Source organism: Sus scrofa, chromosome 11 (assembly GCF_054392235.1).
Source record: "Sus scrofa isolate SSC_HxYL_T2T_F1_AM1 chromosome 11, Sscrofa_HxYL_maternal_Yorkshire_Landrace_v2.0, whole genome shotgun sequence".
In the NCBI taxonomy this organism is placed as follows: Eukaryota; Metazoa; Chordata; class Mammalia; order Artiodactyla; family Suidae; genus Sus; species Sus scrofa.
In genome coordinates this window covers 22,621,020-22,877,356 of record NC_139393.1, presented here as the reverse complement: position 1 = coordinate 22,877,356, position 256,337 = coordinate 22,621,020, and the positions used below count along the sequence as shown (strand labels likewise).

The 256,337-nt window shown below is 43.9% G+C and overlaps 2 protein-coding genes, 2 long non-coding RNA genes and 1 other non-coding gene across 11 annotated transcripts; 3 read left to right on the top strand and 2 right to left on the bottom strand.

The window, feature by feature from the left end:
- The first annotated feature begins 68,203 nt into the window (after positions 1-68,203).
- LOC110255766 (uncharacterized) lies at positions 68,204-73,466 on the top strand. Its single transcript, XR_014819559.1, has 3 exons — positions 68,204-68,374; positions 68,639-69,433; positions 71,680-73,466. It is a non-coding gene; the product is annotated as an uncharacterized LOC110255766 (long non-coding RNA).
- A 26,084-nt stretch (positions 73,467-99,550) lies between these two features.
- Positions 99,551-99,622, bottom strand: TRNAE-UUC (transfer RNA glutamic acid (anticodon UUC)). Its single transcript has one exon. It is a non-coding gene; the product is annotated as a tRNA-Glu (tRNA).
- Positions 99,623-99,738: 116 nt separating this feature from the next.
- Positions 99,739-143,795, top strand: LOC102159419 (uncharacterized). Of its 2 annotated transcripts, XR_014819549.1 has the most exons (3): positions 99,739-100,923; positions 140,032-140,114; positions 140,811-143,795. It is a non-coding gene; the product is annotated as an uncharacterized LOC102159419 (long non-coding RNA). The 2 variants fall into 2 exon arrangements; XR_014819550.1 differs by lacking the exon at positions 140,032-140,114.
- NUFIP1 (nuclear FMR1 interacting protein 1) lies at positions 121,754-156,989 on the bottom strand. The gene is made up of 10 exons (XM_001927425.6): positions 156,548-156,989; positions 153,605-153,687; positions 152,434-152,532; positions 151,597-151,659; positions 150,426-150,502; positions 139,771-139,863; positions 136,230-136,423; positions 129,109-129,225; positions 123,376-123,608; positions 121,754-122,052 (listed from the first exon to the last, which is right to left on the bottom strand). The coding sequence occupies exons 1-10, from the start codon at positions 156,954-156,956 to the stop codon at positions 121,936-121,938; spliced, it is 1,485 nt and encodes a 494-aa protein (XP_001927460.2). The 5' UTR covers positions 156,957-156,989; the 3' UTR covers positions 121,754-121,935.
- Positions 156,990-157,111: 122 nt separating this feature from the next.
- Positions 157,112-255,956, top strand: GPALPP1 (GPALPP motifs containing 1). 6 transcript variants are annotated; one of them, XR_014819528.1, is made up of 10 exons: positions 157,112-157,248; positions 164,510-164,642; positions 165,596-165,697; positions 168,944-169,049; positions 174,062-174,193; positions 174,885-175,049; positions 178,943-179,041; positions 187,267-187,485; positions 192,711-192,796; positions 255,681-255,956. XR_014819528.1 is itself a non-coding variant. In XM_084981837.1 (9 exons), exons 1-8 carry the CDS (start codon positions 157,161-157,163, stop codon positions 187,483-187,485), a joined length of 1,044 nt encoding a protein of 347 aa, XP_084837963.1. In that variant the 5' UTR covers positions 157,112-157,160; the 3' UTR covers positions 192,711-193,120. The 6 variants fall into 6 exon arrangements, 4 of the variants coding, with proteins under 4 accessions (XP_084837963.1, XP_020921270.1, XP_005668490.1 ...); XR_014819527.1 differs by having other exon boundaries at positions 174,059-174,193; XM_084981837.1 differs by lacking the exon at positions 255,681-255,956 and having other exon boundaries at positions 192,711-193,120.
- The last annotated feature ends 381 nt before the right edge of the window (positions 255,957-256,337 follow it).

The following is a 256,337-nucleotide window of genomic DNA, read 5'->3' as shown; positions in this document are numbered from 1 at the left end:
GGTCTCTTTGTATATCTGTGCATTTCATAGATTAAAAAAAAGAAATTCTGGGGCGTTCCCTTTGTGGCTCATGTGACTAGGATCCATGAGGTTGCGGGTTCGATCCCTGGCCTCGCTCAGTGGGTTAAGGATCCAGCATTGCAGCGAGCCGTGGTGTGAGTCACAAACGTGACTCGGAACTGGCCTTACTGTGGCTGTGCTGTAGGCCAGCAGCTTCAGCTCTGATTTGATCCTTAGCCTGGAAACTTGCATATGCCGCCAGGGAGGCCATTAAAAAGGTCAAAAAAAATTAAAAATTTTTAAAAAAATAAAGTAAATCTGTCGGGAGCCTTTGCCAGACCTCATCTGTTTCAGTTTATGGAAATGGCTGCCTCTCCTGAGAAAGGGCTGGTGGGAAGGACGGGGGCAAAGGTAACCCCTTGTCCCCAGGGACCTCTGCACGCTTCGTCCTGCTGGGTAGCAGAGCTGATCCTCCGCAGGCCTAGTGTTTCATAATCTGGGACCTTTGGCCACTGGTGGGGCCTGGGATCCAGGTGCCTGAGGAAATCTCTTTGGCACCCAGGTGCCCTGCAGCCAGAGTATCCGGGTTTAAACCCACCCCATGGGCCAAGCCTGGCATATGACTGGGCGCCTGCTCAGCTCCCATTTGGCACTGCAGTTCTTTGCCGGCCCTGGAACCCTGCCCCAAACCACTGCTGCCTGGCTCAGGGCCTGACCCTCTGCCCGCTCCCTGCCACACTACACTCCCTCTCTCTGGAGGGCTGGTCTTTGCCCCAGAGCCCTTCCGTCAGCTGCCTCCAGGGGCACTGCTTCCACCCAGAGGGCCCAGGCTTTCCTCCCCATCAAGCCCTTTGCCTGTGTGAATATTCCTCTTCCCAGACACCCTCACCATCGCATTCTTCCACCTCTTTGATTAAATACCCTGCCAGGTTAGACTCCGGGCCACCAAACTCCGGGGGAGTCAGGAGGTAGATTCCAGGCTGTCCCCGTTTGAAGCCAGCCCAGGTCAGTCCTGGATCCTCCCTTCTCCCCCCTGAACCATTGCTGAAAAGCTTATGAGGAGTTCCCATCGTGGCTCAGTGGAAATGAATCTGACTAGTATCCATGAGGACACAGCTTCGATCCCCCTCCTCGCTCAGTGGGTTAAGGATCCGGCGTTGTCGTGAGCTGCAGGGTAGGTCACAGACTCAGCTCAGATCCCGAATTGCTGTGGCTGTGGTGTAGGCTGGCAGCTGCAGCTCCAATTCCACCCCTAGCCTGGGAACCTCCATATGCCTCGGGTGCGGCCCTAAAAAGACCAAAAAAAAAAAAAAAAAAAAAAAAAAAAGAAAAGGTTACGAAAGCAGATGGAGGGCTCGTCATTCCTAGAGCGCAGACCACATGGAGGGTGTGTCCAGGCACCCGAACATCTGGGGGTTGTTGGCGGGACCTTGACTTTGGACCAGAGCAGGGGGAGGAGGCTGTTCTTTAAGCCCCCAAACAGACAGAAGGGATTCAAAAGGGTCCAGAAGTACACTGCATTGGCGTAAATAAGGTTTGCAGACTTCGGCTGGCCACACCACCGCAGCTAAACTAAGAACTTGGGCCTGTGACCTCTCCTTGGAGGGAAATACAGGGAAAAGATGCCCCGCCCCCAATCCTGCCCTTTGGGGTAAAGAATACCTTCTGATATTAAATCCAAGGTTGAGAGCGAGGAGAACTGTGGGACTGTAACAGCCTCTTGCATCCTGCTGAAGGAGGGTTTATACGGCCCCAGCAATGGCAGGGCCAGAAAGAGTTGTGATCTTTGGGGATCCATTGGGGAACCCCGCCAAGCCGGGGATGTGGGGCTCCCTGGGGCTGAAATGTCCCAGAGAGGACCAGCCACCAAGACAGCCAGAGCCATGTCCCCATCTGCTTGAAAGAAAGAGGTGTTTGTAATTGATCAAAGCAAGTCTGCGGTGCCTGGTCCATAGGAGACCCTCAATAAGCCTTCACAGCAGGAAAACAGGATGGAGGTTTCTCAAAACACTAAAAATAAAAGTGCCATAGGATCCAGCAATCCCACTTCTGGCATCTATCCAGAGAAAACCATGACTTAAAAAGATATATGTACCCCGATATTCACTGCAGCACTATTTACAGTAGCCAAGACATAGAAGCAACCTAAATGTCCATCAGCTGATGAATGGATAAAGATGTGGTACATATATACAGTGGAATACTACTCAGCCATAAAAAGGAATGAAATAATGCCATTTGCAGCAACATGGATGGACCTAGAAATGATCATACTAAGCGAAGATAGACAGTGAAAGAAAAACATCGTATGATACATGTGGAACCTAAAAAAAAGAAAAAAAAAGGATGCAAATGAACTTATTTGCAGAACTGAAATAGACACAGACTTTGAAAAACTAATGGTTACCAAAGGGGACAGGTCAGGGGTCGGGAGGGGATGGACTGGGGGTTTGGGATGGAAATGTTCTAAAATTAGGTTGTGATGATGGTTGTACAACCTTAAATATAATACAGTTCAGTGAATTTTTTTTTTTTTTGGTCTTTTTGCCTTTTCTAGGGCCACATCCAGGCATATGGAGGTTCCCAGGTTAGGGGTTGAATCAGAGCTGTAGCCACGCACCTATGCCAGAGCCACAGCAACTGGGATCTGAACTGCATTTGTGGCCTACACCACAGCTCACGGCAACACCAGATCCTTAACCCACTGAACAAGGTCAGGGATCGAACCCGAAACCTCATGGTTCCTAGTCGGATTCGTTAACCACTATGCCACGACAGGAACTCCATGAATTATTTTTTTAAAAAAAGGATGAGGGCAGAGGAACAACTGAAAAAAATAATAAAGTTGACAAAATGTAAAAAAAAAAAAAATTATGTTCACAGCTTCCTCCCACCAGAGATCCAGCAGCCAAGGCAGACAGACAGACATACCCTCAGAAGTTGGCAGAAACCGCATATGGAGGCTTAGGGCTCCTTTGGGTGAAGGAGAAGCGTGCCCTCCACGCACCTGCTCAGGCCATGCATCTGGGAGAAGCTTTGGGAAGCTGTCCCCACGTGGAAAGACAAGTTTTCTCCGGGCTCCCCTATGTCTCCCCCTGACTCTGCCTCCTTGGAAAACACTCCTGTGGATGGTGAGGGTGAAGCGGGATGGTGGAGGCCGTGGCAAAGCGTGAGAGACTCCAACACAGACGGCTCACTGCGGTCTTGCCTCTCAAGCCTCCAAACCTTGTGAGCCGGGTGTCTCTTGTGTAACTTGAGGTGCAAGTGTGCGGGTGTTTACTTTCACGTGGGGATGGAAGAGTAGATAAAATTCATGACCAGTGAGCTGCATGTGTTCAGTGACCTTCCAGTGGAGCGGCAACAAAAAGTAATTACAGGAGTTCCCATCGTAGCACGGTGGAAACGAATCCAACTGGGAACCATGAGGTTGCAGGTTCCATCCCTGGCCTCACTCAGTGGGTTAGAGATCCAGCGTTGCCGTGAGCTGTGGTGTAGGTCGCAGGTGCAGATTGGGTCCTGCGTTGCTGTGGCTCTGGCGCAGGCTGGTGGCTACAGCTCCGATAAGATCCCTAGCCTGGGAACCTCCATATGCCATGGGTGCGGCCCTAAAAGGACCAAAAAAAAAAAAAAAAAAAAAAAATTACATAAAGAACTCCATCTGATTTTGGATGTGCCAGAAAGCTCAACAAAATAGAAAGAAAATCCAGGTTTGGGGCCAAATAAGACAGGGAGTGATTATGGGCAACTGAGTTATTTTCTTAAAAGAATGAAATACACTGAAGTCATAAGGGCAGTTTGGCTGGAGTGCTTCAAGACGGGAAAATATCCAAACCAGCCACTCCCATCCCCTTTTCCCGTGGCCACAAAAACACTCATGCGCTGACCCTTATGGGCTGAGGTTTCTGCTGTGAAAAAGTGACCTCCGGCAGGTGGTGCCAGGCTGAGGCCAAGGGGACCCCGAGGCCAGTGCTAGTCCTGTGGCTTTGAGGCCTGTTGCCCGGAGCCCACAGTGAGAAGGGCTGAGGACACGGGGACCATGACCACAGGAGAGACTGGATACAGGACAGGAGCCAAAGGGACAAGGTGGTTATTAAAGAGCAAACATAGTTTCAAAGCAAAGTTTGCTAATGCTGTCCAGATTAGAAAAGATGCCTGCTCAGGCTCAGTGGAAATGAACCCGACTGGTATCCATGAGGACGTTGGGTTCAATCCCTGGCCTCACTCAGTGGGCTAAGGATCTGGCATTGCTGTGGCTGTGGCTGTGGCCTAGGCCAGCAGCTGCAGTTCCAATGCGACCCCTCGCCCGGGAATTTCCAAATGCTGCACCTGCAGCACTAAAATAAAAAAAACAAAACCAAAAAACAAACAAACAAAAAACAATGACTGCTCAAGCAATAGTTTTTTTTTTAATCTATATCCATTTTTAAATCATCATAACATGTACTTAGAAAGCAATCACCCAGGTTTAGTCACCTGTGTGTAGGAATTGGGAAAAACAGCAAAAAGCCACATAAATACGGGTTTTCAAAGTGTGGTCCAGGAGTTCCTGTCATGGTGCGCCCCCCCAAAAAATGACAAAGTGTGATCCATAAGCCTTTTTCTTTGCATCACCCAAGGGTGCCACAGAGTTCTAGCCCCCTCAGAACTACCAAGTCAGAATCTCTTAGGGTGTAACCCAGAAATCTATCATTTTTAAGCTTGTAAATATAGTCATTTTGAAAACTATTAGCCCCAAGGATAAAAAAACAAATTGTTAACATATACCCTCCCCCCCCACCTCCCACAACACACAATTTTGCAGTCAGGCACTGGAAAGCCCAACAGGTTTGGAATCAAAACAATTGGGTTAGGAGTTCCTGTCGTGGCTCAGTGGTTAACGAATCCGACTAAGAACCATGCAGGAGGTTATGGGTTCAATCCCTGGCCTCACTCAGTGGGTTATATTTGCAAAACTATAATATCACCTGAGATACTGCTGGGAACAGTTATCAACTCATAAATTCACACAAGAGATGCTTAAACTCTCTGCAAATTTGTTTACTGCAGATTTGTAAACATGAAACTTCTTTTTCTTACTGAGAGACATTGTAGAGATAATAAAATGAACAGATTTTCAATTTGATGAGTCTGGGCAACTGAACATATTCTTTGTAAATACACAACTTCTTGTAAATTTAAATCTGTGTGTATGCCAGAGATTACAGGACATATTTGAGATGAAAAAGAACAGGGACAGGCACAAGGAGAGAAACAGCATAAAGACAGATGCGTGAAAAGGACTGAAATTGCTCACCAATCGTGACACGATATGCGGTCAAAGGAATAACAAATCAATGCCAAACCACCTATATGGGTTTCTTAGAGAACGAGATTAAGGATTGCTGAGTGATTCAGGAATGTACGGGCAGAACAGCAAAGCTGAAGCTGCTGAGATCAAAAGCGAGGTCCTTTCTTCGACAACCTCACACACGTAAAGATAAAGCCATTCTTATCCAGGAGAAAGCAAACCATTGACAGCTACATTCCTGAAAAATAATCGATCCGAGAAAGACCCATGGCCGCAGGAGCAAGTTTTATAATCCCAGAGGCTGAAATAATATCTGCCCAGATTGACAAGGAGATACGAGGAGAGGCAGGGCATCAAGACTGAATTTACTGTTCAACACGGGGACTTAGAGAGCAGAGGGTTTTTATCTTCTTTCCTCCAAGCTCTTAGTTTTTTAAACACACAACAACAACCAATTTTAAGTTTTTAATTCAACTGGACAAGCCCACAGGAAATCATGTGTCCAGATTTCATACCCCTAGTAACCGGAGTTACTAAAAAGCCAGTTTTAAGGAATATGCCAAGAACACTGGGTACAGGTTATTTTAGAGGATGTGAAAGTGTTTTATGGCTCGAGACTTTCTTATCTGGATGGCAAGTTCCCTGGTTGGCACCAGGCTTCTTATAACTGAGATAGTCCTTTATACTACTCACTCAATGATACCTGTTTTGTAAAATCATTAGTGTCTAGAACTTTGATACTGAATTTGATGACTTTTCTGAGGTCTTTAAATAGAATGTCAGTTAACCGAAGAAAAGTTATAAATTAAACTGATATACTCTCTCCCTATCTGTTTCTATTTTGTGGATACTTTGCTGTACCAGCCTCTGGACTCAGCCTGTACCTGGGTCTGGACCCTGATTCTACCACTCCTTTGGCTGTGTGACTTTGTGTAAGTTACCTAACCCCTCTGTGCCAATTTGTTCATCTGCAAAGCAGAGGAAAATAGTACCTATTATTTCATAAGGATACTGTGAGGATTAAATGAATAATACCCATTCATTTATTTAATAAATACCACTGGCCCATCATACCCATGGGTTCTACATCTGAGGAGTCAACCGACCACAGATCAAAAATATTAAAAAAAAAAATTTCTGGGGTGGTTGGGGAGCTTGGGATTAAAAGATACAAAATTGGATTAGCAATGAGATCCCGCTGTGTAGCCCTGGGAACTATGTCTAGTCACTTATGATGGAGCATGAGAATGTGCAAAAATAGAATGTGTACATGTATGTGTAACTGAGTCACCGTGCTGTACAATAGAAAAAAAAAACTGTATTGGGGAAATAACTATTAAAAAATAATAATAACCAAGTAAATAAATAATACTCAACGTCATAAAGCTGTCAGTTCTTCCTAATAAATAATTTAAAGCATTAAAAAAAATTCCAGAAAGTTCTGAAAAGCAGTATTTGAATTTTCTGTGCACTGAGAACTATTTACATAGCATTTACATTGCATTAGGTACTGTAAGTAATCTAAAGAACACAAGAGTTCCCATGGTGGCTCAGTGGGTTAAGAACCCAACTAGTATCCAGGAGGATGGGGGCCTTGCTCAGTGGGTTAAGGATCTGGCGTTCCATGAACTGTGGTGTAGGTTCACAGATGTGGCTCGGATCTGGTGTTGCTGTGGCTGTGGTGTAGGCCAGCAGCTGCAGTTCCGATTTGACCCCTAGCCTGGGAACTTTCATGTGCTGCAGCTGTGGTGATAAAAAGCCCCCCTGCAAAAAAAAATGAAGACTAGTCCTGTAACAGTTTTGGTTCAAAGGCAGGGTGAGACACCTGAAAATTACACAAGAGAAGGTACATAGATTACATGCAAATACTATGCCATCTCAAATAAAGGACTTGAGCATCCGTGGATTTTGGTATCCACGGGGACCCTGAAGCCAACCCCCTGTGGGTTCTGAGGGACCACTGTGTGCATTTCTTGAGCACCAAGCATGTACCAGGCAGTGTGTTAAGTGCAGGGGGAGGAGTTCCCGTCGTGGCTTAGTGGTTAACGAACCTGACTAATACCCATGAGGATGTGGATTCGATCCCTGGCCTTAATCAGTGGGTTAAGGACCTGGCTGGCGTTGCTGGGAGCTGTGGTATAGGTTGCAGAGGCGGCTTGGATCCTTCATGGTTGTGGCTGTGGCTGTGGCCAGAGGCAGTAGCTCTGATTCGACCCTTAGCCTGGGAACCTTCATATGCCACAGGTGTGGCCCTGAAAAAAAAAAAAAAGTGCAGGGGGAAAGAGCAAGGAATAAAATAGGCAGAAGTACCCACCCTCATGAAGGGTACATTTCAACCAGAAAGATAGACAATAAATAAATAAAGACATAAAATGTGGTATGTCCTGTAAGAGAAAAAAAAACCCAAGTGAAAGAAAGAGGATTTGGGGACTGCTCTTTAGAGTGTCCAAGGACAGCCTCACTGAGGGGACATTTGACACTTAGGATACTACCTCATGCATATTTAATAAATGCTACTGTTATCTTTCTTGTCACAATTAATTAGACCCATACGTAACCAAATTTGATTGTGACAAATTCTCCAGGTAGATTCTAAATGCTATAAAATGCAACACCAGTAGTCACTCTTTGCTCTGGCCACCTATAGGCTGCACGCTCTTCTCCTCCCATCCCCTTCCCATTACCTGCCCAGCATCCTTGACCTTGATGCATGAGCCCTTCCTGAGGGCTCCAAGTTGGGGGTATGCCGTATATACTAGCACAATCTCTTATGTTTGTCTTCCTAGCATTTACCTCTCATAGAGTGTCTTACACTGGTTATTCTTATTTATTTAAACACCGCTCCCTGCCAGACAGTAGTTTCCATGAGGACAGGGACAGTATCTGCCTTGTTTACTTCTCAAATTCCCTCCTTCCATATCTGATCTAGGAAATAGATGACTGTGTGCTTAGCGGTCTCTACACAACTGTGCCCACGATTAGGCGAATGGAGTGGGCAAGGTACCTGCATTTTAGGCATCCATATCATGTACCTCTTCTTGCATTTTCTTCCCCCCCCTGCCGCCCCTTTTTAGGGCCACACCTGCGGCATATGGAAGTTCCCAGGTAGAGGGTGAATCGGGAACTGCAGTTGCCAGCCTACACCACAGCCACACCAGATCAAAGCTACATCAGCAGCCTACACCAGAGCTTGTGGCAACGCCAGATCCTTAACCCACAGAGCAAGGCCAGGGATCAAACCCGCATCCTTATGAAAACTAGTCAGTATCCCACTGAGCCACAACAGGAACCCCTTCTTGAACTTTCATTCAACATAATTTGAACGTCTGTCCCATCATGTTAATTGTTGATGATCAAAGCTCATCTACACGAACAACTTTGAAGAAACAGACAATAACTGTGCAGAGTAAAGACCAACGACCAAGGAATAGTTTTACTATAACAGAAAAACAAAAAGTCCCCAAAGGAGAAACTGTAGTCTCATTTGTTTAGCCTGGTATTCAGATTTTCTTGGCATAATCTTATTCGCAATCATTATTCTGAAACATCCATAAGCATCTTGACAAGTCAAACTACCACCAACTCTTTTTTTTTTTGTCTTTTTTGCTTTTTTCTAGGACCACACCTGCGGCATGTGGGGAGGGGTCTAATCGGAGCTACAGCTGCTGGCCTACACCACAGCCACAGCAATGTGGGCTCTAAGCCACGTCTGCAACCTACACCACAGCTCACAGAAATGCCTGATCCTTAACCCACTGAGTGAGGCCAGGGATCGAACCCGCAACCTCATGGTTCCTAGTCAGATTCGTTAACCACTGAGCCACGACGGGAACTCTATCACCAACTCTTAATTCATGACATATGGAGAAAAGAGATCATATCATCCAGATTTTAAGTTATTAACCACAAGATGAACAGAGATGCAAGTGTGAGAACGTGTACACACAGGATGGGGCTCAGGGCAAGGTAAATCTGAATAGGTCAGAACGAGGGGCCAAACCTGTGTGTTTGATTTTTCTCTACAAAGCAGGGTGGCTAGGGAGCAATAATAACCGTATCATTGCCTCCTAGGGTCTCACAACACTCACACCACAGGCGGGATAAGCAGAGGAGCAACGCCAGACGGGACTGAGGCCGCGAGCACTTTACAGAACCTGGTCTGGCTCCACGTGAGCAGCAGTGAAACGATTTAGCCCGGCCAGGAAACGCGTAACACTTAGCACAGCTGAGGGCTGGCTGTCTGGTTTATAATCCACCCCTTTTGCTTCCTTCTCTCCCCGCTCTGCCTATATTTTCTGCATAGAAGCCTTGCTCTTTCTCCATCAGCAGATAAGCAGAAAGTGGACATAAACCATCATTTTCAGTGGCCCACCGTTTCTCTAAGCAAAAGATGGAACATCATTAACGGTGCTGTTGGTTTATTTATGTAAATTAGATACAGGTTTCGTATCTCCAAGCAATTTTTGCTTTCCTCCTGGCTCCACTCTCTGAGACAATAGATTTGCAAAGACAGAAGCTCAAAAGCTTTCTCCTGGTCCACTTCTGCAATAGGGTTTCGCAGAGGTGACAGAGAGAGCGGGGCCGGGGGAGGGCAAAGCCGGGGCTGCTTGAAGCCTGGGCCATCCTGGGGAGGAAGGCATCCCTGCGGTGCAAAGTTGAAGGGGAGGGTTCAGAAAACGGCCAAGGCTCGGGAACTGACTCACACGGAGAAATGAGCAGGAGTGAATGTCACCAGCCTTATCTGAAGCGGAGGCCAAGGCCCAGGGACAAGCTGACACCGGGGAGGAGGGTGGATGGCAAACAGTTTGGTCATGGTTTCGTTACACACAGCAAATGAGAATCGCAGAGCAAGCTGCCAGATCAAAAGAGAGGAGCCAGCAGGGAAGTTGTGGGATGAAGGGCTGGAGGTGGGGATGGGGGCGGCGGACAGGGAAGCGATCGACACAGTGGCTGTATTTCTGGAGTAAACTGAGATGGCTGTCCCCTGTGCCATAGGGGACCCGGCCACGACATGGTGGATTTCACACCCTGGAAGGAGCATTTACAAGGAAGCCTGGCTGGTTTTGAAATGTGAGGCCATGGTGGGGCTCCCTGTAGGTCTTTGACTTTTCTTCTTTCCTGCCAGGCAATTACATTAAGTGGTTCACATCAATCCAGAGGGAAAATGAGGGCCCTGCGCTTTGGGTGGGAAGGTCGAGGAAGGAGGTCGGAACACTCCCTGCCGTAAACAGACATGCACCAGCGACCCTCTAGATCCTGAGTTCTCACTATGGGGGGCAAGGGAACCCATCGAGACCCAAGAGCAGGAGGTAAGATTAGTCATGTCAACCACTGTGTGTTGCAAACGCTTGAAGGTGAGTGGAACGTGCCAAGTGTTAATGGAACTGCTGGAAATGGAGAAAGCCGGGCACCTGCTGCCAGCCACCTGACCTGACCCTCCCCGCTGGAGCTGCAGCCAAGCCAGCTGTCTCTTTCTTTCTTTCCCCTTGGGTCAAAATAAAGGTTGCTCCTAAATATTTTTTTTTCAGAACCCGGCATGACCCTGGAGCCATTGAGCCCTGTGTGAAGGCATGCTGGGCACCAATGCCAGGGAAGATGCCACCAGCAAGGGCAACTGTCCTGGGGCATCTGGAGCTCTCCTGAGGCATTCCTCAGGCTGGTGGTATCCCATCACAGAGGGGTCAGCACCGAAGGGACAGCACAGCAACCCTAGACATGGGAGACCCCAGGAAACTCTGTGGAATGTGTGCCAAGGGCTGTTGTCATGTGAAGGAAATGCAAAAACATGGAGCTCCCGTTGTCACGCAGCGGAAACAAATCTGACGAGCATCCATGAGGACGCAGGTTCGATCCCTGGCCTCGCTCAGTGGGTTAAGGATCTTGTGTTGCCATGAGCCGTGGTGTAGGTCGCAGATGTGGCTCGAATCCTGCACTGCTGTGGCTGTGGTGTAGTGGTGTCGGCTGGCAGCTGCAGCTTCTATTCGACCTCTAGCCTAGGAACCTCCATATGCCATGGGTGCGGCCCTAAAAAGACAGACAGAAAGAAAGAAAGATGCAAAACACCCCAAAAGGCCAGGATTACTAGCTCCCCTGAAAGCAAGAGACACCGCCTAAGCCGTAGGAAGCCCTCAGCAGGTACATCGTCCTTGTTAAATTGATTAAAGAATCCTGCCCTTTGAGAAATATCAAACAATGGAGGAGACCAGGAAAAGAAGGAATCACTAAAAAAAAAAAAAATTCTATACAGAAAAATACATTCAATTCAAAAGAGTCCAAGAAAAGAGCATAATGACACAGAATAATCCTTTTGTGTTTTTCTAACTTGTTTTATAGACATTTTCAAAAATATATAAAAGCATAGAGAATAATAGAATGACCACCCACCCTCCCCCGTACCCATCACCCAGCTTTGAGCAGAATCAAGATATGTCCTTATTTTATCTGGTCCTGTCCCTCTTTTATTATTTATTTACTTATTTATTTACTTATTTTTTTTGGTCTTTTTGCCATTTCTTGGGCCGCTCCCGTGGCATATGGAGGTTTCCAGGCTAGGGGTCTAATTCGAGCTATAGCCGCCAGCCTATACCAGAGCCACAGCAACGCGGGGATCCGAGCCGCGTCTGCAACCTACACCACAGTTCACGGCAACGCTGGATCCTTAACCCACTGAGCAAGGCCAGGGACAGAACCCTCAACCTCATGGGTCCTAGTCAGATTCATTAACCACTGAGCCACGATGGGAACTCCCTGTCCCTCTTTTAATATTTTTTCCTGGGGTACGTTAAAGAAAAATGGTACACCTTCTGCTATTTCACCCATAAATATTTCAGAAAGTACTTATAAATGATCCTTTAATTTGCATTTTTTTACAGAAATTTCTATCTGAAGTATTCAGAACCTAAAGAGGAAACTTAGGAGTTCCCTTTGTGGCTCAGTGGGTCAAGAACCTGACATGGTACCTGTGAGGATGAAGGTTCAATCCCTGGCCTTGCTCAGTGGGTTAAGGATCCAGTGTTACCACAAGCTGCGGTTTAGGTCACAGATGTGGCTCAGACATGGCATTGCTGTGGCTATGGCATAAGCCTGCAGCTGCAGGTCCGATTCGAGCCCTGGGCTGGGAACTTCCATCTGCTGCAGGTGCAGCCCTAAAAAGAAAAAAGAGAGAAAGAAATTAAGAGAAAAGGGCCTGAGGGAGGCAGTAACTGATAATTGGGGCATTCATTCTCCCCACCTGCTCTCCCCGGAAGTGCCATTCAAAATCTTGTGCAGGCATGTCCTGCTAAACACTTTCATGTGCAGCTTCCTCAGCATAGAGAGGTCCCTTTTGCCTGGAAACTACCCCAGCACCCACCCATGGACCCCCAGTGGTGATGTCTGCCCAGCTGGCCTGGGCGGTTTCAAGGGAAGAGACTTTGGGCCAAGGTGGGTCAATGGGATTCTCTCTCCTGGGGATTTGCACTTGGAAGCACACAAATGGGATCAGGCAAACCTGTAGACTGAAGGAGAAGGTCTCCTTGAATCTGCTGCTGACAGCCCAGAAGCTACCCTTCGCCAGCCTTGGGAACCTTGGGAAGATGCTTGGTCCTCCCAAAGCTTGGGATGGACTAACATTTACTTAGATTCCAGGAACCATGCATCATCTTGCTAACAAATCTCAATTGTGTGATTAGCTAGCCAAAACACAACTTTGACTGCTGCAATCTTCACTAAAGCTCTCTCTAGAAGGATCCCATGGCCTAGAGATGCCAGCAGCTCAAAACTATAGTAATGAGACTTCACTACAGTGATGAGACTGTTACAAAACAAATCCCGGACGTCATGTTCATGGCTGTGTCCCCAACACCCAGTATGGGGCCCAACATAGAGTGGTCGTCCACGACCTATTTGTTGATTAAACTGAATAGCATAATTTTCCCAGTAGAGAAGATTGTGGGATCTGCCCATCACGGAGCAGATCTCGGCATCTCACTAAAAACCGGGGTTTGGCTCTGACTCGGCCACTTTCTTTCTATGCGAGTAAGTTCCTTAACCTCTTCGGACCTCAGTTTCCTCATCTGTCAACTGGGGATGATAAACTCAGCCAGCCGGACAGAGAGGCTCAAATGAGGTCATGCCATAGGAAAGTGCTTTGCAAACTGTAACTTGTTTGCAAATGAAAGCTGTTATTATCTTTCCTAGCTGGGGATTCGATTCGGCCTGTCTCAGCCTTGGGGCCTGAGAAGCCTTTAGGGCAAAAGTAGGTGATGACCTGCCTCCTTCATGATGTTTTTTTTCTTTTTCCGGATCCCACTCTAGGCACTTCTTTAAAACCTGGTGTCTACTTTGAGGATTCTGTTTTCTAGATTAAACTATGAGAAGCCTAAGAACTAAAGAGATTCTGTACCTTCTAGAAACCTATACCTTCTTCGCTCACCGCATTAGGTACTCAATTCTACCACATGGACTGGCACTCATGTCCCACTGATTATCCGTGGTATAGACACTGTGGCTGGATCCATGTCTATCACCTCCTCGGGAGACTCACCTTCTCCTCTTTCTGGGAGGAGGTCCTTTTGGAAAGACAGGGAGGTAGAGGAGCCGGAAAATAAGCAACATCAATCTCAAGGCTTCCAGACTCAGCTCTCCTGCCTGGGAGGCCACAAGGTTGGCAAGAAGCAGGTGGGTTGTCCTAGCGCCTGAGTCATGAAACAGCTGGAACTTTCCCATTACCTGAACAGCCCAGCACTTAGAGAACATTGCTGCATTGTTCTGTGCTCTGGGGTTCACGGTGGCAGGCCAACCCTGGGCCAGGCCAGCAAGCCCATGGCTGTGAGGATTCGTCTGCACCTACCGTTTTTTCACCTAATTGAGTCCACTGGGACATCATCTCGTGATGTTGCTACCCAAGGAAGCAGGAGTGGGGCTGTGGGGGAAGGGGATTACATCATCATTATTATTGTTATTCACTTATCAGATGATTATTAATTATACTTCAATTAAAGGCTTGCACTCTTTACAAGCATGAGCTCATCAGCCCTCACAATGCCCAAAGGAGGCCAAGAACCAGGACAGGGTGATTTGCTCATGAATGCAGCTGACTTGAGTTTCAGAAATCCCGTGATCATTTTTTTTTCTTTAAATTTTTTAAAAATTAGAGTTTATAATATTTCTTCAATTTCTGTTGAAGTGACCTGATCACACACAGTCCCCAATGCTGTGCAGTAGGACCCCATTGTCCAGCCATTGTCTAGCCACTGGTCACCTCCCTTGGGGGCCCCCAGTTTCCCCAACATACAGTGGGCAGACATGTTGCCCACACCACCATGGGACACTATAAAAGTAGCAAGGATTGAATTTTTTTTTGTCTTTTTTTTGGGGGGGCCACACCTGTGGTTTATGGGGTTCCCAGTGTAGGGGTCAAGTAGGAACTGTAGCCACCAGCCTACACCAGAGCCACAGCAACGCAGAACTGGAGCTGCATCTGCAACCTACACCACAGCTCACCGCAATGCTGGCTCCTTAACCCACTGAGAGAGGCCAGGGATCAAACCTGTGTCCTCATGGATGCTAGTCAGATTTATTTCCCCTGAGCCACGACGGGAACTCCAAGGATCGAATTTTCCTTTCTCAACTTTTGCTTAGATTTAAAAAAAAAAAAAAAATTAAAAGAAGAAAGAGTTGATAACCAGTTGCTCCATTGTAGCCCACTCACCATCAAGATAAACGAGCCCAGGAAGGTAAACTCATAGTCCACCCCTGAATTTTAACGAAGCCGCAGCAGGTCTAGTTTGGGTGGGGCCGGGCTTTGGTCATCAGGAAACCCTTTTGTCCCTGACATCAGAGAACAGAGCTGCAGCGCGGAGCGACAGTAAATGGAGAACAAGTGTCAGCGCCTTCCGCAAGGGGCTGCGCTACAGAGAGGTGTTCCGTCAGAGCCCGGGCAGCCAGTCATGTCACCTTTGCGGGACGCAGGCCCCGCCCCCCTGGAGACCACGCCTCTCCATCCCAAGGCGGCCCATAGAGCCCTGGAATACCATCAACTCCCAGAGGGAAGGTTTCTCTTTAACATTGGGATCAGGAGTTCCCGGTGTGGCTCAGCGGTAATGAATCTGACTAGCATCCATGAGGAGGCAGGTTCAATCCCTGGCCTCACTCAGTGGGTGAAGAATCCGGCCATGAGCTGGTGTTGCCATGAGCTGTGGTGTAGGTTGCGGGCGCTACAGCCACTGGTGTTGCTGTGGCTCTGGTGTAGACCGGCAGCTGTAGCTCCGATTTGACCCCTAGCCTGGGAACCTCCATATCCCGCAGATGCAGCCCTAAAAAGACAAAAAAAAAAAAAAAAAAAAAAAAAAAAGGCGAGGGGAGAGAATGAAACAGAACAAGTGCAGGCTTGCAGGGAGGAGGGAGGCTGTTTTTCTATTTTTCCTTTTTTCTTTCTCTAAGGAGAGGATGGAGTGGAATCTCTTAGCAGGCAAGGGTGGGGAACAACTTGTTTAGTGGGCCAGATGCCCCATCCTGCAGCTCCCCCCACTGCTGCCCACCACCTCCAGCCCTGCACCAGAGTTAATTAGACCTGAAGGAAATGGAAAAGAGCGCTGTGGAAGCCTGAGGCCCAAAGTGCCTTATCTTGAAAGAGATCAGCATTTTAGTTCAAGGAAAGGTTGACCAATTAAAAGGCCCCTGAAAGAAGTAAATAAATAACCCCCCAACTAGTTGTCCTGGCTGAGTTCTGGGAGGGGAGTCCTGGGGCTTTGCAGAAACATTCTGCGTAAAAGGAGTAAGGTCCCTGCCATCCCCTCTGCTCATAGTGAGCCTCACCCAATGAGGCTTGTAGCGATCTAATCTGAAAGCGATAAAGCCTAATTTCTTCAGCTCCGGAGCTGATGAACACCAAAGCAACGACCAGCTCTGTTCACAGGGCGATCATGAAAGCCCCGGGGAATCCAACCAGTGTGGTCGTCAAAAGGACAAGGACAAACTTATGTTTCTCAATGCCATTCTGGGCAGCTGGGAGCCCCTGTCCTCTTGCTGGAATTTAACCCTGTGGAATGAGCATTGCCATCATCCATGCCTTTATGGGCTCAGCCGGACCCTGCCAGCACAGGAGCAGTCCAGCCAGCCTCTGCCTCGCCCACCACAAGCACCAAACATGCCACTGACCTTGCCGTAGGGAGGCAAGAAAGAACAAAAATAAATATGAATACATTTTTGTACTGGGTGAGGAAGGGTCTAAAATGCTACAAATTACATAATTCTTCATTGAAAAGGCACAGGGCAGGATATCACCTGGCATTGCTGCAGTTTATTAGTTCTACAGAGCAAGTTCTGTTGTTTGGAGTATTTGGAAACGGTGCAGTAATATGTGTGTGTGAGGTGATGTGGGGTCAAAGGAAGTGTAGCAAAGGGAAAGAAAAGGTGTGTCCATGGTCTCAGCACCCAGAGGCTTCTCCAAGGTATAAGCCCGTGAGTGGGGGCGGGGGGGGGGGAAATGGGGCAGAGAGGGGGACATCTCACCAGAAGTCAGCATATCTTAGGATGCTTCCTGGAGAACACACATGCCAATGGGAAAGGAAGAGTTCTCCATCTGGTCAGTGCAGATCCTGGCTGGGGCCGAAAGTGTGGCTGTGGGCATCTAGTGGTTCTTTTCTGTTCACCTACTGTGAATGCCTTTCGAGGACCGAGAGAGAAACAAAGGCTATGCTAAGCCCTCAATGGTTCTCACTTTTTTTCTCTTCTTAAGCACTGGAAGCTGTTGCTTTTTTTTAGGGCCGCCCCCGAGGCATATGGAGGTTCCCAGGCTAGGAGTCAAATCAGAGCTGCAGCTGCCGGCCTACACCAGAGCCGTAGCAACACCAGATCCAAGCCACGTCTGTGACCTACACCACAGCTCATGGCAACGCCAGGTCCTTAACCCACTGAGCGAGGCCAGGGGTTGAACCTGAGTCCTCATGGATGCTAGTCGGATTTGTTTACACTGCACCACAATGGAAACACCCTGAAAAAATGTTTTATGTATTTCAGAGTAAGTAGAAAATTTGAATTCACACAGAGAAGTAGATGCAAGTGGAGAGATGTTTTTTTAAAGAGTTCTCTTTTCAGAGTACACTTTTCCAATGAACTAAGCCAAACACTTGGGCAAAAGGTCAAAGCGATTTTAGTTTCAAAGTGTAATCACAGCAGTTTTTAACAGTGGCTTGCATGTCTCCTCATGATATAAAAGTCAGCAAAAAAACACACCCGACCTTAAAGTGCTAATATATCTCTAATAAAATACGATGCTTTGACATGTAGTGATACATCTGCCAAAGCTATGGGCCTTAGCCTGGTTCCATATTTAATTGAGCTTTATAATATGATATATAATTTGTACTTGAGCAGATTAGCAGTGCCCTGGTTTAAAAAAAAAAAAAAAACTTTGCAAACTACCAACTTTTCAAATCAATGACACACAAGAACTTCAAGTATATTCACAAAAAAGGTAGAATTTCCTAGTGAGGAATGATCTTGAGGCATTCCCTTTGTGGCTCAGGGGTTAACGAACCGGCTAGTATCCATAAGGATGTGGGTTCGATCCCTGGCCTCCCTCAGTGGGTAAGGATCTGGAGTTGCCATGAGCTGTGGTGTAGGTAGAAGACGCAGCTCAGATCTAGCATTGCTGTGGCTGTGGCATAGGCCGGCGGCTACAGCTCCCATTTGACTTCTAGCCTGGGAACCTCCATAAGCCATGAGTACGGCCTTAAAAAGACCAAAAAAAAAAAAAAAAAAGAATCAACTTGATAGTCCAAATTAATGCACGAGTGGCTCTTAACGCATAGAGCTGTGGTATATAATATGTTTAAATGAATACTTTTAATTATAGTATTTTAAGGAATGAAAATAGATTTAAAACATAAATTTGAATCCAACACTTGTAGGACTCCTAAATAGCCCTCCAAGAAATCGGCGTGTTCGTTGTGAGTGGAGTTTGGATTCTGAATGGGGAGAGAGAGGTGAATGGTAAGGGAATGAATGGGTCTGATTCCAAAAGACAATCTCTATCCTGTTAAAGGGTTTGGACCAAATTCTGAGACTCGTGAACAAGAGCGGCATCATCGGATCCGTATTGTAGAGCAATCACTCTGGCTACGGTGTGGAAACTGGATTGGGTTAGAGGTGAAGGGGAGGGGGAGGAGAAAGATGAATGACGTGAGGAGGTCATCCAGACAAGGCAAGATGGGGGCCAGAACGAAAGCCATAGCAAAAGAACAGGGCAGCAGAAGAACAGGGGTGCGAATGCAAGAGTTATTCAGAAGGCAGTGTTGATAGGACCCAGTCATTGATTAGATGGAGGTTGCAGCATGGTGGAACGGAGGGGAAAAAACAATGCCAAATTCTCTGGCATAGCCAGTGAAATGGGTAGGGTTTCCATCACCAGGGTGGGAAATTCAGGAGGAGGAGGTTGGAGTGGGTGCAGCAAAAAGAGGGGCTGGCCTGACGTGGGGAGTTTGAGATTCCAGTTGATAACTAGTCATTGAGTCTCTGCAAAATGACGCTAAGCAGAGTCCTGAGTACAAGGGCAAATAAGCAACAGATCTCTCCTTCAAGGCGCTGAGGACAGATGTAAACAAATCATCTGATTATAAGGCAGAGCAGGAGGTAATGTTTTGAGGAAGGAGCTTACCTTTGGAAAAATAAGAGAGCGTTCATAGGTCTTAAAAGATGAATACGATTCGGTTTTCTGGAGCTGGGAAAGAGAGCGCGAAATCCAGGCAGGGACAACAACACGAGCCAGAGATGGAAACAAGAAAAAACCCAGGATGTGGCGTTCCCATTACGGCTCAGCAGAAATGAATCTGATGAGTATCCAAGAGGACACAGGTTTGATCCCTGGTGTGGCTCAGTGGGTTAAGGATCCCACGTCACCATAAGCTGTGATATAGGTCACAGATGTAGCTCAGATCTAGCATTGCTGTGGCTGTGGTGTCAGCCGGCAGCTCCGATTCAATCCCTAGCCTGGGAACCTCCATATGCCACAGGTGCAGCCCTAAAAAGACCGAAAAAAAAAAAAAAAAAAACCAAACAGAACCAGGATGTGACATTTTTGGAGGGAACAAGAATAATTCAGTTTGGCTTATAGTACAGACTAGTGATGGGGACGCTGGAAAAGCAGACCAGCACAGACCATCAGGGAAAGCCTTGACAATCACGATTTATTGTGACATCTGCTCTGTACCTGCGGGTCGCCCCTGAAAGGCTTTAACACAGGGAAAAGCATGAGGTCATGGGTCCCAATCCCTGGAGGCAGAGTTTGCTTCCTTCCCTTCTAAGGCCAAGGACTCTGACTGCAGGGGCTGCTGGGAAAGCAATGTCATCTGTTTTCCCATCCATCTTCCCAGGTAAATGTCACTGTTAGTACAAAGGGAATACCAGTGGCCACTGAAAAACCACTGCAGCGGGGCCATGTGGGTGAAGTCATTCTGTCTGAGTCACTAACGCTGCTCTTTAACTTATTTTGGAATCTTTGGTTTGCAGTGTGGGGGTGGATTAATTGGCAGAAATTACAGAAGGAGCTATTACTCCATCTTGATTTGGGGAGTTTGTGCAGAGATTTAAGAAACTCTTCTTTTACCTTTGAGTTTGTGCCTTGTTCATATAGTTTAAAAATATATCTCTCCTGATGTAATGAGGTGATGTTCCCATCCCATGTCAGTAGTCCCAGGAGCCCGAAGGGGTTTTGTCATCCGAATATAAAAATCAAACTGTCTCCCGATATAAAGCAGCCTATGGCTTGATAAATACTGTGAATGTAGATCATGGAAAAAGAAAAGAAAAAGTAAGACCTTCAGTTCAGGCTGCTATTAATGCCACCACAACTCTAACAACTGCCAATGGAAAAACCATGAGAAATGAGTCCAAAAAGGCCAAGATTTTCCAAATCAAAGACGTTTCTTCAGGCTTCTCATTTTGTTTATTTTCTGTCTGGCTCCATCAGCCAGAGACACCTAGTTCGTATATCTACGGCTAGTTTTACACATGAACACATATGTACCCACTGCAGGTCAGGGAGGTAACAAGGAAATCACTTGTAAGGTTCCATTTATTTATTTATTTATTTATTTATTTTTGTCTTTTTAGGGCTGCACCCAGGGCATATGGAGGTTCCCAGGCTAGGGGGCAAATCAGAGCTACCGCTGCCAGCCTATGTCACAGGCACAGCAATTCGGGATCCCAGCTGTGTCTGCAGCCTACACCACAGTTCACAGCAACACTGGATCCTTGACCCACTGAGCAAGGCCAGGGATCAAACTCGTGTCCTCAGGGATGCTAGGCAGGGTCGTTAACCACTGAGCCGCGATGGGAACTCCCTAGTGTTCCATTTAGAAATTGTTCACTTCAATGGACTTTAAGTTTTTCAGATGATCAAAGGTCCTATCCCATTTGCGATCTCTTCTAAAACATCTGGAAGCTTACATGAATTACTAAACAATCCTAAATTAGTAGTCCTAACCAAATGTGTATACATTGGAGGAGGAAACTGAGAAGGAAGTTGGAAAAAGTTATCATCAGAGACACCCAGTTAGAAATGACCACTGTCAGGAATTAAGACGTGACCATTAGAAGTTTCCATCGTGGCTCAGCAGTAACGATCTGGCTAGTATCCAGGAGGACTCAGGCTCAATCCCTGGCCTCACTCAGTGGGTTAAGGATCTGGTGTTGCCATGAGAGGTGGTGTAGGTTGCAGTTGTGGCTTGGATCCCACGTATTGTGGCTGTGGGTTAGTTAGGCCGGCAGCTGCAGCTCTGATTCCCTAGACTGGGAACTTCCACATGCCCCGGATGCAGCCCTAAAATAAGCAAACAAAAAAACAAAAACAAAAACCAAAAAAACCCACAGTCAGGAGGGCTGGCAGAAAGAAGCAAACTAGATGCTCTCTTTCAAGGGAAGCCAAAGAGCGCGGAACAGCAGACAAGTTTTTCCTTTAAGAAGTTGTAGGGGGAGTCGGAGTTCCCATTGTGGCATAGTGGTGAAGGAATCCGACTAGGAACCATGAGGTTGTGGGTTCGATCCCTGGCCTTGCTCAGTGGGTTAAGGATCTGGCGTTGCCGTGAGTTGTGGTGTAGGTTGCAGATGCGGCTCGGATCCCGAGCTGCTGTGGCCCTGGCATAGGCTGGCAGCTATAGCTCTAATTTGACCCCTAGCCTGGGAACCTCCATATGCCTCGGGAGCGGCCTTAGAAAAGGCAAAAAGACAAAAAAAAAAAAAAAAAGAAGAAGTTGTAGGGGAGTAAATATCAAGACCTTAAAAGTAATTAGGAACATTCAGAAGACCAATTAATTACTTCCGCCAGTAAGTTCCAAATATCCTATCAAAGTTTTAACTTGATAAAGAGGGATCAAAAGCTTTAATTGCTCCCGAGTTCCAAAGTGCTGGGGACAAAGATTAATGTTTTATGTCAGAAGACCTTTGACTCAAAGACAAGATTTAGGTAAGCTGACCAGATAAGCCAGAAGTTACCTGATTTAACCAACCCCATTCTCTACTTCGACCCCTCTTCCTTGATGGGTTTCATTCATGATCTTTTTCTAATATGTTTGCATATATATGAATATATAGTTGTTTAATACTTTTTACATAAATGTTATTATACTGCACATATTTTTCTATAGTTTGATTTTATTTCTTAGCAAATATCTTGGAGATTTTTCCTTACCAGTGTGCAGAGATTAACTTCAGGGTTTTGTGAGGGGTTTTGGGTATGGTTGTTCTCTTTTTAGCTTTTTTGGAAGAATTGTAGATTGCCAAGAAGTTACCAAACAAACAAACAAAAAATGTTCAGGAAGATCTAGACCCTTCACCCAGCCTCCCATAAGAGGCACATCTTAATTTGCATTTCACCAGTTTTACATATACTCATTTGTAAATGTTTGTAGTTACCTCCATGCAGTTTTATTATAGGTAGAGCTTCACTTAAGCAGACTTCACTTTTAAGACTTTGTATTCTTGTCCAAATATACTCCTGGAAGTACATTTTTTTTGTGTGCAAATTACTGAAGAAAATATTTTCAAAGTGTTTTTTTTTTTTTTTTTAATGGCCTTAGAAGTTTACTAAAAAGTATTGGTTAGGGTGATTAACAAGGTTAAAGACAGGGAGTTCCCGTCATGGAGCAGCAGAAACAAATTTAACTAGGAACCATGAAGTTGCAGGTTTGATCCCTGGCCTCGCTCCGTGAGTTAAGGATCCAGCTTTGCCGTGAGCTGTGGTGTAGGTCACAGATGCAGCTCAGATCTGGCATTGCTGTGGCTGTGGTATAGGCTGGCAGCTGTAGCTCCGATTGGACCCCTAGCCTGGGACCCTCCATATGCCACAGGTACGGCCCTAAAAAAGCCAAAAAATAAAAAGAGATTAAGGACTTAGGATCTTAATCACACATTGCCCTTTTTTAGATACTCTTTTGTTCTTCAAATGTTTATTCTCTCTCTCTCTCTATTTATTTATTTATTTTTGGCTGCACCCTCGGCATGTAGAAGTTCCCTGGCCAGGGATCAAGCCGGAGCCACAGCAGTGAAAATGCCAAGTCCTTAACAACTTGGAAACTCCCTCCAACTGTTTATTCTGTAAGTGTTGATGAATAGATATAGCAGAAGTAGATAGAAAAGTAGCCGTGAAGAGGGCTAGATAGAATTCGTCTTCTTCACTAGACTAAAACACCTTGGGAGCAAGAAGCATAGTCTCAAGTCTTTGTAAAACTCTCCATGTCTTTGTATGTCTAATGCATGCTTAGCATGTGCCCAACAAACGACTGCTGGTTGGTTAGGCTGGTTGACTGTCTGGTTAAACCACTCTACCAAAGTGCCAGCTGAATGAGCCATGTTGCCTATCTCCATGTAGAAGTCCAGTTCTGGAAAACTCCAAACAAACAAATGGTATGAGGTCTTAGCAAAACATTCTTGGAAACATTAGAAAAGCACCTGGATTCCTCAGTGGTGAACTTTATAGAGACAGCTAAGAAGATAGGTAGCTTGATATTTAATTCCAAGTTCCATCTCAGACAGCGGCAATTTCCTACATGGCTCCTGGCAAATGTGTCATGAATATTAATGAAGCAAAAGATCAGAAAATACCCGCTGCTCATTAGTTATCCTGGGATCCTCCTGGGATGCATATGGCAAGGTTCAAGCAAGGCCACATTTGTCTCACTTTTGTTCTTTTTCAAGACATTATTATTGTATTACATATTTCAATTTCGCTGAGGTGAAGTCAGCCAGGAAAAGAAACTAGAATGTTAGCTATTCAATGGACTGTAATTTTAAAGGACATCGCAATGATTATTTCTTACCAAGGGAAAAAAAAAAAAACAAAAAAAAACAATGGCGTTCTCGTCGTGACTCAGCAGTTAACGAATCTGACTAGCATCCTTGAGGACGAAGGGTCCCAACCTTGGCCCTGCTCAGTGGGTTAAGGATCTGGCATTGCAGTGAGCTGTGATGTAGGTTGCAGACATGGCTCAGATCCCGCCTTGCTTCAGCAGCTACAGCTCAGATTTGATCCCTAGTCTGGGAACCTCCATATGCCTCAGGTGTGGTTCTAAAAAGCAAACAAACAAAAAACCCTCTATAAATTGATAGATAAGAACAATGTGGCATAGAAAAGTTTTCTTTTTTTACCAACTGTATCCTTCCTTTAACATGGAGCTCAAATCCTACTATCTTCTTGAAAGCTTCTCTGATCAAAATCCAATTCTTGTGGAATAGTCAAGAAAGTGGAAGTTGCCATCAAAAATACCTGTCTGACTTGTGGTTGCCAAGAGAGAGTAGGAGGATGTCATTTATAGCAACATAGTTGGACCTAGAGATTATCACACTAAGTGAAGTCAGACCAAGCAAATATTATATCATTCACTTATACGTGGATCTAAAATAAATGATACAAGTGAACTTATTTACAAAGCAGAAACAGAATCATAGTCTTCAAAAACAAACTTATGGTTACTAAAGGGGAAATATTGTGGACAGGGATAAAATAGGAGTTTGATATTAACATACATAGTACTATGTATAAAAATAGATAATCAATAAGGACCTAGTGTAAAGCACAGGGAACTTGGCTAAACATTCTGTAATAACCTATATGGGAAAAGAATCTGAAAAAGAATGGATATATGTATGTGTATAACTAAATCACTTTGCTGTACAACTGAAACTGACACAACATTGGAAATCAATTACACTTCTATATACTTTTTCATATGTATATATTCTCATATGTATATGACTCCCTTGCTTGCTTTGAGAATTAAAAGTAAAATACTTAGCCAAATCTCTTCACATAGTCAGCATTCAGTACATATTAGTCCTTTATTAGGAGTAGTATTTTATGTCACTATTTTTCAGCTTGTTTAAAGTTTATGATAAGCTGGAAACTCTCTATACCAAGGACTACAAACAGTGACTTGTAAGTCAAATCAGGTTAAGCCAACACTGGGTTTTTAACACTGCCGGGCTTCTATTCTTTAATTCTCACTCCCTACTGTTATATCGTCTTGCTTCACATATATGCACTACTTGCATGATCTTCAAAAGGTATTTGAGTTTGTGATTACTGATCTAAACTTTTGATTCCATATCCTAAGAGTTCAAAAGAAAGGGAGAAAAATTGGCCAAACTTCAATGGCTGTCATCAAAGGGAACACAGGAGAAGCAGACAGAAGATGGTAAAAATTTGCTTCACTGATCAATGCCCCAGACTTGAGAATTTGTGTCTATTCCACTTATGAAGCACTTAACCACAGACTAATAGTATTATTTTCTGTTACTCATGTTTGTTTGTCTTCCAAAGAAACCTGCCATCTTCTTGAGGACAAGAGTCATGTCCCATACATTTTTTTAAAAAAACTTCTCAGAACAACTAGCTCCATTCCTTCCCATAGTAATATTTCACTAAGAACATTTTAAAAATAGCACCACGTTGCATTCATTGAGCACTTATGATATGCCAGGATAATATAGGCTAAATGCTTTGACGCATTTATCCCATTTAATCCTTACATTAACCAAATGAGGCAGCCACTATTATTAGACCTATTTGTTAGAGGTGGAAACTGAACGTTACAAAGGTTATGAACCTTGCCCCAAACTGCGCAGGTGGTAAAAGGCAAAACCAAGGCTGAAACCCTGGTCTGTCTGGTCACAGAGACCCTGATTTCCATCACTTTCATATATTTCTTTCTAAATTAAAACAAAACAAAAACACTAACAAACATTTCTTGATTAATTAGATGTTGAATAGTTGGACATGAATGAACTCTTTAAGCTCACTTGTAATATCTAGGTCACTTGGCAGTAACTAGGTATTTACTATTGTGGATGTAGGGATCTGAGATTTACTCGGTCAGCAGAAAATTTTGCTAGGCATGTGCCCCCAAGGACTGATGAATGAGACAATGCCACCAAAACTAATAATTATCAAACAGTGCAATAGGGCTTGAACGATCAGCTGGAAAAATGCTAATGGAGTCCGAGAAGACAAGCTTATTTTAAAATAGTTCCTCATATAGAGTCAGCACTTTTAGCATTCCTGCTTTGTGCCCAGCACTGTGCTAAGCTATTTCCAAATATTATTTAACTCACAACTACCCCGTGAGGTAGGGTTCATTATCCACATTTGCAAATAAATAAACCGAAGCCTGAAGTCGGTAAGGGGCTTGGCCAAGGTCACACAGCTAATAAGTGACCGAGCGGGGATGCAAGTTCAAGTCTGCAAGACGCCCAGGTGCGTGGTTATTCCAGCTTCCCACGCTATCATGAACGAGATTTTCTTCCTGGTCTTTGCACGGATCAGAAAACAAGGAAAGCAGTGTGTGTTAAAGCAGACTCTAGATAGGTCTCTTTAAGACACTTCAGCCAGCTGGGTGAAACCACAGAGTGATGTGGCTGAGTCATTGCTGGACTTGAAGAATAGATTATTTTGATATTTTGCTTCTACCTTTTTTTTCCTCAGCTAGGGTTTGTAATCCCTATTGTTAACTAGGCAGACACAGGTCTTTATGCAAGCTCATCTCGGCTGATCTCATTTAACAGTTTCTTTCTTTCTTTCTTTCTTTTTTTTTTTTTTTTTTGTCTTTTTAGGACTGCACCTGTGGCACATGGACGTCCCCAGGCTAGGGGGCGAATCGGAGCTGTAGCTGCTGGCCTACACCACAACCACAGCAATGCAGGATCCGAGCTGCGTCTGCGACCTACACCACAGCTCATGGCAATGCCGAATCCTTAACCCAGTGATCAAGGCCAGGGATCGAACCCGCATCTTCATGGATACTAGTCAGGTTTATTACAACTGAGCCACAATGGGAACTCCCCTGTTTAACAGTTTCTTATCTCTTTACATTTAATGTAAGCATGGTCCTTCCAGCTTCTATATCTTTTCCCTGCCTTCTTATGACATCAAACAAGAGACTCGTGACAGTTAGTTGCCTGATTCGCCATGCTCAAGACAAAGGTGTTTGATTAGAGCGAACACTGGTATGGAGTTGGTATTGGACGCTTTCATCAAAGGCACATAATCCATTAAGTAGGAAATTCTACACTGGAGAGGAAAAATGTATCACAAACTGCACTTTAAAAAAAATCTACACAATAAGAATGGCCACCATTTCAGAACAAATTATGTGCCAGGCACTGTATTAAGCACTTTGCATGCATGACATTCCTTGATCCTTATAACAGTGCAGCAGGATAGGTATTATTGTGGCCATTTATAGGTAATGAGACTAATTCAGAGAGATGCAGACACCAATCATAGGATACAGAGCTAATTAATGGCAGAGGTGGGTCTCAAAGGCAGCTAACTTGGGTCATTTTCTGCCTGCAAGTCCTGGGCCACTTCCGTGCCACGCCTGTGATCACAGAGAGTTGGAATGCTGTCCACCACCGCCGGATGCCAGCCCCAGATGCCAAGTTCAAGCTAGAGAAAGCAGCCAAAGGGGCTAGAGTTCTCCTAGTGGGGAATAAAGGATCATTCCTCAGGGTACCTGGCATCTGAGGTCCCAGCCCCAGGTTTCATGGCTTTCTCTGCAGTTGCCAGCAGTTCCCTGGTGGTGGCTGCTATAATGACCGTGACAGTGATTCCTCCTGGGTCGGCATGGAAAATCACTCTGGCGTCCTCTTGCAGACCCCCTGACTGGTCCCTCGCTCCCCTCAGCCCATAAACAACCCACACCTGTGGTATGTGGAAGTTCCCCAGACAAACAGAATCTGCACCACACAGTGGCCCAAGCCATTTGCCATGATAACGCCAGATCCTTAACCCACTGTGCCACAGGGGAAGTCCTATTTTCACTGACTTTGGATCATATTTCTTTTTCAACTCAGAATTAAGAAGCGTGAGTTGGAATTCCCAAGGTGGAGCAACAGGATTGACGGTATCTTGGGAGAGCTGAGATGCGGGTTCGATCCCTGGCCCAGCACAGGGGGTTGAGGATCCAGCATTGCTGCAGATGTGGCCTGGGTTGCAACTGCAGCTCAGATCTGATCTCTGGTCCAGGGATCTCCACATGCTGTAGGGCGACCAAAAAAAAAAAAAAAAAAAAAAAGAAGAAGAAGAAGCAGCAGCAGTGAGTAGAAGGCCGTATGATGTTACAATTGATAATAGAGACTTTGGGGGGAAAAAGCAGATCTGGCTTGGGGTCCTTATTCAGTCCCCTTCACCGTGGCCACTCTGAGAGCCTTAGTTCCTCTAAGGAGTTCCCTGGTGGCTCAATGAGTTAAGGACCTGGCATTGTCATTGCTGTGGTGTGGATTCAATCCCTGGCCCCAGAACTTCCATGTGCAGTGGATGCAGCCAAAAATGTAAAGAAATAAATAAAATGAAATGAATCATAATACCTACTTCACATAGTGGCTGTGACAATGACATGAGATAATGCATATAAAACACACCTTACAGGCCCTGAAACTTAATAAGGTAGCTGTGAAATGTAAGCCCGGAGAGAAAACAGGACGGTAGGAAGAAGGGATGCATGTCAGCACGCCACGGTATCCCCTGACTACTCAGGGGGAAACCCACCACGGAAAAAAGTCAGATGACTCCAGGGGACTTTGTCACTAGCAGTACTTGACTAGAAAGTTTCAGGCACCCTTGTCTTCCCCACCCTGGCCCCCAGATCACATTGCTTTTTCCACTGACTTTTTAGCTACCTTATCACTCAATCAGCTCTGGACAAATGGCATTGGCTTTGAAAGTTACAGTCTGTGTACAGTTACCTAAAGAGCAGTGCTTCTACAAAAGAGAGCCGAGAGCCAGTTTCTTCTTGTTGCCTCCTGAGAGTTCTGGCCACTGGTTTTGACCAGAGATGGGAAATTTTCAATCTGTGAAGCGTGTTGAGTGTTATCTTCCTAGGGCCATCTATGTTGGTGTTCTCTCTCCTACTTCCCCAGGGGGAAAAATTCGTTCTATTCAGGACCAACCAGGTGCGATGACAGTACCTTTGTTGATGACCCCCAGGATGAGCTAGTCAGGGCTGGTTTAATGTCTTCTTTTCACTGCCTGGACCATCAGCTTCTTCATACCCTGCTTGCTGGCTTGGTCACCCTTGACCCACGAGTGGTTTTGTCTTCCTTCTTCATGGTGGATTCCATGGTTGAGCAAGCATGGTGCTGACCTAGTGATTCAACATGTTTTTCTGAGGGCTGGTTTGGCTCTGAAACGCTTAGTCTTGGGCTGTGGGGAAGCCATTGTATCATGTTCCTGTAGGTATGGACCCTTTCTTGGCTTTCAAGGTCTTCATTCTGCTGGAGCGGGGTGGGAGGTGGAGGCTGATGTAGAGAGAGAGAAGCTGCAGCTTCCTTTTCTCATTTTCTGTTTTTTTTTTTTTTTTTTTTGGTGAAAAGAATCTGTTTGAATTGACACGTTCCAGAAAAGTGAACCATGTGGTTTTAGCTGACATCCTACAGATGCCATCAAAATCAAGCATTTCTGCGAAACTTTGCTGATCACAGCTTGGGGAGTTCAAGGGAGATTTGGGTACATTTAAGTGCACGATGCCTATTGGTTCTGGTTTCGCTTCCTAGATGAAGAGTTTTAAAACAATACCCAAGACATAAGCAAAGATAACAGAATGATTGGTCTCGGGATAGAATTGGGTACAATGTACAAATCTGCATCTGGAAAAAAAAATGTAATCTTAAGCAAAGGACTAATCATAGAACTCTAGTTAATATTGACCGAGAGAGTAAAATTTGGATCACCATCTATGTGTCTACAAATTCCAGAAGTTTATAAAAAGCTTTCAAAAGCTAACTTTTCATTACTAAGTACTAAAATTTGGGAACGACTTTTTTTTTTTCCCCCAGTCCATCCACTGAACTGGCTGAGTAACCAGACAAATTTCTTCACTTTTCTTAACTTAGCTTTTCAAATGGGGGAATGAAGGATTTATTTTGTTTTGTTGGGCAGTCAATGCCATGTGCTTAGGGATTCTTGGATGGAAGACTTTGTACCTCTGAAATCCCGTTGTTGACAGAAGTAAATCAAACAGCAAAACCTCCAGTGCTCTGCTCATCACTTCCCTCCCAAAAAGCTGTGTAGGACATTGCTGGTGAAATAGAACACGTAACTTAATGCAAATTTCTTGCAAATTATTTTCATAAAGTAAAATATTATTTCATTGTGACCACCACTCTTATTTTAACACTTTACTTCGAAGACAGCCCTCAAACCTACCAACCAACACATAAAGCGGTTGCTCTCTTTGGGTAGTAAAAAAAGAGAAGCAGAAAGAAAGGCAAAAAAAAAAAAAAATTACCCAAGGAGAAAAATCATCCATTAGTAACCTGCTGAGCCACAACAGGAATTCCTACAATGGGCACTCTTATTCTAGAAATGTAGAGAAAAAACCTGAAACTGTTATCTCTGAAGGAAGAGAGAGAGAGAAAGAGACCACTCAGCCAGAAGGTCAGGACAGCAGACCTATCTTTATCTCAAGGGGCCTGTCCCTTATTGGAAGGGACCCCCATCTGGAATATTATACTTGAACTGTCAAGTCCTTCCGCCAGCCCAAGGGGGTGTTGCATTTGTCAGGGTTCTCCAGAGAAACAGAACCAAGAGGATGTGTGTATAGATAAAGAGGTTTATTACAAGGAACTGCTTCACATGATCACGGAGGCTGGCAAGACTCAAGACCTGCACAGTGAGTTAACAAGCTGGAGACCCAGAAGAGGCAATGAAGCGTCCGTCTGAGTCCAAAGGCCTAAGAACCAGGAGAACTGGTGGTGTAGTTCAAGTTCAAAGGCAGGAAAAAGAGCCAAAGTCCTAATCTAAAGGCAGTTAGACAGGAAGGGTTCCCTTTCATCTTCAGAGGGTCAGCCTTTTTCGTTCTATTCAGGCCTTCAACTGATTGAGTGGGCCCCACCCACGTTGTGGAAGGCAACCTGCTTTGTTCTAGCTACCCATTTAAAACTGACTCTCGAGACTTCTTGTTGTGGCTCAGAAGGTTATGACCCCAACTAGTATCCATGAGGAGGAGGGTTTGATCCCCGGCCTTGCTCAATGGGTTAAGGATCTGGCGTTGCTGTGAGCTGTAGTATAGTTTGCAGACGAGGCTCAGATCCTGAGTTCCTGTGGCTGTGGCATAGGCTGGCGGTTGCAGGTCCAATTTGACCCCTAGCCTGGGAACTTCCATATGCCTTAGGTGCAGCCAAAAATAATAAATAAATAAATAAATACAAAGTTAAGGGGAAAAAATGTTTAGTGAATAGTTCTTCCTTCCTTTACCTTTCAGGTAGAGCGGAAAACATGGAGAAAAGGGCATCTTTCTGCAAAGGACCTAAGATTCAATTACCTTCTACCAGACAGGAGTCCCCGGCAGCCCAATTCACTAAGGATTCAGCGGCATTTCCTTCTTGGCTTTATCAGTTCTCCAAGACACTCATTCACTTCTCTGCGGTCCTCCAGTTTAACATCACTTAATGGTTCCAAACTTGCATAATTCTCTGAATACTGTAATGCATTTCGATAGAGTAAAATGTCTAGTCTCTTAAAACACAATAGCTTTTGAACAAATAACTTCCTTTGAAAGACCACAAGCCTCCTTATCACCCAGGAGCCATCCCTCGGAAGCATTCTGGGTTCTATCTCCATGACTTTTCTTCTCTAATTCAGCTATTGAGCAAGCTCTATTAATTCTTTCTTTGGAACGTTTCTAGACTCTAGCACTTAATTTCCATTTCCCCCATCCCGCCCCCAAGGCTCTTGTTGGGGCCTCTATTGTCTCATACCCAGACGGTTACAATAAACTTCTAACTACACTGTCTCCATTTTCGGCTTCCTCCAACCCATAAGGTACAAGATCAATCTTCCTTGAAATATCCTTTTCATCCAGTAAATGCCTCCATTAAAGCTTTTAATGTTTCCACTGCCTGCAGAAAAAGTTCTAGGTCTGCAGTCCAACAAGGCAATAAGTTGTTTTTTTTTTTTTTATTTTCCCTGTCTTTTAGGGCCACACCTGTGGCATATGGAGGTTCCTAGGCTAGGGGTCCATTTGGAGCTGTAGCCGCCAGCCTACACCACAGCAACACCAGATTCGAGCCATGTCTGCAACCTACACCACAGCTCGTGGCAACCCCAGATCCTTAACCCACTGAGCGAGGCCAGGGATCAAACCCACATTCTCATGGATGCTAGTCAGGGTCTTAACCCACTGAGCCACAACAGGAACTCCCTATTCCCATCTTAGAAATGAGCACACGGAGACATAGAAACGTTAAATACTTGTCCCCATCAGGCTATGTGATGGGGCTGAGATGCAAACCCATGTCTAACTCCAAAGCCAAAGCTTTTTCCATGATGTCATCCTGGCTCCCTGTCCTTTAAAGAGCAAATGGTTCAAACTTCCAAGCCTTCCTGTCTTCTGGTGTTTCTCACCTGCTCTACATTTCCCAAAGGAGACCCTCAGAGTTATAAGAAGAAACTGGGAGGCAGGACATTCGCTTAATAAGGCTCAACCCTGCCTTCTGGTACCTGGACCCTGTGCACTTTCTTTTTTCTTTCTTTCTTTCTTTTTTTTTTTTTTTTTTTTTTTTTTTTACCATTTCTAGGGCTGCTCCCTCGGAATATGGAGGTTCCCAGGCTAGGGGTCTAATCAGAGCTGTAGCTGCCAAGCCTATGCCACAGCCACAGCAACACAGGATCCCAGCTGCGTCTGTGACCTACACCATAGCTCACGGCAACGTCGGATCCTTTACGCACTGAGCAAGACCAGGGATTGAATCCGCAACCTCATGATTCCTAGTCGGATTCGTTAACCACTGCGCCACAATGGGAACTCCCCCATGCACTTTCTTATTTTCTAGAAATATTCAAGGACATCTCAACTAATTCGACTGAATGTAACCAATGTCAGGAAGAAATTGGAAAAAAAAAACAAAACTGGGATTTGCAGGATGTCTTTAAAATTGCAACTCTACAAATTTCAAGTGTAAATGAAACACCAAGTATGCCCCAAAAATGCTGCTTGAGAGAGAACCCATGAGGGGATCTGATTTCATGAATAAGTATGTTTTGAAATTAGCTCTCCATTGTCTGTAGTAAATCCCCCTTCTGAGCCTGAGAGTCGGTTTGCTCTTATTCATGAAAAGAATTTCCATCTGTTGTTTCGCTGACCCTGTGGGGAGGATGGTAGCTTATAGAGAACTTCACAAGAAAGGTCACTGGTGCAAAATCCACCAGTGAGAACCAAGGACAAAAGACAGAGGGTGTAGGGTTCCCGTCGTGGCTCAGTGGTTAATGAATCCGACTAGGAACCATGAGGTTGAGGGTTCGATCCCTGGCCTTGCTCAGTGGGTTAAGGATCCGGCGTTGCCGTGAGCTGTGGTGTAGGTCGCAGATGCAGCTGGGATCCCGAGTTGCTGTGGCTCTGGTGTCGGCCAGTGGCTACAGCTCCGATTAGACCCCTAGCCTGGGAACCTCCACATGCCACATGTGCAGCCCTAGAAAAGACAAAAAAAAAAAGGCAGAGGGTGCTATCAGGTTCAGCCGGGGGAGGGCCACAGACCTGGACAGTCTCTCCTCTTGACTCTTCAGCCTTTGGTTTATGATCTTGTCCCCAAGAGTCCGCAGAAATAGAGAACCACGAGGACAATGGCTTTGCTGCAGTGACCCATCACCGCCCCCAAAAGAAGTACAGTTGGAAACCTGGAACGACTATATACCCTGTTCCCTAAGCCAGTGTTTGGATTCTGCCTAAAATGTCAGTGGAAAAATGTGACTCAAGTGGTTGGTGAGATGGGCGATGTCTGTGTATGAAACTCAGTGACCTGATACATTAGCAGCACATCTCACCCGGCATCAAGGGGCCCCGACAGAGAATAAATGGGGATGTGGAGGGGAATTCTGGATTCATACATGCTGTGCCAGAGTTTCTTATTTGGCATTTTGATGTGCTGACAAGCTGTATTGAAAGGTCGCCTCGTTTTCCGGGCCCATAACAAAACGATAAAGGAGAGATCAGTTGCCCAGGGCCCTTCTTTAGGAAAAGCCACAAACGCTGAATTGGTGGCATCTGGATGGGGAAGGGTGAACGTTAGGACACATAAGTTTGTTTCCAGGGATTGGAACCAATTAGCAGTGAAAAACTGGAGGACCATGTTCAGCTGGAGCTTCCGGTCCTTATGGGATCTGTATGTGAGGGGAGGCAGCTGCTGGCTCAATTATGAATAGAAACTTTGACCTCCATTTCTCTTTATCCCAACATTTTTTTTTTTTTAACAAAAGCTTATAGCAACCTCCTTGTAGTAAAGCCAGGACATTTTCCATGGCTTTTAGGAGAAAATCTCAAATGTGGTACATATACGCAATGGAATACCACCCAGCCACAAAAAGGAACAAACCAATGCCCTGTGTAGCAACATGGATGGAACTAGAGATTCTCATACTAAGTGAAGTAAGTCAGAAAGAGAAAGACAAATACCACGTGATATCATTTATATGTGGAATCTAAAATATGGCACGAATGAACCTACCTACAGACCAGAAACAGATTCACAAACATGGAGAACAGACTTGTGTTTGCCAAAGGAGAGAGGGGAGGGAGTGGGATGGACTGGCAGTTTGGGGTTAGTAGATGCAAACTATTACATTTAGAATGGGGAAGCAAAGAGGGCCTACTGTACAGCATAGGGAACTATATCCAATCACTTGGGATAGAACGTTATGGAAGATAGTGTGAGAAAAAGAATGTATATAGATCTGTATACCAGGGTCACTTTGCTGTACATTGTAAATCTACTATAATAAAAAAAAAATTAAGATATTGCAGGAGTTCCTGATGTGAAGCGGCAGAAACGAATCGGACTAGTAACCATGAGGTTGCAGGTTTGATCCCTGGCCTCGTTCATTGGGTTAAGGAGCTGGCATTGCCGTGAGCTGTGGTGTAGGTCGCAGATGTGGCTAGGATCCCATGTTGATGTGGCTGTGGTATAGGCTGGTGGCTACAGCTCCGATTCGACCCCTAGCCTGGGAACCTCCATATGTTGCGGGTGTGGCCCTAAAAAGTGAAGGGAAAAAAAAATACTGCAAAAAAAATGTTTCAACCTAAATTTTTTTCAATAAAAAAAAAGAAAATCTCTGTGCCTTTCAATCCCCTCGTATCTTTTTGGTTTTGTTCCATTGGCTCTAAGTGTTTGTTGACCCTCAAGAACATTCTGGGCCTTCTAGATGGATGAGCATCTCTGGAGATGACAGGGTGGAGGAGAGAACTACCTTGGGCTCATCAGACAGCAGGATCCGGTCCACGTAGGGGACAGCAGTCGAACCGGGAGGGAGCCAAGCCCGGGCCTGAATGCTGGTCCAGCCCCCTTGTGAACTCGGTGTGTGACCTTGGCCTCTCCCGGTCTCCGTTCCCACATGACTCCAGCGAGGATAATCCCCCCATCGCAGCATTGTTGGGAGGATTAAATTAGGCAGCACGTGTCGGTACCTAGAATAGTCCCTGGCCCTTAGGAGGCCCTCTGTCATTGGTGTCTGTAAGGCTCGCTCACCGTCAAGCATCCCCGCCTTGGTCCACCACGAAGACCGTGGCCAGGGTGCAGGATGAAATAAATCACTTTTGTTTTCCTCGTCCCGACAAAATAAGTCCCCTGGCTCTTGCTGGCTCGAAAGCAGCCAAAACAGAATGAGCCCTAAGAGCCCCCTTTGTCCCCACTGAGGCCTCATTTGTCGGACACAAAGGCTGCCCTGGCAGTCCTGCTGCCTGTGCCACTGTTACAAATCTGTTTGGGTTGGAGCACCCCCAGCGCGCTGCTGTGATGCGTCCAAGCTCCCGGGCCGCCCGGGGGCACAACCGTGAATTCATTCAGCGTGGCTCTGCCCACGGGGCTCTGATCACCTCCGGCTTTTAGTTCTGAGAGTCAGCAATCCATTTTGATGACCTGGCACCACTTGGGGTCGAGGTGGTCCAGGGGCCCTGGCCTGCCAGTGGAGCAGATGACTTCTGGACAGACTTCCTGGGTTCCATGGGCAAGCATTCTTGGGGTTGGGGGTGAGGGGACCCGGCAGGGGTCCTCCTTGGTGGGTGCTCATGGCGCCTGCGCGTTGTACACGGGGACTGGGCAAAAGCTACAGCTTTTTCTTTGTAGAAGCAAAAGAGAAATAAGGGGGAACGTTTCATAGGCTTTGAGAGAGGACTTCTCTGAGAACTGTTCGTCATTCCGCCTAGATGAGCGCCAGACCTGAAGACAAGGATCCTGGAAGCGAAGTTCTCAGGCGGCGCATCAGGCCTGTGAGCACAGACCTGGAAACGGGTGTGTGGAGGGGGCAGCCCGGACCTGCCCCAGGACGGCCTCATGGCCACACCCGTGTCTCCCACCGTCCTACTTGGCGAGGGTCGAGTGACCAGCAGTAACAGAACCAGGAACCTACAGACCTTTACTCCAAGCAAGTTCATGAGCTCTCTTCTTTAATATTTTATTTATTTATTTTTGTTTTGTTTTGTTTTGTTTTTGTCTTTTCACCTTTTAGGGCCGCACCCGCGGCACATGGAGGTTCCCAGGCTAGGAGTCTAATCGGAGCTACAGCTGCCGGCCTACACCACTGCCACAGCAACACAGGATCCGAGCAGCATCTGCAACCTACACCACAGCAGGATCCGTAACCCACAGGGCGAGGCCAGGGATCGCACCCCCAACCTCATGGTTCCTAGTCGGATTCATTTCCGCTGCACCACAACAGGAACTCCCTAATATATTTTTAAAATTTGTATGTTTATTTTGTAATTTTGGTAAAGCACATACAATATTTGGAGTTTGCGTTGTGGCTCAGTGGGTTAAGAACCCAGCATTAGTGTCTGTGAGGATGTGGGTTCCATCCCTGGCCTCGACCTGTGGGTTAAGGAGCTGGCATTGCTGTGAGTACCTCTCCCAAGGCCCCACAAACACAACTCTTTGGATGAGACTGTGAGTGAAAAATCACTCTTGTGGAGTGGATTTCCCTTGCTGTGCAGCGGGTTAAGGATCCAGGGATCTGACATTGTCACTGCAGCAGTTCAGTTTTCTGCTGTGGTGTGGGTTCGCTCCCTGGCCAGGGAAATTCCACATGTCATGGGAGTGGCCAAAAAAAGAAAAGAAAAGAAAGAATCCCACTTGTGATTGTTTTAAACTTTCAGATACACCACCGTCAGAATCTCAACTGATTTAAAGTCACTCGGGGTGTGTCTCTAGGGATGCTTGGTGGACAAACATGGCTTTATGTTTCAAGGAGCTTGATTTTTAAGCGCTCAGATGGCTAAGCTCAGATGACTCTAAAATCCAGCTATCATCCTCTCTCACGCAGAGTTATTGGTCTAACATTGGGGGTATCAAAGCAGGAAATCATCAGTCTCTTGCCTGCTTACCACCCTGGACCATTCTCCAGCCAGCCCAGGGCACCGGCAGCTTGTAGGCCGTTAAACAAGTGTCAGCTGTCATTTCAAGCCCCCTTCCGCTGGCACCGTTTTAGCTGCTGTTACAGATAGCATTTCTGCACCCTCCCCTCTGCAGCCTGGTGTGAGCCTTTTCCTAAATTTCAGCATCCTTGTAATCGCTGCTTCAAGCGTAGCATTAAAGATTTATATGGTAACAAAAAGTCTCTTGTCTAAGCAGGTTGGGGAAGGACATATAGGGAGGCTAATCTTCTAAGTGCCGAGGAACTGGCAAGTTACCTAGCTCTCCAATTAGAGAGTCTTTGAGATTTAAGTCAAACAGCAAATCGATTCAATCTGATACCTTAGACTGGTTTGAGTAGCCATACTGTTATAAACTACTCTAAAATGGCAATCATCTGAAGAATCCAGGCTAAGATAAGAAACAAGTCTGCTCACGCGACCAGAACAAATAACACAATTGGCCCCAAATATGTCCACCTCCCAAATCCCAAACCATGGAAAAGATAGTATCCATCAAAGAATTTCAACTCTTTTTCCTCCAATAATCTTAATTCCCAAAAAGCCAATCCTTCTCAGTGGCAAAAATAAATAAATCTGTATGATTTGGTTTTTAAACCGACACTTTCCCCCTAATGTATCCCCCTAATATATTATAGGATGTATTCATGCTTCATGGAGAAAGTTTGGGAAACAAGATGACAAAGCAAAGGTCACTTAAGATTTCACTTGCCTGGATGGAACTCAAAACTCTCATACTAAGTGGAGTAAGTCAGAAAGAGAAAGACAAATACCATATGATATCACTAATATCTGCAATCTAACCTATGGCACAAATGAACCTTTCCACAGAAAAGAAAATCATGGACTTGGAGAAGAGACTTGTGGTTGCCAAGGGGGAGGGGAAGGAAGTGGGATGGGCTGGGAATTTGGGGTTAACAGATGCAAACGATTGCCTTTGGAATGGATTAGCAATGAGATCCTGCTGTATAGCCCTGGGAACTATATCTAGTCACTTATGGTGGAGCATGATGGAGGATAATGCGAGAAAAAGAATGTGTACATGTATATGTGACTGGGTCACCTTGCTGTACAGTAGAAAATTGACAGAACACTGTAAACCCGCTATAATGGAAAAAATAAAAATCATTTAAATGTTCTTGCCAACAATGGCCACTGTAAGTATTTTAATACATACTTTTCCTTTCTTTTACGTGTATACAGATAGATAATTTCTTTCACAAACTATGCAGAGACATAAGGTCTTTGGGTCTACTTATTTCATTTAGCAACGGATTATAAAATTTCCATACCAATTGATATTCTCCTTAAGATGCTGCCTAATGGCCACATCCAGGTCCATCTTTTGAAGGTACTGTAGGCTTCTCTAGTAAGACATTAAGGGCATTATGATGTTTTTCTGTCATAAATAAGGCTTTGAGGGACCTCTTTATATGAATATCTTTTTTTTTTTTTTTTGTCTTTTTGCCATTTCTTGGGCCGCACCTGTAGCATATGGAGGTTCCCAGGCTAGGGGTCGAATCGGAGCTGTAGCCGCCAGCCTATACCACAGCCAGAGCGACTCGGGATCCGAGCCACATCTGCAACCTACACCACAGCTCACAGCAACGCTGGATCCTTAACCCACTGAGCAAGGCCAGGAATCGAACCGGCAACCTCATGGTTCCTGGTCGGATTCGCTAACCACTGAGCCACGACGGGAACTCCTATATGAATATCTTTAACTTCATCTCTGACTGTCCTTAGGACAACCTCTGATACATGTACTTTCTGTTCTTAACATATAAACACACTTCTAACCTTTGGCTATCTTCAAGTTTCTCCCTTCGATTGCACATATTTAGGCGTAATTTCACCATCAAACAGTAACACAAATGGAGACGCAAAACAAACAGGACAAATATGCCTCCCGCAGACCCAGAAACATCTCAAAAACTGGAGGTGTCTGTTAAGGAAACCTGCAAAGGCCAGACGAGAGATGAGCTATTTCCAGGAAAGCCAAATGAAGCGAGCTCTCTGCTGATGCGAAAGGGGAGCTTCAAGAGGAGTAACCCAAAACACAATTCCAAACTGAATTTCCAACACATGGAAAAGCACATGCTACTGAAGAAAGTAACGCAGTTGGGGACGTCACTGGTACACGGTGCAAAAACAGTGCATTATTTCCAGTGAGTAATACATAAAACTGCAGCAATAGGTGTAGATTAAATCGTCAAAGATAAAATCGCTGGTGGATATGCGAGTCACATCTGTGTGTTTTGTTTCTTTTTATTCAAGGGAAGCGCGCATACATTTAAAGAGTGAGAGTCTTACAAGGCATTTTACAGAAAGCGGCAGAAGTCACACCCATCCTCTTTTTTTTTTTTTTTTTCCTTGCCAGAGGCAGCCACTTTCTTACTTTTTTAATCTGGTCCTCTTACCATTAACCTTAATATCCCTAATAGCTTATTTATATATTTTTCCACCTAATATTTTTCTGGCTTTTTATTAAATCAGACTATTGAGATTACTTCCTCTCTCTCTTTCTTTTTTTTTTTTAGTTAAAATCATTATATTTTGTCTTTCCACTAGGCAAGATGAGATTTTAGCTCTTTCTCAACATCAACACATATCACTCTGTTATCTATCAGTCTAGCCATGTGTGGGTGTGAACTCTGGATAGATCAATAATCAGTGGTTACATGATTATAGTAACATTATTCCCAGTTATTTTCTGCACAATGTTGTTTTTCCAAAAGTTAATCAGTTTTTTCTTTGCTTAGTTTTGTATGTACTTACTATTGAGTCGACCTCAACCTGTCCACCAATTTAGCCAAGAATTGTCTACAGACATTCACTTGTCTGAATCAAGACATGCAGATGCCTCAAAACTCTTCTGTAGGAGGTCCTGTTGTGGCTCAGCAGATTAAGAACCCAACCTAGTGTCCCTGAGGATGCAGGTTCAATCCCTGGCCTCCCTCAGTGGGTTAAGGATCTGGCGTTGCTGTGAGCTGTGGTGTAGGCCGGCAGCAACATCTCCAATTAGACCCCTAGCCTGGGAACCTCCATATGCCGCGGGTGCAGCCCTAGAAGATACAAGACCAAAAATAAATAAGTAAATAAATTTTTAAAAAAGGAGGATGGGCCCGATACCAACTCTTAAGTCCTTTGTAATCCTGGCTTTCTCTAATAAAGCCAGGTATCCCCATCAAAGGAGAAGAAGGAGGAGGAGGAGGAGAATGAGGAGGCGGGGGGAAATAGAAGAAGGTTACTGAATGACTACGAGGGTAACAAATAGTGTTACTACTAATAAGTAGTATTAGTGCTATATTATTGCATCCTTACAGTGTCTAGTACAGATTATTTATTAAACATACGTGACTATTATTACTGAGAGAGTTATATTTCATTTGTCTTGCTCTCCCACAAAGCTCTTAAAGATATGCTAGGTTTAAAACTTTTGGTCATCCTCATGTCATTTTATTCATTTGTTCACTTATCATTCACTTATTTACTTAACATGTATTTCTTGGCTAACCATTAAAGGTTAGGCACCATTCTACTTGCTGTAGATGCACTGAAGACTCGACAATGTCTTTGAACAAAAATTAGGCAGGTGATGACAAAAAAAAAAAGAGAAGAAGAATAGAAGAAGAAGGAGAAGGAGATAAGAGAAGGAGGAGAAGAGGAAGAAGAAGGAGGAGGAGGAGGAGAAGGAGGGAAGGAAAGAAGCCAAGGAAGAAGAGGAAACCAGGGAGACAGAGGTGCCCCTGCATGAGCATAGCTAACCTGGTGGCAGGGAGCGGCTCCCAGTGTTGTGGGGGGCTCCACATCTGGTCCTCTCGGGGCACCGGGCAGACCATCCCAGGTCTAAAGGGCAGAAGTTGTCACCTTTCATTTTGTCCCTAAGGTGGTTTCCTCGGTTCTTCTCTCATTGATCTTAATCCATCCTACCTGCCTTTCCCCTTCAAAACTCGTTACAGTTGTCCCTCGGTATCCATGGGGGACTGATTCCAGGATCCCCTCTGATACCCAAATCCACAGATGCTCAAGTCTTCAGTAGCATCAAATACCACCATGCAATGAACAGTCAGCCCTCTGTATCCCGGGTTCTGCATTCTCAGATACAAACAGAGGGCCAACTGTAATTAACTTACATGATCAAGGGCAGGACATAGCCCTTCAAAGGGACTGGTACGGCCCACAGAGTGTGTTTTTCTTTTCTTTTCTTTTTTTTCTTTGTCTTTTTTTTTTTTGCCATTTCTTGGGCCACTCCCGAGGCATATGGAAGTTCCCAGGCTAGGGGTCGAATCGGAGCTGTAGCTGCTGGCCAACACCAGAGCCACAGCAACTCGGGATCTGAGCCATGTCTGCAACCTACACCACAGCTCACGGCAACACCAGATCCTTAACCCACTGAGCGAGGCCAGGGACCGAACCCGCAACCTCATGGTTCCTAGTCGGATTCGTTAACCACTGAACCGCGACGGAAACTCCCTCCCAGAGAGTGTTTTGAACATTGCGTTGGAATGCCTTTCGACAGGCCTGTCTCCTCTGTGCCTCAGGCTCCCCTGGACTGGTTACAGCCTCCACGTCTTTTAAGTGACCTGCTTGGCTTGTGAATGCCAGTGAGCAGTGACACCTGCCTTACACCCTGTGTGCCCTCCTGATTTTGTTTCCCGTGTCCTTCATCCCCCACCACACAGTGAAGCTGTTGAAGGCAGGAGCTCTCAGTAAAGCTGCCTCCCTGCTGCTCCATCCATCAGAGCGCGAACAGGAATCAGACGTGTGTTCCATTACCTGCCATTGACGGCGATCCCAAACACTTTCCATGTGATACCTCATTTCATCCTAAAACACGGGAGGAAATCGAGGCACAGCGTCGACAGCTTGGCCAAACTCACCACGTGGAGACCGCAGGACTCCAAACGCTTCTGACTTCACAGCCTCTGTGCGCCATCATCATGGTCAAGGTCAGTCACTGCCATTGACCTTGGACATCTCTGGAGTTAATTAAATCCGGAAAGTCAAGAGGAAGACTGAGTCAAGGCCTCTGGATTTGAATATTTACTCACTCAGTTCCTTAACTCATTTCCTCTCTGAATGAGGAAGCCTATTGGGCAAACAAGGTCTGGGCCCTGTCTCTAAAATTAGAAGTAGAAGAATTCCCATTGTGGCTCAGTGGTAACAAACCCAACTAGAAACCATGAGGATGTGGGTTCAATCCCTGGCCTTGCTCAGGGGGTAAAGGATCCGGCGTTGCCGTGAGCTGTGGTGTAGGTTGCAGACCTGGCTCAGATCCCACATTGCTCTCGCAGCAGCCGACAGCCGCAGCTCCCATTCAACTCCTAGCCTGGGAGCTTCCATATCCCCTAAAAAGCAAAAATAAAATAAAATAAAATGAGAAGAACAGACCACGTATATCCATCCATTGCCCAGGGGAGGCTCTTTTGTTTATTATGTACTTCTTCCCCAAGAACCAGTCAGAACTGCAACTTTTCTAAATAAAGGTCAGGAAAAAAACACTAAGCAAAACTGAAGAGCATACCTTTCAGAGCAAAGCAATAGCTTGGGCTTGGGACGTGTTCCCGGTTTTTTTTTCAATGAGGTCTTTGATCGTTGTAGGCATGCAACACACCAGGTATAAGCCATTTTCTTAGCCTAGAAGTTTGCAAGACAAAAACATTTGGAATTGCTTTGAAAGGCCAGGCATTTAAAGTTCCCAAAATAATGACTTATTAATAAAACTCTCCATGGCTCCTAAGTGAATGTTATTAACAAGCCCTATTGAATCGGTCCATATAATCTGATTAACTGGAATAAAAGAGGCATCTAGATTCCCAGTAATTCGCTGAACTTGCACGACACCAAGAGGCCTGGAAAAGTGGCTCAGAGCCTTGGGGAATCTTGAAATAATGCTTTCTTCTTTTAGGGCCATACCTGCAGCATATGTAAGTTCCCAGGCTAGGGAGTCGAATCGGAGCTACCGCTGCTGGTCGACACCACAGCCACAGCAACTCGGGATCCAAGTGACCTCGGCAACCTACACCGTAGCTTGAAGTAACCTACTGAGAGAAGCCAGGGATCAAACCCAGATCCTCATGGATACTAGTTGGGTTCTTTTTTTTTTTTTTTTTTTTTTTTTTTTGTCTTTTGTCTTTGTTGTTGTTGTTGTTGTTGCTATTTCTTGGGCCGCTCCCGCGGCATACTAGTTGGGTTCTTAACCCGCTGAGCCACAACAGGAACCCCTGAATAATATTAATGGGGCCTTTTTACTTGATTCATATCATTTTTTTTTCTCAACAGTGATCGGCAAAATTGGGGGGTGAGAAGCGTGAAGCGGTTGTCTGCTTGAATCCCCCAGGACTCCATTGAGATGAAGAGACATGTGATCCTCAGGCCCCAAGCTCTGGAGGCAGAAACAGGCATCCTGACCTGCTCTGGCTTCAGGAAGGCCCCCAGGTGGCAGCCCCAGGTGGCTGTCCCTGCTTCTCCATCCCTGTGGCTCCAGCAAAGGCTGTTTCCAGCTTGACTGTCCCCCTCCACCCCCTGCCTGGCTTCCCTCATGGCTTCCAGGGGTCCGGAGGAGACAGCTCAGCTTTGTGACTTCAGAACAGGGAGGGCGGAGGAATGGGAGTTCTGCTGCCAGCAGGAATTGGCTAGATCAGACAAGTCCCCTGGTGAGGCTGCTGCTGTGTATAGATGAATCCAGAAGTGAACAGCCCCCTGGGAAGGGCCTTGGATCAGACCTCTCACACACACATTCCAAAAAAATGCTTTTACTTGGGTTTGCGGCATAGACATTGGGGTGAGCTACAAAGTCAGCTCCTCAGAAAGCTCTGGTCTTGGAAGTTCCCTTTGTGGAACAGTGGGTTAAGGATCCCAGCTAGGCTCCATGAGGACGTGAGTTGGATCCCTGGCCTCACTCAGTGGGTTAAGGATCCCGTGTTGCCATGAGTTGTAGTGTAGGTTACGTGGTTGTGGCTGTGGTGTAGGCCTGCGGCTATAGCTCCAATTCGACTCTGGGAACCTCCAAATGCTGCGAGTATGGCCCTGAAAAGCAAAAGAAAAGAAAAGCTCTGATCTTGTTGAAGAAGCTTGCAGGAAGCATGCTCTCAGAGGCTACCCAGCTTTTCCAGGATGGAGTGGCCATATTTTGCTGGACCAAGGCTGCTTGGAACAACACCGCCGACTTGTCCCTGAAGCTTCTGGAGCTTGGTCACCCTGCTGTTTGTGCTGAGGGCGCTGACCATACCTTCTGGAATTGTGAGGAACACTTTCTGGCCCAGTGCCAGCTGGAGAAGGAGAACAGGCTTGAGTCTGTCTGCTTCTTGAAAAATGTTGGCAACTGTCACTGAGGGGACCTCGAACTGCACTCAAGCAGCCGAGCGTGAAGAGAGGAATGGACCCCAGGCTCTGTCAAGGTGTTGACCTGTCCATGGACACTTGATAGGCAGGGATCCTAGCCGGGCCACAGCGTTGCTCCTCAGTGCCGTCCAGCTCTGGTTTAGGGAGCCTGGGCAATCCCGGCTGTCTGACCTCAGGGACAGGTCAGGTCTCTTTGCTGCAACTCAAATAAACGCTCACATCAAACGCCTGCCTCTTTGATCATCTCTGCCTCTTGTCATACCAGGTGATGGGCACACGGCTTTGTCAGGATGTGCACTGACTGGCTTCACCACCAGTGGACCAGGAAAATCATCTGTGCCCACCTCGGCACTCATGCCAATAATGACAGAAGGAGCTCCTATTCTTCATCGTGCTTTTTTGAACAATGCGCTGTGAGAAAGGGGGTAATTGTTTGATGGGGAAATTGAGACTCAGCTCATTTACATTCGCTAGCAGGAGATGGAGAGAAGTTTTGTCATTTTAAAACATGAGATTTGTGTTTCTAGCCTTGACACAAAACTAGAAACCCCTCCTCCGACCCTTCTCTCCGCACCCCCCTCTCCCCTCCCCCCTCCTCCTTCGCCTCTTCCTTCCCCCTCCTCTCCCCCTTCCCCATCTATCCTCTTCTCCCCTCCCCCTTCCCCTCCTCCCCTCTCCCTTCCCCTCCTCCCCTCCCCCTCCTCCATCCTCTTCTCCCCTCCCCCCTTCCCCTCTCCTCCCCTCCCCCATCCTCTATCCTCTTCTCCCCTCCCCCCTTCTCCTCCCCCTCCTCCCCTCCCCCTCCTCCTTCTCCTCTTCCTTCCCCCTCCTCTCCCCCTTCCCCATCTATCCTCTTCTCCCCTTCCCCCTTCCCCTCCTTCTTCCTCTTCTATCCCCTTCTCCCCTCCCCCTTCCCCTCCTCCCGTCCTTCTCTCCCCTCCTCCTCCCCCCCCCCTTCCCCACCCTCTCCCCGTCTTTCAGAAACCAGCCACCAAGCGCCCTCCGGAGACCTCCCAGCCTGTGACGACTCGTTCTTCTCCTGAGGCCTCAGGCCCTGAGTCTTAGACGTGGAGGCTCGTGGTTTGTTTGCCTGGGGCCGCTGTATTTGCGCAGGCCGCTTTCCCGAGGTGACCCGAAGCGTCTCCTAAGGAGCGCCGGGGGCAGGCGGGGCGGGACGAGCTCTGAGCCTCCTCGTCTGAGCGCCGCCGGCTCCTGGGGAGAAGGCCTGGTTTGTGTGACGGCCTCCACAGGCCCCAACTGCGGATTGTTTATTTACATTCAAGGGAGAAATATTGAAAAACGCAAACCAAAGCCAGCAGGAATTTGGACGGCGAGGTTCTGGGTGGCAAGGCAGCTTCTGTGAGGATTTCACAAGCAGGAGTTCAGAGGGGATTCCATCCAAATGCTGAGTGTGCCTCCGTCGGCCAATAGAAACACAGAGTTTGGGGTGAAGGAGAAAAAGATGGCTTTGTTGCTTTGCCAGGCAAAGGGGGCCACAGCAGGCACGTGCTTTAAAGACAGTGCCCCTCTTGGGAGAGATTAGGAGGTGGTTTTATAGCTTGGGGAGTGGAAAATAGGGCCGCAGATAAGGATCAGGGTAGATGAGAGCTTGCATTGTTTTTTCAGGTTGGTGTTCAGCAGCCCCAGCACTGGTTCTGGTGGTCCTCCTCCTCCTTCCCAGGATGAAGAAGGCGTCAGCAAGTAGTTCTTCCATGTGGTCGGGGTTTAGTTCTGCAGAAAGGCTCAAAGATAGTGTTGAGTACATTCCCTGAATTGGAACCGGGACCCTGCCCCGAGGCCGTCTCTGGATGCCCCTCCCTGGTCTCTGCATCCCCTCCCTTCCTCGAGGAGCAACTGCCCTTTGGAACTCAGCGAAGGTCGTGGAAGCTGAACATTATTCCCTAAAAACAAAAAATGGAGGACACAGAAAGGCCTGTGTGCCCAGGAGCCTCAAAGGGCACTAGCTGATTGACAGCATTTTTGAGAATGGACACTCCCTTTTCTCAGCATCGTGCTAGTCCTTCAGCACTCGCGTGCCAGGCCTGTTCTTTCCTGCTGTGGATCCATCTTGCTTTGGGTTATTCCGTGCTTTCTGGAGGCTACTTTGTACCAGATGCTTGACATGCTCCCCGCGTTTAATTATCACCATCCAGTGAGACAGGAACAGGACTATGCCTATTTTGCAAAAGAGGAAACTGATACTGAGAGAAGCCAAGTCATTTGCTCAAGGTCAGAGAACAAGTGAATACAGACGCCAGAGTCCAGCTCATGTCCATCTGGCTTTACAGCCATACTGTTAACCACTGAGCTTCCCTGCCTTCCCAAGACACCCTGCTCCCTGGCTTTTTTTTTTTTTTAAGTTTCTCTTTAAATTCTAAATTGATTATATTCATAACCAGCATGATGTAAAAACTCCCACTTTTATTTTTTAAAGAGATCACTGTGGTACACAGGGATTCTCAGCCTCGGCACTATTGACATTTGGAGCTGGATAACTTTTTTGGGGGGGGGCCACACCCATGGCATATGGAGGTTCCCAGGCTGGGGGTCTAATCAGAGCTACGCAGCCACAGCAATGCCATATCTGAGTTGAGTCTGTGTGGGACCTACACCACAGCTCACGGTAACGCCAGATCCCTAACCCACTGAGCAAGGCCAGGGATTGAACCCGCAACCTTGTGATTCCTAGTCAGATTTGTTAACCACTGAGCCACGACGGGAACTCCCATAGGTAAGTTTTTTGAAAATGAAAAGAAAAATAACATTTGATGCATGCCTATCAGGTATCTAGAACTCTGCTTGTTGGCTTGTTTACATAAATTATCTCATCTAAGCAAGGAGACAAAAATGGATGGCTTGAGGAAAGGAACAATTAAAAGCCTCCTAGATCTGCAGCTTTGGCTCCTGCCTGTAGCAGATCCTCACTAAGAGACTTGAAAGTCACCTATCAAGGTCCAGGTAGCCAGCCACTGCATCGACATGCCAAACCAAAGCCACTTAATTCAAGTGAATAAACTTGAATGTTTCTCAAGACAGTAAGCTTGCAGCTTATCTCATCTGAAAACCTATCTTATTTTTCTCCTCCTTAAAAAAAATTTTTGGAAAAAAAAAAATTGTGGGGGGGGAATCCCGTCATAGCTCAGCATTTAACAAACCTGACTAGTACCCATGAGGACTCGGGTTCGATCCCTGGCCTCACTCAGTGGGTTAAGGATCAGGTGTTGACATGAGCTGTGGTATAGGTAGCAGACTCGGCTCAGATCCCACACTGCTGTGGCTGTGATGTAGGCTGGCAGCTACAGCTCTGATTCCAGACCCCTAGCCTGGGATCTTCCATATGCTGCAGGTATAGCTCTAAAAAGGCCAAAACCAAAAAAAAAAATTCTTTTTTTTAAATCTACAGAAAAGTTAAAAAAAGAGTACAGTGAAGAAAGGTATTCTCCTATATAACTACAGCACTACTTATCACTCATATTTAAGAAATTAACATTAAATACCATCTAATAAACAGTTTCTGTCTAAATTTCTGCAATTGAAAATAATTTATTTCTTTTCCCCCAGCAAATCTAGGATCTTACCAAGTTTCCAGCATTGCATTTGGATGGTGTATCTCCAACCTGTTTTTGCACCTCTGATTCTCAAAAAATTCTTCCCAACATGGATCTAAGAGAACCTCCTTATGCATTTCATCTCTTGGATTCTCCAGTGGTTCTCAGTAAATTCCTAACAACATATCTGCAAATCTGAGGTCTGTTTCCTGTGACAAAATTTAAAAAACAGAGGTCAATACCTAGATAATTCCAGACTTACATATCAGTCTAAGAATGTCCTATAGCAAAGAATTCAAGCCAATGGCCTGCAGTTTCCATCTAGACCACACATCTGTTATTGTTTGTTCTACCCAGTCTGCATATATTCACATGCATACCGGTGTGCATGCTTAATAAGAATTTATGGCCAGAATCCCCCCTCATGGTGTGTGGAAATTCTCTGGCCAGGGATCGAACTCATGCCATACTGTAACCAGAGCCACAGCAGAAACTTCTTCAGGCCCTTAACTCAGTAAGCCACCAGGGAACTCCCAGGATTTTTAAATTAGGAAAATTTTTTTTAAAGACCTGGATTTCTGATTTTTTAAGAATGAAATCAGAAAAATTAGCAGCAATGGCTTCATATTCCCAAAAAGCAATAATTGGCTGAAATTAAGTAGCAGCTAATGCCTTCAGGTGGGCCTCCCCCTGCCACCTCGCCCCATCCCGATTTCCACAGTCCACAAGCTGGATAATATATGCAGTTGCTTTGTAGTAAGACAACAATGTAATGAAATATAGGAAACAGGGCAGCGGTTGGGGCGGGAGGCAGTGAAATTTGCAGCGTTTTCAGTGGAGAGGAAAGGATTCTTTTAGAGACAGTCATCCGAAGCATAGAGACCCTAACTCTGGCATAGAGAAGGGACTCCTATTTTAAGTGATGTGACATCCACTTCATTACGGTTATTGTAGATGGGAGTTCCCCTGTGGTGCGGCAGGTTAAGGATCCAGCATTGATGCTGCAGCTTAAGCTGCTGCTGTGGCAAGGGTTCAGTCCCTGGCCCGGAAACATCCACATGCCACAAAAGAAAAAAAAGAAATTTATTGTGAATGGATTTGAATGAATCCTTCAGTTGATTGCCATGGAAATGATGAACTAGTGAAGGCCGCCTAGTAGCCTGGGTCACATGACTTTAAAAGAAAGAAACTTTTGAAAATATCTAACTAAAGAATTTCTGGAATGAGAAGAAGGGTAAATTATTCAAGGTGCTTATGAATTCCATCTGAGAAGCACAGGCCACTCAGAAATCCTAACGGAAGGCTGAGGCCAGTGGGACGAACCCTCATTCCTCCATGTTTAGCTCAAATGCTTGCGAGAACCGAGGTGAGGACCCCAGCACTCAGGCCTCAGGTTTTTCTAGGCTAAGTGACTGCAAAGAGATAAAGGAGCTTTTGTCCTCGTCTCCGCTTCACACGATCTGGTTACAGGCTCCTCTGCCTGCCTTCTTCCCTCTGCCATATGGAGCCTCTGCTTATGTAAAAATATCATCAACAAAGCCTCACAAAGACAGTCTCGTCTATTGAGGGGCAACAGAGATCACAGCCTTCACCCCCAAATTTCAGGTTGCTTATATGTTCTTTCTCAAATGACTAACTCTCCAATTAAACTCAGGTCTGGAAAAGAGGGCCACAAAATCCTCCAAAACGTCAGAGCCAGAAACAAATGAACGTGGCTTAACAGCTGGAGGACCCAGTGTTCAAGCGTCAAATATTGAAGCTCTCTGGGCCAAAAAATTCATTGAATCTCCTGAGTGATTTGTTTTACAATTTAGACAAGTTTTAGGATAAAGAACTTTGAAACCGCTTTATTTTTAGGTAAACCTCCCTCCTTTCAGAAGGAAATGTTCTCTAGCTGGTAACTGACCATAAGAGAAAGTCAAACTGGCTGGACAGTCCCAACGATGGTGAGGAGAACAGAATCTCCATAATCGATTCAAGGATGCAACTGACATGCTTTGTTAAATAGGGCATAAGGTGGATGTTCCCAATATAGCTAAATGGCAATGAGCCCGACTAGCATCCACGAGGACATGGGTTCGATCCCTGGCCTCACTCAGGGGGTGAAGGATCCAGCATGGCTGTGAACTGTGGTGTAGGTCATAGACTCAGCTCGGATCTGACATTGCTGTGGCTGTGGTGTAGGCTGGCAGCTGGAGTTCCAATTCAACCCCAAGCTTGGGAACCTCCTTATGCTGCACCTGTGGCCCTTAAAAAAAAAAAGACAAAGTGGCCATAAAAAGAAAGAATCTTGCTACTTTATAAAACCTTTTACATTTATTTATTTTTACTGAAATATAGCTGATTTAACAATGTTGTGTTAATTTCTACTGTCCAGAAAAATGATTCAGTTACATATATATATATATATATATATATATATATATATATATATACACACATATATATACTCTTTTTTTATATCCTTTGCATTATGGTTTATCACAAGATATTGAATAGAGTTCCCTGTGCTCCCAAGTAGGATCTTGTTGCCTATCCCCTCCATGTAAAATAGCTTACCTCTGCTAACCCCCAGGTCCCACTCTATTCCTCCCATTGAATCTTGTACCTGACTTACGCTCATTCACAGGTGCTAAAAAAAATCATAGAACACATTGGCCTCTGTGTCTGCAAAGTAAATGCTCTACACCTTTGGTGAATATCTGACGCACTAAAATGAAACTCTGAGGTTGGGGACAATGCAGAAGTCCCCAGATGGGGCTGCCACCCAAAGGCAAAATTGCATTAGGAAACAAGGCTAGGAACTCCAGGTTAACACTGAGTGTTTTATTATTTTAAAAGCTCCAAGATCTAAATTCTGCCTCTCAAGATCTAAATGCATGCACTTTCATAAATGGCGTAAATGTACTATTCAATTGCCTTAGATCATTCTGACGAGGTGAGGTAACAATTGGCAGGTAACTATTTAAAACTACTCTTGCTTTCCCTTGCCATCAGCATAAGGGAAAGGCCATTTTATATTTTAAAAATTACTGGTTTAATGAAATCAAAGATTGATATGTTTCAAATATGTTTACCTGATTTGGGCTGCTAAATAATTGCCGTCCTCCACCTCTGTCTCCTCAAAAAAGATCTAAACTCGAAATTCAACTCAATTTCATCTGATTTGGATTCAACATATTTTGGAGAAAAACCAACGCTTTTACCCAGTGTACTTTTGCCAAAACTAATACTGAGAGTTTACATGGATTGATGAAATATATGCCAGTCACTGCACTGAGGGCTTAAAGTATATTTCCAGATACACTCTGTTATCTTCATGACAAACCCACTAAGGGAGATCCTATTATCATTCCCATTTTACAGATGTAGAAACTGAAGGCCATGATGCTTAAGTCACTTGCGCAACATCTAGGTCAAATCAATTTGACTTTAGGTCTGCCCTGCCCAACACAGCCTACTTGAAATACGGCTCGGTTGAATTGAGATGTGCAATTTAATGTGTAAAATACGCATTATATTTGGTAACTTGGTGTGAAGAAAGTTATGTAAAATATCTCATTAATAATTTTTTTTGTCTGTTTTCTTAGGGCCGCACCCACAACATATGGAGGGTCCCAGACTAGGCGTCGAACTGGAGCTGTAGCTGACGGCCTACACTACAGCCACAGCAGCAACACGGGATCTGAGCTGCATCTTGGACCTACACCACAGCTCAGGGCAATGCCAGATCTTTAACCCACTGAGCAAGGCCAGGAATGGAACCTGCATCCTCATCAATGGTAGTCAGATTTGTTTCCGCTGAGCCACGATGGGAAATCCCATTAATGATTTTTAAGATATTGATGATATGTTGAAATAATATTTTGGACACATTGAATTTTTCAAAAGGTGTTAAAATGCTTTTTACCTATTTGGGTTTTTTTTTTATTAAAGTATAGATGATTTACAATTTTCTGTCAATTTCTGCTGTACAGCACAGTGACCCAGTCATATATATGTGTGTATTATATATTTATTCTTTTTCTTATAGTATTTTCCATCATGGTCTAACCCAAGAGATTAGATATAGTCCCCTGTGCTATACAGGAGGACCTCGTTGCTTATCCATTCTAAATGCAATAGTTTGCATCACCTAATTTTTTTATTTTTTTATTTTTTTTTACTTTTGGTTAATGTGGCTCCCAGAAAAGTTGAGAGTCCACATGCCTGCACTCAGGGCTCCCATCATACTTCTACTGGACCACACTGCTCTTGAGCCTAAACTCTGTGCCATTTTGCTCTGCCCTCCAAAGGAACTAGTTTATACCCTTCCCACTAATGGCAAAGTAAGATCTTCTTTCATTGCGAGATGTATGTGTTGTTCGTAGGTGAGGGAACCAAGACATAAAATAGTTAAGACCCAAAGTCAAACGTTAACCCTGACACCATCTTCCAAGCCTGCTGAGAACAAAAGATCACACACCCTCCCCTTGGCTTGACTTGCTTGACCTGCTTTCCAACCTGGACAGGAGCCACGAAGTTCGAGAAGTTTAATGACTGTCTGAGGTTTAATGTCTCATCAAAAACCAAACACCGCCCTTGCCTGTATTTGCGTTCTCGCTTTATGTACACTTGTGCTCTGAGTGGAAAGAACACAGCGAGGTGGTGAGGGATGCCAGTTGGTGTGGCTTTTTTACTGGGGGTCATGGGTTGGTTTTTATAAGATCAATACTTCAGTCATAGCATGATAATCCCTGGGTTTACATTTGCAAGGAAAAGATATAAAACATGGGCTCAGAAGCCAATTCATGGAAGGGCCTCAGGACCCCTTCAGAAAGCCAAAGCCATTCAGAAGCTCTCATCACCACTCAGATGCTGCACGGGTTCAGAGCTGAGGCTGGACTTGCATATGTTCCTCTGAAAGGTCCCCACGCAGAAAACATTTCCTGAAATGTGAGCAACTCCACAGATGCCCTCTAATAGCCCAGGGCAATTAAAACCCAAGACGTTCTGGGACTTGCTGCGGAGCCCTTGGTCCGGCCCAGCCCCTCTCCAGCTCTGGACGTTTGACGTCTAGGCTTATTTACTTAGTTCCCTGGAGCACAGGGCGGCTTTGCTCCGTCCCTGCGTCCACCTGCGAGAGCTCTATTTAAAGAGCTTTCACAGTGTTCTGAACATGCCCCTCGGAGCCAAGCCCTCAGCTCAACGCTTCAACACCCTCCCTCTCCTACGTTTGCCCAACATGCCTCTCCCTCTTTCGTCCTCTACGTCTGCTCTCTTCCTTGCAAGCATGTAAAGGAAGAGGCTGTGGCACGGAAAACCCTCCACGGGAGGTGCTAAGGCTGGCCCTCTGCCCTGCAGCCCCTCCTTAGTGGGGATTAAGTGTTCCTCCCATGTGTCCCCACACGGGGCAGCTGTCCCAGAGCCATTTGGGATTTACCAGTGACACGCTGGAGGGCTGCGTGGGGAGGACAGAGGCCCCATGTGCTTTATTCATAGGTCTGTGAGGGCTTGCATAAGCCCTCTCTGTCTAGAGATACACAACTCTTCCCTTCCCCATTTCCTCATCCTTAAACTTTTATCTTTCTTGACTCATTATGGGCTTGATGTTCCTAACAGACAGCATCCTATGTAGCAATGACAGAACACGCGCAAATCTGGAGGCTCAGATTCTATTCACTCTGCTGTACAGCAGAAATTGAAGGAACACTGTAAATCAACTCTGCTTTAATAACTTTTTTTTTTCTTTTTAGGGCCACACCCACAGCATATGGAAGTTCCCAGGCCAAGAGGTAAATCGGAGCTACAGCGGCTGGCCTACACCACAGCCACAGCAACACACAGGATCTGAGCTACATCTGCCACCTACACCACAGGTCACAGAAACACCGGATCCTTAAGCCACTGAGCAAGGCCAGGGATCAAACCCAAGGCCTTATGGAAACTAGTCAGGTTTGTTACCATTGAGCTGCAATGGGGGCTCCCATATATTTTAATAAAAAATTTAAAAGGGAATTCAAATTGGAACTAGAATTAGAAAAAAAAAAAAAAAGAGAGAGAGAGAGTATAAGCCTGATGTTAAGCAAATATTCTCATCAGAACATGGAGTCCATCTCATTGCTTCGTGGAAAACTCCTGATCAGGCAAGGTGAGGGCAACAAAGCTGAGACGGACCTTTATCAAGGAACATGAGCCCTGGGGGCTCTTGGGATGCAGTTCTGAAGATTCCTGAGGAGTCCTGAGGTTAGGAACAGAGGGGTTTATGACACCCTCCACAAGCTTTCATGGTCTCAATGGAAACAGAAATCTCTCTCTCTCTGCAACAAAATAGAATTACTGTGACTTTTTCTTCCTCACATCCCTTGGATCTCACCCAACATGTCCCCCATATGGCTCAGAGGAAGGCGTTGGCCTTGCACTCAGTGTATTCTCTGCCGTTTGTCCTAATTAGGTCCTGGGACAGACGTGAGCATGCCTCTGGACATCCTCCTACCACACATCCCATTTGTCACTGCTCTAGGCCAGCCCCTCTCCACAACTCTGTTTATCCAACAGTGCCTGACGTCTGAATGGGAAGGAGAAGGAAGATCTGCTCAGAGGGAGGCACACAGTCCAGGGAGCCGCTTGGCCTGGACTTACAATGATTCCGAGATGATGGGGGCAGAGGTTCACTCAGACCTTTCTGCCTTTTCTTTTTTCTTTTTCTTTTTTTTTTTTTTTTTTTGTCTTTTTGCCTTTTCTAGGCCCGCTTCTGCAGCATATGGAGGTTCCCAGGCTAGGGGTCGAATCGGAGCTGTAGCCGCCGGCCTACACCACAGCCACAGCAACACAGGATACGAGCTGAATCTGCAACCTACACCACAGCTCATGGCAACTCCAGATCCTTAACCCACTGAGCAAGGCCAGGGATCGAACCCGCAATCTCATGGTTCCTAGTCGGATTCTTTAACCACTGAGCCACGATGGGAACTCCAGACCTTTCTGCTTTTGTTTTCTGTCTTTTTGGTGGTGTTATTATTGGAGGCCATTAAAATTTTTGCTTTGAAAAAGTTTTAAATACAAGAATATCTGAGGCAGTGATTATAAAGGGAACCTCACTTTTAAGTCCAAAATGTTCCACCCGAATTGGAATTTCCTGTCAAGTTTCCTCCCTTGATTATTTGTCTTTATAGCCGTGCGATTTCCAATTGATTTTATATTTAGGAGTGGTTCCCAGAATTCCTAAGACAATAGACATTTTATTTTTAAACGTTACATGGCGAAATGAATCCTCACATGTAAGAGAATTATGCTCATGGAACAACAGATGCGATTCAGAAGTAACCTTCATCGCCAGAAGAAGAATAGCATGAGACTGGCTTTCTGCAGGGCAAGGTTAAGTGGCTGGATTATTCAGAACTCTTTAGGATAACAATGGCAGAAAACCAACTCAAACTACTTTAGCAAAATCATGTATTGCCTTATGTATCTGGGATATTTATGAATGAATATGGACCTCAGGCAAGGCTGGATCCAGGTACGAGAACAATGTTTTCAGGACTCTGACATGTGTGATCTTCATTTCCAGGTCTGGCTTTGCTCTGAATTTTTAAAAATTTTTATGCCTTCCTGTTTCATTTAATAACAAGGGGAGAATGTCTATGGGTTGTTCTAGACCACAAGCTTCTGGTTTAGAAATCCTAGTGGAAGAGAATAGCTCTTTCCCAGTGTGTAAATAAATCAACCTCTCAGAAGAATTTTCTTTTTTTTCCCTTTTTTCCTTTTCTTTCTTTCTTTCCTTTTTTTTTTTTTTTTTTTCCAGGCCTGCATTGTCGGCATATAGAAGTTCCCAGGCTAGGGGTCAAATCGGAGCTGTAGCTACCAGCCTACACAACAGCCACAGCAACGGTGGGATCCTTAACCCACTGAGCCAGGCCAGGGATCAAACCCGAGTCCTCATGGATGCTAGTCGGATTCATTACCACTGAGCCATGATGGGAACTCCCTCCAGGTATAATTCTTGATTTATTAACTTGAAGATTTTTCCTTCCTTCCACACCCCCTCCCTTCCTCATTCCCTCCAAGCTATAGTCCAGCTGGGGACAAAATTAAAACTATATTTGAACAATCATAGATAAACAGCAGAGTCCTACTGGATAGCCCAGAGAACTATATTCAATATCCAGTAATAAACCTTAATGGGAAAGAATATGAAAAAGATTATGTGTATATACATATTCTTAACTGAATCACCTTGCTGTACACCAGACATAAACACAGCCTTGTAAAGCAATTAGACTTCAATTTTTTAAAAAAAACCAGGAGCTCCTTTGTGGCTCAATGGTAACAAACCTAACTAGTATCTATGAGGATGCATGTTCGATCTCTGGTCCCACTAAGTGGGTTAAGGGACCAGCATTGCCTCAAGCTGCGGTGTAGGTCACAGACAAAGCCTGCATCCTGTGTGGCTGTGGGGTAGGCCAGCAGCTGCAGCTCTGATTCAACCCCTAACCTGGGAACTTCCATATGCTGCACATGCGAGCCTTAAAAAAAAAAAAAAAAAAAAAAAAAATCAAAACTGACCAATTATCTTGTTCGAATGGCTGTCCACCCAAAGCCCCCAAACCCACTGCTTCACTATGTGGGATAACAAGATTCACAGGCTATGGAAGCACAGCTGAACTTTGTTCAGAAGCACACACAATAGAAATACGTGTAAACTGGGGAGGTATGCAAAGGATTACGCCACAGCCCCCATCTGAAAAGTGGTTAAAGCAGTTTCTAGCAAAGTCTTGAGCTGAAAAGAGAAACTTCCCTACACATGGTCCACAATACATGTGGTTCTCACAATAGGCCACAGACACCGGGCCGGTGGAGTAGGGGCGCTTTTCATTCCAGCTGCGAGAACAGTTCCTGAGAGAGGGCTGGAAATGGTTAGGTCTCTTGTCCACACTCAGAAGTCGTCTAAAACCCCCCAACACAACCCAGTGACGAATCATTAGATTTCGGAATTCATTGGGCTGAATGTCCTGCGTGCTCGAATTTAAAAGCAAGAGAGCTTTCCTTTGAGAGGTTGTGAGGTAACAGGGTTTTGTCTATTATGAAAAATCCAATTCAAATCCCATCACTCAGTGGGCCAAAGGGCTTTCAACAAACTGTGCACGTTTCAATGATGGGAGCTCTGGGATGGAGTTTGGCTCTATGGCCTCTCCTTCAAAGACACAATAAAGGAGGAGCCTGACGTGCTAAGAGCCAGAACTTGCAGATGGAAGGGGAAAATGTAAGAATGCGCCACGGGCTTCCTTTGGAAGAACTATTCATGGTGGGTCACACACCCCGAGCCATAGGCTGTGGCAGAATCTGGGGACACTTGGTTCAATCTTTCTTTTGCTTTTTTTGTTTTTAGGGCTGCACTGCGGCACATGGAAATTCGCAGGCTAGGGGTCAAATGAGAGCTGCAGCTGCCAGCCTATGCCACAGCTACAGCAACATGGGATCCAAGCTGCATCTGCAAACTGCACCACAGCTCATGGCAACCCCAGATCCTTAACCCACTGAGCAAGGCCAGGGATCAAACCTGCATCCTCATGGATGCTAGTCAGGCTCATTACCGCTGAGCTGCATCGGGAACTCCCAGTTCAATCTTATTTTTAAGGAAGAAATGAAAGGTTTCTGAGCCTTAACGGCAGGGTGGGGTCAGCTTCTTCAGGCTGGGTTTGCTAAGATAGGACTGGTGTCTGGCCAAGGGGAGGCCCCTGGGGGATGCTCACAATTTATCCCCTCGCTATTTAGTCCCATCTGTTGTCTTTCTCATGCAATGTGGATCTGCCACACAGGACTGGCTAAAAGTCCACTGAGCTTAGAGTTCCCACTGTGGCTCAGCATGTTAAGAACTGGACATAGTGTCTGTGCAGTTGTGGGACTGATCCCTGCCTTCTCTCAGGAGGTTAAGAATCCAGCATTGTCACAAGCTGCAGCGTAGGTGGCAGATGCAGCTCAGCTCCTGAGTTGCTGTGGCTGTGGTGCAGGGTGGCAGCTGCAGCTCCAATTTGATCCCTAGCCTGGAAACTTTCATATGCCACAGGTGCAGACTTAAAAATAAAATAAAGTCGCTGAGCTTAATGCTGTGGGGATATGCCCATGAAATACTCTTAACTGAAAAAAAAAGCCACTTATATTACAGTCTATACTATATAATTCTAATCTTGTGACATGCACGTCTGTGGACAGGCTTCATATAGGTGAGTAGGATGTTAAGAAGAAATACACAAAACTCTTCTTGTGCAGGGCTCATGCGTGATCTTTTCATTTGTTTTCATTGACTTTTTTATATTTTCCGATTTTTCTACAATCTATATTGCTTTTATTATCGTAAAAATAAAGATTAATTAAGACAAAATGTCACATAAGCCTCCTTCTAGGTAGGAAAAAAGTCTAAATTCCTTCTATCACCTGTTCCTTTGGCACATAATTCTATCTTCTAATGAATTAAAATAAAACTGAGTTCCCACAGTGGCTCAGCGGGTTAAGAGCCCAACATGGTGTCCTTGAGGACACAGGTTAGATCCCTGGCCTCATTCAATGGGTTAAGTATCTGGCATTGGCACAAACTGTGGCATAGGTCGCAGATGTGGCTCAGATGCAGCGTTGCTGTGGCTGTGATGTAGGCCAGCAGCTGCAGCTCTAATTCTACCCCTAGTCTAGGAACTTCCATACACCACAGGTGCAGTCAGAAAAAGAAAACAAAAGAAATGAAATGAAACTCACAGAAGAGATGAAAGGGTATGATAATTCTTGGGTGAATTTCCTGGGACACTGATAACCAGATGCTGGAGGATCGAACCTCTGGGTCTTGGATGGAGTGGGTCACTTTGCAGAGAACCTGCTCTTCCCTCTTTGGAAGATAGAGGGTGCTCATCCAGGGCCCTTTGCTGGATGAAGAGGTTCTTAACCAGGGTCTGGGTGACTCAGGAGATCTGACCACAGGGTGGAGAGGCCAAGCACCTGGGCAGGACTTGCTGGATCTTTCAGGTGTCAGGTGTGAAGCAGGGAGAGTGAAGTCGCAGCCCGTGTTTGCCCAGCTCAGCCAGTCCTGTTTGGCAGGTGGGTGTGGAGGACAGAATGTCCACGGCAGCCGTGAGCACAGCCAGCTGGGCCAGGCACAGGTGGCTCCCACAGCTACTTCCTCCCAGGGGAACAACACCCTGGCCAGCGCCAGCTTTCAGAACAGGGCCCCTCCCTCCACCCCCTTCCCTGGCTCCAGGTATCGTGGTGTCATGATAAAAGCACAACAGAAGGCCAATTACTAAACCTGAACCTATCACCTCCTGGTGTGTGACCTTGGGAAACCACTTAGCTTGCTGCACCTGTGTCCTTTCTCTGTAAAAATGGGAAGAATTTGACAAGGATCTCATTGAGTTGTCGTGGGTTTAAATGAGTACATGCAGTGTTCCCTTGCAGCATAGCGCGTCCAAGATCCAGCATTGTCACTGCTGCGGCTTGGGTCACTGCTGTGGCATGGGTTCGATTCCTGGTCCAGGAACTTCCACATGCCACATGCATGCCAAAAAAAAAAACCCAAAATGAGAACATGAATATTAAAGGCACTTTGTATTGTGTAGCAGTAAACACAGGTTTCCTATTGTCCTAAGGAGATGGGGGCCTCAGCCTCTACACCATTTTTCCCATCAAGGCAGGACCTGAGCAGACAAGAGTCACAGTCATAAGCCACCTGGACACAGAAGTCCCTGCCTATCTTTGCAGTCTCACCTGCCACCCTCCCCAACCACCAACTAGCAGACACCCACTCATAACCCCCACTCCAATGACTGTGATGGCTGCTAATCACTAATCTCTGCAGAGGATGTTAAAATGAACTCAGCTGAAACACAGAGGCAACAGATAAAGATGCCAAAGTGAATTGTGAGATGAACCAATGAACCATCCTGGGCCAAAGGTGAGTGGCCAAGGACTGCCAGGAGATTCAGACTACACACACACAGCACGAGAGCGCTGTATGAGGGAGGGCTTCTGAAGGGACTTGGAAGAACCCGCTTGTCTGTGAGTCCCACACTCCTTAGAGGATGAACAGAGATCGGGTCCACCTTTACCTGGGTTCCAGGATGTGAACCCCTTACAGTTTGAGAATAGGGATGGAGGAGGCTGGGGTTTGACCGGGATGAGCCACGCATCATCTCTCAGGATGAAGGAAGCTGGAGAGGGACAGACATCGGGAGAGAGGTGCCTGTGTGGGGAATGGGCTGCCCTCCCAGAACTGGCTGCAGCACAGGTGTCTGAAAGCTTCCTGGGGATTGGCTCCAACTTGGGCAAGAGATAGTTGCAGGGGTTGGGAGCTGCTAGGGGTGGTCTGGGAAGGGCAGCCTGGAGCTTCTTCTGCCCAAATCCCAGCAACTGCAAGCAAAACTCCCAAGTGATGAATGATGTGGGAGGAGGCTTTCTAAAGAAGCCACAGAAGCAAAGAACAAGTCAGCTGCCAGCCCCAGAGGGCACAGAACCCATTCTGGGCAATAACTGCCAGATGCATCCACACTGTCCCACTCTCCTCCCCCTCCCCCCGCACCCCCATCCCAGCGAGGTCAGGACCAAGCTGGTGGGTGCGGGAGATGAGCTGGAAAGGGAGAGAAAGACGACCTCACCCCTGCCCTGCCAACCCCCACCCCCACCCCCAAACAGAGATGGGAGGGGGAAGTGTTAGCCAGCATCTGAGAGTGCCCCCTCTGATGTCTGAGTGCAAAATGACTCCACAACTTTGCTATTCCTCGGAATGACCACAGAAGTCTTGAGACGGTTCATCCAGATGCCCGGGGCCAGTGGGAGAAAACACAGCTGCCTTGTGATGACCCCCCCCAAGAAAGTGCTTATTCAGCACATCAATGTGCTGATTGGATGTCTGCAGAGCCCCGCTGAGCGCCCTGGCAAGCCCTCTCCCTGGCACTTCGCTTTTATTCATGTTAGCCTTCCAGTAATTATTCACGTAACCCTTCAACACCTAACAATTTATTCACGTAACCCTTCAACGTGGGAGGTATCGGAAAAATTAAGTAACTTGCCCCAAATTCACAGAGCTTGAGTTCATCCTTTCTGCCTTCGCTAGAGTCCCCCCCCCCCCCCCCCCCCCCGCCAGGCCCTCTTTGATTGCTCCAGAATCCCTTAGCAATTCACGTCTTGCCCTTTGGGACAAGAACTAGATGGCTTTTGTGTTTTGTGGGGCAGGACCAGAGCTCAGATCATCGAGTTTCTGGAGTTCCCGTTGTGGCTCAGCTGTTTACAAGCCTTGTAACCACGACGATGCGGGTTCCATCCCTGGCCTCATTCCCTGGGTTAAGGATCTGCTGTTGCCATGAGCAACAGTGTAGGTCGCAGACGCGGCTCGGGGCCAAAGTTCCTGTGGCTGTGGTGTCGGCTGTGGCTCTCATTCTACCCCTAGCCTGGGAACTTCCATATGCCTCAGGTATGGCCGGAAAAAGACCAAAAAAAAAAAAAAAAAAAAAAAAAAAAAACCATCGTGTTTCAGCTCAAGCCTGTCCCATCTCCGCTGAAGAGAGACCTGAGTCCTTGACTCGAGCCTGCGCTTCACCTCTGCCCAGCTGGCCCTTTGGGTTTTTGTGACAGAGCTGAGAGCAGGGACAGGGTGCTCGGGGAAGAGGTTTTCAGGGAGTTTGAGAAAAGCACGGGACAACTGTGGCATGAGAAGAAAGCAGAGAAGTGGGAAGACGGGTGGCTTCAGATAAGAGCCAGGATCCCACTTGGGAAAGTTCATGAATCACATGCCCATATTTTGCTTGAAACTACATTTTTGGTGGCTGGCCTGTGGCTTTTGTCATTGTGGCTTGTTTCGTTTTGCCTGTTTCCAACCCGGTGCTGAGGCTGAACTGTATCTTGGCTTCTCAATCTCAGCAATACCTATATTCCTGGACTCCAATCTCTGACACTTAATAGATGTTTGGCAAATGATTGTTGCCTTGAATTTCAAGGAAGTTGCAAAGCACACTGTTAACTCAGAGCCGGATGCCTGCTTTGAGGTTGCACAGGGTGCAGGAGGAGAGGCTGGTAAAACAGCCCTAGAAATAAGCCCTGAGGGCAGCCTGTGGGCAAACTTGACTTCAGCCAAAAAACCCCAAACCAATGGTATGTGGTTCATGATTAAGGGGAGAGCCACTGACAAGAGCCTGGGCTAAGGCTCAGAATGTCAGAGCTTGAACAGAATGGGTGAGTGGAAGGCGCCCTTGAACCACAGACCCCACAGACATGAACAGCGGGGTGAGTCAGAGGTGGGGGTGGGACCTTTCACCTCCCACAATCCTGCCCTGGTCTGTCACCTTGGCTTGGCCAGAGGACATACTTCCAGGCCTTGCTGATTAACTTCTATTTACCATTTCTTATTTTTAGGTGACCTTTGACAATATCCAGTCTTTGAAAGAGTCTGGCCAAAGGATTTCAAGAGGTCAACATCTTGTATTGGGTATTTTATAAAAGGGCCCTTCTTTTCTACATGTGGAGCCCAGCTGGGTGGAGGTATTTTGCTAGACAAGCCAGCCTTGAAATATCCCTGTGACACATAATCAATTCAAGACTGGTCCTCGCTTTTCCTCCCACTTCCTTAGGGGGTTTTCTTGGATGCAGGGGAGCTGAGGGGGGCTATGAGAAGGGTCAATGCCCTTTCTACTGCGAGGTCAGGACAGTCTTATCACAACCAGCCTTGAAAATAAGACAAGAGAGTTGCTTTTCCATTTACAGCTGGATAGTTTGTGGCCTCAAGAATAAATATATGCTAACCAGGAGTCTCTAACATATCCCTAAGGAGGATCAGAACTGCCATCCTCAAATATCTTCAGTTTTGTGGGTCTTCAGCACAGCCCTGAAAATAACGCCTAAAAAGCCTCAGTCCGCAAGAATGTCCCCAACTTCAAACTAAACTTACCCTGCCACCTTGCTAGTGCTAAGGAAGAAATGCCTCAAGGTCAAAAAGCTCAGTAAGACAAACTAGAGAAGAAGAAATGAGACCTCAGACTTTCCCTGCGACTCGGAAACAGCAATTTCTTCTTCTTTGCACATGCTCAAGAATCCCAGGACTATGACCTTGCTCCTTGTCCTCATAACTAGGCTAGCGAGGGGCTCTTTGCAAACACAAGCAACCAAGAAATGTTGTGAACAGTCACTCCACTGACTTTCATCGCAGTGGTTTTAAATATTTGATACAGGTGATAGAAACAGGAACTTTGTTTTCCAACTTGGTATAATTTCGGTAGGAGTTTTCTATCTACTTTTCTACTGAATATGGTTCTTCTTAATGCAATATGGTACCTTTTAAGGCAGAAATTGCCTGCTGATGGGATATTTATAAATTATGGCAGCCCTCCTATGCCTGGAGAGTAGGGCTCCAGGTCACCCCAAAGAGGATTATCACCCCCCCGCAAGAATCAGATTTGGGAAGACTTCTTAGTTATATGTTATACATCGGAGTTCCTGTTGTGGCTCAGCAGTAACAAATCCGACTAGCATCCAAGGGGATGAGGGTTTGATCCCTGGCCTTGCTCAGTGGGTTAAGGATCTGGCATTGCCATGAGCTGGGTTGTAGGTCACAGTCATGGCTTGGATCTGGCATTGCTGTGAGCTGGGGCGTAGGCTGGCAGCTGGAGCTCCCATTCAACCCCTAGCCTGGGACCACCATATGCTGTAGGTGTGGCCCCAAAAAACAATAAAAAAGTTACACATAAATGATGGAGCCAGAAAGCACCTACTGCCCAAAGAGAAGGGGATCATGGAAGAGTCTGTGGCCAGCCGGACACGCAGTTCTGAACAGCGAACACCAGAGGGTATGGTCAGCACTTCTCGAGGGACACAACAGGCCACATTTCATCTTTCCAAACAGCATGTGAAATGGCAAGTATGACTGCACGCCTCGAAATGACGCTTAGCAGGAAAACCGAGGAGGTCTGGGTGAGGACATGGGCTCAGCCCGAGGGCGGAAAGGCGGCAGTCAGGCTGGTATTGGTGCAGCAGGTGTCTGGAGCTAAAGCACCCAGGACCCAACCGCTCTGGCACAGCCGCCGTGCTTGGGAACCATGGGTAAGCACAGAAAAAGGCAGGCAGCCCACATGGCACACCTCAGCGGAGTACAGCACTGTACGAGGAGTGGGGCTGTCATCTTTCAAATAACCACTGATGCCTGGGCAGGATCAGGACCAGCTGGGGAACCATCTGAGCCAAGGGAGGAACGATGCAAGCATTGTCTCCAACAGTGACTCTGCGTGGCAGCGATGGGCAATGGTGGGAGTGGTCTGATTAGGCTCCTTTCCTGCTCAGACCGCCAAAGCAGGACTGAACCCCTTTGGCCTTTTTTTTTTTTCTTCTTTTTACGGAAGCCAAGACACCCTATTTTACTATATCAAATGGTGTCTTTTTTTTTTTTTTTTAATGGGGGCACCTGCAGCACATGGAAGTTCCCCAGTTAGGGGTCGAATCGGAGCTGCAGCTACCGGTCCACACCACAGCCACACCACATCTGCGCCACATCTGCAACCTACGCTGCCACTTGCAGCAACGCCAAATCCTTAACCCACTGAGCAAGGCCGAGGATAAAACCTGCATCCTCAAAGACACTGTATTGGGCTTTTACCCGCTGAGCTATGACAGAAATTCCGTATTTTTTATTATCTATTTTTGGCCTCACCTAGTGGCATGTGGGCTTTCCCAGGCCAAAAAACAAACCTAAGCCACAGCAGGCCAAAAAACAAACCTAAGCCACAGCAGTGACAATGCCAAATCCTTAACCGATAGGCTATCAGGGAACTCCCCTTTGGCCTTTTTACATAAGGCCCTGAGATTTCCTAACCAGAGCAATTAGGCAAGAAATATAAAAGGGGGGAGCACCAAATTGGAAAGGAAGAAATAAAACTGTCACTATTTGCTGATGACATGATTTTATACACAGAAAACCCTAAAGACTCCACCAAAAAAACTATTAGAAATAATTAACAAATACGGAAAAGTTGTAGGGTACAAAATCGATATACAAAAATCTGTTGCAGGTCCATATACTAACAATGAGCTAGAAGAGTGAGAAAATAAGAACACAATCCCAATTACAGATGCAACAAAAATAAATACCTAGGAATGAATTTAACCAAGGAGGTGAAAGACCTATACACTGAAAACTGTAAAACATTGTTGAAATAAATTGAAGACACAAAGAAATGGAAAGATATTCTGTGCTCATGTATTGGAAGACTTAACACTGTTAAATGTCCATATCACCAAAAGCAATCTAGAGATTCAATACAATCCTTATCAAAACCCCAATGACATTTTTCACAGAAACAGAACAAAAAAATCCTAAAATTTATATGGAACCACAAAAGAACCCAAATAGCCAAAACAATCCTGAGGGAAAAGAACAAAGCTGGAGGTATTACATTCTCTGGTCCAAATTATGTTACAAAACTATTGTAATCAAAACAGCATGGTATTGACAGAAAAATAGATATCAATGTAACAGAATTGAGAGTCTAGAAGTAAACCCACACATATATGGACAGTTGATTTATGACAAAGGAGCAAAGAAAACACAATGGAAAAGGATAGTCTCTTCAATAAATGGTGTTGAGAAAATTGTACCCATGCCAAAGAAAGTGCATCTCACACCAGACACAAAAAATAAACTACATCAAACTGAAAAGCTTTGGCAGAGCAAAGGAGATCATCAACAAACCAAAAAGACAACTTACCAACTGGGAGAAAATATTTGCAAATCATGTTCCTGATAAGGGATTTATATCCAAAATATATTGACTCATACAACCCAACAACAACAACAAAAACCAAACAACACAATTTCTTAAATGGGCAGAGATGCTGAATAGACTTTTCTCCAAAGAAGATGTAGAGATGGCCAACAAACACACAAAAAGAGCTTCCACATTACTAATCATTAGGGAAACGCAAATCAAAACCATAATGAGATATTCCCTCATGTCAATTAGAACAGCTATTACCAAAAAAAAATAAAAAAAGAAATAAGTGTTGGAGAGGATGTGGAGAAAAGGGAACCCTCATACAATGTTAGCGCTATTGTAAATTTGGTACAGCTGCTATGGAAAACAGTCTGGAGATTCCACAATTAAAAGTAGAACTGTCACATAATCCAGCTATTCCACTTCTGGTTATTTATCCAAAGACAAAATGCTAATTTAAAAAGATAGGAGTTCCCGTCGTGGCGCAGTGGTTAACGAATCCGACTAGGAACCATGAGGTTGCGGGTTCGGTCCCTGCCCTTGCTCAGTGGGTTAACGATCCGGCGTTGCCGTGAGCTGTGGTGTAGGTTGCAGACTCGGCTCGGATCCCGAGTTGCTGTGGCTCTGGTGTAGGCCAGTGGCTACAGCTCCGATTCAACCCGTAGCCTGGGAACCTCCATATGCCGTGGGAGTGGCCCAAGAAATAGCAACAACAACAACAACAACAAAAGACAAAAAGACAAAAAACAATAAATAAATAAAAAGATACACACACCCTATGTTCATCACAGCATTATTTACAATAGCCAAGACATGGAAACAACCTATAGATCTACTGAAAGACTCATGGAAAGAAGATGAGGTATATACATACATAATGGAATACTACACAGCCCTAAAAAAGATTCAGTCTTGCCATTTGCAACAACGTGGATGGACCTCAAGGGTATGATACTATGATAAGTCAGACAGAGAAAGACAAATACTGTATAGTTTCAGTGATAGGTGGAATCCAAAACAAAACAAACAAGCAAAAACTGACATAAATGAACAAATCAAACAAAAACAAACACATAGAGGAAGGGGTCGGGGGGGAATGGGTAAAGGAAATTGTACCCATGATACAATTGTATGATAACGGGTGGAAACTAAAAAATAAAACTTTCAGGGTGAGCATGCTGTAGCGTATGCAGAAGTTGAAACATAATATTGTACACGCAAAAGTTATATAAAGTTACAAACCATTATAAATAAATAAATAAGGCCCTGGGTTCATGGACCCTGTACCCCAGGCTTGTGCATCAGCTCATACCAGTTCCATTCACTTCCATCTCTTTCACAATTGCTATGTGTGCAAGCACGGGAGTGGCTTTCAGCTGTCCTGATTTAGAGGTTACTTGTACTGAATTTCTCACCTCTCGATCAAAATTAGGGCTACCCTCGAACGTCCCCATTTTTAGGGCGGGTCTCAGGGCAGTCTCGCTGGGGTGGCAGCAGCGACAGGACACACACTGCTGGAAAAGTAGTTCCTCTCTTGGCAGGATGGCAAAGGACCCAGTGTCCCTGGAACCCACTGGCTTTTAGAATACTATCAGACCCCTTCTCTTCAGGAGAATCATCACCCCCATGGCCTTAGATGGTAAGAACCTGTGACCCTAAATCTGCTCTTGGGCTGCAAGTTCTCACCCCTCTTTCCGCTGGGTCTCAGGAGAACTGCAGAAGCCGCTGTAGGTTTCTCTGTCTTATTTGTATGCCGTATGTCTCTGCTCCCAGGGCAAAGAGAGGGAAGCCCCTCCCGATTCACCTGGGGAACAAGAATCAGGTTTCCATGGGCTTGGAGAATGACTTGTGGCTGCCCTGGGCGGGGGTGGGGTAGGAGTGTGGGGTTATCAGATACAAACTACGGCTCTTGGAATGGATTTACAATGAGATCCTGCTGTGTAGCATTGAAAACTATGTCTAAATACTTAGATCGCAGCAGAAAGATGGGAGGGAAAAAATGTATACATGTAAGTGTAACTTGGTCCCCATACTGTACAGCGGAAAAAATAAAAATAAATAAAAATAAAAAAGAATCAGGTTTCCATCAGACAAGCATGAAGACAAATGTCACATACCTTTCTTCCCTAGAGTGGCACACGGCGCCCTGAGACGGGCCAAGGGGGCGGGGCTCATCTTTGGTGGCCTTCGATTTAGTCAAGCCCGGAGGCCACTTCTGGGGGAGGTTAATGTGGGGAGAAGGAAATGGAAAGCTGTTTGAAATAATATGTAGGTAACACCCACAACTTACCTCCCAGCCCCAGGTCACAGACCCGCAGCTTTCCAGCCCATCTCAGTGTGCCTCGTCCTTCATTCAGACTCACAAAGCGCATGTGCACGGCCGGAGACGGCGCATGACTATGAGATTACGCAGACCTCGTCACGTGACTTAGCTAGGCGTCCCCAGAAAGTAGAGGCGGAGGGCTCAGATGCTTCAAAACTCTGTCAGGAAATGTAATTCCCTGACAATTGTAGGGAGCAGGAGCGAGGGAGAAGCAAGAAGGGAGGCAGAGAACGAACGGGAATCAACTCAAGGATACCCGCCACTGAGCTGTAAGTACCTAGTGGCTTATACGTGGCATCCATTCAAATGGATTTCTTCAATACTCATTAAACCCCAGGTATTACGAAAAAAAGCTGTAGGGTTGGTCCCTGTCCTCAGAGAGAAATCACGCAGACAGCACGTAAAGTCTGCTCAGGATGGTGTGGGCGGGTAGGGGGTGGTGTTCTTTCCTCAGCTCTTGCCTCCCATTGGTTGAAGGTGAGCCCCACTGGGGCTGACACCCCGCTTCCAGCTCACACCTGTTTGGGCACTAGGTAGGTCGCATGGAGGCATCAGCAGCGGCGCCCTGAGCGGGGAAGTGAGAGGTGACCAGCACGCACTTGGGCAAAACACTATTGGATGCTTCTGAAGTCAACTGGAGCCCAGGTGCCACGGCACTGGCGCAAGGCACAGGTAAGACCAAAAGCCTCTGAAACGCCCGCCGCCGGGAGAGTTAGAAGGATGAGATTGCAGCCACTGTCTGCCACCCCACATGGGGACCTCTAGAGCTCTGTGGCTCTGTGGCGGCCAGCACCACGTCAAAGAGCCAGACTGTCCTAGAGAGTCAAAAGTGAAGCAAGCGCATACCGTCTGGGAAGTGAGTGAGATTCCACAGGCCTCCGTGGTCTTCTGGAAATGTTCTATGCTCTGGATTCATGATCCACATCTGGTTTTAGAACCCAGCAAAAGTCACTAGCCCCTCTCCTTCTGGGGAAGGCAGTAAAGAGGAAGCCTTAGAAGTTTGCAGCCCAGTGTGCCAGTCCCAGGTCTGCCACCTACTGGCTTTGTGACCTTCTACAAGATTCCTAAACTACCCCCAGCCTCAGTTTCTTCATCCGTCAAAGGGGAAATTGTGATAGCAAATGAGATCATTCAAGGTCATGTTTTGCCCATGGCCTGGCACACCCTAAATTCCCCATAAATAGAAGCTGCTGTGGTTACGGTGCCACCAAACTCTGTGTGCCTCCAGAAGTGTCATGTTTCTCTGGGGGAAATTAGGTTGGTACAACACGCTGAAAGGGTTCTAAAACCTTAAATATATCATCAACTGCTGCTATTTTAACACCCCTGTGAGCAAATAGAAAACTTGGCAACAGCAAAATGGCCTAAAACAGAAATAAAATCAAGCAGTAAAATTAGCATCCCGTTTTCCCATCTTCACTCCAGGGGCACAAGTGCTCCCCAACCCCACCAGAATGAGTCAGTTCTGGCACAAGAGACATGAATCCTTCCTAAAAGAGAACATGTTATTCCTTCCCTACTAACCCTTCTCTTGCAGACTCAGCATTTCAGCCCCAAGGAGGATGCTTTCGAGTGACTCCTTAGGCTTGTGGAAATGGTCCCACATGCTTACGTTTCCATAAGCTGATGTACTCTGTCTACCCTATACTGAATGGTCCCAATCTGCTTTCCTTCCTGAGGGCTTGAGATTTGTGCAATTTTCTCCACGCATATTGCTTATCAATGAAAATTTATGAAATTAAAAAAAGCAAAGAGCTGTCCACTCTTTTGGTAATTTGGGGTTATTTAGGGAGATAGAGACACACCCTTTTATTATTATTTTATATATATATATATATTTTTTTTTTTTTTTTGTCTTTTGAGGGCTGCACCCACAGCATATGGAAGTTCCCAGGCTAGGGGTCGAATTGGAGCTGTAGCCACCAGCCTACGCCAGAGCCACAGCAACACCAGATCTGAGCCGTACAGCTCACAGCAACGTCGGATCCTTACCCACTGAGCAAGGCCAGGGGAATAATCCACAACCTCATGGTCCGTAGTCAAATTCGTTAGCCACGACGGGAGCTCCGAGACACACCCTTCATTTCAACCACTGCATGAGTATTACTTAGACCGCTATAACCTTGGCATGGTCTCCATCATTTCCCATACACCCTGCAGCCTCCCTGCATGTCCCCTCTGATGGCTTTCTGTGTTCAAGTTCCCAGGACTTACCCTTTCAGGTCCAGTTTCTCTTTTCTTTGCGATCTTATTTTATACATGTCCTTGCTCTTCTCCCTGCATTCTTCGTTTCCGACTTGAGAGCGTAATTGCTGCATTTCTGCAAGGGTATCATAAAAAAGGAACCAAATAACAGTAACTGTTACTTACCCTCATAAGTCACTATTCTTTTGGATAGTTGGTCTCTCTCTCTCTTTCTTTGGTGGGGCGTGGGGAGCCCGCTCACAGCATGTGGAAGTTCCCTGGGCCAGGGATCAAACCGCACCACGGGGGTTCCCATTGTGGCTCAGCGGAAGTGAATCCGACTAGTATCCATGAGGATGCAGGTCTGATCCCTGGCCTCGCTCAGTGGGTTAAGGATGCGGTGTTGCTGTGAGCTATGGTGTAGGTTGCAGACTCAGCTCAGCTCTGGCCTTGCTGAGGCTGTGGTATAGGCCAGAAGCTGTAGGTCCGATTTAACCCCTAATCTGGGAAACTCCATATGATGCAGGTGCAACCCTAAAAAGGAAAAAAAAAACAAAAAAAAAAACTGCACCACAGCAGTGACAACACCAGATCCTTAACCTGCTAAGCTGCCACCAGGGAACCCTGGATATTTGGTCACTTTAGAGACTGGTTTCATGACTTAATTCTGAGTTTAAATTTATCCTTGACTTCATAGTATGACAAAGGGGCATGTGCTTGGGACTTGGAAGACCTGGGTGTTCACTTTGGCCCTGCTATAAACTTGCTGTGTGAACTTGGGGAAATGATTCAACATCTCTGAATCTCCAGTTGGAGGGCTAGAGTTATTCATCTACGAGAGACTCTTCTAGCAATTTGATAAAGGCACTAAATCTAAAATTAATTCCACAGCCATTTAAAAAGTCTGACATATTTCGGAGTTCCCCTCGTGGTGCAGCGGAAACAAATCCGACTAAGAACCATGAGGTTGAGGGTTCGATCCCTGGCCTCGCTCAGTGGGTTAAGGATCTGGCATTGCTGTGGCTGTGGTGTAGGCCAGTGGCTGCAGCTCCAATTCGACCCCTAGCCTGGGAACCTCCATATGCTGTGGGAGCGGCCCTAAAAAGACAAAAAAAGAAGAAAAAAAAAAAGTCTGACATATTTAGAAAAGGTTTCAGGAGTTCCCGTCATGGCGCAGTGGTTACCGAATCCGACTAGGAACCATGAGGTTGCGGGTTTGGTCCTTGCCCTTGCTCAGTGGGTTAACGATCCGGCGTTGCCGTGAGCTGTGGTGTAGGTTGCAGACGTGGCTCGGATCCCGCGTTGCTGTGGCTCTGGTGTAGGCCGGTGGCTACAGCTCCGATTCAACCCCTAGCCTGGGAACCTCCATATGCCGCGGGAGCGGCCCAAGAAATAGCAGCAACAACAACAACAACAACAACAAAAAGACAAAAAAGACAAAAAAAAAAAAGAAAAAGAAAAGGTTTCAAATAAGTAGCAAGTGCTGCTGCTCAGGGAGGCGGCCAGAGAGAGCCCCACCCTGTGGAATAACAGCTGGCAGCTGACTTCCGCTGTGCTCCATGAGGACAGAGACAGTGGCAGGCCTGTGTCACCTGAGTCTTGATAGAAAAGGTCATTAAAAATGCATGGCCAGGCTGAAGGAGGACACCTAGTGAATTATCGATGGCCCGTGGGTGTCTGCGTTGCTGGTGATGGCAAGGGAGGAGGCGGGGCACTGAGTGAGGCCCAGCCGAGGACAGGTGTAAACTGAGCATTCTGCTTAGAGGCCCTTCCCCACCCCAGCCTGGGTCTGCGTGCAGCCACAGCGCAGAAGGAGCTGCCTCCAAGGATTAGTGAACATGATTCATTTAGCAGGAGAAGTGGGCAAACACAGGGCCTCTCACCACCGGAGCACCCACAGCCCAAGCCTCCCGCCTTCCATCTCCCAGGCTGCTGGGTGTCCAGGAAACAGCGACACCATGGTCTAAATGGGGAGCCCCACAGCAGGAAGGGGGACCCAGCAGAGATGACAGGGTGGCCTGAATGCCTGCCAGGAGCCAGGGGCCTTTGAGGCCAGGAGGGAGTCTGTAGAGTGGGCGGCCACTTCCTCCCTCCCCCTAGCTCTCTCATCCCTAACTCAGCTGCTGTCAAACTGGATATTTTGTTGGGTCCTGGGAGGCAGCCTCCAATGGATCCTCAAAGCTGAGGATTGGAAACCCACTGAGCTGGGGGCACCCACCTGAGCTTCATAGTGAAGGTGGTCTGAGAACTTGAGAAGAAAACACCCAGGGGAGCTCCTGTTGTGGCCCAGTGGGTTAAGAACCCAACATAGTGTCCATGAGGATGCGGGTTTGATCCCTGGCCTCACTCAGTGGGTTAAAGATCTGGCTTTGCTGCAGGCTGCATCATAGGTCACAGCTGCAGCTCGGATCTGATGTTACTGTGGCTGTGGTGTAGGCTGGCAGAAAGGAGCCCACTCCTCTCTCTGCCCACACCATGTGCTGTGTGGCAGATGCCAGGTGTCATACTGGTGGTCATATCTGTGGGAAGATGACCCTGAGCTTGGTGGGGAGCCACCCAGGGCCTCCTCTGGCTCCTCAAGTCCTGGGAAGATCCAGAGGCCAAGTGGGTCAGGGCAGGCTTCTGCCCTGGTCCTGTGGACAGCACTGGATATGAGGACACAGTTCAGAGAAGGGTTTAGCATGCGGGGAGGGGGGCCAGGGATGTCAGAGGGCTCCAGGCTGGGAAAGGGTCTGGGAGACATGGGTCACTGAGGTTGGGAAGTGGACACATCCAGCCAGAGGCAGACAGAGGGCTTGGGGCTTGGGGTCCTGCCTCAGGGTTCTCAGAGAGAAGGAAGAAGTTGACACTTGGAGGGTGGACAAGTTTTCACAGCAGAAGTATGTAGGCTGAGAAAACAGATAACAACAACAAAAATCATTCTAAAATGTTCTTGGAGTTCCCTCGTGGCTCCCGAGGATCTGGAGCTGTCACTGCTGTGGCTCAGGTTGCTGCTGTGACCCAAGTTTGATCCCAGGCCCAGGAACTTCCACATGCCATGGGTGCAGCCAAAAAAAAAAAATCTTTTGTTAAACTAAAAATAGAGTTGCTGTGTGATCCAGCAATCCCATTCCTGGGTATATACCCAGATAAAACTATAATTCAAAAAGAAACAACAACAACAACAATAACAAAAAGACGAAAGACAAAAAAAAAAAAAAAAAAAAAAAAAGGAGTTCCTGTCGTGGCGCAGTGGTTAACAAATCCGACTAGGAACCATGAGGTTGCGGGTTCGGTCCCTGCCCTTGCTCAGTGGGTTAACAATCCGGCGTTGCCGTGACCTGTGGTGTAGGTTGCAGACGCGGCTCGGATCCTGCGTTGCTGTGGCTCTGGCATAGGCCGGTGGCTACAGCTCCGATTCAACCCCTAGCCTGGGAACCTCCATATGCCGCGGGAGTGGCCCAAGAAATAGCAACAACAACAACAACAATAACAAAAAGACAAAAGACAAAAAAAAAAAAAAAAAAAAACCAAAAAGATACATGCACCCCTATGTTCATAGCAGCACTATCTGCAACAGCCAAGACATGGGAACAACCTAAATGTCCATCAACAGATAAATGGATAAAGAACATGTGGTACATACATACGGTGGAATATTATTCAGCCATAAAAAAGAATGAAATAATGCCATTTGCAGCAACATGGATGAACCGAGAGATTATCATACTAAGTGAAGTCAGTCAGACAAAAAAAGATAAATATTATATGATATCGCTTATATGTGGAATCTAAAATACAATGCAAATCAATGTATCTATGAAACAATAACAGATTCATGTAGAGAATAGACTTGTGGCTGCCAAGGGGGTGGGGGGTTGGGGATGGACGGATTTGGAGTTTGGGGTTAGGAGATGCAAACAACTGTAGAGAGAATGGATAAACAACAAAGTCCTACTGTCTAGCACAGGGAACTATAGTCAATATTCTGTGATAAACCACAATGGAAAAGAATATGAAAAAGAATATTATGTATATTATATACATAAAACTGAGTCACCTTTCTGCACCACGGAAACTAATGTAACATTGTATATCAACTATACTTGAGTACAATTTTTATTTTTATATTTATTTATTTTGTCTTTTTGCCTTTTCTAGGGCCATTCCCACAGCATATGGATGTTCCCAGGCTAGGGGTCTAATCAGAACTGTAGCTGCCAAACCTATGCCACAGCCACAGCAACACAGGATCCGCGCCTACACCACAGCTCACGGCAACGCCGGATCCTTAACCCACTGAGCGAGGCCAGGGATCAAACCTGCAACCTCATGGTTCCTAGTAGGATTCATTAACCACTGAGCCACAATGGGAACTCCCTATACTTTAGTACAATTTTTAAAATAAATAAACAAATAAATGGAATGTCCTTTTGGGAGGCTGGGTTTCCTGGGCCAGGTCACTTTTGAGTTATTAGGAAGTGCAATGGTGATGGCCATACATAAACTTTGCAAACCTGTAAAGTCACAATGAAAAGAACTGTCAGCCATCTGTCTTCAGCACCTTCTAAGCTTTTACCGATAGCTGTGCTGAGAACACTTCCTCAGCCCCCCTAGGCTGAACCCCTCCTCCATCCACTGGACATATGCCTCCTCTATTTCACCAAGAAGGCAGGACCTTCATCAGCTCGGTTTACTCTTGGCCCCTAAATGCTGGAACAATCTGTGGCACATGGAAGAGACTCAGTAACTATTTGCTGAATGAATGAATGAACTTCATTGTCAGTCTTTCTACTAAAGAGTAGACCCCCCCTTAAAAAAAAAAAAAAAAAAAAAACATTTCTAGAGGTTCCGTTGTGGCGGGAAATGAACCCCACTAGTATCTATGAGGATGCAAGTTCCATCCCCAGCCCCGCTCAGGGGTTAAGGATCCAGTTTTGCCATGAGCTGTGGCATAGGTCGCAGACTCGGCTCAGATCCCTCATTACTGTGGCTGTGGCGGAGGCCAGCAGCTGCAGCTCCAGTTTAACCCCTAGCCTGGGAACGTCCATGTGCAGCACCTGCAGCCCTAAAGTTTTACAAATAAAAATTTTTTAAAAAATCATTTTTACAGCCAAAGCCCTTCTACCTCTGCTTGACACACAGTAGGTGCTGAATCAACACTTTTCAATGGGCAGAAGTTTCCGATGCCAGCAACAACGATTTGCTCCTTGGCTGCCCTGGAAATCATTTGTTAACAGCCAGCACTTCCACGCACCAGCCCTTCAGGCCTCACCTAGAATTTAGATGAATTTCTGAGCTGTTACCTGGACAAGCAATACATTCACTTCTTCCTGCAAACGTTTTTCTTTTCCTTTCCTTTTCTTTCCTCTCTTGCTTCCTTCCTTCCTTCCTCCCTCCCTCCTCTCTCTTTCTTCTTTTGGCTAAAGATCAAGCCTGGCAAATGTCTAGCCTCCTCTAATAGCAGAAAAATTAACCCAGGACACAGGACACAGGACATGGCTTAGAGGAGGAGAAAATGTCTCCCTGGTTTAGTTCATTTGAAGAGCTGATTTTATGAGAAACTTTGTGTATTTGTCCGATTCGCCATGAGAGCTTCCAGACCCACGGGCTCTCTTTTAGTGATGCTCAGCCTCCCCCATGAATCCCCCCCGGGGAGTGGGCTGGCAGGACAGCACCTGAACCACCAAATCTGCATAATAGACATAATTGCTACCATCAGGGTGAGTGACAGAAACACTGTCATTAACAATGTTGTGTAATCTTCCTTTTTTGTTTGGGCCTTTGGTGAATTAAGATCATTTCCCCCTCCTCTTGAAAGGATTCAGCTGTCCTGCCTTCCCCCCCACACCCCGACCCCACGGCTCCCCCACCCTCACTCTTTCATTCTCCCTCCTGTTTCCACACCCATTATCCATTGACTCACCTCCCTCTGATTTCCTCTGGGATCTGACCCCCCACCCCTTTTTTTTTTGTTTTTGTCTTTTGTCTCTTTTTTTTAGGGCCACACCCGCAGCATATGGAGCTTCCCAGGCTAGGGGTTTAATCGGATCTGTAGCCGCCGGCCTACACCGCAGCCACAGCAACTCGGGATCCGAGCCGAATCTGCGACCTACACACAGCTCACGGCAACACCAGATCCTTAACCCCCTAAGTGAAGCCAGGGATCAAACCCGCAACCTCATGGTTCCTAGTCGGATTCATTTCCACTACGCCACAACAGGAACTTCCCCCTTCCCCCTTTTAATTTAGGGTTGTGGCAGGTTCTCTGGTGAGGTCGCTAATCTTTATTTAGGAGACTGGGAGCCACAACCCACCACCCAGGAGGCCTGTGTCGGAATCTGTTCTGAAGGAAACACCGCCATGTGCGGGCTTCCCATAGGAAACCTGTTTGGCGCACAGAATTCTTGACTGTGTTTTTTGTTTCTTTTTGGTGCGGTGGGAACCGAACTTTAAGTAGTCATGTTTGAGGCCAATCCAGTGGTGGCAAAACACAGCGAAAGGCCAACCTTCGGCGGCAAGTTGATGCCAGTTCTGAAGATCAGGGAGTTTCAGGCAGGAACTAGCAAGCCCAAGTGTTCATAAAACACTAAATGCAATTATAAAATTACCATTTGTATTAGTTTCCTAGGGCTCTGATTACCACAATTTGCCACCAACCAGCTGATCTTAAACCACAGAAATGTATTCTTTTGCAGTTCTGTCTAAAAGTCCAAAATCACCGTACTGCCTCCAAAGCTTTGGGAAGGCTCCATCCTTGCCTCCTGGCTTCTGGTGGGTCCGGCCATCCTTACTGTTCCTTGTCTTAGAGATGTGTCACAGGAAGGGGAATGCTTTCTGGGGTCTGAGAATGGGCTCTGGTCTAACACTCAGAAATGAATTGTCTGAGGAGACACAGGAATTGACAAAGCTAAACACTTTGTTGGGAAGGGGCGCCTGGCAGAGAGAGCAGCAGGGTAAGGGGAAACCAGAAGAGCAGCTCTGCCACATGACTTGCAGCGTCAGGTTTTATAGGAATGGGGCGACAATCTTTCTAAAACCATATTCTGAGGGTGTTTTGCACCTGCTCAAATGGCTGCACGTTATCTTTGAGAATTCAAGCTCCTTGGCCCTTAAGACCTTCTAGAACTTTCCCCAGGTTCTCTTTCCAGCTTTCTCTCCCTCCTGCCAACATGAGCCCTTCTCATCTACCACCCTGGGCCTGCCCTTAGACGGCTCAAGTCCTGCACAGCTCACCCGACTTTGCAAATATTTCCCCCTCTCTCAGACTCAAACCTCACCTGTCCTTCAAGGAGCAGCTCAAGCTCTCGGCCTTCCAGAAATGCTCTGAAACCACTCAGTACACCCCAGCCACAAATGATCTCCTGGCTGTCCCACTAATAATACCCCAACCTCTTGTTCCCCTGCTCTTCGCCTGGCTCCTTGTATGACTGGCTTCTTATTCTTTAAGTTTTAGCTCAAATGTCTCATCTCGGAAAGGCTCTCGCTGAGGCTCCTTCACTGCTCAGGTTCTCCGTCATCACTCAAGTGGTTCCTTCATGGTATTTATCTCTGCGTACTATCCGGTCTGTTCACAGGCTTGCTTCTGTCCGTCCTGTCTTTTTTTTCTCGAACTAGGACGTGCACTTTGAGGGCAGAAACCTTGACTAGCTTTTCATCGATCTGACCCAGCCCATTCACAATGAGTCTGACTCATAATCGATGCTCGATGAATATTTGTTGAATGAATGAGTGCATAAGTAGATGTTTTATTATTGAACTCTTGAGTTTATTACTTTATTGTTACTACTAATAATATATTAAATATATATTTATAAACATAAATATATATTAAATATATAATAAACTATATATTAAAAGAATGTCATTTATTATTTCATTATTATTAATATATATAATATTGAGTTTATTATTGATCTCGCTCCTCCTCAACAGCAGGGTTGGCCTACTCCCAGAGTACAGCATAATGCTTTTTTTTGGGCGGGGGGAGGCTGCACCCGAGGCATATGGAAGTTCCCAAGCTAGGGGTCGAATCGGAGCTACAGCTGCGGGCCTTCACCACAGCCACAGCAACGCCAGATTCGAGCCGCATCTGTGACCTACACCAGAGCTCACGGCAATGCCAGGTCCTTAACCCACTGAGCAAGGCCAGGTTTCAAACCTGCATCCTCATGGATACTGGTTGGGGTCGTTACCACTGCGCCACGTCGGCAACTCAGCATAATGCTTTTGGTAAGTGTCTAGTAATTGTGCACTGGATGAATAAGTGCCTGCCACCAATTTAACATGTCCAGAGCTTACATTCAAGTAATTCTAGATCTGGACTCCACAGTGGACCGGCTTCATAGTGAATTCTAAGTGGTCGATGTTGAAAGAAGGAAGAAGTATTCTGACTGATGAGATAAATCACCCGGTAGCCGCTACCTTCTCATGAAGCTTTCAAAATTGCTCTGATTCTGCTATACAGCACTAACATGGCTTGTTTATTATCACTGGGCTTAATACTCTTTCTAGGAATAAATTTCCACTGATTTGTTTATCCGAATCCATGCAATTCCTTGCTCGGCAAAGACCTGGCAGAGAGCGGCTCGGTTCCCGTTTGATTTTCCTCCCCTGGGGCCATTGCAAAGGAGAGCCGACATTGCTCTGACAAGGCATTTTGCCATATTTTCTCCAGGCACCTAAGGTAGAGCTGTTAACTGTCTCCCAATACTCCTTTTCCTCATGTCTGTCCAATATTTAGTTGGGACATGGCCACCCTGTTAAAGACCACATTTCCCAGGCTCCTTTGCACTGAAGTATGACCATGAGGCAAAGTCCTGGCCAATGGGATATGTAGAGGGTGTGTGTGCAGCTTCCTATTGGTGAACTTGAAAGGTGGGTGCCTTCTGCTTCTTTTCTCTTTTCTGGCTTCACTATGGCTGACATAGTTTCTACCGTGCAGATGAGGGCACTGTTCGAAAGATGACAGAACATCAAAGTAGAAGGCAACTGGGTCAATGACTCCATCACTGCCCCGCCGGCCTCAATTGCTTAGGTTCAGAAGTTTCCATGAAAGAGAACACTTTCTATCTCGTTTGACTGGGGCCTTGCTCCAAAAGATGACCTGATAGCTCCACCCTTTCCTACCTTCCCCACCAAGAGAGTCAGCAGTACCAGTTCCATCTTGCCAAACCGAGGTGGGGATAATGACCGGGGGAAGGATTCTGGGAGAGGGACTAGCAGATGCCAATGCCTGGAGGGATGTGTCGAGGGGGCACACGGAAGACCCTTGTTGTCTACAGTCATGTGAACGAGGAGAAGGGCATGAGCCGGGGTCAGCTCAGGCCCCTTCCTTCTAGCTCTCAGCAGTCCACACGCAGAGTTAGAAAGGTGGACCTGGAAGTCAGAAAAAGAGGAAATGGGAGGCTCGCCTTCAACCAAGGTCCTTCCCAAGAAGAGAAGAGCTTAAGAAATCTCTGAAAATCTATTTCAATTGCACCCAGTCCCTCAAGATCTCAACGGCCTTTAGACAGGGTGTTACCTGTGTTTACACTCGGATGTGTGTTAATTACAGTGACAGTGACCATGGGTACTGACAATTGAAAGCTTTGCTAAACTTCGGTATGAAATGTATTCTCATTCAGCTTCTCCAAAATAGGTACCTTCTAGCCCAGGCAGAAAGCAAAGCTTCCTCTTCTAAGACTACCTATTTAATGGAACCACTCATCCTAAAAGAGGACCTAGAACCTAAAAAAGAAGATTCTTGCCTTGAAACCCCCACCTTTTTGCCCCCAGCCCCTTCCCCAGATGTGAAGGCCCCACCTCAGCCTTAACTGACCCAAAACAAAGGTTCTGATCAGGTCTCCAGGATGAAGGAGATGGGCTCATGTGACTCACTTTATTGCTTTGGGGCCAAAACTTTATCTTGGAAACGAATATAAATTCCTTGAGACTAATGTCAGCTAATTGGAAAGTAGACTCTAGACTCTTCTTTCTCTGCAGCATAGCTCCCATAACCTCCCAGAAATTACTGCTCACGGGTCTGTGGTCGGTTACTCATTTATTGCCTGGGTGGTCAATGGTCATGCCATGATGGACAGGATGGCCATGGTCCCTTCCTTCAAGAAGCTAAGTCTAGTGGAGAACACAGATACTGAGCAAGTAATTTCTGGAGCAGGTGCCACGCAGGAGAAATTCAGCTTCCTTTGGGAAACAGCCACCGACAATGTCCAGTCCTAAGGCTTGGAGAAACTCCACTCTCCTTGACCGTCTCATCCATCTTTGTAACCTTTTAAGATTGTTTCACTTTGTGATGCACTGAAGACACCTAGGACCAACTGGTTCTGCTTTTTGTCACCTGCTTGCGGCACCCACTCTCCCGAAGCGTGGCCCTGCCCCATCTTTCTCTAAATACGCTCTTGAACAGTGTAACAACGTGATGTGGGCTGGTGGAAAGACCCAGCATTTGGCCTGAAATGATCTGGGCTCAGATCCCAGCTTTGCCTCTGAGAGGTCCTCGTACACTCTGAGGATAATGACTCCTCCCGCCCCACCCCCGAGAATCATTGTGAGGATCCACGTGATCATTTACATGAAAATGCTTTGCAAACCCTGGCGCATTATTCTCCTGTCAGCTGCTCTGTCACAAGTCTTAGCATATTCTGGACTTCAGCTTCTCCTGACACTAATATACAGATTCCCGCTATTCTTTTGTGACACCCTTCATTACGGGCCCCTCCTTCCATCTTTTGTTTGTGTTCATTGAAAATCAGAGTTTCTAACAGCCGTCCCTCACTGCCCCGTCGTCGGCTCTTTTAGCTGCCTCTTCCTTTTCTTCCTTGTGATGTTTCTTCCCGGTGCAGATAGCAGGGCATTTCAAGCGTCCTAACCTTCCTGGGTCCTTTCAGAGTCATCCTCCAGTCCAGATCACAGACATCCCTGTATCCCGTTGAATAACTTGGGAAATCAGAAAACGCCTTTTCATCCAGATCAGAATGGTCTATTCTCAGCCTGGTCGCAAGTCAGGATTGGGATACCCCAGCTTTAACATAAAATCTCTCCCATGGGGTGGTGGCCCTAGAGGAACTGTTAGCGCACCATTGACAAAAACTGCCCACCTTGGTCAGGCAGATAAAAGCCACTTGCATTAAGCTGTCTCACAACTGGATGCCCTGATAAGGATCCTCAGTGCTGCCCTGAAGATTAACTGGGAAGATTTGGGAGGGGCCCGTGGGAGGGAAGAAACAACCAACGTCCCAGGATCCTTGGCACTAGAATCTGTCTTGGCTGAGAGAGGCACAAGCCACCAAGAAAGACCCTAGGCCAGACCTAGTACGGGCCGAGCAAGGTGATTAGCCAGAGACAACCCAGAAACTCACCCCATTCCCATAAAACCAGAGACTGCAAGCCACGTGGCAGAGCAGTTCTCCTGGGTTCCCTCACCCAGCTGCTCTCCCTGGCCCCAGGGGCCCCTTCCCAATAAAGTCTCTTGCTTTGTCAACACGTGTATCTCCTCAGACAATTCATTTCTGAATGTTAGACAAGAGCCCATTCTCGGATCCTGGAAGGGGTCCGCCTTCCTGCAACAGAACTTTATGGAAGCCTGAAGACTCCATAAAGTGAAGACTCCCATGAGGGTAGAGTTCCCTTCATGGCTCAGCCATTAACGAACCCAACTAGGAACCAGGAGGTTGTGGGTTCGATCCCTGGCCTTGCTCAGTGGGTTAAGGATCTGGTGTTGCTGTGAGCTGTGGTGTAGGTTGCAGATGCGGCTCAGACCCTGCATTGCTGTGGCTGTGGTATAGGCTGGCATCTGTAGCTCCGATTCCACCCCTATCCTGGGAACCTCCATGTGCCGCAGGTGTGGCCCTAAAAAGAAAAAAAATTCCCTTGAGGGTCTAACACAGTAGACCTGAGAACCTTGCATCTGTTTATCTAGAAACGCCTCCTCACACCCGAGTTTGCTTAGCACTTCCAGACCCACCCCACACTGGTCTCATCAAACTGAGAAGCTGGGTTTCTGTTCGCTAACCCACCACCACAGCACACCATCTCAGCACACTCCCAGGGAGTTGGTGGCAGGATGGGGGCAAGCTGGCCTGGAAGCAGGCCATTTCTCCCAGGACCCTCCAGAAGCAGCTCGAGCAGGAGCTTTCCTTCCTCATCCAGGAAAGCCGCCACTGACCTTGGTGGCAACCATCCAGCAGCGTCACTGCCCTCTCTGCCCCTAAGCATCAGAAAGGGCTTTGCATCTATGCACCCGGAATCAGAGCATGAGTGTCTTAGTCCTCCACTCAGGATGTTCTAGCAGTTGCCAGGTGACATCACAGGCGAGGACTGGGAAAACTAGCAGTTGCAGGCAAGCAAGGTGACTGAGTTAATCCAGGGCTTAAGTACAAATGCATGAAAACTCAAGCACACGGAGAGGAAATTAATATCCCTTTTTGCCCCACTTCAGCGAAAGAGGTTGCTGGGTAATTGCAGCTCAGACACAACTTCTTTATTGGAAGTGTCTTAGTGCCAATGACAATAAACAGGGAAGCAAGTGGGAGGTGACAACACCCTGGGTTGTTACGGTGAAGGGAGGGGCCACTGGGTGATGCCGACAAGGACGCTGCCATGGAAGCAGCCCTTTCCCAGCTGAGGGCGCCGTGGCCGGGGGTCCTCAGCCCAGGGTCCAAAGCTTGCTTCCCTGGCTGAAGCAGTGTGGTGCTTGGAAACCCAAAGACACATGCACAAAGGGAGCCCATTAAAAAGGATGGGGCTCTTGAGCAAAGAACCAAAGCATGGCAGGGCTGGGGCTGCTCCCCAGCTCCCTGACCTCTGCTTCAACAGGCGACAGTAGCTTTCTCCCCAGTGACTTACGAGGAATCCTGGGAGAGAGTGCATGTGTTTTCAAACAAAGATGCTGAATATCTGCACAGGACCCAGTCTTTCTTTCCTTTTCTTTCTCCCGCCCCCCCAAGCCCTCTTAATTCAATCTACCCATCTTCTGTAGTCATTACCAAATGTCACCGAATCCCCCGTGTTAGATGGAAATAACTACTGTTTGCTTGAAACACGGGTTCATTTATAGGCTGGAATAGGACACATCTTAGAAATGGCAAATCAAGAAGCATTCTGAAAAATAAGCAGTAGCAAGAAAAAAAAAAGTAATTTTATATTGCCTAAAACACTCAACTGGGAAATACCATCATTTTCACCCCATCAGAGCCATTAAATGAACCTCATCTTTTTAATTCTGGGTACTTTATTTAAAAATGTGCACCTCTATCAATTCTGACAAGCCTGAGGGGTTTTGTTGTTTTGGTGACAATTTCTGTACTGTATTTTGGAGTTGTTTAAGAAAGTTTTCCCTTATTTTTCTTTTTTCCTTCTTTTCTTTTCTTTTTCTTTTATCTTTTCTTTCTTCCTTTCTTTCTTTTTTTGTGGAAATATTGACCCATGAGGATTTACTTAAATCCTCCTTGGTTATAGGCCTCCAAAGACAAAGCCATATCCATGGCAACCACAGTCCGCCCAGCAGAACAGAGAACACATCAGACCCAGAGCATAATAGCTCAGTTTACTGCTGACTAGGATCTTGAAAGCACCACTGTACCTTCCCACTCCCGGCTCAGGGTCAGACTTCAGGCTGTCCTCACCCTCCAGACCCAGCAACCTATAGTCAGAGCCACAGAGAGGCAGAGAAGCCCTTCTCCCAACCTTTGCATGTTCCTCCATCCTGGGAGGGAGGAACGGGATGCTTCTCTCAAGGCTCAGGATGGTCCTGCAGGAAAGGAAATTGGGAGCCAATGGGAGAAGGAGGCCGGGACTGGGCGAGTCACGCGGGGTGGGTGGGGGCACATCAGGTGGAAGCCCGCGGCTGTGGGGTGGCGAGGTAGGGGCCCAATTCCATCCTCTTTTCCAGGTGCCAATACAAACCTGCTGACCACACAAATCCAAGTCAAAAGTTGAGCACACCAAGCACCTCCTGGCTTTCTGATAATCGGGCCCAAAACAGGGGCTCACCTCCCTCTCAAGACGTGGCCGAACCAATCAAGTCACTCTAGCTTCAGTAAAAGCCCCCAAGCGGCTAGCGCTGCCTTCCTTCCAGAAAGTTAATTCATCAGAGAAAACACCCAAATGAAAAGAACTCCAGCCCCAAATGCATTAATGTCAACCCAAAATATAGCAGAGCCCTCCCTGGAAATCAGGGGACTAGAGCTGGGAGGGGGAGGGGCGGTGGAAGGTGGCGAGGGTCCCAGAGGCCAGCAATCCCATCCTGAGCCTGTCCTTTCCCTAGGGTCTCCCGGTAAAGGAGAAAGGCCAACCTCACAGCACCTACATTACAGGAGACTTCTTCCAAGGAGAGAAAGACGGGAGAAACCAGGTCCTTCCTTTGTAGCAGCTTGCGGTTTTGGGGGCGAGCATCTGTTTTCTGGTTCTGCGTACATATTTATTTGAATGTTTTTAAAACTTCCAGCCCTTAAAACGGTTTTAAAGTCACAGCTCTAGAGACAGAAAGGGAGTTCCCACTGTGGCACAACGACGATCTGGGGATCCGTGGCCTCTTGGGAGTGCTGGGTTGCAAGTTCGATCCCTGCCTGGCACAGTGGGCTAAGGCTCCAACATTGCCGAAGCGCCACCTTAGGTCGGCAGCTCGGATCTGATCCCTGGCCTGAGAGATCCATATACAGCCTTGTGGCCAAAAATGAAAAAAGAGGGGCAGGGGGATGGAGAGGAGGAGAGAGGCTGAGAGAAGGGCCTCAGAGTGCTGACGGGATACCTTTGTATTAGTTTATTCAGTTGTGCTTCCATTGACCTTATCACGTGGGTATTGGATGTTCTATTGGTTTTGAGATGAAGAACTGGGATTTGAAGAAAATATATAATTTTCCCCCAAGGTCACGCGTTGGCAGGAAAATCGATTCCAGGTCTAGGTCAAGTCGAAGCTCTGCCCCCAGAGCTATTTGATTCACACGCAACCCCAGCTTTATGTCTCTATAAAACTCATAGCTGTTTGCATATGACTACAGATGATAAAAGCTTCCATGGTCGGCCAAGCTTTGAGCAAAAATTTGAAATATTCAGGGACCCGCTAATGTCTCCACAGGCCCCAAATTGAAGCAAAATCACTGTGAGCGAACCTTTGGTGCCAGATTTCTCCTAAATGTAAAAGCTCTCTGCTAGAAAGTGGGACTCTGCTTCTTGTCACCAGAGCCCCAGGTGCTCTTTGTTTTAGATCCCATACTCAGGAGATGTTTAGGCGGCTCCATTTTTACCGCCACCGAGCCAGCGAGAGCAGCATGGAATTGCCAGGGAATGGAGCCAGCTCTCTATGCACAGATCATTGTCCACAGCGTCCTTGCCAGGAAAGGAGCCTGAGCCCTGGTTACGAGGCAATGTGGAAAGGATTTTGAAAGGGCCGTGTGCTGGGCAACCGCTTACCGCATGGAACCAGCTTTTGTGCTCAGAGAAGCTCATGGACGCAGCCAAGGTTCTTTGACCAGAACGGCTGGCTTTAAAAAATTTTTTTTGGCCAGTTGGGAATCTCACCAGAAAAAGTTGGGTCTGGCCCCAGCATCCAGGGCGAACCAAACCAGTAACGTCACCTTGCCCCATGGACCCTGCCCCTGGTCCCTGAGATCATTTTATTGCCCAAGGGCTTGTGGCCCAAGCAGAAGCTGGAGAATGAATCCATGACAGCAGCTTAAAAAAAGAATCTTACATCGGCGGCACACTTGATCCATCAGAACATCTCCAGGAATTGTTGAACTTGTTTGACCTAACTCAGCCCCGGTGGAACAAGCAAGCTGTTGGTGGGGAGGAAACTTTGGGTGTCTACACTGGAATTCAACAGCAGTGCCAGGACACGCATCTACACCTAGTCATCTAAAACCATACCACGCAACCAAAACAAAACAACATAGAAAACCCAGCACAACCTACTCTAGGGTTACCGCCTCTTTCCATCTCTCACCCCCCTGCCCCCGCCCACCACAAAATATTCACAAAAATACACCTGTAGCTTCCTCTCCTGGGTTGTTTCTTCTAGTCTCTCCACATCCCCACTGCCCCTTACTTCCAGCCAGTTACCCTCCACTCACCAGCATCTAACTTGACCTTTACTATCCAGACTTGGGGATGGCAGTCAGCATCACGGTATGAACGTACCTAGTCCTTAGGCTCCTAACGCTTCTTGTTCTCAATTTCTTTTCACTTTCTATTTTTTTTTTTTTAATTGTTTATGACCGTCTCTGCAGCACATGGACGTTCCCAGGCTAGGGGTCGAAACAGAGTTGCGGCTGCCAGCTTCCACCACAGCCACAGCAACGCCAGATCCAAGCCGCATCTGCAACCTATGCCACAGCTCACAGCAATGCCAGATCCTTAACCCATGGAGTGAGGCCAGGGATCAAACCCACAACCTCATGGTTCCTAGTCGGATTTGTTTCCTCTGTGCCAAGACAGGAACTCCAGAATTGTGATTCTTGATATAGAGCTTCATTTTGATAAGCCTCCCAGGGATTTCCACACCCAACAGATCAAAACTCTACCTGAAAATAATTTTTTGAAAAAACTACTTTGATTTTCACTCCCAAAAGAGCAATAAGGAAAGGCAGCCCTCTGACAAGAGGGAAGTTACCAAAAGGAGGAGACTGATGGGATTTAAGACTGTGAGCTTAAAAGAGCTTTCAGTGAATGGTTCACAGACAAACTTGGTTTGCTAAAAGAATGTCACTGGAGTTCCTTGGTGGCCTTGTGGTTAAAGGATCCAGCATTGTCACTGCTGTGGTGAATGTTCAAATCCCTGGCCCAGGAGCTTCTGCATATGGTGGGTGCAGCCAAGCAAGCAAGAAAGGAAGGGAATTCCCCTCATTGTGCATCGGAAACGAATCTGATTAGTGTCCATGAGGATGTGGTCTCAATCCTTGGCCTTACTCGGTGGGTTAAGGATCTGGCATTGCCGTGAGCTGTGGTGTGCGTCACAGACACAGCTTGAATCTGGCATTGCTGTAGCTCTGGTGTAGGCTGGCAGCTGCAGCTCCTATTGGACCCCTAGCCTGGGAACCTCCATATGCCATGGGTGAGGCCCTAAAAAAGACAGAAAGAAAAAAAGAAAGGGAGGGAGAGAGGACGAGAGGAAGGAAGGGAGAAAGAAAAAAGAAAGAAAGAAGGAAAGAAAGAGAAGAAAAGTCACTTACAGCTAAAATGGCATTTCCTGTGCAAGACCCAGGGCATCGGGTTTTATTTTCTGTTGAGAAGGTGGACCAGGAGTTCCCGTCGTGGCACAGTGCTTAACGAATCCGACTAGGAACCATGAGGTTGCGGGTTCGGTCCCTGCGCTTGCTCAGTGGGTTAACGATCCGGCGTTGCCATGAGCTGTGGTGTAGGTCACAGACGCAGCTCGGATCCTGCGTTGCTGTGGCTCTGGCGTAGGCTGGCAGCTACAGCTCCGATTGGACCCCTAGCCTGGGAACCTCCATATGCCGAGGGAGCGGCCCAAGAAATAGCAAAAAGACAAAAAAAAAAAAGAGAGAGAGAAGGTGGACCAGCCACATCACCCTGGATAAGGGCATGAAGGGAAAACTAGTGGTTCTGGAGACTTGTCCCTTCAGTGCCAGCCCTGCCCACTTCAGGGGTCAACTTAGAACCCACATCCAGAGGACGAGAATGCAAAATAGTGGCCCACAAAAGGTTGGATGGCTCTGATCTTGTGCTGGGGGTAGATGAGAGCATGCTACGTGCCATCTCGTGGCACTCAACACGGAGTTCCAAGCTATGTGGATTTACTATGGGGGAAAAGTTCTTGACTGTGAGAGCAATTATACGCTCATTTCAAAAATAATTTGGAAAATTGAAATAAGTACAGGGAGTTCCCATCGTGGCTCAGCAGTAATGAACCCAACTACTATACAGGAGGCCATGGGTTCAATCCCTGGCCTTGCTCAATGTGTTAAGGATCCAGCGTTGCTGTGAGCTGTGATGTAGGTCGTGATGCAACTCAGATCCTGCGTTGCTGTGGCTGTCGTGTAGGCCGGTGTCTATAGCTCCAATTTGAACCCTAGCCTGGGAACTTCCATATGCCACACCTGCAGGCCTAAAAAGAAAAAAAGAAAAGAAAAAGAAAAAATAAGGACAAGGAAAAATAAATAAATGTGATGCTACCACCCAGAAATAAGCCACTGTTAACTTACTGGCTTTTGGGTATATTTTCTTTCAGTTTTTAGGTATACATGTATTTCCCTCTATACAAAGTTGGACTCAAACTGTCCTCCGAGTTTGGGATTCTGCTTTTTTCTCTGTCATTAGATAATCTCGGATGTAAATAATCAGCTGTACAGTATTCCACCATATGGATGTACCATTTGTTCATTCATTCTCCTATCATAGGATCTTCTTCATCACTTCAAGTATTTTTTTAAGTTTTTTTTTTTTTTTAATGATAGATGATGCTGTAAGGAAAAATCATCCTTGTTCATCTGGCTATGTCTTTGCTCTTCTCTGATTTTTCCCTTGTGTAGATTTCTAAAAGTATAATCACCAGATTAAAGGAAGAAACATGTTCATGGCTCTTGATACATGTTACATGCGAAACCGTCTTCCGTGAAATTTGTACCAACTCAGCTTTTCAGCATGTTTCAAAATCACACACGAAGCATATGCAAGAAACAAGGTGCCACCATTAAAGTGCCCTGTTTATAAAATAATTAGTAGCTCAGGGTCTTCAGACTGACGCTTCACATAATGTAACAAGATCAGAAGGGACTAGAAATTGCGCAGGCTTTATTAACCAAGACTTATTTTTTTAAAAATAGCCTAACAAGCACCCCAGAGCCTCTGCAAGCTTATATAGTACCTTTGCTCAAAGTCACGCCTTCCTCAAGGCACTTTAGTGCCATCTGCCAGAAAATGATCAGAATAAATAGCAAATCTCTGATGACTGCCGTGGGATAGGAAGCCCTCGGAGCTGTGCAACGCTCATTTGGTGCTCCTGAGATTTACATACTAAAGTTTGTGTCTGTCACTGCAGGCCAGATATGTCACAGAATCTCTCCCATCTTCCAAGCCCAGACTCTCCCTCCACCACCCTACTGCTTGCAACAGCCAGGCCCTGTTCAATTAGAAAACTCTGAAGCTGTAACCAAGCAGGAGGACCCTGTGAGGCCTTCCCAGAGTGGACCCCACTCATGTTCTCCACCTGCCTTTTTATCTATAGGAAAACTTTATTTATTTATTTTGTTTGTTTGTTTTCTCTTTTTGCCTTTTCTAGGGCCGCTCCCGCAGCATATGGAGGTTCCCAGGCTAGGGGTCGAAACAGAGCTGTAGCCGCCGGCCGGCCTACACCACAGCCACAGCAAATGCGGGATCCGAGCCGCATCTGCAACCTACACCACAGCTCACGGCAATGCCGGATCCTTAAGCCACTGAGCAAAGGTAGGGACCGAACCTGCAACCTCATGGTTCCTAGTTGGATTCGCTAACCACTGAGCCACGACGGGAATTCCATTATCTATAGAAAAACTTTAGTCAAAGGACCAATTTAATCAGAGAAGGGAGAAAATGCAGAGAGAAAGGACAACAGTCAAGCAAGACAGAATCGTTTCACCATTCAACAAAGTCAAGGACCTTTAGTTAGTTCTTCCTCAAAGACTAGATAATATTGTGAGTCATATCCTTGGACCTCTTTTGCAGGTTCTGAAGCCCCCACTGGGTAGCAAAATGAACTGTATGCTGCTTACAAGCACGTAGACCCCAGACCAGTTGGAACCAGAAGGTTGATGATGCTGACTTCCCATGATCTCACCACCCACCAATCAGGAAAAGGTCTATGAGCCGATCACGCCCTGCTCCTCAAACACTGCAAGACACCTCACGACCCCTCTGAGGGGCGGGGGGCACAGCTCTAGATCCTTACTAGCCTGCTGTGTTCCCCTCTTTGCCCAACAAAGAAAGCTACTGTTTCTATTTCGTCCAACTCTATCTCCAAGTTTCTCTTTGGCATCGGTGTACAGAGGCAGAAATTTTGGCCACAAAGCCACCTATCTGCCTGAAAATGACAACTGCCCCCGGAAGTGTCTGCTTTCACAGGTGCTCCAGCCTGGACTGCCTGCGCTCTTAGGCTGCTCCATTTAGGCGTCCCGGCAGTGCCTCCGATTTGTCAAAGGAGACGAAACTCATTCTCTCTGCCCCACTTCTCTGTCTCTCTGGGGATGCTTATCATCTTGGGCTTGTCAGCACATCATCCCTTCCCTCCACACCCCACCGCTGAGCTGTTGCCAAATTCTGATTATTCCTCCCTCACTCCCCTCAGTGCACCCGCTCTCCCCGCCTCCCCTTGAATCCATTAACCCCAATCAGGACATTAACGAGCGCGGGTGATGGAAAATTACTCCAGCTTCTGATAACTGGCAGGTTTGCTGTTCCCACCTCAGACTCCACGAACACATTTGATGCTGCAAAATCGCCTGCCTTCCACTTCCCCTCCCCTCCACCCAATCCGCCTCGTACAACAGAGTTTAGGATGGAAAAACAGCCCTGAACTGAGGCACCCGGGGTGGGGGCAGGAAATAAGTAGGGGGGGGCTCCCTGCCTTTGGCAAGTAGACTTGCTAAATTTATACACAATGAGAGAGTCAGGGTCGAAGGCAAGGCAATCAGACAGTTGCAGGTGTGGGGCCAACATGGCCAAAACCCACTGAAGGTGGGGGATGGGGTTCCCTGATAATAATAGGGTGAACTCCCCAAGGCCATTGTCAGACGCTGCAAGATGCAGCCAAACTCCTGACAGGCCTCTGTTTTCTGCACGCGACTTAGCAATTTTGCTCTTGAGCCGACAGTGGAACTCCTCATGCAGGTGAGACCCTCAAACTCACAGCGGTTCTGATGAAATAAAAGTGCCCAGCATCAGACACTCCCCCAAAGGGCCACAGTTTTCATTTTAAGATCGGAGTGCGATGCGAGGGGCCAGCCAGAGTGTGCGCTTCAGAGCAAATCTGCAACCCCACCTCACCCCAATTTTTGGAAGCTCCCTTAGGAAGTCTGGGGCAAAAATGATGGGAGAGAAGTCAGAGCCATCATGAGCTGCTGGCCTGGGCACTGACCTATGTTTTGGCAAATAGTCTGTGGCCATAACAGATCCTGTCTCCTCCATTTCCCCTGAGAAGAAAACCAGAAAAATAAAAATTCATAGTGAAGAATTTGGCCTTGAGGAGTTCCCGTTATGGCTCAGGGGAAACGAATCTGACTAGCATCCACAAGGACACAGGTTTGATCCCTGACTTCACTCAGTGGGTTAAGGATCCGGCATTGCCGTGAGCTGTGGTGTAGATTGAAGATACGGCTTAGATCTGAGGTTGCTATAGCTCCAATTTGACCCTTAGCCTGGGAACCTCCATATGCTGTGGGTGCAGCCCTAAAAAGACAAAAAAAAGAAAAAGAAAAATTGGACTTGACATGGAAGCAACCTAAATATCCATTGACAGAGAGGTGGATAAAGAAAATGTGGCACACATACGCAATGGAATATTACTCAGCCATAAAAAGGAATGAAATAATGGCCTTTGAAGCAACATGGATGGACCCAGAAATTATCATTCGAGGTGAAGTTAATCAGGGAGACACAAACATCAAATGCTATCAAGTATATCTGGAGCCTAAAAAAAGGATACAATGAACTTTTTTGCAGAACAAAAACAGACTCGCAGACTTGCAAAAACGTGTGGTTACTAAATGAGACAGGTTGGGGTGGGGGTGGACTAGGGGTTGGAGATGAAAATGTTCTAAAATTAGGTTGTGATGATGGTTGCCCAACTGTAAATACAATAACATTCCTTGAATTAAAAAAAAAAAATTAAAAAAAAAGAAAGAAAAGCATTTGGCCTCACCCAAAGAGAGGTCTGGCCTTTACCCTTGGCTTCTGGGAAGTAATCTATGTCATACCTGATAGGAGTATCTTTGTTTAGGGCAAGGGCTGGCCATAGCTGATAACTTTAGGTGGGAGCTGGCCAAGCCACAAAGACCAACCATGTGACTTCAGACAGGGCCGCTGGGTCACATATTATCAGGCAGCCTAGAGAATGGGTTCAACCACAAGGGTGATCCCCCCAGTCAATCAATCATGCCTACATAATGACGCCCTGATAAAAACTCAGTTGAGCGTCCCTGGTTGGCAATATTCCATGCATACTGTCACACAATCCATATGGCGGGGCGAGGTGGGGGGTTCATGAATCCTGACTCCATGGGGAGAGAGGACAACAGAAAGCTGGCACTTGGAACCGTCCCTGACTCTACCGTGTGTCTCTTCCTTTGGCTGATTTCGGTCTGTATCCTTTTCCTATAACAAACCCTACCTGGGAGAGCTCCAGCTTTCAGTGAGTTCTGTGGCTACTTCCAGCACAGCATCAAGCCTGAGAGTGGTTTTGACAAGCCCCCCCACCCCAGCCCCCTGCCACCACCCCTGAACTTGCAGACAGTGTCCAAAGTGAGGGAAGTCTTAGGGACCATGCCTCCAAGCTTTGCAGTTTGGCTTATGCCAGGCAAAGAGGCTGAATGCAAAGTATGATGTGATGTAAGTTAGTTTACAAGGAAACTGTATTTTATGACAAAGTTGTCCAATTCCGAAAATGAGGTTGTGGAAGCCATCTCAAAGACTCGTTAAAACATTCTCCTCTTCCTGTAAAAGTGTGGGTGGTGCTGACTCAAACCGACAACCTGGCCGGAAGACTCTCAAGCCCCTCAGGAATTTCCTTGTGGCTCAGTGGTTTAAGGATCTGGGTTGTCACTGCTGTAGCCTGGGTTCGATCCCTGGCCCAGGGACATCTGCATGCTGTGGGCATATCCAAAAAGAAAAAGAAACAAACAAAAAACCCAAAGCCCCTCAAATCCAGGGAGTTTCATCCTAGGGGTGAAACCCGCTCTGTGCTTAAACTTCCAGAGATTTCCCATCACATTTAAAATGAGATGCAAGAGTTCCTGTCGTGGCTCAGTGATTAACCAACCCAACCAGTATCCATGAGCACACAGGTTTGATCCCTGGCCTCGCTCAGTGGGTTACGGATCTGGCATTGCCGTGAGCTGTGGTGTAGGTCACAGATGTGGCTCAGATCCCACGTTTCTGTGGCTATGGTATAGGCCGGCAGCAGTAGCTCAGATTTGACCCCTAGCCTGGGAACCTCCATTTGCTGTGGGTGAGGCCCTAAAAAGACCAAAAAAAAAAAAAAAGAAGAAACCTATAGTTCTGACCTTATTCATATGCTTTTGTGTGTGTGTAAGTTTCCCCAACTAAAATGAAAATCTAGATGGGTTCTAGGAATAATAGGTGCCTATAAATGTTTGCTGAATAAATAAGTAGCTCAAATAAAATGAATACAAAAATGCTTATTTTGCCAGCAAGATTGTATCTGGCTTAATTTTATTCTTTTTTTAAAGAAAATTGAGCTATAACTCAAATACCATAAAATCCTCCAGACTTTTACATTCGGAGGCTTTTGTATGTCCACAAAGTTGTGCAACCATCACCGCTATTTAATTCCTCTGGTTTAATTTTAATCCCTGGTCTGCCTTCCTCTCCACCATGTGGTTCCAAGAAGAGTTGCCAAGCATAATACCCCACATGCATCTACCATGGGGAGGGCCCAGGGCCCGGAGATGGGCACATTCCTCCCCAGCACTTTCCAACAGAAACCCAAGAAAAGAAAGACCTTCCTTCTTGGTTGGGAGTGAGGATGGAGCTGGCGGTCCATTGTCGATCCATAATAGGTGAGAATAAATTTGACACATAAAGAGACAGAGAGAGGGAACACGGGTTCTGGCTGTCCCCGAGGCCAGCCACACCACTTCACTATCCACAGTTTGGTTATATAAGCCAGTCATTCTCTCCTGGGCCTGAACTAGTTCCAGTGGCTTTCTGTAACCTGGAACCTAAGAAGTTCCTGGAGACAAAACAGTCCTTGTCCAGCTCGCACATTCCCTCAGCACATGTCTATTAAGTCTTTACTGTGTGCAGGGTGCTGGCCTTGGAGCACGTGCCCTGGAGGGGCCTGGGCAAGTGTGGAAAATGCGACGAGAGGGAGACGTGCAGAGTCAAGCATTCCCCCCACTGTCATTGAGGCAGGAGAGACTTCTGGAGGAAATGACATCTCAGCTAAGACCTGAAGTTAGAGAGGAAACTGTATCAGAAGAGAGGTGCCCAAGAGGCTAAGGAAAATCAAAAGAGATTCCCATGCGGAGTCTCTCCCTGCAAGAGAGGTAAGGGGGGAAGTTCCCATGGTGGCGCAGTGGGAACGAATCCGACTAGTATCCACAAGGATGCAGGTTCAATCCCTGGCCTCGATCCATAGGTTAAGGATCCAGGCATTGCCATGAGCTGTAATGTAGGTTGCAGACATGGCTCGGATCCCGAGCTGCTGTGACTGTGGTGTAGGACAGCAGCTGCAGCTCTGATTCGACCCCCTAGCCCTGGAACTTCTATACGCTGCAGGTGTGGCTCTAAAAAGCAAAAAAAGAGAGAGAGAGAAAGAGAGAGAGAGAGAGGTAAGGGGTGCTCTGTGAAGGCCAGGAGATTTGACTTAAGCCTTCAAGGATGGCTAACAGGCAGATATTTAGAAAAAGGGCACAAGAGCATTTCAGTAGAGGAAAAACTGAGCAAAGGCCACACAGGACTCAGTGAGGAATTAACTGGAATCTGGGGGTACCTGGAGGGAACCAGCAGAAATTAGGTTGCAAAGGTGGGGTGGGGGAGTTCCCGTCGTGGCTCAGTGGTTAACGAATCCGACTACGAACCATAAGGTTGAGGGTTCTGATCCCTGGCCTTACTTAAGGATCCGGCGTTGCCGTGAGCTGTGGTGTAGGCTGCAGACGCAACTCGGCTTCCATGCTGCTGTGGCTCATGGTGTAGGCCGGTGGCTACAGCTCCAATTCGACCTGTCTGGGAACCTCCATATGCTGCAGAAGCGGCCCTAGAAAAGGCAAAAAGACAAAAAAAAAAAAAAATAGGTGGGTTGGGAGCACGTGGCAGGCCAAAGTTAAAGGTGCAGAGGAGCAGCAAGTGCTGTGACAGGCAGCAGGATGGGAGTTAGAAAAGACAGTTGAGGTGGGGGTCAGAGAAACCATACACCACACTGGTTGAAACCACACACCACACTGGTTTGGTGAATGCAGTAGAGTCCAGGGAGGAGTTCCCGTTGTGGCTCAGAGGTTAAGGAATCCGACTAGGAACCGTGAGGTTTTGGGTTTGAACCCTGGCCTTGCTAAGTGGGTTGGGTTAAGGGCTCTGGCGTAGGCCGGTGGCTTCAGCTTGGATTCGACCCTTAGTCTGGGAACCTCCATATGCCTCGGGAGCGGCCCTAGAAATGGCCAAAAGACAAAAAAAAAAAAAAAAAAAAAGAGTCCAGGGAACAAAACCATCTACTCCAGCACAGGAGCAAGGAAAATGTACTTTATTCGTATTTCCTTATCTAATCTTCACAACCTTATGAGGTAGAGCCAATTATTACCCTCCTTTTAATTAGAGTCAAGGAAACTGAGGGTCTGAGAGATGAAGCACTTCATAGAGAGCATCCGAATAATACTTAAAAAAAAAAAAAAATGGAATCCAGGCAGAAGAGACTTGGGAAGCAGAACAAGGTCATTTCTGTGTAGAATGAGAGTAAGTTGCCTATTCGGGTGAAGCTGAGCCTTGAACTTCGGTTTGGATGTGTTTTGCCAGACAGCAATAGTCTCACTTATATTTTCTTCATGAGTACTCAGCAAAGTACAAAATCCCAAGGTTTCTTAAATCAGGATAGATTATCTTGAATGTTCCCCCGCATCCACCATGCCTGTCACTCTGTGACAAAAGGAAATTAGATTCATTGGATAGGCTTGTTTCCCACAAAGCTATGTGGGGTGACTACCCAGTACCCTGTGGTCTTCTAGGTGTTTGCAAATTGATTTTTTGATTATTTGTTCCAGTGATTTTCCACATAGTCAGTGTTTTTCCAAGTTGTTCAGCTTTACAATGTGGGGGAGTTAAAGTTCATATTTGCTTTCCCTCTCCTGTATTAATATGAAGTGTTAATGTTCTGATTATTTAGGAAATTATTATTATTATTTTTTTTTGGCCACTTTTTGCCTTTTCTAGGGCTGCTTCCCACGGCATATGGAGGTTCCCAGGCTAGGGGTCGAATTGGAGCCACCCACCTACGCCAGAGCCATAGCAACTAGGGATCCGAGCCGAATCTGCGACCTACACCACAGCTCACAGCAACTCCAGAGCCTTAACCCACTGAGCAAGGCCAGGGATCGAACCCAAAACCTCATGGTTCCTAGTCGGATTCGTTAACCACTGTGCCACAGCAGAAACTCCCTATTATTATTATTATTAGTCTCTCTAGGGCTGCACCAGAGGCACATGGAGGTTCCCAGGCTGGGGGTCAAATCAGAGCTGTAGCTGGTGGCCTACACCACAGCCACAGCAACGTCAGATCCAGGCTACTTCTGCACCCTGCACCACAGCTCATGGCAACGCTGGATCCTTAACCCATTGAGTGGGGCCAGGGATCGAACATGCGTCCTCATGGATACTAGTCAGATTCGTTTCCACTGAGCCACAATGGGAACTCCATATTTAGGAATTTTTTTGTATGCAGCATATCTCTGAGGGAACATACATACAAATCTATGTGACTCTATATACCCACATGGGCGCGCTTAAAACAATCTCTATGCAGACCCTCTCAGAGTTCATGACCGTATGCAAAAATGGAAGCATATTGAGAACATATGCCTAGTTCAAATACTCCAAATAACAATCATCACTTTCTAGAAATGATAATATGGTGAATAAAAAAATTTTAATAACTCAAAATTTCAAACAAAAATTGTTACAACTATGTTAATGCAGCTATGCCTTAACCACTGACCAAAAGCGAGATACCATAGAATTTTTAAAATTCATCTTCTCTGCACCCAGTAGTTTAAGAGGGAGTGGTATCAGGCCAGGATACCATGAAAGATTCAATGTGGGGGAGTTCCCATTGTGGCTCAGTGGGTGAAGAACCAGACTAGTATCCATGAGGATGTGGGTTCAATTCCTGGTCCTGCTCAGGAGATTAAGGATCCAGGGTGGCGTTGATTACAGATGTGTTCTTGGAACAGATCTATCGCTCCTGCACCTATGGTGTAGGCAGGCAGCTGCAGCTCTGCTTCGACCCCTAGCCTGGGAATTTCCATACGCCCCATAGGCTCTAAAAAAAGACAAAAAAATAAAATAAAAATAAAAAGGGTAGGGAGGGGATACAATCTAAAGGCCAATACTAGGGAATCAGAGGCATAAAATCCAGAACCAATGCTTCATGAGTAAAATGAGGGGTTCCATTAAATGGCTGCAAAGGGCATTTGCAGTTCAGTGTATGACTCTAGACTGATTATAAAGATGATTAATAAAAATTATGGAAAAACGTTTTGTAAAATACGAGGCAGTAAAAATGACAAATATAATGCAAGCAACCACCTCCCCACAAAGTTAAGCTCTTCCTTTTATTAAGTACGTGTCTGTAGAAGTATCTACCATGCTCTGGGGCTCTTAAGTATCATTTGCATCCAAAAGAAACTTTTGTCAAATTTTGTGAGGCCACAAATCTATTTTATGGAAATGAACAGTACATAGGATGAGTTTATTTAACAACCTTCACGTGAATGGAACTCACTTGCCATATGAAAGAAAGTTTTAAAACAACAAACAAAAAACATAGCTCCTAAGTGGCAGCCTTGTCCATCAACTACCCTTCCTCTCCTTGCTCATTTTATTTTAGTTTGGGGATTTTTGTTGTTGTTGTTTTGGCCTTGCCCATCCACGTGCAGAAGTTCCTGGGCCAGGGATAGAACCAGTGCCAGAGCAATGACAACATCAGATTTTTAACAGGTAGGCCACCAGGGAACTCCTCTTTCCTCATTTTAGTCCCGGGAGCCCTGAGGACTGCATAATTTTTTGTGGTTAAATCATAAATAGTCCTGTTATTAAACTCTGCTAAGAATGTCATCAGTTTCCTACTGGGCTCCTGGCTGATAGAGGCATAATAATATTATCTAATAACAAAATAAAGATCGAATTTAAAAAGGTATGTAAAACATTTAGCCTAGTTCATAGCATGTGCTCAATAAGTAGTATTATTGTGATTAGGCTTTTAATTTTCCTATCAATCCTGTCCCACTCAATTCAATAAATGCAGAGTACCTGCTGATGATCAGTTTCTGCTCCAAGCTCTGTATTAGGAATTCTGAATAAGCATCTATTTAGCTTAGCATTTTTCTCATGAAGGATGACATTTTTCTGTCCCTTAAAATCCCGAAGGACTTTAAAAAGAGAGGAAATTTCAAAGTCCTTTGGATGCCAAGTCTTTTTCACAGTCATTCCTCAGTGTTAATGGCAGTCTGGGAACAAACTGGGGGAGTTTCAAACAGTTCAACACCAATGGGAAAGAGTGCGGCTTCTAAATGCCTGGAGGTTTTCCCTAATGGCAAATGTTTGGAGAGGTAAGAGAGATAAACTATGCCAGCAAAAGATGCACTTATTTGGGAAACAGTTGGAAACTGGTCACACATCAGTACTAAGATTTCTAATTCTAGAGATCTTATTGAGCATATCATGAATTCTTGACGTTTTTAAAACAGAATGTGTCAAATAAATATGTTAGGGCGTGAGAAGAAAGTGGTTTTTTTGCCATTGCCTCGCTCTTCAATATTTGTAATAACCTAATTTTCTTTTCTTCCTCCCTGCCCCCTGCCCCCCCCAATAACTGGTTTAGTGAAACCCAATAGATTGTACACTGACCTCCTTTGCCCTCAATAATACTTCTTTTCAGAAAAACCTTGCTGTCGTTCTCGAAGGAACGGATGGCTTTCGGCAGTTTAAAAGCCCTGCAATGTCCTACAATGTGTCTTTTCTTTTTTCTTTCAAAGAAGAGCACTTTTTGGTCGTTTGGCTCCTATTCATAGTACAAAGAGAAATTACGCAGAAAAATCAGCTGAAACATTTATCTTAGCACAGGATGGCTGGCTCAAGGCTCCTGAGATGTAAGCAACATTTCAAAAGCTAATCTGGCACGGTCCAAGTCCAAGTTAACTTCCTCCTCTCCGGCTCCAGGACCGGACTGGGTTTGTGTGGGCTGTGTGCCCATGCCGGATCCAGGGAACAGCCTGAGTCTTCAGCCTCAGTCTCTCCTGGCTGCCCTAAAATGAGGTTATACCGTTTACCGAAAAGACTAATCTTTCCCTAGTTAAGAGGAACTTGAGTTGGGTTGCTGTTGGTTACTTTTCAAAAAGGAAGTACTGGCGTTCCCACACCGGGAGTCGAACCCGGGCCGCCTGGGTGAAAACCAGGAATCCTAACCGCTAGACCATGTGGGAGACGACGAACACGCCTGCCAATCTAGACAGATTGAGTCTTCCGCCTGATTGCCTCTTGCCCCGCCCAGCCCTCTGTGTCAGACCCGCTTCTGCGCATGCGGGAACGCCTCGGGTCCGCGTTATCCTGTGGAGCCTTGAGGTGAAGAGTCGAATCTCTTTTTCTCCTCACGTTGGCGTCTTTTCAGGTCTCTTCCAGGCTCCTCATTCTAGACACCGCGTATACACCGGTGTAGACTGTAGGCTGATGAGTCATTATTCACAATTCCTCACAAGAAATCCGGCAGAGCACCGAAGGACGGGGGTTTGGAATGTAGACTCATTAATAAGAAACAAGTGCCGTGTGGAGCCGTGAAAAGAGACCGCAGTGGGCTGGGCGCCCGGTCTCTGGCGGCCGCTGACCAGCCTCCCGGCCGCGGCTCCGAGGGCAGCAGGCTCGCCTCTGTGCCCTCGGGCAGACCCGCGCGCCCGGCCACGCGCCGGCTGTGCGCCCCCGACCACTGGGCCTCAAAGCCTGGGTGTCCTCAGCGCCCGGGCGTCTGTCTCTCTTCGCCGCGCTATGCCGGCCCCATCCCGTCCCCAGAGAGTGTCTCTTTGCCCTCAAGAAACCGGAGCGAGGGCTGCCTGGAAGCCTGGAACTTTCCAGGTTCTGTTGACTCAACGGCAAAAGGCGGGCTTTGTGTCCCTGAAAGTAGACGAAGGTGGTTTGTGAAGGTAGATTTAAGAACTGGAGCATGTCCCTCCCTGCCAGCAGGCATGACTGATGGAAGGTTCCCCGCGGTTCCCCAGCCCGGCCGCGGCCGGAAGCAGCATCCCTCCGGCGCAGCTTCTGCCTTAGAGGCGGCTGCGGGGATTAGGAAGCGCAAAGAACCAGTTGTTGGGCCAGCCCGCGTGGGAGAGCTCTGGTCCCGGTGTCCTCGTGGTGGCTTAAACCACACAGAAGTTGTTTTCACTTGAGCTGGACCCTTTGGAGCCTGGTTAAAAGCTGGTTCTGGTTCTCCTTTACTCCCCCCTCTGGCCCCACCTGCCCAAGGGTCTTCGAAAGTTCTCGATCTGCCCCTGACTGAGGTTCTCTTAAGGCCTCCGTGTGACATTCGGCAACAGGAGAGCAGGGGTGGAAAAAGCCCTGAAATAGAAACGACTTCGACATGTATTCACACAAATCAAGCTCCCCTAAGGGAGAGGCCAACACCATTGAAACTTCGCGAAGCTCTGGAGGAAGACCACAACTTGCTGGCTGCAAACCTACTGTGTGTATGAGACACGTTCACATTCGTTTGCTCATTTAATCTTCATAGTATGAGGTAGGTCTTACTCGAGTTTGGGCGGGTACTTCCTGTACTATCTTTGCATTTTTGAACAGTTTCACTTGTTTGTTTTTTAATCAGTGAGCCAGCTGCCTTTCTCTGGAGGACATCCTACGACTGCGGTTCTCGGTCTGGGGGCCGAGATTTCACCTATACCTTTCAGTTCTGTATTTCCACTTGGTAATTCTTTTTAAAATGTATCTTACCAGTTTTAAAGACAAAAGTTCCCGGTGTAACCCATACATTGGACAGGCACCATCCTTGGGATATAACCAAAATGCAACTTTTCTTTCGTCTCCCAAACCGAAATGTGTTCCTCTTTTTCCTTGGCATGGATGAGAATTTGAGCAGGAACAGAAAACCCTATGGTCACCTTAAATAATAAAGCACAGTCCAGGACAATGCACTTTTCAGCAATTCCATCTTCATTCCAGATGGTTCTCCCCCACTGCTCCATCTTGGGTATCACTTCAGGCTATGAACAGCGGTGAGCTGAATCGGGCTCCCACCAGATCACATTGTCTAACTGCAGGCTTCTCTTTCTAACCCTATATTGGGTGACATCACATTGGTAGCCTGAGATGGCCTTGCTGGGAGAGTATTTACACCCCAGAAATAGGCAGATACTCCAAGGCACGGCTTTTTTGCAGTTAAAAAAAAAAAAAAAAGTGTTCTGGGAGTTCTCATTGTGACTCAGAGGATGCAGGTTTGATCCCTGGCCTCACTCCGTGGGTTAAGGATCCCACATTGCGGTGAGCGGTGGTGTAGGTTGCAGACTCTGGCTCAGATCTGGCATTGATGTGGCTGTGGCCTAGGCTGGTAGCTGTGGCTCTGATTTGACCTCTAGTCTGGGTATTTCCATATGGCATGGGTGTGACCCTAAAAAAAAAAAATAGTATGCTATTTAGCAACACAGGTTAAATATTTACCCTGCTGTCCCAATAGAGGGGTGTGATCCATTTCTCATTTTGATCTTGGTCTTCCTCCCTTCAGAGTTCCAAGGCCGTCCAAGGTTGGAGTAAGGGAGGGCAAGAGAAAGGGGGATGGGAACTTCTGACTGGACTGGACTGGACTGGTACTGTCAGAAGTCAGTTTCTGGCTTTCTGGGCCTGAACATGTTTTAGGGCTCTTTTTTCTCAGTGGTTCTCTATGCGTTCATCAGGGGCTTCCCTGCTTGGACCCCTTGGACAGGGTCTCCCAGGAGGCCATCAGTGGCCTCTAATGTGGGGTCCACCCCCTGTTCCCTGCTCCCCAAGGCTAGGGGTGGAATCAGAGCTGTGGCTGTGGTGTAGGCAGGCAGGCAGCTGGATCCATAGCAACGCTGGATCCAAGCTGCATCTGTGACCTACACCACAGCTCACAGCAACGCCTGATCCTTAATCTGCTGAGCGAGACCAGGGATTGAACCGGGGTCCTCACAGATACTAGTCAGATTCGTTACTGCTGAGCCATGATGGGAACTCCCTCCAGTGAGGGTCTTAACACCAGCACCACCAGTGCCTTTGTTAAACTGCAGATTCCCAGCCCCACCCAGAGCTTCTGAATGAGCACTTCTAGGAACAGGGCCTGGGAGTCTGAATTTTATCAAACACGAGCCACCACCCCTACCCCCACTGATTCTGATGCCACTAAGTTTGAGAAACACCAAACTACATGACTTTAGGTTCCCTTCAACCTCTAAAAGACCATGATCCCTGAAACACATTTCTACTCAAAAACCTTCAGAAAAACTTGTAGTTGCCTGTTAAGTAAAATCAAAACTCCCTGGCCAAGCCTTCCTGGCTTTCCATAATCCAGCCCTCTCATACCCTGCTAACATTATCCTCCCATGTCCCCTCTTTAGGGACCACATTCCCGTCACCCTTCTTTCTCTGTCCCACTTGCCCTTCATGCTTTCCTGCCCCGATCCCTTTGTTCCACCTCTATCTGTACCTCCTCATTCTTCTTTCCACATCTGACACTAACTCTGAGGCCTGTTCAGTCCCATAAAGCTTCAAGTCTATTGGATTCATTTCTGCCAAATCCTAAAGCACAGGCCTCTAACAATGATCCACATAGGCTTATGCCTTGCTGCCCTTATTATTTAAGTTATTTAACAGGAGAGTCCATGAATAAAAATCAGATTCCATAATCCCCCTGGGAACCCAGTCCTGCACTCACTCATTCTGCCAAGTAGTCCTTCCTTTTATCTCACTTAAATACTTCCTGCTGTACTTCTGTGTGAAAGCTGCCCCCTTTTAACCAGCAGCGTGAACAAAATGTTCCTGGGAGGAGGGGAAAAAACACACATTTTTGAAGTTTAGCCAGACCAGTAAGTGAGCTGCATTTCTTTAGTTCTGCACACACCAAAAAAGCCTCCTTGTTGACACAAGGAACCGCTATTCCTGTTCCCATGCATCTAAGGCTGACTCTCACTGGGCAGCTCTCCCATTTCATCCACCCTTTGATACATTTGATTCTGGAAAAAAGCCCCCAATACATTATACTTGCCGGGCATCTACATTAGCCAAAGCCGTGGGTGCAATTCAGGTCCCCTGCCTGTCAGTCATTTAGGAGCATGGATGGTTTCCATTTCAGTAGGCCCAGGAGTCACCCTTTATAAGGGCATCGAAAATAAGTGCCAATTAAATTCCACTCTCCCAAGGAGAGCTCTGGCCAGCACAGACCCAGCCTATGGCATTAAGTTAACCTCAGAGCTCTTTTGGGTAACAGCATCTGTCCCTGCTCACCAGTTGGGGTGAGTTAATCTTCATGGCCTAACATTAGGTTCAATTTCTAAAATTGGATCCGAGCTCAGGAGGCCACTGGGATAACAGAGCTCCCTTGGGGCTTTTTTAGGTTATATAACTCTGCCCTTCACCTCTACCCCAAATCTAGCAACTCTTACTTGTCCTATGACTCAGGACAAGTACCCTTGAACTCCCGAAACTGGGTTAGGTGCTTATTCTGTGGGCCACCCCATTGGTTTATTGGGCTGGGTGAACTGCTCTGCTCCCCTCTCCACAGTACACTGTAAGCTCCTGAGAGCAGAGTCTGGGTCTCATTCTGTTGGCTCCCCAGCTTCTAGCACATTGCTTGGCAAGAAGAAACTCATCCTCAGCCAGCATCTTCCTCAGCCATATCTCCACAGTGTGGCATCTTTCCTGAAAAATCAGCCACATTCAGTAAATGTTTGAGTGGTTCCTTCCTCAATTCGTTCATTCATTCACTCATTCATTTAGTAATCAATCAGTCAGTCACTCCAGGGGGGAATAGTTTTGGTTTCCATCCAGCACCTAAGTGGCAAAGAAACTAAGAGTCTCAGTGGGCCACAATTTTAGCATCCTTTCCCACCTCACGCTCTGCCCCCCCCCCCTTTCATCTGTTCTGATGGCACAAGTCAGGAGAGCTTTGGCAGACCACATTCGTACTGTCTGTCTGCTCAGCTCTGGGGCAGGGACAAACTTTTCTCATTTTTCTGGAGGACCACACTCTGGAGTTTTATGAGTGCAGGTACTTCAATGGCCTGGTATCTAGAAAACTTACCCAGCTTTGTGGTTTCCTATTCCACATGGCAGTTGCCCAAATCTTGAAATTCTAGCCCTCTAAGACCCTCAGTTAGTTTGCTTTGCCACTTAAGTGCTAGGTGCAAATCAAGTTGGACCTTGTATGGAAGGTTAAAACTATTTTTTTTTCTTTCTTTTTTTTTTGTTTTTGTTTTTTGTTTTGTCTTTTAGGGCCACACGTGTGGCATAGGAAAGTTCCCAGGCTAGGGGTTAAATCAGAGCTGCTGCAAACGCAGCAGCAGTGGCAGGATCTGAGCCGTGTCTGTGACCTACACTACAGCTCACAGCGATGGGGTATCCTTAACCCACTGAGCGAGGCAAGGGATCAAACCCACATCCTCGTGAATACTAGCTGGTTTTCTTACCACTGAGCCACAACGGGAACTCTAGCTAAAACTATTTCTGATTCATTTCTGGACTTCCCACCAGCAGTTTTGAGTTGAATGAGTTTTCTAAACTTACTTTCTTCTTTCCCTGTGAGATAATCTGTATCAGTTGTCATCAGTGGATCCATGGGCAGGGATTATATCAAGTTCAGTGTTTGTCATGGAACCCAGTATATAAGACAGTGCATATAAAAATAAGTCATCGCGTGTGTAGGAGTCACTATGTGCCATACAATTCTGAATGCTCAAATAGATTCACAATTTAATTCTCACAATGACCCAGTGAGATAGGTACTAATATTATTCCCATTTTGAAGATTAGAAAATTGAAACACAGGGAGTTCCTGTCGTGGCACTGTGGTTAATGAATCCGACTAGGAACCATGAGGTTGCGGGTTCGGTCCCTGCCCTTGCTCAGTGGGTTAACGATCCGGTGTTGCCGTGAGCTGTGGTGTAGGTTGCAGACGTGGCTCGGATCCTGCGTTGCTGTGGCTCTGGCATAGGCTGGCATCTGTAGCTCTGATTCCACCCCTATCCTGGGAATCTCCATGTGCCACAGGTGTGGCCCTAAAAAGAAAAAAAATTCCCTTGAGGGTCTAACACAGTAGACCCCTAGCCTGGGAACCTCCATATGCCGTGAGAGTGGCCCAATAAATGGCAAAAAATAAAAAAGAAAAAGAAAATTGAAACACAGGAAGTTTTGGCAACTTGCTAAAAGTCTTACAATTTATAAACAGTAGAAGTAGGATTCAAATCTAGGCATTTTGTCCCCAGTATCTGAACTCAATATCAAACTGCCTCTATGTTATACATATAACATAAAATAGGGGGCTGTCATTGATAATGATAATGCCTTCAGCAACAATGACAACAAACATTTGGAGGCCTGGTGGCATCTTCAGAGGAGAGTGAAGATGTTATGAGATCTTCTTCAACCAATGAAAATACACATTTCACAGTCTGAGACTTTACAGATGCTGATAGGGATGGCACCCCAGTCCCTCCTTCCTCACTAGCTTGCCATTTTCAGATATACCAATTTCTTCATTATTATCCAAAAATAATGTTTTCCCTCTCTCACGGGCTAGGCTTAGAAAGCTCATAACTTCCTCCTCTAACCTCTCTTCAAACTGTTGTTCACTGATTCACTCAACAAACCAGGTACAAAGATTCATGAGACATAAGACATTCTGCCCTTCTGAAGCTACAGCCTACCTTACATCTGCACATAGATGACTATTGAGCATCTCAAACCCAACATGTTTAAAACTAACTCTCAAGGGAGTACCCTTTGTGGCTCAGCGGTTAAGGAACCTGACTAGGATCCATGAGGATGTGGGTTCAATTCCTGACCTCGCTCGGTGGGTTAAGGATCCTGAGCTGTTCCAGCGTTGCCCTGAGCTGTGGTGTAGGTCACAGACGTGGCTCAGATCTGGCATTGCTGTTGATGTAGGCCGGCAGCTACAACTCCGATTTAACCCATAGCCTGGGAACCTACATATTCCATGGGTGTGGCCATTAAAAACAACCAAACAAACAAAAACTAACCCTCAAGAGACCACTACTCCCAACCCCCCAAAAACAGCAGCTTCTGCAGTCTTCCTCATTTCCATTAATGGCCAAAACCTTCTCCAGTTGTTCCTACCAAAAATCCTGGAATCACCCTTGATTCCATTCTCTCTCATTCTACACCCAATCCCCGTGGAAGCCCAAATGACTCTATTATGAAACTGTACAAAGACTGTGCTCCCTTCTCCCCAGTCCTCTGGCCCTAGTCACCATCATCTCTCACCAGGATGACTAAAATGACTAAAAGAGTCTCTATTCCTGCTTCTGCCAGCAAGCCCCCCGCCCCCAACCAGCCATTTCTCAACACTGAAGCTAGAGAGATTCTTTTAAAACAAATCAGGGTAGTTGTGGTGTAGTAGTTAACGAATATGACTAGGAACCGTGAGGTTGCAGGTTCGATTCTTGGCTCCACTCAGTGGGTTAAGGATCCATTGTTGCTGTGAGCTGTGGTGTAGGTCGAAGACTCGGCTCAGATCCCATGTTGCTGTGGCTGTGGTGTAGGCCTCAGCTACAGCTCCAGTTCAACCCCTAGCCTGGGAACCTCCATATGCCACAGGTACAACCCTAAAAAGCAAAAAAAAAAACAACAGATGTGTCATTTAACTCCTCAAAACATTCAATGGCTTCTGTCTCACACTGATTGGAGCCCAAATCCCGGCTATGATCTATAAGACCCTACATGGTAACCACCCCCTCCCATTAATTATGTCCCCACCCCACCCCCAATGTGCTGGACTCCCATTTTAGGGCCTTTGCACTGTACAGAGAGGGAAGAAGAGCTTTGCAGGTGGAAGGATCATGAGCTTGCGCCCTCACCTTCTTCAAGTCTCTTAGAAATTATCTTAGCGGGAGCTTCCCTGTCCACCCAGCTGAAGTTTCAGGAATGTGCTTTTTCCCGCTTTACGTTTCCTCTTTAGCACTCCCTGGCACTTGATACACTCTGTACTTTACGTGTTTACCTTGCTCATTGTCTGCCCTTCCCACCAGAGGGCAAACATTTCTGCTGCTTTGTTCACTGTTGTGTTCGCTGCTGTATCCCTTTGCCTTGAACAAAACTTGGAATTTGCTGGGCATTCAGTAAATATCTGATGACGGCGCTGATGGGCGCCCTCAAGATGTGAACAACAGCCACTGCAGGCATTAAGAGAAAGGGGATCATGTCTGATGAGGGTAATCACAGAAATGTCAAGAAGGAGGTAGGGTCTGAGCTGGGCTCTTTAAAATGGGGAACCTTGGAGTTCCCTTCATGGCTCAGTGGTTAACAAACCCAACTAGTAACCATGAGGTTGTGGGTTCAATCCCTGGTCTCGCTCAGTGGGTTAAGGACTTGGTGTTGCCATGAGCTGTGGTGTAGGTCGCAGATGAGGCTCAGATCCCGAGTTGCTGTGGCTGTGGTGTGGGCTGGCAGCTGTAGCTCCGATTTGACCCCTAGTCTGGGAAGCTCCACATGCCACAAGTGTGTCCCTGAAAAGCAAAAAATAAAAAAATAAAAGGGAAATGTAGGGGGTGGGAGAGTCCAGCTGGGAGTGTATAACAGGAGCAGAACTCTGGAAGCAGGCACATGTAAGACCAGCGCCTGGAGGTACTGCACAGACCAGCGCCTGGAAGGGAGATTCCTAGAGGAAGAGAATGCCGAAGAGTTAGGCTAGGGCATTCTCAGTTAGAAGGCTCCTCATGCAACTCAAGGAACTCGGACGTGGTAGTTCAGGATTCCCCGTCAAATCTTCACTTCCCACTTCATTTGTCCAGGCCCTAATCATAGCTGGCTCCACAACCACAGCGTATCTAATACCTCTGTGGTGAGAGGGCATAAGCAAGGTACAATGGATTTCTCATCAGTCAGAGAGTAATACGTACTGACTACTTATTCACAGAACACGTGTTGCCATTTAACTCACTGTTGAGAAAGGCAGCTTTGACTCAAGACAGATATCTGGAGGCTGGGACCATGACTTTTAGCAATGCACATATTAGAGTTGTAAAAAAGCAATTTAAAAACAAATTGGGGGAGTTCCCGTTGTGGCTCAGTGGTTAATGAACCTGACTAGGAACCATGAGGTTGTGGGTTCGATCCCTGGTCTCACTCAGTGGGTTAAGGATCCGGTGTTGCCGTGAGCTGTGGTGTAGGTCGCAGACACAGCTCTGTGGCCCTGGAGTAGGCTGGCAGCTACAGCTCCGATTCGACCCCTAGCCTGGGAATCTCCATATGCCACGGGAGTGGCCCTAGAAAAGGCAAAAAAACAAACAAAAAAAATAAATAAAAATAAATAAAAACAAATTGGGTTTGGAGTTCCCGTCGTGGAACAGTGGAAACGAAGGGTCTGGCGTTGCCGTGACCTGTGGTGTAGGATGCAGACGTGGCTTGGATCTGACGTTGCTGTGGCTATAGCATAGGCCAGCAGCTGTAGCTCCAATTCAACCCCTAACCTGGCAACCTCCATATGCCATGGGTGCTGCCCTAAAAAGCAAAAAAAAAAAAAAAAAAAGAAAGAAAGAAAGAAAAGAAAAACCACAAACAAACAAACAAACAAATTGGGTTTACTGTACAGCAGAAATTGGCAAAACACTGTAAATCAACTCTAATAAAAAAGGTTTTTTTAAAAAGAAAAATGACAAATTGGGGGGTTCCTTGGCAGCCTAGCAGATTAAGGATCCAGTGTTGTCACCACTGTGGCTTGGGTCACTACTGTGGTTCAGGTTCCATCCCTGGCCCCAGAACTTCTGCATGCCCATGGGCATGGCCAAAAAAAAAAAAAAAAGTTGGAATTCCCCTGATAGTATATTTTGATTTCCTTTTATTACCATTAGGTGTATATGTCTGAGCCTCAGTAACTTAGAAAGCCCCTGAACTAAGTATTGTCCCAAACCTTTAGGAAAACGTGATTTTGGAAGGGACATCCGTTTGAACATTTACTTCCAAACAGCTGATAGACAGTTCTCAACTATTAGACACTGTTGAACAATATCTTTCTTTGAAGCCACTCTTAGGTTAATAAGACTTTATAAAGAGAACTAGGGTATAGTACTGAGTACAGGTAAGTCAGCCACTCATTACTGATCCAAGAGGAACTGACTAGCCCCTTAACAATGTCTCCCTGAAATTAAAAAGCTATTCAGACGACATCAGGACAGCACTCTCCCCCACTGCCTGTTCCATTGAAGCCCATGTTCTTTCCACTCGGCCTAAAAGGAAACACTCAACATTTCCTGGTGACCCTCAAAAAGCAGACACCCAACGGCATGGCTGTAAATCTATCTTTTCCTGATATTTCTCGGTGCAAAATGCTGAGCGAAGGCCAAAGTGCTTGTTAAAGTAGAAACAGAAATCCAAACGGGAAAGCTGTGCGGCAGATGAAACAGTACGTGCAGCACCAGTTCTCCTGTGGAAATACATGAAGACCAAGCAAGTGAGAAAAGCAAAAGCTGTTTGTTCAGAGCCTGCTGTAGCAAGCGAGGCAGCCACCGTCATGAGTGTTTTTCAGAGACTCAGGGAAGTAGGAAAGTCTGACAGTGAAATGAAGGGAAGGCTGCAGGAGGTCTGCCCTGATTGGAGGCTTTTGGCCCTGGAAGCTGGAATCAGGCTGGCTAGAGGCAGGGCGTCCGATGTGATTGGTGGGGGGTGAATATTTGGCTTTCTTTGATTGGGTCTTTGTTGGAAGTGGAGACAAAATAGGTCAGCTGACAGTTATTAATCAAGTCCTGGCCATTTGGGGCTGATTGCTTTAGAAACTATTTTAGTCTGCTGGATTGTTGCTAGAGATAGCAACCTGACTCCCGAGAAGCCTGGTTGGCTTCCCTGGTGGTTTAGTGTCGACCATGGGTTGGTTTCCTAGGCAGCTGCTGCAGGCTGTGGGTCAGAATGCCCTGTCTATCGGTGGCCTGGCTACTGTCCCTTTACATACTCAGTCTCTCATTCCCAAGACGGTTGGCCATCTCCCACAGTTGCAAAGCTCCTCTTCAGACTCAGGCACACAATGCAGCTTCTCCTCACTCCTTCTTCCTCTGGCCAGACTGGGCCCCTCACACCTGGCCCAGCAATGCAGGCTCTTTTCTTTCTGAAATGGCCCTCCCCTCTTACCTTGTTTGACCAAGACTCTCCTCTGCACTCCTGTCCACTTTGCAGTCACCCCCTACCCCAGTGCAGACTCTGCTGACAAGCCCCTGGAACGCACCAGTTCCCATTCTCTCTCTGCAGTGTTTGCACGTCATTTGCTTATTTATGGGCACATGTACTTATTGTATGATATTAACATAAATTGCAGTGACTCTGTCTCCCAAGACTGTCCAGGGCCCTGGATAATGCCACAACAGAGAGCTGCTTAGTAAAATGTCCTGATGATTGGTGACCCGTGCTGTGCCTTAGGAAGGCAGAGAGCAATTTCAGTCAACAAGTCAGAAGAGTTTCATGTAACCTGCTTAACCTCAGGGGGGATCTTTTTCTACCAAGTCTTCTTTTTTCTTAAATTTAGAAATGTAGTAAAGGCATTTCAGAAATGTGTGCATCCTCCGTGTTTGGAAAAAAAAGTTTCCCTGCTGCTTGAGGAGTAGTAAATTTCTTATATATACATATTTATCCAGATACTAATTAATTAAATTCTCACTTTTGATAGCTATTAAACTAAAAGCCACATGGCAATAATTAGAATGAAATAGGCTTTCCACATTCATAATCCGAACAACAGAATACACTGGTTAAGCACGATAAAAGCTGATGCAACAGCATTTCATATGACAATGCTCCTTACCAAGACCCAGATCGATGCCTAGAACACCTCAGAACTTACAATTATCCACCATAAAAACCTCATATGGCATGAGTTTTTGTCCAGTTCCTGCTACTAGACTATAAATAAGTTCCATTCAATTCAAATAAGTGAAATCTGAAGAAGTCTGTCATAAAACTTTCAAATACTTACATGGTCAAAGTCAGTCACTGCTATTTTAAAATAGCAGTGATTCATGGACTAGAGTGCTCAGTAGAGATATTTGTCCAGTTTACCTGGGTCCAAATTCTGACATCAAAAAGAATGATCAGGAGGGCTTTTATTTGTAAACAGAAAATCTTAAAAGTATAAAATCACTCTGTTCATTCTATAAGTTTTGAGCCTTTGCTCTGAGATTATCTCCTCTGAAATGCTCCCCTGGGTACAGAAATCCATCACTTCCCTGGAACTCAGGGACCAGAAAGGATACAGATGATAAATACCACTTCTCATCTGCATCATGCTTCATGGTTTATAAATCAGCTCATATACAGTGAAGTCATGTGGACCACAAATTATGGGTGAGATGTAATCAAACATCTGTGGTGTTCTAGCTCTTAGAGGATATCAGTCATTATCAGGGTGTGGGACCGTCGTGGGAATTTACACAAGCTCTATGACCAGCCCATAAAATTGTATGCAGTCTAATAAAATGCCAATGGGCTTGTCTCCCTGGATCATATGACTGTGTTTCTTCCTACCTCCACCCAACGTCCCCCATAGAATAGGCCAGGTTATTGCCCCACATTACTAAGTAATAATACAGGACTTCCAAGTCACCTATGCTTGGCTTACTCCCTTCCCTGACCTAAAGAAAGATATTAACTTGAAGTTAATGCTGGAGACAACTCAGGCAATAGCCTGACTGCCCTCAGGAAATGAATCGTTCCCTTCTCCCACCTTCTAACCTCTAGTCCAACAGGCTTTTTAACATCCTGTGCTGGTTAGTTCTCTGCTCTTCGTGGCTGGGGCATCACTCTGAGCCATGCTCCCTTCACCAGCTGACTCCCTGCTTGGCTCTGCCAATAGGGGGCACTAGAGGGAGACTGGGGAGCTGCTTACAGTTCCCCAAGTGTGACAGGATCACACCCCACTTCTTCATCCTAGCTGCGACTGTTGGTTCCAGTAGCAGCAGTTGCTTCTAACACTTCCAGAGCCAGCCTGCTCAGCAACACCAGCATTAACTGGCCAGCATCCCCTCACTAGAGGTCTGAATGCCAGCTCCTCAGTCTCCCTTTCAAGCTTCTGAGGAACCAGGACCAACAGAGCAGGCTTTCCTCCAGCCCAGAGAGCTGAGTCAGGGCCTTGCTCCAAGCTTCCAAGCTTCCAAAATTCACAGCCTCTTACTTGTGTTAACCCAGCGGTAGGGGTGATCACTGTTTTCTATAAATCTTGCCTCTGTGACACCTCGGTGTTTCCTGTTTGTCTTTTTTCCTCCCTAATGCCTGGCTAGCCATCCTTTATATTAAGTTCCTTGTTAAAATGCCTGCTGAGATTTCTGTCTTCTGATTGGACTCGACCGATACAAGTCCAATAAAGGGAATCATTCAGTCTGGTTTCATGTCACAATTCTTTAAGAACATGGGTGCTGGCTGCTATCCCCCAGGAGGTCTGTATTTATCTTTATTAATTCATGCTCCAAGCACAGGGACTGGTCCTCAGTTTGAAAGAATCAGAATTGACTGTTAGCAAATAAAAACACATCGGTCCCTCACACATAGTGCCCCATGAGGAAAGAGACATCTGAGCCAGCATGACCACATAACTTGTGCCTGCCCCAGTTTCACAGATGCTGGAAGACCCAAAATTCCTGGATGGGACACATGGAAATAGTACAGCCAAGGGTCAGTATTTCCATTAGTTCCCCAAGCCCCAATTCCCATATGACACTGAAAATAGGGCCAGGTGACACCTGTACATGCAGTGCTTTGAGTTATAGGAAAGAACCCTAAGTTTAGGGAACCTGAATCTTTTATAATGTGCAGTAAGCATGTCTGCCTATGCTGAGAGACAACATCTCTTGTCAAGGCTGGCTGCTGTATGAAGATCCTTGAAAAGACAGTCCAGAAAAAAAAAGAAACAGAAGAGACCCTAAGAGAACTGTCTCCCAACCTTTATCTGAAGTTTGCATATAAACAGAGACTTAGAGCAAGGACAATTAGTTGGATAATTAAATTCCTTACATTTCCACACCAGTGATCCATGAGCAGGACCAAGAATGGGTGAGTAATTGGGGCCAGGGTCCCCCTTTCTTATTTAGTGCCATTATGTCTCTCTAAATCTAGATTTTTCTAAATTACGGGGTATCACTCCCTTTTCTCATTAACATAGAAGTAATGTGGGTAGATAGATATTGTTAGTCAAGCCTTGTTCTGGCCAGTAACTAAATCATCCAGTCCCTATAAAGTGAATGCACTGTCCAGATGTTACCCATTATGATTTAACTATATAGAGAGGACAGTCCAGTTTGCAAGTAAAATAGTCCTCCCCTTATCCCCAGGGTATATGTTTCAAGATTCCCAGTGGACGCCTGAAACCATGGATAATATGAAACCCTATAAATGCCATGTTTTTTCCTATAAACATATACATATGATGAAGTTTAATCTGTAAATTAGGCCAGTAAGAACTAAACAATAATAAAACAACAGTTATATCAGTATACTGTAATAGGAGTTCCCGTCATGGCTCAGTGGTTAATGAATCCGACTAGGAACCACAATGTTGTGGGTTCGATCCCTGGCCTCGCTCAGTGGGTTAAGGATCTTGCCTTGGCAGTGAGCAGTATTGTAGGGCACAGATACAGCTTGGATCCCACGTCGCTGTGGCTCAGGTGTAGGCTGGCAGCAACAACTCCAATTAGACTCCTAGCCTGGGAACCTCCATATGCCGCGGGTGCAGCTGTAGAAAAGACAAAAAAAATAAAAATAAAAAATCTATCTATCTATATATAGGTAGATATTAATAAATATATATATAGTAATTATATATGGTAATAAAATTTATGTGAACTTGGTCTTTCTCAAAGTATCTTATTGCACTGTACAAACCCTTACTCTTGTGATGATGTGAGATTCTGGTCCCAGGCAGGACAAAGTGGGACAGTGTGAGATTTCTTCACACTACCCAGAGCAGGGCACGATTTAAAACTTATGAATTATTTATTTTTGGAATTTTCCATTTAATATTTTTGGAATGCAGTTGACCACAGGTAACTGAAACCATGGGAGGTAAAACAGTGGAAAAGAGGGAACTGCTGTAGCTGGAAGTTACCTTACTCTCCCTGGGTACCACCCTTCCCCAATCCCAAAGACCACCTTAGAGATCTAGTTTGAGCATAAAATTGCTTTCTGCTGTTTTTCCTTAATATGGAACTAAGGAAATCTGTCTTCTATCTATAGCTACCTTTGCAGTAGCACTTTGGTTTTTGGATTCTTAGGAGAAAGGAATGCCCTAGATATCAGTAGACTAAGATTCTTGACCTCCTAGATCAATGTCAAATGTGAGATCACAGCTGATGCCTCACATATATAGGAACCAGTCAATAAATAATAGCTGTACTGTTAGGACTCTGACAAATAACAGAAACCGGGTACATTTGTGCAAAATAGGGAATTTATTATACAAATAACAGGGTGTCTTCTAGAAACTCACAGGCAGGAAAGCAGCCTCTCCGTTCATATAACATGACCCCATTCATGGCCATTCATTCAACTCCTATGTGCCAGGTACCCCGTGTTTGCAGCTGGAACATAATAGGAAACACAAACTGATACATTTTTTCTTTTTCTTTCTTTCTTTTTTTTTTTTTTTTTACAGTGTTAAGTCCCAGAGTTTATAGTCTAGTAAAGAGAGAAAGATCAAATTATCACACAAGTAAATATAAAACTGCAACTTCGGCAATGCTGAGAAAGACAGGTACATAGTGTGAGCGTGTAAAAAAGGAGGACCTGACCTACTTGGGGAGGTCAGGGAAGGCTTTTCTGAGGAAGTGTAGACAGAGCAGAGGTCCAAGGTGAAGCAAGCAATGAGATGTGAGGGGAAAGGGAGGAGCATCCCGGGCCTGGAGAGGAGTCAAGGCCTCCTGGCAGGGGGATCGTGGCTGATGCTCCATGGCTGGAGAGCAGAGATTAGGAGCCCTGCCAAAGACCCCAGTAAAACAAGGGTCAAAGAATGGGAACTTTAGCCCAGATCCACACGCCTTGGCTATTTCCATTTCACTACCAAGGCACCCTTGCCAGCAATCATCTTTCCACTCAAAACTTTCCATAGGGATAGAGGTTCATCAGGTAATGCAAAGGATAAAAATAACCAAGTAGAACACACACACACACACACACACACACACACAAAGCTTAAGCCCCAGAAATTGCAAATCGTGCCACGCAATTCAGTTTGTTGTTCCCTGTTGAGTGTGACCAGTCAGGGACTAGGGAGTCTTGGGGATGGTCTCAGTCGTTAGTACACAAAGTGTGGGTCCTGGGCCAGCAGCAGCAGCAGCAGCTCCTGGGAACTTAAAAGAATTGCAAATCCTCAGGCCCCACCAAAGACCTATGAGTCAGAAACTTGGGAGGGAGACCCAGCAATCTGTATTTGAATAAGTAAGACATCCCATAGGGGTTTGTAAAAATACACAGTGGTCTGTCTCCATGTTCCCAAACCTGTCAGACCATCCCGATCACCTGAGGAACATGTTAACATTTCTGGGCTACATCCCCAAATCTACAAAAGTCAGAATCTCAAGGTAGGAACCAGTACTCCAATGATCAGCCTAGTGTGGGAGCCACTGGTCTATATCACAGTAATACACTGTTGCAGTTCCATTGTGGCTCAGCGGGTTAAGAACCTGACTAGTATCCATGAGAATGTGGGTTCAATCTCTGGCCTTGCTCATTGGGTTAAGGATCCCTCATCACTGTGGCCGTGGCATATAGGCTGGCAGCTGCAGCTCCGATTTGTCCCCTAGCTTGGGAACTTCCATATGGCACAGGTGCGGCCCTAAAAAGGAAGAAAAAAAGAAAGTAATACAGTATCTGACATACGAAGCAATTAGTTTTCAAATGCCATTTTTCCTTGCTTGGTAATTAAAGGCAATTAGGTACCACGAGCTCCATGAGCTAAATTCCATGCATAATTTGACTGATATCTTCTATCTTCTTGGCTCTTTGATTTTAAAACAGTGCCCTTCAAAGATTTATTTTGCTGTTATTATTATTTTTTGTTATTATTATTATTATTTTTTTAAGGAATATCTTCTTGTCTCAGTCTCACATCATCATATCCACCAAGAACCATAATCTAATAAGTGCTTACCAAATTCAAACCTTGTTATTGTAGTTGTGATCTAAAAATCTGTTCTTGAAAATGCCTCCAAGTTTCAAAATATTCAAAAGAAAAGCATGCAGCCTTGTAACACAAATATGTACCTAATCCAGAGCTTTTTCTTTTTCCTGCTTCTGCAAGGAAACAGATGTTCTATCATAGTGATTCTGCATTGTTTTAAATAAACATGGGAAGTAAATATGGGAAGAACTGAGACAATATTATGTCTAAAAACAAAAACCAGAAAATATTTCCAGGATTTCCTGTCATGGCTCAGTGGTTAACGAATCCGACTAGGAACCATGAGGTTTTGGGTTCGATCCCTGGCCTTGCTCAGTGGGTTAAGGATCCAGCGTTGCCGGGAGCTGTGGTGTAGGTCACAGTCGTGGCTTGGATCCCGCGTTGCTGTGGCTCTGTCTTGGGCCGGCGGCTACAGCTCCAATTAGACCCCTAGCCGGGGAAACTCCATATGCTGCAGAAGCAGCCCTAGAAATGGCAAAAAGACAAAAAAAAAAAAGAAAAAAAATTTCCAGAGCTGAAAGCGTCAATGTCATCCTAGATTCATTTTCAAGCAACAGAATTTTCAAGAATTTTCCCACCTTAGAATTCTTCCATTTCCTGGAATTTATGAAGTTTATCTGCAAATAATCTGGACTGGTTGACCGCAGATAATTTTACATGTGTTAGAAGCTCTCATGCAAAAGGATAACATGATTTACGTTCCTCGAGATACAAGAAGGCCACAGTCCAGTTTGAAAGGACAAAAAAAAAATGAATGGTCACTGTAACATAAAAAAGGCCCCAATCAGACTTCCCTGGTGGTGCAGGGGGTTAAGGATCCAGCATTGTCATCCTGCAGCTCAGGTTGGATCCCTGGCCCAGGAACTTCCATATGCCACAGAGTGGCCAAAATAAATTAATCAGTTAACTAATTAATTTAAAAAACAACTAAAAATAAGATAACTAAGAGACATAGCAACTAAATACAACATAGTATCCTGGGTTGAATAATCAAAAAGGACATTCTTGGAAAACAAGTAGAAGCCAAATAAAGCCTATAGTTTTATAAATTAAGTGAAATGCAAAAATAATCAGAAAAACAAATGACACAACTGCAAATATTTGACCCAGGAAATGGTGACATTCCTTGCTACAATGACCAGATGACGCTGCTGGAAACTAATGTGGAAACCTTCCCACAATGGATGAAAGGTCCTAAAATGAAGACATCCTATTTATCCAGGGTGTACTCAGACTTATTTATGTTGGCTGGGTTCAGAAGATCAATAGAAGACACTTGTTGCTCTCCTTATGAGAAGCCCCAGAAAGTGTTCCAAATGTGAGCCACAAAGTGGTGTCTCACAGGACACCCTGCATTGCAGGGCACAGTCCATGGCAAGGGCCATAAAGAACAGAACTTCAATTTGGCATCTTTTCTCGGTAGTCTGAGTGTCTGTCTTCATTACTCCATTTATTCACATTTACTGATTTTCTCCTCTTTGAATTTTGAGGAAGAAATAAATAATTTGTTCCCTAAGCCACTCCTAAGCTGCCTCCAGGTGTGCTAATAGGAGACTGCTCTGGAGCAAGTCTGCTTCTCCTCTTCGAGGACCACTCAGTCCTTTTCAGTCTTGTGTATCAGGAGAAGAATCACTAGGCAAAAGATGTAAATAAGGCAACTTTCAAATGCTAATTCAAAGTGTGAGCAGTGGAGGTGAGAAAACCATCAGAAGAAAAACTGCCCTGGCCTGTTTCATCGGTACAATTCTTCAGAGTGAGAGGATCATGTGGTAAGCAGAATGAATGACACATATTTTATCCCACATACTGAGGCGCATTACTAGTGAAATTTTAGGACTCCAAGCATAAAAAGGAAACTTTAAACGTTTTTCATGAGGGGGAAGAATAAATTTTTACCAATAAACAGAATCAGACTGGTGTCAGGAATAATGGATGCTAGCAACCATGTTGTAACTTGAAAATTCTGAAGGGATTTGATTTTGTTTTGTTTCATCTTTTGTCTTTTTTAGGGCCGCGCCTGTGGCATATGGAGGTTCCCACACTAGGGGTCTAATTAGAGCTACAGCTGCTGGCCTGCACCACAGCCACAGCCACGCCAGATCCGAGCCACGTCTGTGGCCTACACCAGAGCTCATGGCAATACCAGATCCTTAACCCACTGAGCGAGGCTAGGGATCGAACCCACAACCTCATGGTTCCTAGTTGGATTCTTTTCCGCTGCATCACAATGGGAACTCTGGAATTTGATTTTGGACCTAACAGCTTAAACTAATTTTTTGAAATTGAAATAAGGATTCAGCATTTAATTACTTGATGCTATGTTGCAGTAAACAAAACAAAACAAAAAAACTAACCCTAGGATGAAAGAAAAAGCAGTGAGAAGGAAAACAGTAAAACACAGATGTTTAAATAATGTTGCATGATGTCAAAACACACGCAAACCAAGATAATAGAGATTAATCTAAAACGAATCTCAAACTCACATGATTACACCAGCAGAGATGGGGGTGGGGATGTAAGAATGCTAAGGTAACTGACTTAATTGGGAGATGGAAGATATGGCTACTGATTAAATATAGAAGAAAAGGCTAGCCCCTAAAGGAACAGCAATAGGTTTATTTATTTCCCAAGTACTAGAAGAAAAAACAAGTAGAAAAAAATTAATTATCAATCAAGCCAATAAAATGATGAAATAAAAACAAGAAAGCACAATATACAGAAAATACAAAATAAGATGGCAGGAAATAGTTCATACATTTCAACAATTTCAATTATATGAATGGATTAAATTCCCCAGAGACTCTTGGGTTGCACTCCCCCAAAGCTGTTTTGACTTCATTGACTGGGAAAAACAGAAGTCAATGCAGAAAGTATTGAGGACAAAAAAGAATACTTCGGTTATAAATGGCACAACTTGGACTTCCCATCATGGCTTAGTGGAAACAAATCTAACTAGCATCTATGAGGATGCAGGTTCGACCCCTGGCCTTGCACAGTGGGTTAAGGATCCAGTGTTGCCGTGAGCTGTGGTGTAGTGAGCTGTAGTGTAGTTCACAGATGCAGCTCGGATCTGGCATTGCTGTGGCTGTGGTGTATGCCAGTGGCTGCAGCTCTGATTTGACTCCTAGCCTGGGAACCTCCATATGCTGTGGGTGTGGCCCTAAAAAGACAAAAAAAAAAAAAAAAAAAAAAAAAAAGGCACAACTCACCAAGAGTCACATAACGCTCTCACATCTCAGACATCAATTCATTACATGGACAGTAAGATAAGAATGTAGAACATCTGAACAATTAACAAGGTAAAACCAAAAAAGAACAAAGCACCCCTCTCCCCTGCCAGACTCAGAATATTTACGAACATTCACCATGCATTCCATAAAGCAGAAACCATACAGGTTATGCTCTATGTGCTTTGACATTGTAAACACACTTAAATAATCCCTGGGTTAAATATAAAAGCATCTGAAATTACCCATTAGAAATAAAAGATAGTCATCACAGCTTAAGACTGTCAGACACAGCCAAGGCAGTGCTCAGAGGAGCATTTTCAGTCTTTGATACATTTATTAGAAAACAAGAAAGACTGAAAATAAATCCTTGCACATATACCTTTGAGCAGTGACTGTCAACATCCCTGGAAACATGGTGATTCTCTGAAAGTGGTCCAGCAGCCTGTGAATTCATTTATGTATTTAAAGCCTATGGAATTTGCATGTAACCTGTGATAAAGCTGCAGAGTAGTAAAATCGTGAATATTGACTCAGTTTATAATATTGGTTACTTCATCCATCTTGAGATGAATTTGGTTAGAAGTCACATCTTTGAATAATGCAAAGCCTTATTCATTTTTCTATCTTTAATCCATTAAAGTATTATATGAATTGAATTAATTAATGAACTAGGCAGATAACTTTCTAAAATAATGGGGCTTATTGGAGAAATAGAGTAAAACAGAATAAAAAGGTCTGTATGGTGGTTATACGGCTGGGGAACACTGACCTCAATCTGAATTTTAATCTGTGATGTCACACGGTGTTATATGCCAGGTATTCTAGGATTCTGGATGGGATCTTAGAGATGTGGAGGAGCAAGAGGGCAGAGAGCTGCCATCACCTTTCTTGCTTTTCTTCTTAAAGGCGAGATTCATGGATTTCAGTCATCACGATGTCAGATAAAATTAATTTTCCGACTACAACAAGACACTAATTTAAAAAAAACCTCACCCCTTGGCGGTATGTCAAAAGAGCAGAGCTCTAGTGCTAGCCAGCAAAAATGGCTAGAATCTAAAACCAGAATTGCTGGTATTATCGGAGATTAAAAGAGCTCCATAGCTGTTATTTATTTAAAACATTTTTTAAAGTGCAATTACTATCTTTATGAGATGAATTTTAATTACTTAAACTGACATTAACATTATTTCACAAACTACTGTTTATGCTGTAAGAAATTAATTGAACTTCATCAAGTACTATACATACTTTTTCACAGGAAAAAAATTTTAAAAGGTCCCATTCTGAACCATACCCCAAAGAAGCACTTCAACTGAACTGAAACATACATAGAGGCCATATCTATAATATTTCAAGCAATCAATATTTGAGCAACTTAAGTGTCAATAGGTGAATTTCAACATGTCCTTTGAAATAAACCGTGAAAATTTAAATTTCAAGAACTTTTCATTGTATTAATTTGATCTGATTTATTTTTTAAATATCCCCTTTGCTACAGTTAAAGAGTGACTCTTCCCCTCTCATATTAAAAAAACAAAATGGCTATATTTCTCTCTCCTACCTATACTTTTGCTCAGTTTTTTTTTTCCTTTATTACTAAATCACTATCTTCAATTCTTTTTTTGTGTGTGTGTCTTTTTGGGGCCGCACCCACAGTATATGGAGGTTCCCAGGCTAGGGGTCAAATCAGAGCTGTAGGCACCGGCCTATGCCAGAGCCACAGGAATGCCAGATAGGAGCTGTGTCTGCCACCTACACCAACAGCTCATGGCAAAGCTGTATCCTCAACCCACTGAGCGAGGCCAGGGATCGAACCCACAACCTAGTGATTCCTAGTCGGATTCATTTCCACTGTGCCACAACGGGAACTCCACTATTTTCAATTCTTAAAGGCCCAAGAGCAAACTTCCTTACATGGGAGCAATAAATACAAATAAAAAGTGGAATTCTGCCAGCAAATATTATATATGATCCCAACAACACAGACAGTCTTAAAAATCAGTTATATATTTATTTGTATAGAGTCAAAGCAAAGACTTGAAAATCTGACATAATTACCATGAGGCTTACAATTTCATTACTAATCCAGTTTAAAAAAAAAAGTTCTCCTCCACAGAGTTGAGGAGGTTACTATTTTACATGCTTCAGTTATCTGTGCTAAAACGTCAGACACCTATTCATCTTTAGTTTTCGCAGAAGTAGTATTAAGTCCAAAAAAGTCTTTTTTGATGATATACCGAACACACTGCAAAATTACATTTCTTTCATGTCGAATGTCCGGAGCTAAAAGCTAAAAAACAACAAATAAAAAGATTAGCTGGTAAATAAAATACATCTAAGAAACATCTAAAATACTATGTGTGCCACCTTCTTTATATAAAGAACACAATAATAAAGATGTTTATATATTTACTAATTATTTTACTAAAAAACAATGCAAGAACGTTTCCTTTTAACCAAAACTATCTAGCTTTAAGCTCAAAAGTTCCCTCTGAGGTCCTCTCTAGGAGTATCAAGCAAGGGACAGGGAAAATAGGTTTAAAAGTCTCTAATTCTTTAATCTAAAAATCACATCCGACAGGAGCCTCCCAAACCCAACTCCATAAAGAGTATATAAATTGGTAGGGAGATATAGTAAATATAGTAATAATGAAAATAGCAGTAAGAAAAGCCACATTCCTGGGCTTTCCAAACTTTCTATTTTTGTGCTTATGTAATTGAAAGAAAGCTGAAAATCCCTGGTATCCAGACTACATAACCAAGGCATCACACATGATTCATAACGAAACTACTCATTTTATTTTCTGATGTCATTAATGTAGTTCAGAAACATCCACACAGGAACTTTCAGTGCAAAGGTGACTTAACCTACCACTTATACGGTAAACATTTTTAAAATGCAATCTGCTTTATATAGCACTGAAATTTACAAAATAGAACATTTTGGATCAATTTTATTAAGAAGCCGCTCTATCTACATGCAACAAAGAATGTAGTCTTAGAAGTCACAAAACACTTCAGCTACCGTAGAAACACTTATCTGACCAGGCAAAAGAGACTCTGCACAGAATGTCAACAGATAGTTTTACAATTCCACTAAAAATTTCTATCACTCTTAGACAGAAAAGTCTTGGATCTTTGAACACCTTCATATCCCTTACTTAGAATCAAAAGAGGCATTGCTTCTTCCTTACAATCTGAAGAAAAATCATAAATTTTTGAGCACATTATACTGGGAAAGAATAAAGCCAATAATGCACAAAATAAACACACAAAGCTCCTTTTGTCCCTTCAGCCTGCACTGTATTAGGCTGTGCTTTCAATGAAAACTTTAAAAAGGTCAGTACACTTCAATACATTATTTCTTTACCAACCACTTAAACCTAGAGTCTTTTATTTTAAGCGGTTTTGAAAACTGTAATTATTTCAGATTAACTGAATATCAGCTGTATTCTAAATGCCACTTTAGAAATAAGACACATAGATGACTCTCCAAGGAGCGTATGTCTCTGATAACGTTAAAACACACACACAGGTGCACACACGAGCCCAGAGGCTCCATCTTCATGACATGAGAAGACCACAAGATCAGAACATAAGAAAAGTCACTCACCATCTCCAGGAGATATGGATGGTGTGTTCTTGGTTCAAATAATGTTTGATAGTTGTGATGATTTTTTTTCTTCTTAGGATCTGTCTTTTTAAAATTTTTCTTTTGGCGCTCATATTTGGCTTCTGAGAAATTTCTAACAGTTGCTTTAACATCTTGACTTGGTTTCTCGGGAGTATTGCTATGAAGAACCTGGTCTTCTGCCAGAACGTCTGCTTCAGTCTTGATGGGAGCTTCTACATGTAATGAAAAAAAATAAACACAAAAATAAAAAAACAAATAAAAAAGCCAGGCAACACTTCCCCAAATAACCCCCCAAACCATAAGAGTCCCCTCCCCCAGCCCTAATACTGGCTATGTATTAATTAAAAGGAACATGTACAATGTATTACAAAATTTTTCAAATTGGGAGTTATAACTGCCAAGAATTGAGGAAACTACCGCAAAGAGCTACAAAGAGTGATGCCTATGAAAGAAATAATACCAGATGGAAACTTGGATCCACACAAAGGAAGGAAGAGTGCCAGAAAAGTCAATATGTGGATAATTACAAAAGACCTTTTTTCTCATTTAAAAAAAGTTTAAAGATAATTGACCATTTAAAGCAAAAATAACAGTAACAATGCATGTGGGGTTTAGAACTAAAATCTAAGATAACGAAAGCACAGAGGAAAGGAAGAGGAAAATACAAGTACGTAGCTGTAAAATTCTTAAATTACAGGAGTACCTCATTTTACTGTGCTTTGATTTAATGTGCTTCACAGATTCAGAATTTTTTACAAATTGAAGGTTTGTGGCAACACTGAGCAAGGCTCACTTTGTGTCTCTGTGCCACATTTTGATGATTCTTTCAATATTTCAAACTTTCATTATTATTATATTTGTTATGGTGATCTGTGATCAGTCATCTCTGATGTTACTACTGTAATTGTTTGGGGTTGCCACAAACCACGCCATCTAAGACAACAAACTTGACTGATAAATGCTGCATATGTTCTGCCTGCTCCACCTACCTGCCTTGCCCACCCCTCTCCTCCTCTGGCCTCTCCACTCTCTGAGACACAATATTGAAATTAGGCCAATTAATAACCATACCACAGGGGCCCTTGAGTGTTCAAGTGAAAGGAAGGGTCATATGTCTTTCACTTTAGGAGTTCCCATCGTGGCACAGTGGTTAACGAATCCAACTAGGAACCATGAGGTTTCGGGTTCGATCCCTGGCCTCGCTCAGTGGGTTAAGGATCTGTTGTTCCGTGAGCTGTGGTGTAGGTCACAGACACGGCTCAGGTCCTGCGTTGCTGTGTCTCTGGCATCGGCTGGCGGCTACAGCTCCGATTCGACCTCTAGCCTGGGAACCTGCATATGCCATGGGAGCGGTCCTAGAAAAGGCAAAAAGACAAAAAAAAAAAAAAAAAAAAAGAAGTCTTTCACTTTAAATTGAAAACTAGAAATGATTAAGCTTAGGAAGGTTAGTCAAAAGCTGGGAAAGTCTGGAGGCTGGGCCTCTTGCACCAGTTAGCCAAGAGGTGAATGCAAAGGAAAAATTTTGGAAGGAATTAAAAGTGCTACTCCAGTGAACACAAGTGAAAAGAAAGCAAAACAGCCTTACTGCCAATACAGAGAAAATTTCAGTGATCTGGATAGAAAATCAAACCAGCTACAACATTCTCTTAAGTCAAAGTCTAATCCAGAGCAAAGCCCTAACTCTTTTCAGTTCTAGGAAGGCTGAGAGAAGTGAGGAAGCTGCAGAAGGAAGGTCTGAAACTAGCAGAGGCTGGTTGGTTTGTAAGGTTTAAGGAAAGAAGACATCTCTTTAACATAAAAGTACAAAGTGAAGTAGCAAGTGCTAATGTAGATGTTACAGCAAGTTATCCAGAAGATCTGGCTAAGATAATTAATGAAGGTGGCTACACTCAACAGCAGAGTTACTATGTAGATAAAACAGTCTCTACTGGAAGAAGATGCAACCTAGAACTTTCACAGGCAGAAAGCAGCCAATGTCTGGCTTTAAGCTTTAAAAGGACAGGCTGACTCTTGGGGGCTAATGTGACTGGGTTGGTGCCTTGAAGATGAAGTCAGCGCTCATTTACCACCCCTCAAACGCTATGGCCCTCAAGGGTTATGCTAAACTACTCTGCTTGTGCTCCATAAATGGAACAACAAAACCTGGATGACAGCTCATCTGTTTATAACATAGTTTACTGAATATTTTAAGCCTCCTGCTGAGATCTACTGCTCAAAAAAAAAAAAAAAAAAAAGGTTGCTTTCAAAATATGACTGCTCACTGACAGCACACCTGGTCACCCAAGACCTCTGGTGGAGATGCACAGTGAGAGTCACATTATTTTCATGCCTGCTAACACAACAATCATTCTGCAGCCCATGGATCAAGGAGTAATTTCGAATTTCAAGTCTTATTATTTAAGACGTACATTCTCAAAGACTATAGCTTCCACACATAGTGATTCCTCTCATGGATCTGGGAACAGTCAATTGAAAACTTCCTGGAAAAGATTCACCACTGAGGTACCAGCAAAAACATTCATGGGAAGAGGTCAAAAGAGGAACATTAACAGGAATTTGGAAGAAGCTGATTCCAACCCTCATGTATTTAAGACTTCAATGGATTAAGTAACTGCAGATGTGGTGGAAATAGCAATTAGAAACAGAGCCTGAGGAATCCTCTTGTGGTGCAGAGGGTTAAGGATCTGGCGCTGTCTCTGCAGTGGCCTGGGTTCAATACCTGGCCTGGGAACTTCCACATGCAACAGGTGCAGCCAAAAAAAGAAAGAAAATCAATTATTTGTTTACACTGTAATGAGGTAGAGTGTAAGGAGGAAAAAAAGATTGAAAGAGTGAAAATCTATTAATTAGAAAGAGACAATACCCAATACCAAAAAAAAAAAAAAAAAAATCAACAACGCCTGAAGGTGGTTCCTTGAAAAGATTAATAAAATCAATAAACATCCAGCAAGATAATCTGATCAAGAAAAAGGGGGGGGGAACACTCTCAATTATTATAAGGAATCAAAGAGGGAACATCACTATAGTTCCTGCAGAAATCACAAGAAAACCATGAATAACATTATGCCAATAAATTTGACAATTTAGATGAAACAAATTCTTTTGAAAAACACAAATTACCAAATTTGGTTCAAGGAAAAACAGAAAATCTGAATAGTCCTATACCTATTAATGAAGTAATTCATAATTTAAAATCTTGCCCAAAAGAAAATGCCAGGTACAGATGGCTTCCTAAGGAATGAGGAACTGGGACCATTTATATTTTTCTTGAGGCTCACAACATTTTCCGGCATAGTATCATATTTTAATGTAATATTTATCAATCCTAACAAATTTAAAATATAGCCACTGACCTTTTTTAAACCTAAATCACTTTTTGCTTGGTGGCCTTTTGAATCAGTTTTCAATGGGAGGTCTCCCACTCATGGCCACACCCGTTTGAAGAAACAATTTGGGGGAGTGCAAAACTGTGGTTCTCATACGGCAAAAACATGTAAGACCCAGGATAGATAAACCTTTTAGATGGTATCTCACTGTTCAGAAAATGCTCACTTTATGTCCTTGGTTTATTGATTCCAAAGTCCCTCTGTGTCAATATCCTATCCTTCAGTCCAGAATTAACAGAGAAAGCTAGAAATCTGCTAGAGACCTGGATAGCTTAATAAAACTGAATTCAAACTACATAAAATAATTCTTAAGGCTTAGGAATGTAAAGCAAGGACAAAAGTCCTTAAGGCAGGGCAGTTTAGACAATCAGTCAAAATGAGTTCATTCAAAATCAAGAATGTCTTTCAGGAGATAACATCTTTTGTTATCTATTAAAAATGAAAAGCCTGCACATGCCACACGGAGAAAGACTGGAATGGAAGGCGATATAGCTGGCTTCTTTAGACGTTTACGTCTCTACGTCTCTAAGCCTAAGCTTTACATCAGCACTGCCACATACTAGCTTTGCAAACTTAGCCTCTCAGAGCTTAAGGGTCTTCCTTAAATGGAGCACTGGGACCTCAAAGATCCCTTCCAGTTTCCTTTCTTCCTTCTAATTTAAAAATAGTGGCAGCCTCAAAACAAAGACATGAGTATAAAAGCAATGAATGTTTTATCTTAGGAGAAAGAGAAGAAAGCGTTAGTACAACTTGTTTTTATGGGGTTCAGTAATCCAGTAAGAGCTTTCTTTGCTATCATTTGTCATAAACACAGCTGATAAGCAGGAAATATAATATGTGTTTAAAGAATAATTTCATCTTCATATCAGTGTATTGGAAACTAAAGAAATAGATACTGTTTTTCTTAAACTTAAAAAAAAAAAAAGAAGAGGTGACCATCTGTTAAGAAATACTCTAATAAAGCCAAAGTAGTTTATATTTCAAAATTCAAGTAGCTTTTAACCAGCTACCACAGTTAACCTCAGCCCAATAAAAAAAGAAAAAAAATTCCTGTTACGGAGAGATCTAAACCTAACTTTCACATTAAAGCCCAACTCTTCCTTCTTCAACATATTCAAACTACACAAACACCGATTACCTGCAATGTAATCAACATTAAAAGTGCTGCCACCTTCATCCAATTACAGTCCAGACTTCCCTTCATCCTACATATTCACTTTTAAGACCCCGTGTTCTTAGCTTCAGGACTGTGATTACCTAGCTGAGATACATATTCATGAACTCTGTCTGTCACAGTTGGCAAAGCCTGGATAAAATGATCATGCCCAGACAGGTACACAGGCACAGCAGGACACAGGCTTATGCACTAAACAAATGCTGGATTACTGATAAAACCTTGGGTTAAGAATTGCCACAGTGGGGTTCCTGCCATGGTGCAGTGGGTTAAGAATCCAACTGCAGTGGCTTGGGTCACGGCAGAGGTGTGGCTTCGAGCCCAGCCTGGCCCAGTGGGTTAAAAGATCTGGTGTTGCTGTGGTGTAGGTTGCAGCTGCAACTCGGATTTAATCTCGGGCCTGTGAACTTCCATATGCTGTAGGTGTGGCCACTAAAAAAAAAAAAAAAAAAAGAATTGCCACAATGCCAAGCCTACTTGCAGCTGTTTGAGGTGGCCCTAAAAGAGATGCCAGAAACTGAGGTGATTCATCATCATCTTTAAAGATAAGACAGTAACCTCAAGAATGTTAACTTCTCAGAAAGACTCTCAAAAGGATTCCATGGCTTCAACCTTTAAAATACAAGCTAATGCAACACAAGTATAGGATTACTGTGTTCTCCAAAAGAGGTAATTTATGTAAATGTGCTTCATAAAGAGCAATGTTGCATATACATGTAAGGAATTTTATCATCTTCTTTATCATAAAGGACCTCTTTCCATCTATCAAAGGTGCGAAACAAGTTAAGACAAGGGTTCTTGAGAGTAGTGAGAATGAATTAACCTTCTTTGCTGTATTTTTTAGAATTTTCTTTAATTTCATTAGTGGATATTATCTCTTTCCCTTCTTATTCTTTCATTTTATTTTTTCCCCTTTTCTCCTAAAGTAGTAACACATTTCCCTATTTCTCCCACTTCCCTTCATCCCACATCCCATGTTTACTTCAGAATCAAATGAAAAAGGAATTTGACAGTCAAAGACTGTGCAGGGCACATCTTATCCTCAGATACCTACCTACACATGAAAGGATAGTATTAATACATAGTATACATCAAAGGCAGAAAGCAAGGAAACAGAACAAACCTAACTGTAACAGCCACGCCATGACTTACCTTCTGGCTCACTCTCTGACCCCGAGAGGCTGCCATAGCTGCTCATGAGGGAGCACAGGGCTGGTGTCACTTCCTTGGGTATGACAGTACTTTGTGGTTTCTCCTCTTTATCAGACTCTGAAATAGAAAGAACGAAGAGTAAAACTGTACCAAAAGTACCTAAAGAAAGCTGACAGCCCCCCTTTCCCTCATATGTTAGTGAGAAGAAAGTAATTTCTGATCATTTCCTCAATCTTCCCAAAAATGATATCCAGGAGATGTGAAAAATTTCCCCTTAGTTTAAATCTTGATAGTCAGAGAAGCTATCTACAGGGGGACAAACAGAAGTTATTAAGGTAGTAGGAAGGCCAGAAATTTATTTAACTTTAATAGATTAGGATCACAGACTCTGAAAATTAGATTTAGAATAAATAAAATATAAAATATCCACCCTTTTTGTTGTTTTTAAGACTGGTTTAGAAGGCACAAATAATATTTCAACCATTCTATAAAGGTACAAAGAGTTATGCTAAAATGAATCTGCCCCCAATTTTTATTACTTAGAACTTCTAAGCCAAGCATGAGAATTCAGCGAATACTAAGAGCCTGCCAAAGGTAAAGTATTTGATCAGAGTCCAGCAAACCTAGTTGTAGCCCCAGGACACCATCTATTACATCTATTTTTGGCAGCTCTAACAATGTGTTACATCTATTCTAAACAACCAATAAAAGTAATGCCTGACTAAAGAATGAAGACCTAAGTAAGCTGTCTGTGTAACGAAACACTCAACCCACAACGGATGCGAAATGTTTCAAGACAGTATGTAATGGTTCACCAAGTCAGTGGAAGGGAAACCAAAACATGGCAGTAGGAAATGGAGTATTCTTTCATGTGAATATGGAACTACTACCTTCTAGGGGATGAATTTAAATCTTCTCCCACCAATCCACACTACCTAGCACCACCCCCCTCCAAAAACTGTGCCTTGTCAATTTTAAGCTAACTTATTAATGTTTCTCTTGAATTAATAAAGAGAACAGAAAATATGCTGTTTTATATATACAAATTACTAATGGATGAAACAGAATCTATAATAAAATTAGAATGGAGACTGTTCATCTCACTGTTTGAATGACGACATGCCAAACCGTAGTATTTCCTTGTAAAGACCCAAAGAGAGGTACCAAAAAGTATAGTAGAGTTGACTATATAATGCTCTTTAAAAGCATGAACTTATCTAATTCTTATGAGGAATCACTTTCAGGTGATGAAACCAAAATTCAAAGATTCTGAACTGGACTATCCTTCAGATAACAAAACTATACAAGAGTTGGGTCAAATTTAAATCCTGGCTATCTGACTCCAAATCCCAATTCTTAACTTTGAACATCTCCTACAGATATACAAAGTTCTCTTAAAATGAAGCCATCCTACCAAAATGTCTCTATGATCAAGAATAATGCTAATACATGTGTTCCAGCTATACCCACTTCTCTGTTCCCTTTCACAGCAAAACCCCAAACAACTACGTTATACGATTCACCAGGAAAACCATCTGCCCTGAAAGGTCCTATGGCTATCTGACAGACTTCCAGAATCTACTCCAATCTGTCCTTCAGGCCCATCACATCAACTTTTTCTTCCAAGTTCGCCTGATTCCTCCGTTGCCAAACCTAGAGATCATTTCTCAGTGCTCATCTTTTTTTTTTTTTTTTTGTCTTTTGTCTTTTTCGGGCTGCACCCATGGAAGGAAGATGGAGGTTCCCAGGCTAAGGGCCTAATTGGAGCTGTAGCTTCTGGCCTACTCCACAGCCACAGCAATGCCAGCTCTGAGCTGCATCTGCAAACTACGCCACAGCCACAGCAATGCCAGCTCAGCAACGCCAGATCCTTAACCCATTGAGCGAGGCCAGGGATCGAACCCGAAACCTCTTGGTTCCTAATCAGATTTGTTTCCGCTGCGCCACGATGAGAACTCCGGTGCTCATCTTTTTTAACTTAATGACATTTGACGGTATAGCTGACCCTTGAACAGGTTTGAAGTGCGTGGGTCCACTTACTTGTATATATTTTTCAATAATAGCTATGCTACTACACAATCTGTGGTTGGTTGAATCGCGGGTGGAACTGTGGATACAGAGGAATCGCGTTGCATGGAAGACAGACTATAGGTTATATTTAAATTGTCGACCACGTGGAAGGTTGGTGCCTCTAACTGCCCCCAAATTCTTCAAGGGCCAACTGTAGTCATGTTTTACTTTAAAAAATACTTCCTTCACTTGGCTTCCAGAACCCTTTCACTTGGCTCTCCTTCCCTAGTCTCCCTACTAAATTCTCACTGACCAACTTTCAAAATTCTTAAGCATCCCCAGGTCCAATCCTCAGCAACCTTTTCTCTTTATGCCTCCTCCACCTCTTAGGATCTCATCTTATCTCAAATCTTAATGGTCTACCTAGATTCTGGTGAATCACAAATGTATACCTCCAGCCTTCAATTTTCCCCTACACTTCCAGAAAAATCTAACTGCCTGTTCAGCATTTCCACTTAGATATCAAACAGGCATTTCAAGGTTAACATGTCCAAAAAACAGGCACTTGATTTCTACTCCAAATATGCCCTCCAGGAGTCTCCATCTCAATAAATGTCAACTCTTCTCAACAGTTAGGCCAACACCCAGCAATCACCCTTTATTCTTGGCTCTTTGATAAAACCATATCCAATCTACCAACAAATACTGTCAACTCCCATTTTGAAAGTAAATCCAGAATCGTACTCCTTCTCATGACTTCACTACAACTCTAGTCCAAGTCAACATTTCTTACCTGGACAGCTCTAGTGGCCTCCTCAAAGATAACCCATTCTCTACCTTAACACATCATCTCTCTGCTCAACCTCAGAGTGAAGTCCCAAGTCCTCTCCTTCCTGCAAGGCCCTACTTGAGCTGGTCCTTCACTACCTTCTTCCCAGCTTACTCCACTCCAGTCTTGCTGTTCCCTGAATACACAGAGCATGCTCCCACCATGGGGTGTTCACATTTGATTTGCTGCTTTCTCTGCTTCAAAAGCTCTCCCCTCAGGTGTCAGCTCCTAATTTCACTCCAATTTCTTAATGTCACCTTATCAGAGATGCCTCTACTGGTTACATAAAATAGCACACCCCTTTCTGCAGTGGCCATTCTCTATTCTCTTCCTTAGCTCTACTCATCTTCGTGATGGATATCAACTCATATTTATTTACTGTAGCTCTCTCAAACAGAACATAACGTACAGGGGAGAAAGGGTTTGGCTTTGTTCTGTACTGTATCCTCAGAGCCTAGAACAGTACATAAGTGCTCAACAAATATTTGAAGAATAAACTGCAGCAGGAATGAATTAAGGCCAAGTTCAAAAAGGTTAACTGGTGCAAAATGATAGAGAGAAAGATTATGTGGCACCACAACAGAAAGATGGTTTTGTCTGGGTTCAAAGCACATTCGTTCATCTTTTAATAACATGGTCCCATTTTTATTTTTAACAATCATTTACACTGTGTGTAAGAAAATATTGGAAGTATATACAACAAAATGTGAATGGTGACTATCTCTAAAAGTTAAGAAAGTAGGTTGTATTTTATGCTTTTTGATTTCTTCCTGGCATTTTTCTGTATTACTTTTGTAATCAGAAAATAGAAGAAAACATAGGAAAATAAAATCTAGAGGAAAGTGTTTCCTCACAATTCAAGAAATGGAGGACAAGGCTTTAATTGGCCTTACATATCCTTTTCCTGCCTCCCTTTTCCCCCCAGTCTTTGTGTTTTGAAATAACTTTAGATTTACGCAAGTGTTGCAAAGACAGTACCAAGAATTTCCAATATACCCTTCACCCAGCTCCCCATAGTATTAACATCTTACATAACCATGACACATTTACCACATCTAACAAACTAGCGCAGGTATAATACTGCTACCTAAACTACAGGCTGTACTGTAATCTCACCAGTTTCTCCACTAATGTTCTTTTTCTGTTCCAGGATCCAATCCACTATACCACATCATGTTCAGGCACCATGATTCCTTAATGTGTCTTCTCCAAATCTGTGACAATTTCTCAGTATTTCCTTGCCTTTCACAAACCTGACTCTTTTAAAGACTATCAGTCAGTTATTTTAGACTATCCCTCATCTTGAGTTTGTCTGATGTTTTCTGATGATCACACTGAGGCTGTGGATTTTAGAAAGTGCCCTTCTTATCATATCATATCAGGGGTCCATATCAACCTGACTTATTACTAGTCACATTAACTTTGAGCCTGCCTGGTTTTTCCACCATAAAGATACTATTTTTCTCTTTCATTATTCTATTTCTAGAAACAAGTCACTAAATCCAGCCCACATTTAAGGGGAGGTGAATTAAGCTCCACCTCTTCGAGTAAGGAATATCAAAGATTTTTAGACATATGTTAAAACCACAATCTGGGTGATTGGTGTACTCATTACTAGGGGTGTCACAAAGCTGATGAAACTTACTGCCTTTCCAGGGGTGAGAGCTAGGAGATCACACAAAGTGCACACCTCTTTTCCTATTTCATTCCCCCTCAGTTATGTTTTGCAGAGCCATCACACGTAATGACACTTTGAAAACGATTTTTCTAAGCCTGATACAAGGTCTACAGAGATCCTTAAGAACTACTGCCTTGTCTAAATGTGAATGCTGATATCTGGATAAGGTACTAAATTTTAAGGTCAAAATTTTTTAAATGGGGAGCTCTTCAATTTTTTTGGCTGCATGCATAAGTTTCTAGGCCAGAGATTGAACCTAGGCCACAGAAATGACCCGAGCCACAGCCGTGACAACACTGGATCCTTAACCTGGTGTGCCACCAGGAATCCCACTTTTAAGATTTTTATGTTCAAGACTTATATTTTCATCTTTACCTTCAGAACAGGTAAGGGTTTCAATATTAAGCAAAACAAAATTACTTGATATCTCTCCTTTTGACTGCTCCTAGAAAAGACTGAATGTTTTCTACCATGAGTATGAAATACATTTAACTACTGTTTCTCAGGTCTGAAATGTCTCTTGGAGACCTAGATACAGGCTTAAATAGAAGTAAGATATAATCATCTTTTTGCTGGCATTTTACTATACTGACACATACCAAAACACTTCTTTAAAAACGAGAACACAGAATTACCCAGCCAAAGCTGATGATATAAAAACAGACTATTCAACATTACAAAGTCCTGAAGGTCCCACTGTGGTGCAGCAGAAACGAATTGGACTAATATCTATGAGGACACAGGTCTGATCCCTGGCCTTGCTCAGTGGGTTAGGGATCTGGTGTTGCCAAGAGCTGTGGTGTAGGTTGCAGATACGGCTCAGATTCCACATTGCTGTGGCTGTGGCTGTGGCACAGGCCTCAGCCATAGCTTGGATTTGACCCCTAGCCTGGGAACTTCCACAAGACATGGATGCAGCCACAAAAGAAAAAAAATTACAAAGTCCTTCAAATGTTCATTTAGAAAACTGAATAAAGTGAAGAATTACATAATTTTCAAAACAGTAACTTAATGATATAACAGTAGTCTTCATATTTGTATTTCAAGTATTTTAATGACATGAAAGTTTATATGTAGGTACAGGCTGTATTTCATCATCAAGGTCACAGATGGTTAGTCTCAAGAATGTGGACTTTCTCCAACATTCCTACAACATTGTATCTTATCATTCTTTTTTTTTTTTTTTTTGTCTTTTGTCTTTGTTGTTGTTGTTGTTATTGTTGCTATTTCTTGGGCCGCTCTCGCGGCATATGGAGGTTCCCAGGCTAGGGGTTGAATCGGAGCTGTAGCCACCGGCCTACGCCAGAGCCACAGCAACACGGGATCCGAGCCGCGTCTGCAACCTACACCACAGCTCACGGCAACGCCGGATCGTTAACCCACTGAGCAAGGGCAGGGATCGAACCCGCAACCTCATGGTTCCTAGTCGGATTCGTTAACCACTGCGCCACGACGGGAACTCCTGTATCTTATCATTCTTAACCCAACATTCCCTTTTGCCAAGATCTTTCCCCATCCAGATACAGTCAGTGAAGTAGTTATCCCCCATCTCTTTCCGCCCATAAGTTCAGTAACTTGCCATGTGATTAGCACAGAAGCCACTATCTCCCAAGCTGAGCAGAGCCTACAAGCAAACCTATAACTAAACCTAAGTCCACTCACTAATAACACCACTCTGCAGAAGAGGAAGCACAAGCAATTGGATAAAGCCTCACATTGTTAAGAGAGGGAAAGGTGGTAAAATATTTACATAAACATTTTCACTTTTCACGTTTCTGCTTTCCACATGTGGGGAAAATTCACATAATTGTGTAAATTTGAATCCACAGCATCAATATACTTAAAGCAACCTTAAGAAAATTTCCAGGATTATATGATATTATGGAAATTATCCAATAAATATAATCATTCTCCCACATTCTGCCTGCCTCAATGCATTCATTCAAGATTCAGAAATTTTTTTTTTTTTTGCCACACCTGCAGCATATGGAAGTTCCTGGACTAGGGATAGAATCCGAGCCACAGCTGCAGCAATGCCAGATCCTTAACCCATTTTACCAGGCCAGAAACTAAACCCAGGCCTCAGCAGCAACCCGAGTCACTGCAGCGACAACACTGGATCATTAACCCATGGCACCACAGTGGGAACTCCAGAAAAAAAAAAAAATTCTTTTCTTAAAAAAATGTTTACTTTTTAGGCCTCCACCTGGGGCATAGGGAAGTTCCCAGGCTAGAGGCTGAACTGGAGCCGCAGCGGCCAGCCTACACACAGCCAAAGCAATGCAGGATCCACGCTGCATCTGTGATCTACACCACAGCTCACAGCAATGCTGGATTCTTAACCCACTGAGCAAGGCCAGGGATCGAACCTGCATCTTCATGGATACTAATTGGGTTCTTAACCTGCTGAGCCACAACTGGAACTCTGAAAACAAAATTCTTAAAATAAGGTTTTTGAGAAGACATTCTGATTAAAAAACAAAAGCATCATTCTATCTTTTTACATATTTGCCATTAAACCTTCCACAAACAAGGATGTGAAGAACAAACTTCAGCATCACTGTCTATACACTTAAAACATACAGGAAAACCTGTTTAGCTTACCAGAATCACTGTTTACCAAAACACCGAGAGGGTCTGAATTTGCCTCAGGTGGACCTTCGGGCTTTGAATCACACAAGTGATTGCCTGACCCAGTGGCTGCTCTCTGGTCAGGATGGCCATTTTTCCATCTGTGATGTTTGCCAGGACTTCTGATCTTTGCCATCTGTGAATGTCTGGCCATACCCTTCATCTTGCTAGAGTAATAAGAAAAATGCAATTCTTAATGTAGAAAGTACTGACGTTTTAAGAAAAATCTGAAAAAGACTACTCAATGCAAAAGAAACTTGGCTATCAAATCAATCATTTACAGCCTAGTACATTAAAGAGACCAGAATAAAAGAAATTCAATGGCTTCCAAAGACAAAAAACTTTATGGAAGAATTTTAAAAGGATATCACACCACAAGATATCATACTTTATCAATTCCAAGACCCATATTTCCTCCTATGTTTTAATCCCTCTGAAATCGGGTGATATTGTACAATGAATAACAGGTGAATTTAGTTGGCAGCATTCCTTCATTCCTATTATTTATTAAAGTGTTCCTTAGACTTTACAAAGAGTGTTAACTCTTGTTTACTTAGTTTTAAGGAGATTTAAAGTTACTGAAGTGTTTACAAATATGTTATCTTGCTTCTTGTTAGATCTTCATGACAAATCCTTGAAATAAAGTAGATAGGTACTATTCTCTTCAAGTTATAGGAGGATAAATGTCAAGATTATATACAGACCAAGCACAATCTCACAGCTAGCTCAAATTAAGTGCCTTCACAACCACTGCAGTAAATACTCTTAGGAGGAAAACAAATAGTTATGTAAACATATACTGATGTAAACTAAGTGTCAGGGAAAAAAAAAAAGACAATTTAAAAAAGGTTCTCAATGGACAATAATAAAAGGTAAAAAATACTAAAGCACATAATAATCAAATTGCTCTAAGCCAATGATAAAATCTTAAAAGCAACCAGACATAAAAGGCATTTTGTATAGAGGAATGAGGTAACAATGACAGCAGATTTCTCAGTGGAAACAGTGCAAATGATAAGACAATGGGGCAGTATCTTTAAAGTACTATAAATTTTTTTAGAACTGTGAACCTAGAATTGAGTATCTAGCAGAAATGTCTTTCAAAAGGAAGGTAAAATATCTAGACCTTTTCAGACACAAAGCTGAAAGAAGTCATCTCAGACAGACCCTCACTACAAGAAATGTTAAAGGAAGTCTTTTAGGCAAAAGGAAAATGGTACCAGATGGAAAGATGGATGAAGAATACCAGAAAGGGTAACTATAGAGGCACACCAACCACCAGCTAACCAACCCTCAAATGTGACTAAGCCTTGTCAAGATCAGCATATAACCCCCAAATGACCCCAGATATCTGAGCAATTAACACTATTGTATGGGAAAAAAAGTAAAAATGTAAGTCACAAACTGCAAGACTATATCTGTACTACCTATACTTTATGCAAAAAAGGATTTGTATCTATGTAAATAAGTGCTACAAATCAAGAAAAGAAACCCAATTAAAAACTGGTCAAAGACTTGAACTGGCACTTCATAAGTGAATATCAAAATGACAAGCATATAAAAGATGTCCAACACTGGAGTTCCCTGGTGTCCTAGTGGTTAAGGAGTTGTCACTGATATGGCTCAGGTTCAGTCCCTGGCCTGGGAACTTTCTCATGCTATGGGCATGGCCAAAAAAAAAAAAAAAAAGATGTTCAACATCATTAGTCATGACCAAAATGGTATATAACATGAGGAAAGGTGTAAAATAGCATGCACTGACCAGGACACAAAGCAATGAGATGGAGTCAAAAGGAGTATAAATTAGTACAACCATTTTAGAAAACCGTTTGGCTGTATCTATTGTACCTAAACATATAGTATGACCTGGTGTGTGTGTAAACAAGTACCTATGTCCACAAAAGGCACTTAAAAGAATGTTCACAGCAGTTTTATTCGTAATAGCCCAAACTGGGAACAACCCAAATGTCCAATAGTAACATGAATATATTTTCACAACTGAGTTCTATATAGCAACAATATGGATGAATCTCATAATTTTGAGCCACAGAAATTATAAACCAAAGAAGACATACATGATCCCACTTATACAAGGTTCTAAGAACGTTAAAATAAGTCTATGATGATGGAACTAAGAAAAGAGTTTATCTTTATGGGGAGGAACTGAACTAGGGAGGCCTAAGAGAGAAAGTGTTGAGATGTGAAGATGTGATTAATCTATGTGGAAGTGAGATTAGCTAGATTACCTGGGTATATAGTTATGTGAGTGTGTATAAATTCATCGAGTTGTACACTTCAATACAAAATACAATGGAGGAGTTCCCGTCGTGGCGCAGTGGTTAACAAATCTGACTAGGAACCATGAGGTTGCGGGTTCGATCCCTGCCCTTGCTCAGTGGGTCAAGGTTCTGGCGTTGCCGTGAGCTGTGGTGTAGGTTGCAGACACGGCTCGGATCCTGCATTGCTGTGGCTCTGGTGTAGGCTGGCAGCTACAGCTCCGATTTGACCCCTAGCCCGGGAACCTCCATATGCCGCAGGAGCGGCCCAAGAAATGGCAAAACAAAACAAAAACAAAAAAACAAAAAAAATACAATGGAAAAATTTCTTTGAAGGTGAGGGATGAGGGAAAATGGGGTGTCTCATATATTCTGGTGGGAGAGTAAACTAGGATAGCTCCTATGATAGGTATTTAGCAATTAGCTATTGGTATTACAAATACACATGTGTCTTTGACTCAGCAAATCCAATCCTAGGACTCCATCCTCAGAAATAACTGCACATGTGTAAAATGTATATACAGGCAGAGCATCCATGCCTGCCCACTTGCACCTCTCACAAGCGTCCTATCTTAATAAATCTTCTTGCCTTAAAAAAAAAAAAAAAAGGATATATAGAGCAACAATGATAACTTTTTATTAATAAAAGATTGGTGAAAAAATACACTATTATTTATATGCTGTATACAAATGAAATATCTCTAGAAGAGTAAAATGGGTTGCCTCTGGGGAGAAGAACTATTTAGCTAGGAGACAAAGACAGAAAAGATTTGTTACTCTAAATCTTTTTGAAAACCCATGAATACAGAGAATTGCTTATTTTAAAATTTAAAATACAATTTTCAAAAAATTTAAGTAAAAAACTTAGAAAAGCAAATATTCTAGAATTGGAAGTATAGAGGTTTTAGGATTTTGGTATATGCTCTTTTTTATTACTATTTTTGAGTACATATATTCATAAAATAAGCATGAAGAGAGTTCCTGTCGTGGCGTAGTGGAAATGAATCTGACTAGGAACCATGAGGTTGCAGGTTCAATCCCTGGCCTTGCTCAGTGGGTTAAGGATCCAGTGTTGCTGTGGCTGTGGTGTAGGCTGACTGCTGCAGCTCCGATTACATACACCCCTAGCCTGGGAACCTCCATATGCCGCAGGCACAGCCCTCAAAAGATGAAAATAAATAAATAAATACATAAAATAAAGTAAGCATGAAGGCCGCAAGCAATTTTAAGGAACTTACCCATATTGCGTTGTTGTCAACACTGCTCCACTCTTTTCCTTTTCAAGTTTTAACTTTTTCTTCCTTTCGATATTAGCCAGAGTTGGGTAGTTTCTAGACAACAAAAAGAAGTGCATTTTAAAAGGGCTTTTAGAGGCCAGCTGTAATTATGCAATCAAGCAGTTACTGCTTTAACCATTTTTGTTTACCTGATGACTAATACAATAAATTGATAAAAACTTTTAATTCTTTCTATGAACTTTTAATTCATCCCTTTTTAAGGGTGAAAAAGCAGGCTACAATGATGCTACTCAAAGCATAGAACAGCTGCCAGTCCACTAACTTTGCTACCAGTCTGTTACCAGGTAAGGAGCTTACAGCAGAATTCAAATCAAATGTCATATCAAGTGGTGTAGTTCATTTATTTGGCACATACCCATAAACATTATAAGAAAATGTATTTTTTTACTTGTACTTATGCAAATACATACTAGTAGGTACATCCAGAGTTACTAAGGAAGAAACAGTCCTCAAAAATGGTACAGTCTAGCAAGAAGCATAAAAAGAAGGACAGTTATTTCTGAAGAACAGCTGTAATAAAGGGCAAAATATAATAAGCAACCCAAGGAGTAGAAAGATGGGAGGATGGGAAGGAAAGATCCTATCTAGATGGATATAGCCACAAAGGAACATGAAAAGCGCTGGCCTTAAATGGTCTTAACAGACAGAAATAAGATGGAAAAGTTTCAGGGTGTTCCAGGCAAAGCAAACAGCGTGTAGACAAACCAAGGCCTCGGAAAGCGTGAGATATCCAAGGAATGGCAAATGGTTTGTTTTCTAAGAGACATATAGTTATAGGCAATCAGATCAGCAAGGGAGGCTGGGGCCAAAATGGCCTTGAATGCCAAACCAGAAAGCTTATATACAATTTGGCGGCAATGGGGAGCCACTGAAAGTTATCAACAGGGAGAGATATGAAGGAGGCAGTGGGTAAGATTAAATCTGACAGCAATGTGCAAGATGAATTGCTCTGACAAAGCTTTCTTTGTTCCTTCGCACAGGTGTGTGGAGATGGAGACACCAAACTTCGGTGGTGAGAGCATCAGATCCTACAAGCATAAAAGGCATGGGGGCGGGGGGACACAGCTCTCTACCACTCAGCCTGGCTGCTCACCAGAGGAAAGTTTGAGAAACATCAACAAAGCATGTTCTGCCATTGTTTCGAGGACACTGTTTCCACCCTCGTCTTTTTTTTAACATCTGCATCACTGATTTGGATAGCACAGACAACATGAAGCCCATGGACACACTGGAAGATGAGAATGGAAATGACATTGAGTAAGAGGTGAAGTAATCAGAAAAAAAGGCAATGAATTTCAATGAGAACAGTGCAAAGCCATTATCCAGCCAAGAAAAATAAACTCCATAAATAAAAGATGATTAATGTACAAGCTATAAATAAACATAAGACGAAACGATCAAGGTCACGGGAGATAAAAATCTGACAGCCAGTCAGCACCACATGACTACGCTTTTGGAAAGGAAACATAATCTAGGTTATATGAGATGGAGTCTGGCACAGGTATGAGTGTGAAATCATCCCCTCATGATACTCAAAAGTGATCAGAAACTCTCAGGGCACCACGTCCAGTTTTGTACTGCTAAACTGAAAAGGAATGCTGAGGGAAAATAAAACTTGGAAGGGGTTCAGAAGAGACTCAAAGATGATTAACAGGATGAAAAATAAAACCTCTGAGGAAAGATGAAAGGATCTGGAACTATTTGCAACCTTTAAAAGAGGAAGAGAAGTGACAATAAACGATCTGATGGAGAAGATGGCAGCCAGCTGTTGGCAATCTGAAGACAGACTACACAGAAGTGGAAATGATGAGAAAAAAGGTGATGACTTTCACAGGCCCCACAGTGTCTAGACGTGTAACTCACAGCTACTCAACACCCTTCACTTCTCTGAAATTCACTTATTCTTACTACTTGTGTTTCTTTAACATTTTTTCTTCTGAGTATTGCAGGCCAGCCCTTAATATGTTGGGCCATATGCTAAACATGAAATACTTGGTCCTTCACTGTCTCATCTATAAACAAGCACACATTCTGTAACTGCTTCTCAATGGTAAGGAATAGAAACGTCTGTCATAGCAAGTGGATTTTAGGTGAGATGTGAGAAAGAATTCCTTAAACGAGATATCAGGATATTGTGAGAACTCCTTTGATGGAAGTCTCCAAAGCAGCTCACTTTTTCCTTCTGGCTGATTATAGGTATCACTTTCCTAAAGCTAAGGGATCTTTATATCCCTGCCAAAGTTATAAGATTCTATTTTACAGAGTTCCCATTGTGACTCAATGGATTAAGAACCTGACATTGTATCTATCCATAAGGAGGCAGGTTCAATCCCTGGCCTCACTCAATGGGTTAAGGATCCGGCATTGCTCTAAGCTGCAGCACTGGTTGCAGATGCGGCTAGGATCCCACATTGCTGTGGCTGTGGTGTAGGCAGGAGGCTGCAGCTCTGATTTGACTCCTAGCCCAGAAACTTCCATATGCTGTGAATGCGGCCATAAAAAGAAAAAAAAAAAAGATTCTATTTTTCAGTGCTTAAATTAATAAAATCTTCCAAAAGGCATACCATTCTTATTTATACAGAACCTAGAGACAAAAACCAGAGTACACAAGGCTGCTAGAAAGCAAATTACTCCCCCCCAAAGGGAAACACAACTTAGTCACTCATACAACAATAACCAGGAAGCCCCTTCAAGAATAAGGAAAAGTCTGGATCTTTGATAAAGGGCCCAGGTCAGGTTTCTAAAGTAGATAAATCCAAAGCAAACTGTTGAAAAAAAATCACCAATTGTCTTATACTGCACAACTACACACCAGTAAAACTTAGCTCACTATCTCCTGATAGAGAACAGAGGTTAGGAAGCTATAAAGTGGTACTTTCACAGTTGGTTTCTCTATTTTTACCTCCTAAAATTGCTTTTCTCTCTACCTCCATCTTTCTCCAGCACCCCAAAAGAGATTGGCCCTGAAACCATATGCTATTTTTCTTTCTCTCTTCTCTTTCATTTCTCATCTCCTCTTTGCCGTCCCCTTGCCTAAACTTTAAGCCTCGAGGGACAAGCCTTAAGTCCCAGAGTCAATAACTGGGCCACACGGAACCAACCACTATCTTAGCACATTTCCTTCCTGGCTACGTCTTCCTCTTTCCTTATCCTCAAATCACCACCCATTCATTGGCTTTTCCCCTAAGTCTGTTCTCTAGAAAAACCCAATCCCTCTTTACTCTCACCGAACCACAACTGTTTCAACACAGGCTATAGCACTGCATTTTTATTTCAAAGTCTTTTTGAACCTCAAAAAGATGTGGCATTCTTTAGGAATATACCCCTCTGGTGGAATTCTGAAAGAAACAGGGACACAATTATACAGGGTTTCCTCAGAGCCACAGTAACTACTGAAGTTAAGTTCACAAAACTACTCCACCTAGTGGACTCCCTATCTGCTATGAAGTATGTTTCACTATCTCTAAAACTGAGGTTTTAGAAACAAACCTCTCCCACCCACTTTCCCTCAGGCCAAATCATACAGCATTTATACCTAATAAGACAGGAATTAAGAATCACTTTGGGGGGAGGGAGTCACTTTTGGGAGTTCCCGATGTGGCTCAGTGGGTTAAGAGTTGGACATAGTGTCCATGAAGATGCAGGTTTGATCCCTGGCCTTGCTCAGTGGGTTAGGTCGCAGATGTGGCTTGGACCTGGTATTGATGTGGCTGTGGTATAGGCCTGCAGTTGCAGCTTGGATTCAGTCCCTGGCCAGGGAACTTCCACACGCCACGGGCGCAGCCATTAAAAAAAAATCACTTTTGAGTTTTTCGGCTGGGTTTTTGATTTTTTGAGGGGGAGTGGCTTTTCTGGCTTTGGTTTTTGTTTTTGCAGGTTATCAGTGGAAAGTCTTAAATTTTTAAATTAAACACAATTATGTATATTCATCAGAACTACTCATTAAAAAAATACATTTTACTGTATGTATAATTTAACCCTTAAAATAAATTGTGGGTGGGGTGGGTAAGGCTGGTACTAGCCCTCTTACAAGAAGTCTTACAAAATGAACTGACTGCTCTGCTTCCAAAGATACCCCGTATCCCCTGACCAGATACTGCGAAAATTAACACTTCAGCTGCCTGTGGTCTCATGGCCACCTCACAGCTATTTTCTCTACATCTCCCACTACAGTGAGGGTCTCAAAGGCAAGAGTCTACTCCTGTCTGTTTTCAGTGACTCTGGCCACAAATAATACAATCTTTGCCTTTTCAAATACTGAATGCTTACCTGGAATTTCAAGCTAAACTTGTAAGGAAGTTATTCAAAGATATATCAACATAAATTTAAAGGTGGCTGAGATTTCTCCATAACATCAGAAAACCAAACTAGTCTTCTACCCCGGACTTTATAAAAATACATGCTACTAAGCTACTTTGTATCTTCAAATGTTAATATTCCTCAAGTTTCTCTTGCCAGTTGAATTTTTTTTCCTTTAAAAGCATTTGTTGCACAAAACCACAAGGTGGCATAGTTCACCTTCATATGAAGATACCTATTGTAGAAAGTAATGCATTCAAATACAGATCAATTTGGTTTGTTTTGGTGATGATGTGTCCTATGTGGTGAGAATTTATTGTTCAAAACCACATCAGTTTGAGTACCATTAGTTATATTAACCAAATTCCAATTATGGTCACTCATCAGATTAGCACATTTCTGTCCAATTTCTTGAAAAATGACAAAGGTATAATTTAAAACAAATACAAATATGAACCTCAGCAAGATTTCTTTACCCACTTGTGTGTAACAAAACAGAAGTACATTTATAATAAAAATATTTCTAGCTCTATTTACATATCAACATTTGTAAGCATCCCCTATTTTTATGGCATCATGGGACATAAACAGTCACATAACCCATGGTTCACGTATTTCTTTTTTTCTTTTTTTTTTTTTTTTTTTTTTGTCTTTTGACTTTTTGAGGGCTGCACTCATGGCATATGGAGGTTCCCAGGCTGGGGGGGTCTAATTGGAGCCACAGATGCCAGCCTACGCCAGAGCCATAGCAACGCCAGATCCAAGCTGCATCTGCGACCTATACCACAGCTCACGGCAACTCCGGATCCTTAACCCACTGAGCGAGGCCGGGGATCGAACCTGCAACTTCACGGTTCCTTGTCGGATTCGTTTCTGCTGCACCACAATGGGAACTCTGGTTCGTGCATTTCTAAAGCTTGTAAATTATTTTTTAAAAAAGACACATGAGCAAAAATGCTCATCATGGAGTTCCCGTCGTGGCTCAGTGGTTGACGAATCCGACTAGGAACCATGAGGTTGCGGGTTCCATCCCTGCCCTTGCTCAGTGGGTTAACGATCCGGCGTTGCCGTGAGCTGTGGTGTGGGTTGCAGACGCGGCTCGGATCCCGTGTTGCTGTGGCTCTGGCATAGGCCGGTGGCTGTAGCTCCGATTTGACCCCTAGCCTGGGAACACCATATGCCACGGGAGCAGCCCAAGAAATGGCAAAAAGATAAAAAAAAAAAAAAAATGTTCATCAATAGGACCATATTAAGGGGCATCTATGCTAAAGAGGCAGAGGGGATACCATACTCAAAGAAGGACAAGATATTCCTCTAGGCAGATAAGGAAAAATGTTCCCAAAACTTTAGTCTGGCAAGATGTCACCTGGACTAAAGCAGTGAGCAGAACTTCAAGGATAGAGAAGGTAAGATTTCCTAGAAGCAGTAACAAGATCAAAACTGAGGCTCAAAGTTCAGAAAACCTGCTGGAATATTAAAAAAAAAAAAAAAATTCTGGCTAGGACAAAGAGCTCCTATGAGTAAGTAATGTGGGAATAATCAGAAAAGATATGTTAAGCTCACATGACAGTACCCTGACTGCCAGTTCTAAGGCACTCTCTTTTCACTGGCATTTTAGCTGGCTAAAATAAAATAAGTTTAACAAATTTATTTTTCTATATTTAAAACAATTTTTTTTTTTTTCTTTTTGGCTGTGAAGTTCCTGGGCCATGGACTGAACCTGCAACGCAGTTTCAACCTGCACCACGGCTGCGGCAATGCTGGATCCTTAACCTTCCAGCATTGCTGCGGGGAACTTCCAAATTTATTTTTAAAGCTTATTTTACACAGTCACCTATGTAACAAGAAATGAATGCACTGTGACGTCTAATTTTGCACGTGCACACACACACACAAAGAACAAACACAAAGAGAAAGAACTGCCTAACCTCACTGGTCAAGTCAATTCCTTAAGTGTGTGAACACTGCTGAGTATTCACGTGCAGGGCACACACTTCAACTGCGTGATTTTCTGGATCACCACCCAGCAACTGAGCCAGAGCTGAGGTCTTACCAGGTAGGTGCAATGAAGGGTGAAGAAATGAGCGAGCCAAGATGCTGAGAGTGGTGGGACTGGTTTAAACTTGTAAGGGAAGCAAAGACAGAAGCGGGATGAGAGAAAAAGAAGATAAAGGGGCCAAGGGGTGAGAGGCTGCCACTAGTCCAGCTGTGAAAATAAATGGATAAAACCGCGTGGAGGAAAAGGACACTAGAAATTGGAAAATAAAAAGGTGCTGGATGAACTTTTTTTTTTAAGGCCACACTTGTGGCATATGGAAGTTCCTAGGCTAGGAGTTGAATCAGAGCTGCAGGTGCCAGCCTAAGGCACAGCCACAGCAACATGTAGCTCACTGCAATGTCAGATCCTGAACCCACTGAGCAAGGCAAGGGACTGAACCCACATTCTCATGGATCCTAGTCAGGTACTTAACCCACTGAGCTACAGTGGGAACTCCTGTATAAACTCTTTCTTATAAGCTGTCGAGTCTCAGAAATTCTGCAGAATTCAAAGCATACACACTTTTGTTGGACCATCTGATATGCCAAGGCTGGGGTAGCAAAGACAACCACAGTCCATCTTGTTAAGAACCATGGAGGAGGGTGTCAGAGCTGCAGAGAGCTGTGGAGACAGATGGCAGGACACTCAAAGGAGAAGGGCAAAGGAGCAGTCATCTGGGATCCGCATCAAGGGGTTGTACAGGTAAAATCAGTCACTTTTTGTTCTTGTTTTATCTGACCTCTCAACGCAACTTGCACTGATAACCACATCTTCCTTCTTGAAGCCCTTCCCTCTGCTGGCTCCCACGACAGGTCATATTCTTAGCGACTTTCTACTTCTCTGGCTCTTGCTCAGTGGGCCTGTTGGTTTGCTCCTTGTTAGGCTTTCTTCTCTTCCCACTCTACCCTCTCTCCATGGGGAATGTCTACTATATTCATGGCTTCATGATTTCAGTATCTATCTCCAGCCAGTCTGGTCTGAGTCTCACTGCTACATGACATCTTCGATTAGATGTCTCAGAATCTCTCGGACCCAATGATGGCCCAAATCAACACCTCCAAACCCAGTCCCTTCCAGGGCTGCCTTTCACAGGGGAGCTCATACCAGGAGCTTAGACGTAGCCTCAAAACCTCTTTTCTCCTCAGCCTAACGATTACCCAATCACCCAACAGTGCCTAATTTTATCTCCCAAAAAGTTCTATATCCACCTAGCTCTCTCTGCCTCACAGCTGACATCTTTCAAAGGCTTCTATCACCCCTTACCTCTACTCAAGTTCCTACACTCACGCCAATCTGTCTGAGCACAATGGCTGTCTCCCCTTATTTCTTCCTAATTAGGTCTAAGTTCAGCTCAATCATCCTTTGCCAAGAACACCCCACTCCTCCAGATTAGATGAGACCCTTCCTCTTATATGCAGAGGAAGGAGGCTAGAGTGGAAGACTGCAGGAAAATAAAACAGCTACAGACACAGAAAAGAATCATGGAAGTTGGCTACCATTAATTTAAGAGTGGCTCCAATTTTCCCAGAGCTTTATATAACGATTTAATTTAGACCAACCCCTAGAGATAAAAGAACCCAACAGTCAAATCAGGAATTCATTTCAGACCTTTGCTACTGCCTTAAGTGAACTCAAAACTTGGGAGAGTCAACAGCTTATTTAGTTAACTTCCTGCTTTATAATCATTGCTGACTAGTAACCACTGTCATTCTCAAAAGAATTAAACATATACAACAGGGACCAGCACCACTGAGCCGCAACAACTTCCAACTGACCCAAAGTCAGGGAAGTCTTCGCAGTCAGTCAGGCCACTTCTGTCCCATCTAGCAGGATATAATCTTTAATACCATCATGATCAGCTCTTCAAAAACATAAGCAGCAAGAAGTCAAGCTAACTCTTCTTATTTGATTATTCCTCTGTGCAAAATAATAAAAGACACAACCAACAGATAAAAAAACAAACAAGCAAAACAAAGAGAAAACAAAAAAGCCAGAGTGAGGGGAAGTCATAAGGAAAAAAAACTATACCCGTAAAGCAGCCACATAGAGGAGGCAAGGAGCTTTATATGCAGTGGTTTGAATTCTTCACCTACGTCAAATCATGTCATCATCCCAACTCTTTTGACTTCTAAGTCTGACCATGCAATTGGCTAAGGCTCCTTATCCACCTTATCTATCCTTAATGCCAAGACTGGTTTTTCCCATACTGCACCATTTAATGGTAATTCAGTCAACATATATTTATTCTCCACATACTAAATCCCAGGCATTGTGCAAAGTGCACCAGAATCAAAGAGGTCTAAGACTTGGGCCCCCTATAATACAAGGCAACAAATGTTATTGTGTTTGCATTAATAAGCTATACATTCTCAAAGGAAGTAGCCAACAACATTTTAAGGTAGGCTGGTCCACAGGTTAGCAGCCACCACATATACTTATGCCCGGGTATAAGTCAACCATGTTCCCAAAATATTTCGTTCAGCTGACATCTTCTTATCAAGACTTTCTCAATGAAGGAAGTAAGGCACAGATTTGCATTATGGTACAAGTTCCTTATCTTGTCACAGACTGGCACTCTGGCACTGAGACAGAGGAAATGAAGACTAAGGTGACATTTAAGACAGGTCTTACAAGATAGTAAGATTCTGCCAGGAGATAAAGAGGAAAAGGCATTCCAGTATACCCTACTCCTGGTGGCTTAGATTCTTACAGTTAGTCAGAGAAGCTCTTGAAATTCTGTTAAATCCCGAGTCCATGCTGACTGGCTGGACCCAGGTTTACGTGCTTAAGAATTAAATTCCTCTGATTGTCCTTCACCCTCATCTAACTCTGCAGAGAGTACTAATAACTGATATTTATATACACATGTACAGAATTCTATTTGTTCTCAGTTGGTTTTAAATCTTTATGTTTATGCTGGTTTTCCTCAGAATTACCTCTAATGCTTTAAAGGGCAAAAACTATTTCACGTAACACTATACTATTTGGCAGAGCACTGCATATACAAACAAGGAGTGGATTTAAATGGATAACTGTAACTACGCTGAATGAAGTACAAGTTTAATCTGCTGGTCAAAAGTATTAAGCAACTTTCTTGACCTTTGAGAATAACTCTTTTTATCTCAGGCTTGCCTCATTTTTAATTCCAGAAAAAGAGCTACCGACTTAAAAGTGCAGCTGACCATCCTAATAGTGTGACTTGGTCTTCTGCTTCCAGGTGAGTATCCCAGTCCCTTCTGAGAAGGCAATAAATTAGTGTTCTTGTGGGATTTTTCATTGGTAGATTTTAGCTAGTTACCTACTAAGCTTTCTCCCATAATAAGTATAAGGCTACAGGTCACATGGTTAGGCTCATTATTTCTTCACCTTTAATTACAAGAAAACATTTCTGGTCTTTTTACGGTTAAGGACAGCCACGCGTGTATCTTGTCACTAATGTACTCCCTCAACATAGCATATTGCAATCATTCAACTTTTTTAAAGTAATCAAAACAGTAAGCATAGCAAAGTATTACATAATCATAACACTTATAAATATATATGTAAAAAAAATATATATATACACACACACGTATATATATATATGTTCTTTAAGACAGCACCCAGCTCAGCATTCAACATCTCACAGAGGTGGCATGTAGTAGCTCCATTACAGCAGTTATTTATAGAGAGTTTCTATTAGGTCTACAGTTTACAGTCCTATTCCCTAGTACCAACATTATAAGGCAATGGAGTCAAAATTGAAATAGTAAAAATTGTGTGTTTATCATACATCAAGTCAACAGTATTCCCAAAGTCACTATATATACCAGGGAGTTCCCGTTGTGGTTCAGTGGAAATGAACCCAACTAGTATCCATGAAGACACAGGTTCAATACCTGGCCCTGCTTAGTTGGTTAAGGATCCGGCATTGCCGTGAGCTGTGGTATAGGTTGCAGCTGCGGCTCAGATCCGATATTGCTGTGGCTGTGGTGTAGGCTGATGGCTACAGCTCTGATTCTACCCCTAGCCTGGGAACTTCCATATTCCACAAGTGCAGCCCTAAAAAAAAATACAAAAAAAGTCATTATATACCAATTCTGAAGAACAACAAAATTGATGAGACTGCTCGTTTTCAAGTGAATATTTGCAATGTTATAAAAGACCAAATTTCTTTTTTCAAATTATTCATTAGGGTGAGAACAGTCATTATTTTGAAGTACTCAGCCTTGCCAGAGAAAAAGAAAGTTGTTGTGCTAGTTCTGAACTCCTTACTCACTTCCTTCTTTCTTCCCTCCATCGTGCAATCTCCTCTGGAGTGTCTAATTTGATTTTCTTCACACCAGGAGCATGCATCTAAGGGGAAAATGCCTGCTGAATATCAAGAAGCATATTGTACAATTTTGACTAAATCTCAAGTATTATGGGGGATAACAGACACTCGGCATTAAATTTACTAGCAGAGACAATTGTTTTGGCTATGCCCACAGTATGTGGAAGTTCCCAGGCCAGGGATCAAACCCGAGCCACAGCAGTAACCCAAGCTACAGCAGTAACAATGCCAAATCCTTAACCCGCTGTGCCACCAGGGAACTCCTGGAGACAATTTTAAAACAAAGTAAGCAGGTTTTATCTACCCTTACTATGACTTTTCCTTTAAAAGGAAAAAGAATAATTTCACATGTATTTAGGTCAGTCTATTGATAAGAAAAAAAAGAAGTGGAGTTCCCGTCGTGGCGCAGTGGTTAACGAATCCGACTAGGAACCATGAGGTTGCGGGTTCAGTCCCTGCCCTTGCTCAGTGGGTTAACGATCCGGCGTTGCCGTGAGCTGTGGTGTAGGTTGCAGACGCGGCTCGGATCCCGCGTTGCTGTGGCTCTGGCGTAGGCCGGTGGCTACAGCTCCGATTCGACCCCTAGCCTGGGAACCTCCATATGCCGCGGGAGCGGCCCAAGAAATAGCAACAACAACAACAACAAAGGACAAAAAGACAAAAAAAAAAAAAAAAAAAAAAAAAAAAAAGAAGTAACATAATTCTGGTCACAAAGAAAATAAGTCACTCATTTCTCAATTGATATTAAATACCCAAATGAATGACCTACCAACCAAAGTTGAGGGAGTTAGCTACAGAAACAGGGAATACACAAAACAATTTGAAGCAGCATGGTGTAGTAAAACAAGCGCCGAATTTGGAGTCAAGAAGCCCAAGTGCAAGAATCAGTTGTGAAGCCATAGGCAAATCATTTTATAAATCTGTTAAACAGGGCCAAGATTTATCTACTTTACACAGTGGTTTCTGAGGTTAAAAGTGAATAACATATCTAGAAATGCCTTACAAAATACAAAGTACTCTGTGAATATCACTTATTTTCGACCATGGAGGTAACAGATCCATGCAATAAGAACAGCATGTATCAAAAACCAAAAATCAAAACCACATAAGAACTTACATTTCTCCAGTGGAACTGAACAATCTTCTCATGTGCACTAAAAGAGCAATCTACTTCAGGGCACTGTAAGAATTTTAAAAAGACTATTCAATATCTCCACATTAAATTTACCATACTACTACAGGTACAAACATATTCTTGTCATATTACATAGTAAACTGTCTATGTGGTGTTATCATTGCATACTTATGTCAACAGCAAAACAAAACTCACTTCAAAACAGAGTTGCATTTAAAAAGGAATGATATTCTCAAAGTCTACAGTACAGTAATACATATCATTTGCTTCTCCACTTAATGAACACATGGCATCAGCAATATCATAAAAAAGTTCTTAATTCCTAAAGTTGAGGGACACTCATAAACTGAAAGAGGACCCTTCCAAACTAAAAATTCGCTTTTTAACTTTTTTACTTCTCAAATATTCTGGTTTAAGAAAAAAAAGTATAAGTACTTGTTAAGACCCATCCTTAGGGAGTACAAAGCCATGGCAAAATTACACAGTGTGGTTAAATGGTCAAGGGCAGCCTTAAAAGTGAAAGAACCAATAAGGTGTATAAAGCAACTGCAGAGGAAGCCCAGCCCTCTTACAAAGCAGAGGAGGCACAACATACAAAGAGCTGCCAGACCTCCTTTCTCCTTTGGTGCCATCTTACCTCTTCCTGAAGCAGTGGGCCTCCCAACCCTAAAATCCCAAATCCCAAGGTCACCATACCAATTTGTCAGGTCAGTAAACAATTCTATGAAAACTATAAACTTTAAAGGAAAAAAAGCCTAGAATGTCTACCAAGTATACCCATTTTGCTAAATAAATTTCTGGACAACCAGGAAAACCTACTTTTGTATGTTCAGACATATGTTTATCATACTTTTCTTGATTTTTAAAACCACGATCACAGGTATCACAAAAATAGTGAAAAACTGGTTCCTTCCTTTTCTGCAAACAAAAACAAAGAGGCATTAGTCTTTTGGTGAGAAATCTTTAATCAACAATTAACTATCTTACTAGTAGTACATAGTGATTTTTCACATAACCCTTACATATCCCTTACAAGTGGGATGATTGTTTCTTTTATTTTTAACAAATACATTAGGAAAATCCAGGCATGATAAAAATTTTAAAATCTGAGTGGAGCAAATAATATCAACAGTGAGTAGATTTCAAATTGGTAATCTAATTAAGACTTAGTAGACATATGTCAAAATGATTTAAAAAAGAATATTCAGAAAACAGCATTTCTTCTTTGAGAAAGAACAAGTATATCACATATTTTTAAAATAAGTACAGAAGGGGAAAAGAATCATTTAGGTAAATATTAGTTATTTTTTATTCCCAATTTGCTCTTTTTATATTGAAATATATTAAATATATATTACAAAAATATATCACAAGAAACCATATAGGAAATGGTCTCCAATTGTTTAATGTTGAGATTATGTTAATAAATATATTACACTTTCACGATATGAGCTACGTAGTTTTCATGCCAAAGTGAAGGGCACTAATTTCACATTGTAGACCTTACTCAACTTATTATAAACTAATGACATTATTTATACACTTTTAAAGTTGACCAGATTGTAAGATACATCAGAATAAAGGAAGCCTATTTTAAGACTTGGTTGCCGAACATAACCAAGAGTTATTTCTCATTTAAAACAAAACTTAATCCAATAGTAGTATATATACAAAATACTATGTATGATTTATATATTTTTAACATAAACTTTAATAACTTTTACATTTATCTACAATCACAATTCCCAATTATATTTACTCCTGATACTACATTGAAATGAATTCAATGTTTTCTTTTTCTACGATTTCTCCATTTATTTCTCAGAAAAGGTTTTGCTTTACTTATCGATAAGATCCTTAAAGATGCTTTTACAGCAAGGTTCCGCTGTCAATAGCAGATGCAAAACACTGAGAGAGTTATGTAAGAAACTCAAGATATGAAAACCAAATAGGGACTAAAGTGTCACATTCAAAAACATCTTAAAAATACCCTTTTTTTCTGTTTTCTCCTGGGAGAGAAGTTGGAGTCATTGACTTTTGCATCGTGTTTTCGTGGAAAATAAGAAGGTTTAACTGAAAAACAAAGAGAGATTCATAAATGTTTGCAACTACACAATTATTTAAAAGTCTGCTATAGGATGTTGTAGATACTTGAGTAAAAAGTGGTAAACTACCCCTTCACAAAGAACTTTAAATAAATCAACAAAGATTAAGAGTAGTTTATCAAATAAATATTTTCATTTATTTTTTGTTTGTTTGTCTTTTCATCTTTTCTTCTTTTTGAGGGCCGCACCAGCGGCACATGGAGGTCCCAGGCTAGGGGTCGCATTGGAGTTGTAGCCGCCAGCCTACGCCAAAACTCATGACAACGCCAGATCCTTAACCCACTGAGCAAGGCCAGAGATCGAACCCAAAACCTCATGGTTAGCTGGGTTCGTTAACCACTGCGCCATGACAGGAACTCCCAATATTTTTCAAATTAAAACATATTGGTAGGATTACACATCCACAGATGCTTTAGGAGTCTAAGTAAAGGAATAGACAAGCTAACCTGGTAAAATCCCTTTTAGCTATTTCAAACATTATAAATTTAAACCATAAAATCCCTAATATAGATCTTTCAGCATCAATTTTACACCAGGAAAATGGAATCTTGTGAAATACATTTCCTCGAAGTTTTTGTTCCTTTCTTATAGCCATGACCCAACTTTGAAACCTTGACCTTTCACTCAGATCACTGTGACAGCTTCCCACACTGTCCTTCTGGTCTTAACTTTCCCTTCCAACGGGCTCTACACACTGACACCACAAAAATAATCCTCAAATCATCACAACCTTGCTCAAAATTCCGGAAGCAAGGCGTTCCTGTCGCGGCTCTGTGGTTAACAAATCTAACTAGCATCCATGAGGATGCAGGTTCCATCCCTGGCCTTGCTCAGTGTGTTAAGGAGCTGGCGTTGCTGTGAGCTGTGGGATAGGGTGCAGATGCAGCTCGGATCCTGCATTGTTGTGGCTGTGGTGTAGACTGGCAGCTGCAGCTACATTCGATTCTTAGCCTGGGAACCTCCATGTGCCGCAGGTGCAGCCCTGAAAAAACAAACAAAAAAAAATCCTGGGAGCAAACGGCTTCAGAGTCCCTCGGATGAGACTCCACTTTACTTGCTTACCCTACTCTTCCCTCCTGAATATTAAACATCTCCCATTACACATCTTCCAAAAGTTTTCCCCAACTTCCTCCATACTCTGAAATCTCCTTTTATTTGCTTCTATCACCAGCCACACTGAGTTGTGATTTACATTTATTAACCCATCTCACTTCACTTGGGAGTCTTAGGCACATTCATATCTCCAGCATTTGGCACACAGTAAACACTGATTTGGATTCAATTTAATGTGAAGTGAATGGATCTATGTGAACAATCTCATGGCTTTAAGTATGATCTACATGTTGATGTCACCCCAATTTACAGCTCTAGACTTGACCCTCCCCTGAAAGTACAAACTAATAGCTAACAGTCAGTTCAGTATCTCTTCTTGACACAAATCATATTCCAAAGTCAAGCCCTGTTTCCTTTTCAAATCTACTCCATCCACATCCTTCCACTTGTTTGGCAAAAACCTTTAAGTTATTCTTGTCTCCTCTTTAAATCAGTCACATCCCACATCCATTGCTTCGGCAAATCAAGTTGGCCCTTGCTACCTTCAAAATGCAGCTAGGGATTCCCCGGTGGCTCAGCAGGTTAAGGATCAGGCATTGTCACTACTGTAGCAGGGGTATAATCCCTGGCCTAGAACTTCCATATGCCACCAGCATAGTCAAAGAAAAAAAAAAAAAATACACACACACACACACACACACACACTACTTCTCATCATCTCTGGAGCTCTGCCGTGGTCCAAGTCGCCAATGTCTCTCACTTGGTTAACTGCAGTAACTCTAACTCAACTTCTTTTCAGTCGATTCCAACAGGTAGCCATATAAATCCTTTTAAAACATAACTCAAATCACGCCATTCCCCTGCACTCAGTATATCACAACAGTAAAAGTCAAAGTACCATGATCTACAAGGCTCTCTTCCCCCACACAGCTCTACCCCAGGCTCAGTCCTCTCTAGCCACAATGGCTACCATTCTGACTGATAAGCTCCTGCCTGAAGGCCTTTGCACTTGCGGGTCCCTCTGCCTGCACCCCTATCCGCCAGACATATGCATTCCTCCAATCCCTCACCTCCCTGACACCGACTGACACTGACATTTAAAACTGCACTGCCTGTCGCTCTTTTTTGCTTTCTCCATAGCACTCACCACTTTTTTTTTTTTTTTTTTTTTTGTCTTTTGTCTTTTTGTCTTTTTGTTGTTGTTGTTGTTGCTATTTCTTGGGCCGCTCCCGCGGCATATGGAGATTCCCAGGCTAGGGGTCGAATCGGAGCTGTAGCCACCGGCCTACGCCAGAACCACAGCAACGCAGGATCCGAGCCGCGTCTGCAACCTACACCACAGCTCACGGCAACGCCGGATCGTTAACCCACTGAGCAAGGGCAGGGACCGAACCCGCAACCTCATGGTTCCTAGTCGGATTCGTTAACCACTGCGCCACGACGGGAACTCCAGCACTCACCACTTTCTAACACACACTGTTTGTTTTGTTTATTGTCTGTCTTCCTACAACAGATGTTAAACTCCTTAAAGGATTTTGGTATGTTTTGTTCACTGCTATAGTAGCGCTTCCTGGTTCATAGTTGGAACTCGATAAATAGTTGCTAAACTGAAGGAACAGGCGGGGAAAAGATAACTGTGGAACAAATCGTGAGACATTAATGACCAGACTCCAAGAGTGCAAGGCAGTACCAAAAGGTGACAGAGGAACGAGGGTCAGATAGGAGAGAGAAGACAGGGAGGATAAAGGTAAGGGGTACGGAGAGGAGAAACGTACCTGGAGTGTTGTGGGAGTTCTGATACTGAGGAAAAATACCAGGAGACTGCGTCCAGTACCATGAAGTCGAAGCCTGGTAATTCCAGTAGGGCTGGCCATCGAATTGAGGCTGAGACTCAAGGGCGGACTGGGCGTGGAAGGGGGGCTGCGCCCCAGGAAGAATCTGAGCGTCGAAAGGGGGAGGCGCCTCAGGAAGAGCCTGGGCCTCCGCCGGGGGCTGCGCCTCCGAGGAAGGCTTGGATTCTGCTGCGGGAAGCGAGGAAGGGGGTGGGGGAGGCGGCAGCATCGCCCAGTACATCCAGTTTTCCGAGGCCGAGGCTTGGTCGCTCAGAGGCCCCAACGTGGGAGTCAGCTCTGGAGCTGGAAACCACCCGGTGGGAGTCACAAAACCACTTGCCGGTTCAGCCATGCCACCCGCCAGGTAGGGAACCCAGCGTGGAGTAAAGCCTTAGGCACCACTTCCGTTAGATAAGGCTCAGCCAATCACAGGCTGAAGCGTCATTGGTCGGCGCCGGAAAAAGCTTCTCTCCTTTACGGCGAATCGCAGGCTCCGGGTTTGAGATTGACTTGACATAGACACGCTTAGTGTGAGGGACCAGGGCCGCCACCGCGGATGGCGAGAGATCTGATTGGGCCGGCGCTACCGCCCGGCTTCAAGGCCAGCGGTTCAGCGGAGGACGAGGAGCGGGACCTCAGCCCGGGTAAGCGGCGGCGTGTCCCCTGCCCGCCAGGCCCGACCCCGGCTCTGGGAGTACAAGTCCGAGGCCTGGGAGCCTGAGGGAGGAGTGGCGAGTGGGCGAGGCCCGACCCGAGCTAACTTTCCTTCCCAGGCTGTGGCGGTGGCGAGGCGGCCGTGGGGCCGCAGAAACGAGCTTTGGTCCGGTTATCATCATGGTGATGGTGTATCCCAATTTAGCGCTTAAAGGGCTGGACACTGTACTGAAGGGCCGATACATATTAAGTCATATAGTCCTCTTGGTTACTGTATAAGGTAAAGATTATTATTACACGATGCAATTGAGGACACTGAGGCCCAGGCTGTTGCCCAGACCTCGCAACTAGCAAGTAGTGGTGCCCGGATTAGAATGAAGCCCATGCTTCTGGCCTCTCATCTTGCCTCCTGACGTACAACTAATGCCTTTGGCTCTTGCAGAAGATGCTTTGCTCTCTAACCCCGGACCTGCTTTCCTAGCCTTTCATCCTGTCATTGCATCTAACACACAGAGCCCAAAGCTCAAACCAACGCGAGTTTCTGCGCAGTTCTTCAATTCTCTTGGCTCCCTGGAGCCTTGCCCTGCACTTCTTGACATACCTGACAAACTCCTACCCCATCCTTCAAGGTCTAACTTCAGTATCACCTCAGTGAAATGTTTCCAAACTCTTCTCGCATTGTCACCCCCTCTTTACCCAGGGGGTTTACTCCTGCTTAATTACATCACATTTTAACATACTGTTTTTTCATAACTTGCCGACATATCTGTTTCCACCATTGTACTCGGTTTTCTAGCCTTAAGGACTAATAGGCACCCCCATATTTGTCAAATAAATGCTTCTGACTCCTCCATGATGAGTATCTGTCCTTTCATGTTCTAATTGGTAGGCTGGGACTAGCTAAAGTTGGAAAAAAGTAAAGCTGAAAGAATAACCTTCCCATTCCTGAATCTATTTGCATTCTTTGACTATCTAGAAACCATGTTTCCACTTAGAGGTTTCTTTCCAGGTCTCATTTCTGCTATAGCCATTAAAAAGTCAAGCCTTTATTTTAGCAAGGAAGGTTCCATTCAACTAAGGTTGAAGGAAAGTGAGGTTAACCCAATGTTTTAGTCAGGTTCCTACACTTATGTTGGTTTTGGTTCACTGTATTCCCTGATTTTATTTTATTTTTTATTTATTTTTTTGGTCTTTTTGCCTTTTCTAGGGCAGCTCCCAAGGCATATGAAGGTTCCCAGGCTAGGGGTCTAATCGGAGCTGTTGCCACCAGCCTAGGCCAGAGCCACAGCAATGCCAGTTCTGAGCCGCGTCTGTAACCTACACCACAGCTCCTGGCAACGCTGGATCCTTAACCCACTGAGTGAGGCCAGGAATCAAACCCGCAACCTCTTGCTTCCTAGTCAGACTCATTAACCACTGCGCCACGACGGGAACTCCGTATTCCCTGATTTTAAACTAAGGCAGGATTTGCAGGTAAGCAGCCACCATGTGCCAGATAGCTACTTCTGTTATGATTTCCTTCTATCATTCTACCAGCCTTTACTTCAGGTACTCTTTCTGTCTACTCCTTCCCATTTGTTTCTTTTGTGTGGTCATTCTTACCCTTACTGTCAGCAGTTAACATTGTGTCTCTATTCCCCGCTACCTTGTCTCTCCAACCTGCTTGGCACACAAATGGACCTTGGTAGATATTTGCCAAGTGACCTCGGTTCTTCATCAAGCACATAGCATGCCCTTTTTTTTTTTTGGCTGCACTAATGGAATGTGGAAGTTCCTGAGCATGAGATCAAACCCACACTACAGCAGTGACAATGCTGACTCCTTAACTGCTAGGCCACTAGGGAACTCCACCATGTCATTGTTAGCATGTAATTCCCCAAACCAGAAACCGTTCCCTTCAGAACTTCCAAGATGGCTGATCCTAAAAGAGTTGCCAAAAAATCTTGAAATACCATTTTTCAATCTCATTATTCTTCTATCTGGACTTTTGAGAAGTTTATTAGTACCATTATCCTTGAAATTCACTATGTTACGTCATAGAAGTTCCCCTGGTGCATCTTCCATTCTACCTGTCTCCCCATTCCTCTTTCAACCAAAGGATAACCACTGTCCTAACTTAAACCATCATAGATGAGTTTTGCAGACTTTTGTGCTTTATGTAGATGGAAAAATAAAGTATGAACTCTTTTGTAACTGGCTTCATATTCAGCACTTGGAGAGTCATCATGTTGATGAATTATTGTTGGTGTTATTATAGACTGTTTACTGTTACCATCTGGTAGTCTGTTGTATGAAAGTCCTACAGTTGATTTGTCCATTTTGCTGCTGAGGAACGTCTGAATACTTTACCCTTTTTTGGCAGTTAAAGTGTTGCTGTGTATTCCAGGACATGACTTTTGGTGAGCACATGTTGCATTTCTTTTGGAATCGTTGGGTCATTGGATACGCACATAATCAGCTTTCGTAGACACATGCCAAACATTTCCCGTAGTACCACCAGTTCACACTTCCACCAGCATGTATGAGAATTCCTGTTTTTCCATGCTCTCACTCAGAAATACGTAAGGGTTTTTTTCTGTCTTTTTGATTCGGTGGTTTGTAGCTGTATCCAGTAGTAGTTTTAATGTGCATTTCCCTGGTGATGAAGGCAGTTGACTATCTTTTCATATGTTTTTGGCCATTTGGATGTGTGTCATATCCAAGTCTTTTGCTCCTTTTTCCATTGAGTTGCCTGTCTTTTCTTTCTGGTTGGTAAAATTCTTTATATAGTCTATATAGAAGTCATTTTTCAGATATGTGTGTTATAGATCTCTTCACTTTTGTGGGATCATAAAGTATTTGTCTTTTTTGTGACTGGCTTATTTCACTTAGCATAATGTCCTCAGGTTCGTCTGCATTGTGACCTGTGTCCGAATTTCCTCAGCTTGGGTTTCTTGAATCTCATCTGATAACTGCCCTGTGATCCTGAGACTCCACTACCCAGGAAAGAGATCACTAACACACATGACCCGAGTTCAGAGGAGAGTCTGCGGTGACAAGTCTGAGATCTATCAGCACACAAGTCCAAGATGGGCCAATGACTTTATTCAAATACTCTGGAAAGTAGACTCCTGGGAAATGTCCCCTGAGATCATATTAAAAACACTGGGCTGCAGATGTTTTCTCGAGACCCTCAGATGTTGCTCTGTGGAAGCTGAGTGGAGCAGTGACTCTTTTGACTCTGACTCCCTTCTTATGTGCAGCGACCTTCACGCCATTCATCTCGGCCACATTTGCTGTCTCACACTGGACCCCCTTCTGTCTCTAAAAACTTAAATTCATCTCCTCCTCCTCAGCCAGAATCCCTTATTCATCCATCTTTCTTCCTCAGTTACTCTCATTTTTTAAAATTTTTTCTTTTTGTTTTGAGCTTCCTCAAGCCATGAGGTCTCTACCTCTGTCTGTTTTGGCCTCCTTTCTTTCATTACTTCTGTCCCTGCTCAACATAGGCTCCATGGTCCATCCATTCATTGTTTCTCTTGCCAGTGTTTCCAGCTGTCTCCTCACATTGGGTTTTTGGTTGAACCCATCCAGCAAAAGTCCAGCCCTGGATCAACCCGGACATCCACCCCTGCTGAGCCCACATCCAAGCTTCTAGCTGCTGCCAGAAGCAAGCTCACACCTCCACAGGCTAATGCTGCTAAAACTACAGTCTCCTCCCAGCTCTGCCCAGCCATCCTTGGACACTTCCCCACACAGCTCTCCACCCCCATGATCAACCATGGCTTATTAAAAACCTTTTCTTTCTTCCTTAGACTCTCTGTCTACTTCCCAGGAAAACATCGGTGCCACCTTAAGAGAACTTGCTCACTTCTCTAGCCCTGTGCCAAAAAACCTTCCTGAATCTCTGCCCAGCTCTTTGACTATAAGGGAAGAACCTCCTTCCATTTTCACTCAGAAGCCCTTCCCTTACTTGCCCCTGGGGCTCCTTGTCCTTAGCATTTAACCAGAACATCCAAATTGTTCTCATCTTCAGGAAGACTGCTGCCGTCCCCCGCAGCTCTCTTCTTTCTCTCAGATCAGCCCTGGATCCTCCCCATTTTTTCCTTAAACTGTATTCTGGCTTCTGTTCTTGCCAAGCCTCTGAGCCTGCTCTCACCAATTTCACTGTAGAAATAAACAAAGACCAGTTGTCCCCCAGCACCTTTTGGCTAAATACAAGGCACCCTTTTCAGTCCTGATCCTGCTCGACCTCGCAGTAACATTTCCCCCGGAGATCCCGCCTTCTGTCCTCTCTTGGTTCCAGCCACTTCTGAACACATTTCTAGATGTGCTGCGCCCTTGGGCTTTCAGTTCTTTGGAGATGTTTTTCCCTCCGCCTGAACCACTCTTCCTCCTCCACACACCGCCTGTGCCCAGCTGACTCAGTCTCATCTTTCAGCCCCAGCCCAACCTTCACTTTTTCTAGGAAACTTTCTGCCTACTCCCGTCAGAAGACAGTGGGATGCTCCTTTCTATTTATATTTCCATTTAACAAGATCAGCAAGCTTTTCCTGGACCAGAGAGTAAATATTTTAGACTGTCAGTCAACAGGCCCAACCAAGTTCATTATGAAAGTACATATGCAAGAGAGAAAAATTTCTACAAATTTTTATTGTTGAATTTCAAAACATAATGTAATAGAGTACAACTTTTTTATACTATAAATCTGCTGAGGAGGATACTGGAATTACTTTTAGGGAAGTAACATTTTGTTGAACTGGGCTCAGAGTTAGCATTTTCTCTTATAATCAATTGCTGGTCTTTAATGAGATTTGATGTTCTCTATACTGAGGACATCTCTTTGTATGCATGATTCTGTGTGACAGATGTTATACAGGAAATATGATGGAATATATCAGGCATAATCTCTATTCTCATGGAAGTTATAACCTATTTGTAAAATTACTGTTACAGTGGGAGAATGCCCAAAATAATTTTTTGAGACATTTTACATGGTTCTGAAGAATGATACCTATGAAAAAGTGAAGCCAGGCATATCCTCAACTTTATTAGAAAGTCTGGGGGAATCCCCCTTGCGGCGCAGTGGAAATGAATCCGACTAGGAACCATGAGGTTGCGGATTAGGTCCCTGGCCTCACTCAGTGGGTTAAAGGATCTGGCATTGCTATGAGCTATGGTGTAGGTCACAGATGTGGCTCGGATCTGGCGTTGCTGTGGCTGTGGTGTAGGCTGGCGGCTGCAGCTCCGATTAGACCCCTAGTCTGGGAACTTCCATATGCCGCGGGTGCGGCCCTCAAAAGAAAAAATAATAAGTTAAAAAAAAAAGTCTGCAGTGTTGCTTATATTTACTTAGGCTCATTTCTTTTGACACAACCCAAATGAAAAATAAATAATTCTATATTCTAAATGTTACTGTTTACATTATTTTTACCATGATTTTTTTTTTTTTTTTTCTTTTTAGGGCTGCACCCATGGCATATGGAGGTTCCTAGGCTAAGGGTCCAATCAGAGATACAGCCACCAGCCGCAGCCACAGCAATGCCAGATCTGGGCCACATCTGCAACCTACACCACAGCTCATGGCAACGCTGGATCCTTAACCCACTGAGTGAGGCCAGGGATGGAACCTGCAACCTGATGGTTACTAGGCAGATTCATTTCTGCTGTGCCACAATGGGAACTCCTCTGTGATCATTTTCAAAAAAATAAAACCATATGTTCTTCTCAGATGAGTTTTAACTTCATCTGTTTATTCCCATCATTAAACTTATATCTCACTTGTTTCTTTAAAAATTCAAGACAAATTTTATCTGTCAATACCAAGGACAGCACATATTTAGCCCACTTAGCCTTTTAATCATTTGGACTATACGAAGGAATAATAAAATCTCTTCTTGATCTGAACCAACCCAAAATTAGCTGATAGTGTCAAGTTGGCAAATTACACTAACACCCACATAAAGAAAGGAGCAAAAGGGGGAGGGGAACCCTTCTCTCTTTAGTATTTAGAAGCAAGAGAAAGATAGGAAGAGCCAGCCAGTCATGAAAGTGAAATGTAATCCCCAAGTCTCTTTCATGTTAATCTATGACCCCCTAGAATTTTGAAGAAAGGGATGTTTATGGAAACTGTTTCCTTCCCTTCTTGCTCTCTAGGTCCTAGTAAACAGCAAAACTTAGCCTTTACTTTTGTTTCTACTTGGAAAACCATCTCAAACAGAAACCTGGCAAGTATGATGTCAGTAAAGATATTTTTTAAAGTGGTGATTCTTAGAAACCAGAATCGATGATTTTGATTTTTAGTGTATTAGACTATGGAGTGGCAGTTTTTTGTTTTTGTTTTTTCTTCTCAGGGCCACACCTGCAGCATATGGAAGTTCCCAGGCTAGAGGTTGAATCAGAGCTACTGCTGCCAGCCTACACCACAGCCACAGCAATGCCAGATCCGAGCAGCGTCTGCAACTTGCACCACAGCTCACAGCAACACCAACATGGAGCAAGGCCAGGGATCGAACCTGCAACCTCATGGATGCTAGTTGGGTTAATAAATAATCTCATGGATGCTAGTTGGGTTAATTACTGCTGAGCCACAAGGGGAACTTCTGGAATGGCACATTGTTTGTTTGGTTAGCTCCTTGGTGTAAATATTGTCCACTGCATGCTCTCTGTAAAGAGAAGAAAAAAATTATGAAAACACTTGGTGGTTGCATCAACCAAAATTGTAACCAATGCAAAAATTGCAAGATGTCAGGGAACTTATATGCTATTGCTCTATTTAAAAGTTTGGGTATTTAAGTTTTTGTGAATCTCCTAGTTAAGACTGTGTAAGGGGTGTTTCCGTCTGGCTTAGCGAAAATGAGTCTGAATAGTATCTATGAGAATGCAGGTTTGAGCTCTGGCCTCGCTCAGTGGGTTAAGGATCTGGCGTTCCCGTGAGCTGTGATGTAGGTCACAGACATGGCTCGGATCTGGCACGGCTGTGGCATAGGCCGGCAGGTGTAGTTCCCATTAGACCCCTAGCCTGGGAGCCTCCATATGTCATGGGCGTGGCCCTAAAAAGACAAGAAAATAAAAGACTGTGCAAGATATGATTTCTGCCTTCCTGAAGTTGGAGAGACAAAACCACCGTACACAAAACAGAAGCAAATGAAATTAAAGTCCCTAAATGATAGCCTGCTAATGCTATGAATTCCAGAAAAGAAAATGTGAAATGTCAGACGGTTCATTGAAACACTTGTGGCTAGTTAAGACCTTATGAGACATCTCTTTTAGTTGCAGGACCAGCTCTACCCCCTAATTATAAAAGCTGTAGTTCAGAGTCATCAGACAGTGATGAGGACAGTAGTTCTTTGTACGAAGAAGGAAATCAAGAATCTGAAGAAGATGACACTGGTGCCACTGCAAGGTCAGTCTCTTACTACGTTAAGTAGTAAACTAAGCTTCAAACCTGATATTTGTTACTTGAAACAGATAGCTACCAAGGGGGTATCACATCTGCATTTACACAGCACAGAAAGACATTGCTTCGTGTGGCTTTTCTTCATGAACTATACCTTTCACAAAGAAATGTATTCTACTAATATATAACTCCAGAGATATTGAGAACTTCAGTAAAAGTGTTACATGAAGGATTTTTTCCTAAGATATTGTTGAAGTGATTAAATATTCTAACTAAACCATGTAATTTATGATTGGGTATTATGGTTTTTTGATGCATCTTAATGATTATGAAACAGAAATAACAACTTACAATCCTTCCTTAAGTGCATTTAAAAGCCAGTGTCATAAACTTTTTGCTCAAAATATCTAGCAAGTAGAGTATTTGAAACTTCATGGAGTGGAGTCTTTAACAACACAGTAATTATAGGAAATTGAATTACTACTGTAAAGAAGTAACCAATATCTCGCTTAGACCACAAATAAATCCCAGGAAAAGATGAGTTTAAGATCTATGGTAGATTTTGTTCTTGCTTGGCAAGATTAAGGTATTGTTTCAGTGCTTATACAAGTAGTTGAAGTTAGTGTTCTTTTAAAAATGAAAGTTTAGGAGTTCCTGTCATGGAACAATGGTTAATGAATCCGAATAGAAACCATGAGATGGTGGGTTCGGTCCCTGGCCTTGCTCAGTGGTTTAAGGATCTGGTGCTGCTGTGAGCTGTGGTGTAGGTTGCAGATGCGGCTCGGATCCCTCATTCTTGTGGCTCTGGTGCAGGCTGGCAGGAACTTTCATATGCCATGAGAGGGGCTATAGAAAAAGCAAAAAGACAAAAAAAAAAAAAAAAAAAGAAAAGAAAGAAAGTTTATTTATGAGAAAAATGTTGGCATACATGCGTAAAATTACACTACTGTTGCTTTTAGAAAACAGAGAAGACATGAAGAAGATGATGATGACGATGATGAAGGGTTTTTTGGACCAGCCCTTCCTCCTGGATTTAAAAAGCAGGATGATTCTCCTCCAAGGTGATAATGTGTAAAATTTCAGGCCAGTCTTCTCTGGTGTTGTTAATTCATTAAAGAGTTACCTGAAATTGTTTTTACATACATATTTTATAACATTTGAGGAGTTCACATTGTGGCTCAGCAAGTTGAGAAACTGATGTAGCGTTCATAGGGTTCAATCCCTGACCTCCCTCAGTGGGTTAAGGATCTGGTGTTGCCATTCCTCAGATGGGGCTCAGATCTGACGTGGCCGTGGCTGTGGTGTAGGCCGGTACCTGCAGCTCCGACTCAGCCCCTAGACCTGGGAACCTGCATATGCTGCAGGTACAGCCATAAAAAGGAAAAATAAAAAATAAAAATAATAGAAATAAGGAAACATACATACAATGGAATATTACTCAGCCATAAAAAAAGACAAACTAATGCCATTTGCAGCAACATGGATGTCTCTAGAGACTCATATTAAGTGAAGTAAGCTAGAAAGAAAAAGACAAATACCATATGATATCATTTATCTGTGGAATCTAAGATAAGGAATAGATGATCCTATCTGAAAATAACAAACAAAAAACGGAAACAGATCATAGACAAGAAGAGCAGACTTTGTGTTCCCAAGGGAGAAAGGGGAGGGCACTTTGGGGGTTTTTTGGATGCAAACGGTTATATTTGGAATGGATGGGCAGTGGGATCCTACGCTACAGCACAGGGAAATGTGTCTGATTGGGTCACTTTGTGTGCAGCAGAACTTGTTGAAACGTTATAAATCAACTATACTTTAATAATAAGAAAAGAGAAAAATAAGTAAACAAAGACGAGTTCCCTTGTGGCTCAGTGGGTTAAGGGTCCAGCATTGTCACAGCTGAGGCTCTGGTTATAGCTGTGGCATGAGTTTAGTCCCTGGGACCGCCACATGCTGTGGATGTGGCCAAAAACAATCAAAGATGACTGCAACAGAGACCCAAATGAAGCCTTCAGACCTCAGAGCCTGAAATTTCCTATCTGGCTTTTGATAGGAAATTTGCCGACCACTGGGATATAACATGCCTCTCAAGAAAATACATCATTAGGCGCATAGCATTTTCTTTTTTGAGAATTATATTTTGTCAATAAGAAAAATGTATTGTGAAATAGGAGTTCCCATCGTGGTGCAGTTGTTAACGAATCTGACTAGGAAGCAGAGGTTGTGGGTCCGATCCCTGGCTTTGCTCAGTGGGTTAAGGATCTGGTGTTGCCCTGAGCTGTGGTGTAGGTCGCAGACACAGCTCAGATCCTGCTTTGCTGTGGCTCTGGTGTAGGCTGGCGTCTACATCTCTGATTTGACCCCTAGCCTGGGAACCTCCATATGTCGCAGGAGCAGCCCTAGAAAAGGCAAAAAGACAAAAAAAAAAAAAAAAAAAAAAAGAAAAAGAAAAGAAAGAAAGAAAGAAAAAAGAAAAATGTATTGTGAAATAAACAGGTGGTAGCATATTTTGGAGGCAAAACGTACATACACCCATAGCATGCCATGGTTCCTCTACTGTATTTTAAGATTTTATGTGTTAGTTATTTTATCCTCACAAATTCCCTAAGGCCAAAGAGTTGGTCTGTAATTTCATTTGTAGATTTGCTAAAAATTATACTCAGAAAAGACCCATATAGCACTTACTTATAAATAATAGCTAGTTTGATCTTTTCAACAGTGCTACACTTCTGTATTTTTCATATGCAAAACTGTTTGGTTTCAAAGCAGTTTTATGAACAAAGATGAGAGGAAATTAAATGGCCAGGATCAGACCTTGTGAGTCTTAATACTATCTTTGCCCTGCCAGGAAGCCTGTTGTAAGACTATAATTGAACATAGTGCCATCTGGAAATTCAGCTTAGGATCTCAGTGCCATCTTGGTTGGTAATACTGGCACAGGGACATTGCTGGAAAAAAAAGGAAGAAAGAGTGGAGAAACTTAAGCATATAAAAGAGAGTGGAAAGTATCATTTCTCTTTTGTTTTTTCTGTATGTAAAGTAAGACTCTCTTTTGAAGACCCAGAATTTAGGCAATTCTCCCTTTTCAGTGGATGTCAGTTCCCTAGGAATGTAGCACAGAAGGCAACTTGAAAGAAAATGACCAGGGTTCAACCTCCAGCACTGCCACTTACTGGTTGGCTGATTGCCCTTGGTTGGTGTTTTGCTCAGGTAGAAAATGGAGTGACTTATACTAACCAGAGTTGGGGGGGGGTTGTTTTTAAGGAAACAGCAAAGTGCACTGGTTGAAATGTGGTTGGCAGACCACCTTTTCCTTTTTCTATGGATCTCAAATTAATAGTTTTCATTCTTGCACACTTCCACGTCATTATTGGATTGTTAGTGAGGACCGTGTTTAGATTTTTATGCTGCCTTGGCAAATGTAACCATAGATTACTAACATCTATTGTGTAGATGTGCCGTGTATGTCCCTCAACTCAATTTGTACTCAGGTAGTTCTGATGATAATTGTAATACCCCTAAGGTATTTTTCAGTGGACAGTGAATGTCGAAACTAAAAGCCAAGAAGTTCCCATTGTGGTTGAGCCGGTGAAGAACCTAACTAGTATTCATGATCCCTGGCCTTGATCAGTGGGTTAAGGATCCGGAGTTGCCACAAGCTGTGGAGTAGGGCTTGGATCCATGTTACTGTGGCTGTGGTGTAGGCTGGCAGCTGCAGCCCTGATTCAACCCCTAGCCCAGGAACTTCCATATGCTGCAGGTGTGGCCCTAAAAAGAAAAAAAAAAAGAAAAACTGAAAGCCAAGTCACAAAACAAAAAAAGATCTTCACAGGCTTTAGTCCATAATGAAGACTTTACTTTAAAAAATATATATTTTTATTTAAGATAGTTCTTTTAGGAAGTGGGTATACACCACTTCCACAAAAACTGAGAATTGCTGGTTTAGAAACTAATCATTGATTGACAAATAGAAAGTTAAAATGCAAAAATTAAATTTTCTTATGCTACTCAGTGAAAAATTACTAGGTTATAGAGTAAAAATATTATGTATAATAAAATGCTCATTTTTTTTGGCCACGCCCACAGCATACAAAAGCTCCTAGGCAGGGATTGAACCCCACACCATAGCAGTAACCAGAGCCACTGCAGTGACAACATCAGATCCTTAACCTGCTAAGTCACTAGGGAACTCCTCGCATTTTCAGCATTTGTTATTATCCAGCTTTTTATTATTTGTGTAAACTTTTCTTCTGAAAGCTGAGTTTTTAAAGTAAGGGAGAATGATAAAAGTAAATTTTATTTTTCAGGCCTATAATAGGTCCCGCATTACCACCTGGTTTTATTAAATCAACACAGAAAAGTGACAGAAGCAGAGATGATCCAGGACAAATATCATCGTATTTCAACTCCGAGGTTTGAAAATTTTCCTATTTAAGAATGACATGCAACAAACTCAAAACTGCCAAAAAATACAGTAAGGACTACAGTCATTTGACTCAAACATAGTAAAAGACACATCACATTTGGGTTAATTTAGGATCATAGCATAAATAGATGTCATAGGCCTGAGATACTGTTAGAAAAATAACAGGGTAGTTATGTGTTGACAGGGTGTTACCTATTCATGCTTCTTATTGTTGAAGGGCAGCTTTAAAGAGCTAGAAAATAGAACATGATGGCAGAATTTAAGGAATCATTTCGATTTGACCCAGAAGAAAGTTGGGTTGGTGAAATAATTATTATAAAATACTGAAACTGACTTTCTCTTACCCAGCTCTGGTACCTTTATATAACAAGGGCACTGGTGGATACATGTTTTTTTAAAAAAGAAAGATCAAAAAGGAGTTCCTGTCGTGGCACAGCGGAAACAAATCCGACTAGGAACCACGAGGTTGCAGGTTCAATCCCTGGCCTTGCTCAGTGGGTTAATGATCTGGTGTTGCTCTAAGCTATGGTGTAGGTTGCAGATGTGGCTCAGATCCTGCGTTGCTGTGGCTGTGGTGTAGGCCGGCAGCTATAGCTCCAATTAGACCCCTAGCCTGGGAACCTCCAAGCAAAAAAAAAAAAAAAAAAAAAAAGATCAAATGATTTCGCTGCCAAATACTTTGTAATTTGTAATGCATTTTCCCCTATATGGATATTATTTTCAGCTTCTCCAAGGCTTTGGGAAACAGTTATGGTCTGCATCTTGCATCTTAGAGATGCTAAAAGCCTGATAAATTGGGTAAATTACCCCAAATTGCATGATTTCTACTTATCAAAAGTCTAGGCTCAAACCCAGCTCTTAGGACTTTAAATCACGTGTTCAGTCTGCTCTTCAGCAGTGCCTTTCTGTGTATGAATTCAGATACTTCTGTGCCTCTCCACCAAAAATCAGCAAATCCTCTGAAGTGGTTACTGAAGGAAGTAACATGCAATGGTTCATAAGCTCATGAATTCCAGAGTCATTCACTCATTCTTTCAACAGAGGTTTATACAGCACACAGTGTGTCAGACAGTTAGTCACAGAAGTCAGTCTGTCAACAAATTGTCTTGTTCCCACCTTCAAAATCATCCAGAATCCAGCCACTTCTGCTGCCTCCCTGATGCAAGTCAACATCACATTTCATCTGTTTTATCAGTCTTCGTGTTTTAGCCCGTGTTCCTCTGTCTACACTCTCTTCTCAGCACAGCAGCTAGAGTGGCCCAGGTAAAACGAAGTCACATCATGTCATTCACACTCACAACTATTGATTTGCTCTGCCTCTCTCTGCATAAAAGCCAGAATCCTTCCAGGGCCCTCTACAGTCTGGCCTCCATTAGTTCCCTGATTTTCTCTCTTATTTTGATCTGACCACACTGGGCTCCTTGCTCCTTAAATATGCCAGCCAGGCTCCTACCCCTGAGCCTTGATACCTGCTGTCCAAGTCTCTCCAGAGTGGCCTCCCCCTAGATATTTATGTGGCTTGCTTGCCACGAGCGAGAGTGCTTCTAGCTGCTAATAATAGAAAAATCCAACTCACAATGAAACTTAGTCCTAACCTTCTTGGTTAGTAAATGGGCTTATATAATTTTCTGGGTGGTCTATAATCTGTAGTCTCCAAATAAGGGAAATGTGTTTCATGCATAAGAAGAGGCCTATACAGAGGGTTGTTCCAGAGTTGGTTACTTCAGCCGCCTAATGAGATCACCCAGGGCCCCAGTCTTCAGTGACTTCTCTGTCCTTTATGGTATGTTGATTCCTCTTAGGCTACCCCTTCATTACACCGGGAAGCCTGCCAAAGGTCTGAGATTCACACTCAGATGGCAGTGTCCGGACGTAGAAGGGGAATGGTCCCTATCCTGTGTACCCTTTTTAAAGGGGGAAGCACTTCTTCGGGTTTCCTGTGGGCCTCTCGTTGGCCAAAATTGAACCATATGCCTATGCCCAAGCCAATCGGTTCAGCAGAAGGAATGAGTCCACTCTGATTGGCTTAGGAGTTCCTGTTGTGGCACAGTGGAAACAAACCTGACTAATATCCATGAGCACACGGGTTTAATCTCTGGCCTTGCTCAGTGGGTTAAAGATCTGGCATTGCCATGAGCTGTGGTGTAGATCACAGATGTGGCTCGGATCTGGCATTGCTGTGGTCGTGGTGTAGGCTGGCAGCTGTAGCTCTGGTTTGACCCATAGCCTGGGAACTTTGATATGCTGTGGGTTTGTCCCCCTCCACCCCCCAAAAAGACAAAGTGATTGGCTTAGAGTTATCAGCATTCCCCCCTCCCCCAAATTAGGGGAGGTCAGGTCACAGTTTGCTGAGAAAAGCATGGTTCCAAAGAGAATGAAATAACACAGAGTTCTCTTAGCAGTACAATAGTTTTTGCTTGGAGCTGTTATAACTCCCATCTGAAAGACAAGAGTGAGGCCTGGAAAGGTTAAATAACATGATTGAGGTTACAGGACTGTTATAACAGCAAATTGAGGCCTTGAAACTAGGTCTAACACTGCAGCCCAAACTATGAACCATTAGGATACATAATTTCTATTGTATTTCTGGAGAAAATAACTAACCTTTTTTTTTTTTTTTTTTGTCTTTTCTAGGGCTGCACCCACGGCATATGGAGGTTCCCAGGCTAAGGGTCTAGTTGGAGCTGCAGCTACTGGCCTACACCACGGCCATGGCAACTCGGGATCCGAGCTGCATCTGCGACCTATACCACAGCTCACGGCAATTCCGGATCCTTAACCCACTGAGTGAGGCCAGGGATCGAACTTGCAACCTCATGGTTCCTAGTCAGATTGGTTAACCACTGAGCCATGACGGGAACTCCTAAAATAACTTACCTTTTTAAAAAAGAAATAAGTCCCCCAGGACAGCAAAATGATTTACTGCCAAGATCGGATTTGGGTTTATGATTCCGGGTTCTCATGTTCAGTTTAGTCTGTTAGGCTTGATTTTGTTTGTTCCTCCATCCACCCATTTAGTTTATGTCTCGCAACCTCCTCAGTGATTTTTACTTCTAAAAATTTCAGGTACCTACTTTTATAAAACCATCTCTCCTTAGATGGAAGTGAAAATATTATTAGCTTAGCCCATCATCCTCCGCTTCAACACTACATTGATATCATGGCTCTGATAGTATTCAAAGTTGGTTTTATCTTTTTTTTCTGTTTATTTTATGTCACTAAGTATTATAGTTGTTTGTAGGGGGCTATAAATATGTTTAAGGTAATGTCTTTGCTATCAAAGATCTTACTGTTATAGAGATCAGTTATAAACAGTTAAAGTTAACCCATTAGCAGTTGAAATAAAATAATAGAGGGGCTGCTGTAGCATGAGTAGAAAAAATACTGGCCTTGATCTTAGAACATTTGAGTCTTAGATTTTAGTCTTATAACCTCAGACAAGTTGTTTACCCTTTCAAAATACTTCTCTAAACCTAGGTTTCCTCAAAAAGAAAACAGCAATGTGGGAGTTCCCACTGTGCTGCAGTGGGTTAAGGATCCCGTGTTGCCACAGCTGTGGCAGAGGTTGCAGATGTGGCTCAGATTCAGTCCCTGGTCCAGGAACTTCCACATGCTATAGGTGCAGCCAAAAAAGAAAAGAAAAAAAATTAAAAAGAGGGAAAAAAGCAGTAATAATAATGCTATTATTTCACAGTTTTATTTTAACTATTTCACAGTTTTATTATGAGGTTCAGATGAGGCAAAGCCTGTAGTTATTGAGAGAGTGTGTGTGTGACTTAGAATAAGCCACAAGACAATGTGTAATTATCTAGTTATTTGTACTAAGAGCAACTGCTCATAAAGGTTCAGAGAAGAAACCACAGGTAGGAAGTGGTAACTGAGTGGTTAACAGGGAAAATGTTATATGAACACCATAGATGAGCACCTCATCTTAGTAGTTTGAAAAAATTAGGGGGAAGAAGCTGCCTGTCAGAGCCGGAGGACAGACGTCTTACTGTTGTTCATCTTGTTGTTCATCTGTCCTCTTTGAGGACAAGGACTGTTTTAAACCCTAATTTATATGGCATCTAACAGTGTTAACGTGAAACTCCTTTATTAAAATGAATTACTGAGAACTACTTGAATTCAACTAGTGCCATACTATTACATCTTTGGGGTAACAAGAGAAATACTTTGGGAACCAAATTAGCTCATTCATCCAGCATTTTGTGAGGTACTGCCTAGCATTTCTGATTTAATAGGCCATACTAAATCGTGAAGGCTGATACAGCTTCCAAGAATGTCTCTGTTTTTTCACCGTGCCCATGGCATTCAAGAATGTCTTATTGGTGTGTATCTTATTCTGAAGGGCTTTTTCTGTACCAGAATTGAAAATAGTTTCAACTTGTGTCATCTCTCACCAATCGTTAATAATTCCCTGGAATATTATGTTGAGAGGAATTGTGAGGCCACATGTGTGTCCATCTGGAAGAGGGCTTTAGGGAGTTCACGAGCTCTGCGGTGGACATAGAAGAGGTGGGGTGGCTGACATGCCCGGATCTGCCATCTCTGTGCACTGCACTTGAGGAAGGCATATAGAAAACATGCTTAGTGGAGTTCCCATCGTGGCACAGCAGAAACAAATCCGACTAGGAACCATGAGGCCGTGGGTTCGATCCCTGGCCTCGCTCAGCGGGTTGAGGATCCGGCGTGGCCATGAGCTGTAGATCTCAGATGAGGCTCAGATCTGGTGTTGTTGTGGCTGTGGCGTAGGTCAGCAGCAACAGCCCTGATTAGAGCCCTAGCCTGGGAACCTCCATATGCCGTGGGTGGGGCCCTGAAAAGACAAAAGACAGAAAAAAAAAAAAGAAAACATGCTTAGTGATTAGCCGCAACACATTGTTTGCTGTTTTGTTCTGTTTCTAGGTTATCAGTTTCAGTTAAATTTTAATAACTTAGAATCATTTTCAATAACCTGTAGCTCCAGGGTTGGGTTAAAGGTAATATCTTGTTTCAGAAGGAAACAGATAGCAGTGAAGAAGAGGACATTGTTGGACCGATGCCTGCCAAAGGACCAGTGAACTCGAGTGTATCGACAGAGTTTGAAAAAAGGGCTCAGAGAATGAAAGAGAAACTGACGAAAGGAGACAACGTAGGTTTTAAATATACAAGACACTTTGAGAAATTGACCAACTAGATTAAAAATCTCAATTTTACAAGCAGACATAAAAAATGTGTGGGTACATAAGTACGTACATAAAAATTTAAGATCTGGAGTTCCCTTCATGGCTCAGCGGTTAACAAACCCGCCTAGCATCCATGAGGATGCAGGTTCGATGCCTGGCCTCACTCAGTGGGTTAAGGATCCAGCGTTGCCATGAGCTGTGGTGTAGGTCACAGACACGGCTCTGATCCCATGTTGCTGTGGCTCTGGCGTAGGCTGGTGGCTACAGCTCCCATTCGACCCCTAGCCTGGGAACTTCCATATGTCGCAAGTGCGGCCCTAAAAAGACAAAAAAAAAAAAAAAAATTAAGATCTAAGTAATCCAGAAATAATAAAAGGAAAAAAGATGGGCAATTTTGCCTACTTAAATTCTGTATGGCAAAAGACAACAAAGTCAAGGGAACAGTAAAGTAGATTGAAAGTATTTATAACATATATGACAAAAAGTTGTTTCTTAAATTCTTTCTCTTTAAGTGTGTTAACTAACGTTCAAGCCTCGATTGAGAAGCAGAGTCACTTATACAGTATTCTACACACACACACACACGTGCGCACATACACATATACACACTTTCCAAGCTACTTTTTTTTTTTTTTTAACTTTTTATTTCTCTTAAAGGACTCATCTAAACCTATTACAAGAGAGTCTTGGATGACTGAGCTTCCTCCAGAAATGAAAGACTTTGGTCTTGGGCCCAGAACTTTCAAGAGAAAAGCAGATGACAAATCTGGAGATCGATCAGTCTGGACAGACACTCCAGCCGACAGAGAAAGGAAAGCTAAGGTGAGAGAGTTTGTTTGTCCCTGTATTTCTATCCATACAAATAGAGTTGGCTCTATTTGGGAAAAAATATAAGGCAGGATTATTTAAGGGTACTGTTTTTGGTTGTTGTTTTTTTTTTTTTTTCCCCCAGGGCTGTACCCTCGGCATATGGAATTCCCAGGCTGGGAGTCAAATCGGAGCTACAGCGGCTAGCCACAGCCACAGCAATGCCAGATCTGGCAAGTCTGCAACCTACACCACAGCTCACGGCAACACTGGATCCTTAACCCACTGATCGAGGCCAGGGATCGAACCCAAGTCCCTGTGGATACTAGTCAGATTTGTTACCGCTGAGCCATAAAGGGAAGCCCCAGGGGTACTGTTTTTTTAAATTATGATTTCAAGGGTCACAGGTTTCCCCTGAAGGGAAGTTATGAGAACATGACAACAGTTGCTTCTGTGTATTTGCTTACTATTTCCCAATAAATTGTCTTATCTAAATTTCAAGAGAACCTAGAGACATGTTTATTGGCATGTCCTCTATGAGGTCAACTTTTCTGGAATTAAATACTGGTAAGTGATTAACAGTAATTCCATTCCAGACCTTTCTGACTCCCCCGCCCTTTCCTTATATATCGTACCATTTCCGTAAAAGTTTATCCTTTAAAATACCTTCAAAAAAAACCAAAGCCACAGATGAACCTAGCAAGCTAAGTGGTACATAGAGACTGTCTCTCAAAATAATAGTAGCTCAAATGCATTAAGCTTCATGTTACTGTCAAGATAGGTAAAACACTTTCATTAATATATTGACTAGTTTACCCCAATAATACACCCAAAAATATACATAAAATACATTATCATTTTTGGGTTTTCTTTTCTTGGGTCCTTCCATTTATTATGAAATATTCCACTGTAAGTTAGGAACCCAGCCAGTGTCCTCAGCACTACTTAAATTCACTCCATCTGAAGATTTCAGTTTCCTTAATATGTCCCATTCAAATCTTTTCTTCCCCAATGAATTTTATTATATTTAAGGTTGTACAACCATCATCACAATCTAATTTTAGAACATTTCCATCCCAGACCCCCAGTCCACCCCTCCCCCAACATGTCCCCTTTGGTAACCATAAGTTTTTTCAAAGTCCCTGAGTCTGTTTCTGTTCTGCAAAAAAGTTCGTTTGTATCCTTTTTTTCAGTCAAATCGTAAATGCTTGACCAGTTGGCACTTTGTGATTATAGCTGTACCAGTTCTAACTTAAACAGTTCCACACTTAACTCATTCCCCTAACTCTGTTTATCTTGTTCATTGGTGCCTAGAATTATGAGGATTTCCATTGTCATTCTATAACTGAAAATTGAATATCTCCTCTGCCAGGCATTCTGTTTGTTCACAGGTAAAAGCTCCTTAAGGCACTTCCATTTTTGTGAAGAATTGGTTGTGAAATGCTTGGTGTTATTCTTAAAATGATGGTTTGTGGAAACTCCACATTTTAGCACTCTCCCTTGACTACGTGGCACAATCATAAGTTCTCTTTTGTCTTGAGGATTCAAGGAAATCCAGGAGTTGTGATAGAAAGTTGAAGTGAACCAACATGCTTGAGGGTGGAAGAGGCAACAAAAGATGTGGCAGAGAAGTGAGCCGCACGCCTTGACTGACTAGTGAATGCCTGTCTGCTTCTTAACTCGACTTTTATAAAATAACATTGGCTTTTTTAGGATTTAGCCAGTAAGATTGTCTCCAAAAAGACAATTGAAAAAAGAAAAAGACGATTTCCCTTGCTTCCACGGACTTTTTGTTTGTGCCTCCATTTTTTTTTTTTTTTTTTTTTTTTTTTTGTCTTTTTAGGACCAATCCCACAGCATATGTAGGTTCCCAGACTAGGGGTCAAATCAGAGTTGTAGCCGCCACCCTACACCACAGACACAGCAATGCCAAATCCAAGCTGCGTCTTCGACCTACACCACAGCTCACGGCAATGCCAGATCCTTAACCCACTGAGCGAGGCCAGGGATTGAATCGTATCCTCCTGGATGCTGCTTAGATTCGTTTCTGCTGAGCCATGACGGGAACACCTATGCCTACATTTACTTGTGCTTTTTTCAGTCCTTGTGTTCCTCATTGTAGGTGAATAGACAGACGTCTAGCCTACAGCCAGATATGCAGGGAGTCTTTTTCAAAAGAAAATATCACAGAAAAATAGGTAGGATAAACAGAAACTAGCCAGTACAATTTGAGCTTAAGTGATTTGGGGCCCTACAACTAAATTCTTTAGACTGGTCATTCTTTTCAGGGCCTAAAGTGTTTTGTTCTGTATTTAGAGCAGACTCACAGAGGAATTATTAATAACCCTTGCATTTTATTACAGCATATGTACCATAGACATAGATTTTTAGTACAAGTTGTATGATATCCTGTATAAAGTTCATGACTAATTTTTGATTTTTGGAACAGATCTTAGTCGAGTTTTATTTTCTGTCTCCGAATTTCCTTTTTGTAGTCTTTTTCCACCACTTTATCTTACTTTTTTTTTTTTTTTTTCTGGTGGCTTTCCTGTAGCGGGCAGAAATTCATGGGCCAGGGCTTGAATCCGAGCCAAAGCAGTGACAGAACTGGGTCCATAACCTGCTGGGCCACCAGGGAACTCTTCGTCTTACTTTTTTGTATTTGATTTCCCACATTCATCTCATACTACTCAGTGTTCTCACATTCACTTAGCCAACATGGCCTAAGTGAAGCAAGGTTGCTCCTTAGAGAGAAATGAAACTGTTAGGTGTAAATTAATGGAATAAGATCAGTTATTTTCTCACCTTCCAGTCTTGATTGGATTTACTTACCAACTCTTAAATGGTCAGGTTTTCACCTCCATCTTATCAGAACATCATTTTTTTATGATTTTTATTTTTTTCATTATAATTGATTTACAGTGTTCTGTCAATTTAGAACATCATTTTTCTCTCTTTTCTTTTTTCTTTTTAGGACCACACCTGCAGCATATGGAAGTTCTTGGGCTAGGGGTCAAATTGGAGCTGCAGCTGGTGGTCATGGCCGCAGCAACACAGTATCCAAGCTGCATCTGCACCCTACACTGCAGCTTATGACAACACCAGATCTTTAACCCACTGAGCAAGGCCAGGGATCAAAACCACATCCTCAGACACTATGTCAGGTTCTTAATCTACCAAGCCACAGTAGGAGCTCCTGGTATTTCTTTTTTTATTTCTTTTTAAATTTCAAATTCCATGAGTTCGCTGTTGGCTCAGTGGGTTAAGGATCCAGTATTATAACTACCATGGAGTAGGTTCAGTCCCTGGCCCAGAAACTTCTGCATGCCACAGGCACAGCCAAAAAAAAAAAAAAAATTTCTAATTCCAGTTGTTCACAGCTGGTATATTTTGCATATTGACCTGGTATCCTGTAGCTTTGTTATAATTGCTTACAACTGCCAAGAGTTTCTTAATAGACTCTGGAGTTTTCTACAAAGACAGTGTGTCATCTGTGAACACAGATAGTTTTATTTTTATTTTTTATTTTTCATACCCCTTTTATTTCTCTTTTTTCCCTCAATAGTGCTTTTCCTAGAATTAAAAAAAGATAATATAAGATTTATTATTAACCCTTAATTTCTCTTCTACATGTCATCATTGTTTGTCAGACTCACACTCATCTCTGAGTTTCATAACATCCAGTTAGTTGACTGGAGAGAGTGTTTTTGTTTTTCTTATTTATGGAAAAATCTTAGGACACTAACAAATCCCTCATCAAGTATTTTAACATTTCTAGTGGGAAGCGATTCAACAGGCCTGGCTTAGTTTAGTCTCATTACTCAATCTGAGTAAAAATAATAGTATTTCTTTTTTATTTTCTCTTAACTATACGGTTCAGTAATGCATTATCTGTGTTTGTTCCTCAGGAGACACAAGAAGCAAGAAAGTCATTCAGCAAGAAGGATGAAGAACACACATTGTCAGGAAGGGAGAAGAGGTTGGCGGAGCAGGTATCCTCCTACAATGTAAGTCAGAGAATTAAATGTACAACCTTTCCTTTTTCAATTTTTCTGTCTTTTAATGCTCTTCCCATTTTTTATCTTTTTCTTGTTTCTCTTTCTTTTTTTTTTTTTTAGGAAACACAAATTTTTATTCTATGCAATATAAAACATTATGCATTGATTTGGTACATAATTTTTTAGTTTGTACTATAGGAAAAACGATAATGAAGAAAAGGTTTGTTTCTCTTTCTTTTATATGTCTTCCTCTTCCTTCTCAGTCTTTTTTCTATACATCTGTTCTGAAAAATACTCAACTCTGTTGTGTGTGTGTGTCTGTGTATGAATATATATATATATGTAGTCCTGTGTAGGGTTTTTCAGTGCATCTCATGTAATATTTTCAGTTCGTTTTTAACTTAGATCATATATCAGAAATTTAATTCATAGAGATGGGTAGCACATGATCAGAAAGTAAGAGCCCCACTAACTCCTAGAGAGCCTCAATTCATACATTTTTAAATTATAAGTCGATTTGGAATGTTTGGTATCATGATTTAAATATGGGAGATGTGATGATATAAACATGGGAGAAAAATATAAAAATATATAAAAACATTAAAATATAAAAATTTAAAATAGGGTTCAATCTAAATTTATAAGCTAAATAGTCACTATTTGTTTGGCATATTATTTTGTTATATTCTCGTATTCATTAAACAAATTGGCATTCCCATTTGGTGGAAATGTAAATCGGTGCAGCCACTGTGGAGAACAGTACGGAGACTCCTTAAAAAAACTAAATGTAGGAGTTTCCGTTGTGTGTCAGCGGGTTAGGAACTCAACTAGAATTCATGAGGATGTGGGTTCAGTTCATGGCCTCGCTTAGTGGGTTAAGGATGCAGCATTGCTGCAAGCTGCAGCATAGGTCAAAGATGCAGCTCGCATCTAGCTTGGCTGTGGCTGTGGCATAGTCCTGGAGCTGCAGCTCCAATTTGACCCTTGGCCCAAAAAAACTTCCATATGCTTCAAATGTGGCCCTAAAAAAAAAAAAAAAAAAAACAAACCTAAATATTCTAGAACTACCATGTGATCCATCAGTTTCACTCCTGGACATATGTCTGGAGAAAACCATAATTCAAAAAGACACTTACACCCCAGTGTTCATTGCAACACTATTTACAACAGCCAAGACATGGACGCAACTTAAATATTCATCAACAGAGGAATGGATAAAGATGTGGTACATATATACTATTGAAAATTACTGAGCCATGAAAAAAAAAAGAATGAAATAATGCCATTTTCAGCAACATGGGCGGACCTAGAAATTACCATACTAAGTGAAGTAAGTCAGACTGAGAAAGATAAATATCATATGAGATCACTAATATGTGGAATCTAATAAAGAATGGTAACAGAGAACTTGTTCACAAAACAAAATCAGACTCAAAGATTTCAAAACCTGGCGTTCCCTTCATGGCTCAGCAGTTAACGAACCCAACTAGGATCCATGAGGATGAGGGTTCAGTCCCTGGCCTTGCTCAGTGGGTTAAGGATCCAGCATTGCTGTGAGCTGCGGTGTAGGTTGCAGACTCGGCTCAGATCCCAAGTTGCTGTGCCGTGGCATAGGCCGGTAGCTGTAGCTCCAATTTGACCCCTAGCCTGGGAACTTCCATATGCCACAGATGTGGCCTTAAAAAGCAAAATAATAATAATAATAATAATAAAGAAAGAAACTGATGGGAGTTTGAATGATAAAACTGGGTGAATGTAATACTAAGATTTGTACATTTCATTGTATGTAAATTTACTTTAAAAGAAAAAATTGTAAACAAATATTGAACTCTGTTGAAATGCATACTGAAGTATTACAGTACGTGTTATGATGTCTGCAATTTACTGTGCACTCAAAATATTAGAATTATAATCTTATGCTGAAATTTTGGTTACTTATGAGATAATGCTTTTCAAAATATTAATATAGTCTTAAGACTAAACCACCCTATAAGCCTTAGTTTTGATAGATCATTATTTAGAATATTACCAAACAACTAGAATCTTAGCATGAATTTTCAAAAGCTGCTGAAAAATCATCCCTTTAGAAATAAATTGCTCTGGCTTTTATAAATGGATCTAACACGCATTTTTGTTGAATGATTAAACTTGGTAAATCAGCAAATTGGTCATTCAGCAAGTTGGTTTCTACTTGAATTGGCTTTTGGTGTGGTGATTGCTTCTAGGTGTTTTTATTACTGATTTATCTGCCTGGCACTAGTTTGGTCCTGTCACAGTGTGCAAATTGTGTTAAATCAGGCAGTACACCCAAAACAAACTGGTATAGCAGTTTATTTTTTTTATCATAACTAATTTGAGTGCTTGAATTGTTTGAATTGACCAGAGCAGTCCAGTGTTTTAATGTATTCCTGTCTTTATTGATGTTTTACTTATTAATATAGAGGATCAATCAGTTGAAACCTACAATCTTTATTTCTCCATTTGTGTTTGCTTTTTGTTACTTCTGCACAGTTTTGCCCATTATTCTAGACCATTTTCCTCAGCAGTGGCTCTAGGCAAACAAAATAGGCCTCTGCAACTTTCTTCTTTCTCATGTCTCCACACAGCCCCTCCAAACTTTGCTCTCTGTTTCCTCCAGCTCTTCCTTATCTCTTCATATTGTGGGTTACCTGTACAGCAACCTGGGTGGGGATTTTTGTTTTTGTTGTTATCTGTCTGTTTGTTTTCTTTCTTTCTTTCTTTTTTTTTTTTTTTCCTTTTTACAGCTGCACTTGTGGCACGTGCAAGTTCCCAGGCCACGGGTCACATTGGAGCTGCAGTTGAGGCCTGCACCACAGCCACAGCAACAATGGATCCAAGTCACACCTGTGACCTTGCACTAATGCCAAATGCTTAACCCCCTGAGCGAAGCCAGGTGTCAAACCCGCACCCTCACAGACATTAGGTCCTTAACCTGCTGAGCCACAGTGGGAACCCCAACACAGTGGGGTATTGTTGTTGTTGTTTTAACATTCCCTTTCTTACAGTATCTTCCGTCATGGTCTATCACAAGAGACTGGATATAGTTCCCTATGCTGTACAGTAGGACCTCATTGCTTATCTGTTCTAAACGTAGCAGTTTGCATCTACTGACCGCAAACTTCCAGTCCATCCCAGTCTCTCCCCCCGACCCCTTGGCAACCACAGGTCTGTTCTCTATGTCTTTGAGTCTCTTTCTGTTTTGTAGATAGGGTCATTTGTGCTGTATTTCAGATTCCACATCTAAGTGATATTATAGATTCTATAATACCATATTTTAAATACCATATGGTATTTGTCTTTCTTTCTCTGACATACTTTGCTTAGTATGAGAATCTCTACTTGCATCCCTGGGTGGTTTTTTTAAAGCCCAGGTTCCTGGAGTTCCCACTGTGGTGCAATGGGATCAATAGCGTCTTGGGAGTGTTGGGATGCGGGCCCAATCCCTGGCCCAGCACAATGGGTTGAGGATCTGATGTTGCCAAAGCTCTGGTTTAGTTTGAGGCTGTGGCTCCTATCTGATCCCTAGCCTGGGAGCGCCATATGCCTTGGGGTGGCCAAAAAAAAAAAAAAAAAAAAAAAACCACACAGGTTCCTGAGACTCAGGATTGACCATTTTGATTCAGTAAATCTATTGTGGGGCTCAAGAATCTGTTTTAATTTTGAACCACTCAAAGATGGAGACCAGGAATTCCCGTCATGGCTCAGTGGTTAACGAATCTGACTAGGAACCATGAGGTTGTAGGTTCGATCCCTGGCCTCACTCAGTGGGTTAAGGATCTGGCATTGCTGTGAGCTGTGTTGTAGGTCGCAGACATGCCTCAGATCCTGCGTTGCTGTGGCCATGGTGTGTAGGCCAGCAGCTGCAGTTCCGATTAGACCCCTAGCCTGGGAACCTCCATATGCCGTGGGTGCGGCCCTAAAACAAACCAAAAAAAAAAGCATGGAGACCATGGCCTTCAAGTATTTTTACTCAGTATTCCCTCAAAGAAACTTTTTTCCCTGACATCTAAAAATGTTCATTGTGAGTTTCAGTAGTTACGAAAGATGTAATTTATAGCACATTGTATTACTCTTAAATGTTTCAAATGGAATCTAAATGCCATAGTAATTCAGTATCTATTATTATTCATTAAAAATACATATATGAACAAGTACTTCCTTAACTGTTGGAAATTTTATTTCATTCATTTTTCTCTTTGAATACATAATTTCATTTCTCTCTGGCACAGAATTTTACCTTAATGGAATTCACTTTTATGCTTGAAGGTCTTTTATGATTATATTTGATAAGTCATGTTTCACTTTGACAAATTTATGCACATAAATTGAAATCGAAAAAACATTTTTTTAAATTTCCTGCATCTAAGGTTTTAAGTGTGACATTTTCTTTCCTTTTGTATTAAGTTGTAATTTCAGTTGATCAAAACAATGCAAATATCTTACTTGATAAATAATTATTAAACATTAAAAGTAAAATATAAATTTATTTTATTCTTTTAATGAAAGACTTTCTTTCCAGTTAGTTCCTGGCCTTTGGATGAATGTTAGTTACTTCATGCTAGAATAAGACAGGTTTCAACATCAAATGTGTTCTTCTGGATTTTTTTTCTTTCTTCCTTTCCCTTTTTTTTTTTTTTTCTTTTCAGGGCCACACCTGCTGCATATGGAAGTTCCCAGGCTAAAGGGTTCAGTCGGAGCTGTAGCTGAGACCTATACCAAAGCCACAGCAGCATGGGAGACGCATCTGCAACCTCCACCACAGCTCATAGCAATGCTGGATGCTTAACCCCCTGAGGGAGGCCAAGGATCTAACCCACATCCTCATGGATGCTAGGCGGGTTCATTAACTGCTGAGCCACAATAGGAACTCCTGTTTTATTTGCTTTTATGGTATGAGTTTTATAATTAAGAGTTAAGAAAGCATGTTCACATAAGAAGTGGATGAGGGAGTTCCTGTCGTGGCTTGGTGGTTAACGAACCCATCTAGTAACCATGAGGTTGTGGGTTCAATCCCTGGCCTCGCTCAGTGGGTTAAGGATCTGGTGTTGCCATGAGCTGTGGTGTAGGTCAAAGACATGGCTTAGATCCCGCATTGCTGTGGCTGTGGTGTAGGCCAGCAGCTACAGCTCCGATTAGACCCCTAGCCTGGGAACCTCCGTATGCCAGGGGTGCAGCCCTAAAAAGACAAAAAGACAAAAAAAAAAAAAAGAAGAAGAAGAAGAAGTGGATGAGAAGGGAACACAATTTGTTATAGTGATGTCATTCAGTTCTTTTAAGAATTTCTGCGTTATTCAACCTCACAATGATCTACTGATGAAAATTGCTAATGATCTCTCAACTGTCTCTCACCTTTGATTTTTTTTTTTTCACATTGGTCCCTTTTCTTCTTTGGGTTTTTGTTTTGTTTTGTTTCTTTGCATTCAGAATGGTTAGAGCTTTAATGGACGTTTAGTAACTTCTCAGCTGAAGACCATTTTCCATCTTTTTCCAGGGGACTCAAGCTGGCAGCATTGCCTCCCCACTGAATACTGGGGGGCAGGGTGAACAGAGTGAGGAAGGGCTGTAGTATCCTTACTCTCCAGCCCACCAGGCCGGGCTTATTTTCTCATTCTCACTTTCCAAATCTGTATAATGAGATTAATAACAATTTTAGAGATGTTGTGTTGTGAGGATTGCAATATAGTAAATGCTCAATAACTTTGAACACTTAACATTCATTGACTGATTCTTATATATCCCAACACTATACTAAATGCTTTGTATTCATTAGATTATAAACCCCTACCTCATCCAAATATTTGGACAGTATTACTATTATGATTTATTATTTTGCAGCTGAGAAATTGAGGCTTAAATTACTTGCCAAGGTCACCAGTGTTGAAAATAGCAGGTATCATTGCTTTCCAGATTTTTCTGAATTTAGAACTTAAGTTCTTAACTGTTCCTCCATGCTATAAGTATAGATAGGCTATTTTTTCTTAGCAATATTTGGTTTTTATAACCTCCAATTTCATTAACAATAAAGAATTGGAAAGCACTCGACTTGCAAACCAATTTGTTTCCTAAAGACTTTACCAATGAAAGTAAAGTGACCAATTGAAATGACCAATTTATGAAATGTGAGGGTTGAGAAAATGGAAATAGTGCTAATTTAAATAAATATTTACTAATACAGCATCCAGATTGAGTTCAGTTTATAGGAAGTAAGTATCACATAACCTAGCTGACAAAGTCAGATGTCATTGTTAAATCAGGCAAGTCGGACTGACTTTAAGAAAGTCTGACTTCATTCTTCCGTTCAGATAGATGTGACTATGCTCATTTGTATGACACTTCTGAATTGTAAAATAGATGGGCAGGTGCCATAAGTTTCTCTTCTGTATGAAATGAGATGCTGCCACCTTCAGCATTTCTTACCATGTATTTTGCTTTCACTGAGCTCTCTTCACATCTTTACTCTCAAGTATATTGTTTGACAGGAGGCAGGCCCTGGAAGAAATGTAGTGGTTAAGCAAAAATTGCCCTTTCTTTCACTGCCCCATTCTGAAGTACATCCAAATTCAGGACATTGCAACGAGAACTAAAATGCCCATTCCAAAAGGCATTGGAACTCTTAATAGAAATACGTTTATGACACGGAAGGATACAAAGCCTCCTGAGTTTGCAGCTCCTTGATTAGAAGTTTCAGTCATACTGGTATTTCAGATTTTTTATTTGACACTGTGGAGACTTGCTCTCCAAGGCAGTAATATTCTGTAATAAGATTCTGAAAGGCCTCTCCTCTGTTAAATGGGAAAAGGCTGTAATGAAAGGGGAGACGTCCTCCCGAGGTGCATTATCAAGCGAGTCTGTTTCAAATGAGGCTACATGAAGAAATTTAGAGTTCTGGGTAATAAGCTTAGAATTTGCCTTCATACCCCATGGAATCCGCTCAGTGTGGCCCCGAGGGATACCACATACCGCAGTTCAAAGGCCGCATGGACCCTTGCATCTCACTCTCTGCTTCTCCAATCCATTCTCTTTTACTTTAATCCGTACTGAAAGGTCTGGGAGTTTCCTCGTGGCTCAGCAGGTGAAGGATCTGGAGTTGTCACTGCTGTGGCATGGGTTTGATCCCTGGTGCAGGAACTTTCATATGCCATGGGTGCAGCGCCCCCCCCCCCAAAAAAATGAAAGATCTGTAATAGATCTAATTTATGAAACCAGTTGCCTTTGCTCAGATTTCATCCTACCAGTTGATATGAAGATGGAAACTAATAAAATATTGTGAATCAGCTATACTTTGTTTTTTTTAAAAAATAATAAAATAAAATGTGATTAATTACTGTAGCTTAAAAGAAAGAAAATGAGAGAGATACAGCAAATAGAAAGGACAAGAACTTCTCTTGGCATATAGACAGTGCTGCATTTCCTTCATTTGCTTTGGGTTTTGTCAGCTCCGTGCCGTTATTTTTCTGCCTTGCCTTTACTCTTACCTCAGCCTGACAGTGCCGTCTCTTCCATTCCTCCCGTTCTGGCTTCATGGACCAGCGCATCTGTGAAGCTTTAATGGGGCTCCCAAGTGAGAAAGTAATTGCTCTTCTTTCTCACCCTTGTCCTTGGTTCAGACTCTAATTTTGACTCATCGCGCAATGCTTTTTATGATGGTTATTTAAACATTTGTTTCCTCTCCCTCTTGCTCCTTCTTTTATTGTGTAACATGTAGTTAGTGGAATTGAATTTCTGTCTGATGCGTATTTTCTTCAAAGCATCTGTCTTGGATGTAGAAAAACCTTTTAGGGTTTGTAAATAGCGCTCCTGAATGTTCACCATTATGCCGTCGTTATTTTGTTTCATGATTATATATATATATTTTTTTTTTTTTTGGTCTTTTTGTTGTTGTTGTTGTTGTTGTTGTTGTTGCTCTTTCTTGGGCCGCTCCCGCGGCATATGGAGGTTCCCAGGCTAGGGGTCTAATCGGAGCTGTAGCCACCGGCCTACGCCAGAGCCACAGCAACACGGGATCCGAGCCGCGTCTGCAACCTACACCACAGCTCACCGGCAACGCCGGATCGTTAACCCACTGAGCAAGGGCAGGGACCAGACCCGCAACCTCATGGTTCCTAGTCGGATTCGTTAACCACTGCGCCACGACGGGAACTCCCCCATGATTATATTTTGTCAAAGATCTTTATAAACTGAGATTTTTATTTCTACTCTTTTGCTCTCCCCAGGAATCAAAAAGATCAGAATCTCTTATGGACATTCATCATAAAAAATTAAAGAATAAGGCTGCTGAAGATAAAAATAAGCCCCAAGAAAGAATACCATTCGACCGTGATAAGGATCTTAAAGTTCATCGATTTGATGAAGCTCAGAAAAAAGCCCTGATAAAGAAGTCTCGAGAACTAAACACCAGGTTTTCACATGGCAAAGGCAATATGTTTTTATAAGTAAGTATATTTTGTTAGATATATTTCCATACTGATAAATTTGAACTTTTCTAAATACTCTTATCTATAAATAATTGTGGCAATTGATATTATTTTATAATAGATTTTAAACCTGCAGAGCTTTTTTTTTCTAAGTGAACTGTGATATTTGAAAATTCAGCCTTTTGTAATAAAAAATGTCATATACTGGAAAAGTAGCCTTGTCCTCATAATAACTCAACAGGACATTACTATTCAAAGCGCTAAAATAAAATCTTTTCATTTATGAGACATGGCAAAGGAAAATGTGGTTTGCAGCTTGGGTAAATGTGCATGCTTTATAAAGAAGGAGGTTTGCCAGCAGTCTGTTTTATGTTAAACAGGATCTCAATGAAAAGATGTTCATTGCTTCTGGAAGGTTCATTGCTTTAAGCTAAGGTTCAAAACCGCTACATCACTCTTACATGGCCCAAACTGACAAGGGTTCATAATGGTGATTCTATAAAAGCTAAGGTGACTTCTTAAAATCTTTGTGATTTTTAATTGTATGAAACCTACATCAATATTAAAATGTGGCTTTAAGGGAAAATACAATTACAGTGAAAAGTAATTCTCCAACTTACTGAATTTTCTTATTCTTACTTCAGGGGGATTTCCCTGTGCAATGAAGAAGCGTTGAAGAGTACTCTTTTTTTCCAGTCTGTTCACTTTTTTCCCATTGTTTCGAGTTTCTTAAGATTAGAGGATTCCTTTAGTCTTAAAAAAGCATACAGACTTCCCTTACTCTGCGCATCCTTTAAAGTCATGTGGAAACATAAAATCAGTGTGTCTTATGCAGGGTACAGTTTTAAGTCTTGTGTTCTGAGGAAGTGTGGACTTTTATTCAAATAATTGTTTTGAGGTTCCCCCCCTCACACTGCCTAATTTTTGCGCTGTCTCACAAATACCTTGTAAGGTCTAGACCGTCTATCAAGTCTCTTCCACAGCTTGGACCCCCTCGTCAGATATTACTGACCTCGCGGGAGTGAGTGTGTCTGGTCCTCGCAATAAATCCATGAATTTGAAATGGTTTGGTTTCCCTCTAAACTGCAGCCAGTGAACACACAACATTTACTTGAAAATACAGAGTCTGGAGGTTTTGTCCATTTTGTTATCAGTGTCTTGCTTGGGCACTCAGGGCTTTTTATTTATGATTTGGATTTTTTTTGTTTGTTTTTAAGTCAAAAAGGGGGACCCCTAGAGTTCCTTTGTGGCACAGCAGGTTAAGGATTCAGTGTTGTCATTGCAGGGGCTCGGGTCGCTGCTGTGGCGCGCCTGCGATCCCTGGCCCTGGAACTTCCACGTACCGCAGCTGTGGCCAAAAAAAACCCAAAAGGGTTTCCTCTGCATTATTTTATGTGCTGAGAAAAAACTATTTTTATTTTTCCAACTTTAGTAAGTATTTCTAGGGGAGGCAGCCTGAGGGACAAGATATGCCCTTGGTGTGGAGTCTGAGATTCTGTCTCTCAACCAAAGCTGTCTACGTTTTTAAACTGCTTTGGGGTGATCTGACTTTGACCATTTATATTTGACAAATTTTAGTGAATTTAGTGGGGAGGGATCTTTTACATCAGTCATAAATAGCTTTGTTAAAAAGTCAAATTCAATCCCTGAATACAAAAGTGGAAACTGTCATCAAAACTACCCTGATCAAGTTAAGTTTCTGATGCTTTAAGCACTGCCTCTAAGATGTTAATAAAAAATTCTCGATAGATAGGAGTTCCTGTCGTAGCTCATGGGGTTAAGGACCCGCTGTTGTCTCTGTGAGGATGCATGTCCCATCCCTGGTCTTACTCAGTGGGTTAAGGATCTGGCAGCATAGGTCACAGATGCAGCTCAGGTCCCATGTTGTGGCTCTGTCCTAGGCTGCAGCTGCAGCTGCAGCTTCAATTTGACCCCTGTCCCAGAACTTCCATATGCTGCGGCCGTAAAAAGGAAAAAAAGAGAAGAAAATTCTCAATAGTTAAAGCCTAAACTCAAATTTTGTAAGCTATATTTTCTTAAGATTAATCCCGATTCTGGTAGTTGTGTGTTCTGGTTTTGATGAAGCATATGGTTTTAATGGAAAAAGATTCTGAATCCTAGTGCAGTTAGGCTTTATGAAAATTGAGTAAACTGTTCAGGCAAATTATGGGACAAATTTTTCTCCTTCTAATCTTAGAAGTACAATGGTATTTTCCATAACAATAACCTACTCAAGGACTGTTACTATTTAAAAGATGAATTATTCTCCTAAGCAAGTTGAAAGGGCGTCTAATCTAAGCAGAATTGAACAGAGCTACCTTTGACTAAAGAAGTCATTTTTAGCAGATGATATTTTCTGAACATAAAACTTTGTACAAGAGCATCTATGACTTTCATTAATTTTGTTATAATTTTTCCCCTGGTGGAAGGAAAAAATGTTTTCTAGTTCTTGATCCTTATGTAAATTCCTAACACATATTTTTGAGAAATGTTGGTATTTTTTTAAGGTAAAAATGTCACCTTGGGATACTTATTTTTGCATTGCTTTCCTCACCCTAAGGGTAGGTAGGGCTACTTCTATAGTACATCTCGACTGCTTCTTCCCTCACCCTTGCCAGGTCTGTGACCTTAGCAAAAGGGAGAAAAGCCCTCTCGTCTGCCTAATCCTTTACATTAAGTGACCACCTTGCCGGTACCTCTGGTCTAGCCCTCTTTTATGCTACCCTGAGGACAGTTTTAGCAAAACACGAGGCCAGAAGTTTTTTGCCCCTTGCAGAGACTAAACTCAATATAACCACATGGTCAATAAAAGAACAACATAGCTATTTGCACATCCCCTCCCCTCTTCCAAAGCTTCCAAAGGCCTGATTAAATCAAGTCTTCTCTCCATCTGGTAGAAAATTGGTATCGTTGACATTTTCTACTAATAACTCTTTGCTTTCCTATAATTCTTGGCCAAACTTTGTAGACCTGTGACCTCTTTTGAAAGTTAAAAATGAGGAGGAGGAATTCACTTGTGGTACAGCGGGTTAAGGATCTGGCATTGTCTTTGCAGCAGCTCAGGTCACTGTTGTGGTGCAGGTTCTATCCCTGGCCTGGAGTCTTCTGCATGCCATGGGTGTGGCCAAAAGAGAGGAAAAAAAAAAATGAAGAAAAAAGAGCAACACTAAGTTAACAAATAGAGCAGACACTTTAACATTCTTTAGTTTTGGGTGGGGGGGTGGTGTCTCTCTTTTTCTTTTTTTTTTTTTTTAGGGCCACTCCATGGGCATATGGAGGTTCCCAGACTAGGGGTCCAGTAGGAGCTATAGCCACCGGCCTACACCACAGCTCACAGCAACACCAGATCCTTAACCCACTGAGCAAGGCCAGGGATCGAACCTGTGTCCTCATGGATGCTAGTCAGATTAGTTTCCACTGAGCCACGACCGGAACTCCCTAACATTCTTTACTGTTTGGTGAAGGTGAGGTTTAGGTTCATTGTACCTGTTCAGCTCTCTAAATTATTGTCTCAAGTGTTGATGCTTCAGATAACAACCACATTACTGGTAAATAAATGACTTTAGTAAGTGGGAGAATTGGGAGGTAAACAAAAGGTGAGCGATAGTAGCTACACCCATAATAAGGCTGTATCATCAGATAAATTTTTTTGGATTGGAAAAATATCATAAATTAATCCCTATTCTAAAAAGAAAGAAAGAGAAAGGCTGCAGTTTCACTGAGTTCTCTGACTTGTTCAGAGGTAGCAGCTTTTGACATTTATCACTTGAAATTTAATAGTTCTTTGGATTAATGACTTTTTTAGAAGTAAGGTTGGTATTTACATGGTATCTACATGCTCCAGAATAGGTTAACAGTGATTATATAAATCATTTGATCCTGACACATCTTGGCACTTTTTGTTTCTTGTATCGGGTGGATAATGTTAACATTATTCCTCAGAAATGTATGATCATGGGAGATAGTTTTTAGGCTAATTACAGGCGTCCTTATCACTACTCTTCACTTTTTCCCTGGCAATGATAGATATTGTTAGGGAAAAATTTCTCTGTTGAGTTATACACCTGAGAAGAAGAATTAACTTGGAAGGAAGTAACTAGAGATAGTAGTACCTGTGTAATATCAATGCCAAATCTTCTACTTTAGAATGTTAATTTTTTTACTTTGGCTTTTGATGCCATCATGTGATTTTTAGTGTGCAGTTATGAAAGGTCATGCATTTCCTATTAGGGGAGAGGTATATTTTTTTGCAGCTTAAATATTAACTGTGACTACAGTATGTACCAAATTTAAAAGCTATACACTGCCCCTTTCAGTCTTTTCGTTTTGAACTTTACAATTGAAAGACTTTTTAGAAAAAAGGAATTCCTGAGGTGTAATTTTTTTATGTATGAATAAAGTTGCATCTATATCTGAGAAGTTGTGGTCTTTTATTTTTGTTTTATTTGTGTAATATTATTTGTGTAATATTATTAGCTTAACTGAAGCAGGCAGTATTCGTAAAGCGAACATCCTATGAAGATGTATTCTGACCAAGCAGATCATTGTGGGCTTTTGGAGGGGGGAGTCTTTCACTCCAACTCTCTTGCCAGATTTTCGTTATCCCAATAAAACTACAAATATTAGCTATTTATTTAGAAACACAGGACAAACTGGAAATGCTCTTAAGAGCACCCTGGCACAAGAGGGGCTGGCACTGGGTTTGTAACCAAGATGCCATTGTTCTGCATATCATAAGGTTGTGTGACATTTGGTGGGTTTTTTCCGGATTGTTTGATTATGAGGTTTTATGGTTTATTGTTTAGGGTTTGGGGCTTTTTGCGGGGGGGGGGGGTTGCCTTTTCTACTTCTCAAATTCTTTCAGAAAGCATGTGTTCCTTTATAATTACAGAGGGAAATTAACTTTTTCTTTTTTTTTTTTTAAGTCCTAACGTTGTGTTATATAGGATCAGAGTTCAAAACTGAACTGTTAGGGAGATGCCTCAGGATTTGCCTTTTCCTTAACTGGGACAGTGCCCAAAAGTGATACTTAGCAGTACAGAAGCTAAGCATTTTTTTTAGGTTTTTATTTTTTTCTATCACAGTTGATGAAGCTACGCATTTAATGATAGGACTCTGGACATAGAGGATCAAGGAAAGAGGGTCCTTATGGTTTCAGATCACTTCCCTGTAATAAGTATTTCTTGAGGAAATAGTGTTTGTTCATTCAGTAAACATTTATTAAATGCCCGGGTGTGTCCTAGGTCTAAGAACACAGTGGTGAACCAGGCTTTCGTAGTCCTCGTCCATGAGAGGAGGTTCTGTGCTAGTCACTACAGAGTGCTCACAGGTAAGTCACACAGAGTCCCTGCCTCGTGGCACGTGGGAGAGCGGAAGATCTCGGTAAAAAAGATCAAGTAAGTGTGCAGCATGACGACTCTCGCTAACACTGCCCTGTGACATACGGGGAGCTCAAGAGTAAATCCTAAGGGTTTTCATCACAAGATCTTTTTTTTTTTTTCTTTTTATCGTGTCTATATGAGAAAATGAATGTTGGCTGAAGCAGTTGTATCATTTCATAATATATGTAAATCAAACCATCATGCTGTACACCATAAACTCATACAGTGGTGTATGTCAATTACTTCTTAATAAAAGGGGGAAAAGTCACAAATTGTGGTTGGTTTTATAAAGAAAACCGGGTAATGGAACACTACAACAGGTAGTTGAGAATGAGAATCCTACTCAAGTAAGGTGATAGGAAAAGTCTCTCTGAAGGGTTATTATTTAAACTGAAACCTGGGAGTTCCCATTGTGGTGCAGTGGTTAACGAATCCGACTAAGAACCATGAGGTTGCAAGTTCGATCCCTGGCCTTTCTCAGTGGGTTATGGATCCGGCGTTGCCGTGAGCTGTGTGGTGTAGGTTGCAGACGCGGCTTGGATCCCGCGTTGCTGTGACTCAGGCATAGGCCGGTGCCTATAGCTCCAATTCGACCCCTAGCCTGGGAACCTCCATATGCCACGGGAGCGGCCCAAGAAATGGCAACAAAAAAAGACAAAAAACAAAAAATAAAAATTAAAAAAATTAAACTGAAACCTAAAAAAGGGACAGAGAAGGTAGCCATTTGGAAAATGACTTGTTCCAAATCAGGTCTGGCTGCTTGCTGCTCAAACATTGATACTCAAGAGAGACAGATGTTGGTGGAAATGAAAAACTGCCTTTTAATTAGAATGTCAGCAACCTGGGGGGCTGGTGGACTCAGTGTCCCCCCAAAACCACCTTGGCCATGAAAGATCTTAAAAGGAAAAAGTGAGGCAGTCTCAGTTAATCATCGACATAGGGGGTCAGTCATCACCATTCCCCACTGTGTGCAGGCTTGGAGAGCCTCTTGTTCACGTGGCCTGGTCACACAGTTTGTTGGCGAGATTACTGAAGGGAGATTAGGGGAGAGATCTGGTCATCTGTTAACTACTTACTCTTCATTTCGACTTCTTTGATCTACAGAAAGAACCAGCAGATGAGGCAAGGTGTTGTATGATCAAAAGATCTGAGAGGTGTGCTTGGACTGGAGTGGGGGCAGCAGGGCTGATTTAGGGTTAGTGTCAAAGACAGAGGGCCTCCTGCAGAGAGCTCTTTGCTGCCTCCCTACTAACTGCACATGCAAAGACCCTGAAGCACTAATTCTGCCGTGTTTAAAGAAATGAACCTGTGTGAGCTGTGTGCAGAGACACACGCCCAGGGTTGGTCCCTCTGTCAGTAGATAGGAGGAAGCCCGTGTCCTGGCCCTTAACCCAGTTTTAGGTCGGCGGAGCCTCCCAGAGGAGAGTAGCTCTGGTGAAGACATAAACATTGCATGGGCGTTGGCCTGATGGATCCTAACACCTAAGTTCTACCTTCCTGGTCCTCTAGGATTTCCTAAGCACGTGTGCGTTCAGAGCAGTTAGACCCTGGCTCTGAAAACCTGTGTGTAACCGCACTGACAAGGATCATCAGCTATCAGAATTTTCGTACACTGAACTCCTGCCTGTACTTGATCATCAAAACTGCAGCTATCTAAGTGGAGGTTTTTGGGGTTTTTGTGTCAGAGTTTGTTATAAATTATTTTTCATTTCCTCCTCTTAGACCTAATTATTGAGGATTATATAGAGCTAAATAGCACCAGATGAATTCAGCAGATATCAGTTGATTGATGTCAATCAGTTAATTGATATTAATTGATAACAGTTAATCGTTAAAATTCCAGGACATGGCAGAACCTTTTCATTTAGGGCTTGGAGAATAGAGTAGATCTGTTCCTTAATTTGTAATCCTTGAGCCACCTCCGTCAGAAGTTCCTGGGGAGCTTGTTTAAATGGAACTTCCCAAACCCACTTCTGGTGAATGGGAATCTTGGAGATTAGAGTTAGAAAATCTCCAATTTTTCACTGTTACCCCCAGTGATTCTTTGTCAACTCAAGTTTGAGAACCACTGCGCTTATTATATCTATTGCTGTAAATATTCCCCCTTCCCCTGTTACACCTTCCACTTTCCTATATTAAACATTCTTAAATGCATAGTCATTTTATGTTACACGGGTGTAATCACCAATGGTAATAATACTTGCATCATTAGAGGAGTGGGTTATCATTTCTGCTGAGTGAATTGAGACGTTTTTATTCTAACACTTATAGCAGCCAGCTGCTACAGGGCTCAAGATTATACTGTCAATGGTAATTCCGTTTCATTAGACTTGGCCTTCTTGTAGGCATCTTTTAAAATGGAAAAACCCCTAGGAGCAATAGTTAGGTTATAAGATCCTTGCTTCTGGCTGCCTGGGGCCCCGTGAGATCACTGAATGCCCTGAAAGAACAGAACATGGAAAGGTTAAGGGGGCTCAACGGGACGCTAAAGAGCAACTCCAGGGTTGGGCTCTGCCTTATGACTATCTTCCTTGGGGGGACTAATCAGTGAATGTTACTGAAGTAGTATAAGGTCTTAGATAACTGTGCGTTGGCAGCTAAGGTATTTTTTTTTTTTAACTCGTGAATCCTCTGCAGCTTTTATTTTATTTTATTCTATTTTATTTTATTTTTGGTCTTTTTAGGGCCGCACCTGTGGCATATGGAGGTTCCCAGGCTAGGGAGCGAATCAGAGCTGTAGCTGCTTTTGTACACCACAGCCACAGCAACGTGGGATCTGAGCCGCGTTTGCAACCTACACCATAGCTCACGGCAACGCCAGATCCTTAAACCACAAAACAAGGCCAGAATTGAACCTGCGTCCTCATGGTTACTAGTCAGGTTCATTAACCACTGAGCCACAATGGGAACTCCCACAAGGTATTTTTTTAACTAAAGAACCGCAAAAGGAGTTCCCGTCGTGGTGCAGTGGTTAACGAAATCCGACTAGGAACCGTGAGGTTGCAGGTTCGATCCCTGGCCTTGCTCAGTGGGTTAAGGATCTGGCATTTCGGTGAGCTGTGGTGTAGGTCACAGATGAGGCTCAGATCCCGCATTCCTGTGGCTCTGGTGTAGGCTGGCAGGTACACCTCCAATTCGACCCCTAGCCTGGGAACCTGCATATGCCGCAGGTGCGGCCCTAGAAAAGGCAAAAAAAAAAAAAAAAGAACCACAGAAGCTAGCAAGTTTACGTTTAGATATCAGTTTCTGCATTTGCTAATAACAATGGCTGTAAATAAAAGAATACAAACAGCAAAGGTAGGCGGTTGTTTTAATTAAGATTGAAAAATATCAAGGACCTGTGCTACAATATTGAAAAGCATTTCAAAGCTCATTTTCAAGTGTATGATTACCTCCTTTTCACTGTGTAGCCCTTTATAGAACTTTCGTTTGGTTTCTTTAGGTTGCAGTAATGTTGGCTTAGTAGGCTGTAGGATAAAGTATTTAGTCCTAAAAGTTTTTCTTTGTACAGTCACTCTCTGAGGTGAAAATAAACTTATTCCTTTTATTACTGGGCACGAAAGAAGAAATGGATTTGCCTATGCATGTAATTTTTGATGACTTTTATCTTTTTGGGTAAAGGCTGACAACAACATGTCTTGCCCACCTAAGAATACATAATACTGTAATTCCTCATCCACACTCCACACCTGACAAATTATTAATCTAAGGTTCCTACTTTTTACAGCAGGTACAGACATAATTAATTTGACATGGGCGAGAAAATTAATCTAGAAATTGTGAGCATTCTTCAGTCTTCATTTTAAACTGGGCGTTTTATTAGAGTCTTAAATTAGTCTTTTTCTTCCCAGTGGCCTTGTACACTGGTTAATAAAATTGTCGTATTTGGAAACTGAGACTCTTAGAACTAAAAATGTTTGCCAGTTAAACTGAGTTGTCAATAAAGACCAGATTAGGACTCACCCTATCAATTCATAAGATGTCAGTTGACCTATTATACTGTGATGCTTCTGAGAAAATAACATGAAAAGATAGATTCAGATATTTGCTTTTACCGGCTAGTCATAACGAGCTTTTTAAAAATCACATTTATATTCTTTCCGATATGTGCACATCTATACCCAGAAGGACTTCATCTTTAGTTCAGCATTTACCAGAATTCAGTAATAACTAGGTTTAGAGGGATGAGAGATGATAGTTGAACAAACATTGGTGTGGACCAGTTTAGACAACAAAAAACTTTAGGTCAATTTTTTTGAGACGTTGACATTCTTTAGAATTCCCTGGGAGCTCATTGAAAATGTAGGTATCCTAGCCTCATTATCAGAAATTTTGATTCTATCTATAGGTTTTTGTTTTGGCTCAGGCATCAGTTTTTGGTGAGCTCCCCAGAAAACTCTAGTATACTCCAAACTATTAGAACCAAACTTGGGTTGGTCTAAACATGGCATATTAAAATTTCTAGACTCAAGAAAATCAGATTGCTATCGTGGCCACTGAGCCTCTTGATTCAAAGGATAGCAGCCAGAACTCATTTCCCAGCCTCCTTTGCTGCTAGAGCACAAGTATGTGGCCTGGGTTCTGCCAGTCAGATACACCCATGAAGGATCGGGATTCCAAGGCGAGGACAGTGAAGAAATAGTCATTCCCAGAATCATCTTATGATTTTCAACAGTAGCGGAGCTTCTGGTACCCAGTCCCAAGCATCACTGATGTGACCCGGCGCCATGTTGGAGAGCTGTGATGTGGTGTGATGACACTGGGGCATTGCGGTGAGGTTGGACACATTCCTGGTTATATAGCTTCCGGACCTGCTTAGACTGGCCAGATACATTGCTGTGTTTGCAGCTAAGAGCCCTGAGTAACATAAAGGAGTTATACTAGTCAAGAGCATAAACTTTGGAGACAGCAGCCTAGAATCAAATCCTGGCCCTGCCACTAGCTGTGTAAACTTGAGAAAGTTTCTTAATTGTAACTTATCTGTAATTATCTCAGCTGTAATTTTTCTTAAAATGGGGGCAATGATACCTCACAGGGTATTATGAAGATTACAGGAAATGACACATTTAAGCAATTAACACAGTATCTAGCGATGAGTGGTGGTTGTCATTATTGTAAACCCCCCCTCATTTCTTTTGACCTCAGAAAAGTTCTCTATTTATCAAGACTCCTGGCAGCAAGTGATGAAAACCTAGCTCAAACTGGCTTAAGCAAAAACAAAAGATAATTTACTCACTCATGTAATGAAAAGTTCAGAAAGTAGCCCTGGCTTGGGGTAGAACTGCATCTGGACATCCAGCTCACGTTGCCAGGATTCTGTCCCTGTCCCTCCCTTGCCTTCCTTTGCGTGGACTTCCTCTCTAGGTGGGCTTCCCAGATGGTGACAGAGATAGCAGCCCCTCTGAAGTGACCCCCTACCAGCTGAGCAACCAGTGAAAAAAAACTTCTCCTTCCCACTAGTTCCAGCCAACAATGGCCAAAGACTGATACGATTGCCTCAAGGGACTGGCTTCGGTCCCTTGTTCACCCCGGTATCTATCACATGGTCACTCAGTAGCCCAGGCTGGTTCACATCTCCTCCTATGGAGCCCAAGGGTGAGTTAAACCCTCTCTAAACCTGTGCATAGGCTGAGAACTTAGAAGGGTAGTTCCCGAAAAGAAAGTGAAAGCGCTGTAACTGGAAACAAAGGACCATATACTACAAAGGATCAAATATCCTGTGCTTGCAGTAGCCCCCATCTCATTTTTTTATTCCCATCAATCTGTTAATGAGAGAACCAGTATTTGTTTACCCAATGGGATGTCACCCATCTGCCTATCTATTCACACCAGCTCCACCAGTGTGAATCCCCTCTCCATCAGGTTTCTTCTGTTTCAGTTGTCATGGTTATGAATCTTTACATGCGTGGCAGGGGGTGGAGGAGTGTAGGGAGGGAACGAGCACACACTGACCTGCTCTAGAGATGACTTGGCCTGGATAGTTTCTGCCCAATAAGACACCACTGCTTGTCCCTTACTTACTTGCTTCCATACCTTTCTCTGACATCAAGAAGTACATTTAGCACCAAGTAGATGAGAAATGAGAGTGTCACAGTTTATTCACCACATTCTGCTGCGATATATAAATCACAGTACAATTCAAAATGATTTATTTAGCCTTTCCATTTACAAACAAGACAAGAAGAAAGAAGAGAGGGAAATGAAAAAATAAAAAGAGTTGGCAGCTTCAACCCAATCAATAGTGAGGAAGCTTGCCTGACAGTGCTAGTTTATCATGTATCTTGATAGAAGGCGTCCTGTATCTGAGGCAGCCCTCCTCAAGAGAGGTTAGCCAAAGCTGGGGCCCAGACTACCAAATCACAGACTAGGTGGAAGTAGGAAGGGGAATGGGAGATTCTCAGATTCATCTCCTGATCACCTGGAGAGCTGGGTCTGGAAGAGTGTCAGAGGCAAGTGTCATGGCTGGATGGTGGTCCCCAAAAGGCGTGTCTACCCAGGACCTCAGAATGTGACCTTGTTTGGAAGGAGGGTCTTTGCAGATATTAATTAAATTAAAGATCTCAAGCTGAGATCACCCTGAATTTGGGTCGGGCCTTACATCCTGTGACTGATAATCTTACAAGAGAAAGGAAAAGGAGGCGTTCCCACTGTGGCGCAGTGTGTTAACAATCCAGCTTGTCTCTGGTTCAGTCCCCGACCCAGCGCAGTGGATTAAGCACCTGGATCCCGCATTGCCACAGCTGTGGCAGAGTCTGCAGATGTGACTCAGATTCAATCCCTGGCCAGGAACTTCCATATGCTTTGCGTGCAGCAAAAAAAAAAAAAAAAAAGGAGAGAGAGAGAGAAAAAAAGGGAGATTTAAGACACAAAGACACATGGAGAAGAAGGCCCCTGGAAGTCAGAGGCAGAGATCAAAGTTATGTTGCCACAAGCCAAGGACATCTACAAGATGCTAGAAGCTACAAGAGGCAAAGGAGTCTTTTGCCCTAGAGCCTTCTGACCCCTTGATTCTGGCCTTCTGAACTCCACAACTGTGAGAGAGAAGTTGTGTTGTTTTCAGCTACCAAATTTGTGGTAGGTTTTTTTGCAGCAACCCATGGAAACTAATATAACAAGGTAGGAAGCAAATTCACCTTGACTTCAAGCCCAGAATGAGGCCTAGTGTTAGCAACTCTCATTAGCCATCGTCACTGGTTGAGGGCACTGATGGCCCACTGGATTCATCAGACAATCTGAAGGCTCTTGTCTCTGTTGGTAATGGTGCCCAGTGGGAAACTGGAGGGTTTGTTACCCAAAGAAAATATCTTCCGGGCAGGCAAATTTTTGAAAAAAACAAAAAACATCACCAGTAAAAAGCCTGATACGGAGTATCTAGAAATGGATTTTTTTTTTCAAGTAAGTGTTGTCAAGTGATGGTAGTTCGTTAATACTTAGTTTTTTAAAATTAGCAGTCGGGGAGTTCCCTGGTGGCTCAGTGGCTTAAGGATTTAGCACTGTCACTGCTGTGGTGCAGGTTCCTCCCAGGCCCGAGAACTTCTGCATGCTGCAGGAGGCCAAAATAAAATAAAATAAAATTAGCCATCAGATATATTGTCATAGTGCTGCGGGCCTCCTGTACATGACAATTAGATGGTATATAAATGTATCCTTCTAAAGAGAAAAAAAGTGGGATATTTTTCCTTACATAGGTCACTAGGCCTGAAGGAGCTTGTTTGTTTTGCCTCACAAGCATTTAAGCTTCAGTGTGGGCAGTAATGACACGAATTTAGGCAATAATAATACAAATTATACTCATTAGACTATGAGCTTCAAGTTCTCAATTATAAGGTAGAAAAGGGTTCAGGAGTCATTCAGACCAACTCAGTGCAATTATAGCCCCCCAAAGATAATAGAATATTGGGTAATATGAGAGAAAAGAAATAAAAGGGAAAATAAAGTTGTACTACATTTGGACAAACCTGTGGTGTGTCTACCTAGAAAACTGCTTCCTGTTCTGGCTTCTGTACCTCAGGAAAAGACAGAGTGAAAGGAAGTCTATAGAAGGGGGACTAAATGGATTAAAGTCGTATCTACAAATATTCATCCAGCTCCCACACAGTTTGAGCCCCTGGTCCAGGGGTGCAAAAATGATTCAGACATGGTTCTCAGCTTACAGCCTAAAGGGAAAGACAGATACACAGAAATAGCTGTAATAACACAGAGCACCAAGCACAGGACAGAGGTACACACAGAACACCCACAGATCACACAGGAGGCAGCAGGACCTGCCAGTGGTGAGCCGAGAACAAAGCAGACAGCAACCCGGGGGGTCCAGTGGCAGTGGTGCTGTTGTGTGTGTTTAGGAATGAAAAGGACTGGTTTGAAAGGAGGGACAGTGCAGGGAGAGCTGGGGAGCTAAGAGAAAGTAATCTAGCTGAAAGGCTGGATTTAAAGGGTGATGAGTAGCGGTTGGCCTTGAGTGATCCCACGTCCTCCAGAAATAGGAAAAAAGAAATGAGAGTGGTTATAGGTATTGATTGGTTTTAGGTAAAGTTCAGAAAGTTGAGGGAGATTCTCCCTAGCACATTCAATTTACTGAAATTGAGGTTGGTTTGTTCTTCTTTTTTTTTAACTTTAAGGCATGTTGAGAATGTGATGAGCACTCTGAATGTTTTACCTCTTAAAATTGTGCACAATAGGCTTTTTTTTTTTTTTTTTTTTTTTTGCCTTTTTAGGGTTGCACCCGCAGCATATGGAGGTTCCCAGGCTAGGGGTCCAATCGGAGCTGTAGCCACCAGCCTACGCCAGAGCCACAGCAACATCAGATTCAAGCCGTATCTGCGACCTACACCACAGCTCATGAAAATGCCAATCCTTAACCCACTGAGCAAGGCCGGGGATCAAACCCACAACCTTATGGTTCCTAGTGGGATTTATTTCCACTATGCCATGACAGGAACTCCACAAAAGGCAAAGTTTTACAAGTAATTTCAGTTTTCCAACCTTTTGAATCCCACCCATGGACTTCAGGTAGACACCCTGCATTCCACCCAGGAGACAAGTGGTTTGCTGAGAAGTCTAGGGCTAGAAGGTTTGAAATAAACACTGACAAGGGACCAGCAAGATAAGGCAAGTCATGGCACTGATCTAAGTTGCAGTGTTAAAAAGAAGTGGAATCCCAGGAGGGAACGCACGCGGTGAATACCAACTCCAGACCAGATGGGGAAGTAGGGAGGCCACGAGGAGATTGACAGACTGAGGGGTGGGCTCGTGTCGTGCAAAACACCTGCTGGAAAAATTCCCAGCAGGCACGCCTGCTGGAGGTGAGCCTCCATCAGCTTCTTTGGAGCTGCCCTGAATTGCCTTTTTCCTCTCCTGGCCCATTTGTGCCTCCCCTGCACATCTGCACCACCTGCCCTTCTCCCTCCACATGCAGACCGGCTCAAGTCTCTGCCATATGTAAAAACAAAGCACCAACGGAACTTTCCTTCAAGGACAACCAAGGTCAGGAATGGGATTAAAGCTTGTCTGTCTTAGGAGGTTTTGAAACAGACTTAAATTCAAAGAAGCCATCTCAAATCAGCTGGGGGAAAATAAATTACTCAGTAAATGGTGTTGAGACTCTTTGATGTGTGGGAGAAGATAAGTTAGATCTATATCTCACACTGTAGATCAAAACAAATTCCAGAAATATTAAGTATTTATATCTTAAAAATGAAAGCATAGGAGTTCCCATCGTGGCGCAGTGGTTAACGAATCCAACTAGGAACCATGAGGTTGCGGGTTTGATCCCTGGCCTTGCTCAGTGGATTAAGGATCTGGCGTTGCTGTGAGCTGTGGTGTAGGTTGCAGACGCGGCTCGGATCCCAGGTTGCTGTGGCTCTGGCATAGGCTGGCAGCTACAGCTCCGATTCGACCCCTAGCCTGGGAACCTCCATATGCCATGGGAGTGGCCCTAGAAAAGGCAAAAAAACAAAATAATAATAATAATAAGTAAATAAAAACAAAAATTAAAAAATGAAAGCATAGGAGTTCCTGCACTGGTGCAGCGGGTTAAGGATCCAGTGTTGCTGCAGTTGCAGCTTAGATTTGATCCCTGGCCTGGGAACTTCCATTTCCACGTGCCATGGGCACAGCCAAAGAAAGAGAGCATAAAATACTGGAGGAAAATAGAGAATTTATTTTAATAATCTTGGAATGGGCATGGGCTGCTTAAGGATAACATCCAGAAGCTCTAAAGTAAAACATTGATAAACTGAAATATATTAAAGAAAAATTGAACCATATTAAAGAAAAATTCTGTGTGGAAAGCACCATCAAGAAAACATATATATGGAGTTCCCGTCGTAGCTCAGCAGAAATGAATCTGACTAGGATCCATGAGGATGCAGGTTTGATCCCTGGCATTGCTCAGCGGGTTAATGATCCAGCGTTGCCATGAGCTGTGGTGTAGGTCACAGCTGAGGCTCGGATCCTGAGTTGCTGTGGCTGTGGTGTAGACCAGTGGCTACAGCTCCAATTCAACCCCTAGCCTGGGAACCTCCATATGCTGCCAGTGCAGGCCTAAAAAAGCAGGGGGAAAAAAAAAAAACATATATACAACAGAAATTATCACAACATTGTAAATCAACTGTACTTCAATAAAGCTTTTAAAAATGGAAAAATAAAATGATTTTCTCAAAAAAAAACCCAAACGAATATTTGCAACTTATCACAGACAAAAGCCTGATTTTCTTATATTTGAATAGCTGATAAAAGTCAATACGAAGAATTCAAACAAAAAATCAGCAAGTCAATAGGTAAATAGACAGAGGATATGAACTCATGAAATGATTTTTAAATATATGAAAAGAAACTCAACTTTACTTATACAAAACAAATGCGAATTAAAACTACAATAAGAGGGGATTCCCGTTGTGGCTCAGCAGGTTAAGGACCCAATGTGGTCTCTGTGAGGATGCCTGTTCAATCCCTGGTCTTGCTTACTGGGTTAAGGATCCAGCATTGCCACACACAGTGGCATAGATCACAGATGCATCTCAGATATGGTGTTGCTGAGGCCAAGGTGTGGGCTGCAGCTGCAGCTCTGATTTGACCCCCTAGCCCAGGAACTTCCATATGCTGCAGTTGCAACTATAAAAAGAAGAAAAAAAAAACTGCAATGAGAGTTCTCTTGTGGTGCTGTAGGTTAAAGGATCCGGCGTTGTGGCTTCAGCAGCTTGGGTCACTGCTGTGGCACAGGTTTGATCTCTGGCCTGGGAACTTCCACATGCCTCAGGCACAGCCAAAAAAAAAATTTTTTTTTTTTTTTTTTGTGATTTCTTGGGCTGCTCCCTCAGCATATGGAGGTTTCCAGGCTAGGAGTCTAATGGGAGCTGTAGCCACCGGCCTACGCCAGAGCCACAGCAATGTGGGATCCAAGCTGCGACTACAACCTACACCACAGCTCACGGCAATGCCAGATCCTTAATCCACTGAGCAAGGCCAGGGATCAAACCCACAACCTCATGGTTCCTAGTCGGATTTGTTAACCACTGTGCCACGACAGGAACTCCCCCCCCTCCTCCCCGCCAAAAAAAAAAACCTATAATGAGAAGTCACTTTTCAACTAACAGATTAGCAGAAGTCAAAAAAAAAAAAAAAGTTTAAACACCCTGTGTTGGCAAGGCTGGTGGGAAATGCATTCTCTCACACATCGCTGGGGAGGAATGGAAATTGATGTGGCCTCTTTGACAGTTTGTCAATAGTCATAAAAATTACATGTAACAAAACCTTAATTCCACTGCTAGAAATTTATCCCACAAATATACTCGCACATTTGTGAAATGCTATGTCATTTTTAATTAAGCATTGTTTGTAATAGCAAGAAAATAATGTTCATCAATAGGTGACTGATTATAAATAAATTTATTGCTTTTAGTCTATGGAACATAACTGCTGTTTAAAAGAACCAGTTGGTTCTGTACATCCTGACACGGAACCATCTCCAAAAGTTATTAAGTGAAAACACTGAAGTGCTGAATAGTGTGCTACCGAAAACAAAAAAAAAAAAAAAAAAAAAAAAAAAGGAAGGAAAGGAAGAAGGAAAATTGTGTGTGTGTGTGTGTTACTTAGAATCTCTGTAAGGGTAATCAAGAAACCCATAATACTGTTGCCTCTGGGCCTCTAGAGAAGAAAAGTAAAATAACTAGGGTAATAAAATGTGGGAAAGACTTGTTTTTCACTACATATTTTTTTGTACTTTTTGATTTTGTCGTTTTTAAATTATAACTTAAAGAAATTCATATCCTCAGTTGATGAGCCCTGTACGCTCATGGAATAAAAACAAACCTGCTTCAATTTGGCATTCTTCATTAGTCCATTAAAATTATCAGTAAGATTTTCAGTGACCTCTTTGAGGCTAAATCTCTTTTTCAACTTCTCTGCAGTGTTGACTCCAATCCTGAAACTCTTTCCCTTCTGTGCCCTCACTATCCAGCTTTGTCTCCTACTGGTTATGCTTGGTCTAAGTCTCTTAGACCATTAGACTAGACCAGAGTATTAGTCAGTACTCTTGTTAGCAAAGGGCAGAAATCCAAGTCTGCCTAAGGGGGTTGTTGGAGAACCCCAAGCCATTCAGAGGCTGGAGGAAGTAAACAGAGAACTCAGGAAAAGCGAGGATGCTCTAGGCTTCAGGGGCCCCTGGAATCTGCATCTCCAGCCCTGGGATTGGTTCTGCATCTGCTCCCATCTGAGTTTCTGTGTCGTCCGTCTCAGTCCCTGCAGGCTGGTCTTCTCTGCGTGGTGGAGAGCTTGGCTGTTAACAACTTTGAACTTGACATTTTACAGCTTCAACTACACCAAGGAGTTGTAGTTTCTCTTCCTTTCATTTCAGCATGAAAATCCCAGGGAGGACATCCAGGCCCTCTTTCGGCTCTCCCCTGGGCCCTGGTTACTGCACCCTGGTGGCCCATGTCTGTGCTGTCCCTGTGGCTTACCGCTTCCTCTCCCAGAACCCAAAGACCTGAGGCGGAGGGGTAGCAGCCCCTGGGAGCATGCTGCAGGATGCTGGGCTGCTGGCAGGCCCTCCTCCACCATCAGCTTCCCAATTCCACCTCCCATGGAGCTTTGAGCTTGTCCCCAGATGTCCCTCGGGCTTCAGCAACACCTCCAGAAACTAACCTCAAGGGTGCTCCAGAATGAGGTATCAGAGACCTTAGTGCAGTTGCTTTCTATGGAACGATGATGACATTTTGCTGGTGTTTACCAGCAGACCTGCCTTGCCTTGCCAGCCAGAGGGCTCTGTGTCTTATGGGTAGACATAAGGCAAAGGAGGGAAGGCTTGCCTTCCTATGCTGCAGCTGTGGCAACACCGGCCAGATCCTTTAACCCATTGCTCCGGCCAGGGATTGAGCTTGTGCCTTCACAATGACTGAGCTGCTGCGGTCGGATTTTGAAGCTACTGTGACGCAGCAGGAACTCCCATTGGAGCGTCTTTGGAGCAGAGTGAGCCCTGGTGTCTGGATCCTGATATGTGGAACCTCCGCATGTGGACCATCAGTCTATGCTGGGAGTGAGGGGGGCTCAGCTATTCACCTCCTCCTTGGGGACAGGGCAAACTAAATGCACCTCTCCTCAGTCCCCAGGCCAGGATATTTGAGTGCTGTAGCTGTGTATTAAGAGTGTTTTATCTCTTTTTAAAGAAATAATCCCGGAGTTCCTGTCATGCCTCAGTGGTTAACGAATCCGACAAGAACCATGAGGTTGCAAGTTCGATCCCAGGCCTTGCTCAGTGGGTTAAGGATCTGGCGTGACTGTGAGCTGCAGTGTAGGTCACAGACGCAGCTAGGATCCTGAGTTGCTCTGGCTGTGGCGTAGGCCAGCGGCTACAGCTCTGATCAGACCCCTAGCCTGGGAACGTCCATATGCCACGGGTGCAGCCCAAGAAATGGCAAAATGACAAAATAATAATAATAATTCCTCAGGAGGACTCAGGCTCAGCTTGGGTCACCTCAGCTGCCCACCCCTGGATCAGTGAACTGTAATTGGAATGGAAAAGGCACTCCTGTCGTAGCTTTTGTGAGGAGCCCACTAGGCTGGATTGGGTAGAGGGTATAAATTCAAAGCAACATGGCAGTTCCTTCAGTAAACACAGTGTAGGGCCAGTGGCTGAACAGTCAATCCCATACATCCACTGCAGGCCTTCATAGGTGTCTTACTATCTAACTACCCTTCAAATACAGATGTTATTATTATTTTTTTTTTGGTCTTTTTGTCTTTTTAGGGCCACTCCCTTGGCATATGGAGGTTCCCAGGCTAGGGATCGAATCAGAGCTGTAGCCGCTGGCCTTCACCACAACCACAGCAATGCCAGATCCGAGATGCATCTGCAACCTACACCACAGCTCACGGCAACAGCGGACCATTAACCCACTGAGTGAGGCCAGGGATTGAGCCTGCATCCTCATGGTTGCTAGTTGGGTTCACTAACCACTGAGCCATGACGGGGACTCCCTGACATTCTTCAAAGCTGTCTTTTCCTATTCTGCTCTTTGCCTATGACTTTGCTTTTGCTCGAGGTACCCAGGACCCTCCAAGCCAAATCTCTAGACAGACTGCTCCCTGTAGCCCCAAATCTCCTGCTTGCCAGCCATCTCCACTTGCCACGTTCCGCAGGCACTTCCAACCCGTGACCAACATGGAATTCATTTTTTGCTTGAAATCAAAATATGCTTGTAGCAGAAAAGAATCTTGCTGGGAGAACACAAGAAACAAGTAGGTGTAGCCCCCACATTCCAGCCTCTCCTCCCAGACTGTTATCTCTTTCCATGAATGGGCACCACCATCAATGAAGTCACTCAGTCCACAGCCCAGAGTCCTTCTTAACCTTAATTATGAATACGATGCCATAAAAATGACCTGTTCTCTGTATAAGTTTTATTGTATGATTCCCCTACTTAAAATCTTTCAGTGACTCCATAGCCTTTGCATTAAGCCATCGTCTCTTTGATGGGCTCACAAAGCCCTTGCCGTTGGAGAGGGTGTGAGGTGTTCTGTGCCTTCCTCCTTGCTTGTATTTGTGCTGTTCTGTGCATGTGCACACACACACACACACACACACACCACCCTACCCTCTGTCTAGTGAACAGCTTTCCAGGATGTACCAGTCATCTCTGCTCTGGGTGCCCCCAACTGTCCCCTGATGATGTTATGTTGCAGCGAGTCTAATATTGACAGCACCTTCTCAGGTTTTTTTCAACAGCACTAAGTCTTTGTACCTGTTCCTGACTGCAGAGCTGCTTTGAAGGTAGCAAGCATATGAACACAAATAAAGACAAGTGTTACTACACTCATATTCTGGTTTATTCTGGTGATAGAAAACCTCATTCCTAGCAGTAACCAACCTGACTAGGATTACCCATGAGGATGCAGGTTCAATCCCTAACCTCGCTCAGTGGGTTAAGGATCTGGTGTTGCCATGAGCTGTGGTGTAGGTTGCAGACACGACTCAGATCTAGTGTTGCTGTGGCTGTGGTGTAGGATGGCAACTGTAGCTCTGATTCGACCCCTAGCCTGGGAACCTCCACATGTCACGGGTGAGGTCCTAAAAAAAAAAAAGAAAGAAAAGAAAAGAAACCCCTGTTCGATGAAATATTGTCTTTTTTTTTTTTTTCATCTTTTTAAGACAGAATCCTTGAATGTCCAGCTCAAAATTGTCTTCTAGCTGACAGCTTAAACCGCTCCCCAGCCAGTGGCCCCCACCTCTGTCATTTTCCATAATTCTTTGGACTATTAAGAGCTGTTGACTTATTTTCTCTCCTCCTTATAGCTAGATAGTGAACGCTATGAAGGCAGCGGCCTATTTTTTAAATTAGTATTATTTCCAGGGCCTAGCTGAAATCTGATAAAGACACAGTAAAGTTTGTGAGCAAGAGAGAGGGTTGAGCAGATGGATGGATGGATGCATTAATACATGAAGAAAGACTATCTTTGCTTCCTAAACACTAGCAGTAAAAGCTGCACATTTTTCCAGAGTGAAGCAGAGCTGCAAATGTTAGAGGTGCCACAAGGAGGCACTAGAATTCCACATAGGTTCCTTCTACCAAGAAACCCCAGATCCAACCAACTGTCTTGACTGGCGCTGATGCCTTGTGACAGATGCCTGGTTTTGCCAAATCAGGCCAAGAGGGCTGGTTTGAAATGAGGACTGTGAGGAGATCAATGCAAGGAGACTCGGCACTGCTATGGCAAAGAGGAGTGACCCCTTTAAAAGGACTCCAACGTCGAGGAAGACCCTCCGCCTTTTGGAAAACCTCCCCGCCTGCCCCGGGAAGCCCTATCCGAGCAATCACATGTTCTCTCGCCCCTCTTCCTCCTCCACTAATTAAGCAAAATGCTCAGGCTCATCATGCAGAGATTCCACTCTGGTGCCACAATATTTCCCTGTTGAATCCTCGTTTCCTCATTCAGCAAGAATGAGAAAGACAGAACTGTCACAGATATCATTGCCATGAGGTCACTGAAACTTTCATCCCAGACCTTGGAGCCCTGGATTTCTGTGTAGGCTGGCAAAGAAATGAAAAAAATCCTTTTAAATTTCAAATATATATATCTAACTCCTGTGAGGGACTGGGAAATGTAACCATGGAAACCACAGCATGCCTGTCACCATGGAAACCCATTTAAACCAGCTGGGCCATTACTGTCTGGAAGCTGGTAGCGCTGTGGCTATTAGAAGACAGTTAATATGGTTGAGTGATTCTGTTTAGGTGAGTGTTTTTACAGACTTCAAGTAATTTCTGGGTGCTGCCAATACCATAAAATATTAGAAAGCCTTTTGATAGGATTTCCTCTGTTAGACTGATTTCTAAAGGGTCCCTCAAATCTTTCTCCCTTGCCTCCAGGGCCATCACTTTATCAGCCATTTACACAGCAAACCCACGTTAATCACCTGGGTGCACCAGGCACTCTGCTGGATCCGACCAGGGATGTACCCCAGATAATATACATCCTCTGTCTCATCAGCTTGCACATTAATGCACGTCCTTGAATCAGGGCTCCATTTATCAAAAGCCCTCTTTTCCAGAACACATTGGGATTTGGCTTTGTATTTCCAGTAAATGCAGCATGAACTAGCCTATTTTCTTTTTCTTTTTAATTTTATTTTTTTTAAGAGCTGCACCTGCAGCACAGGGAGGTTCCCAGACTAGGGGTCAAATCAGAGCTGCAGCTGCCAGCCTACACCACAGCCACAGCAACGCCAGGTCCAAGCCATGTCTGTGACCTACGCCACACCTCATGGCAATGCGAGAGCAGGGCGGGCTACGTCATCAGCTCATGGACATTCCTCTGATTGGTAGATGGTGAGGTGACAAGGTTGTATTTCAGGGGTGAACATCATCAACCTTCTGATTCCCGGACAGAAGGATCAGAAGTTAATTTTGGGTCAGCAAAAATTGACTGGTGGGGGTTTTCATCTCTGCAAAACAACTCAAGGCTATGGCTCAGGATATTATCTGTATCCCTTGAGGGAGAATTAAAGGTTCTCGATTTTGTTTTATGGCCAAACTGTTTATTATTTTGTCTTGCTCGACTGTTTTCCATTGTTTCTACATTGTCTCACTTCTCTGATTAAATTTGCTCTCTGGAACTTGGAGAAAGCCTAGGAGGCTAAAGCTTTTCTACCAACAAGAGACAGGGGACCTGGGGGCGGGGGGGTGTCTGTCCCTGAGAAGGCCCCGCAGTGTCCCGCTTAGTTTCCTGTCAGGAGCAGGGGTCTAACAGTGAAAATCATGTGCCCCCTGGCCTCAGCATGCTCACAGCCCAGCAAGGCAGGCAGACACATCACCTCAAATTCAAAGGCAGGGGGAAGCTGCTGTGGTCGATTCAGCCTGGAGCGGGAACACACAAGGGAACACAGGTCTCCCTAAAATTCCCAGGCAGGGCATTGAGTCTGCCTTTTGAGGGGCAAGGTGTTTTTTTCACGTGGAGATGGGAGCATTCCACACCGAGGGAACTGAAGGAACAGAAGCCCACAGGGTTCGAAGCCAAGGCACCTTGGAAACCATTGATTTTTTTTTCTCCAGGACGCATCCAGCAGCGGAGGAACTGCTTGCTCGGAACTCCAGAGGGTATTGCAGAGTGGTGATGTGGGGGTGGTTTGGGAGTGAGGAGCAGTGCTGTGTGGCTGAACAACACCGTGTTAGTTGGGAGGTGGGGGAAGAGATCAGAGTCACAAAAAATTAACTCTTTCATGTCTCACCGAACCAGCCTTCCTCCTCTGCCTTAGCCACACCTCACCAGGCACAGAAGTAACTCTACAGTATACCTTCTGCAGTTACTTGACAATCCATGTAGGTAACCGTGTGGTTCTGAGATAGCTCACCGTGCCCTCTGCTGCTCTTCCTGAAGGAGTTGGCTTCCATGATTTTTATAACCTTAGGAGGGCTGGGAAGAGCTGGGGAATTTAATATAATTTAATTTATTATATTAAGACATAATATCAAAAAAAGAAGAATGTATATATGACTGAGTCGCTTTGTTGTACAGCAGAAATTGGCACAACATTGTAAATCAACTCAATTTTAAAAATAAAAAAATAAAAAACTCGGGAAATTCCCACTGTGGTGCGACAATTCTGCAGCACCAAGACGCAGGTTCCATTCCTGGCCTGGCACGGTGGGTTAAAGGAGCTGGTGTTGCCACAGCTGCAGTATAGGTCGTAAATGCAGCTCATATCTGATCCCTGGCCCAGGAACTCCATTTGCTGTGGGGCAGCCAAAAAGGGAAAGAAAAAAATGAAAATTTTTTTTCCCCTGAAGTGCTGCCTGTCATGCTGGTATTTGAGGCTGAAAATCCATGGCGACTCTGGTCTCAGCTGGACCCAGCCCAGCAGCCTCCCTGGGCTGTGAGCCCTCAGGGGTCCCCTAGCGCTCTGGGGTCTGTCTGTGACCCTCCCCCCCATCAGCCCAGGCCCGGGTGCTCTTCCCCACACAGGTCTTTGCTGCAGAACTACTTCTTCTCCACCCACCAAGCTCCTCAGCTACACTCTAGGTGTTACGGGTGCCACGCTGAAGTCAAGGGAGGCTTTGGACAGCTGAACCTCAGCAGCGCCCTCTGCGATACCCAGATGAAATGGTTGCCCCCAGGAGCAAGTCAAAGTGTTTAAAAGCCCTTGAAGAGCTATCTGCACTGTCAAATTCATAGCAGTGCTTTTCAGAACAACCAGGAGCTGGAAGCAGCCCGAGTGTCCATTGGTGGATGGATGAGGAAAGACAGTGTGGTCTCTGCAAACACTGGGATGTCTTTCAGCCTTCAAGGGAAGGAACCCCTGTCCCATCTACAGCGTGGATGACCCTTGAGGAGATTATACTGCGTGAAATAAGCCAGACACAAAAGGACAAATACTGTATGAATCCACTTCTCTGACATTCCTAGAGGAGTCAGATTCATAGAAACAGAAAGGGGCGAGAAAGAGGAAGACAAAGGGGATTTTTATTTAATGGGTGTAGAATTTCAGATTTCCAAGAGTAATAAATTCCAGAGATCTGCTTTACAGCAGTGTGAACTCGACTGAATACTACTGAACTCAGTAATGGTTAAGATGGTAAATTTTATGTTAATGTGGGGGTTTTTTGGTTTTTTTTTTTTAGGGCCACACCCATGGCATATAAAAGTTCCCAGGCTAGGGATCGAATGTAGCTGCAGCTGCTGGCCCACACCACAGCCACAGCACCGCTGATCCTAGCTGCATCTGTGAGCTTGGCTGCAGCTTGCAGCAATGTCAGGTCCTTAACCCACTGAGGGAGACCAGGGATCAAACCCACATCCTTGTGGGTACTAGTTGGGTTTGTAACCCACTGAGCCACAATAGAAACTCCTAACTGCAATTTTATTTTTTTATTTTTTAATAAAGAATTTATTTATTTATTTATTTAGCTTCTTAGGGCTGCACCTGCGGCATATGGAGGTTCCCAGGCTAGGGGTCTAATCAGAGCTACAGCTGCTGGCCTACACCACAGCCACTGCCAATGCCAGATCTGAGCTGTGTCTGCAACCTACACCACAGCTCATGGCAACACCAGATCCTTAACCCACTGAGTGAGGCCAGGGATCGAACCTAAAACCTCATGGTTCCTAGTCAGATTCGTTTCCTATGTGCCACGATGGGAACTCCTAACTGCAATTTTAGAAAAATAAAAATAGGAGTCCCTGTCGTGGTGCAGTGGAAACAAATCTGACTAGAAACCATGAGTTGTGGGTTCTGTCCCTGGCCTTGCTCAGTGGGTTAAGGACCTGTCACTAATGAAAGCTGCAGCGAAGGTCACAGATGCCACTAGGATCAGTGGTGCTGCAGGCTGTGGTGTAGGCCGGCAGCTATAGCTCCAATTCAACCCTTAGTCTGGAAACTTCCATATGCCACAACTGTGGTCCTAAAAAACAAAGACAAAAAAAATTTTTTAATAAAAAAAATAAAATGTAGGAGTTCACGTCATGGTGCAGTGGTTAACGAATCTGACTAGGAACTGTGAGGTTGCAGGTTTGATCCCTGGCTTGCTCAGTGGGTTAAGGATCTGGTGTTCCTGTGAGCTGTGGTGTAGGTCGCAAACGTGGCTCAGATCCCAAGTTGCTGTGGCTCTGGTGTAGACCGGCAGCTATACCTCTGATTAGACCCCTAGCCTGGGAACCTCCATATGCCGCAGGAAGTGGCCCTAGAAAAGGCAAAAAGACAAAAAAAATAAATAAGTAAAATGTAAATATCTGAAGACCCGGAGAGCACAAGCACCCGGCAGACCAAATGGACACTGGTCTTTATGATCCCCATCAGGCCGTCAGAACAGTTTTCACCTGCAAGGAACAGAATCGACTCTGACATAAAGAAGCAAAAGACCTCATCAGAAAAACATTGGTAACTTGCGGGGTCCTGGGGAGCATCAGAGCAGGAGCTAAGGCCCTGCAGCCAGGAATGATGCTCAGGATAAGGCCTTAGAGATACCACTGTTGCTATGGTCACTGGACCCCACAGCCTCCTCCACTGACAACAGCACTGGGCACTGGTTGCTGCCAAGGTCACTGTCATCACCCATCACCAGAATGGACTGCTTCTTCCAGCTTTCAAGTCAAAGTCAGGGTAGATGTATCTGCCTGGCAGGTGCCCTCATGTATATGTAAAGAAGGCTGGGAAAGCAAGGATCTGGTGCTTTCTGATTCTACACTGAGTGCAGGCTCTGCTCAAATAGGGAAAAGGGCTTCATGGTTTGAATGATCAGTATGACCAGCATGCCCTAGATTCGCCCTTACGTCTTAATTTCCTGTTACTGTGTAATAGTACACACCTCTCTGTCCTAGACCTTAGGGGTTGACTTGGAACACACAGTCGAATAAGTATAAACTGTTTACCCGAAACTCAGATTTAAAGGGGGATCCTATATTTTATCTGATGATCCTCCTTAGGTTTATCTTTTTTTTTTTTTTTTTGCTTTCTGGGGCCACACCTGCAGCATATGGAGGTCCTCAGGCTAGGGGTCAAATTGGAGCTACAGCTTTCAGCTTACACCACAGCTCAGGGCAACGCCAGATCCTTAACCCGCTGAGCAAGGCCAGGGATCGAACCCGCAACCTCATGGTTCCTACTAGGATTCATTTCCAATGTGCCACGACAGGAACTCCAATTTATCTTTTCTATATTTATATTTCAGGTCACTTTTCTGCATGATACCAGGGCCTGCTTCCTGCATCTTCCAAACATGCTCACATACACAATCCACATTCAAGACAATAGCCTAGCTGCCAAAGCCTGGTTCTGCATGCCAAAAATTCAAACCTACCCCGTCTTTCTCTCTGCTTCTTTCCCCATAACAGATTTACAGATTTTCCTCTCCTTCAAATCCCATACACACCTCCGCTAAGGTGAAGGTTATGTCCTTGGGAAAGCAAAGGAAAGAAACACATTAAAAATGGAAAAAAAAAAAAAAAGATTACCCAGTTGCAATAAGGAAAAGGGGAGTAAACAGTGCAGAAAGATTGCATGAATTTTTTACACTAGGTTCTCTCCAATTCCAGATTCTCAAGTTGACTGTGACTCACACTTAACAGGGCTTTAAAAGGAGGTGAAATAATAAAGTAAATGAAACTGATTTTCCTGTGCAGTGTATGGAAATGAGTCTCCGTGAGTCAAGGATTATTGTTGCTCTCACCTCCCACATGGCAAGGTGGATTCATTACCCAACTGTCAGTGTGTTCCTTTCATGTAAAAAGGCAAATGATTTTCAAAGCACCAAATTTCAATATATTACAGACAGAAATTACAGGACCCATGTCCTAATGTTACTTAAAATCATAACACAAAGCAGGCACAAAACTTTGTCCATTGCTTCTAAGGAGACACACAAAGACTTTACTCATTTACCTGGGTTCTATATGAGGAATAATTAGACTTTCCCATATCATTGCCAGCTTTCTCTGGGCTGCCAGATGAACTGCAGTGGGATATTTCCAAGCCACAAAAAATAAAATCGGTGTGCACGTAGGATATATTTCACCATAGGTGTGCACGTAGGATATATTTCACTAGCCAGCCTCAGATCCTGGGGAAGAGAACTGATTTGTGTATTTGCTTCAGGTAAGTCTTTTTTCAGGTCTTCAAACATGCCTTGTGTCTCTCCTTCCTGCGTGCTCTTCTCTCTTCCTGGAACCTTCTTCCTTGCTTCATCTAGTCAAGTCCTTTATATTTCTGCTGAAAAAATTCAATTCTCTGACCGAGCCCCCTTGCATCCAGGCTAGATCAGGGCTCCTTTGTATTCTTTCAGAGTTCACTCTACCATTCCTTCCTAGGTTTTTGCCTTAATATTTGTCTTCTTTAGTAATGGAAGTTTCAGCTGCTCATATACCAGCCACAGACCACGTTTCCCAGCCTCCCTTGCAGCTAGATATGGCCCTATGACTAGAGTCTGGCCAATGGGATGTGTTCAACTTCCTCGTGTAGCCCTTAGAAGTTAGGGGGCACAGGAGTTCCCGTCGTGTCTCAGTGGTTAACGAATCCGACTAGGAACCATGAGGTTGCGGGTTCGATCCCTGGCCTTGCTCAGTGGGTTAAGGATCCGGCATTGCCGTGACCTGTGGTACAGGTTGCAGACACAGCTGGGATCCCGCGTTGCTGTGGCTCTGGCATAGGCCGGTGGCTACAGCTCTAATTCGACCCCTAGCCTGGGAACCTCCATATGCCATGGGAGCAGGCCCAAGAAATGGCAGAAAGACAGAAAAAAAAAAAAAAAGAAGTTATGGGGCACACCTTCCCCTTTCCTTTTTCTCCCTCTAGCAGCCTGGAAGGCAAATATAATGATGAATGGTCCTTACCCTTGCAAGGATGAAGGGATGAAAGAACAGCAGGATGAAGGTAGTGAGCATTGCCCCGGAACCACCAGACCAGCCTCCAACTAACCATCAGGATTATTACTTGAAAAAGACTTAAACTGTTTTTTGTTTAAGTCACTGTATTGTGTCTCGGATGAAAGCAGCCTATATCCAGAAAATGCAGATTTGAACCAAGGTCCCTTGACCTCAGGTTGCAAGCCCTGAGCCACCACCACCTGAAGTTTTTCCGCATCATCTGCCTTTCCTCTTTATGCACCTTCCTTCCTGTATCACAGATCATATAGCTGAACACCTGGTGAAGGTTGTTCTCACTCCCTAGATCTGTATTAGATCCCGGAGTGAATAAAAGATGCTACCCTCCAAAACTTTCTCCATACTTCTTCCTCCTTCCTCAATTTTCGGGTTTTTACCTCTGGGAGCTTCTTTGTAAGATCCTCAGGACCACCTTAATTTCTATTATTGTAAATATGTAATTTGGAGTTCCCATTGTGGCTCAGCAGAGATGAATCTGACTAGTATCCATGAGGATGGCGGTTTGATCCCTGGCCTCACTCAGAGGCTTAAGGATCAGCATTGCTGTGAGCTGCGGTGTCGGTCATAGATGTGGCTCAGATTTGCCCCTTAGCCTGGGAACCTCCATATGCCTCGGGTACGGCCCTAAAAAGACAATAGGTAGGTAGATAGACAGACAGATAGATAGATAAATAAAATAGACAACTTAAGAAAAATAAGTAATTTGATTCCCCACATACCAGGCAGCAGGCCCTTCCCCCATCACAGTCAGAGAGAGGAAAACCAGCCATGATCAAGAGTCTCGATGTCTTTTAGAGGTCAGTATTGCTTAACGCTGCCTCTCCGTCTGCCATGAGCATTCAGAGATGATGGAATCGAAGCTAAAGAGCGGCCTTGACATGAGGAAGGACCTGCATAATTTTTAACTTCATTTTTTTTCTATATCACATGTAATTTTACATAGATGTTGTATCATGTGCTATTAAGTATTTTGGTGCAGTGCTTTTTCTTTTTTCTCTTCTACTTGGTTTCTTCCTTCCTTTCCCCTTTTCTCCCTCTCCTCCGACACCAATCATTCCCACACACCACACACACACACACACAAACCAGACCACTAATGAAGTATGCATTCTCCCATATTTTTCCCCATGCTCAGAGAATCACATACAGAGGTTTGGAGGCTTTTTTATCATTGGGGAGACACTTTGCAAAAGTGAGGTCATATTTCTGCATCTTTAAAAAAATTTTTATTATAATGGATTTACAGTGTTCTGTCAATTTCTGCTGTACAGTAAAGTGACCCAGTTATACACACACACACACACACACACACACACACACACACACATATGTTCTTTTTCTCACATTATCCTCCATCAGGTTCCATCACAATTGATTAGATATAGTTCCCTGTGCTGTACAGCAGGATCTCATTGCTTATCCACTCCAGATGCAATAGTTTGCATCTGCTAACCCCAAACTCCCAGTCCATCCCACTCATCCCCCTTGGCAACCATAAGTCTATTCTCCATGTCCGTGAGTTTGTTTCTTTTCTGTAGATAGGTTTATTTGTGCCATATATTAGATTCCAGATATAAGTGATATCATATGGTATTTGTCTTTCTCTTCCTGACTTACTTCACTTAGTATGAGAGCCTCTAGTTCCATCCACATTGCTGCAACTTGCATTATTTTGTTCTTTTTTATGGCTGAGTAGTATTCCATTGTGTATGTACATTTTTGTATCTTTCTCCTCTCATTCGACAAGACCTCATAGAGTTCTCTTGTGGTGCAGCAGGTTAGGATCTGGCATTGTCACTGCAGTGGCTAGGTCCCTGCTGTGGCACTGGTTTGATTCCTGGCCCAGGAACTTCCACATGCCTCGTGCATGGAGAGGAAAAAAAAGAATCCCTTGAACAGTACCTCATAAAAATGTCTCTTGATTTAGACTTAATTCAGCCTTTCTAATGGCCAAATAATATTTCATGATATCCATATGCCAGAAATCATTCAGCCCTAGGCCTTGTTTCCAACTTTTTGTCACAGCAAATGATGCTGCAATAAGTATCCATGAATATATGTCTTTAAGAACTAGTGATTTTAATTCTGTATAAAAGATTACCAGGTGTGGGCTTGCTGGGTCAAAAGGCATATGAATTTTTTATTTTTATGTATGTATTTATTTATTTTGTCTTTTTAGGGCATATGGAAGTTCCTAGTTAGGGGTTGAATCAGAGCTACGGCTGCCAGCCTACACCACAGCCATAGCAACCCCAGATCTGAGCCTTGTCTCCGACCTACACACAGCTCATGGCAACACCAGATCCTTAGCCCTCTGAGCGAGGTCAGGGATCAAACCCACATCCTCATGGATACTAGTCGGATTTGTTTCTGCTGCGCCACAACAGAAACACCCTCTTTTGTTTTCTGTAATTAAAAGGTTCACATGTTAGTTGTTTGTGCTAATCTATAAAAATTCAATGAATATAAAATTTTGTGGAGTTCCCTGGTGGCCTAGGAGTTAAGGATCCAGCCTTGTCATCGCTGTGACTCAGGGTATGGCTGTGGCCCAGGAACTTTCGACATGCTGCAGGTGTGACCAAAAAATTAATTAATTAAAATTTAATTTTAGAAAATCATCATCATTTTAAAAGGCTCTACCGGGAGGAAATGCTCTCCCGCAAGGGCCCGAGTGATTAAGAATGTGACTATAGGTGGAGTTCCTGTCGTGGCTCAGCAGAAACAAATCTGACTAGCATCTATGAGGACGCAGGTTTGATCCCTGGCCTTGCTCAGTGGGCTAAGGATCCAGAGTTGCCATGAGGTGTGGTGTAGGTCGCAGATGCGGCTCAGATTCCATGTTGCCATGGCTGTGGAATAGGCTGGCAGCTGCAGCTCTGATTCAACGCCCAGCCTGGGAACATCCACATGCCGTGGGTGCAACCCTAAAAAGAAAGAAAAAAAAAAAAAAAAGCATGTGACTATAGGTAGCATGATATCTATTTTTCCTCTTTCTATATTTAATCAAGATATGTGTTCACAAACACCCAGGCACTATGGCAACTGAATATTATCAGAAGCAAATTTTGCCATCCCCTGCCCATGTTTCCTAGGTGGTTTCTACATGGGATACTGCTTTCCTGAGGCATACTCTGCCCCCAGATCCCACTCCCAGGACCATTTATTCAAAGGACAAATATTTATGGAGTTACTCCTTCGTACTAGACACTGTACCAGATGGTGAGCACACAGCAGTGAAAAAGATGGATGAGGTCTCCCGCACACAGGGCTTATCTTCTAGCTCCAGGGAAAGATGTTGAATAACGAATTGCCCATGTGTTTGGATGAATTTTTATTGTGATTAAAATACATGTAACCTAAAACTTGCTTAAGCCACTGTATTGTGTCTCTTATAAAAGCAGCCTGTATCTAGGAGCGTAGATTTAACCATTTTTAAGTATACAGTTCAGTGGCAGTAAGTACATCCGCCTTGCTGTGTAGCCATCAACCACATCCGTCTCCTTGCCAAATTGAACCGGTCCGTGGTTCCCTAACAAATCTGCACCTCAAGTGGGACAAACCCAGTCACGCCTCAGATGGGACTCGAACTCACAATCATCCAAATGAAACCGCATAACTCCTCTCAGGACTTAATGAAGTTCAGGTTCTTCACGTCTTGGTGCAGAAAGGATTGAGTCAAAGACAAAGTGATAGGTAAGATGTGGATTTATTGAGAGAGAATTTACTTAGAAAGTGGGCTGTCTCAGAGGGCCAGAGAACCCGGGCTTCGAAGGTAATTAGTTTTCACAGGATTAAGTCATTTCATAGGCTAATGAGAAGGAGGATTATTCCAAGTATTTGAGGACGGGGATTTTCAGGAGCTGGGCCACCACCCACTTTTTGGCCTTTCTTCGTTGGCCTCAGAATTGTCCCAGCGCCTCTGGGTGTGTCACTTAGGATATCCCAGTGTATTACAGTGAGCATATAATGAGACTCAGGGTCTACTGGATGTCAGTCTTCCGCCATCTTGGGCATAGCTGGTTCTAACCAGTTTCTGTCATATCCTCAAGAGTCATGCCATTCTTCTTTTTTTTTTTAATTTTTTTAAAAAATGTTATTACATTTTTCATTACATTTTATTACATTTATAGTTGTACAACAATCATCACAACCCAATTTTATAGCATTTCCATCCCACACCCCCAGCCCATCCCCCCACCCCCCCAATCTGTCTCCTTTGGAAACCATAAGTTTTTCAAAGTCTGTGAGTCAGAATCTGTTCTGCAAAGAAGTTCATTGTGTCTTTTCTTTAGATTCCACATGTAAGTGACAGCATTTGATGTTGGCGTCTCACTGTCTAACTTCACTCAGCATGACAATTTCTAGGTCCACACATGTTGCTGCAAATGCTGTTATTTCTTACCTTTTAATGTCTGAGTAATATTCCATTCTGTATATATACCACATCTTCTTTATGTCTTGGCTTCTATTGTATAGAGTCATGTCATTATTTTAATGGTTGTGTCCTGGCCCCTTCTCTCTCACCAGCACCTCCATGTATTCACTCAGAAGCTCTCTAAACCCTGTTTGTTTGTTTTGTCTTTTTAGGGCTGCACTTGAGGCACATGGAGGTTCCCAGGCTAGGGGTCGAATCAGAGCTGTAGCCACTTGGCCTACACCACAGCCACCGTAACTCAGGATCCCAGCCACATCTGCAACCTACACCACAGCTCACAGCAATGCCTTATCCTTAACCCACCGTGTGAGGCCAGGAATCGAACCCAAGTCCTCATGGATGCTAGGTGGGTTCATTAACCACTGAGCCATGACAGGAACTCCTCTAAACCCTGTCATTTATGGGTTTTATTAAGGCTTCATCACATAGGCGTGATTGATTAATTGGCCTTTGATGATTACATCAATCTCCAGCCCCACACTCCTCCCCAGAGGCAGGATGAGGAGCTGAAGGTTCCCACTTTCAAGTCACAAGGTTAGTTCCTCTGGCAACCATCCCCATCCTGCAAGAGTCAGTGGATTCGCATAAGCTCCAGTGAAGTGAAAGGATTTATTATGAATAACAAAGATACTTTGTGAGGCTTCTTTGTAAGGGTTTTAGAAGCTCTGTGCCAGGAACCAGGAGCAGAGACCAAATGTATTTTTCCTATGTCACTGCATGTCAAGGTCATCATGTCCAAATCTGAAATCTTGATCTTTTTCCCCAAATTAATAAATATTGTTGATGTCCCACATGTGCAGTTTGCAGACTTTGGAAGGCATTTATACCTAGAATTTCTACTTCGATTTCTCCCCATTCAGTACCTAATTGGCTTCTATCCATCTTAACGACTTGCTTTGTCAAAAAAAAAATCTTTCCCAACTGAGAGGTTCCCAGGAGAAGGGAGACAGACCCCACCCCCCGAATGTGGCTGTCACCTTGGAGACCTGCTGCAGACCTGGGTACAGCCCAGCACAAGATCTGCGGCCTTTCCTGGAATGTGGAGCATAGATTAACCAGCTCCAAGGATTCACTGCCCTCCGCCAGGGACTCGGACCCCCTCCCCCTCCCCACCTACCCTTCCCTTGACCTCCCCTCGTCCTCCTTTGTCGTTCCTGCCATGAACTCCAGCCACTGATCCCTGCCACAGATCGGTTACAAGCCTAGCACCTCCCCACAGTCAGAGCTGGCGCCATCCTGAGCTCAGCCTGTGCCCCTCTGATGCCTTCAAAAATCTCTTTTGCTTCACCAGCTAGGCCTCACGCCTTCCTCCCTCTGTAAACCTAACACCAACCCTCTCCCAGTGTAAATGCTCTTCTCTCAAGTTCCCTACCCTTCTTCATAGCACTTATTGCGGTTTTTAATGTGTTTGATGATTATTTGAGTAGTGTCTGGCTCCCCTGCTGGTGTGATAAGTGTGAAGAAATGGGAGATCTGACTCTTCCAAGAAGCCCTCAGCAGAGTGCCTGCTGCATCGTGGGTGCTAAGTGCTTGTTGGATGAATAAATGATCCACAGAAGTTTGTTCTCATGGATGATGTTTCCTGACAGAAGGGTTCTGCCATCAAATAACCAAGTTAGGGAGGAGTTAGGGAGTTCCCATCGTGGCTCAGTGGATTAACAAATCTGAGTAGGAACCATGAGGTTGCAGGTTCAATCCCTGGCCTCGTTCAGTGGGTTAAGGATCCGGCATTGCGGCATTGTGAGGTGTGGTGTAGGTCGCAGATACGGCTTGGATCCTGTGATGCTGTGGCTGTGGTGTAGGCCAGTGGCTGTAGCTCTGATTTGACTCTTAGCCTGGGAGCCTCCATATGCTGCGGGTGCAGCGCTAAAAAGACAAAAAAATAAAAAATAAAAAATAAAAAAAAATAACCGAGTTAAAGTTAAACAGGTTTCTGTACTGCAGGATTTCTCAGAGCCTATCGTTTGTTGAGGAACACTGAATACAGTGCGTGAGGGGGAACTCAATTGTAGAACCATTATAGCACACAGTGCCTTTCTCGATGAGCAGTCTGTGGCTCTTTTAGCAAACTGTAATTATTGAGCATTTGACTTAATTAATACCCCTTGAAAAACAAGTATGTATAGGATTCTCTTGTGGCACAGCTGCTTAGGTCAATGCTGTAACACGGGTTCCATCCCTGGCCTGGAAACTTCCACATGCCACCTGTGCAGCCAAACAAACTGATGGGTATATATGTAGAGAGAGTTCTTGCTGTGGCACAGTGGGTTAAGAATCCAACTGCAGGGGCTGAGATAGCTGCGGAGCCCGACACAGTGGGTTAAAGGATCCGGTGTTACCACAGCTGCAATGTAGGTCTGGGATGTAGCTCCGATTCAGTCCCTGACCCAGGAACTTACATATGTTCTGGGCGTGGCCATAAATATATACGTGTGTGTGTGTGTGTGTGTATCTCCATTTTGTCTATTCTGTCACTGCCTAAGCCTTCTGTAAACATTATTTCATTTACTTTTCCCTTTGTGAGACTCTTGTTTTAGAATGGTTTAGGTTTACAACAAAATTGAGAGGAAGGTGCCAAGATTTCCCACAATACCTGTTGACTTTTTAAAACATGCACAATGTGAGGAGTTCCCGTCGTGGTGCAGTGGTTAATGAACTCGACTAGGAACCATGGGGTTGCGGGTTCGGTCCATGCCCTTGCTCAGTGGGTTAAGGAGCCGGCGTTGCCATGAGCTGTGGTGTAGGTTGCAGACCTGGCTCGGATCCCGCGTTGCTGTGGCTCTGGCGTAGGCCGGTGGCTACAGCTCCGATTCAACCCCTAGCCTGGGAACCTCCATATGCCGAGGGAGCGACCCAAGAAATGGCAAAAAGACACACACACAAATGCACAACGTGAGAGCTGCAAGGGAAGTTTTATTTGGGGTAACATGAGGACTAGAGCCTGGGGGGCAGCATTTTGGATAGCGCTGAGAAATCTCTCGCAGGAAGTGGGGGGAGGTCCGTGTACGTGGGGTTTTGGTGAAGGGGGAGGTCCACGCAGTCAGGCGCACAATTTGCAGAAGGTGGCTGCTGGTCTCTTGAAGGTTGCTCTGGTCACGAGGAGCAGACATTGGTCACCACGCAGGGTTTTAGTGCTTTTCTAGATACGAGGAGATGCAAGAATTGCACTCATAATATCTCCTGGGAGTTCCTGTTGTGGCTCAGTGGTTAACGAATCCGACTAGAACCATGAGGTTGCGGGTTTGATCCCTGGCCTTGCTCAGCGGGTTAAGGATCCCGCGTTGCCGTGAGCTGTGTGTAGGTTGCAGATGTGGCTCAGATCCCGAGTTGCTGTGGCTCTGGCGTAGGCCAGCGGCTACATCTCCGATTCGACCCCTTAGCCTGGGAATCTCCATATGCGGAGGGAGCAGCCCAAGAAACAGCAAAAAGACAAAAACAAACAAACAAACAAACAAACAAAACTCCTAAAAGTATCTAACTCTCTGAAAATGTTCTACCAGTTTTTGCAGAGCACAGAGTGCCTCACTTCCAATCTCCACCCTAAACTCTTTCAGGGAGTCCTGCAGTGGCTCATGATTTAATCCTTATAGAAGCAGACGGCAAGGGCCAGTCTGCCGTTCACATGCCCTACACATGTATACTCCTCCTCATCAACATCACTGTCGTGGTGCAGTGGTTAACGAATCTGACTAGGAACCATGAGGTTGTGGGTTCAATCCCTGGCCTTGCTCAGTGGGTCAAGGATTCGGTGTTGCCATGAGCTGTGGTGTAGGTTGCAGACGTGGCTCGGATCCCAAGTTGCTGTGTCTCTGTCATAGGCTGGTGGCTACGGCTCCAATTCAGCCCCTAGCCTGGCAACCTCCATGTGCTGTAGGAGCGGCCCTAGAAAAGGCAAAAAGACAAAAAAAAAAAAAAAAAAAAAAAAATCACTCACCAGAATAGTATACTTTTTACCAAAGATGGACCTACATAGACACATCATAATCATCCAAAGTCCTCAGCTTACCTATTGTTCCCTCTTTTTTTTTTTTTTTTTTTTTTCCCCACTGCGCCACGACGGGAACTCCCTATTGTTCCCTCTTGGTGTTGTACATTCTACAGGTTTGGAGAGATGTATGACATAAATGCATTTAACTTTCCTCCTCTGTGTCTTGGCAGGACCTGATTGCTCATTTCTTGTTAGTGCCAAATAATATTATGTCATCTGAAAGTACTACAGGTTGTTTGCTCATTTACCTATTAAAGGATATCTTCATTGTTTCCAAGTTTTGGAAATTATGAATAAAGCTGCTCTAAATATCCATGTGCAGATTTTTGTCTGGACGTAAGTTTTCAGCTCCTTTGGGTAGACACCAGGGTATGCATGTGCCAGGTCATATGGTAAAATTATGTTGAAACTGTCAGATTATCTTCCAAAATGGCTGTGCCATGTTTGCATTCCCTCCAGCAATGAATGAGAGTTCCTGTGCCTTCACATCCTTCCCAGCATTTGGTGTTGTCACTATTTCAGATTTTAACCATTCTTTTTTCGGGGGCTGCACCTGAGGCATATGGAAGTTCTCAGGGCAGGAGTTGAACCCATGCCACGGCAGTGACCCCAGCCACTGCAGTGATAATGCCAGATCCTTAACCCACTGTACCACAAGGGAACTTCTCCAGATTTTAGGCATTCTTTTTTTTTTTTTTTTTTTTTTTTTTCTTTTTAGGGACACACCTGTGGCATATGGAGGTTCCCAGGCTAGGGGTTGAATCAGAGCTGTAGCCGCTGGCCTACACCACAGCCACAGCCAACGAAGGACCCAAGCCTCATCTTCGACCTACACCACAGCTCACAGCAATGCCAGATCCTTAACTCAATGAGTGAGGACAGGGATCAAACCTGCATCGTTATGGATACTAGTCAGATTCATTTCCACTGAGCCACAACAGGAACTCTTCTTTTAGCTATTCTAATAAGTATTTATATTTCATTTACTTTTCAGAATATTCTTATATGTTATGTAATTTTTGAAACACCCAACAGCTTATGAGAAGTGGAGTCAGGATTTAAATCTGGTCACTTCGGCTGCAAAGCCTGAGCTCTTAACTGTGCAACGACACAGACTCTCAAAATATCCTCCAGAATCTTCCACGTTATCTGCCCACATAGTCGCTGACATGGAGACAGATACAGCTCTGCATGTGACACAGCAACATGTCTGGCACAAAAGCTTTCTTGTATTATTATTATTCTCTTTTCATGCATGTAGTAATCTTTTATTGCTGTACAACAAATCACCAGACACTTAGTAGCTTAAAACAACCCTCATTTATGAGCTCACAGTTCTATAGATCAAAAGTCTGGACAGGCTTGATTGGATTCTCAGCTCAGGGTCTCACATGGCAGATATGAAGGTGCTGGCCCAGCTGTGTTCCTTTCTGGGGGCTCCAGCAAAAAAATTCATTCCAAGCTCATTCAGGTTGTTGGCCAAATTCATTTCTTGTGGTTGTAGGACTGAGGTCCCTCTTTCCTCTCTAGCCGTCATCCAGGGGTCACTCCCAGCTTCTCCAGGCCACCCACATTCCTTGCCACATGGTTGACTCCATCTTTGGTGAAGAATCTTCCTCAGGTTGAATCCCTCTCACACTTTAAGCCTGACTTCCCCTGTCTCTGACCTCTAAACACTGACTTAAAGAGTTCATGTGATGAGGTCAGGTCTACCTGGATAAAATCTCCCTATTTTATTTTTTTATTTTTGATTTTTTTGTCTTTTTTTAGCTATTTCTTGGGCCGCTCCCACGGCATATGGAGGTTCCCAGGCTAGGGGTCGAATAGGAGCTGCAGCCACCGGCCTACGCCAGAGCCACAGCAACTCGGGATCCGAGCCGCATCTGCAACCTACACCACAGCTCACGGCAACGCCGGATCGTTAACCCACTGAGCAAGGGCAGGGACCGAACCCGCAACCTCATGGTTCCTAGTCGGATTCGTTAACCACTGCGCCACGATGGGAACTCCAAAAATCTCCCTATTTTAAAGTCAGCTGATTAGGATGTTAATTACATCTTCAAAATCACAGCAGTACCTAGACTATCGTTGTGATCTACCAGCTGGGAGAAGGTGTGTGCACACCAGGGCCTGGGGTCTTGGGGGATGTCTTAGGTTTCCGCTTACCACAATGCATGTATGCATTCTTCACTGGATTGAAAGCCATCCAAAAGCAGGGGACATATTTTATTCCTTTTATATCTTTCATGTCAGTACTTCTCATAGAGAAAGGAGTCACTTAAAACTTTTTTTTAATCTTGTTTTTTAGGGCCAAACCCACAGCATATGGAGATCCCCAGGCTAGTGGTCCAATTAGAGCTGCACCTGCCAGCCTACACCACAGCTCATGACAATGCCGGATCCTTAACCCACTGAGCAAGGCCAGGGATCGAACCCACATCCTCATGGATGTTAGTCGGGTTCATTACCATTGAGCCACGGACTCCTTAACACTTCTTGATTCTTAGTTATCACCATCCTGTCACTATCAGGCATAGGCTCCTCCTTATACATTTTTTGTCCTTAAGTTTTCTTTTTTTTTTTTTTTTTTTTTTTTTTGTCTTTTTGCTCTTGTTGTTGTTGTTGTTGCTATTTCTTTGGGCCGCTCCCACGGCATATGGAGGTTCCCAGGCTAGGGGGTCGAATTGGAGCTGTAGCCACCCACCTACGCCAGAGCCACAGCAACGCGGGATCCGAGCCGCGTCTGCAACCTACACCACAGCTCACGGCAACGCCGGATCGTTAACCCACTGAGCAAGGGCAGGGACCGAACCCGCAACCTCATGGTTCCTAGTCGGATTCGTTAACCACTGCACCACGCCGGGAACTCCAAGTTTTCACTAATTTATTTTGCTGTGATACTTTTGAAAATGATGGCTTAGAAAAGTTGAGTTCTAAGATCCAAATTCAACTATTTTCAATAATTACCCAGAAGTTTGATATCAATCCTCTAGGAAACAGGGAGGAGAGTTTCAAAACTCAGCGACTATTTCAGAGCAGAGCTGTGGCCCAAGAACTAGAAAATTCCATAATTTCTTCCCTTGGCTTTTTTTAGAGTAAAAATGTCAGAGAAGGGGTATGCTAATAACCTTGTGTGCTTTCTTTACAAATTTCTTAAATCCATGAATATATACTAATTAGAAGGAAGAGTACACTATGTCCTTCCGGAATAATTTTCTATCCACAAAACCTGGTGCCTACGACTAAATGCTGTGATATGCAGATTAATAGGTGCTGCTCTTAGGACTCTGTGGCTGCAAATATCAAGAACAATTTAAGCAGAGTTCCTGTCATGGCTCAGTGGTTAACGATCCTGCCTAGCATCCATGAGGACACAGGTTCAATCCCTGGCCTTGCTAAGTGGGTTAAGTATCTGGTGTTGCCATGAGCTGTGGTGTAGGTTGCAGATGCGGCTCAGATCCCACATTGCTGTGGCTGTGGCATAGGCTGGTGGCTACAGCTCCAATCAATTGGACCCCTAGACGGGGAACCTCTATATGCCTTGGGTGCAGCCCTAAAAAGCCAAAAAAAAAAAAAAAAAAAAAAAAAAGAGAGAGAGAGAAATTCAAGCTGGCCTAAGCAAAAAGATAGAACTTCAGAAAGTGGCAAACTTCCAAAGGCAGCTGGCTCCTTCTCCCAGTCCAGCCCTGCCCTGATAAACTGGATTTCAATAATAATGGAACAGTTCTATAAATTTATTAAAATTAAAAGTGTTTAACATTTGGAGCTCCCCTTGTGGCTCAGTGGAAGCAAACCTGACTGTATTCATGAGGACACGGGTTCGATCCCTGGCCTCTCTCAGTGGGTTAAGGATCTGGTGTTGCTGCAGCTGTGGTGCAGGCCGGCAGCTGCAGCAGTTCAACCACTAGCCTGGGAACTTCCATGTGCCTCGGGTGCGGGCCAAAAAAAATAAGTAAGTAAAAGTGTTTAATATTTTAATAGGACGAGACAGGTAGTTAATAATAAAGAAGTAACCTATATAGAATCTTGATACTAATACCTGCTATAGAGAAAAAGTGTGTGGACCTGGAGAGCTGTGCTGGGGGACACTCTCAGAAAGAGAGAGGGCTCTTTTCTTTCTTGTGATTATAACCTAGAACTAAAGCCAGCATGTCGGGGAAAGAAGCAGGGTTGGCTGGAGACCAACCAGAGGAAAGTGAGAATGTGGTGTCCTCCTTGTCTCATGTGGGGCAAAGACAAGAGATTTTATTTGTGCAAGAAAGTGATAGGGAAATAATTAAAGATCGTAATTCAATTTACCCAGTAGAAGGCTGGAGAGGAGAGATAAATCCACAAAATTAAAGTACAGAAAATATAAAATGGCCAAAAAAAAAAAAAAAAAAAAAAAGCCAGAGAGATATAAAATGAACTCACCATTCAGACGCTAGAGACTCTCAGAGTCTAAAAAAATTAATAAGATCTAGGATTTCCCTGGTGGCTCAACTGGGTTAAGGATCTGATGTTGTCGCTGCTGTGTCATGGGTTTAATCCCTGGCCTGGGAATTTCTGCCTGCTGTGGGCATGATCTCCCCCACCCACCCCAAAAATATATATATAGTAGATTTATAATGTTGTGATAGTCTCAAGTATATAGCAAAGTGACTCAGCTCTGTATATATAAAAGGTTATTACAAGATATTGAATATAGATTATTACAAAATATTGAATGTAGCTCCCCGTGCTACACAGTAGATCTTTGTTGGTTATCTATTTTAGTGTGTATATTTTAATCCCAAACTCCTAATTTATTCCCCCACTTTCCCCTTTGGACCATAAGTTTGTTTTCCATGTCTGAGTCTATTTCTGTTGTGTAACTAAATTCATTTGTATCATTTTTTTAGATTCCACAATAAGTGATATCATACGATATTTATCTTTCTGCTGACTTACTTCTCTAAGTCCATTCATGTTGCTGCAAATGGCATTAAAGAGAACTCACATTTTAATGCGGGGAAATAGATAATAAATAATAAAGAAAGGAAATATCAACTATGTTAATGGTAATTAGTGCTGCAGAGAAAAATAAAGCTGATAAGGGGACTGTTGAGGCAGGAGGAGTTGCAAGTTTGAATAGAATGGGCAGGAAAGGCTGCTGAGAAGGTGGCATTTAAAGGACAATGGGGCGAGTTCCCATGGTGGCTTGGCAGTAAGGAGTCTGACTAGGATCCATGAGGATGCGAGTTCGATCCCTGGCCTTGCTCAGTGGGTTAAGGATCTGGCGTTGTCATGAGCTACGGTGTAGATGTAGATCGCAAACACAGCGGGGATCTGGCATTGCTGGAGCTGTGGTGTAGGCCAGCAGCTACAGCACCGATTTGACCTCTAGCCTGGGAATTTCCATATGCCACGGGCGTGGCCCCCCCAAAAAAAAGCAATGGGAAGGAGGGGAGTGAGCTTTGTGGAACTCTGGGGGAAGATGTTCCAGGCAGAAAAATAGGAAACAATCAAAACCGAACATGCTAGAGTCCCCTCCTGTCTCAGAGGGATGGAGATCTGGCATTGTCCCTGCTGTGGTTCTGGTTGCAGCTGGGGTGGGGGTTCAGTCCCTGGCCCAGGAACTTCTGCGTGCCTTGGGCACGCCCCCCCCCCAAAAAAAAATCAGAATACTAAATAAACTTAAGAAATCTAAAAACAGGAGTTCCCGTCGTGGCGCAGTGGTTAACGAATCTGACTAGGAACCATGAGGTTGCAGGTTCGGTCCCTGCCCTTGCTCAGTGGGTTAACGATCCGGCGTTGCCGTGAGCTGTGGTGTAGGTTGCAGAAGCGGCTCGGATCCCGCGTTGCTGTGGCTCTGGCGTAGACCAGTGGCTACAGCTCCAATTCGACCCCTAGCCTGGGAACCTCCATATGCCGCGGGAGCGGCCCAAGAAATAGCAACAACAACATCAACAACAGAAAAAGACAAAAAGGCAAAAAAATAAAATAAAATAAAATAAAATAAAAAAAAAAGAAATCTAAAAACAAGTCACACCCATAGTTCTAAGAAATCAATATAAATAAAAGCAGAAATTAAACAGAGAACATCAAAAAACTAAAAGTGGTTTTTTAAACTGATGGAGAAACCACTAGACAAGAAGCAATGAAATCAGAGACTAGAAAAGAAAAATAACGCAACAGGTTTAAAATAATAATAAAATGAGTAACTGTTTGGCAACCTAGGTAAAAGGGATACATTCTGAAAAAAACATAAACTATCAAAATTGGTACAAGAGGGAAAAGAAATTTGAAAAGACTTGTAATATTTGAAGAAATTGACATTGTTATCAAGGACAACCCAATCTCACCCTTGAAAATGTGGCTCACTCTAAATGGTCTTTCTGTTGAGTTTTGATGATTTTTGAGGAACAGAAAAAAAAAAACCATTTATACAAATCATTCCAAAAGTAGAAAAAGAGGGATAACCTCTTTTCACTGGTATTACTTTGTTTTCAAACCTAGGCAGTATTAGGGCAAGAAAAGGAAACTTGGGCCATTTGTACTTTTGAGCATGGATACAAAAATCTCAATAAAATATTAGCCATCTGAATCCAACAGTATATTACAAATAAGATATATCATGATCAAGTAGTGTTTATTCTAGGAATGCAAGAGTGGGCAATGTTAAACTCCTATTGCCTGGCATACAGTAAATGCTCAGTAAATATTATTAGTTATTTATTGATTGCTAATGATGGTGAGAGGATAAGCTTGTACAGTGACTTTAAAAAACAACTGGGGCTCAGTGGTTAAGGAACCTGAGTAGCATCCATGAGGACTGGGGTTCAATCCCTGACCTTGCTTGTGGGTTAAGGATCCGGCATTGCTGTGAGCTGTGGTGTAGGTCACAGACTCGGCTTGCATCCCGAGTTGCTATGGCTGTGGCGTAGGCCATCGGCTACAGCTCCAATTCAACCCCCAGCTTGAGAACTTCCGTATGCCTCAGGTACAGCCCTAAAAAGGACCAAAAAAAGAAAGAAAGAAAACAATTGGACTTTATCTTGTAAAGTTAAATGTGTGTAACTTCCAACTCAGTGATTCCACGCCTAGGAATATACCCTAAAGATTCTTAATTGTGTGCAACTGTAGACATATGCAAGGGTATTGTTAGCAGCTTTCTTTGAAAGAGCAAAGAAAGAAATTTTTTAAATTTTTTAAAAAGGAAGCAACCTAGGAGTTCTCGATGTAGATTAGCAGGCTAAGGAGCTGGCATTGTCTCTGCTGCAGTGCAGGTTCCATCCTAGCCTGGTGCCGTGGGTTAACAGTCCAGCATGGTCCCAGCTGCAGATTCCATTTCCGGCCCTGGAACTTCCATATGCCATAGTTGTAGCCAATTAAAATAAAGGGGGGAGGGGAGTTCCCCTCGTGGCTCAGTGGTTAACAAATCCAACCAGGAACCATGAGGTTATGGGTTCGATCCCTGGCCTTGCTCAGTGGGTTAAGGATCTGGCATTGCTGTGAGCTGTGGTGTAGGTCGAAGACGCTGCTCGAATCCCACATTGCTGTGGCCTGTGGCTGCAGCTCCTATTTGACCCCTAGCCTGGGAATGTCCATGTGCTGTGGGTGCGGCCCTAAAAAGACAAAAAAAAAAAAAAAAAAGAAGAAGCAACCTAAATGTCCATCCATTGGAAAATGGATAAACAATTTGTGTTGTAATTACAATGGATTGCTATTCGGTGGTGGGATTGAGGTGAGAAAATAGACGTTGATGATGAAAAAGTAATTAAAACTGGTAAATGAGCCTAGTGTGCTGTTAATTGGCAGCTGAGTAAGAAAGAAATGAAAGGGCAAAGATTTGTCGTAAGAGTATTTCATGGACCTTGAGAACAGGAATGTGGCCGGCCTAGGAAGCAAGTGAAATTAAGGCCGGGAAGCTGCCAGATCTCTTTCTCCATCTCTCACCTCTGCTTCTCCATGTAGGTTGCTTATATTCCTCTCTCCGAGGATGTATTTCCTCTTCATCCTCTGCAGGTTTGCAGTGAAGGTGGCTGCTTCACAACTGTTAAATTTTTAAATTACAGCCCCAGCCACCTAATGTGTATAGCCCAGTTCTTCCTGGATCCCCATTTAAAATGTCTAGAAAAGAGATTCCTTTACAGGGTTTTAAGCACTAGCTCTAAAATTTGTGAGTCCAGGAGTTCCCACTGTGGCGCAGTGGGTTCAGAATCTGACTGCAGCAGCTCAGGACGCTGTGGATGTGCAGGTTTGATCCCCAGCCAACTGCAGTGGGTTAAAAGATCCAGTGTTGTTGCAGCTGTGGCTCAGATCCATCCCATGCCTGGGAATTTCCATATGCTGCAGGTGCAGCCACTAAAACAAACAAACAAACAAAACCCTGTGGATCCTATGAAACAAATACAACTGCCAGGGGTTCCCTTCTGAGACTTGTGGATTGGGATGGAAGTTCCCCAAAGCAGGGGATCCTTGTGAGCTGAACAGGTATCCATTTGCCAGTGACCACATAAGAATCAAACTGATATCCATGGAGTTCCCATTGTCGTGGTGCAGTGGAATGAATCTGACTAGTATCCATGAGGATGTGGGTTCGATCCCTGGCTCAGTGGGTCTGGAATCAGCATCGCCGTGAGCCGTAGTATAGGTCGTCACAGACACAGCTTGGGTCCCATTGCTGTGGCTGTGGTGGAGGCCAGCAGCTGCAGCTCCGTTTTGAGCCCTAGCCTGGGAACTTCCATATGCCTCGAGGGTGTGGCCCTAAAAAGAAAAAAAAAACAAAAAAACACTGACATTCACATGCAGGTCAGAGGACAAGGAGCTTGGCTCCGATGTCCAAAATCTGGGTTTGCAAGCACAGTCATTTTTGCCTACACCCTCAACCAATTCATTATTTGAAGTTACACCAAGACATCTCCCAGAGTGGCAGGGCCGTTTCTCACTGTCTAACACTGCCGGAAACAAGGAGGCGTTAAAAGAGCCTCGCAGATGAGGAGTGACTGGGCACCCGATGGGTCCTGCGCACTGATTCCGTGTTGGGGTCTCAGATGGAGCATAAGAAAAGCCGGCAGAGTAGGTGGAGTCCAATTGTAAAATACTTTGTATCCCTGATATTGGAATTGGATTTTGACACTGGAGAGAGCCCCCAAAGGTTCTAGAGCCCAGGGGTGTCGTGTATCATCTACAGTCAAGGAAAATAAGTTCAGAGGACTTAGCATGGTCTCTAAGGTCAAATGATGAAAAACAATCATGGGTCCTGATGGAAATTATTCCTCAAATTTATTCTGGTCTTAACTTACATTAATTGGCAAATATCTCTTGGTTGCATCTGAGAAGTTGTTAAGCAATCGTTGCCCCCGGGGCAGTAAATAATGCAGTTTATTCACGGAATCCTCCTCTTCACCACCCGTGGAACAGCAGGCAAAACGAGGCACCTTCACCCCGCTGCATGGTTGGGGGCCTTTATAAATAGAGTCCGTGGAGAAGGTTCATTGTGCCTCCTAAGAAACTCCTAAGAAACTCAAGGAGATCTGTTTGTGGACTCTGAGTAGGAGATGCTCTGAAAGTTGTTGTGATTAAAAACGAGCCACACTTTAAGCAGGATGAGCTAAATATGCTGCCCTTGTAGCTGAATGCCAATATTTTACCTCCACGTACAGCTCACCTTTCAACACTAATTAACCAACATCTGGTTAAATAAAGTTTCACAGCCCATTGAATTTTTTTAATTGAAATAGAGTTGATTTACAATGTTGTGTTAGTTTCAGGTGTATAGCAAAGTGATTCATTTGTGTATATAAATATATATTCTTTTGCAGATTTTTGTTTTGGTAATAGTTGATTACTAGAGGTCCAGTTGGAGTTACAGCTGCAGGCCTATGCTATAACCACAGCGACGCAGGATCTGAGTTGCACCTGCGACCTGTGCTGCAGCTTTGTGGCAATGCCAGATTCTTAACCCGCTGAGTGAAGCCAGGGATTGAACCCAAATCCTCATGGACACTGTGTTGGGTTGAACCCAAATCCTCATGGACACTGTGTTGGGTTCTTAACCCACTGAACCACAACAGGAACTCTTGGATGCAGGTTTGATCCCCAGCCTGGCACACTGGGTTAAGGACCCAGGGTTGCCACAACTGCATCATAGAATGCAACTGCAGCTCAGATATGATCTCTGGCCCAGGAACTCCATGTGTCTCAGAGTGACCCCCCCACACACACACACACTCAAAGAAGGGGGAGCTAAATACTTTGGAGCTCCCGCTGTGGCACAATAGGACGAGCACTGTCTTGGGATTGGTGGGATGCAGGTTCAATCCCCAGTCCAGCCCAGTTGGTTAAGGATCCAGCATGCCACAGATGCAGTTTTGTTCGTGGCCATGGCTCAGATCTGATCCCTGGAATGGGAGCTTCATATGCCCTAGGGCAGCCAAAAAAAAAAAACCCCAAAAAGCCAAAAAACAAAAAAAAACCCTTTGCCTCCAAGCACATAAACATCTGAAAGGTTTATTTTGTTTTGTGTCTCCAGAGAAGCAGGTGGGACCAAATGCGCCACAGCAGGGCAGGGCGGTGTGAGATGAGGAGGAAGGTCCTGTTTCTGGCCGTCCCTCTGCCTAGATCCATTCCAGCCTCCCACCCAAGCGGGGGCATGATGAAGTCAGCACTTCCCTACGGGCACTTGAAGATTCCCAGTATTTACCCCAAGAGAGAGGAGCAGCATCCTTTACTCCGAAATCTCCCCCCAACTTTTCTGGTTATTTAAAACCTCTTCCCAGAAGTCCCCCTTGTGGCTCAGCCCTAATGAGCCCGACTAGTATCCATGAGGACTTTGGTTTGATCCCTGGCCTCACTCAGTGGGTTAAGGATCCAGCGTTGCTGTGAGCTGTAGTGTAGGTCACAGGTGCGGCTCAGATCTGGCACGGCTGTGGCTGTGGTGTAGGCTGGCAGCTGTAGGTCCTATTGGGCCCCTAGCCTGGGAACCTCCATATGCCGAGAGTGTGGCCCTAAAAAGCAAAAAAACAAAACCAAAAAAACCCCTCTTCCCTCCCCCAACTTTGGGGGAACAAGACCACATGGTTGCCCCCCAGCCCCCGCCACTGCCTTCTTCCTCCTCTGTCTCTCCTCTCAGAACCCAAGGGGATTTGTTTTTCCTTCCCTGCCTGCCTGGAAGGGATTTCCCTCCTGTCATTGTCTCTTCCTTCCAGAATTCTCTCTCTCTTCCCTGCAGGCATAATGGCAGAGGGGCTACAGTGAAAGAACCACATTCACTGATGAAGGGGCAGTGGGAGGAGCTAAGTGAAAAGTACTACCCTTTACTCACACATCCTTGTTTGTGTCCCTGTGTTTGCCTTGGGGACGGTTGTAGCCACATACCCCCCAGCAGTTAGCTTGATGCTATGTAACAGATCACCTGGATGCAGCACCCTAAAAGAATACAAGTCACCTCATGGTTTCTGTGGTTAATGAATCCGACTAGGAACCATGAGGGTGGGGATTCAATCCCTGGCCTTGCTCAGTGGGTTAAGGATCCTGCGTTGCTGTGAGCTGTGGTGTAGGTTGCAGATGGATCCTGTGTTGCTGTGGCTCTGGTGCAGGCCGGCAGCTATAGCTCTGATTCGACCCCTAGCCTGGGAACCTCCATATGCTTCGGGAGCGGCCCAAGAAATGGCAAAAAGACCAAGAAAAAAAAAATTATTGGAGGGTCATCTTAGAATTTTGCCTACCACAGCCCCCCCCCAAATAGGTGTTTTTGATTATGTACCAGATATCCTACATCTTTTTTTTTTTTTTTTTTTTGGCTGTGCCCTTGAATGAATCCTGCACCACAGCAGTGACTCAAGCTGCTGCAGTGACAATGCTGGATCCTTAACCCACTGCACCACGAGGGAACTCCTACACCGTTTCTGTGTCTGGTCCACCATGGCTTCTTTTTCCTCTCTGCCTCTTAATTTCTCCTCGTCTATATTTACGATCTTTCATAAGCAACACACTTTTTCAGCTGCCTTTGTGTTGAGAGACACATTTTTACCACTTGGGAACTCCATATTACATATTAAAGGCTCTCCTTTATAACATGCATAATACAAAAGCAGTCATCCCACCACAGTTTCACACCATGCCAGGCATAAATTCAAGGCAGAAACTGTTTGTATATGTTCATAATTCACTTTAGGCTTTCATTACAATGAGGCAATAAAAGAAAGATATGAGGACGCTGATTGTGTAGCTGGCATCTTTGTCATTCACTCCATGTTGACAATTCCCGTTGAAATTCAACCATTTCCCCACTTCGGTTGAAGTTCTCCAGTCTACTGAGAACGTTCAAAACAAGTTATCTGCAGCCTTATGAATATCCAGCTCATTCTGCCCCACTTACTTCTCCTGAGACACAAAACAAAATAAACCTTTAGGATACTTATGTGCTCAGAGACAAACATCTCATTGACTCAAAAGTGAATCACTTTTGAGAGCAGCTGCTATCATGCGTAAAACATGAAATCAAAGAGGAACTTTTCACATTTCACACAAATAAACCTTCTAATTGCAACTTACACAGAGCCAGACAAAATGGCACAAGGACCTTCAGAACGTACCTAGATTATCCAAAAGAAGCTTTCAGTGATAAAATATGAACATTTGGAACCATAGAGCCTGTTTGCCTCACCCCTTAAGTCTGCTCCCTACAACTGTTCCATCCTACTGATTTTCCTTCGAGTTTCCAACCTGATTCATTAAAATTCAAAAAGGGGAGTTCCCCTGGTGGCTCAGCAGCAATGAACCCGACTAGTATCCATGAAGACACAGGTTCGATCCCTGGCCTGGCTCGGTGGGTTAAGGATCCGTGAGCTGTGGTGTAGGTCGCAGATGTGGCTCAGATCCCACGTTGCTGTGGCTGTCAGGTAGGCCTGCAGCTGTAGCTCTGATTCAGCCCCTAGCCTGGGAACCTCCATATGCCATGAGTGTGGCCCTAGAAAAGCCAAAAAAAAAAAAAAAAAACAAAAGAAAGAGGGAGCAGCATGTACAAAAGCATGGAGGCATGGAAAAACCTTTCATTTGCGGAAATAAAAGCAGTTAATCACCCCCTTGAGGTCAGGGCAAGTAGGGCCTTGAAGGGAGTGGGGTCAGCATCATTAGGGACCTCCTGTCAAAGAGTCTGTGTTCTTCCCCAAGGTGTCTGAACAGAAGTGGCCCCCCAAAAAGATGTCTACATCCTAAGCCCTGGAGTCTGTGAATGGATGTTACCTCATTTGCTGCTGTAATTGATATGAGCATCTTGGGATGAGATCCTGCTGGACTTTCCAGGTGGCCCCCCAATTCAATGACAGGAGTCCTTAAAAGGGACAAAAGAGGAGAAGGCCACGTGAAGATGGCAGCAGAGACTGGCGCGATGGGATCACAAGCCAAGGAATCCGGCAGCCGCCAGAAGGTGCAAGGAGCAAGGACGGGAGCCTCCCCAGCACCTCCGGAGGAAGCGTGACCCCGCTGACCTCTTGCTCTGGGTCACCTGGCCTTCAGAACTGCGGGGGAACACATTTCTATTTGTATAAGCCATCCAGCCTGTGGCCATCTGTCACCGCAGCCCGAGGGGCCACTTCACCCTTCCACAGCCTGGTCTTCATGGAAATCTCCTCGCATCTTTCAAACTCAGCTCGGGTGCTGCTCTCTCTGCCCAGATAGAGGCCGGCCGTCCCTGCCCCCAGGTTGCCCAGCTTCCCCAGTGGCTCTCAGCCTTCTTATGCTGCTTTACCCATCACTCTTGTTTCGTCTTCTGAGGACACCCAGCTATCCTGGGTCATCTCTTTCTGCACAGTTGCACAAATGCCTGAACCCTTCCGGGACCATCTGCTAGGACTCCCAGACCCCTTTTCAGAGGCGTGACTAGAACCTTGGGACCAGTCTTACGTTTATGTGGCCCCCTCTCCCCCTTCACTTGCTCCCGTGGGTTTTGAAGGGAGAGTAAAACAGATTTAGATGTGTTCCCTAAAACAGTACCTAGAGCAAGCCTGCAGATGGGCTCTCTTATCCATCAGTGGCAACCTTTCCTCACCTTCTTCCACTCTTACCATCAGAAATTGGCTCTTGTAGGAGTTCCCTGGTGGCCTATTGGTTAAGGATCTGGCGTTTTACTGCTGTGGCTTGGGTTCAGTCTCTGCTCTAGGAACTTCTTCGTACTGCAGGTGTGGCAAAAAGAAAGAAAGAGAGAGAGAGAGGAAGGAAGGAAAGAAGGAAGGAGGGAGGGAGGAAGAAATTGGCTCTTCTGGCTTCTCTTTACTATGTTGAAACAATTCACGGAATCTGTACAGCTGCCTTCCTGGGAGAAAGGCCAGAACTCATCAACTCACAGAATCTCTAATAAAAGGTTAAGTATGTATTTTGCGGCACAACTAACACAAAAAGAATGGAATTTATGAACTCTAGGAAATGGTACATTCGCTTCCAAAATCCTTTCTACTTGCCTGGCATCTGGGGCTTTACCTCCCTGGGCCTTCCCAGCCCAGGCTTCTTGTCACTGGCTTCTGGAGACTTCCTCTCAAAGTCCTCATCTCATCCGCCAGCTTCAAAGTCTCCACTCTGCAAGGCAGAAGATTCACTTCTGGCTCAGGCTGACTCTGAAATGCAGGCCCAGCAAAGCCAGGAGCCCGGCCTCCCGAGGGAGTGTCTCACACAAACATCCCAGGGCAGAATTATGCCTCCTCACCCCAGGCGGCTAATCCGGGCATCTCATTCCAACATGCAAAGTGCCTTCCTTGATGGGTCAAGTGAAAGGGTTTTTCTCCATCTTCTGAAATGCATATAATATTTTATTTTATTTTTTATGGTTGCACCCATGGCATACGGAAGTTCCCCAGCCAGGGACTGAATCCGAGCCACAGCTGCGGTGTAGATCACAGCTGCAGCAACACTGGGTTATTTCACCCACTGCACCGGGCTGGGGATCCAACCCGCACCTCCACACCTCCCAACCTGAGCTGCTGCAGTGGGATTCTTAACCCATTGTGCCACTGTAGAAATTCACATTTAACTTTTATAATCAGAAAAAATTATGAAAAATTAGATAATGTATGAAAGAGTAGTATCATACCCAGGCTGAAAGATGTGTGAAAGTGTGATCTATTGATAGAATTATGGCATCAGCACACTCTTTTGAGAAGTTTGCCAGGATCTATCAGTGTTTGAATATACTTCCTCTTAGACCTGGAAATCCTCCTTCTAAAATTCTGTGCCATAGAAAAATCTCTCAGAAGTATATCTGGATATACATTCAAGGTGCTGACGTAATAGCAAGTAGCAGAGAGAGATTATATACCAATAAATAAGAAAATAGTTAAATGAATGGCAGTATACTCACAAAAGAACGTCTTGAATGTATATATTTTGACCCGAAAGGATGTTTATGGTCCATTGATGAATGTTTATTTTCCGCCTCTCTGACCTCACTCACACTGCACTCAGGTGTATAGATAGAATGTTATGTCATCATACCCCATAACAAATCTGATCTTGTAAACTTGCGTCATTTGGGGTGGAAAGGATAAAAATTGAATCCAAAATCACAATCTTAGGAGTTCCCGTGGTGGCTCAGAGGTAATGAACCCGACTAGTATCTATGAGGATGCATGTTTGCTCCCTGGCCTCTCTCAGGGGGTTAAGGATCTGGCGTTGCCGTGAGCTGTGATGTAGGTTGCACATGCGGCTCAGATTCCACGTTGCTGTGGCTGTGGTGTAGGCCAGAGTTCCCTGGTGGCTCCGCAGGTTAAGGATCCAGCATTGTCACTGCTATGTGAGGGTTCCGTCTCTGGCCCAGGAAACTCCATGTGCTGTGAGTGCGGCCAAAAAATAAATAAATGAAATAAATAAACACAAATGCAGATCTCATCAGATGGCTCCTTTGTACAGCAAACCTTAACACCTCCTCACTGCCCTTAGGAGAAAGGCACACCCCTGAACACCACCGGGAAGCCCTGGCCCATCTCACTTCTTACTGTCCCTCCTGCCTCAACCTTGGCCCTTCTTGCAGTTCCTGGAACATGTAAGGTTTTGGTACCTGCCATCCTTCTGCAGCCCCTTCCCCTTGTTAATTCCTGTTCTTCCTCCAGATTTTTTACTCGGGTTCCCTTTCCTTGATCTCCTTCACATCCTCAATTCCCCTGATGCCAGGCCATGGTTTCTCTCTCTTCAAAGCCCTTATCGCAGTTGGAACTTCACGTGTGGCATGTGCAGTGCCTGAAACATAATCTGATGCTGAATAAAGATTAGTTTCTCCCTTGACATTCTGACTTCTAATGGAGGCCTGTGTACCAGGTTGGTGCTCCCCGAGGGAATGCATATTATCCTGCCAGCCATTTCCCGCTATAGATTGATAAGTTGAAAGTTGAGTTTGGAAAGCAGCTGGTGAAATTTGGTTAGAATAAGTTGGCTCCCCAAAGCCCGCTTACATATGATACCACAAGGGTGTGTTAGTTTCCTGGGGCCCTTGTGGCAAATCCCCACAAACCTGGATGGCTTAAAACACTAGAAATGCATACTCTCACAGCTCCAGCAGCCAGAAGTCTAAAATCAAGGTGCCACAGGGTAGGCTGCCGCTGTAAACTGGAATGGAACATCCCACCCTGCATGACATTTCTCAGTGTGTTTGTGTCCAAACTTCCCTCTTTTTTTTTTTTTTTTTTTTTTTTTTTTTTTTGTCTTTTCTAGGGCCACACCTGTGGCATATGGAGGTTCCCAGGCTAGGGGTTGAATCAGAGCTATAGTTGCTGGCCTACACCAGAGCCACAGCCACGGCCACACAGGATCTGAGCCATGTCTGTGACCTACACCACAGCTGACGGCAAAGTCGGATCCTTAACCCACTGAGCTAGGCTAGGGATCGAATCCACATCCTCCCAGATACTAGTCATATTCATTTCCACTGCGCCACAACTCCCCAGAATGACCTTCACTTTAATTTGACTAATCACATCTGCGAAGACTTTACTTCCAAATAAGGTCACATTCCGAGGTTCTGGGTGAATTTGGGGGGATGCTATTCAACCTGGTACAAATGTCCAAAAGTCATCATTAAATAGGTCTCATTTTTAGGTTTTTTAGCCTGTTTACAATGAAAGGAGTGATAAAGGATTCCTTTCTCTAGGGCCAGAACACATGAGATAATAGGAGATAAAAGAGACATGAAATAAATCTCAAACCAAACTGCAGCCTCCTTTAAATGTAACAGCCTTACATTTAGCTGATAGGAAAGAAAGTTTGTAAAACCTGAACCTTGTTCGGTGTTTGTTCTCCTGCGTCACGGCTGTCCATTCACCGCCACTACAGTCAGGTCTATGATGTGATGTTACTCCATTGTGTTCCATTAGCTTATCTGGTCTAACTCTCACTTACTGCCACTGTGATATGAAAAAGAAAACACTGAAAGAAAAAAAATTTGTGGGAGTTCCCGCCATGGCGCAGCGGAAACAAATCTGACGAGAAACCATGAGGTTGCAGGTTCGATCCCAGGCCTCGCTCAGTGGGTTAAGAATCCGGCGTTGCTGTGAGCTGTGGTGTAGATCAAAGACAGTGCTGGGATCCCACGTTGCTGTGGCTGTGGCGTAGGCCAGCAGCTGTAGCTCTGATTTGACTCTTAGCTTGGGAACCTCCATATACTGCAGGTGCAGCCCTAAAAAGCAAAAAAAAAAAAAAAAAAACTTGAAAAATAAATCAAAAGAAAAAAGGGGTTCCCACTGTGGCATAGTGGATTAAAGATCCAGCATTGCTGCAGGTCGTGGCTGCAGTTTGGATTTGATCCCCAGCCCAGGAATGTCCATATGCCCAGGATGTAGCCAAAAAGAAAAAGAAAAAAGACCTTCAGACTACAGATTTCTCTACCTTTGTGTGAGTCTAGTATTCGTTATCTAATTCCTTGATGCTTGAGTTTCCCTCTTGTCTGCTTTAGATGTAATTTTTATAGCAAATATACATGTATTTAGTACTTCATATTAGATCAATGATGAGGTGATTTTTTTGTTTTTTTTTTTTTAACCAAAACCCTGGGAGTAGGTACTTTCTTACTGGCATTGAAAAAGAAAATCAGGAGTTCCCGTCGTGGCGCAGTGGTTAACGAATCCGACTAGGAACCATGAGGTTGCGGGTTTGGTCCCTGCCCTTGCTCAGTGGGTTAACGATCCGGCGTTGCCGTGAGTTGTGGTGTAGGTTGCAGATGCGGCTCGGATCCCGCGTTGCTGTGGCTCTGGCGTAGGCCGGTGGCTACAGCTCCGATTGGACCCCTAGCCTGGGAACCTCCATATGCCGCGGGAGCGGCCCAAAGAAATAGCAAAAAGACAAAAAAAAAAAAAAAGAAAGAAAAAGAAAATCAGGAGTTTCTGTCATGGCACAGCAGAAACAAATCCGACTAGGAACCATGAGGTTGCTGGTTCAATCCCTGGCCTTGCTCAGTGGGTTAAGGATCTGGCGTTGCTGCGGCTGTGGTGTAGGCCGGCAGCTACAGCTCCAATTAGACCCCTACGCTGGGAACCTCCATATGCCATGGGTGTGGCCCTTAAAAAAAAAAAAAAAAAAAGAGGAAAAAGAGAAAATCAAAGCACAGAGAGGCGATGTACCTGAACAGCCAGGTCTCGAGTCACCTGTCCTGGTCCACAGTGGTGAGGGCGCTCACTGCTGCCCTAAGAGTGACCTCTGCGCCCTCAGAACATCAGCCAAATGTTTCTTCTTGACAGACTTCCAGGGTCAACATTAAAGACTGGTGCTTTCTTTTCTTTTTTTTTTTTTTCTTTCAGGGCCTCACTGCAGCATATGGAAGTTCCCAGGATAGGGGTAGAATCGGAGCTACAGCTGCCAGTCTGCACCACCAGAGCCACACAGGATCTGAGATGCATCTGTGACCTGCACCACAGCTCATGGGAACGCAGGATCCTTAATGCACTGAGCAAGGCCAGAGATCCGGCCTGCATCCTCCTGGATACTAGTCAGGTTTGTTACCGCTGAGTCACAACAGGAACTTCCAGACTGGTGCTTTCTTACCATGCTACTTCTTACCATTCGACCTTGGAAATCCTTTAGGTTGGAAAGACAGAGGACGTAGCAACCAGTTACAAATGTCAGATTCTGGAATGAATCTTGGTATGGACAAATGAACTCTAAAGAGTATTTCTGGAGCAATCAGGGGAAACTGAATGTGGACTAGATGTTTGATAATACTAAATTATTATTAATGTTATGGTGCTAATGTTATTTCAGCCACCTAGCAAAGTAGGAAATCAAACTTTTACCCCTGCATCCTGGAATAAACAAACAAATTATTTTAAAGCAACATTTTGAAGTTCTAAAAAGTTCTAAAAATCAAAACAATTTGCTATTTATGCTTAGGGTGTTAGAGAAGAGGCAATTTTTATTTCTATTTAAAAGACTTCCGTGTTTGAATTCTTTGCAACATACGAGTTTTATATATTATAAGATATGTAATATAAATATATTATATATATATATCTTAAACTATTCCATGAAGAAACATCCAGATATCCAAATTTGAGAGACATTTTAAAAATAACTGGCTTGGCGTTCCCGTCGTGGCGCAGTGGTTAACGAATCCGACTAGGAACCATGAGGTTGCGGGTTCGGTCCCTGCCCCTGCTCAGTGGGTTAACGATCCGGCGTTGCCGTGAGCTGTGGTGTAGGTTGCAGATGCGGCTCGGATCCTGCGTTGCTGTGGCTCTGGCGTAGGCTGGTGGCTACAGCTCCGATTGGACCCCTAGCCTGGGAACCTCCATATGCCGCGGGAGCGGCCCAAGAAATAGCAAAAAGACAAAAAAAATACGAAATAAAAATTAAAAAAAAAATAATAACTGGCTTGTCGGAGCTCCTGTCATGGCTCAGCAGAAATGAATCTGACTAGTATCCGTGAAGATGAAGTTTCCATCCCTGGCCTGGCGTAGGCCAGTGGCTATAGCTCTGATTAGACCCCTAGCCTGAGAACCTCCATATGTCTCGGGTGTGGCCCTAAAAAGACAAAACAAAAAAACAAAAAACACCCAACAGGTGGTTCATAGCCTGCTTCTCTCTCCCATAGTCTTCATTCCAAGTCAACATTTCATTTGGGCATCTAATCAGGGAAGCCAAAATATATCTAGAACCTAGCTGCAAAGGATTCTGGGAATGTCATTTTAGTTTCTCAGGCTTCCGGTGCAGGTAGCCTGCCAGCAGGTGGTTGGAATTGGTGTGGAGAGTCAGTATCTGCAACAGTCCACAACTGCAGCTACTCAGCCTCTCAACTTTCTCATATTTAAATTTCTGAACAACAGAATATCTGCTTAATCTAAATCTCTCCCCTCCTCCCTGAGATGGGAAGCCCAAAGTCACAAAAGTCCCTGTATCTCTTTCTAAAGTAACTTTATTCTCCTTCTAGATTAATCACATTCTATCTTAATATCCTGTAACCTGTGGACTAAATTAAAATTTAACCAGAGGAGTTCCCGTCATGGCTCAGTGGTTAACGAATCTGACTAGGAACCATGAGGTTGGGGGTTCGGTCCCTGGCCTTGCTCAGTGGGTTAAGGATCCAGCGTTGCCGTGAGCTGTGGTGTAGGTTGTAGACGTGGCTCAGATCCTGCGTTGCTGTGACTGGTGTAGACCGGTGGCTATAGCTCCGATTAAACCCCTAGCCTGGGAACCTCCATATGCTGTGGGAGCGGCCCCAGAAATGGCAAAAAGACATAATAAAATAAAATAAAATAAAATAAAATTTAACCAGAACCAAAACGCATATAAAATAACAAGGCAAATTGGCAGGGGGGAGGGAGTGGGGCAGGGCAGATGAGGAGAAACCATGTTAATACTTGTAAAATAAATACCTGACCGATAGAGTCAACAGATACACAGACTGGCTGAATGCTTGGTGGCCACAAACAAATATTTTGACAAAGGTCAGATCAAAGCTGAATATAGCCATCCTAGGATGGACCGCTGCGATTTAAGAATCTCAAATGTTATCAAAATGTTTAAATTAGTATTATAATTTTTAATGGCCTCCTTAAAAGTTCTTACAATGCAGAATAGCGTGCTCTCATGGTCACCATACTGCACAGTAGGAATCCTAAGTCATCACTGCTTTCAGCTGAAGCTGGAAGAGTAGCAAGACTTCTCTTCTAGCTCTGCCAACAGTCTTTTGGCTTTGGGGGATGGTACCACTGCAGTATAAAGCTTTCCTTCTTCTCTAAGAATAATTGACCAAAGTAAAGACTTATTTTTAACTCCCCATCTTGAAGATCAGCAAATCAAGCTAATTCACTTTCTCTGCAGCAGTCTCACACCCTGAAGCCCAGTGCACTGCTTGGAAGTGCTTTCTGCATGTTTTCCGAGGTAGAAAACATGTGTGCTTCCATTTCTAGTATTTTCAAATGCCTTTCAGCCATAGTCACTTCAGAAAATTTTGAAAAAAATAATAATAATTTTGTCCTCAAATCTTGGAAGTAGAAAATTTTCAGAGGACAATATAATTCATTTGACTAATGAGAACAAAACATGTTTTGGAAACTTCAGTTTTCTCCACCCACTTTCTTTTCTTCTTCCTACCTTTCCTGTTCTTTATTATGCATGGATCACAAATAATTGTCACAATCCCTGTGATTTTGGAGGGGGTTTTGCATGTGAAATTTTGAGGTGGCAGTGTTGATAAATTAAAATTCAGGGCATTCCCATTGTGGTTCAGTGGGTTAAGAACGCAGCTAGTATCCATGAGAATGTGGGTTCAATCCCTGGCCTCGATCAGTGGGTTAAGAATCCAGTGTTGCTGTGAGCTGTGGTGTAGGTCGCAGACGTAACTCAGATCTGGCATTGCTGGGGCTGTGGCACAGGCCTGCAGCTGCAGCTCTGATTTGACCCCTAGCCGAGGAACTTCCATATGCCACAGATGTGGCCCTAAACAGAAAGAAAGAAAGAAAGAAAGAAAGAAAGAAAGAGAGAAAGAAAGAAAGAAAAATAATTAATTAAAATTAAAATTCAGTCTGAATTCCCTGGTGGCTCAGTGGGTTAAGGATCTGGTCTTGTCACTGCTGTGGCTCCATTTGTAGCTGTGGCACGGGTTTGATCGCTGGCTCGGGAACTTAAACGTGCTGAGGGCAAGGCCAAAAAAGAAAAAAATTTAAAATTCAGCCTCACGCACATGTAAAGAAATCTCTAATAGAACTTAAAAAAAAAAAAAAAAAAAAAGACCTAAACTTGATTAAATACGAAAACGTTAGTGTTACCGGCCAGAACCCAAACTGGATTTCGGTTTGGCTACTTGCTGCTCAGAAGGCCAACATTTGAGAGACAAGCTGTTGGTAAAACAAGGAGAAGTTGCTTTATTCAAGAAGCTGGGGAGTTCCTGTCATGGCTCAGAGGTTAATGAACCCGACTGGCATCCAGGAGGATGCAGGTTCAATCCCTGACTTCGCTCAGTGGGTTAAGGATCCAGTGTTACCCTGAGCTGTGGAGTAGGTCAAAGACATGGCTCGGATCCTGCATTTCTATGGCAGGCACATGCAGCTCCTATTGGACCCCTAACCTGGGAACTTCCATATGCTGCAGGTGCAGCCCTAAAAAGACGAAAAAGAAGAAAAGAAGCTGGCAGCCTGGGAAGATGGTGGACTTGTGTCCCCCCAAACCATCCCCCTTGTTAGGGGAGTTTCAGCCAGCTACAGGCCAGGGGGCTACCTGTAGAACAAACACAGTTAGGTCTATAATCATCACAAAACTGGTTGTGCGTTGATCTGGTTAATGTTATCCTGATGATTTTATGTGCAATGAATCTTCTGTTCCAGGGTCAGTTTGCTCTTATTTTCTTGATGCTGGTTCCTGGAATTGTCCACAGATTCAGTATTGCTTAAGCTTATGTCATGGCTTCAGTCTGGTCATCATGCAGTTAACTCTTTTCTTTTGGTGGCAGTTTTAGTACCTGCAAAACAACTCAGGACTGTGCATCAGGTCTTCTTATCTCTGTCCTTTGGGGAGAAACTAAAGATTCTGTGACTGCTATATGGCTGATCTGTTGTTTAAATGATTACCAGTTCTCCAGGCCCAACTGCTGTCTTTTGTTACTGTACATTCATATTCTTCCAATCTTTAACTCTTAAGCTAGCTTTTTGTGATTCATGGGAAGCCTGGGAGGCTAAAGCTTTTCTACAAACAAGAGGCAGGTGGAGGACCTGAGGGGAGAGTCCTGTCCCAGGAAGGCCCCATAGAATCCTCCTCAGTGACAATATAAACCCTTAAAGGAAATGCATCTGCCTACCATTATGCTTCAGCCCGTTGTAAAGGGGAACAAGAAGACAGGGGAGTAAAGACAACCCCAAGACAGAAGACAGTGCGGCAGACGCAGTAGTGAGAGATGGTCAACATCCATCCCTGGGGAACTACATTTGGGAAAGCACCGAGGTCTGAGCTTGCATTTAAGATTAAGTGCATCCTTTCCTTTTTTTTTTTTTTTTTCCCTTTTAGGGTCACAGCCAAGTCATATGGAGGTTCCCAGGCTAGGGCTTGAATTGGAGCTGCAGCTACCAGCCTACGCCACAGCCACGGCAACACGGGATCTGAGCTGCATCTGCGACCTACATCACAGCTCATGGCAACGCACGATCTTTAATCCAGTGAGCAAGGCCAGGACTCGAACCTGCATCCTCATGGTTACCAGCCGGATTCAGGAACTCCCCAAGTGCATCCTTAAATTTAGAGCCTGAACACCTTGCTTACCTCAGCTTAGATTGGTACTTCCGCGTTTCCATTAGTACACACACAGCAAGGATGTAAGTTGAGACTCTGGTCTTCTGTAGGTCTTGGTGCAGTGGGGCAAGATGACCTTACAGCAGAGGCTGCGGGTGTGATACTGGGAAAGGGAGTGGAATAAAGGACCGGGATTCAGGGAATAGGAAGGGAGATTGAGCCAGTGCTCCCAAGAGCTTTTTGTTCCCTCTTGAATTTCTCCCTCTAGTAGCCCTTCATCCTCCTCTTCCAATGTGGACTAGTCTCTCAAGCCCCATGCAGAGCTGTCCTTGGGTGACTTTTAACACCTGCTCTCCTGTGTTGGGTCCCTTCCTACCTGAGCTCGTGTGTTTCCTCTTAATGGTATATTACTAGACAATTCTGGAGAATGCCCTCTAGTAGCTTCCTGAAAAGAAGATGCATGGGAGGTTACTCTGAAACTTTACATGGCTGAAATGTAAAGATGGCTACGGTTTATTTCATCATCAAATCTTAACTGATAATTTGGCAAGGAATAGAACTATTCATTAAAATTGTATCCTTATAGAATATTGAAGGCAATGCTTCATTATCGTCTGTCTCCAATACAGTTGTTGAGAAGCCCTAAAACATGTTTATTTCTGATATTTTATTGTGTCAGGTTCTCTATCTCCTGCCTATCCCCAGATCTCTTAAATTTTTTTTTTTAAGTTTACTCTTGGAGTTCCCTTTGTGGCTCAGTGGTTAATGAATCTGACTAGCATCCATGAGGGTGCAGGTTCAATCCCTGGCCTCACTCAGTGAGTTAAGGATCCAGCTTTGCTGTGAGCTCTGGTGTAGGACCCGGACGAGGCTTGGATCCCATGTTGCTGTGGCTGTGGGGTATGCCGGCTGCTGCAGCTCTGATTAGACCCCTAGCCTGGGAACCACCATATGCTGTGGATGTGGCCCTCAAAAGACAAAAAAAAAAAAAAAAAGAATCAGACTGCAGTGGCTCAGGTCCCTGTGGAGGTGCAGGTTTGATCCCTAGCCTGGCACAGTGGGTTAAAGGATCCAGTGTTGCTGCAGCTGAGGCTGAGATTCAATCCCTGGCCAGGGAACTTCCATATGCTGTGAGTCTAGATATTAAAAAAAAAAAAATGGGGCACTAAAAATTTGATTGACTTCCTCTGCTTTTGGCCACAGTAGAATAACGGTGACCAGATTTATTCTTCCACTTGAAACAAAACGAAAGAAAGATATATAAAACGATGTTTATCAGACATTCACCATTCAGGCAGCACTGGACAATGATTCCTGAGAACAGGAAAAATATGTAACATAAGCCCTACAAATGCCCCAGCTTATTGGGTTTAGCAAGATTTCGAAATACAAGTTCAATACCAAAAAAAAAAAAAAAAAGAATTGTTTTTATATGTACTAGCTATGTGCAGAAGTTGAAATTTTAAAACAGTACAGTTTATGCTCATGTCATGAATACGAAATACTTAAATTTGTCAATGGGTGTGCAAGACCTGTATATTGAAAACTCAGAACACTGGTGAGAGAAATTAAAGACATAAATAAATGGAGAAATATACTATGTTCGTTGATCAGAAGACTCAATATTATGAAGAAGGCAGTTACTTTCAAACGGATTTGTAAAGTCAATGAAACCTCAGTCAAAATCCCAGCAGGTGTTTTTGCAGAAATTGGCAAGCTGTTTCTAAAGTTCAGATGGAAGTGCAAAGAGCCTAGAATAACCAAAGCAATTCTATAAAAGAACAAAGACGAGGACTTACAGTACCTGATCTTAAGCTTACAATAAACTACAGTTATCAAAACAGTGAGCTATTAAAGATTTACCTATTTGGAGTTCCCGTCATGGCACAGCGGTTAACGAATCTGACTAGGAACCATGAAATTGCAGGTTCCATCCCTGGCCTTGCTCAGTGGGTTAAGGATCCAGCGTTGCTATGAGCTTTGGTGTAGGTTGCAGACGCGGCTCAGATCCCGAGTTGCTGTGGCTCTGGCGTAGGCCAGTGGCTATAGCTCTGATTAGACCCCTAGCCTGGGAATCTCCATATGCCGTGAGTAGAAAAGGCAAAAAGACAATAAATAAATAAAGATTTACCTATGGGTCAAAGGAACAGAATAGAAATATGGTCATTTATGACATATAGATCAATTGATTTTTTTTTTTTTTTGGTCTTTTTAAGGCCCCACCAGCAGCATATAGAGGTTCCCAGGCTAGGGGTCAAATCAGAGCTGTAGCTGCTGGCCTATATCACAGCCACAGCAATGCCAGATCTAAGCCATGTCTTCGACCTACACCACAGCTCATGGAAATGCCAGGCCTTTAGCCCACAGGGATGGAACCTGCGTCCTCATAGATGCTAGTCAAATTTGTTTCCACTAAGCCTTGACAGGAACTCCAGGTCAATTGATTTTTGACAAAGTTATCAAAGCAATTCAATGAGCAATAGGTAATCTCAGTTAATTATCCTGGAAACATCGGATTGTCATATGCAAAAGAAGAAGGAAGAAGTTGTTTTACTCTTACCTAATATCATAAATAAGAACTGATCAAAAATTTACCATATGCCTAATGTAAAGTTAAAACTATAAAGTTTCCAAAAGGAAACATAAGAGAAACTCTTAAAAATCTTGCATAGGCAAAGATTTCTTGAGACTAAAATTATCAACTATAAGAGAAAAATCTGTCTAGTTGGACTTCATCTAAATTAATGACTTTTGCTCTTCAAAAGACACTATTAAGAAAGTGAAAAAGCAAAAAAAAAAAAAAAAAAAAAAAAAAGCAAAAAAAAAGGAGTTCCCGTCGTGGCGCAGTGGTTAACGAATCCGACTAGGAACCACGAGGTTGTGGGTTCGATCCCTGGCCTCGCTCCATGGGTTAAGGCTCTGGCATTGCCGTGAGCTGTGGTGCAGGTCGCAGATGTGACTCGGATCTGGCATGGCTGTGGCTATGGTGTAGGCTGGAGGCTACAGCTCCAATTAGACCCCTAGCCTGGGAATCTCCATATGCCGCGGGAGCTGCCAAAGAAATAGCAAAAAGACAAAAAAAAAAGAAGAAAGTGAAAAAGCAAGCTATAGAGTGAAAGATAAAATTCACAAAACACGTACCTCACAAAGGATTTGTATGCCAAGAACTCTCCCAACTCAGTAACACAAGACAAAAAAAAACAACAAAAAACCGAGTTGAAAAATGGGTACGATATTTGAACAGACACTTAACAAAAGATGATATATGGATGATGAATAAGAACATGAGCAATGCTCAACACTATTAGTCATCAGGAAAACGCAGATTAAAACCACAATGAGGAGTTCCTGTTGTGGCTCAGCATGAAGGAATCTGACTAGTATCCATGAGGATGCAGGTTCAATCCCTGGCCTTGCTTGGTGGGTTAAAGATCTGGCGTTGCCATGAGCTGTGGTGTAGATTGCAGATGCAGCTCGGATCCTGAGTTGCTGTGGTTGCGGGGTAGTCCAGTGGCTGCAGCTCAGATTCAACCCCTAGCCTGGGAACCTCCATGTGCTGTAGGCACGGCCCTGAAAAGATAAAAAAAAACCCACAGTGAAATACCATTACACACCCACTAGCATGGCTTTAAGTATAAAGGCTATCATGCCAAAAGTCACAAGGATGTAGATCGATTAGAACTCTCAAACGATGTTGATAGGAATACAAGATGAAATAAGCATTTTGAAAACAGCTTGATAGTTTCTTAAAAAGTTAAACATATACCCACAATATGGCCCAGTCACTCCAGCCTTGGTATTTACCCGACAGAAATGAATGCATCTGTTCACACAAAGACTTGTACACGAATGTTCATAGCACTCTATTTCTATTATTCCAAATGTATACATACTGTGTGATTCCACATACTTAAAATTCTGTGGTGCAACGAGATCGACACTGTCTCTGCAGTGGCAGGGGTGTGGGTTTACTCCCCGGCCTGGCACAGTGGGTTAAGGATGCAACATTGCTGCAGCTGTGGCGTAGGTCAGCCCTGGCGGGGGAACTCCATATGCCGAGGGGTGGCCAAAAATAATAATTTAAAAATAAATAGGAGGAGTTCCCGTTGTGGCGCAGTGGTTAACAAATCCGACTAGGAACCATGAGGTTGAGGGTTCGATCCCTGGCCTCGCTCAGTGGGTTAAGGATCGATCCAGCGTTGCCATGAGCTGTTGTGCAGGTTGCAGACGTCGCTCAGATCCCATGTTGCTGTGGCTCTGGCGTAGCTGGTGGCTACAGCTCCAATTAGACCCCTAGCCTGGGAATCTCCATATGCTGCGGGAGTGGCCCAAGAAATGGCAAAAAAAAAAAAAAAAAAAAAAAAAAAAAAAAAGACAAAAATAAAAAATAAATAAAATTCTAGAAAGTGCAAATTAATCTGTAGGTACAGAAAGCAGGTTAATTTTGCCTGGGCCCTGAGGGGAAAGGGGGAAGGGGAGAGGGAGGGCCCGGAGCACAAAGGAACAAGAGAAAACATTTTGAGGTGATCGAAAATGTTTATTATCTTGGTTTTACAAGTGCCTACATAGGAAAAAACTGTACACTTAAATATGTGCACTGTATTGTCTGTTAATTATAAAACTTGAAAAAAAGAAAGTTGGCTTCTTTGTGTCAACCTTTGATTCAGAGGCTCGCTGTGTTGAACTGTCTCTAGGGTTTTCCCTCCTGAAGAGGAATACTCATTATTACTTGTACCCAGGCTCATTCCAAATTTATTAATGTTTCAATAATTAATGTCCCTTGTATTCACAGACTACTTACACAAATAATAAATCAAAGTCATAATTTTGCAAATGAGTTTTCTCCAAACATTCAAACATCAATTACAAATTTAGTCAATTAAATTGTCTGCAAGTCTAATTCTTTAGATTTCTTTAAATGTAGTAATTACTTTCAAGGCAAGGAAAATATTTAGATAATAGCTCCATGATTACAAAACTGATCAGAATACTCCTAATAAACAGGATGAAGGAGTACTGTTTATCTCAGAGCCCAACAGTGAAGATCTGGAGAGAGGCAAAATAGTAGCCAACATTCAATTCACAAATCACTTTGTTTTTTTGTTTGTTTGTTTTTGTCTTTTTAGGCCCACACCCTCGGCATATGGAGGTTCCCAGGCTAGGGATCGAGTCAGAGCTGCAGCTGCCAGCCTGCACCACAGCCACAGCAACACAGGATCCGAGCCTGTCTATGACCTATGCCACAGCTCACAGCAAGGCCGGATCCTTAACCCACTGATGGAGGCCAGGGATCGAACCCAAGTCCTCATGGTTCCTAGTTGGATTCGTTTCTGCTGCGCCACGGTGGGAACTCCCACACTTCTAATCTAAACTAATATTCTTAGTTTATCACTCTAAGACACTCGAATTCCTCCAGCATATAATTCAAGACAGCTAATACGGAAGTTCATGCTGGCACCTGTGACTCCATTGTGAAGTACTTAACATGTCTTAACGGGGCTTAAATACTGTAAGTTTCGCACGACATGAGTAGGAATCATAAACGCAAAAGAAATCACATCATAAGAAGTATTAAAACTATGGATTGAAATCCATTTTTTCATTATAACGATGTTTATGTATCTGTCTCCATACCTATGGCCTGCTTCTTATTTCTGTTTCTTCCTAGGCGCACAGTTTTAATTCCTGAACCCAGAGAAGCGAGGTTTATTCTCAGCCAAGCTTGTCTGAGCTTCAGGTTGAACACTGACATTTCAGGACTAGAAACCAATGCCTGGATGATTTGCTCTCGGTCCCTCACCCCATCATCTAGGTCCTTTACTGGCCATTACACCAGGAATTTTGTAATAATTTGTCCTAACCAAAGAGAAAGAATTTGATTTCTTCAACCCTAGTTTTGTTTTTGTTGTTGGAACTGCTCGTCCGGAACATCTCTAGAACACAGTCTAAATAGCCTGTTTCACCACGTCTTGTTTTGCAACATGGCCTGATTTGGCTTGCTAAAATCTGAAGCCTTTGATCAAGCTGTTTCATCAGAAGTCGTAGAAGCAGAAAGTAGAACAGTTGTTGCCTGGGACTCAGGGGAAGGAGATGCCGGGAGTCGGTTAATGGCAGCACGTTTCAGTCATGCTTGATGAAAAATTCTAACGATCTGCTGTATCCCTGTGTGCCTATAGTTAACAGCACTGCACTGGACACTACAATTTTTGTTGAGAGGGTAAATTTTAAAATGTTACAGAGTTCCCATCGTGGCACAGAGGAAACGAATCCAGCTAGAAACCGTGAGCTTGCAGGTTCGATCCCTGGCCTTGCTCAGTGGGTTAAGAATCTGGCATTGCTGTGGCTGTGGTATAGGCTGGCAGCTGTAGCTCTGATTCATCTCCTAGCCTGGGAACCTCCATACACCACGGGTGTGGCCCTAAAAAGCAAAAGAAACAAATATATAAAAATAAAAAATGTTAGCCTGTGGGAGTTCCTGTCACAGTTCAGTGGTTAACAAACCTGACTCATATCCATGAGGACGCAGGTTTGATTCCGCTCAGTAGGTTAAGGATCTGGTGTTACCATGAGCTGTGGTGCAGGCTGCAGACACGGCTCGGATCCCGCATTGCTGTGGCTCTGGTGTAGGCCAGCAGCTGCAGCTCCAGTTCAACCCCTAACCTGGAAACTTCCACATGCCTAGGGGTGGTGCTAAAAAGACAAAAAAAAAAAAAAAAGTGTTTTTTTCCCTTTTTCCAGAAAGGGCACCCTGCCTGGGTGGTACACAGGTGCTAGTGTTCTAGAAGCAGGGCCATCTCCTGGGGGTTTCATCCCTCCGCCTGCCCACTTCCCCCAAATCCCCATGCTTTCTGTCCAGATCCTCACTTTCCCCTTCGGCTGAGCCTAGTGTCCCCTGATCCCGAGTCTCTCTTCTTTCAGTTTCTTTAGCAAGTAGGTCCTGTCTCCATAGTAGAGAGAGCAGGAAGGGCTGAGTGCTGGTAAGATGGGTGGAGGAGACCATCTGCAGAGGTGCCCACCTGGATGGGCAACCGGTTTTGAACAAATTTCAAGGATGTCCGCCTGCCTGTCATCTCTCCGCAGGACCTGATGTCTTTTAGGCAAATCACTCACGTTTCGTGGGTGTATACGGCCAACACTGTCAGATAGCTACCTGACATCCAGGACGCCTTTGTTCTTTGCCAATAGGACATCAGTTCCCTTTAAGACAACCATGTGCCCAGCAGCAGGTGACATATTTTCCCAGCCTCCCTTGTAGCCACAGGGACCAAACAGAACCATTTTTGGGTAGGCAGCAGGAAAGACTTAGGAAAATGTTTGTTTTCCTAAGAAAAAAGGATGGATGTGACTCTCACAAGGCTTCTCCTTCATCCATTTCTTCTTGATGCAGACAAGTTACCTGGAGCCGCAGGGATCAGCTTGGGACCACGAGGCAGAGGAAAGTCAACAAGCTAAAGATTGCTGAGTGGAAAGATAGAGCCTGGCATGGGTGAACCAATGCTGGAAACCATGTTCTCTGTGCCACCTGTGATATGCGAAAAATAAACCCTGGATACTGAAGCGTCTGCTTGTTACATGTTCCATTACTTGCAGCTGAACACATTCCTCGGTGATGAGACGTCTCTTTCCCCAAGCGCTTGGATGGGACCTTTCTCCATACTGTTGAGTAAGTCTCCCCTCTTTCATCTATTTTCTAGCTTTCAAAATGGCTCTGTTTGTTGTTATTCTATTCTTTAAATATTTAAAAATAGAATATATACATATTTAAATATATTTATATACAGGCAGCAGCCTTTTAGTGGGAATTTGAAGGAAGAAGAAATAGGAAGTAAACTTGTAGTTATCACTTCCAGTGTTTGACTGGAAATCCTTCTACAACCTTATGCTCCTAGCCTTCTTCACTGGTCCACATCCTAGCTTGAGAAATCTTTCTATATTGTAAATCTTACCATGAGGTTCATCTGCTTAAATCCACTTGTTTTTATTACATAAGAGTAACAGTACATAAGACCTGGAGATAATTATACTAAGACAGAGAAAGACAAAT

Bases quoted from the DNA above. Each gene is read 5' to 3' on its own strand.
- NUFIP1 (XM_001927425.6), bottom strand. From the start codon at position 156,956: ATGGCTGAACCGGCAAGTGGTTTTGTGACTCCCACCGGGTGGTTTCCA. The intron at 151,660-152,433 runs GTAGGTTTTCCT...AAATTCTTACAG, and splicing joins ATATGTCTGAACATACAAAA to TGCCCTGAAGTAGATTGCTC. The intron at 139,864-150,425 runs GTGAGTAAGGAG...TTTGTTGTCTAG, and splicing joins TGGAGGGAAGAAAGAAGGAA to AAACTACCCAACTCTGGCTA.
- GPALPP1 (XM_021065611.2), top strand. From the start codon at position 157,161: ATGGCGAGAGATCTGATTGGGCCGGCGCTACCGCCCGGCTTCAAGGCC. The intron at 157,249-164,509 runs GTAAGCGGCGGC...CATCTCTTTTAG, and splicing joins GGAGCGGGACCTCAGCCCGG to TTGCAGGACCAGCTCTACCC. The intron at 174,194-174,884 runs GTAGGTTTTAAA...TTTCTCTTAAAG, and splicing joins AACTGACGAAAGGAGACAAC to GACTCATCTAAACCTATTAC.